The sequence below is a fragment of the Ursus americanus genome, chromosome 7, assembly GCF_024610735.1.
Source record: "Ursus americanus isolate L20-20 chromosome 7, mUrsAme1.1.p, whole genome shotgun sequence".
Classification (NCBI taxonomy): Eukaryota; Metazoa; Chordata; class Mammalia; order Carnivora; family Ursidae; genus Ursus; species Ursus americanus.
The window spans coordinates 44,989,999-45,278,356 of record NC_142133.1 but is presented as its reverse complement, the minus strand read 5'-3'; the positions used below and the strand labels follow the sequence as shown (position 1 = coordinate 45,278,356).

General features: G+C 35.3%; 1 long non-coding RNA gene across 1 annotated transcript; it reads right to left on the bottom strand.

Moving 5' to 3' along the window:
* Positions 1–47,715: 47,715 nt before the first annotated feature.
* LOC123799617 (uncharacterized) lies at positions 47,716–270,354 on the bottom strand. The gene is made up of 3 exons (XR_006781663.2): positions 270,200–270,354; positions 218,375–218,486; positions 47,716–47,862 (listed from the first exon to the last, which is right to left on the bottom strand). It is a non-coding gene; the product is annotated as an uncharacterized LOC123799617 (long non-coding RNA).
* Positions 270,355–288,358: the final 18,004 nt, after the last annotated feature.

The following is a 288,358-nucleotide window of genomic DNA, read 5'->3' as shown; positions in this document are numbered from 1 at the left end:
GTGAATTTTACTTTATGTTATGTTGTAATGCCCTTATGCACTTAGATATCTAAAGTAGAAGGATTAATAATAACAGGGAAAAAAAACCACTCTTCTTATACCTGACTTTCATGAACTGTATCACATATTCTTGCACATAGGGAGGCTTAATAAATAAATGCACTGAAAAAACTGTCTGAATTAGAGACAAAATAATTTTATAAGGAGTGTCCAGTATATTTCAACATTTTTAGAGAATAAAAATAGTGTATAATATATAATCGCTTCTTTCAAGAAAATTAGAGAAACAGAACTGTTACGAGAGAAAAAAAAAACAAATAATATCACAATATATAATCAACCAAGTGCAATATGGACTGTAATTTGTGGAAGCTTTAATGGGAGATAGGTACGTTTAGATTAATTTAGAATGACAAGGAGAATCTGTACACAAGAGTACATGAGGACATAGGGGAAATAAAATATTTAAGCAAACAAGAATCAAATTAAGAAATGGGGTTAAAGAAAGGGTTCACATCAGTGTGTACTAAGCCTAGATAAAATAAATGTATCTAGTGTGATACATTTGGGTTGTTATATTTTACCTTCTTAATCAGTATTCTTCATGGCTGTTTTGTAGAAGTTTTTCACATTGACCAGTCTGACCCTTATTGAAATTCCTGTGTCATAGAAACATTTTGGCAGTTCTGTCTGGCTATCACAACTCTTTTCTCTGAAAATTTCTTTCCTCTTTCTGATGGTTGGCTGCTGTCTCAGTTCACAAACTAGATTTCTATTTTCTTTACCTCTGTCTAGTTACTTGGGCAAGGGGTGGACACAGGATCCATATTTGCTACAAGAACTATAAACTGGAATTCAAAAATAACTAATTATCTTCTCTCTGTTGGTGAAACTGAAAGACACTTAAAGTTCAGAAGTTTGGGGATCGTTATTTTATGTGGACAATAAAGCCTTAGAAAACTGTTTTGGTAAGACAGCAGACCAAAGTAGATGTGAAAAGAAATACTAGAAGTCAGAAGGAATTACTGGCTCTTGAATGCTTTCCAGTCCAGATTCTTTCTCCCTCCCTCCCTCCCTCCCTCTTCCCTCCTTCCATCCCTCTCTTCTTCCCTTTCACTTCTTTCCTCTCTCCTCCCTCTCCTTTCCCTTCCTTTTCCTTTCTTCCTTCCACTTCATTAGTTAGTTTAGATGGTTTCTGCAACATGCATCTAGAAGTAAATCATGGATGAGACTTTTGATGTTGTGGTATAGTTAATTTTAGTACTAGTGTTTTTTCTTTGATTACCCCACAGTCAGCCCAAATCCAATAAAATGTATTAGGAAGCAAAATGTATTAACTCAAGCAAATACCAGAACTATAAGGAGAGCTAAGGAAACTTAGCTATTCTGAAAAACAGAAAATCAGTTTGATTGGGAATAAAATCCTAGTCATGCATTGTGATTAATTAAATCATCTAAAACAGTAAGTAGGCAAACTAACTGATTCAAAATTTTTTTTAAATTTCCTAAAAATTTTCAAGGTGAAAAGTCTGCATCCTCTAACTAGTATTGGTCTTTGTATTACTGGGATACTGAAAAAAAAATTACATATGATTAATAGAGAAAATTACTGTTGTAGTCTAAACTATTTAAAGAATATAATAAGGTATATAAAAAAGTCACAATCCCCTGAGATTTAAAGAATTGTCCTGATTTGTGAAATTAATTTTGATGTTTAATTAAACTCAGATCTTTAGTGATGGGGCATTAAATGAAAGTTAAAACTTCTGCAAGATATTTGGAGCAAAGGATTGCCAGTTAAAGTGAATGTTAAATCAATTTCGAAGAGAATATGGTTCAAAGATATTTCCCCTTTTTGGGCTATTGTTACAGAATTTTGGGAGTTCAGAGATCTCCATATATAAACAGGGTCAAAACCACTGGGAATAGAGAAGACATAAGAGAAAATATTCACTTAGGAAAGCATTAGTGCAGGATAGCACTGACAACTTTTTCTAGAATGTAATTGGCTTTGTTAATAGCTTTACAAAGTTTTCACAGGCTTCAGAGGTCTCAGTAATAGAATTACTTTAGGAAGGGCAAGAAAAGGAGAAAACAGGAAATGTCCTCTAAAAGCAGAGGGGACTTATATGGTACACATGAGCTGCTCCAGGGCACGCTGAGAAACAGTCGTGGATATGAGAAAGGAAGGGGATAGTGACATAGAAAGAAAAAGAATAGCAGTAAATTGTCAAAAATAAAATTATTCAGGCCCCATTTCTTAACCTCAGGCTGGTATGACTTGGAAAACCAGCTTACTTTTGAAACAAAAGCTATTCTAAGTTAGTGATTTTCACATAGTCAGCATTCAAAATATATACACTTTTAAAAAATAAAAAAGGTTATGAATAGCCACAAAACACCTAATTGATTTTACAAATTAAACATGGTGATAACAAAAATATAGATGGGGGAGATATATTGTACTATCTTTTCTAATTAAACATCAAATAAATCATATTGTCTTAGTTTCTCAGGATTTATATACTTTTTAAAACTTTGAAATCTACATAGAATCAAGTTCCACATTAATATACATATATAATGTATGCTATTCTTTTATCAACCACAGGGTCAGGAATGTCTTCCATCTAGCTTCTTTCAAGTTTTAAAACAAATTCTTTTTCTGATATGGATTAAAGTAGACATTTTAAGAAATAAAATGATTTCAGAAATACTGAATTTTCAAGGATGTATTTTCTTTAAATAGACCTCTACATTTAGTACTCTTTTTGGAATATATTCCTAAATAATATCAGTGTTTTCAGTCCAGGGAAAATAAGCCCTTTTATTTCAAATTGGAGTGCATTTCTTCACTGAGCCTTAACTACCTTATAGCACTATGTTCTCCATTCTTCCGTTAAGATAGAAAGAGATAGTAGGTGTCTATCTGTGTATTTTTTAAAGCTCATCATTATTGTTTCAACATAAATATATATTTTAAAACATTTTATTTATTTATTTGAGAGAGAGAAACAGAGATAGCAAGAGAGAGAGAGAGAGCACGAGCAGAGAGGAGAGGGAGAAGCAGGCCCCTGGCTGAGCAGGGAGCTGGACAAGGGGCTTGATTCTGGGACCCTGGGATCATGACCTGAAAAAAAGACAGATGTTTAACTGACTGAGCCACCCAGGCGCCCATCAACATCAATATATTTTATATGAAAATTCATTGTCCAAAGATTATTGGCAATTAGATTTCTTTCTTTCTTTCTTTCTTTCTTTCTTTCTTTCTTTCTTTCTTTCTTTCTTTCTTTCTTTCTTTCTTTTCTTTGACAGTTAGGTTTCTTTGTGGAAACTGCCCATGTAACTGGGACAGAACACAGATAAAGTTGTACAATTTGATTTTAACTATAGAGAAAACTCACACAAAGAAGTTTAATAATGTAGTTTCCACTTAAGTTTTCTATTGATAATATAGAAAATATTATGAATTTCTAAGTTAAATTATTTATTTATTTGTTTGTTTTCTATGTTGATCTGAAAAGATGGAGTAAAATTGACGAAATTTGCACATCTGCCTCAAACAACTACTGAAGTGGACAAATATATGAAAAGGCAGTTTTCAGACATTGGACAACAGGTAACATCAGAGGCATACAAATATCCCAACTTATTATCTGATAGGCATTTTAGAGCTACAGTCTATGAATGGTTAATCCATACCCAATCTTGTTTTGAGGAGACAGAATTAAGAATTTGGGAGGCCAGCTTCAATTTTCAGGCAGAATACAAGAGAGGAGAAAGCTGCATGGAGAGAAGTGAGTCGCACAGAGAAGTCTTCTGAAGAATTTCACAGGCTTCCCCTCAAGTCTGAAGCTGAACACTTATCAATGCCTACATGTAAAGAAACCACTCAAGGCTGGGGAAAGACAAATTAAAACAAAACAAAACAAGAAAAAACACAACAAAAAATAAAATAACAAGCAAAACAATTCTTAGGGCTCAGACAGGGCTACAAATAGTTGGTATTCCTACCCGCCAAAATGCAAATAAATACCTTACAATAGACTGAACATCAGGTTAGAATACTCAGAAAAGTTTTGCCTCAGTAATGTGGAGAAATTAGTCCTAGACTAACAGCTTCTCTGCTCCCTCTGTAAATAAGCCTAACAGTGAGACTTGAAAGCATAAAACTACTTCCAGTGATTTAACAGTGTCCCAAATCAAAGCTCAGGAATTTTTATAAGAATAAGCAAATATCTAGCACAAAAAAAAAAAAAAAAAAAAGAATATCACAATATCTGGTATCCAATAAAAAAATTTCCAGGAATACAGAAGAACAGAAAAATATGACTCATAATAAACAGAAAAATCAATAAGAAAATACAGGTCCAGAAATAATATAGATGTTAGAATTAATAGAAAGAGTTATTATAACTATATTATATATATATTCCAGAATATAGACAAAAGTATGAGCATATTAAAGAGAGAAATGAAAAATAAAATAGGACCCAAATTGAACATCTAAAAAAGAAAAAGAAAAAGTCTGAGATGAAAAATATCCTGCAGGGAATTAGCAGAAGAATAAATACAGCAGAATATAGATTAGTGAGGCTATATTTATAACAAAAGAAACTATTCAAAATGAAACACATTGAGAAAAAAATTAAAGCTGCAATAAATTAACAGTATATTAATGAACTATGGGACAACTTCAAGTGGCTTAATATACATGATATTTAGGACCCCAAGGGAGAAGGGTAGTGGGAAAAGAGATCTTTGAGAAATAATGGCCCAAATATTTCAAATTTGATGAAAAATACCAATTCAAAGATTTAAGAAGTTCAACAAACCAAACCCCAACCACAAGAAACATGAAGAAAACTACACTAAGAAATGTCATAATCAGACAATTCAAAACCCATGATAAAGAGACAATTTCAAAAGCTGCCAAAAAAGACAGAGCAGGTCCAAGGGAACAATGATTATAATAACAAAAAACTTCTGGTCATAAGAAATATAAGTCAAAAGACAGTGGAGCAACATCTTTAAAGCATTAGAAAGATAAAACTGTCAACCTAGAATTTTATACCTAGTAAAAATACCTTTCAAAAATAAAGGGGGAATAAATGCCATCTCTGAAATACAACACCTGAAAGAATTAATCACTTCTGCATTCCAGCAATGGTGTTCCTTCAGGAAGAAAGAAAACACCCAATGGAACTCTTGATCTACATAAATAATTAAGAACAGTGGAAATGGCAAACAGGTAGGTAAACAAAAAATATTTTTTTCTTAATTTAAAAATATGTATTAAAGATAATTGATGGTTTAAGGAAAAACTTTCTGAGTGTTTTGAAAGTTCCATATCTTTTTTTTAATGTTTTTTTTATTATATTATGTTAGTCACCATACAGTACATCCCTGGTTTCTGATGTAAAGTTCAATGATTCATTAGTTGCGTATAACACCCAGTGCACCATGCAATACGTGCCCTCCTTACTACCCATCACCAGTCTATCCCATTCCCCCACCTCCCTCCCCTCTGAAGCCCTCAGTTTGTTTCTCAGAGTCCATAGTCTCTCATGCTTCATTCCCCCTTCTGATTACCCCCCCCCTTTCTTTATGAAAGTTCCATATCTTGATTGGGATGGAGTTACATGAGTGCTGAAAATTTCTCAAGTCTCATTGAATTGTAAACTAAAATCCATACAATATTTTCCATAAAGTATATCCCAAAAATTATTGTCTGTTTGATAAATGAAAAAAGTATTTTATTATAATTTGAAATCTTCAAATTATTAGGGATACTGAATCTATACACTTTTTCATATGCTTCCAGTTTATTTGCAATACTTGTATGTTGTTAATTATTTGAATCTCTCCTAATTTTGTTTCATAAATATTATTCCCAATGGCTGAAAATCATTCCAACTACCATAATAACATGTTAAGTTCAAAGTGGAGAAATCAGCTAGTAATTAGAGAATTGCATAAAGATAGTACAGACTGCCAAAATATGTCTGCTTAGATTGGTCTAATTGATTGGTTTATCAGTCTCCCAAATTATCTGTTTGAAATTTAAAATAGAAACTGGGATTATCTGCTGTCTAGTTAATGTGTTTATTGTCTTGTCTCTAAATTATACATATTATGTGCAGTAAATGTCCAGGGAAGAGGGGCTCAAAATGCAATAATAAAGATTTATATAATATGAAAAGAAGAATTTATGCCAGTTTTAAGGCACATTAGATTTTACATGGGACCATGGAATGTTAATTACAGAAAATCCTTCTAAGAGTTTATTTGTTTTTAAAGAGCCTTTTAAGGAAATCTAGTGCCTTCTATCCTCAAAACTGCAGACCCTCAGAACTCTAATTCATTTGTGCAGGCATGTATGTAACCTTTTTCTCAGCACTGTGCAATTATTTCCACCAATTCAAATGGAAATACTCAAATTCCATTATTTAAATGAATTTTATGTAATGGAAGGAGACATTTCTGGGATTTTATTCTAAGTATCTTAACCATAAGGGCCAATTATTTTTATGAAAATTATTGTTTATCTCATCAATGTCCTTAATATTGATTTTTTAAAATCTCTAGCTTGCCAAAGGCATGAAGATTGTATTTTTTTAAGTATCTACTAAATTACAACTTTTTTTCAAAAACATAACATGTTATACACATGTCATGCTTAGCCTGGCCTCAAATTCTCAGAGACACGGAGCTTTATTATTAGGAACTGTCAGTTGAGCTATTCTGTAACTGTCAAATACACTGCTATTAGGGAACCTTAGCAACCATGTCCTTTTTGCCATATTCAGTATATTGATATTTCCTTTTAAATCAGGATGACAAGCCAAGTACAGATTTGGCAGTTAACTAAGGGGTTTAATCAGTGGCAGCTGGATATACAGAACTCCCACTACTCAGGCTGAAAAATGACTGCATTTCCAACTCACTTAAAACCCTACCCTCATTTGAGAATCACACTAGCCTTCCACCCTGAGATTTCCTTATCTCCGAATCACTCTTCCTGGTTATTACATACCACGAAGCTATTAAAGCACCTGAATCTAGGAAGGGAAACACACTGATATGGATTATTGCCACCAAATACATTTTTGCCCTATTCCTAAGATATCTTTTTCCATGGGACACCTGTGTTTTTCCCTTTACTCTATGTCAGTGGTTTTAGATCAGTACAGTCTTAAAACCAACTGCATCTGAGAACTTATTATAAATCCAAATCTCCAGCCCTGTCACAGATCTAATAAATAAGAAAATCTAGATGAGGGGCCCAGAAATCTGTGTTTTAAAAATTTTGAGAACCACTGCTCTAGGCATATAGCAGTGCTGTATCCTTTTACTGGTATTTATTTCAACTTCCCTCCTTTAATTTCAAGATAGAATTTTTGCTTTCAAATGGTTTAAAAGTACTATTATGTAAATCTTTAAGCTTCAGGAAATGGATAATGTTTAGCTTGATTTTCTTGATTCCAAATCCAAAATTCTCAGGGAAAAGTTTTAAAAAGTGGCAAAATTTGTGTCATGTTTCTATTCCTGGATTATTCAACTATGGCCAAGGGATAGTGGTTTACATTATACTATAGCTTTGCTCACTACAGTTTCATGTGAGATGTGAAGGGTGAGGGAAAAATACCAATTCCTAGAAGAAAGGAGTAGCTAGTCACACAATCCCAGGGTGTCCAATTCAGCATTCATTAATGTCTGAAATCCCTATATCCCTTAATGGACTTTTACCTTCAACTGGATCCTAAGTGCCTGATAACGTCTTTCCATAGTACATTAACATTTCCCTGACAGATACTTTGATGTAGCTCTTAATTCCGGCATCCAAAGGGCTAAATAAGCGGTAATTTCTAGAGGTCTTTATAGTGTTTGCTGATCTTAATTTTTATCATGGGGAATAGACTTTCTCATATTTCAGGTCAAAACTATTCCAAGTGAATTCAAAAATTATCTTTCAATCAAAGGTAATACTTCATCATTAAAACCCCTAAAGAATGACACCACCCCATTTCTTATAGATGTCCCTTTCCAGAAACCTGGGACAAGTTTGCTTCTGACCAAGTTGGAGAATATTTGAGTGGGATGTATAACAGATTCATTTCATTCCAATGCATTCATTCTATTCATTGTCCTAGATCTGCAATGTCTCCTTATATTGAGGATAAAACTCAAGGGATTAGGTATTGAATGAAACACCAAATATGTGGCGGTTAGTGCAAATCTTCCTAAATCCTCAGTAATGTTGAGATGTCATCCTGATTCTATGATTTGTTGGGTGACATCATGCATGTGGAGACTTATTGTTCTGCCACAATCCCTTGCTTATTATGAAACTTAAGATCTTCCACACAGCTTACTATTTAACATAAATGTCCAATTTCACTGTATTCATCAATATTCCTTTACCATCCCAGGACACTCTTGCTCAGGAAGTTAGAACTGCAAACATTGATATTGCTCATTCCAGGAACTTCCTAAAATAGTCATCAAATCTTCCAAAGGAAGTATCAAACTACAGTTTATGACAGACACTAGAAACCTATGGTTTCAAAATCCTCACCTTATCCTTTTCACAAATACTGAACTATTATATCATGATTTTTTCCCAACCGTAACCAAAGAATTACTTTAAATCAATATTAAAATCTTAGTAAATATCCTGACTGTGCCCTCTCCTTCTGAGACATTACTAAGATCCTAGCAAAATGACTTTTCTCTAAAGTAGTATAGGCAGTAATCTCAAATTTGTCTTATCAACAAATAATTTTGGTTAAGTTTGGGAGAGTCAGCATTTGACAAACTATATGATGTATCAGGATTGTATACTTGTTCACACAACAATCATATGTGCAGATGAAAAGCAGTGCCTGTAACTAGTTTGGCCCTAATTACGAGACTCCATCTACTAACTAACATGGACTCACCTTAGCTCTACTTGAGGTTAGAAAACCACTGAGTTTCTTCCATGGCATCCATTTTGGACCCTGACTCAGAATTTAGAAATAGGTTCCCACAAGCAGGCCCTAGCACTCAAGTCAACTAACTTCCAAGTGTCCTCTTAGGCTGAAGAGAAAATGGTGGATTCATCCCAGAGGAGGGAAAATAACACATATGGGCTCTTGTTCTTCCTAATCTAACTTTACTGCCAAGGCTCCATTACCCCAGAATTCCCTACAAATGAACTTTTGAGAAAAACAGAAGAATGAGACATACCGTTATCACTTATAACTAAGCCAACATCTCAAATCAGAATCAGGGCTTCCTGATAAACATGTAATTAAAGAATGTAAGTTAGGTTTTAGTCCTGAATTGTGGTTCTCATTTCTCTACCATGTTCTAAATCATGGGACTTGCTTGGGCTTGTACATCTACAGAGAAAAATAAGAAATGGCTCCAAAGGTAGTCCTGAACCCACTTTCTTGGACATTTGCAATAGAGCAGACTGTGGATGAGCTGGCTGTCCCCAGAAGCAGGTGTGACCTAAGTCTAAATCAGTAATCAGAGAGGTGTATTTGTATTTTAAGATATAAAAATTTAGCTTATCAGGGAATTTTGAACCAATGCATCTAGTAGGGCAGTTAGTAATTATGGTGGGCAAAAAAAAAAAAGCCCTCCTTCCCAATACGGCCAGGTCGTAATCCTAGAAATCTGTAAATATGTTATCCCATGTGGCAAAGTGTAATTAACGGCACATGTAATTAAGTTTGCTAATCAGCTGACCTTAAAACAGGGATATTATCCTGAATTATCTGAGTGGGACCAATGTAATAACAAGATTCCTTGAAAGTGAAAGAGAAGGTCAAAGTGATAGTGTGTGCAAGGGACTTGACCTGGAGCTGTGGCTTTTCAAGATGGGGGTAGGGAGCCATTGACAAGGAATGTGGGCAGCCTTTAGATGCTGGAAAAGACAAGAAATCAAATTCTTTCCTCCAGAACCTGCAGAAAGGAACATGGCCCTAGCAATACATGTGATTTTAGCCACTGAGACTTGTGTTAGACTTTTAGTAGATAGAACTTTAATATAATACATTTGTTTGATTTCTAGCCACAAAGCTTATGATAATCTGTCAGAGAATCAATTAAATTAACATACAAATTAAATTTTCAATGACTCTTTCCTTAAAGAAGAAGTGATAAAGTGGGGAGGGGTGCTGGTAAATGGGTGGAAAGAAGAGCAAAAATCTTCCCCCCTCTACCTGCCCAATCTGAATTGCACACCCCCAATTTAGTTACTTATATATTCTGCACATGCCTCTATTACTCCACTTATCGCACAATATTATAACTGGAGATATGTCTGGTTGCAATGAGATAATGAGTAACTTAAGAACCAACACCATTTTCTTGATTTGCATTTCTAGCATTTAGTATATGTTTCACTTAAAATCACTACATTTTAAAATTTGTCCAACAGTAAGTGAGCACCACCTATGGGCCAATACTTAAAAAAAAAAAAAATTGAAAAAAACCCCAAAAGGTTCACTTGTTAATATCACTCAGAAGAGGTTAGGTATTGCTGTAGCCACACATGACCTCAAACTCAGAGGCTTACAAAAGCAAATTTTTATTTCTTGCCCATATTACATGACCAACATGGGTCAGCTCTGGCTCTACTCCGCACATTCTGCTATACAAAATCCAGACTAATAAAGTAGCCTCCTTTGACTCCCTTGCCCCCTTAATGATCAAAAGAAAAGAAATCATTATTACACATGCACTAGCTCTAAGAGCTGTTCCTTACTGGTAATGCACTTCACTTTTGCTCACATTTCACTACTCAGAGCAAATCTAATGGCTACACCTTGAGCCAGTGGAATGAGGAATTATAATTGTCTCCTAAGAGGATACAGCCAATATTTGTAAAACAAACAAACAAACAAACAAACAAAAAACACACATACACACAAAACTAAAAAGGAAAAACCACACACACACACATAATCCATCATACTACCTATCTTCCCTAACATTGTTAAGGATCAATTCAGCTCCAGCTGTCCATGAACAGTGGAGAGAGTTCACATCGATCACTCCATCAACACCTGACAGTATAACTATAATGTAGGTTTCCATTTTTTAAATCTGTCTTTTTTTTAATTTAATAAGTTTCTTCATATTTTGTTATTCCAACAACACTTAAAACAATTCTGGATATAAGATGAGTGCTCAAAAAATGCTCATTTAGTATTTAATTAAGTACTGTGATTTTTTTTTTCCTGAAAAGATTAAGTGCCATAATAGAAATCTCTTAAATTCCTGTGAGGCGCTTGACCTGGATATATGTCTTCTTATTAGACAGAACGGAAAAAAATACGGATAATATAAAGCAGATGTCTGTTTCATGAATATCTCCTATAGAAATAGCTGCAAGACCACAGGAAGGTTAATTACGATTATCAAGAATAAAGTAACTACACAAAGGGTAAGCTTTTTGAAGGATACAAAAGGACATCATCATCATGATATTACCATGAAACATATATTTAGAAACAAAAACAATAAGCTTCAAAATATAAGTTGAACTGAAAATGCTAATGAGATAGCCAGAATACCCTCTCCCAAAATACACACACATTCGTGCACATGCTATAAAAACCTTTAATAAAGAGTTTTTTGATTATATGATGTATAGCAGATTCTGATGTTCTGATAAAATAGATAATACATTTTAAAGAAAGTTACAATATAAAGCAATTTCCAAGAATTATAATTCAATATAATCCCCTGAATATTAAAGCTCTGCTGAATATAATTTTGTCTTCTCTATTTCAGAAAGCAATTTAAAATCTTATAGAGCATTAGAAATGTTTCTTATATTTGTAGCCCATTAAATTTTATAAGGTACTTTCATATACACTGTCATTTGTTGCTCATGAAAACCTCATGAAAGGTAAAACATTATTATGTCCCATTAGCATAGCTCATGATGTATAATAAGAAACTATTAATAAATATTTGTTGTTGGAATAAATGAATGCATTCCTGTGTCCATTATAAGGAAGGTGGTCTTAAAAGAGTTAAATGTTTTGTTCAAGGAGACAAACCCTCAAGTGAGGACTTTAGCCTTATGAGCGATTTTTTTTTCTCTCTTCACCATGAATATGACCTCTCTTTGAATGTGAGCTTTCTTTGCTCAAATTGTACTTGGAAATAGAATAAATAGAAAAAAGATAAATAGAAATTTATTTGAGTATAAAGTAGCTATAGTCAGATCTCAAAGATTTATTTATAAGTAAAATAAAAATTTTAGTTAAAATAAGTTATTTGCCTTAAAACATAATATAGATAAATCCATTCCTGCACATAATTAAAATATATTAATTTGAAAATTTACAGTGCTACTATTGATGTGAAGCAGTTAGAGTCATAGCCTCTGGCCCCCAGTTTTTGTGTCGTAGACTGTTTGGCAGTATAGGGAAGCCTCAGGATCCCTTCTCAGCATAATATTTTTCAACGTATATAATTAGATATGCAGGATTACAAAGGGGAAAGACATTTTATTTAACAATAGCTGAGAGACCGACCATATGGATAGTTAAATGATAATGATGGTTATCATAATTATTATTATCCATGATCTTCTAATACTATATGTCCTACTGGAATGAGAAGGATTTAAGAATCTGCAATGGCCCAATTTGAATAAAAGTCAAAAGGTCTGGAAGGTTTGCAAGAGTTTAAATATATTCAATTTAATTTCATAGTCACTGATTTATTGATGATCATGTAAATGCCATTATTTACTCACGTTAATTCCTTAAATGATGAGAACATATGCTCTTTGCAGGGTGACTTTCTCTCAATTTTATTAAGATTTGATAAACAACCATGACATAAAGTAACTCATCACTCACATATTTCTATCCCTTCTTTGGGAATATTCTCTATTTAAGAACCATAGATTTACTATAGGCGATATGATAGTAAATTTTTTAATAAATGTGATCCAGTGTCTTGAACAGCACTGAAACTGATGATAAATGGCTTGTGCCATCATAAATATGAAGGCAGCAATATTGGGAAAGTGACTGCTTTGGTTTTCTGTCCTACCCTTTGACTGATGTTGGCATAAACTAGACCTTTTCTTCTCTAACTTTACTTTTTAAGGACATGAAAAAAATCACCAGTTTATTTCAGCAGCTATCATATATTTACCTTTGTTTACTTTTTTTTTTACTTATGTTTTAATCTCATGTTTTACCACTTTTATCCTAGATAGATTTTTTTTTTTCTGTCTGTTTCATCCAACTGACAGCCTGTCCAAAAAATATGACCAACTTTTACTTTCAGGGCCCGTTATAGATGATGCATCTTAAATAAACCTCCCACCATAGTGTCATCCCTTATAAACTGGGCAAATGCCCCGACCATTCCCAGAGGCAAGAGTAACTTTGGGTGTCACATATCAGCTTAAGTAGAGTTCTCGGAGTCCTCACTCTTTCTATGACAGAATTAATCACAAGAGCACGCAAAGTAGAGTTGGAAGTGTCAAGGATTTGAAGGATATTTATGAAGATATGTTGGAAGATAGAAAACCACATAGTGTATACGGGGCAGGGTATCCAGGTTGATTATAGTCACGGTTCATATAACCATTTTCAGGGACTGGCATGTAAGTGACAGTATAATGTAATCAAAGCATTATCTCTTGAGCCAGCTTGCCTAGGATCTAATTTCAACTGGAACTAACCATGTGACTTCAAATAAATAACTTAAATTCATAATATCTTGGAAACTTTTTCTCTATTAGTAAAACAGTAATCATAGTACTTACCCCATGACATTCTTATAAGAATTACATGATTGAACATACAATGCACTTAGAAGAGTACCTAACACATAAATAAATGCTACGTAAGTTTAGATATTATTATCCAAACTTATATGAGCTACTTTATACATGTAAATTTAACTGTGTAGTATCCTTTAGGCTTTGGGATGTTTCCTTAAAATAGTTCTGCAAGACAGACCACACACAACAGAACCTCTCATGGGCGATAGTTAAAAATCTCTAAAAGAAAAAAAAAATCTTTAAAAAGAAAATTCAGATCTCTGTGCCACTAGGTGTCTAAGTTTTTAGTAAGCACTATGAAATTTTGATGCACAATTGTGGTGTTCATGGAGTCTGAGACTATGACCTAAGTCTGGCAGGGTGAAGGCGGTCCCTGGTAGGACCTTGCTGCATGACGTTTCTGGTACTTATTTGAATCTAACAGGATGCGATGGTGGCGAGGCTTACATCTTCAGTGCTATTTCATGGTGTTCTTTCTCTCTAATACTAATGATTAATTGGATATAGAACATTCAGATCTGAGGATCGAGAACACAAAACATTTTCTCTGTTCTTGCTCTTGTGTTCAAGCGAGAGCGGTCTTTTCCAGCTCCTAAAAAGACTGACAGAAACTAAGCTCAACATATTTCTGATCTGAGTGAAAAGAGCTTGGCTCATAAGAAGACACAATTCCCTTTACTTGTCGTCCAAGTTCAGCCACTCTCTCCAAATCTCTGGAGAAAAACCTCTATCACTTAGATTTTGAATGATAAAACAGGAGATAAAAGAAAAACATATAGAAATATTTATTAAAGCATTTTCTCAATAGTCTGGGGAGGTGAAGAGAAAATTTGGCACTTGGAAAGGAAATGGCTTGTGTTTTTCCACTTGATCAAAAGCAGTTAATGAAATGTAAGCCTTTAAAATATTCTCAGGAAATTGTTCTTCAATAACTTGTCTTAACAAGTTTGTCTCGTTAAGACAAAGGATATTTCATTAAAAAGAGGTTTGAGTAGGGGCGCCTGGGTGGCACAGTGGTTGAGCGTCTGCCTTCGGCTCAGGGCGTGATCCCGGCGTTGTGGGATCGAGCCCCATATCAGGCTCCTCCGCTGTGAGCCTGCTTCTTCCTCTCCCACTCCCCCTGCTTGTGTTCCCTCTCTCGCTGGCTGTCTCTATCTCTGTCGAATAAATAAATAAAATCTTTAAAAAAAAAAAAAAAGAGGTTTGAGTAAAGGCCAGTAAGGGATCACCTGGCAACCTGAACTTCCAAAAACTGTCTTAACATCACAGGATATATTTTCCCAGGAATAAATATTCTGCCTCACATGCGGAGCCAATATTGCTGGGAAGTGTTATTTCCTCTAAACTATTAAAGGTGTACTAGAATATGCATTCCATTTATTAAAACATCCGGAGGGGACTTCAGGCCAGAATCCCACAGAGATAGTTATAAGCAGAAAAGAGAAAGCCAGACAAGGGGAGGAAGACTGCATTGCTAGAGAGCTGAACAATCACTTTCTTAAAGAATGCATTCTCTCTTTGTAAAAAAAATTACAACTGATGGACACACAGGCAAGAGTTAAATCTCTGATTTCTCATTGATAAGCTGAAGACCAATATTTGGTTCACATTCAAAATATGAATCAGAGAACTTTTTTTTTTTTTTTTTTTTTTTTTGAGTAGAGCTGAATTTCATTTGCTTGAATACAGAGGAAAGGAGTTAAGGCATGATGAGAGGAAAGAGATGCAATTGCCTTTTGGGGGCAAAAGGAAGGAAAACTGCATTGACCACAATTGAGAGGTGTGTGGCTTAATTATGGCTCTACTTATAAAACACTGTGACTTTTGGCAAAGCCATTTCTCTTTTCTCATCTATAAACTCTATAAACTTAGAGAGTTACACTAAATGATCTCCATGAAGAACGAACAAGAAGAGATATTTTGGTTAGACGAATATGTGAGAAGAAACATGATATGGGTATCGGCTCTACGCATGGTTATCAAATAATTTTAATGTGACATCTTGCTAAAGGAAGGAATATTAGAGATAAATCCCAATGTCTTTGAATATAATAATTTTACATGCTTTAGATGATGGACTCATTGGGAGAGAAGACTTGATGACCTGGCTAAAAAGAAAGAGCAAGAGGGGAACCTGGGTGGCTCAGCAGTTGGTTAAGCATCTGCTTTTGGCTCAGGTCATGATCACAGGGTCCTGGGATCCAGCCCTGCATCATGGGCTCCTTGCTCAGCGGGGAGTCTGCTTCTCCCTCTCCCTCTGTCCCCCACCCCTGCTCTTTAAAGAAAAAAAAAAAAAAAAGAGCAAGAAAAGGAAGATGGTAATTCTGCCTAATGATTTCCATCTTTTCTTCTAAGACTCAATACATTATGACTAAGGACTAGACTTAGGGAGAAACATGTGCAAAGTTTTAGAGGGTAGGACAGAAGCCAGTGCAAAGAGTGAAGATCTCAAGAAAGCTAGGGGCATGCATGACTATAGGAGAAATAAATATACCTTAATGTTCCACATGTTAGTCTAAGGAAGGGGGGTAATATCAATGGCAGTGGAGAGAGTGAATGGATTTTAAATACTGGCATCAGTCACTGCACAAGGGGATCAGTCATTGACAGGGGATCTATACCTATTAATCTTAATGTATATGTAATTTCATGCATATATAATCTCTAAATTCTTACTAATTATACTTATCTAAGATAATCCCAAATTGCTAGAGGTTCTGGAAGAAAATATTTTCTATGATTATTTCAATAGAGAATTCAATAGAAAATCCACTTACAACAATATGCATCCATAAACTGAAGTGAAATGAGAACTTTTCCTTTAAGTACAAATTTTAAAATTGGAGTTTATTTTTATCTACTCATGGTTACACCAAACAGAAATAAAGGATATTTATATAAAAGTCTCATGAATATTGCCCCACAGTATAAGTTATGATCCAGAGGATTAAATTTTCCAAACATCCTTGAGCTTCCTAGTTGTCCACAACAAATTTAACACAGAAATATTCTAATAGTTTACATAATAGTATATGTGGGGTTCTGGGAATTTACATATATATATTTCCATGTTATTCTAATATAGTTGGTACATAGATATACATTTAGCAAACCTTGGACTGGACAATTGCCCCAAACATCATTCCTACTAAAAATGTTTTAGACTATTTCCAATGTTTCTTTTCAAGGTTCCCTTCATTTCAATATTCTTTAGATTTTTTTTTTTCTATTTAGGCCATTACGATATGCCAATAACTCTTTTGCACTTGAGTCTAAGCAGCGACAAGTTTTCAGGATACATGTCTCATTTAGAACAATGAATACTGAATCCACTGTGTATGGGGGGGTGGGGGTGGGTAGACAAAGTGCAGGTGGAACTGTTGTTTGGATGACTTTGGGAGATGAAGCTATGTGGTAAGTACGTTTCAGTTCCTAGTAGTTTATATATCTGAAGCCAAGTCATTTGTAAAAAATGGGAAAATCAGAAAACTTTTCATCAAAGATCTCTGAAGTGTTTCTGTACCAGTTGATGTGTGTATTATGTGTGTGTCTGAGCAAGTATAAGCCATTTTTATGTCAGTCAGTTGTGAGTCATCTAAGTAGGACAGAAGCTCTGAAACTTGGTCTCTATTTTACCTTTCAGTTTATGGAACTCCAATCCATTTATGCCGAGCTAGGTTATAATCTAGGAAAGCGTGCTATTAGATATATGTGGGGGTAGAGTTATGAAGGAGCAAAGAGGCTGACAAGCCAGGATAATGTGAAGATGTCCCTGAGAATGGCTAATGGAAACTGTATTCCCCAAAGGTTCTACTGCCCCATACAAAGAGGCTCAAAAATTAGGTACAAAATGAATAGAATCAAGATGCTATTGCTGATGCTTTAAGTCTTCTTTTGTTGCTGTAACAAATTCCCACAAAATTGGTAGCTTAAACAATGGCAGTTTAACTAGACCTGTGAAGAAGGAAGAGGAAGGGGAGAAGGAGGAAGAAGAAGAAGAAAGAGGAGAAGAATCTAGATGCAGACCTCACACCTTTCAGGAAGAAAAGAAAAAAGAAAACCTCAAAATGGATCAGCAACCTAAATGTAAAATGCAAAACCAAAAAACTGGAAGATAAAACAGGAGAAAATGTAAATAATCTTGGATATGATAATAACTTTTTATATACAATACCAAAAGTATAAAACATGAAAGAAATAATTGAGACAGACCCACAGAATATATAAAACTGAGAGTGAACCTTAATGTTAACTATGAATGGTGTGGGATTATGACATATCAATGTAGGTTTGTTACTATAACAAATGTACCCTTCGGTGTGCAATGTTGATAATGGGGGAGACAATGCATGTGTAAGGACAGGGAGTATTTGGGGAAATATCCGTATCTTTTTTCAATTTTGCTGTGCACCTAAAATTGGTTTAAAAACTAATCTTTTAGGGGTGCCTGGGTGGCGCAGTCGTTAAGCGTCTGCCTTTGGCTCAGGGCGTGATCCCAGCGTTCTGGGATCGAGCCCCACATCAGGCTCCTCCGCTGGGAGCCTGCTTCTTCCTCTCCCACTCCCCCTGCTTGTGTTCCCTCTCTCGCTGGCTGTCTCTGTCAAATAAATAAATAAATAAATGTTAAAAAAAAAAAAAACTAATCTTAAAAAAAACACGCCTATTTAATCTCTTACATTTCTAGAGGTCAGAAGTCTGAAATGAGCTTCATCACGGGGCTAAAACCAAGGTGTTTTCTATCCTGCTTCCTTTTGGATGTTCCAGGGGGGATTTGTTTCTTGACTTTCTTTAGTTTGTAGAAACTACCCTCATTCCTTGCATTGTGGCTGAATCACTCTGAACTCTGCTTCCATCATCACATTGCCTTCTTCTCTGACTCCAACTCTTCCTGTATCCATTTTATATAGACTCTTATTATTACACTGGACCCACTAGGACAGTAGAAGATAATCTCCCCCATCTCAAGATCTCTAACTTAAACACATCTGCAAAGTCCCTCTTATAATCTGAGGTAACATTCACAGGTCCCAGGGATTAAGACATGGGCATGTTTGGGAACCCATTATTCTAAATACTAAACATATTTTTAAAAATACTAAAATAAATCAATACTAAACAAATTTATCCAAATGACTGAGTTTCAGCATCATATTTTCCCAAACTCACTTTTCTTGTTTCATAGACAAGCATTTTTTTTTTTTTTCCTTTTTGTGGTGTTCACATTTAATTCAAGATAAGTCAGAAAGCATGCAGTGGGAATTATTGCAATAGCAGATGGAAAATAGTGAAAAAATATGTTACATATCATACTCCCAGACAGGAATGGATGACAACTGAAGGCTGCTTTGTTTTCAAGTTGCTCATTCACCAACCCCAGTTATGGTAAATCACTCGATTTCCAAATGTTACTTTAGGCTTTATTGAGAGCCACATACAAATAAGAATAAAATACAGTTGACGTATGACATCCTTATAGTAAATATGGATGGGGTGAAATGAAATCGGAACCATAGAGCAACATTTAGGATAAGAAAAGACAGTAATCTGAAATGACTGTTATAAATCAATCATATGAGGTAATTAATTTAGACCATTTTTTCCTAATAGGTATGTAGCATTACATCTTCATGCATGCTACTTCCAATTTTAAAGTCTGAGATGGTTGCAGAAGTATTTTTCTAAGACTAGATATTTACAATATTTTGGCTATTTATTTATTTATTTATTTATTTGGTGCAGCAGTGGGAAGGGGCAGAGTGAGAATGACAGAGAATCTTAAGCAGGCTCCACACGCAACATGGAACCCAATGAGGGGTTCGATCTCATGACCCTGATATCATGATCTGAGCTGAAATCAAGGGTCAGGTGCTTAACAAACTGAACCATGGAGGCTCCCCAACATTTATTTTTTTTTTTAACTTAGACTCATGTGAGTTAATCCAACATTAAAAATAATAATTCTCTTAGGTTTTGTTGCTATAGGTAAATAATCTTCCAGGATTGGAATGTGTCCTCTAAGTTATTTTGTGACAGTAACATTAAACTGTCCAAATCAATGACAAAATGTCAATATCTGCATCAAAAATAAAATTCCTAATATCAAATTTGAATTTAGAAAACTTATAAACATTCTATCTCCTTAATAAGTTGACACCCATACTGCATTCACCTCCAGATCTAATCAGTAAAATTATATTACCCAACATATTTTCTTTTTCTTAAGACAAAAGAAACAATTTAATAAGAGTGTTCCTAGAATTATAGTTGTGGCTTCAGTATTAAATTAGAGATGTAAAATAATACAAAGGTTTTAAAATGTGGTATTTTTTTTCATTTAAAACAATCTACTGTCATTAGAAAATAACATTTTTATTTCATATTTCTCTTATCAGCCCAGACTAATCATAGTAACATGCTATACACTATTATTAAATTACCAGAAGTAGCAGTACTTTAATCTTTCCAACTTCTTTTTTGTGTCAGATAAACTTTCAGAGTTAAGAATCTATTATAAAGTGCTCAGAGTATGTACGTATGTATACACAAATCAAACAAAGGGGAAATGATTTAATGGAGAAAGTGTTTGATTTACAGTAAGCTATTTTTGATACTAATGCCATTTGGATAAGCTGATCCTCTCAAACCTAAGAAGTATAATGCAGAGAGGGGAGAGTGCATAGCAGATTTGACCCTTATTTGATTTTTCCAAATCCATTAGCTATCATTTTCTGGTAAGTTACACATGGACAGTTGACTTGGGGGGAAAAAAATCTTGGTTTGGAAATTAGTATCACTGAGTCTTAACTCAAGTACTGCCTCTTGCCTTGTGATCCTAGGTGGGACTTCAAACATTTTGACATGAAGATGTAGGGAAAAAGGAACTCTCTTGCATTTTGGTGGGAATGTAGATTGGTGCAGCCACTGTGGTAAACAGTATAGGGGTTCCTCACAAATTAAAAACAGAAATGTCATATGATCCAATAATTCCATTACTAGGTATTTAACAAAGAAAACAAAAACACTAATTTGAAAAAGATACATGCACCTGTATGTTTACTGCAGAATTATTTACAATAGCCAAGATATGAAATCACTGTCCAGTACTAGAAATGAGTCTTGAAGAATGATGTGCACTTATCAGAAGGAGGTTTTTTTTCTTTATTCTTTTCTTCTCACTGTATCTTTCTGAGAAGATGGATGTTAGCTGACCCTATTGTGGTAATCATTTCACAATATACATAAATGACACCATCATGCTGTACACTTTAAACTTATTTAATGATGTATGTCAGCTATTTCTCAATAAAAGTGAGGGGGAAGAAAGGATGTGGAGTTGTTATCTCACAGAACAGATAAGAGTGTTTGAGGCAAAAAAAAAAAAAGTATAAATAAACCCTCTCTCTTCCATGGAAGCTGTAGCTGTTATTTAAAAGTTTCTTTTCATATTAAGCATACTAAGGTAATATCTGTCTCTTAGTGTGTCTACATATGGGACAAAATGCATCCCAAGGGTGCTTTCTAGTGAAAATCCCCATGCAGAATAATACATGGGAGAATCCCTATGAAATGACTTTCACTTTATATTTATTGATAGTGGTCATACCAGAATTCTTCTCTGCTATATTACATTTCATTTACCATTCCCACCACATTTTAATGTCACTCACTGTCTCGGTTTTCATGTTCAAAATTAAGATTTGTTTGAATAGTAACAGTGGTTCCTCTGAGAATCAACATCTTGTGAATCTACTTTAAAACTACGTAAGAGAGGTTCTGCATTTGTCTTTTCACGCAAAAGGCTTTATCTTTGGTCTCTTCTGAATCATTCCAGGCAACTGACATAACTGAAATAATGTAAAACCATGGATCGGACATGCTGTTTCTATTCTTTTTTTTTATTTTTATTTTTTTCAAGTTTTTATTTAAATTCCAGTTAGTCAACTTAACATAATATTAGTTTCAGAAGTAGAATTTAGTGAATCATCACTTACACATAACACCCAGTGCTCATCACAAGTGCCTTCCTTAATCCCCATCACCCGTTTAACTCACCCCCCTACCCACCTCGCTTCCAGCAACTCTCAGTTTGTTCTCTATAGTTAAGAGCCAAACAGGCTTTTTCTATTCCATTGCCTTGTCCTCTATTTTTGTCTTCCAGCAGCTGCAATGACATTTTTATGTCATTGAATTTTGTTGCAATCATGGCCCCCCAAAATGGTTTCTTTCAATTTATACAAGTGATTAGCAAAGCAAATTCTGTATACCAACATTCTATACAATCTATTTAATGACCTAAATGAAGAAGGAAGGAACCAATGAAAGAAGGAAAGGAGGTGGGGAAGGAGGGGGGACTGATGAGTAAATATGTGAGTTTAGCAAAAGTTGGGGGTATTATTTCTGAACACTTGCACACACTTTAGAAGTAGCAATCAGTGATGTTGAATTTGAAATTTTAAACATATCTCAACAGGATTCTTTTATTAATATACTCCCTATGATAATCTCAACTTGGCTATTTTAACCAACTGATTTTTTGAAAGCTGCATTTGCATAGAGTTGTTAAATCAACATATCTAAAGTCAAAATTAATAAGCTAAATGATTCTTTGTATTTGGACAAGTTCCAATCAAACATTTTTGGATAGGAGAACCAATCTCCAAACTAATAGGATTTATAGAAAGATTATAACATTCATGGGCATTTTGGTCTATTTTCAATAAAGAGCTATAATTAATAGAATTTAGAGGCCTAATACATGTATATCATTTTTATTTCTAATGCCCTAAGATTTGTTCATTTAGATAACAGTGTAGCTTCTAACATCATCTCTAACCAATTCAATTACTCTTCTTCTGATTCATTGTTAAACATCTGTGAGATAATAGAAGAACACTGAGACAAAGCTTCAGGTTGAATTGCAATGATAATAGAGATGTGGAGTTTCATATATGGATAGAATGTTAATCAAATATCTTGTAAATGGTTATTAATTCTCGGTCAGGTATTATTACTGTAGAATTACTCATTCTAATCTGCTCTGTTGTAACACAACACAAACTACTTATATACTCACATTAAAATACATTTGTAATTTATAATGCAGTCTCACACATCTTGATCCCACCCATCCAAGCACCGTTCAAGCTTAAATCAAACAGATATGTTTACTCTTTTCTCAATGTCCAAAAAGCTCTACCAGTAAAGTGAGACACCCTGAGGTCTGTCTTCAGATTCATAGCCCTAGACTGTGCTAAAATAGATTCAGAATTTAAGAATGTACATCATTTAATGTGGCAGAGCAATAGAGTTTCTAGCCACTTCGCTGTTTCAAATAAACAAATAGCTATTAATGTCTCCTCACAGAATATTTGTATAAAAATAATAACTATACAGTAGAGAAGCATACAACTTTTTCCCCAGGTGATCAAAATTAACATGAGGGACAGATACTCCTCATGTGCTCTTAGAAGAAATACCCTGAGATAGATACACTATCACTGAAGCTATTGTAGCTGGGAATTCACAATTTGAATCTAATTGTGTGGAAACATCAAATAAAACTAAAAAGAGGAACATTCTAATAGTAATACTAATAATAGTAATAATAAAGTACTATACCCTTCAAAAATGTCAGTGTCATAAAGACAAAAAATGGCTGTGTTAATATTCTACACTGAAAAAGACTAAAGAAACATGACAAGTAATTCAATATTTCACTTTTGACTGGATCCTGCACTAAAGAGTAAGAAACATGATAAAGGAAACTGTAAGGTTAATCTAAAAAATAAATAAGAATGATAAACTAGACAAAAAGTATTGCATCAATCTTAAATTTAGTGAGTGATGACTGTACTGTGATTATGTAAGAGAATATACATACTTACAAAAAATGTCCATGAAAGTGTTTGTTGGTAAAGGGACATAATATATGCAACTGGCTCTCAAATGGTTAAGTAAAAATACACACACGCACACACACACATGCATGCACACACACACACACACACACACACACACACACACACACGTGCACACCCCCTGCAGAGAATAAGAAAGAGAGAATGAGAGGTGAAGAATGAAAAAGAGAGAAATGATAGAGCAAATGGGGCAAAATGTTAACAATATGTGAAACTAGGTAAAGGATGTCAGATTCTTTGTTACTATTCTTATTCTTGCATCTTTTTGTAATTTTAAAATCATTTTTAATAAAAAATCTTAAAAAATTAAAAATAAAAAAACCCTTACAGCTGTTACTTAATTTTTTAAAGGCACATGTAGTACTTTGCTGAAGCTTTTAAAAATAATAATTAAAAAAGCCACTGAGTTGTTGAAACAGAACTCAGAATGAAATAAGATATTCTGCATGTTCAAAATTACCATAAATATATGCCACATAAAGTAATTGCACTTTCTTCACCATCCCCTCCCTCCAACAAATTGCTAACCTCCTATTACAGATGAAGAAGGTGATATATGGGAAGTTTACCTATCTAATATATACAACTATGTAAACATGCAGGTCAGGATTTAAAAACATTCTTTTCAATAATTAATAATTCATGACAAACTTTTCAGAGTGATTTTTTTCATCAAAATACAGTATACATACAGAAAATTGCATAAATCCTAAGAGTAAATCTCAGTTAATTCTTATAAAGTGAATAGCCCATGTCACCACCTCCCAGATTAAAGGACAGGTCAAAGGAATACCACCAGCATCCTAGAAGGACCCACTCTCTCTCAGGAAAGAAAACTGCTACTCTGATTCATTGAAATTACTTTGGCTTGCCATGGAACATGCTATAAATTATGTCATGATACATGATTTATTTTTTTAAGCTTTTATTCATTTACTTGAGAGAGAGAGAACACACATGCATGTGCAAGTGAGGGGAGGGACAGAGAGGGAGAGAGTAGGTGAGGGAGGGAATCTTCAAGCAGACTCTGCACTGAGCACAGAGCCTGACATGAACCTCGATCCCACGACCCTGAGACCATGACCTGAGCCAAAACTGAGACCCAGACACTTAACCAACTGAGCACCCCAGGCTCCCTATGTCTGTCTTCTTTTGCTCAGCATTTGTGAAATGCAATTATGGTGTTGCTTATTGAAGTAATTTACTCCTTTTTGCTTTTGCGCAGTATTTCTTTTTGACTATACCACCATATATCTATCCATTTTGCTGTTGATGGGTACTTGGGTAGTTATTAATAATACAGAGATTTTTTTTATAAACACATATATGTGTTTCTGTAAGGATCATACCTAAGACTAGAGTAGGTGGGATATTCATCTTTAACAGATACTATCCAATAATATTCCAAACTGCATGTATCAATTTATATAGAGGAAACTTCCAGTTGTTCCAAAATCCTTGTCCTTGCTGACACTTAGAATTGTCTCTTTTTCATTTTATTTTAGTTTTGTGAACAGGAAATGTATTGGAATTGCATTGTGATTTTATTCAGTCCTTTGGTGACTAATAAGGTTAAGTGCCTTCTCATACATTAACCATTTAGAGATCCTCATTCATGAGGTAATTTTTCATGTTTTCACCCATATTTTAATCTTTGTCTTACTGAGTAATAAGAGTAGAGCTCATATTATGTATATGAGTCTTTATAGATATATGTATTGCAAATATCTTCTATTATGTGGTTTTCCTTCTTTCCCTCTTACTGACATAATTTTGATGAACACAAGAATGAATTAACTCTGATTTATCCATCTTTTCCCTTATGGTTACTGAATGCACCCTATTTGTGTGCCAATTTCCAAGATCATTCAATATTCTCCATTTTTTCTTCTAGAGTTGTTAACTCTTTTACCTCTAGATCTGTAGGCCACATGCAAGTGGTTTTGGGAAATGGTGTGAAGTAGGGGAATGATTTCTCAGAACTGACTCCATTTCTACTTGATTTACTATTAAGACTCCATCAATTTCTCCTCTGACTAATCTGTCCTATTAACATATTTCTTTCCAGGCTGGGTCATAGTGCAGCACAGGCCAAGCTTATCAAAATCCTCTGAATATCAAGGGGGAGAAAATGTGACTCTTAGGAAAATGACACTTCCCTGCCTGTGCCTAAAGTATAGAAAGAAAATGGTACTGCCTCTGGCATTGGGTAATATTTTCTCTAGGAGAAATTTAACTTTGAGCATAAAGTTAGTTTGAACCAAGCAATATAAATATGCACTGAATCAGATAGCAAGGCTGGGAGCTGAATAATGAGGTCAGAAGGAGGTTTGCAACAATAATGAGAATATAAATTCAAGAAATGCAGACTATTTGAAGGGGGCACGTGAGGCCCTCTGAGTGACTTTTGTGTAGAGTTTAATTTGACATAGTTATCTTTCATCCAAGCATGGGTGTTACTCTAATATGGTTGGTTAGGCTTGTAATCAGACAAATTTCTGTGCTAAAATAGGTACTTACTCTTCCTCCCTTTATTGAAAATTTTGCAGTCTGTTCATTTACTGCCCACTTACATGGCACGCCTTCATCTAATAATTAATAGTTTTAGTTTTAAATTTTGCCTTTCTTAATACAATTAACATTACATTACTCCCTTCTTATTCAAATAACTCAAGGTATTTATGCATGGACACAATATCTATTTATCTTTTCACTTAATGCACAGCCCCATCGGCTTCACATTCATAACTTGTCTAGAGTTTTAAATGAAGGTAACAGCATGAGTATAGGGAAATGGAGCTCCCTTTACCATCTCAACTCCCCTAAGCTCAAAGAAAGATTTATTTTCTTCCCTGACTTTTTTAGCCTTTTGAGTTCTTCTTCTAGGGAGTCTCTTTGTTCAACATTTTACATCCTTATAGGCCATTTAACTGCTTCCTGAAAGACAAATGGAGTTCATAATCACATAAATCATTTTGGGGTAACATTAAATACAAACTTTTTATTTTAATTAATTAATTAATTAGTTTATTTATTTATTTATTTAAAATTTTTTACTGCAAGTTCTTTAAACCAATGAACTCTCTCTGGGGATACTAAAAAACAATTTATAACAGAAGAGTTAGGCCTGTGCCAAACCTCATATTTAGAGTGCTTTGAACTTCAAACTAAGCCTAAGCTATGAGATAATTTCTGCCCTTGCTCAGCATGATCATGCTAATTATTTATTTATTTTATTTATTTAGCAATTCTTATACAACACATATATGCCATGTTCTCTTCTAGAGCTTTTACGAATTAACTAATTTAATCTCCTTTATAAATTAACCTACGAGGTAGGTACTTTTCTGATTCACATTTTATAAACAAGGAAACTGAACTGGTATTAAGTTAAATAATTAAATAACTTGCCCATGGTTCCTCACCTAGAAAATGGTATTCCAACCCAGAAAGTCTGCCTCCATAGTTCATGCTCTTAAACTGTTATCCCCATTCTAAAGAGGTCCAGATGGCAGATTGAGGGACTCATTCTCCAAACAGACTTCACCCTTGCCTTACTTTGACCATTGGTGCCAGTTCTCTTATTTTAGGTCCATTTGTGTTCAAAAAGCTTTATCTTTGCTTTGCTCCCTTTTTGATTGTCCTGACTTGTTTTATAAGCTGTTCTAGAAATGGAGTCTTACATTGTCTTCTTCCTTTGTTTGTATCCCCTCCTTTCTACCCTACTCTAGAGAGAATGAAGTCTCGTGCTTGGTCTCCAGGCTGTGTATGAGGTTCTGGTTTTAGTATCAGACCTCACTGATGAGGCCTTTGTATGTATCCAGGACCTAACCATACACTTTGTTTAGCTGCATTTTCAGGATGCCCAAACTTGTGACTTTCTATGCTACATTCCTCTAACTGCTCACCTGGAAATTTCCAACCATCTGCCACCATATTGTGTACATACTGTCTTCTACCTACTTAAGGGAACCTCCTCTTTTGCATGAAGGTAGATGAGCTATATTGTTGGGGGGATGTGGGAGGGGTAAATAAGAAACTTTCTAATTCAAACATTTAATTTACCACTTAGTGGGTGCCTGGGCTAAGTCCCTTAATCTCAATTCTCACAACTTTGGCTTCTCCATTTATAAAACCCAGAAAAGATGCTATGTACTCATTAAAATTTTCCTACAATGTTTGGCATGTGGTTTTATCATTTTGGGGTTTGTCAATTCCCACTTTTTCCTTGTGTCTAAAGTAAAATCTTCAATGGTGATCATGTTAAGAATGATGATAGCATCTCAATTTTTGACTGTAATATTATCAGAAGTGCATGGTCCAAGAAGTAGCAAGTTTATGTGTCTGTATGGCCTTTTCTTTAGAATGTGAATTTAAGGGATTATGGTGAAGATAAAACAGAAAACAACCATGTGGAATGGAAACACCAAATGTGATTTTTCTGCTGTTTGAAATAGGAAATTTAAAAACTTTTATTTTTGTAGCAGGAACCTTCAATCTGATTCAAAACTAAGAGTGTTCTGAAGAATCTGAAAAATCTATAATTAATATGATGTTCAATAATTCACTTTTTCAACAAATATTTGATACCTTTTACATACAACATAAGCTACATGGGGATACTGTTTTGGACAAAATAGGGATATTCCTTATTTCTTGCAACTTACAGTCTTATGAGCAAGCAGACACATAAAACAGTGAAAGAGTAACAAATTTCCATAACAAGTATGATGGATAAAAGCAGGACACTAAAGTAAGATGGGTTCTCCATGGACAGAGTAAAGAGGAAAAATGCCAAAGCATGCCAAACAAGACTATATCATCTTTGTGCATACACATACATAATTGACAAAATATTAAAACCTGTATGAAAATGATAATCACCAAATTCAGTAAAGTGGGTATGTCTGGGAAAGGAAGAAAATAAAATCATGCACTTGGTTAACCGTGGGTTTTAAAATCTTATCTATAAAATTGTATTAGGTTAAAAAAGAAACTAAAGGAAATATCAAAGAAGTATGATTTGATGAAGCTGGACGGTGGACAAAATGGCATTCACTGCATTATTTTCTATGAATTTGTGCTTATTGTTAATATATCCCTTAACTCAATACATTCAAACAAGACACTTTATTGCCTCTCTGCCTGAATCTTTCACTGATTAGTGGCATTGTGTTGACTGTTCTTTAGGACAAGACACGAGAGCCACCATTACCTCCTCTCACTGACCTATGACACATACATAGTCCCTTAGCCAGTCCTGTCATCTCCGCATGATGATGTTCACTTCTACAACCTTGGTTTAAGCCTCCTATCTCTCTCACCTGGATTTCTCCAATACAGAAAGCAGCTTCTCTATGTCCACTACCTCCCCTACACTTAGACCTGGGAGCCATTCCTTTAAAATCTAACCATCAAGGAAAACAGAGACTGTATCTGCCAGTCTCTGTAGGATGGTAAGAGACAAACTTCAGTAAGTGTCAATTAGCAAACACATGGCCTAATAACATTGACTAGCCTCTCCCCAGTATCCTCAGCATTTTGTCTCTAGTTCACCCCATGCTTAAAAACTATCCCACCTTATGTTCCAGTGGAGTTGAGTTTGATGTCTCTCCACCATTGCAAAAGACTCTCCCCTACTCAATAGTCTTGAGTAAAGTCTTCCTTGCTTTTAAACAGTTGTCAGGTACAATTTCTGTCTGGTGGTGTGGGTGTAGGTGTATCCCACTTCTTTATTCAAATTATTCTTATTTCCTCCTTTCTCTCCCTCAAAATACTAGCTCTGAACTTCTGTTAATATATTGCCTCATCCACTATCCCTCAATGCTGCTGCCAAATAACAACCAGGTAATTTCCCTTAATTAACTGAAAATATTATCCATTTGCTCATTTTAGTTAATTTGTAGCAGTTTCAATTCATACATAGATGATCCTTCCTATACTCATGCTTAGTCAATCCTTGAGCTCATCTTCTCCAATGATCATATCCTCCACACTTCAGATATGGCATGCACTTGGTATTATCAATACTAAAAATTGATTTGTCACCTTAATTTTATACTTTCTACTCTGTGACTAGTATCTCTGCTCTCTGACATTTTTTTTCTCTCTTCTTCCTTCCTTCCTTCCTTCCTTCCTTCCTTCCTTCCTTCCTTCCTTCCTTCCTTCCTTCCTCTCCCTTCCTTCCTTCCTTCCTTCCTTCCTTCCTTCCTTCCTTCCTTCCTTCCTTTCTTTCTCTTTTTCTTTCTTTCTTTCTTTCTTTCTTTCTTTCTTTCTTTCTTTCTTTCTTTCTTTCTTTCTTTCTTTCTTTCTTTCTTTCTTTCTTTCTTTCTTTCTTTCTTTCTTTCTTTCTTTCTTTCTTTCTTTCTTTCTTTCTTTCTTTCTTTCTTTCCTGCTTTTAGGACCCTGATATCAACAATCCATGACTCCATCTGAATGATTTTTATAGTCCCTCATGCCCTTGATGTCCTCAATTTCTTTTTTTTTTTTAAAGATTTTATTTATTTAACAGAGACAGCTGGTGAGAGAGGGAACACAAGCAGGGGGAGTGGGAGAGGAAGAAGCAGGCTCCTAGAGGAGCCTTGATCCCATAACGCCGGGATCACGCCCTGAGCCGAAGGCAGACACTTAACGACTGTGCTACCCAGGTGCCCCTGATGTCCTCAGTTTCTTATTTTATTATCCTAAAATTCATGATAAATCATATTAATCACTCCATTACCTACACCTAGAACATTTTTTTTTCCTCTCAACTAATCCAACTTTCTTGCCAAAACCACATTTCTGATTAAATCCAGGAGGTTTTATACTCCATTCTTGTACCAAGATAGGTTCAAGTACATGGGAAAACAAAAAAACAAAAAACAAAAACAAAAAACAAACAAACAAAAAAACCACACTGATTGGTCTCACTTTATATTCAAGACCACAAGACACAGGTGGTGCTTTATTACTACCAGACATTCATACTACAGGTACCCAATTCATTCACTCTCCCACCTATATATCTACATGCGTATATACTTATGCAGTTGACTTGAGAGAAAGTTCATGATATATTGTTAAATGAAGAAAGCAGGCCACAAAACTAAATAAGCAATCATATTTGATGGGGTGCCATTTCTTCTTGGTGTAAGAAATATAAAGTTATTTTACATTTTGCTTTTCTGAATTTCCTTTTATTTAAAATGTATACAATGATCTGCTAATAATATGTGCATGAAAATATGTATTTAAAAAGAAGGACGCAAATATCTCAAACTATTGAAAATAAAATATGTAGAACTAAAGAAAGTCACACAAATATTATTACTCTCAGAAACTGAATGGCTTGAGAGAAATAAAAAACTTAAAAGAATATTACAAATCACTTAACTATTAAAAAGCTACACAAACTCTACATGGGGATATTTAATAAATATCAACTGGTATCTCTGGGCTACTAGGAAAACACTGCAGTTAACTGCACTATGCATCTCAGCTCCACCCTCTATAATGTAATAGGTAACCGCTTACCGGAATTACAGGGGTTTTTATAGAGACAGTAAATCACTTAATGTTGTTCTGATCTGAAAAATGCAAAAGGGAATATGTAAAACCAGGATAAAAGAGATATTTTCAGACAATGGGTTCTTATCCTGTCCTCATGACTTTAAATTAGCCCCCAAAGATTTCTTCCTGTATCTCTAGATCTTTAAATCCTGAACAAGCATCAAGATTTATGAATGTGTTCATGTCCAATAATGAGGAATAATTTTCTTTTGAAACATTCCTTCAAATTTTATCAAAGATTTGCAACGACCATTTTGATCATGTTTGTCTTTCTTCTCCCCTTGTCTATAGACACCAAGCATTCTAAAAACACTACTGTGCTTTTGTTTCATTTTCTTGCCATGAAGAAAGCAACCTGATAGCTACACACACACACACACACACACACACACACTGGAGTCACACTATTATGTTTTAGAAATATTTGAATTTTAAAAAAAATTATGGATAGAAAATTCTAAAGTAGGGAACGAGTCTTGAAATTTCAGTTACTTTGGGACAAAGCTCTATCTTCCAAACTTAAGTTTATGGTCTGAGCAGTTTGCTTCTTAATATAAATAAGAGGGTGAGAAATGTAGATTTTTGGTAATCCAGAAATGAAGTGTTCTCTATCCAATGCTTCTACATGTTTACTTCATTGTAGAATAAACTAAATCAAAGTTATTATATCTTATTTGTAAACTACCACCACTTTGAACCTTGTGAACTTGAAAGTCCTACCCATCTTCTTAAGCCATTTTCCATTTGGAAGCTGATCTATCCCCACACTCTCTCTCCTTATATTGTACCTCAGGTAGGGTAGCCAATTATTCTGGATTCTGAGGGTGTTCCAGGGACATGGGGATCTCAATGTTAAAACGGAAAGTCTCAGGCAAATGGAGACAGTCCCAGGTCAACTGGGGTGAATTAGTCACCCTAATTTTCTGCTTGGAATAATACATCTGAATAGAAGGTTAGTCTTTTAGCTTTGAGGACCACACAAAGAAAGAACAAAAGAAGAAAACAATAATGGACGCAATTCTATCCTGGGCTAGTCTCTGACACAGTCCCACCAAAGGGCATTATTTGATGATCATGTTATTGAGACGTTTTGTTCTCCACAAAGTTGATTTCAAGAGTTTGGGAATGGTTTCTCATATCCCTGACTGCTTGCTCTGGATTTTTCTCAAGGATTTGTACCAACCCTTTCTGAAACTGTTTGATTCATCTATATTTCTGCTGATACGATATGACTTCATGTGCTATGGCAGGACAAAATAAGCAAAGTCAAGAGCCTGTGCTTTGGAGATACACAGACCTAGGAATGAATCCTGGAATAGCCATTTTCAGGTATGTGACCCTAGACAAGTGATTCCATCTTTAGTTCTCTCACCTCTTAATATGTTTTTCTATGAGAGGGCAAAAAAGCATATACAATTCCTAAAACATAAGGGGTTCCTAGTAAATAGCAACTTATATTACAAAGTTGTATTCTATTATATAAATTAAGTTTAAAACACTTAATGGCCAAAATTATATATTTATAGTTTCAAGATGTACACATAACAATTCATCTAAGATTTAATGAAGACAACAGGGCTTCCCATTTTAACATAAAAATTCAACAATGCAGATTTAGGTCTCAAAGGTAAACAACTGTAGCAGAGCAGCAGGTTTGCCATTCATAAGCCTTATGAAGTACCTATCCTTGAAAAGGTTGTGTAATTACAGGGGTCAAGCATTTACAGGGTCATGAAGTCACTTTAAGAAATTGTGATTTACAAAAGTGATTCCAGATGATGGATGGCATTGGAATAATTATTTCCCCAATTTTCATGCATATCAGTCTCACCATCTTTGCCTTGTTTTATAAATCTTCTTCTTAATTCCCCTTATTTGACCCACTGGTTGATCTACTTTCCTGGCTTCCAACCTTGTTACTTCAATTAATTCATTTTCCCTCCTGACACCATATTACTTTGACACTATGGTGATGGATTAGCCTAGTGATAGCCAAATGCCCCCATTTTAGCCTCCTTCATCTCTCTCTCTTTCCCTCTCTCTCATTCTCTCTCTCTCTTTCACACACACACACACACACACACACCCTTTTTAGTGCCCTCAAAGATAATACTGACAAAGCTTGGCTGGGTCCCCAAACTGTTCAGGAACAAAGTAATCCTAATGACTGCTTCATTTCAGTTTTCTCTATGTCTTTCTAAATATATCTTATTGTTATAGTCCCACCTCACTATTCCCTGGCAATCTATCGCAACAAGAATGTATATCACATTTAAACTGCTATTAGAGAGAGTATTTAAAATATTAAATCACTGCATTGTTAATTAGTTACTTCCTTTACGCCTGTAAGTGTTCATAGTGCTAAAGATTCGAAATTCCATAGGCTACAGTTAATTTGAAATACGACTCACAGTCATGATCTTTCCTGACCAAAACCACTAAAACTTTTTGCAATAGCTTTAAGCCCTATAAGATGAATTATTTTATGATCAATTTTAATCACAGAAAAAGAAACCCATCATGTTCATCTTGTGACCTACAGTCCTAATGTTGAAACAGTTTCTAAGATTGTCCTGAAGCAACTCATTCATTTCCTAACATAATGTTCTTAGTCATGAAGAGAATGTGTTGGCAGAAGATGTACAATGGTCTGCAATTCAACTGACTCTTCAATTTCACTTTTGAAAATCATTCACTTTTGGCTGTGAGCTATTTTGTGTACTGAGTCTCTGATTGCTCACTTAACATACACTCTTAGCCAATTTAGCCCTGAGCACTTTTCAATAATTCATAATTCCTTAAATGTGCAAATCCCTTGTCTACATTTAAGAGGGTAATTTGTGACTGTGACTACATTAAAATCACACATTTGCTTATCACAGAACAACGTTCAAACCACCAACTCTCATTATGATCTATTGAAAATTATTTTTTTTTAATTTGGAATAGCCATCTCACAAATAATAGTTGCTTATTTCGACTTATTGTGGTGATATTTATTAAAGTATCTTTCTTCTTGTGTTGCACAGAAAATGAGACCAATGCATAACAATTATCGTTATTTCTTAGAGTCATGTCCATATAAGCAATGGCTTCGGGATGAATGAATGATAAAGGAGAATGGATGATTTATTGTATTAAACAATCAGTTATTTAGAAAAACATCTCTGAAACTCTTAGAATAAAATTATGAGAACCACGGCTGCTACCTACTCATCTCCCCTATTTAGAATATCTCCATAAGAACATAAAATATCTAATAAATAATCCCAATCTTTTGATTTTATAATGCAAGTTCACAGACATTCTGACCCTGGGAACCCTCCAGAATTAACTCAAAGGTCTCTCACAAGCTAAACATATGACAATTCCAAAGTATATCAGAGAAGTTTTTATTCTTTTCTCCTCTACTTTTCTGTATAAATTTTTTTGTGAAATTCTGTCTTTGTAGTTGCTTTTGTTGCTAATGTTAATGCTTTTTCAATATTATTATTATTATTATTATTATTATTATTATTATTATTATTATTTTCTCCCTGACTTCTCTATTAGTATGGAGGATTCATTTGTTGGTATGACTCTTATTTCCCTAAGAGAACAACACTGCTTCAAAAAGCTAATAATATGGGAGTGCCTGGATGGTGCAGTCGGTTGAGCATCTGACTCTTGGTTTCACCTCAGGTCATGATCTCAGTGTCGTGAGATCAAGTCCTGCATCACACTTCACTCTGGGTGTAGAACCTGTTTGGGATTCTCTCTCTCTACTGCTCTGCCCTTCCACCCCTCCTCCCTCTCTCTTTCCCCTTCATTAAAAAAAAAAACAAAAAAAAAAACAAAAACAAAAAAAAACAACAAAAAAAACCCCAAAACAGCTAATAATATATGACCATAAACATTTAAGTTTTGATATAACTTAATCTACTATTCTGAAAGTAAAAAGAAAATAATAGATTGCAATTAAATATTGGCAACATATGTGGCAAATAATAAGTGAAAATCTAAGTTTAATAAAGAGCTTGGAAAAAAGACCAAAAAAGCACAATAGAAAAATAGGGAGAAAAATATAAATAGGCAGTCCCCAAAGTGAAGAGAAAAATAACAATTAATAGCTGTTCAAATTCTCTAGAAGCTAAGGAAATGCAAACTGAATTAAAAGAGATTCTGGGGTTTCTGGTTAAGGGACCTACTCTTGGTTTTGGTTCAGGTCATGACCTCAGGGTCATGAGATCAAGGCCCCAGTTGGGCTCCTCCTGGATGTGGAGCCTGCTTGGGATTCTCTCTCTCCCTCTCCCTTTGCTCCCCGCCCTCCCTCCCAACCCCACCCAACTCACACACTCTCTCTCTCTCTCAAAAAAAAAAAAAAAAAAAAAAAGTGAGATGCCACTTCCCATTATCTGATTGACAAAATAACAACAACAATAATAATAATTTAAAAAGCAGTAATAGGTTCATTGTTTCTGAAGACTGCAATGGAAAATACATGATATTTTCATTTATTGCTAATAAAATACATATTAAGTATATTTTAAAAATTCTTTGGATTACATTATGGCCATAACTATTAAAATAGTTTCTACTTCAGGGAGTTTCATAGAAAAAAAGAATGTAAGCATGTAGAGTGCAGCATTGTTTAAGCGGGGAAACTAAGAAATCTGAATGTTATTCACCAACAGGTGGAACAATAAATTCTGCTATAATCAACCATCAATTACTACATAATCATTACAAATGGTGAGTTAGAGCTTTAGTAGGTAACTTAAAGGGATTTTTAGAATCACATCTGAGCCAAAAAAAAAAAAAGTACCACATATTATGAAAATAACAAGACGGTCATGGAAAATGATATTTTAATTCTGAATATGTCGAAGGTGTGAGTGTAGAAGGTCAAGAAATAGGAGAGAAGGAAGAGGAATGGGAAAATTAATAAAGTGGTGCTTGAAATAAAAACATCATGTGTAATATGATCCTATTCATGTAGAGTTATACATTTGGCTATGTATCTGTGCATATACATAGGCATTAAAGAATGAGTACCAGATAAATGATATCCATATTTATTCCTGAGCACTGAAATTTCCAGTGAATTTTTAACTTTCTTCCTTAATTTTCTGCATTGTTTTGAACTTTTACAATGATTAACTTGTATCATTCATATAACCAGAAAAAAATAGCTATTTCAATTTTATGAAAATATTGTTGCAAAAGCAACACTTCTTTTTGAATAATTCTGTGTTTGATTTGCTCATGACAGGTGCATTCAGCAATTGGATGTGCATACATAATTATATAGATGTAAAAAAATATACCAAATCTTAGTGTGACTCATGATTGTCTTTTTTTTTTCTTCAAGTGACAGAAAAGAGCTGAGTGTCCTCCAGAATGAAGAACAAGGCACTTCCATTTAACATCTCTTCCCTTAAAGATCAGCTATGTTTGATGTTCTGAGCAATATACATACCTATGTACCCCTTTGGGAGTTGTAAATTTATGTATATCTTTTTTCTTTGAGCTTAATTAAGACTAAAAACTGAAGAACTTGGTCAAACCCCAAGTAGGTAGTTTAGTTCATTCACGTTTGAAAGCTAGTTCTCTCCCTGGCTGAAGTGTAAATTCCTGAGAATAGTAAACAAGTCTAATGCAGCACTTAAGGAAAATGCCTTTTTAAAGAACACCAAGAGCAGTCTGGCAAGCTGGTCCATCTTTCCAAAAGGAACCTGTGGGACCAAAGAAGTGATTAATTTGAAGGAGTGAGTAAGCAAAAGTGTCAAGGCAGCCATTGCAGCCCCTCCAATTAAGTCTTTCAGTATTTTTCTTTTCTTTCTGGTCTGAAGTCACTTTCACCCAAGGTGAGAAGAGTCCTATTTCTTCCTCTTCTTGGTGCCTGACGCTGGGATATCAAGTAGATATTAAATACACATATATCATATGGAATTATTTAGTTGAATTAATCCTTTGTTTCTGTGGGTTCTGCTCTTTCAAAAGACACACGGGTGTCTATTTGCAATTATTTTGTTAAATTTCACCATTTTGCCATCCTTGGGTTTGGATCAGGATAGGTATATATACAGCAAGCATGTGGAGGGCAATGTATAAGGGGATTTGAATGAAACAAATAGGCATGACATTGCCCTCTTTTCTATCATCAAATAAGATATACTTGGTGTATTGTGGATACCTAACATAAAATCATTTTCAATACCTTCGGGAAGTTCAAACTTACAGAAATTTTGATATTAAAGGGTGGAAGAACATTCCATGGCAAAATGTGCCACTCTAGAATATTGACTGCTTTGTTTAGTTAAAGGTACCTAAAATATAGCAAATGCAAGAAAAACTCTCTGACCTTCCTCCTTTTTCTTAAAAGCATATGATATTCCTATGTGAAAAATGTCCTTCCTATACCAGAAGGAAAGTAACATTGTTGTCATCAAGATGAGAAGTTAAGACCAAGAGAATTCTGTACAAATAGACCTCAGTGAAGTGATTCTTATCTTCTGTTAGCCTCCCCATATAGTTCACTTATTTTTCCACAACTGCCTGCCTCTGTTCAATACAACAAAAGCCTATAGGTTTCACCATTCTTGTGGTCCTCATTTCTTTAGGAGAGCTCCCATGTCATGAAAATCTTATATAAATGTGTCTGCAAAGAGGGTAGAGGTAAAATTTTGCTTCCTCTACAATGTCATAATGGAAATGTTGATAACCTGAATTTAAACCCAGCTACTTTATTCTGGATAATGTCTTATGAAACATGTGTTCCAATCTTCTACTTTTGAAAATAAATGGGTGCACTATAATTCAACACTAGCATTTGTGTTGTTTAAATAGTTTCGTGCAGAAGGACCAACTCCAATTCCCAATGTCAATCAATTCTCTTTTCTAAGGCTTTAATGAAGACGTTAAATAACACCTGACTTCATAGCAACCCCACTGATTCTACCTCCTATTCTTTGACATTTTATCATGGTGATTGATTTATTCATTGCCCTCTAGTCTTTTTCTGTGGCCTGGCAAGTTATTTTCCTCACTTCAACAACATGTTCCAAACTAAGCCTTTCCAAATTAATTTGTGGAAATCAAATTTCATGAAACATGTTTACTAAAGGTCACATATATAAAATGTTCTAGAATTCCTTCCTCTACTAATTTGGAGTTCTACTGAGAAAAATTGGGTTAGGATAATTTCTGCATAAAACAGACATGTGGTTTGTTGCTCACAATTACACATTTAACTAGGCTCTATTTTACTATCTTTCAAATATTAGACTATCAGATATACTAAAAGCTAATTTCAAAATATGTCATGTCCTCAAAGTTTTATGAAAATCGACCTGATATTTACTTCATCACCTATGACATCCATAATATGTGTAAATTTTTCCAAGTAGATTTGGAAAGTCACCTAATTTCTTTTTCATTTCAAATGGAAAAGAATGGATCATCCAAAAAGTAGGTCATATTTAATAGACCAGTTTGAATGCACTGTTTGCTCATTTGTTTGTTTTAGACTCATTTGTTCTAATAATCCCAGGAAGATGTATCCCCTTGGCCATCCAGAGAGGTACCCTAGGTAAAGGGACACTGTCATTTGTTGGATGTCTCTATTTGTATAGTTTCTAGGACTTGAAGGAAAACTAGACTTGCCTCATTAGACGTGTCAGCCCCTTGGGTTAAAACAATAAAAGACATCTGAAGGCCAATGTTAGATCATTTGTAGAAAATACATATTAGATGGGAGGGAAAGGTCTTGGAGTGATTTCAGAACCACCTGCTTAATTTATTACCCCACCAATTAATGCAGAAGGTACCTTATTAGAGGCTAATTCAAAATTCAATAGGCAGACAGTAAGCCCTCAGTGTGAGCAGGTTTGCTTTCTGAAACTAGATATATGGATAGGAAAGTCAAGCACTGATAGAAAAAACGTAACCTTGATTAGAAAATTGTTCAGGGAGTCCTAGGCAGCCGGAGGACAGCTGAACTGCAACCAAGAAATAATACAGACCCGGTGGTGGAGGATGGGATGGTTACCATGTAATTGTCTCTAAGGTTGCTCAGATCTGATTTTATGTAGAATAAAGCAAAGGGAGGCCAAGCAGAACATCAGGAAAAGCAGTGATATGGGTGTAAAAAATACAGATTTTAACATTAGAGGATCTAAATTTGACTCTCATATTTACCATTTATATTAGTCATGACACTGAGCCATTCTGAACTTCACTTCCTCAAAAGAAACACAGACATGGTAAAATCTCACTCATAAGGTGAGAATGAAGATTAAGTTGAACAGTATGCATGGAAAGGCCATGTAACCGATGCTAGTTCTTTACAACAAATGCAAATGTTGATTATAATCATATTTGTCTGAATGATTTAAGGAAAGAGCCATCATTCTTTTTTTTAATAGTATCTGAAAATAAGCTTCCACTTGAATAACTCAAGATAGATATATAGATAGAAAGATGTGTGTGAGTGTATATTCATATTTTTCTCTATTCAAATATAAGTATATAAAAGACTGGTTTTAAGATTTGCATACAATTTTCTTTAACCTCCTTTCCCTAGCTAGTGGATTTCCAAAAATCCCCAGAGACTTGCATTCTCTGATTTTTCATTTAACTCTTTTTGCTGGTCTCTCATTTGTACTTGAGTTTTACTTCCAGTGCCTGGACCAAGATTTGGACCATAGTTCCTCAAAAGCACCAACTCAGGAAGATGTGAGTGTGTGTAGTGCATGTGACTGATACTAGGCTGCATTTAAAAACTACTTTTGCATTTTAACATTGGATGTATATGTTCTTCTAAATCTTTCAGTCTCTCCTAGGATCGTAATTTCTCTTTGACAAAATTTTTCTCTATCAACTCAACTCACCACCACTCTAGCATGTTGCTTGATTCCCTTATTTCTCCCTTTAAGAGAGGGAGAAATGTCTGAGGATCTTATGCCTTAAATTCTCATGTTTACCACTGAAAATGGTCTGGCAACAAATTTTGGCACCAGCACCAACAATAAGAACACATTAGGAAATATGTTATATGAATTACTTGAGCTAATGGTACATCAGTTCATTGTGAATATAAATAACCTTTATTTAACTTTGCTACCCAAAGTTATTAAGGATGTGTTTTATGTACAAGGTTGGTAATGGTTGTTTTAACATATGTTCTTTAATCTTCACAAATTTTTTTTAAATTTGTAATATTAAACATGTTATTTTTTTTTCTATGTCCTGTGTACTTGCTCTGAGTATTTTCATTATTTGAAGTCACCTCCAAGGATAAAAATGTGTGCCCTTTAAGGGTTGGTCGAAAGAATTGGCCTTTGTATAAAATCCCTAGGAAAGTTCCTACAAGGATGTTAAAAGCAAGTTTTCTATTTTTATATAACAATAGATTAGAACCATCTCACTACAAGGAGGCATTTGTTTTCTTGTTTGTTTCTTGCTCTTGTTAGTTTTATAATCTTATGATCATAACTTCCGATCATAAAGAACTTCTCTTCTTCATAAAATTCTTTCACCAGTATATAGTTATTGCCTTGCGGCTTGCTTTCCTTAGACTAAAAATTTATGGTATAGTTGTTTTAGTTATGTCCTTCATTGTTTTCTCAGTGTACACATTATAAAGTTGATATATGCAATGATTTTTCTTTTTATCATACTAAATTCATATCTCAATCTATCACTTCTATCTCTATATTTATATATTTGTTATGAAGCAGGTATAATGGTATAACTATATAAAGGAAAATATGTTACATATTAAAAATACTCAGTAAATATTTTTTTATTGTTTTTTGTTTGTTTGTTTTGTATTTACATTTTGAAAGTATGCCATGATGGCATCAGCCAATGTTACACAATGAATCTCATTAACACTGTTCACTGAAAAAGTTGCATCAGGGTCACTGGCCCAAGTATATGGGCTATTTCTTATATCTGAGACAGCTTTGTAAATACATATTTTGTTCATCAGACTGACATGAGAAAAATAAATTGTGTCATAGTGAATATGTCCACCCCAAATTAAAGGACAGCTCAATGGGGCCTCTGGTGGCTCAGTCAGTTGGTAATCTGACTCCTGATTTCAGCTCAGAGTCCTGAGATTGAGCCCTGTGTCAGGCTCTAAGCTAGGCATGGAGCCTGCTTGAGATTCTCTTTCCCTCCCCCTCTGCCTCTCCCCACGTTGGCTCACATACACTATTTCTCAAAAAAAAAAAAAAAAAAGACAAAAAAGAAAAAAATATACTGTATAGTAATAATCACAAGTTTTGTGGATTTCAAAGTATTATATAATCCCTTGAAATTATGGAAGTCTGGTCCACCACCTGCCAGTCAAATAACTATTCCATGATTTATAATATACTTTTCCTGGGCTATGTCTCCACAGACAAAATAAAGATGAGAATTGTGGTAATTACTCCAACATTTATCTTACACAAAAGTATGACAAAATTACTATCGCAAAAAATAAACTTATTAAGCCTGAACTTGAACTTACTTAAACGGAAACAGTGGCCCTATGCTCAACTATGAAGCCTATACTGCATCACAGATAGTTTTATATGCAAACAAAAGCATGATACATTCTGACCATTATTGGGATAAACTATCCCAATTACCTAATGTTTCTTCCTCACCGTTCAATTATCATCATAATTATTATTTTGCACTGGCACAAAGTAAAATTTACTCAAGTGCAGCCTGGATCATGTTTAAAATTACTATGGAATGACTCGTTGTCTAAGTAAACAGTCACAAACTAAACCTTAGAGCTAAATATCTCCAAATTTTTAGCAACTTACCTTTATAAACTTAACTCCTTATCTTAATTCATACCGAATAGTCCAGTCCTGCTCTGAATACTCACAACATTCTATGTCCTTCCTTTTCCCACACTTTTAAACCACAGAGTACTCTGCATTATTTAAGTCTGAATGAGTTTCTTTCCTAGTAAATAGCAGGCTCCTCAGTGCTTACAATCTTCAAGACAATGGCCATGAGCAAGCCTACATAAAGAAAGTCCAGCTGTGGTCCAGGCTTTAAGCTAAAGAGTGTTTCATCCACAGCTTCCAGGTATTTCTAGGCTTACCAGGAGCTACTTGCTTATACTAATCTGTGATCGAATTTGTTGTCGTTGTGTGTTACTTGAGTGGTGAAATAACCACAGTAAAGTATGCTTACATTTGACAGAGAGAGTGTGACCATCTTGAGAAAGGAAGAAATAGCAAACATCTTGTGAGATGAGAAAGCAGTTATTCATAAACACAAGAACCATACAAATGCTCAAAAGCAACTGTGAAAGCTGAGTTTCAGCATTCTTAGGTAGAAACAAAATCTAGGGAAACCACAGTGGATTCTGCCTCTATACCCACAAGAAGCAGTGTTCTGTGGGAAACTGTATTTTAATTGATTTAGAATGACTATTTTCCCAAGTTGCACCTTTGCTACAGTCAGCTGTTCTCCCCCACTACCCACATGAAGCACAGATTTCTACACTTTTATTAATTTTTACTTTTCTTTGGAATTTCATTTCTTCCCTTTCCTACAATCAAATGTCAGTCATACTTCAAGGCTTAGCTCCAGCCTGAACTTTACAAAGAGCTTTCCTTTACAATCTTTTTTTAGCTTATAATCACCAACCCTCATTCACTATTGTTTTCAAAATATCTATTTAATTGCATTGGTGTTTGAATTGTTCATTTTGAATAGGATCCAGGTTCCTCTCCAGTTAGATCTTCAGCTAATTTAGAGAATGGCTTTGCTATCACTGGGCTCGTGTGGCAAGTCAGTGCTCCATAATGTTTCAGATGGACTGCAAGTCCCACAATTATATTGTCCTTGTTGAACCCTGGATCCATGAAATGCTAGCTGGCTATGTGAAGCCAGACAGGCTCTTAATCTCTCTGTACCTAATCTTCACGGTGAAGATAATGTTACCTCCTTTGTAGGTTCTATAAATGTTGCATAAGTTATTCCAGATAAACATTTAAACAGTGCTTGTCACATGGTAAGAAAGTTCTAAATGTTAGCTCTTATTAAATATTGATTTTGCATACATCATTTTTACCTATAAACAAGGTAAATGTTGTCGTTGCGCAGAGGAAAATATATATGCTGTGCAAGAACCCACACAACTGAAGGAACAACCTTAATAACCAAAATTCGGGAAAGGAATTTATAACCCAGGAACGTGTGCCTTACTTTTTTATATTTGTTAACAGTATAAAGAAGTTTGTAGTGTAAAGGGAGAGACAGGCAGAATGGGTTCAAATATCAGCTTTGTAAATGACATTCTGCCCAGAGATATAACCTATGGAGAATTTCAAGAATACAAAGAAATAGATGAAACAGTATATAACTCCCATCTACCAAATTGAACCTCATGTTTACCTCTGTTTAACTCTGTCTATCATAAATACCCATGGGCCAAGGACTCTGCAGACACATCTCCAAAGAAGATACACAGATGAAAAATAAGCATATGAGAGATGTTCCACATCAAATGTCATCAGGAAAATGCAAATTAAAACAGCAGTGAGATACCACTACATCACTCTAAGAATAGCTAAACCCAGAACACTGACAACACCAAAGGTTGGCAAGGATGTAGAGCAACAGGAACTCTTATTCACTGCTGGTGGGAATGCAAGTTGTCACAGCCACTTTTGAAGACAGTCTGCCATTTTCTTACAAAATTAAACATACTCTTACAATATGATCAATCAAGTACTCTTCTTGGTATTTACTCAAAGGAGTTGAAAATTTATGTCCACATAGAAACATGCATTTGGATATTTTTAGTAGCTTTATTTATAATTGCCAAAACTTGAAAGAAACTAGAATGTCCTGCAGAAGGTGACTGTGTAAATGAAGTGTAATACATCCAAATAAAGGAATGCTATTCAGTGCTTAAAAAAATGAACTATCAAGCCATGAAAAGACATGGAAGAACCTTAAATGCACATTACTAAGTGATCAAAAACAATCTAAAAATACTACATACTCTATGATTCTAAATTTGTGATGTTCTAGAAAAGGCAAAACTATGGAGACAATTAAAAAAAAAAAATCAGCAGTTGCCAGGGGTTGGGGAAGGGGAAGGATGAATAATCAGTGCACAAAGGATTTTAGGGGAGTGAAAATACTCTGATATCATAATAGTGGATACCCCCCATTCACCATTTGTCTAAACCCTTAGAAAGTACAACACCAATAGTGAACCATAATGCAAACCATGGGCTTTGGGTGATTATGATGTATCAGTTTGGGTTCATCAATTGTAGCAAATGTACCACTCTGGTGGGTGATGCTGACTACAGGGAAGGCTATGTATGTGTGCTTGCAGGGTATATATGGGAAACCTCTGTACTTCCCTCTCAGTTCTTCTATAAACCTAAAATTGCTCTAAACAATAGTCTTAATAGAAAAAGAACTTGGAGGACTATACGGATTCAAAGCAAAATATTTTTTTACATATGCAGCAGGTCTCTTAATATAGAATCCCCAAAATACCATATACCTCCACTGGGCAGAGTGATTTAGCCATTGTTTGTTTTTGGAGATGGGGGGAAAAGATAAAGAAACCACTTAAGAAGAATAAATAAACAGATAAAAATATTTGTATCATTTCCTGGTTTCAATTTTCATTCTTTTCAATCTTCTATACCTCCTGCATCTTCAGGTCCAATCTTAATAAAAAATATTTGAACAAAATTGTGACCTTGAAACTCCTAATATTTTGGCTAGATCAAAGCAGAAAAATGAGCTCAGAAAATATAAAATATTTTCAATACAAAGCATGAAAATGACAGATGTCCTTGGATATCAAAAAATTTAATTAGCTAGAACTTCCTATCCCTTGATCATTTTCACTCAAGAAATAGCTACAAACATTAAAATACAATCACAGGCCACAAGTGGCTCCTGAGCACTTGAAATGTGGCAGGTATGAATGAGGAGTTTAATTTTTAATATTACTGAACTGTAATTAATTTAAATTTAAAATATATTAGATTTTATTATTAAAAACATTTAAGCATCTTTGGGATGATTTGGGTATGTGATTATATATTTGCAATTATAAACTTCATGGTCTCAGATATGGATTATAAAATTTAGTGTTTAGATTAATATGTGTGATACATAAAATGTCATTCATAATTGCTATTTGATTATGTTAGAATAATATTTTGAATACATTGTTTTAAATAAGATATCATAATAATTTGGCCTGTTTCTTTTGCCTTTTAAATGTTGCAATTAGAAAATTTAAAATTTATCTATGTGGCTCACATAATATTTCTACTGGACAGTGCTGCCCTGAATACAACGCAAGATAATTGCAAATAGGATGTGCCAGTTTTTCCTTTTATCTTTCTTGCTGGGGTTTTTCTCCTAGAGTTAAAATTTTCCTGGTTTTCCAAAGCAAGTAATTTTTCCGTTGAAGACTATGTCATCATGCATATCCAACCAGTGGCTGGAATAGCCAGTTTACTTAAAACAATCAAAAGCAGACACATCAGGTATACTTCCAATTTAGAACTTTGGAATTTTAAAAATGGACTTTAATTATTGTTCAGACTCAATCTGAAGAAAAACTGCATGCTAGTCTCCCTTTGGCATTAATTCCCTCTCTCTGGAAGCCAACCTACGTCCCTTTTGAGGTATCCAGGACCGTTAGGATCGCTTCTCAGTAATGTCTGCTTTAAGGCATTCCATTTAAGCAGCAGCTTAAAGATCACAGGGTCTAGTGAGATTTCAAAAGTGTGATTTTTTTTTAAAACTCCATTTATTTGGGGTATATTTATACATTTATTCCTTTAACAGCAGAATCCAACCTATCCTTAATTTTTTTCTTCCCAACTGGAATTTTAAGTGGAAACCCAATATGTTAAAAATGAGATAAAAGTGGAACTCTGAAGAGGCTCTACAGAAGTTGTGAAAAATAAAACAGTCTCCACTCACTCAGCGTCCTTTTTGGCTGCTAAAAGGGCCCCGAGGGACACTGCTTTGGAAATGAGGAAAACATTTTATTAAAAACTTCTATAACTCTGGGATGCAGGTCTTAGAGTGTGAGAGTTTTGGATTCAAAGTCAGTCTTGGTTACAGAATAGCTATGCAAATTTAGTCTGCCACCACAACTATCAGAGGTTTTTTTTTATCATGTATAAAACAGAAGCTAATCATAATTATCTCATAGGGTTTTTGTAAGTAGCAAATAAAACGGCATTCATATTTTTTCCTGGCATATGTAAATAACTGTTCTTACTTGAGCTTATATACTTTGACCTAACCTGTCCTCCTTTATCTGTATTTGTCAGTCTCATCACTATTGTCAATAGTGATACCAAATGCAAATGTATCCATGTCACTATTACTGCCTGTCACGTACAGAGGAAAAAAACTTTTTTTTTTTTTTTTTTTTTTTTTTTACTTAGCATAGCAAATAAGACAGTCCATGAGCTGTGCCTTACCTCCCTTTAGCTCCCATGGCTTCCTACTTTACACTATTAACCTAATAATACTGAACAGAGTAGTAAATGTTTCATATTTCAGTGTTTTATCTCAAGCCATTTCCTTTGCCTACAAGACCCCTGACTTTCCAAATATGTGCAGCTATTGAAATATGACGATGTAGAATAAGCTACCTTAATCAGAAATAATTTTTCTGTAAATAAACAAAACAAACAGATCAAAAGCTCACTCAAGGTGATCTCAGATAAGGATGATTTATTTCCAGGATGTAGTAGTATTTCACAAACCCAAGGGGGAAAAAAAAGTCTAACTGAAATTCATCAAAGCTTATTTCTCACACTTTTTTTTTTTATTCAGCCTGTCATTTTTTTTTTTCCCTGTTCCTTTTTCTGATTTCAAAAGGCCCATCATGTTGTCAACAGCTCCAGGGCCTACAATGACACAGAGGCCCTGCTATTAACTTTCTAGGTCTCTGTGGGTCCCAACTCAAAAAGACAAAATCTGTTTGGGCTAGCTGGGCTAAGGCATTCATTCCTTGTTTCTCTGAGAAGGTAGGAAAATTCTCTACATATGGAATTTTGATTAAGGGAACAGTTACTAGCATGTTTAATATATTAAGCTGTCCTTATAGAAAAGTGTAATGGCTTAACACATCAATTACAGGTATCATTCCCCACTAATCATGAACCTGTTCATTAGAACCTTGGAAACATATACAAATTATAATCCGTGTTACATATGTGTAAGCACTATTCATTATTTTTAATTATTTTCACGTTTAATAAACAACATTACAGATGTGAAAAAAAAACCCATAAATAACTACTATATCCAGAAATGGGCAAGTAGCTATCATATATGCATTCAGTTCACAAAACAACACGAACAGGTAGTCAGACCACATTCTCAGTTAAACAAAATGAGATTCAGAGAAGTTAAATACTTTCTTCAGGTACTCACATTTTAGTAGATAGCACAGCTGGAAGCCAAACATCAATCTGACTGTAACGTCTGTGTTTTCTCTGAATGGTGGAATCGGTCTCCTTGTCAACAAGGGAGGAGTACAGCCTGGGATCTGTGTCAGCACTGTTGTTCAATAGTGATACATCCCTGGAGATTTAAGAAAAATAGAATAAAATGATAATAATAATAATACAGTAGAGTAAACACTTATATGGTGCTTATCACTTACCAGGCATTCTTTTAAGCATTTTACATATATAAACTCATTTAATCTTCACAATAAGTCAATAAGCCAGCTTCCATTACTGTCCCCTGAGAGGGAAACTAAATTAACTCATAGTGAATCACAGCCAAGAGATGGAAAATCATATTAAATATCCAAAAAACCCACAGGCCAGATGGTCTTAACGGTCAAAATTTTTTAAAATATATTATGAAATATAAAGCTGCATCTATCAGCCAAAGTGATGTGAGTGGTGTCCATAATGATAGAAGTAGAGAGTAAGAGTACTAACAGAGACCTATTAGCAATGCTCTTCTAAAAGTTTTTTTTTTTTTCTTTTTCCCACTCCCAAAGAACGTTTTCTTTCGGCAACAAAGATCTACTGGTCTGAGTGTAAAGGTAACTGTGAAGGTGGTTTGTCACACTATCTTAGCTTCATGTCAATAATCATTCAAATCATATAATTAATCCTCCTTGCTTAGATTCTGTGTTCAATTGGCAAGTTTTAATTACACTATATTTTCCCATTCAGATTTCTCAGCACTAAGAGATTGTAATGTAAAGAGAGATTAAATGTATACTCTCAGATAGTCTATGTACAATTTCAGATTAACAAATTGTCATTAGCCTGGTACAACTGTAATGTCAGTTAACAGAATTCTTAATCTTCAATTATTGTCATATTGTCAAATTAGACTTTGATATTCCAATGACAGAGGCTAGCCGTGGTGATTTATGAGAGGCACTTCATGGCTTGGCAGTGTGAGAAATTTCACTGCATGCCATACACTACACTACACTACACTACACTACACTACACTACACTACACTACACTACCAGTACCATACTGAGTCCTTGTCCTAACTACTAGAACCAATCACTAGGCTTTGCCCATCCTCTTTCTGCCCAGGAGAAATCTCTCCTGCACCCATTGCTCCTTCCAAGTTTCCACTGCCATTTTAATGGCTACCGCCTTCAATAATGAATACCATAGACATTATAATAGGATCTTTTGTCTCCTGAAATCAACCTTTCTTCCAGCATAACACTTTGAAATTACACTTTTTAAAATATTGATTGGCTCCTTATCCTTTAAAAACAACTCCCCACTTTCATTATGTTCAAATATAGTCAGTATCCAGTCACTACTCTTAGCATCCAGACAACAGTTTGCATCTCAGAATATAATTCGTGAATCAGAATATTTTTGTTATTCTCACAGTTAACTAAAAAGTTGAAACAAAATATAAAGGAAATAAACAATTTTCTCTGATGCCACTACTTAGACAAGAGACGTCTATATTTTTTTAAAGATTATTTATTTATTTATTTTAGAGAGTTAGAGAGAGAGAGAGAGCACATGAGCTGGAGGGGCAGAGTGAAAGAGAAATCTCAAGCAGACTTCTCACTGAACACAGAGCCCAACGAGGGGCTCGGTCCCACCACCCTGATATCATGACCTGAGCCAAAACCAAGAATCTGATGCTTAACCAACTGCACCACCTAGGCACCCCTAAAGACTTTTATATTTTTTTAAGATTTCTATTTTTTTAATAATACTGAACTTTTTGTCTTATTAATGATTTGTATTTCTCTCTTGGCAATTCTATCTTCAGACCCTTTATTCATTTCATCTTGGGCTGTAAATTTTTATTGATTTATAAAATTGCTTTATATGTTAAATAAATTACTATGGTTCCCATATATGTGACATCATTTTACCAGTATGGCATTCTCTTTTTAATATGTAGGGTTTATATACACATATGCATAAATTAGCTTTAAGATATATATATATATATATAGTTTTAAAACCATGGGATCTGGAAACAAAATTTCTGAGTTCAAATCCTAGCTACTCATTTATTAACTGAAAGTCCCTAATCAATACTGACTTGTGAAAAAATTACGTTACATGTGTTTTATATTATATTATATATGTTAAACCTTTAGAAGAATGCTTGGTACAATGTAAAGATTCAGTCAATGCCATTGTTACCGCAATAATAATGATTGTAATAATGACAGTTAATGGCAATGGTGATTATAGTGGTAGTAATGATAATGGGGATAATGATATTTTCAAAACCAATACCTTTTTTTTTTTTTACTATAATTTAACTTTAAAAATTTTCTCAAGTCAGTAGGTATTTTCTTCCATGTGATGTTTCAATTACTTGGGAGCAGAGCTTCATTATTTATGTCAGTGAAAATGTCTAAAATAGTTTCTTCCATGGAATAGGTAATTGTAATAATGGTAATAAAAAGAAAACGTTTACTGAGGTTTTAGGTGCTAGTCACTATTTTAAATGTTTTGTACATGTTAGTTTATTTAATTACCAAAAACAACCCAATGAAGTAAGTACAATCATTATCCCAGTTTTAGAGGTCAAGATATTAAGACCCTAAATCTAATTTAAGTAACTTGGCTAAACTCCATGACTAGTTAGTGGCGAAGATATAGATTGTAAGCCTTTAACCAGAATAATACTATCTCTTGGTAAAGAAGCATTTGAGAGTTGCTTAGCTGATCTTCTATTTTAAGTATAATAATTTATTTTATTGACATGAATGACTATTAAAGTGTATAAAATATGTAGAATATATATATGTATAAGAAAATATTGTTCATTATTTTAACACTTCCAAATGGTTAAATAAATTCTCTTACTGCTCTCCAAGCTATAGATTTTAAGAAAAATACATCAATTCTTGCCACTACAGGTTTTTTTTTTCTTCTGTCAAATGAATACATGAAGTTCTAAAATTTTTAAAGAGAAAAGAAAGAACATCATGGCTAATCAAGTGATCTGCTAATTACAAAAAGACACCCATGATCCAAATATAGAAAACTTAATCCAGGTTTAGTTTTGTTATGCTTTTTTCCTTCTAACTAAAGTAATAAAATTTGCCCTGCGAATGATGTATCTTGCCTATAACGTGAACCAAAGTTAAAATTCCACTTGATGGATATTGAAGAGATGAATGCCACAAATGTTTCAGTGAGAAGAAAGAGAAACTAATTCTTCCATCAATTTATACAGGAACAATTTCAGAAAAACATACCATGTTGAAGATTTAGCTACCTGAATTGTCCTAAAAGCTCTGCTTCTGTCCCCAGTGATTCTAAATCTTACTTATACTTTTCTTCAATCTTCCATGAAGCCTTTCTTTTTTCTCTTTTTAACTGCATGTTTTATTAATAAACACTTACCAGACTGTAAGTAGGTACTTTGCCCAGTAGCTGCAAATTTGATTTTTTAAATGTGTATTTTTTAATTAATTTATTTAAATTCAATTAGCCAACATATAGTACATCATTAGTTCTTTTTTTTCTTATTATGTTCAGTTAGCCAACATATAGTACATCATTAGTTTTTGATGTAGTGTTCAACGATTCATTAGTTGCATATAACAGCCAGTGCTCATCACAACATGTGCCCTCCTTAATACCCATCACTCAGTCACCCCTCCCCCCCAATCCTTCTATAATTCTAAGTTTGTTTCCCAGAGTCCAGAGTCTCTCATGGTTTGTCTCCCTCTCTGATTTCTTCCCATTCAGTGTTTCCTCTCTTCCCCATGAAGCCTTTCACAGATTACTACTTTTTATAAATCTGTAACATTTCTCTACTATCCTATTTCTCTTTTTTTGAGAATTCAGATACAATTTTCTAGTTCATTGTTAAAGTATTTATTTTTTTTATTATTCAACAAATATTTATTATGCATTCACGTTTTTTAATTTAACTGTAATCAACATACAATATCCTATTAGTTTGGTATGCATATCATAGTGATTTGCTATTTTTATTCAATATTATGAGAATAATCCCCACAATAAGTCTAGATACCATCTGTCACCAAAGTTATTACAACATTACTAACGTTATCCCCTACGCTATCTAATACAGTCCGGTGACTCATTTATTTTATAATTAGAAGTTTGCACCTCTTAATCCCCTTTACCTATTTTGCCCACCCTATAACCCCTACCCCCTCTGGTAACCAAAAGTTTGTTTACGGTATCTATGAGTCTGTTTCTATTTTGTTTCATTTGTTTGGTTGTTTTGTTTTTTAGATTCCACATATAAGTGAAACCATATGGTATTTGCTTTTCTCTGCCTGACTTACTTCACTTAGCATAATATCTTCTAGGTCCATTTATGTTTTTCCAAGTGGCAGGATTTCATTATTTCTTATGGCTGAGTAATATTTCATTGTACATATATATCACATCTTCTTTATCTATTAATCTATTAATGGACACTGAGACTGCTTCCATATTTTGGCTATTAAAATAATGCTGCATATATCTATTAAAGTTGGTGTTTTTGTTTTCTTTGGGTAAAAGCCCAGAAGTGGAATGGATCGTATGGTAGTTCTATGCTAGTTTTTTGAGGAACTACCATACTGTTTTCCATAGCGACTGCACCAACTTATATTTCCACCAACAGTGTGTGAGGATTTCCCTTTCTCCACATCCTGGCCAATGGCTGCTATATCCTATCTTTTTGATAATAGCCATTCTCACAGGTGTGAGGTAATTCACTGTGGTTTTGATTTGTATTTGCCTTATGATTAATAATACTGAGCATCCTTCTATGTGCCTGGTGGCCATCTGTATGTCTTCTTTAGAAAAATGTCTATTCAAGTCCTCCACCCATTTTTAAGTGGGTTGTTTGTTTGATATTAAGTCGTATAAGTTCTTTATATTTGGGATATTAACTTCTTGTTGAATGTATGACTCTCCTATTCAGTAGGTTGTCTGTTCATTTTGTTGATGGGCTTCCTTCACTGTGCAAAAGTTGTTGTTTTTTAAATTTTTATTTATGTATTTATTTATTTTAGTTTGATGCAATTCCATTTGTTTATTTGGGCTTTGTTGCCCTTGCCTGAGGATACTGATTCAAAAAAAAAAAAAAAATGCTAAGACTGATATCAAAGAGCTTACCACATATGTGCTGGGCGATGGTGTTTATAAAGTTCTTTCAGCTTCTTTTGGGTTGAATGATAATTACCAAAAATTCATGTGACTTCAGAAACTAAAATGTGACCTCATTCAAAAATAGGATCCTGCAATTATAAGAGAAAGCACAGGGAGAGACACATGGAAGAAAGGGTCATATGAAGACAGGGATGGCTACAAGCCAAGGAATTCTAATGATTGCCAGAAAATACCAGATTCTAAGAGGCAGGCATAGAAAAAATTTTCTCTCCAAGTTCCCAGAAGGAACTAACCCTGAGAGAATTTGAGAAAGATTTTGTGTGTTGTTTTAAGGCACTCAGTTTGTGGTAATTTGTTAAGTCAATACCAGGGAATTAATATACTGTACAATTTTGCATGTTTCTTTATGAAAAGGTTGAATTCCTGGATTTAATAACTGAATCCAAAATAACTGAATAATAGAATATCTAGTTGTTTTTAGCTTTAAGGTCATCAGTTTATTCTGAAGCTTAGTTGGTTTTTGTTTTACTGGTCTTTGAAATGTTCAAATGGATGACCTGATAATGGAGATATATCTCATCTTTTTCTTTCTTTTCTTGCAAAATTATTCATTTATTACTAGCTTAAGGCTGTTCACAAACTGTGAGGGACAGAGCTGTGGTCACAGCCACTACTCCTGAATGCTGTCTTAGTTGTTAAGGAGCCTATCCATGATTTGTTTCAATTAATCCAGCCTTTCTTTGTTCTGAAAATTGGATTATATTCTAATCATTTTCATAATTGATTTTATTTATTTATTTATTTATTTATTTATTTATTTAAGAGGGGGTGCGGAGAGAAAATCTTAAGGAGGCTCCACACCCATTGTGGAGCCCCACATGGGGCTCGACATGGGGCTCAATCTCACCCTAAAACAACAGAATACTCATTCTTCTTGAATGCACACAGAACTTTCTCCAAAATAGACCACATACTGGGTTTCAGCCAATACCAAAAGAAGAGCCAGATGCTTAACCAACTGAGCCACCCAGGCGCCCCTAATTACAAATATTTAAAAATATTTTAGAAATCCTTGTATAACACATCTATCATTTTTTCGAAGCTCTTCTGGTTTCTAAAACCTCATGATTTCTTAAGTATATGTCTGTTTTTTTCTATCAAATCATTTCCATTGATTGTCCTAACATATGAAGCAAATAACATTGATTAGGACTCCTAGATTATGTGCTGCTAGAACACTGTAAATCTCTGTAAATTTCTGTGTAAATTATGTAGACACTAGAACATTTTATTTATTTAATTATTTTAAAGATTTTATTTATTTATTTATTTATTTATTTATTTATTTATTTGAGAGAGAGAGAGAGAGAGAACACTCATGAACAAGGGGAGGGGCAAAAGGGGAGGGAAAAGCAGACTCCCTATTGAACAGGGAGCCCAACAAGGGGCTCAATCCCAGGACCCTAGGATAATGACCTAAGCAGAAGGCAGACACTTAACTGACTAAGCCATCCAGGCACCCTGACACCACAACATTTTTAACAACGCTTTTCAGTTCATATCAAAACTATGGCTAAAAATCAACTTCAAATATCTTATTCTCTTTTGAACATGGTTATTCACTAAGAAGCAGTGGAAAACTGGGATTCCTTGTTAGCCAGAAGGGAAGAGAAGAGGGCTAAGAGCAGAAGGTAATGGAGGACCAGAGGAACCATGAAATGAAGTCAATGAAACTGAGATTGTGGTTTTGGAGAACCTAAAAGAGAAACAGGTTTAGTTTCTAAAATGGTTTATTTGCTTTGGGTAAGGACTTCATTGAAGAATAAATTTTGAATCTAAATTTATTTTGGAAACATCTTTATTCCAATAAAAAATATAGACTATTAGAGATTTGAAGTTTTTTTTTTAATGTTACTCCTTTTCATTCTAATGATCTCCATAAATGAATTATGTGCATATCAAAATTTCCCCAAATGACAACTCTAATTTTAAATTATTTTTTATTATGATGTAAAAAAGATAAGCATATGAATCATAATTTTAGTACAGAAGTATTTAAGTCAGAGGAGTCTGGCCCAATTTGATCATGAACCTAGACCAAGATGAATGTAAGAATTTAGGGTAATAGTCTGTTGAAATGTTGCTTTTGTTGTTTAGACCCCTAAGGTAACAGTTAGCCATCTATAATTGCAGACTCATAAAATCTGCGATATTCAATAGAAGGGAAGTTTGGGGGAGATCTCTGTCTCAAAGACTCTCATGGACAAATGAGATGGCTGAGCAAAGTTCTCATACAATTCTGATTGGTAACCCAAGACAAGGTTTGCCCTATAAAGATGCCAGTTTGATGAGAAGGGTTCACCTTGTTAACTCTCATGGCCAGCTCTTCTAGACTCATCAGACCTATGTTAGCCTTCTTTGTTATAAAATTTCTTTTTTTATATTTACAACAAAAAGTAGCAAAGACAGAGTGATAAACAGTAGTGCTATTAGTAAAGAGGCAATTTTCTATGCCAGATAAGTTTTCAAATCTGATAGACATTCAAGGGATTACTAAAATTGTTCCTTATTCCTAGAAGACAAAATAAACTTATCATTTGGGAGCTTGATGAAGACAAATTGGATCTCAGACTTAATGCAGAATCTACCTTAATCTTTTTTTTTGTTTTTTTGAACACTGAGCAAGAGACTTGGAAACACATCAAGGATCTTGAGCTACAACAGCAAGACTGTCTTAACAGGATGTTAATAGAATCTTGAAATTAGATTTATTAAGTACCAATTCACCAAAAGATTACCAGAAAAGCCCATTTGGTCAAGCAAATACAAGTTTATTAGGCATTTACAGAATCTGAACAGATCTCAGAAGGAGAAAGTCAGGGAAGTTTATAGTATTTTTAGGCACTGTGCAGACAGGTAGGTCTTGTATGGTAGGGAACTGTTTGAGATTGAGCAAATTTTATGATACAATAACAGAGTCTGGGGGCACAGTGCAGTGAGATTCTTATAGAAAGCCTTGATGAACAAGCTGTTATTTTGATAATTAGCCTATTCTTTTGGTTCATAGTCTTATCTTCCATTAGCAAATATCCTTTGGATGAAGTATCTAAGCTATTTTTGCTGTTTCTCTATATTATTTAACAGAAGTATAGAAAATATACCTCGTCCCAGAAGGGACAAGAAGGAATCTTGGTTTTAGTTCTCACATATGTGGATCTCTTCTTCCTTTACTCAATACTATCTATTGTAAACCAAAGTGTTTTCAACTTTCTCCTGAGTCATACTTCCTTTCTTTGAAGTGAAACCATCATAAGCCTATAGATTTTTTTTAAATTTTTCACTATCTAGTTTCCTGCTAGAATAGTATACCCTATGTATAGAAAATCTTAGCAAGGTAGTTGGAAATGGAGAAGAATTTTCTATACATTATATAGGTGGATTCAATTTAGTGCATACTTTTAAAAATAAATTAGTCACTATTATGCTCAAAGTGACTAGCTAAGCATATAGTCTGAGAATAGCCTATTGCCATATGTATGGTGCTGTGATGGTGGTAGTTATTGCAGTGTTATTGTTGGGGTTTTTGTTTGTTTGGATAGAAGAGGATGGTTTTCAGAATCCTGCAAAGTAGGATGTCACACATCCAAAGTAATACATTCCTCCAGCTCTCAGAGGGAGGCATCTAAGTTGCCAGAGAACAGCCAGGCAGTCAGCTTTGGTGTTAGTGCATGGCAAGAGGACTTTTGCTGAGAGGAAGAGAATATATCATCTACATTCACAAAGTTGTCAACTTTAGAAACTAAACAGTTTTAATAAATCCCTGTGGAGCACGTTTTTGTATTTTTCTCATCTGTCTAAACATACACTTTTTCTTTCAACAAAACCAGCATTCATAATTTAGAACCTAGGAAAGAATCTAATTCATATATCCACCAGAAAATACTTTTTTTGGTCCATGCTTCCGTGGCATTGCATGTTGCTTTGTTTAAAGAGATCAGACAGTTTGCATATACTGAGATTCAATAAATTCTTCTTAAAGCTTTCATCAAATAAAGGAAAGATAAGAGAAGGGATTTCTGGAATTGAGCTAGGATTATTCTTCATTGTCTCAGCTACTTGAATACTTTAGCTGCTTTGCATAAGTGATAAATGATTTGTAAAGGAGAATTAGAGTAATGGTGAAAATCGCTTGCTCTGAAATGCATCAGTGAAATGAACCTGCAAATGTGGTTAGGTGGCACCGATACTTTTGAAATATCTTATTTTGTGTAAATAAATTATAAATTATATAGATTATTGTTTCTTCTGTATATATAATTAAAATAGTATATATTTTCAAATACATCTATATACTTATGTACACATTTAAAGGCATAAGTATCTCAATTTTACTCAAATTCAGGTTCATATATTAGAAGCATTACAGGTTAGTGCACAGAACATCAGGTTCCAGAGAACTGAATGTGATGCCAAAAGAAAAAAAGTACTTCTTTGCAGGAATTTTCTTTTTTTAAATATCAACCCCCTGAAAAATACAAACAAAACACCCCTGCATATTGAGTGGGGCAATTTGCTTTCTCACCTTACAATCTGGTTACATTTGAACCTTTGTGAATGGCTCCATCTAAAAGACAGAATGCTTGAAATGAGGAAAAGAAAAAAAAAAATAGCACCTCCAAAATGAGCTGTATTCAACAAGAAAGTTATCAACCACAGCATGGTTTGAAAAATAGTTTCAAAATATTATTGAAAAAGGCATACAAAAAGATAAGAACTAGTCAAAATTTGAAGTTTTAGAAACATGATTTCAGGTCATGCTTATATGAGGTAGAGATTTCATTTTTTGTCATTTTAGTTGTAACTTCCTGAATAAGCACATATTGCAGTTGAACCAATATGCCATTTACATACAGAAGTATTATTTTATCTTCGGGCCAAATACATAATACCTCTTGAATCTCTGATCTCTGAGCCATCAAAATGATACATTAAAACAGGAAACAGGGTGCCTGGGTGGCTCAGTTGGTTAAGCGTCTGCCTTTGGCTCAGGTCATGATCCCAGGGTCCTGGGCTCCCTGCCCATTGGGGAGCCTGCTTCTCCCTCTGCCCCTCCCCCAACTCACGGGCTTTCTCACTCTATTTCTCTCTCTCTCTCTCATAAATAAATAAACAAATAGTATCTTAAAAAATAAAATAAATAAAACAGGAGACAGGGAGATAAATAAAATTACCAAAGAATTGAGTTACCTCTTTATAAAAATGATTTTCTACTGTTCTCCATCATGGAAGAGCAAAAGCTTGAATTGAAATTCTTGATGACTCGGTAAACTCTTTCTCTAAATTTAATAATATGGGACTGAAAGCTCAGTGGAACATTTTGATTTATGGAGTTGTAAAGATACTGAGAGAAGAGATTTGAATAAGCATGATGTAGAAACACTCCAATCCAGTTTTCTAGTTTCCACTAATAACTCTGTGATATTCTTGATGAAATATTTGGCATTAATACATATTCACTTACTAGCTGAACTGAACTCAAATCCTAAACCAACTGGTGCTTTTGAATTCTAGACCAAATGAACTTTCCAAAATGTGTGGGGATAGCAAATAAAAAAGATCTTAGGTCTTCTTTCTCCTTGCTATTATTAGATCCTCTAGACTGACAGAGAAGGTGGGGGAAACATTTCCTCTTAAATGAGAAGAGACCCCTCCCTGGTATCTTTAGTAAAGGTGAAAGAGAAGAGGCAAAAAACAAATAAGAACCTCAAGAACCAAGAATGAGAGGGAGACCAAGAGCAAGTACAGTAAGTAGCCCTTCCCGCAAGCTGAAGTAGAAGCTCATTCTCATCACCTGGGTGGTCCACATGAAAGGCAGCAGGTCCAAACACATTAACTACTCTATGGGCTCCCTTTAATCCCTCTGCTGTACATGCAAAAGGTCCAGCTTTTGTGATGGTGGCCTATTAAAATATCCTTAATTTGATGAATCAATTTGATAGGAGGAGGAAGTGGTGAACTTCCTTCCAGTCAATGGAAATTGACAGTTTCATCCCATTTTCGAGACCAACTTACACACTTGTAAAATCATGGTCATGACCTAAGAAGGAATTTCTTATTATTGCGTTTTTCTTTTTTCTTTTTTCTTTTTTCTTTTTTCTTTTTCTTTTTCTTTCTCTCTCTCTCCCTTCTTTAATTTTTCTTACTGTTTTCTTCTTTCTATTGGTTATTCAACTAGCTCTTCTGAAACTTCAAATACAGATTTGGTAATTTATTCTCTTTGTTATATAATAAATAGTTCAAAAAGAAAATTCTTCATATACAAGATTATTAAACTTTTTTAGCTCAGGAGCACTAACAAACAACAATATATTTTATCTGTTTTCTTTTTATTTGAAAGGAAACATCTTGTAAACTTCTGTCCTGACTATACTTAGGCTTATTCAAAAGAAATACTAATATAATTGTAAGTTACTTTCTGGATTTTGTATAGCTTGCATTTTAAGGATAGAACTTAAAGGTGAAACTTTTAATGAAAATATCTTATTCATTTTTGCTTAGCATTCTCTTATGGTTGATGCGACTTTCCATAAAATCACACCCTAGAAACATACTATTTCAAATGGGCCTCCTGCACACAGAGGATATCATTTTCTTTGTTTAAGTGGCTTGTGAAAGCAGCATCAATTGTGCACCAGTTCATTAAACAAACCAAACATCAGTACTATATTATACATGACAGACTACTCACAAAGGGAGATAAATCAAGTACTGAATCCCTGGAAACAGAGGACTGCAAACACCTCCAGAGGGTACCAGGGCATGCTAACTATTGGGAAACTACCTCACACACAAAAGGGCAAGCCTGCAGATTTAAAACAATATTCAAATAAATGCAAAGGATATGTTCCAGGTAGAATCTTCAAAGGTCTGTCACTATGTAAATTTTCTAATTAGATCAATGAAAATAGAACACGTACCTTCTCTTACAAGGAAACTGTAATACTGTCAATATGCAAATATACCAATTAGAGTCTCAAAGACAGTAATAGATACAAATTTATAAAGGACAGTAAAGAATAGGGAGGAAAGAAAGTTTTCATCTATTTATTTTTTGCCTAAATACATGTTTTATAAAGAGTTTTTTCCCATTCATAATTGGTAAAGCCTGTGGTGCTTAAGGAGTAGGAACTAATAGATCCAAAAGTCAAATTATGTTTGGCTTCTCTCCCAACAGACCTTCCCAAATAATTTGCAAAGAAAACAACCCAAAGGTATTTGCCATTCCATGTCTTTAAAGAGTCTGGTATGGGTTTTGCCAAGTTGAAAATGAGCTGAGAAATGAAAGAAAAGAGATTCCTCTAGCCCTCCATTCACTGGAATCCAGTCATATGAAATGCTATCTCAGGTGGCATATTAGAATGACTGCTGCCAGCTGGTACAGCCACTCTGGAAAACAGTATGGAGGTTCCTCAAGACGTTAAAAATAGAACTACCCTACGACCCAGCAATTGTACTACTAGGTATTTACCCCAAAGATACAGATGTAGTGAAAAGAAGGGGCATATGTGCCCCAAAGTTCATAGAACTTGGAAGGAGCCGAGATGCTTTTCAACAGATGGAATGGAAAAAGAAGATGTGGTTCATATATATACAATGGAATACTACTCAGCCATCAGAAAGGATGAATACCCACCATTTGCAGCAACATGGATGGAACTGGAGGGCATTATACTAAGTGAGATAAGTCAAGCAGAGAACGACAATTATCATATGGTTTCACTCATATGTGGAATATAAGGAATAGTGTGGAGGACCACAGGGAAAGGGAGGAAAAACTGAATGGGAAGAAATCAGAGAGGGAGACAAAAGATGAGAGATTCTAGACTCTGGGAAACAAAGTGAGGGTTACAGAGGAGAGGGGGATGAGGGGATGGGATAACTGGGTGATGGGTATTAAGGAGGGCACATGTTGTGATGAGATTATATGCAACTAATGAATCGTTGAACACTACATTAAAAACTAATGATGTACTATACATTGGCTAACTGAACATCATCATCATCATCATCATTATCATCATCATAAAAAGAATGGCTGCTGCCTTCCACTTCAATCTCCATGGTAATGGCAAGAGAGAAAAAGGATCTCTTAGGCAACCAGAAACCAGACAAAAAAAAAAAAAAATTTCTAGGTTAACATTCCATTAATCAGAAGTGACTTCAGAATAAAAATAACTTCTAGAAACTGCAGGTAGATAATGATAATTAAGATTTATACCATTTCACTAGTACACTCTTTTATAAACTCTTTTTCTTTGGTGTTCTAAAATATTTCTGCTTATCTTACTTCTCTAATCTGTCAAGGAACTTGAAATTCCCATCATCAGAGATTTATTCATTTTATTTTATGTTTGGAGCCTCTCAAAATCTGTATGAGTCACTGCCTTACTTTTACTTAGTAGTATTAATTATATTGTCAAAGAAATTATTAATAACAAATGAATGTACTGAGATGAACTGAATCACGTCAATACAAACTGAAATCAAAGTGCAGGCCCCAACATGATTGTTTACCAGATACATACATATTACTATTACTTAACATAAGAAGATAGAGACAAGGTCCAGGTAATAAGGCCCTACCAGGAAAAAAGGCTGCCTGGTAGATACCAAAAACAGACCCTATTACAACTTGAGGTACTTGAATAATGTTGTCTAGAGAAAAGGGGCATTTGTACATGGATGAGCTAAAAGAAATAGTCATTTCAAAAAAGAAATAAAATTATAAATTAAAAAAATAAAGGAAAGATTCATTTCAGACTGTCATATGATAAAAGGAGACAGTTGAAAATGAATCACCTCCCATATGAATCTGCTAATTGATTTATACTGACACAAAATCTGTACCCTAAAAAGAAGGAAGCTTGGTCTATAGCAAATGCACCTATTTATTTTGTAAACACAGTATTTCCATTTTATTCTGACCCTCGAGTCTGAATCTGATAAATGCTGCATTGATTCTTTTGACCTCGAAAATAAAATGAATTATATAATATCTAGATTACTCTAAAACAGAACTCCATAGCTTCGATATTCTTTGAAGGGAAAATAATTAGAACACACATATATTTTTAAGATTTTATTTATTTATTTTTAGAGAGAAAGAGAGAGAGAGAGCACACATGAGGTGGAGGGACAGAGAGAGAGGGAGAGAGAACCTCAAGTGGACTTGCTCTGAGCACAGAGCCTGGAGCCAGACCTGTGGCTGGATCTCATGACCCGAGCTGAAATCAAGAGTCAGATGCTTAACCAACTGAGCCACCCAGGTGCCCCGGAACATAAAATTTTTAACAGCACCCCCTGCCTCCTGAAATTCCTGGTGAGGGATTTTTTTTTTTTTTTTTTTAGATTTATTTATTTATTTGGGGAGGGGGGTAGGGAGAGGCAAAGGGAGAGGCACAGAATCCCAAGCTGACTCCACACTGAGAGCAGAGCCCCAACAGGGGCTCAATGTCACAATTCTGAGATTATGACCCGAGCTGAAACCAAGAGTCAATGGCTCAACTGACTGAGCCACCCAGGTGCCCCCCTGCCCAGTGAGGGATTCTGATAGCTATATTTTCAACTAAGAGGAGACAGGGAGGGTAAGGACATTTGAAAAGGATTAATTAATATTAGTACCATTTAGAGTATGAGTTGTATATACCTCAGTGCATGAAATACAAATATACTTCTGGGTTCACCAATTATACTCCGATGTAATTTCTATACACCCACCACTACAAATGCTTTTTTTAAGCCTAAATACAATGCACACACACAAAGTCCTCTATTTTAGAAATTTAGAATTTGGAAACTGGAGTGTAGCATGCCATCTGAACATACGGGGCGATATACTGAAGAGATGTGTTTAGCAGACCATACTTTTCAATCTGCTTCTGTTCTAAGTGATGTTCAAAGATACATTTTTCAACTCTTTATTTTTTCCAAGATAATTCCTCCTTAAATAGTGATTGTAGTTGATGTATACTTATAATTTGCTAAATGAATTATTGCTTTTATCTCTTTGAAGCCAAGCCATTTTTATTTTTATTTTATTTTATTTTATTTTATTTTATTTTATTTTATTTTATTTTATTTTATTTTATTTATTTTTAAGGGGGCTAAATACTGTCCTGCAAATGGCTTGGGCCTTTACAGAGTTAGGCTGTGAGAGGTTATCAAATGACTGGCTTGGGTAAGATGCCTTCATTTCTGTGCAGGGAGGAAAGTTAGATGCTTAATAAAGACTCCAAACGTTCATTACCACTTCCCCTTATAATTGGTATCCTGCCATACCAGGTCTGTCTGCAAAGATTAATCCCTTTCTGGCTTTCTCTTGTGAGCCAGCATTTCACTGACTGATTAGATACTGTCAGCGTAGGTCAAGTATCAAGATTCTACTATCCAAACATTAAGATTAGTTAGACTCTCTCAGAGTGTATGAATATGGAGCACATAGATGCAAGCTTTAAAAGGAATTATAGTGGCAAGGAATGGATCATATAAGAGATTGTTCTATGAGTTGAACTCTAGTCAGCTGTTTGTAAAGGAGAAAGTTGCAATACAGTATTTAGTATGCCACTGAGATAAGTCATGAGTTTAAAACTTTATATATATATATATATATATATATATATATATATATATATATATATATATATACTGCAGAGTATGTCATTAAAGTAATATTCTAATGTCATGCCATGGTATCAATTGCTGCATATTATGTATTTGTTTTTCTTAAATTCATTGGCTTGTGTATGTATTATTAGGAATCCAAAGAAAACCATGTTATTTTAGTTTAAAATGTTGATTATTCTTTGACCAACTCATTTGCTTACTTCACAGTTATTTTGAGGTGTATTCTATATACATGAACACTACTGGATATTGAGACAAAATTAATAAGATACTTTATACAAAATTAATAAGATAATTTTACTTATCAAGAGGAACACAAAGCCTAGTATAAAAAATAATAGATATGTCACTTATATAAATATGTATATTATATATATACAATATATACATATATAAAATATACATTTATGTATATGTAAAGGATGTGTATAAATATCCTTTAAACATATATTTATGTAAATATATGCATTTTTATATATGTATATAAATACAATAAAAATTCGGTATTACAGAGGCTTTTTACATTACTGAAACAATTTTCCAGTCTCTTAGGTGAAACACTGTCCAACTTAACTTTCTGTAATGATGGAAATGTCTTATAATTGATCTTATACAGTATGATAGTCACTATCTTCATGTGGCTACAAGGCACTTGAAATGTGGCTAGCACGGCTGAAGAACTAAATTTTTAATTAAATTTAATTTTAATTAATTTAAATTTAAATAGCCAAACATGCTTGGTAGACACAGCATTGGACATCAAAGAAAATAGATAATGTCTTGAAATACCAGAGCATATTTGATTTGAGCTTTGACGAATGAGGGGTTTCCCAAACAGAATGATTTGGCAGAGGTGAGATACATTCCAGAAAAATAGAACAGTATTCTCATTTTTATTTTTTATGCATTCATTTATTAAAAATATCATTGGCCATACCACCTGATATGTTAAACTTTTTTTTTACTTTTTTAAAAGAGAAAGAGCACAGTGAGTGAGGGTGTGGGTGGGGAAGGGGCAAAGGGAGAGAGAATCTTAAGGAGGCTCCAGGCCCAGCACAGAGCGCGATGTGGGCCTCAATCTTGTGACCATGAGATCATGACCTGAGCCAAAATCAAGAGTTGGATGCTTAACTTACTGAGCCACCCAGGTGTCCTATACTTTTTGTGATGTATTAATTAATTTTCTTTTTACAATTGTCATATACAACTGGTATTGTTACTATCCAATTTACAAGTAAGGAAATTGAGGCACAGAGATATTAACTCAAACACAGTAGGTAATAGCAGAACCAAAACTTAAACTTAGGGAGTTTGGCTCTAAAGACCATGCTCTAACCTTTGTGCTACACAGTATGTCAGCCATGCATGACAATCCTTTCACTTTAAGTAGCCCCATTGCTCTCTACTGGGAACTGGGGCATTCAATTGATTCATGAGGAAATATATATTCATGTTTTCTAATTCAGACCCTATTTAAGTTCCTTGAATGAAAAAGGCAAAAAGACACAAATTTATCCCCCAAGGCTTTAGTCTTACTGAAGAAAGACTCACTGAATACTAAAAGGAAATTTAAGCTGTCTGGGGGGATTGTGGAGTATCCCAAGTGACCACTGGGTAAAATTGTAGCAGTTTATTGTTCAGAGAACTGGGAAAGGAGAAATTCCACATGAAATAGATCATCTACCAAAAGGAAAAGATGAATGAAATACTGGGGATGAGTAGGGTGGGAAAGTCATAGGAAGAGTAAATGGTCTATTCCCAATGACTACTGGAGCTTGTGGGTAGTAGAAATTTGGGATATGAAACCGGGAGGGAAATTTAGGACAAGAAAATAAGAGGTTGCTATAGGCTGGGAGAGGGAAAGACCAGAGCATTTTAAGCAGAGAAGATAGATGAGGAAACATTTTGGAATACTGGAAGAACACTGAATAAGAATGTAAAGTTTTTATTCCATGGTAGAATATGAAACAAAATGTCATGTCCTAAGATATTGTGGTGCCCTCAAGTGGCTTGGTGACAAATGCATACTCTTTTCTCTGAGGGCCCTGTTGTAGGAAGGCATATCCTTAATCTTCTACCTCTACTTGTTCCCTGAGATAATGTGGAAATTAGATGGCCTCCTTCCTCAGAGATTCATATGGTTCATGGTGTTAATACATTCAAGTGCATTATTAAGGATTATGTATTTACAAGAGACAAACATCTGTGTTAATATCAGAAACACTATAAGCTCATAAGGACAACAGATTTAGGTTAGTATTTACTCTTAGTAGTGTCAGTGCTGAACTGATAGTATAGCATTATTCATTGTCTAAGATAGTAAGATAAACAATGGTCTTAATGTTTTGCTGCCTATTTTATGCACAGTAAAGCGGTAGGAAGGGCCCATTGTATTAGGAATCAAATATTTATCTTGGTTTAAAAACCCACTTATTTGTAATGGTAACTTGAAAAGGCACCTTAACTCCTGAGTCTGTATTCTAACATATCAAATGGGGCCAATGAACTTTGACTGATCTACCTCATGCAACAGCTTTCAATATCAAATGAACTAAACGAAGTGTTTCACTGTATGAGACTATAACATGAAATTGTAATTGAAGATTGTAATTGTGGTAGGAAAACCCCTTCACTGAATCAGCAAATTCTGATTACTTAACATATCCCAAGTATAGTAGCAATATTAGGTTGAAAGATAAATAAAATTGCACCCACCTATAGACAATGGAATATTTAGTAGATAATCAAAGAAATACACAAATATAAACATAATAAATAAAAATTCACGAGAGTGGTGCAAACTCAGCATTAGATAATAGAGGAGGGAAGTTAAGCAAGCTCTCATAGTGGAGGGGCTTTTGGCTGTTATTTATGAAAATATATTACAGTGTACACCTCAGTATTGGGTCAACTGCCCTTTGCATCCAGTGGAACTACTTTATAATTGTTGGTGAAGACCAGGTAAGATGTATGGCTCCATTTAGATCCATAAATGCAATTATTGAGGAATATTCTAATTTACAGCATTAACTAGTAAGGCCATGTATTCATTTTCAATATTAATTTTAAGTTTTCACAGAAGGAAAGTATTTTGATGGAAAGACATTATCATAGTTCCAAACATCTAGATGTTAGAGAACTTGTACATATATACATAATGCTGACACTATTAGAGAGAGGTTTCTCTTATTACAGATTAGTTTATACTGGGTTCTTTCATTTTGGTTTGGTTTGAATCTTATTTTTCTCTTTAGGCTGTCTGGTCAATTTCTTTCTTTTTTTTTATGGAGAAACACAATTGCTGGACGACATTTTGAGGATATCACGGGTGTACTTAAAACCTCATCTTTCTCAAAGATTAGTAAAGATATTCCTTCACTAGGAACCCAGGGGGAAGTACTCTCAGGTCAGTTTCGCCTACTATTTATGGTGCTAGAAAATACTTCTATGAGCTTGGAGTTTTCTAACAAGCAACACTGGGTACTCTTGCATAAATAAAAGATGTTATGGTATTAGCCTTTCTGTTATATCTCAAGCAGGTGGTGAATCTAGTCCATAGGAAAGATGAACAGGATTTGGGGGGGGGGGTGTAGGGAATCATAAGGGTTAGAAATACAAAAACATATATAATACACTGTACTATGACTTCTTGCAAGCTTAGATCTTGTCCTGTAACCCTAGTAAGATACCTTCATAATTATCAGCGGCTGCCAATTTGTCACGAATAGTGGTCATTGGAACAGTTCTCTATTGTTCACATTATATCACCACCGTCTTTCTTTTAATACACAAAAGGCCTGTATTGGAGATTAATTTTCTCTCAACACAACATTTATCTAAAACATTTATCTATCCAACATCTACCCCACACTGGATTTGAATATGTTTTTAGTTAACATATATATTTTCGGGGTGAGGTGAAACAACTTCCTTGACAAAAGACTACAGCTCCTGCAACCAGTAAAAAGCTGCTTAGTTTTTTCTTCGCAAACTGGGGCATCCCAACTTTTATATCAAGTGATTGAGGCACATACTTTATGGGAACCTTTGTCAAAGAACTCTGTAAGGCATTACCCCTTAGTCATAAACTGCATTGACCTCACATTCATAATCTTCTGGAAAGGATGAGAGGACAGAGAGCATTTTAATTAAAATTAGCAAAACTTTCAAAAATTCCTTGACCTCCCTTGGCCAAAGGTACTCCTGGCTAGCCCTTACAGCAATGTAGTCCATGCCTTTGTATGTATGGGAAAGGTCTACATCCCCTATGATTTGGTAATAGGAAGGCCTGTGTGTCTTGGGATCTCACCTCTGATCTTAGACCTTGTCTTATTTCATGCAGACATTGCAAAATTTTACATCCATTCCTATCACCAACGGTTAAGGTCACCTTCCTAAACATTCTCCTAACAGTCTTTTCATGATCTTCAATCAAAAGATTTTATCTATTGGAAGAGACATCAGAGAAGAAGAAGAAGAAGAAAGAAAAAAAAAAACTGCTCTGGAATTCACTGGAAGGGATAAAGATCTGGTATTGTTAACAACAAACACTGCAGTGAAACACCAGGGAGTCAGTCCTTGGATTCATGTTTCACAACTAAGAAGAAATTCAGAATTCCACACAAGTGAAAAGTCATACCAACAGGGAACCTCAAACTGAAGAGTCTCAGAAATTCTCCAGAAGCATATGATCTCCTAAAGCAGACAGCTGACCCAAGACCTTTGGAATAAGCAGATGATAATGGATAGTGAATGGTTTCCATCCACTACATCAGACCAAGGTCCCTATCTATTTCCTTTTTTTAAAAAATTAAAATATGTCTGCTTACAATCATTCTCCTCATTTTCTATAGCTTGTTGTTCACCCATAATGGCTCTTTTTCTCTTTTATTCTTTTCTTACTGTAACTATTAGGTTAGAACATACTCATTCTAATGCCAGCCTTATATTATTCCAAACAGTAGCCGCATCTCTCAATCTTACCAACTTTTGGATATGCCACTTTCACCAGATCCCCCTAATGGAAAACTGGACAACTTCAGTTTTATCAAATGAGATCACAGTGAATCATAATTGATGGTGTTTCCATTTTAAACTACATGGGTGACTGATTTTAAATAAATCAACCCATGACACAAAACTATCTCTCTCTCTCTCCTAGAAAAAGAACAGATTTTTATAATCTATTGATTAGACTCTAGATAATTCTAAATATGAATTCAATAACTTTTACAGTGTGATGGACCAAATGCTGCCTGGAAGAGACTAACAGGGATCCAACTATGCAACCCAGCTAATGCACAAGCAAAGGTCCAATCCTTTGTTGTCAACAACTCTTTTAATTCTGGATCTCCATAAGCCCCTCCTGAATATAACTTCTTTTGTGGCCAGATGTCTAGTAATGTTTGCCTCAGACTAACATGTCATATATTTTAATAACAATATTCTGTGATTTGTTTATACACAAAGACCCTAATTCTAATTCTATAAATCACAAACACTTTAAAGTCTAATTCAGACCTAAGCTCCAAAATAAGGCTATCCTTGGGGAATTACTGACTCACTGTTTATGCAAACAATTCAGAGAATCATGCAAATAGAAAAAACTTAAACTGCCCATCACTAACTCTGGCAGGAGTTATTAATGACACCACTTCTGACCTAAATGGAATATAGATCAATCTCAACTCACTGGCACAAGTAGTAATGGACAATCACATTCCTCTAGGTTTCTTGTTGACTAGTCAAGGTGGTATCTATGCTTTTGCTAATACTTCTATTGTACTTGGATCAATGAGACAGGCAAAATGAGACAGTCTTAGGGAAAAAGCTACTTGGCTTTATAAAGCTGAACCTTACAGCCTATGATATTTGTTCTTTTGATCTGGTTGGGCAAAGGACATCCGAAGCAACTTTTAGAGACTATTAATTGTTCTTGTTTCTGTCATAGGGTCATAATACTGGTCTGCTGCATTCTATCCAGTGTTTTAAATGTTTCTACATAGTTGCTCTCTCATCAGATGATCACCATGATGACTGGATAGCTACAAAAGATCAAGAAGATCTTGTAATACAGTTGACTATAAAGGTAACTGAGCAATCTCTAAAAGGTGAAGATACGGATCTCCGGCCGTCCCTGAATTGGTCAATCTCTTGCAAGTAGAGATCAAAGAGGGGACGAAAAGACTGAGTATAAAAATAATCAATGGCCACACTGTATAAAAAACAGAACTTTGTGTCAAAAACTGCAGGAGTCAGTTCAGGAAGCCAAGCTACTATTTGCAGTAACAATAAAAGGAAATTAGACTACTATCTGCAGCAACCAGTTCATGAAGCCAGACAATAACCTATAAATACAGCAATCCCCAAATGGGCAAGACTTCATTAAAAACTGACAGCTTTCCTAATATTTGTCCCACTTTTGATTTAGAACCAACTGGAGAAAGGCATTTGCACCCCTAACCAATCACATAGGATGCCCTACTTCTAAATGGCCTGTCTTCAGTTTCCCCATGTTAATAGACTCCAGTCATACCTAAAACATCCCTTCTTCCACTACAAAGCTTCTCCCTCCTCTGTTTTTGAGTCTTGGCTAAAATGCTAGAAATGGTGACTGAATCCTTTGTTATAGCAAGCTCTGCATAAATAGAGGGGTGGCATCTAGAAGCAGCATAGAAAAAGAAAAGGAACAGAAGTCAGAAGATTCGAAGTCCAGTCCTATTTCTGCCATGGCATGTCTTCAATTTCTCTCTGTGGGCCTTTCCCTCTGTGGTCTTTGGCTTCATTATAAGTACACCGAGAATGTTAGAATAAGTAAGCTTAAAGGATCATTCCACCTCTGGAGTGTTGCCAGCTGCAAGTGTAAGTCTCCCTTGATTTCTTAATTTAAGACTCTTAACTTACTCTTTCTCTCTCTCTCTCTCTCTCTCTCTCTCTCTCTCTCTCATACAGTTTTCTAGTTTATCTGCAGCTATTTCCAGATAAATCTGCAATTAATATATTTAAAAATTCAAAGTTAGTATCAATTAGAATTTAGAAATTGCCTCACCATGTATAGTTTTAATTAATTTATTTGACCTTAATGTAACATCCAGCCCTACCTCTGAAATTACATGGCAAAGAATAAGTATTCATAAATTGCATGTGGATTGTTATCAAAAGGTAATTTGCATTATGACAGTGTGTGTTTAATTTGTTTGTTCTCTTTTCCCTGAGAAACTTAAAGCAAACAGTTTCTTTTTTGCCCCAAATGATTCCCTAATCTCCTGGCAAAGAGCTTTGATTTATTCAGAAATGCCAAAATCCCAGCCTATGAATGTAGGCTATTATCAATCATCATACTTTTTAATTCCTCATATTTCTCAAATATTGAAATATAAGCCAGAGTAAGATGGGCAGAAGTTCGGTGTATCATAGGCCAGTAGTTTTTTCTTTCTTAAAGATCATAGGACTGGTGATCCAGGAGGATGCATGTTATAGTAAAAAGAGTACCAGGCCAGAGGCTAAAACTCCAAAGCTGTAGTTTTGTCTGTGCTGCTTCTTGGCTGGCTGACCTTGAACAAATCAATTTACATCTCTGAGTTTCAGTGTCCTTACCAATAAAATGAGGTAAAAAATGGCTAACAATAGCTACTCTTCTTGCTTCACAGCATTCCTCAAAGCTGAAATAAGATAATATGGTATATAGATAATGCAATTTGCAGTACGTGATGTGCATGTTAGGCAGCAGTTACATTATTATTTTAATACGAAAAGAGTAAATTAGATTATTTCCACCATCCTAATGGCAGGGTCACATTACTATATGAAACAATTCCTTTAATGATACTAAATTAGACACTTCAGAGAGCCAGAAGTCCTGATCTAACAAAAACAAAGATACAGAATGAAATCCAACACCAAACCGGTTGCAAGACTTTCATCACAGACTTCCAGTGAAATGTAAGCCAGTATTTCCTGGCAACCCACTATGTTCTAGGCATGAAGCACATCATGATTTCACATGTGTAAGCCAGAAAGGGAAAGGCCTGTTAAGCCTCAAGGATATTTAACCAAAAAAAGTGAGTGAAATTTAAAAATAGTTCAAAAAAAAAAAAAAAAGATTATGATCAGTATCCATGGGTTGCAGAATTTTTATATCAATAATAGAGTCACTGCAGACTTCAAGAGGAGACAACACCTATGAAAACATATAACAGAAGCACTGAGGAAGGCCTAAGAATGGATTTAATTTTAAGAACACCACCTAGAGATAGATAAAGACTCTCAACAGCCAAGAAATATGTGAATTTCATAATTGGAATCCGTTTGTGTGTCACGTGTGTACCTGCTATCTTCTTAACAGCCAATATGCAATCATAATTAAGTGTAATTTAACTGAAATTCAAAGTTGAGGAACTTCAAGACCTTGCTTGAATAAGCAGTATATATAAGATTCAAATCACAAAGCTGAACAATTGAATAGTAATGAAATGGGAACAGAAAAAAATGAGAACAAACTAAAAGAAGGGGAATATATGTTATATTAAGAAAATCTTTTTACTTTTATTTCTTTTGTGATTAAAAAAACTCAATTTACTGCTACAAATATTTTTTGAAATGTTTGTTTTCAGTTTTTGTTTTTTTTAAATTTTTTGTTGCATTTTTTACTATGCCAGAGGCAGCAGAAACATAGCTTAAGTTAATTAATATTTGTTTTGTGTTTTTATGTTTTATCAATTCTCTACCCCCATTTTAGTAGATCATTATTTATTATCCCTTTGTCATGTGATCTAAAAGGGATACACAATGTCTTAAAATCTGAAGCTCATTGTATTTTTAGAGCCATTTAGCTTAAGCTTGAAACCATTCCTGCTATGCCACAAGACTGAGAATTTTGTGAGATCACAAAATTAATTTCAATTCAATTTCTACTTATTTGTCATGAAAACAGAATAATTTGTTCTACGAGGCAAGATTAGAAAGAATTTCTTATCCTGGCTTCTTCAAAGGACACAGAAAAAATAAGCAGCAAGTTATATCCACAGAATACAATTCTTTCATTCCGTGGTTGTCTACTTTTTAAAGTATGACTCACAGAACTCTTGGTAGATATGGACAATAAATTTTCAGAAGGCCCACCAATTTACTTTAATTTTTTTTTTAAAGATTTTATTTATTTATTCGACAGAGATAGAGACAGCCAGCGAGAGAGGGAACACAAGCAGGGGGAGTGGGAGAGGAAGAAGCAGGCTCATAGCAGAAGAGCCTGATGTGGGGCTCGATCCCATAACGCTGGGATCACGCCCTGAGCCGAAGGCAGACGCTTAACCGGTGTGCCACCCAGGCGCCCCTTACTTTAAATTTTATCAGGAACAAGAGTGCATTTCTCTTTCCTGTTCTCACTTTAATACACTCTTAGTTGTAGAAAGAAATACCTAAAAGCATCAAAGAAAATAGCCTCCTTTCCAAGGTGAAAACTCAACTTTTCTGGAACTCAGATATGCTCATGGTTGACCAACTTTTTTCTTTTTCTTTTTTAATGACTTCTCCAAAGTAGAAAACCAAATCACTTTCAGGATATTTTTAAACACTGGTTGAATTCAAGAAGAATTTTTGTTTTTGGTTTTCATTTTTGGGTTGTAATAAAAAAAAATTCCCATATATCCCTTTGGTGTGTGAAATATATAATTCAAGGCCCAATGTTGAACTCATGTGAACTAGTAAACAGAATCTCTCAATTCTTCTGCATCCTAGAAGACTGGATCACTTCTTTGTAAATAGACTAAAGAAGAGCCTTAATCAATGGGCAGAGTGCTCTTATGAATTAATGACATTTATCATGCATTTCCAAAAACATTTGTTTGCTCCTGTAAAACTAATATCAGACTGGTTTGAGCCAATTTTCATAACAGACCACTTTTCTAGGTGTCAAAAGAAATCTCTTCACCTCTTCTGTAGCTACTGAATGGACATGAACAATTATCTGAACTGACCATGTGTGAAAAAAGAAATGTCTGTTGCATGCACACAGCTTTTGGGTCTGCCATCTTTCACAAATATCTCTGTAAGAGTCCCTGGGTAACTTCCTCCTTTGATTTTATGCATACCCAGGTCTTTCAGACATCAGAGCCTTGTAAAAGGAAGATGGATCCTGCCTCATTCTCCAGTCTTCATATTGAAACATACGCTCTCATTCATATATTATGTTTCTAGATCTCAAAGAAATCTTTCCTTATTTATTCTTGCATAAGGTCAGTATTTCTACCCTGAGTCAAGGATAGACAATCTCTTGAACTACAAGGTATAAATTAAATATGTTGTTTTTCTCTTAAGACTTGGTTTCAAATCTTTGATCTCTTAACTAGAGTCCAACTCTTATCTTAACCCTCATTCTACCAGCTTATACACGTCAACATATCAGAAGTAAAATACTGCACTGCCTAATTTTATACTTTATTCTAATGTTACATTAATCGAGAGACTGTGTTCTTGCTTTAGGTTGAAAAATATAATTAACAGAATACAATAGAGGGCTCAGAAATAGAGTGACACTTACCAAGTTAATTGACTTTTGACAAAGACCCTAAAACAATTCAATGTGGAAATGAAAAGCTCTTTTACAAATACTGCTGGATTAACTAGATAACCATTTGAATAAAATTAAGCTCCCACCTCACATTATATACATGAAGTCTGATACATACCCCAACTCTTAAAAGTTTTAATCATGCTCAAGCTGTGAAGGCACTTTTCTCTCCATCTCTTTCCCTCTCTTCCATCTTCTCTTCCTTTTCTTCCTTCCTGTTTTCCCTACCTCCTTTTGTTTTCTTCCTTCTTCTCTTCTTGTTCTCCCTTCTTTCTTTCTTTCTTCCCTCCCATCCTTCCTATTCCTTCCTCGTCCTTGTCTTCCTTTTTTTACATTCTGCATCAGACTTTTTAACCATTTGTAATGATCATTATCATCAGTTTAAATCTACTTTATATAATAAAAATAAATGCATTTTGCATCCTGTGTTTTACACTGATCATTCTGTAAAACTATTATAGAACTGAAGCATACAGAGCCATATATGAGATTTGCTCTTAGAATATTATACTATCATTGTTTTTCTGTTTGTTTTTAACCAATTTTTCAAGCTAGGGCAAAATTTAAAGATGGTCAAAGTAGTTAATATTTATCCAGTTTGATACTTGTTTCTATAATTTCAATTAGTTTGATTAATAGCTGTGCCTTTGCAAATCCTAAGAGTATGAATACAGTCATACACAAGTCATGGATGAGATCAGTATTGTTGCTTAAAATTAAGAGACACAACTTAACAACTAGTATCGTTTTACTGACATGATAGTGAATAATGCGTATTCTCTGGCTTTTATTTTTCCCTGTCCTTAAGTGTGTTATCTGGCAAAATAAATTAAACCTATTAGTTACTTGGTATATTTTGTACTGTTTCAGCAAAGATTAAAGATATTCAACTAAACATGAAATATTCAAGAATATACTAATGTGCCTATTTCTCCTTTCCTTTTATACCTGAATAAATCTTTGCAGTTTTGGCACAAACGCATTTGAGGTAATTGTTGTCAACTTAAATCTATGCTTATATCAGCTCTTAGAACTTAAATATCACTTCAAAATACTATGAAATTGATAGAAAATTACCACCCCCCCAAAATCATTCTTACTCTTGACAAGCTCCCTGCATAGTTCTCATTTCTGCATTTTAAATGGTTTTCTTATGCTTCGTGGCCCTCTGTGGTAAAAACCTATAATCTGATTCCCAAATGGGTTTGACATGTTAACAACAGGAGTACTACAGGATTTTAAAATCAACAGCTTCATAAAGACCATTTCTCACAGTATGGTGACATTTGACTTTCAGATATTAGAATGAAAAAAAAAAAGGATTTATTAGCTATTAAAGTGATCCATCCTGCTGCCAATGCAAAATAAAAATCAGGTTTTTCAGCATTCCTTTTATGTTTACTTCCATACAGACAAGCATATTTTTACACTGGAGAAAGCACAGAAATACATTCTTATCCAAGTTCTGTAACAGAATAACTGTGTAACCCTCAGTTTTATTATAAAGCTAGAATTTTGTTTCATTGAAATAGAATCACTATCTTTTTTAAAGCACATATTTATTTATTGTTAAATGAAACCTCGTAATCCCGTTAACCTGTCTGCCATTGTCCTTTGTGTTAATATGTACCTTCCCAGTAATCAGTCTCTGAGTATTAGGACTGTCCTTGTCTCCTTATTTCACATGAAGCAAACTCAACTCCACCCCCAGCCCAGGACCTAATCAAGCAGGACTGAGGCAGAAGTACCATATGTACCAGTTTAAGGAAACAGTCCCATTGTATGTCCATGGGCCTGGTACAATTACTAATAATGCCCCCTTTGAATCTTGAAGACCACTTTATCAATAGCCATATCCAAATATTAAATAATGCTCCCTACGAGTCTGAATTTGGCTCTATTTTCAACATCTGAGCTTTAAACCTTTCCATAAAGATCACAATTGTCGCCGAAGCCTGGCTTAAAAAACTGATACATAGAGAGAGCCTATTCTCACTACTAAGCCTTTGCTTATATATTGTGCCCAATATAATGGGTTCAGTAAAACTGAGGATCTACCTTCATTAGCTATTCCTTCCCCGAGCAACTGAGTTGCGACCCATGAAACTCAATCCACAGACTTGGAACTCGGTGTGGTGATCGTTCTTCCTAATACACACACACTTGCTTAGCTGTTTTTCATTCTGCCATTGAGTGATTCACATTTGTATTAAGGAAGCTGCAAATATCACAGGTCAACACTTCCGGAATGCGGACTACTTTCATGGAATACCAAAGTTGTTTCAGTATGTTAACTGATACTCTGGAAATTTCCAAAAAAATGTCATTTAGTCTACATCTCCAAGACTTACCGCCCCTCCACTCATGTGTATCCTTTTAAGTCCTAGTACTTTGAATCTGCCTGTCCCACAACAGTTAACCCCCAACTACCAAAATGTTTGTTTCCTAAGATAAGAAAATAGATGATTGAGAAAATTTCACCTTAGTTGGACTGTCTTTTTATAAAAAATAGACAGTCATATAAACTGAATACGTATTTTGAACTTGTTCCCAGGAGAATAATTGCTATTGGAGTATCTATTATTTGCTATAACATCACTTGGTCTTTTATCACCATCATTGTATTTCTTTTCCTTTTTCTCTTTTTTCTCTTATACTATATAGATATACTAGTCTCAATTTTTACATGCCGAAATTGAATTGCAGAAAGATTAAGGTCACCTACATTGTAAGTGGGGAAACCAAGATTTGAAAGCCAATCATCTTTTTACTCTGTGATGTTGCCTCTAAGCCGAGAGAATAAAAGGCCATTCTATCCTTCACCACCTCCAAACAATTGCCTCTGACTTCTCCAACTTCAGTGGTCTCACTCCCCCACAATTTCCCTAACAGTCCCACATGCTTCATCTAATATAATATTTAATCAGATATTGCCTTGGGTTGGTAACTATTTCATATATATATAATTTCTCCATAATATTACAGTAAGCTCTATAAGGGCAAAATACTATTTCACTATTTTTTTACTTTATGTAGCAACTAGCACAATGCAAACACATTTGGTAAATTCTTGCTGAACTGAATTTGGAAAAATAAATTTGTGTGAGTTCCTTGTAGGGAAATCTCTTTCCAAATCAAAGCACTTTTACAAATATTTAACACCTATTTTCAATGTCAATGTTAGGTGCGTCTTGTATTTCTTGATAATTATAGTACAAAGGCAGACAACATAATCAATCTTTCTTTTTCTCTCACTCTCTCTCCCTTCCCCCCTACCTCTCTTTCTATTACTGGGATTAAATACCAAATTCAATTTATGGAGATGACTTATTTTCGAACTCTTGTACCCATTTCCATTAATTCAAAACACAAAGGTATAATATAGGAAGCAACTGTTCTAAACAGAACAGCAAATAAATCACTGATAAAACATGTTGAAGTTCAATTCTTAATAGTTTTTTTTTTCTTTCTAAAATTAAAACAGTACATCTTGCTTCAACTAGGATACTTCACTCACAGATTATAGAACATATTATTCAGGAAAATTCACAAATGGGAGTCAATATACTTCATTATTTAAAACTTTACAGATGAATATCTTCATAATGGCCATTTAACTCTTCAAAAAATTAGCCTCTAGGTTATTTTTTTTTAATTCTAGTATGTCCCTAACAATATATGAAAATATGCAGATGTCATATAGGAAAAATAATTATACTTAATCATACTTTTGGTATTAAGAACCACTAAGATCATAAAAAATATTAGTGACAGTGATAAAAAGAAAAAAAAAGTCTCCTAAAATGTTCACAAAAATTCAACACAACTTTGCATAATATACAAATATTAATTTTAAAACATTCATTGAACACAGTACTGGATCAATGTAGCTTCTGTATGTTCATGGTACTGATACTAATAATGTCAGATGAATGGGCATAAACTCCCAGTCATCTTTTGGAAAATCCAGAACCTAGTTTGCAAACCTCTGTAACTATCCACATTCTCTTGCTTTTTGGACATTGCCAGAGTGTTACAGGAGTTAACGGAAACTTAATCCTCCTTGTAACATGAGCTGTGAGTAATAGAAAAGACAAGACAACAAAATGCTTTGTCTAATTTCCTAGCTAAATTTAATAAACTGGAAGGCAGTCTTTAATCGCCTAAGGGATGCTCCAGCTTTACTCACTGTCCTTTGGCTTTAACTTTGATTGTAATTAAAATTTAGATATGTCATCTTCAATTTAAATCACCAGAGATGGGTGTTGTTTCAAGATTACTAGGCTTTTGCCTCATCAGCCATTAGTGATGAGGCATATTTGACTGGTTATTATTCTCTCTATATTCCCTTTGAAAATACATTGACATGTGCTATTCAGAGGATAACCACTTCCCTCTTGGTCTTAGGAATTCGTGAATCAACCTAATTAGAAAGCTTGTTAATGTGTGAAATAAGTTTGACAGATATGATCCAAGCAGTTGTAAATATTGTCATTTTCTTCACAAGATCAATATTGTTTTCTGTACACTTTTCTCCAGCGGTGGTGTTGGTGGTGGTGGTGTGTGGGGCGGGGTGGGCATTAAAATGAAAATTAATGTTTGATTGAAAGACCCTGAGAGTAAGAGAGTCAAGTGTGACATTCAGCATGAAAATTTTCCCAGAGAGAAAACAGAGTTTATTCTCCATGTAAGAACCAGAGAAATTTTCCAAAACCTTAATTATACAATATGTCCTCCCCTGGCCAAAAATGTTCACAAATTCCCACACATTTAGAAAGAAAATGAAACTCTAATCCTGTAGAAATGCCAATCGATGAGACCCTACGTTACCTGGTCCTGACTCTTTTTCTGACCTCATGTCCTACCCATTCTTCACCTTTCTAACTCAGTTTTAGCCACACTGGCTTTCTTGATAATCCCTGAACAAAACAAGCACATTCCAGGCTTTGTAGGTTTTGCTCCTCTTGCTGGTGTAGCATATTCTTTGGTAGCACATAAGTCTAGGTATTCTCATGGCTGGCTTCTGCATGTCCTGCTCTATGGAAGGTTTCACCACCACCAGCAATAACAAATAGAGAAATATTTCCTGTCAACAAAGCTCCAGTGGAAGCAATCCCTGGCTTGGTCCTGTGCATCTTCTAATGGACTTCTTGAATGCCTACCATACCATCTTTAATTACCCTACTTTTTATCTTCTTACTGTGCTTTTTCTTTTTAACAGTTATCCTTACTGATGACAAATAACTACAACACATACACACAAAGACACACACACACACACAGATGCAGATTCTTATTTTAGAGGACCTTTCCTAGAATGGCACTTGAGTATAAAACTTCCCAATGGATATGTAATGCAGTTAAGAAATCAGTTTTGTCAGGGGCACCTGAATGGCTCAGTTGTTCAACCATGCAACTCTTGATCTTGGAGTCATGAGTTTGAGTGCCATGTTGGGTATAGAGGATATAAATAAAGTTAAAAAAAAGAAATCAGTCTTTGCCATTTTAAGGCCTTGAGGTTTTTGTTTTTGCTTTGTTTTAGAGAGAGAGCTGGGGGGAAGGAGCAGAGAGAGAGAGAGAGAATCATAAGCAGGCTCCACACCGAATGCAGAGCCCAACGCAGATGTCACAACCCTGAGATTGTGACCGGAGCAGAAATCAAGGGTCTGATGCTTAACTGACTGAGCCACCCAGGTACCCCAGGCATTGAAGTTTTGATCCTATTTGTTAGCAGCACATACTGAGCCCATCTTAAATTGGCTGGGTTTAATTTCATTTTACTCTATACAGAACAGTAATGGTCACAGTACAATTTATTAAAATGTGCATCTTTTTCTGTTTTACAATGCCAGTTCTAAAGTAAACTCAGTCCTCACATCTGTGTGCATTTAGATGTATAATCTCCTCTGACTCTTCTGCATCCCTAGAAGGCAATGTTCTTCCTTGTAGTAGATGACAACGCAGAATTTAACACAGCTTGAACTTTTACCAAGGCTATCTTGCAAGAGGTAGAACCAAGAATGAAATCAAAATTAAGATTGCGATTCTGTGCTCTCAGGCGCCTGGATGGCTCAGTGGGTTAAGCGTCTGCCTTTGGCTCAGGTCATGATCCCAGGGTCCTGGTATTGAGCCAGGTTGGCTCCCTGCTCAGTGGGGAGTCTGCTTCTCCCTCTGCCCCTCCTCCCCCCTCGTGCACACACACACACACTCTCTATCTTGCAAAGTAAATAAAGAAAATCTTAAAAAAAAAAAAGATTCTTTGTTCTTATTGTTACATTATATTCCAGGCAAATATATGTGTCTGCAGGGTTAGTAGTGTTGTAAAGTGCTGTTTGTAAATTACGCTCTGGTGTAATTTAAGATTTTTACTTTCCTTCTCCCATTTCCAACAAGCATTGGGGGATTTTTCTTTGATTTTAACTGTGGGAATCTGATCAGGCTCCCAAAGGTAAATCTTAGAATACTGTACGGGCTTCCTGATGATAGGGTCCTCCCTGAGTTTTTAATATCTCAGTTTTTCACAATGAGCCTCCAGCAGTTTATCAATTATAGTTCAGGTTTTCCTACCCTGGCATTGTTTGTCATGGGTATTTCTACTTGTGATTCTCTGTTCTGGTAAGCTATTAATCTCTGTATTCACCTGCCTCTCTAATTTTAGAGGTAGCAGTTTGCCCTGTGTCCTCTCCTCTCTTATGGATCCAAGAAGAGCTGTTGATTTTTCATATGTTCAGCTATTTACTTGTTGTTAAATGAAGTGGCAATTCCAAGGTCCTTACAGATAGAACCAAAAACCAGAATTCTGTTCTTTTTCTTTCAGTTTATTTTCTCTGTTTTCCAGATTGGTTTAATTTTATATTCTGTCTTTAAATTCACGAATTCTATCCTCTGTCATCTACATTGTATTATTAAACTTGGCCAGAGATTTTTATGATTATTTTTTGATTGTATTCTTCAGTTCTATAATTTTCATGTATCTTTTAATATATTCCGTTTTTTGCTGAGATTTTCTTTGTTTAAATGAAATTTGTATTTATTCATTGAAGAATTTTTATAACTGTTTCTTTAAAATCCTTGTCTTATAATTCCAATATCTAGTTCACTACAGTGTTTGTATCAGTTGATTATCATTTCATTCAAGCTGTGATTCTCTTGATTGATGGTATGAGATGTGACATAGGAGTTTACCCTGGAGTGTAAGAGGTATTCCAAGGCCAGGTGATTTTTCATAAAGGAGGGGTATGGCAGGATCTCCCTACCAGTGCCCCCTGGCTGTGCAGTGCCTCTAAGTAGGGGAGGATAGTCTTAGCCAGTAGGACTATGAGGCTTCCCAAATGGGTCACTTATGGTGGTTATGCCATTTTCCTGGTTCTACACCCTGCTTGTTATGACTGAGTCATTTTTTCTAGTCCTTCCTACTTGTCCTGATTTCTCTGAGTACAAGAGGAGAATCTTAGACCCATGAGTATAAAGGGGCCTCCTGCACCAGGCCACTTGCTATTACTGGGTCTCTCCTGGTGGTTCTGCCTAGCCATCTCAGTTTGTTTGGTAGAAAGGGAGTCTCAAGGCCTGGCAGAGAATAGGAGTGCTTCCCTATGTGGTTATTTTTGGCAAGGCTCACACTCTATCTCCCTTACCTGATATAAGGCTCATTCAATGTTTTCAGAGGGATTTCCATTCAATTCAGGGCCAGAATGAATGTACCTGGGCTGTATTCTGTTGTTAGGGTGGAAATCAAGAAATAAGAGGGCTGAGTAGCCATCCTCTGTTGGGTGGGGTGGATACAAGACACTGCTACTGCACTATTCTTCCAGTACCAGGTTCTCAAGCCAGTTCTCCTTCTTACTACATTTCAGGGGTCTTCTTCAGTTATCAAGCAGAGCTTGCAAATCTAAATATTTAGGAAAATTCTCAGGTGATTCTGATCAGAGATAAACAAATTGCAAATAAATTGCAACTTTTGACACATATAATTTCTAAACATAGCATGATTATTTAACCTGAATTGTTTTAACTATCCTTTGCATTTTAATAGATATTTGGCTTGCATGTGTAGCTTTCAATACATGTCGCAAGTTTTAAAGAAAATAAATATACCAATAGTAATTATGCTATTCCCAGGAATTTATTACTTCTTTAGAGCTAAATATTCTAAATGCATCCCCATAAACTTCAAAGCAATTAAGGACTGGTGATAAGGTGTCCCTCTGAGGTTAGTTTCATTAAACAATGTCTGAAAAGAGAAGAGAATGAAAAAACTTTAGGTTTAAAACAATGATTAAGTCAGCAAGAATAGACTTGAGATTTAACTGTGTGCTTTATACAATGCTCTGAAGAGGTTTTCTCTTGATTATGAGAAATAAATTCACAGAACTATGGTCCTGAGTTCAGTAGAGATAACCAGAAAATGTGTAATCTGTCTCCATTAGAAATTCCTATGGTGTGATCTGGTGGGTTTTTACCTAATTTTATGATGCTAAAACTAACATGGAAACATAGCTCAACACATTTTGCCCTTGATTAATAACAATTTTAGGTTGCTATAATTACTCTGAAAGAATTCAGGATTGTGTTCTTTGTAATTGTGCTTTTATTCTGCATGCCTCTATATTTCATTGGGAATAAAAGGAAAATCAATTCCCTTTTTTCCTAACAAAAGAATTTTTTTGTAGGAAGTAGTAATGATTGCCCTCTAAGAAAAAAGAAAAGAAAAAAAAAAAAAAAAGGTTTCAACCCAGAGAAAGAAATAACAACCTGCTTGTTAATTTTTATTCTATTCTTCAGTGTAGTTTTCTTAATTGGAGAGACACAGAATCACAGCATAAATATTCAAAGGCTGGCACCTCATTTCTCATTTCTGTTGATTTTCTGTTCTTTTCAAAGTTAAGTGATAACAGCTAGTACTTTTACATTAATAAAACCTACTTTTTATAAAATAATAGATCCTCCTCTTGTCCCCTAAATATTTCAGCTAATGCAGATTTTAGAGCAAAAACTTTGTTTTAGAAAAAAGAAATATTAAGCAAATTCTGAAAATTGGTTTTAGAGCAATTTAAAATAAAACAAAGGAAAAGCAAAGCATAATAAAACAAACAACAATAGTGTTTAATAAATGATAGAGTATGTAAATAGAAAACAATAAAACTCTGATTCTGAGCATGTAAAATATATTGAAACAAATTTCAAACACTGACCATCGATTTTGACCCAGAAAGCTAAGCTATCTCTTTCCTGACTTAGGTAGGGTATCTTGTAAATAGTTTTCCAAAATTAGCATACCCAGTTCAATATATGCTTAGCCAATCAAACACACATATACCTCACATGTGATGTTTCTTATCTTTTCTATCCTGACTGACACTATCTTGATTGACAATTCATAGCCATATTCTCTCATTTGTTTTTCTTTCCAACACACTTGAAAGACACACACACATACACACTATTTGCATAATCCTTAAGTGGGAAATCATGTTACTGGACAGTCTGAGAAATCCTTGATATGACATTCATTCCCTTCCCCCCTCATCCTAGCTGCACACACTCAGTACAGTTCCTATTTCACCCCAGGTTGAGTATCACAGATGTGAGCAGAAAGAAAACAAGTCTCTTATTTGGAAATATTAATAATTTTTAAAGCGCCTAACTTAGGTATGACTCACGTTAATTATGCGGTTTTGTATCTCAAAAGCAGGACAGTTCATGATAAGTTTCCATTTCCTTTAACACAAAACACATGTACATAAACAACACAAACATACATACACACATACAGAGATGAGAGCAAGGGCAAGAGAGAGAGAGAGAGAGAGAATCTTTATAATTCCTGGCTTGGATTTGACTGTTGGGATTTTAGGACTGATTAACCAGACTTTGAAGAGGAAGAGAAAGATCTACCCTATAGAGCTAGTTCTAAACAACTGCATCAGAGATTTGTTTCCTCCATTTTCACCATTCTTTCTTTCAATAAATATTTATTGAGAGCTTTATAGACACTAGACATTATTATCTATGTTAGCTATCTGTTGTAGCTACATAAACAAAGTGGAGTTTGATGGCAAGTAATTAAGAAGGTGATGGAAGCTTCATGAAAGCAACAAGTTAGACTGTAGGGTAGTTAGTTTACAGAAAGAACAAGGGGAAAAGATAGCTAAGAAGAGCACTTCTGGTGTCAGAATAAACCTCAAATATGAGCCTTAAAAATTATCTCTTTAAATTTTAATTGGATCAGACTGTGGAGCAATCTGTGCCCCAGGTCACTGTCAAAAACAGTAAGCAATCATTCAGCAATTAGCCGAAACTTGGAGCCAGTGTGATAACCAACAGAGCCATACAGTTTAACACAGAGATCAGGAAAGGGACACTCAGAAAGAGTCTTGCTAAAATCGCTGCTGTCTTAGGGTAACAATGGGCATGCCCAAGACTATACTCCCTGAAGAGTGACATAGAGGCTTCATGCTACACAGGAACTAGATCTCACTAAAATCATCCAGCCAAGTTACTAAACAAACAAGAAGAGAACAAACAAAAAATCCAGAGGAGAGCCTAGGTGGCTCAGTCAATTAAGCATCCAACTCTTGATTTTGGCTCAGGTCATGCTCTCAGAGTCTTGAGACTGAGCCCTGCATTGGGCTCTGTGTTGGGCATGGAGCCTGCTTAAGAATCCACCCCCTCTAAAATACAAAAACAAAAACAAAACAAACAATAATAATAATGCACCTTGAAGATCAGGGGAAACTATTAAGTAGACTGGCTATAATACGTTACCTAAAGTGTCCAGTTTTCAATAGCAACCACAAAATAATATGAGAATTCAAAGAACCAGGAAAGTATGACCTACACACGGGGAAAAAATAGATAACTAAAACAGTTTGTGAACGAGATATTAGACTTACAGACTTAAATTCATTATGAATATGCTCAAAGAACTAAAAGAAACCATGATTAAAGAAATAAAGGAAGGACTGATGAGAATGACTCTTCAAACAGATGATACAGAATATAAAGATCAACACTCTTAAAAAAAGGACCCAATGGAAAGTCTAGAGATGAAAAGTATAATAACTAAAGTGAAAAATTAAAGGGATCAACAACAGATTTGGATAACAGAACAATCAGTGAACTTGAATGAAGATTGATAGAATTATACAATCCAATGAAGAGGGAAAAAATGAAGAAAATGAAGAGGTCCTGAAGAAAATACAGAATAGCACTAAGTGGTCAAGCATATCAGAATGGGCATAGTAGAAGGAGAAGAGAGAAAAAGAGGCAGAAAAATTAATCCAAGAAAAAACTGCTGAAAACTTTTCAAATTTAAAGAAAAACATTAACCTATACACTCGAGAAGCTCAAAAAACGCTATTAAACACAAAGAGGTCCACATACAGACACATCATAGTAAAACTATTGAAAAACAAAGAGAAACTCTTAGAAGTAGAAAACAAACAAGCACACAATCACCACCCCCCCGGAAAAAAAACTCATCACACAAAATTATGGAAACCCAATACAATTAGAATCTGATTTTTCATCAGAAACAGTGGTGGCCATGGGGCGCCTGGGTGGCACAGCAGTTAAGCCTCTGCCTTCAGCTCAGGGCGTGATCCTGGCGTTAGGGGATCGGGCCCCACATCAGGCTCCTCTGCTATGAGCCTGCTTCTTCCTCTCCCACTCCCCCTGCTTGTGTTCCCTCTCTCGCTGGCTGTCTCTGTCTCTGTCGAATAAATAAGTGAAATCTTAAAAAAAAAAAAAAAAAGAGAAAAAAAAAAAGAAAGAAACAGTGGTGGCCAGAAGGGCATATTCAAAGTACTAGAAGACTAAAAGAAAACTGTCCAGCTGGATATAATAAAAAAATTATGTCCAGCAAAAGTACTTTTCAAAAATAAAGACAAAATAAATATTTTTACACATGAACAAAAACTGATAGAATTTGTTGCTAGCGGGCACACTTTGAAAAAAATACTGAAGAAAGTTGAAAGCAAGGGATCTAAGTAATTCATATCCACCAATGAAACAAAGCACTGGCAAATGTAATTTTGTAATGATAAAAAATATACAAGTGCATATTTCTTCTCCATTATTTCTTTAATTGATTTTAAAGCAAGAATATAAGCCAATGTGTGTGTGTGTGTGTGTGTGTGTGTATTTTTGGGATTATAACATAACAAAATATATTTGACAGAAAACAAAGGAGGTAGACAGGATCAGAAATCTACTAAAATAGGAAATTTATACCAGTTAATAACTCAAATCCACAGAAACAAATGAAGAAAACCAGAGATGGTAAATAAGAATGTTAATGTAACAGACCATACAAATATATAATTGCTCTTTCTCTTCTCATCTTAAAAATACATTAAATTATAGAAAGTAATAGTTAAAACAATGTGCCATTGGTTTGTATCATGTATAGATATAATATGCATTATAATGATAGCACAAAAGTGGTTGGGGAGGGAACAGAGCTATATAGGAATAACTCTGGGAGGCTGCTGGACATGGGAAGACCAACACTGTAACATTTTTCAGGCTGCTGATTGTGCTGTGAGTATAAAACAAAATCTGGCTCTTATACAAAGACCTTGTGTGCATTTAGGACAAAGTTAATAAAGATAAAAATCAGAAACCTAACATTAACTGTAGGAGTTCATAAAACAACAGGAATCACACTAAGTAGAGAAAAAGAAATCAGAGGTGCACTTTATTTAGTTAGGCTGTAGAGAGGGAAGAAGGTATTGGTCCATGAAGGACTTTATAAACCACAGACTTTTTACTTTCTCTCAAGAATTATGTGAAAAAAGATTTTAATGTGCAAAAATGTAATGAACTGTGCTTTCAATATTTAAAAAAAATTATTTAGTTGCCATAATGAAGATAATCAAGGGTAGACAGAGGGAGAATGACTAGAAACTATAGTGGGAATAAAAAGAAGAAGGAAGAAAGGGAAGAGAGGAAATGCATTCACATTAATAAAAATTAAAAGCAAAGAAGGTTAACATTGCCAGAACATGATAATGTGCGTGATATGAGAGTTAAGTATAAGGCTATTCCAGATGACTCCTCGTTTTCTGCTTTGTGGGACTGGACTGAGCATTGTACCAGTCATTGATAAGGAACAGCCGAAAAAGACCAACTTTGGAGTTAATGTTTAAAGATCTCTAAGAGTAGTTTGCAGCTCACAGGAAAGGTCTGAATTTGTGATTTTTATTTCCAAATAATCTTTTATTGTTTCAATGTAAGATCACCCTTGAGATATTTTTATATGGCAAATTGAAGAAACCTAAAATGAACTAATCATCCACCTAGGAAATAAAAAAAAAAAAATCAACTGACAAATTTTTAGGACTAAAGAAGAGTTCAGCTAATTGTCACATAAAAAATAAAGTTTAAAAATTCACCAGCATTTACTGAAGTTGACAATAACAAAAAAATCATAAAATTAAATATAAGACTCCATTAAGAATAGCAAGAAGAACCATAAAATATATAGTAGTACATTAACTAAGAAAATATAAGACCTACTTGGAGAAAAATTAAAATGTTAGTTAAGGATGTTGAAAATAATCTGAAAAATTGGAATATTTACTATGATTTTTCATGGATGACTAATATTATGAGAAGATCAATTCTTTCCTATTTTGTTTGGTAAAAATTGGTATGTATATGGAAAGTTAATATACAGTAAATAGAGTTCTGTAACTCCTCTAGGATGGGACATATTGTTTAATAAATGGTATTTGAAAACTGTTTTATACATGAGGATAAAAGAAGCTGGAAATCTGCCTAAAACTACCTATAAGAATGGATCTCAACAGGATTAAGACTACTAAAGCTGTAGTGACTCAGGATTGGGGAAGGGTTTCTTAAATAAAACGTCAAAATCAAGAACTATACGGCAAAATAAAGGTAAACTTTATTACATAAAAATTTAAAATTTCTGTTGAACACATGAGACACTGGACAAAGTCAACATACAGATGACATTGAGAGAAGTTATCTGTAAAATCTAACATGGAATGAATATCCAAAGAGAAACAAATGGACCAAAAAAAAAAAAAAAAGACTGCAATTGCCCTAGAGAAACTATAACCCTAAATGGAAAGTAGGCAAAGTCAAGTCAGTAGAAGCTCTAGATATCCTAAAGTTTAGCTAATATATGGAGAAACTGTGATAGTAGTAATTGGAGAAATACTCATTAAAACAAGAATGTAATATCACTTTACAACTACTGTATTGGCAAATACTTGAAACTCAGGTAATGCCAAAGGTGAGTAGAAATGTTGTAAAAAAACAAACAAACCAAAACAAACAAAACCACAAAACTCTTCTTCATGGGAACAGAGGCTAACTGCATTCATTCTGGAGACCACTTTTGGGACACTTAGTTCAGTCAAGTGTAGGAATAACCCTATGACCTGACACCACTTCTCCTAGTGTATACCAAAATAAGAAATGCACACAAAGGTATGTGGGCAGCCTTATGTGAAGATCCTCATTGCGGATCATGTGTGGTTTTTGTTAGGAGTTAGAGACAATCTGGAGCTCATCATTGGCATACTGGCAAATATAATGTGGAGATCTGAGAAATACAGTGGAGGTCAAAGGATGATGGAGCACCATAACAGAGTCAGAAGGAAAGGTCTAAATGTGCATAGATAGTGACTGAAATGTAGACACATTGTTTTTACCAAGAGGAAAAAAAAAAAAAAAAGATGAGGCCCAGAACCCAGTATCAGTTAGTTAAAATAAAAGTCATGGGTATAAATCAACAATACATACTTTACAAAATACAAACAAAAATACACATTAAGCACATTAATGCATGTGTATGGGGGAGGCAGGAAATGGGAGTATGGGATTAAGATAAAGGGAATAAATAAATTGGTAAATTAAGAAAAAGGTTCTTTACGCACTGATAATGATAATGTACCATGGAAGGAAGAGTTTAATCTAATCCTCTGCATGTGGAAGGAAAGGAGGAAAATATAGGTGAACCCAATACTCTGGAGGAATTTTATATCAAAATTTTTAAGTTTCCTGTCTCACTCTTTTAGAATCTTAGCATAGGAATAAATGATTGCTAATATGATAAGTTAAAATATTACCACTGAATGTATTATAATTACATATAATACATAAAAATAAATATAAGATTAAAATATATAAACTCACATAATGAAATATATATATATATAAAATGTTTGTAGCAAATTGAATTTTACATAACATATTTCATGTGTTGTCTTGCCTGCAATTTTGACAATTTTGAGATAAGTGCTCTCCCATCAACGAAAAATGTGGCACTCAGAAAAACTGAGTGACTTGCTTAATAAGGTCCCTCAGCTAGGAGAGGTGGAGCTGAGACTAAATCTAGCCCTTCTGCCTACATCTTTGAATTATATACCATGGTGGGAATGAGCATTGAGGTTTTAACCTATTACAAATTCTACTTAACATCAGGCAAGGATCCCTGGGGCTTTACTAAAAGGAAGGAAAAAGCTGAAGAGTAGAGAAGCAATTCTGCCAAGGTACTGATAATACAAAACTCTTTTTGTTTTTTTTTTTTAATGTTTTAATTTATTTGGTGCCAGCAGGATTTTGGAATCCTCAAAGCTGCCTTATTCTTCCTGTTCCTAGTGTTGGTCCTTCTAAAAGTCATCTGCTAAAGCAGGTCTCTGCACAAAACCTAGACTAATCAGGTTTCATCCTTTGTGTAAGACAAAGGATGTTTAAAAAGTCAGGACACTATGATCTGGAAATGTAATACTTACTAGAATATATAATAAATATTGACAAGAAGGAAGAGTGCTTTGGGAACTGCTTCCCGAAGGCAGTATAAACACAATCAACTGCTGGTCTATTTCAGTTTCAACAAGTTACATTTGATGTGGCTCTAATACAATGTTAAAAAAGGGGGAGAAAGATACAGATGTAGTGAAAAGAAAGAGCACATGCACCCCAATGTTCATAGCAGCAATGTCCACAATAGCCAAACTGTGGAAGGAGCAGAGATGTCCTTCAACAGATGAATGGATAAAGAAGATGTGGTTCATATATGCAATGGAATACTACTCAGCCATCTGAAAGGATGAATATCTACCACTTACATTGACATGGATGGAACTGGAGAGTATTATGCTAAATGAAATAAGTCAATCAGATAAACAATTATCATGTGGTTTCACTTGTATGTGGAACATAAGGAATAGTGCAGAGAACAAAAGGGGCCGGGGCGGGGGAGGGGGAGACGGAGGGGGAAGAGGGAACTGAAGGGAAAGAAACCAGAGAGGGAGACAACCCATATGAGACTCCTGACTCCAGGAAACAAACTGAGGGTTGCAGAAAGGGAGGTGGGTGGGGGCAGGGGGTAACTGGGTGATGGGCATTAAAGAGCGCACGTGATAGGATGATCACTGCGTGATATACTCAACTAATGAATCAATGAGCATTATATCAAAAACTAATGATGTACTATATACCTTGGCTAATTGAATTTAAATAAAAAATAGCAAATAAAAAAAAAGTGGAGAAGTGAAGCCCCAGAATTCTGCTAACTATTGTACTCATTTCTGTCAATAAAATGGTGAGCAAAATTAACGTGGTTCTTTCCATTATGGAACCTACAGTCTAGAATGAAAAACAAACAGCAGCAATAAAACATAAGTTTTTTGCACAGAGTACAAAGTGCTATGAAGTATGAGGAGGAGATACTAAATTGATCGATCTTTGTAGATAATATTTTCCCTTTTTGATTATGAGGTAGTTTGAGCATACCTAAAGTAGAGAGAATAGAACACCCCATCCATACCTCCACCCACTTCTCTTTTGTCTTTATACAAGGCATCATGTAATTTCAAAATTAAATGTTTTAGCATATACTTATAAAAAATAGGGAATCATTTCTTAAAATCACTATTGGTATAAATTTAGAAGGATTCAAAAATGCTGAAAATGTCCAAACTCTCTTGGATAGCTAGTGGCACTAATCAATACACAGACTATATATTTTTGCCTTGCATTTAATAAACTTCCTGGACTATTCTGTGTATTCAAATATCTATAGCTAGATGGAAAAGCTCTAGTTTTTATTGGTGATTTATTATTTTGTTTATTAACTCATTGGTTAGGCATAACTTTCTCCTATTCAAAATATAAATTTTAAAAGTACACCTGCTGGAGGAGAAAAATTTCAGCTGAAAATGGAGGGTACATATGCAGAGCCCTATTCAAAAGAGGATGCAGAGTGGTCTTAGTCTGTTTTGGCTTTTACAGCAAAAAATACCACAGACTGGGTGACTTAAACAACAAACATTCCTTAACAGTTCTGTATCCTGAGAAGTCTAAGATCAATGCACCTGCAGGTTTGGTACCTGCTGACAAGGGTCTGTTTCCTGGTTCACAGACTGCCATCTTCTTGCTGTGTTTTCACATGGAGGAAAAGGGCAAGGAAGCTCTCCAGGGCCTCTTTTATAAGGGCACTAATTCCATTAAATAAAGCATTTCCCAAAGGTCTGGCCTCCAAATATCATTACATTGGAGATTAGGTTTCAACATATAAATTTTGTGGGGACACAAACAGTCAATAGCAAGGCTGTGATGTTAATATGACATGTGCATTATCTAGCATTAGATGCTATGACTTCCCCTAAAAAATTATTTCTTGATTTATTAAAGAGTGTCATCTTTTTTTTTTAACTAGTGAAGATTCATATCTAAGTTGTATATAGACCTGTCACTGCTCTTCCTCCACTTGATGTATGGATAGTATATTTGGTGCCAACCGTAGTAGAGGATGCAATGTTCAACTCTATTAGAAATCTTTTCAAGTCTCACCGATGATGTCACTCTACCACAAGCTGCTGAAAATTTTCCAGAAGACAAAAACCCCAAAACTAAATTTAGAATAAATTTATTTTTCCAATATCTCCTGATAATGCTCCTGCTGTTTGCCTTGGCATCACTGGTAAGAGTAGAAAATGTAAAAGAATTCTGAAATATTACTCTGAGGAATATATTTTGTTGCTTATATAACTTTTGGTCAAATGCATCCCTTGGAGTATGTTGAAGGTATTGTTAGCCTTACATGGGAGATGTCATAATATTTGGGAAGTCCCCTATGAGCCTATGAACTAAACTGACATCTGTATTATATATTTCAGTACAAGACCCAAAGGCTCTGGCTATTGAAATAGTAGTTCCAGAATTGAGAACAATATAAATAACAGTAGAAATAAAATTAAAAAGAAGCAAAACGAAAACAACATACATTGCTCCTATCCTAACAAATCCAACATCTCTCACACTACTTGAGTATTTTTATATAACAATAACAATTTTATTTATAGAATATCCTGCCTTTTGTTACCTTTGGTGTAAATAGGAAAACAGTACTGCATTGTGTATGTATTTGCAAACATAGCCACATTTTCATTATTCATTGGTTACTACAAACTTCTATTCATGGCAAATATGGTAGTTAAATAATAATTATATTGCTATAACACAATGCATTGTACCTTTCTCATACCATTTCCCTGGCATTGTCTATCACGGACTTGCACTGACTGGTCTTATATTACTGTTGCTCATTTTCTTTGTTTTAACCTTACCCAAAACTGTCAACCTTTTCATTAAAGCTTTCTGTGATTACCTCAACTCACACTGAAAACTTGATACTCTAAAGTTGTTTTAATATTTATTCTCTTAAATAATTGGCTATCACTATACTTTTTCAATTTTCATATCTTTTTGTGTCAATACGATTTACCTTTCTACATGGACCACAAACTCCTTAAGAATGAGGTTTACACAGATTCTTAATTATACAGAACAAAGTGATGGTTACCAGAATGGAGGTGGCTGGGGGAATGGGTTAAATAGGTGATGGGGACTAAGGAGAGCACTTGCTGTGATGAGCACTGGATGATGTATGGAATTGTTGAATCACTATATTGTACACCTGAAACCAATATAACACTGATGTTAACTACCTGGAATCAAAATAAATAAATACATAAATAAAAGAATGAGGTTTATGGATTAGAGTACTTTGTTGTGTTGTATCATATCTTTGGTACTGAAAATGTCATTCTAGAGCCAGCTAATAAGCATCACCTGGTAGCTTGATAGAACCATGCTACCTCAGGACAGTCCAGAGATCCAATGAACCAGCATCTGCAGGTAACAAAGATTCCCAAGTAATTCACAAAAACATGATATTGAAGCACTGCCCTAAAATGTATCAGCCCTCTGTATAGGTTAATTGAACAACTGCTTGTTTTTTAGTTGCTGTGTTAGTTTCCTAGGACTACCATAACAAATCACTACAAGCTAGGTATCTTAAAACAACAATAATTTATTCCCTTACAGTGTAAATGGCCAGGAGTTGAAAGGGTGGGTTGTCTGAAGAGTGGGTTCTTTTTTGAGGCTCTGAGCAAGAAACCATTCCACGCCTCTCTCTTAGCTTCTGGTGTTTGTTGGCAATCCTTGACATGCCTTGAATTGTAGATACGTCATTCCAATTTTTACCTCCATCTTCAAATTGCCTTGTTCTATCTCTGTGTTCTCTCTTCTTCTTATAAGAACACCAGTTGTTGAATTTAGGACATGCCCTAAATCCAAGATGATTTCATCTCAAAATACTGAACTAATTACATCTGCAAGGACTCTACATAAGGTCACACTCTGAGACTCCAGGCGGACATGAATTTTTGGGGAGAGAGGGTGAGAAAAACGTTCAACTCACTACAGCTGCGTAAAAGAAAGGTGTAATTTATTACTGTCATTCTATTATCATTTTTTTCATTGCAGATGAGATGATGACCACTCTTTTATCCCAGGACTCAGAAATGACAAGAGATCATTGTTGATAGAGGTAAAAGTGTTAATGTTCATTGTGGCTACCACTCCCCATTTATAGAATCCAAAGCCTAAAATGAGTGTGCTTGTTCCCTCTCTCTCTCTCTCTCTCTCTCTCTCTCTCTCTCACACACACACACACACACACACACACAGGCCTTTCTAACTCTAAAACTTGGTGTATGGAATCCCCATATGTCTCTTGAGATTTAGCCTTCCCACTAAATAACTATGCGGTCAATAATCTTTTTTATCTGCATCTGCTTATAGTCATTTTAAGGAAATGTAATGCTGTCACTTGCATTCTCTGCACTTACTGTATTCATTTTTCATGGGTATCATAGAAGTAACTGAATATTTATAATGATTTTTTTTCTATCTTAAAGTCCATTTTCCTTACAGCTTATAGTTAAATGATCAGCCAATGGTATTTACTGTGAGCTGTTTACAGATGTTTCTCCTTAATGTTGTTCAATTAACATCTCTACAACTTGCTTTTTCCCTCTCAGAGTGTCATTTCATGGTATATGTTAATGCATTCATACCCAGAAGCTTTTAAATTAAGTAACAGGAGCAATTGTAAAGATAAATAAATTAATTAAAAATAAAAAAAAGAAAGAAACATATGCAAGTAAGTATGCTTCTCTATAAGTGATGATCTTGGGATTTTTAAATGTCACTTTTGTTCTCCATTTGCTAAAAATGTCTCATTGTAAACAGCTCAAAATCATATTGCTGACTCTGCTTAAAATACACGATGTAGTAGTAAGAGAGCTTATTAAAATTAGGAGGGATTTATTTAATATCTAAGCTGTTCAACATAATGTTAGGTGTGATGAAGAGGTTAGAAACATTTTTGCTTAATCTTCAGAATAGAGGAAGAATTACTTTCAAATATTTTTGCATGTTTGCATTTCTTAAAATACATCTTTTCCAATTAAAAACATTTATTTGACCCCTGGTTCATCAGCTAAAACCAGGACTGACTTGCTCATTTCAGTATTGTAAAATAAGTAAAATTTGCCTTCAGGCAACTAGGTAGGTAGTCTTAATGTCCTCTTGCTGTCAAGGAGTACTTATTTTGTTATCCAACTTGTAGCTGTTTTACGGACAGCATCATATACCTGAAAAGAGGGTACATTTGTGGGTACAATGATTAGGGAATTGCAAAATTAAAGAGGTGCCAAAAGCCTGTAATTAAGACAAACAATATATTAGAGTTGCCACATAAAACAAAAAATAAACAGTACAATTTGAACTCTAGATAATCCAATGTTGTTACAGATAATTTTTAAAACTTTAAGTACACTTCACATAATAGCTCATCTAAAATTCAAATACTTCATGAAACATTTACATAAAAATTTTCTTGTTTTAATATTAAAATTACCTGTCCAATATTTTATTTGCTAAATCTGGGAATTCTAGCAAGGCATCATTTTTAAAAAGTCAAAATTAGGGGCACCTAGGTGGCTCAGTCAGCTAAATATCTGATTTTGGTTCAGGTCATAATCTCAGGGTTCTGGGATCAAGCACTGTGTCACAGGGCTCTGCAAGCAACAGAGAGTCTGCCTGTCTCTCTCCCTCTACCCCTCTCCCTGCTCGGGCTCACACTCTCCCTCTCTCTCTCTCTCTCTCAAATAAATAAATCGTATCTTTTAAAAATTTTTAAAAAGTCAAAATCAATACAAAAAATTCCATGACGACAACAATATCGATATTTAAATAGAGCCAAAATCAGTATTACCAATTTTTTCTTTTTCCTCAGGTTCTAATATGGCTCAGCACAGCACAGTGACTGATTCTAAGTTTTTTTTTAAATTGCATTAAAATATTACTTATCTTAATTACTGATTAAGGAGTGCCCTTCAACTTTGCCTCCATGGCAAATGTTTCATTTGCCTTTTCACAATCTGAGCACTGCCTGGAATCTTCCTTAGCTCCTTATAATTTGTTCTCACCACAGGCCCTGGTTTGGGTGGAGAATAATGTGGGTAATAAATGATCAGGTGGTCAGAAAGCTTATACCGAAAGAATTCCTAAATATTAGCTGATCTGATCATCATATTTGACAAAGAAGAAATTGAGGTCCTGAGAGGCGATTTGATTTGAATTGTAGTCACAAGGAAATCATTAGCAAATTTGAAAATAGCAAATTTGTCCCACATGATATTAAAAAACATATACTCGAAAAAAAAAAGAAAATAGCAAACAAATCTCCTAAGAATCTAATACTACAGAGCTATTTACACACACACACACACACACACACACACACACACTTTTAGATTAATCTATAAAATGAGGTCACACACAATCAGCCTTTTGAATCCCGCCTAAACTCACAACTACGGGTACTGAGAGAGCAAAATAACTATCCTTTACGTATCCCTCAAGTATGCATTGAGCTCCTTCACATACTAGGCATTATTCTCATCATGAAGCATATAGCAATGAGTATGAAAGACAAGGCCCCTTTTCTATCCGACTTTCCATCACAGTGGGGCAAGGATAGTAATAAACAAATAGAACGAATAAACAATATAATGCAGATATTACCAAGTTCTAGTAAAAAGTAAAGCAGGATCATAATAAATATGTTCCTCAGTATGAAGGGCTATATTAGATAGTGTGGACAGAAAAGATTTCTTTGAGAAAATGACAGTTGAAGAGAGAGATGATGTTGAAACAGGCAATCAAGATCCAGATGAAGAACCTTCCAGGCAAAGGAAAGAGCAAAGAAAAAAAAACCTGGAGAAGGATGGAGCTTGGCCTCAAATTCTGGCATTGTGTACTTCCCTTCTGCCTTTAGTTAACAATATATTGTAATAAACAGCTGCAAACACTTTTTCAGGGTTATTTAAATTTTATGCCAGTGTTTGTAGAACCATATATTAACCCTCAATTTGGAAATTGAAAGTAACAAAAAAAGTGGTAACTAGTCACATATGGCTATTAAAATTTAAGTTAATAAAGTAAAATAAAATAAGAAATCCGGTCTCTCAGTGGCACTAACCACATTCAAGTACTCAAGTAGCTATATATATATATATATATATATATATATATATATATATCCATATATATAACAAACTATTATTACAGATGCATTATGAAAATAGTTTGAAATGCTCTATTTACTATAGCATAATAGCAAAAGATGAGTTTCTGGAATTAATACCTAGCTTTAAATTGTAGCTTAAAATCTTTGCCAATAACCATATAGAATTGGTCAGGTGACTTCCCCTCTTTAAGGCAGGAAGCAGCTGACATGTATGAATTCAGTCAGTATACTGGATATGGTACTAAGGACTTAGAATCATGTCATTTAATCATATATATAAAGTTTTCAGAAGGAATCCAACCCTTTCTATGCATTCAAGTATTCATAATATTGACTGACTGTCTACTACCTGACAAATGACAGGAAATATTATAAGCAATGGACTTTAGTAATGAACCCCTGAGGCAAAAATCCCTACACTCACAGAGCTTATATTTTAGTGATGGATAAATAGTGAGTTCGTTATTGATAAATAATAGAGAAGAAAAATAAAGTAGGAAAGGGGAACTGACACACTGGGGGGATGTTGTGTGGAGCTGAAATAATAAAGAAAGCCTCTCTGAGAATACGGCATTGACAGAAAGATGTGAAGGAAGCAAAAGGAAGGTGATACCTGTATCAGAAGAAAGAGCAGGCACAGAGGCCCTGACATAAGAGCTGGTCAAGCAGGCTGAGAAACAGATCGGTGCAACCAAAGTAGAGTAAGAGGAGGATTAGCAGAGAAGAAGGAGCTAAAGATAAAGGAGTTTTGGGGGCCAGACTATTTAAGAATTTGTAGATCAAGGTAAGGAATTTGCATTCTAAGTACGTGTATGAAAAAAGTTTAACATTTTTCTTTTGCAAGATACCAAAAAGAAGGAACAAACTATTATTACAGATGCATTATAAAAATTGTTTGAAATGCCCTATTCACTAGAGCAATAATGGTAAAAGATAAGTTTCTGGAATTAATACCTAGCTTTGAATTGTACCTTAAAATCTTTCCAAAAACCATATAGAATTGGCCAGGTGACTTCCACTCTTTAAGGCAGGAAGCAGATGACATGTATGGAATTTAGTCAGTATACTGGATATGGTACTTAGGACTTAGAATCGTGTCATTTAATCATGACAATAGTCCCAGGAGGTAGTACTTTGCTTATTCTAATCTTACAGATAGAGAAAAGGAATCAGAGTGCGGTAAGTGACTTACCAGTCCATATAGCTAATACTGCCAACCTCATATACTTGATGTGAGATTTAGAGTAATTCATCTAAAGCACTTAGCAAGTATAGTGTTGCATAATGATTACTATTACTGTTATTATTCCATTATAATTGTCCATGCAGCAGGCTTGTCTCTGAAGCAGACACTGAAATATAAATACTCTCAAAGAAAAATCATTGTAGATGGAGGTCTGACATTTACTTCAGGTGAGGTTTTTTTTATATGGGCAAATAAAAGCACTATTTGAACAATCATTTCATAGAAAGATGTTTTGCTAGGTTTCTCATTAACTAATACAAGACTATATTCTCAGAACTATAGAAATACCAAGCAAGTGACAACTCAAGAATTCTATCAACCATCTCCCCCAGACTAAGGAAGAGTAAAACAAATGGGAAAATAAAACGATATCTATACCTTCTTATCTACCTTTAATGCCACAATAATTTGACTATGCTTGAATTTTGGGGGAAAAAAAATGAATTGCCCACCTTAACACTAATGAGAGGAGCCTTTGTCAAGAGGACCATGGTACGGCACCAGATTTAATATCCATTAGTGTAAAAAAAAAAAATCGCATTCTTATTTTTTGTAGCCCTATACTTAGCATAAGGTGTGAGGCATAAGAAGTGATTAATAGTTGCTCTCTCCTCTGAATTCAATTCATTGGCTGCCTGTATCATATGAAACAATAGGGAAACACATGTACCAGAATAAGATATCTTGATGTGTCAAGTAAGACTTGTTACATTTCTTTTACAGAGGTATAGATAAAATCACAGCGACAGGATAAGTGAATGAAACAACATATAACAATATAAGGTGGGATATGTCAAATGGAAGCTGAGAGAAACTAACAATAGGTGCTCTAGGACAGTGAGTGACTCTCGCATTTCATTGCTGTGACATTCACACATATGCCACAGAGGGACAGCAACAGTAGACCCAATAGTCTACAGCAGCCTAGGATGAAGGCAGGGTTTTTGATGCCTCTGCTGTACCCTCAATTATTCCCTTTCTTGTGTTATTAAAGAAAGAGTTTTGGAATGAAAGTGACTGGGAGTGACATGATTACAGGTAGCATGACTATGGACTAAGGTGAGAAAGTGAGGTACCCAGGCTACAAAATTTAGGGAAGCACTCACTCCCATGTGCAGGTAACTTCATGACCCTGAGAGTGAGCACTTCCTGCAATTTTGCACCCTAGGAGCCTGGCTTGCCTCACATAGTTCAGGACCATGTGTTCTGGTTTGCTCAGTCTGGGTTTACAATCTATTTTTCTGGCTTAATTAATGTTAGTGCTTCTTTTCACTTACAAGGTTTTACTGATTTGGATTGATAAATTGTATGCTCATCATAGTTATAAGGATACTTTTAAATCCAGATTAAAGTAAATAACCGGAAAACATTAAGTCATACATTTTCCTTTCATAAGTTTCTTCTGTACAAATTCAGAACTGATTGAAACACATCCATGCTTTGAAATATCATAGTTGAAAACTGCTCTAGGCATGTAACAGAAGTGAAAGCCTCACTCTGGGCTAATACAGACTTGAAAACCTTTACAGAAAATATGAGCCCTAAAATGATATATAATATAAAATTTATATGTTAAAAAATAGAGTATATATACTTTCAGGTTGGAAAAATAATTGATAAATAAAGGGGGCCTGGGTGGTTCAGTTGGTTAAGCATCCAACTCATGATTTTGCCTCAGATCAAGATGTCAGGGGTCCCGATATAGTGCCACAGCTGGCTCCCTGCTTAGTGGGGAGTCTGCATGCAAATCTCCTTCTCTCCCCCTGCCACACCCCACCCCCATTCATGCATGCATGTGCACACTCTCTCTCTAAAAAAAAAAAAAAAAAAATACTTTGTTGCACAGGAATCCACTTATGCATGGGGTTATATAGGGCAAATATTTTATGTATGTCCATGGGATAATAACCATTTATGAAATTTGTTACTTAGATTTGGCCTGTGTTTTAACATATATCTGACAATAAACTAAATAAGGACATATTTATGCTAATATTTTAACAAAGAGCCTGCCTGATTATCAGGCACTTTTTACCTTTGACCTCTGACTCACCCATTTGGTTACAGGGTCTTCTATTGGGAAAGCCATTAAGTGATTCATGCATAAGCAATTAAATCAATAAATGTTATTGTCAATAGGAGTAAAAATATTTACTTCTGGGATTTCCCATCCATGGATCAATTCTTCAGACACATGGAAAGAGAAGTTTGCTTTGGTAACCTTATACTTCCATAGCTCTATGGGCCTTTGCTTTCTTCCATAAATCATAGAGCCTTGATTAGTGGTTGTATCAATCCCTGGGTGTAGTTCATTGGAGAGCACCATTATTAGTTGGTACAAGCAGCCAATACTAGTAGTTCTCAGATTAGAAGAAACCAGAGAGGGAGACAAACCATAAGAGACTCCTAGGAAACAAACTGAGGGTTGCTGGAGGGGCGGGGGGGTGGAGGGATAAGGCAACTGGGTGATGGACATCGGGGAGGGTATGTGTTGTAATGAGCACTGGGTGTTATATAACACTGATGAATCACAGACCTGTACCCCTGAAACAAATAATATATGTTAACTAAATTTAAATAAATTTAAAAAAAGAAGAAGAAACGAAGCCAAGTATAGTCCCCAAAGTTGGTGCCTGGAAGCAGAGTGGGGGTCAGTGTTGACTGATCTTCATGACATGTTAGGCCCTATGCACTGACTCCACGTCCAGTTCTGGCTTTGTGGACCTTCATGGCAATATCTAAACAGGGTCCTTGCTATCAACCTCTATCCCATACACACACTTACCACTCTATAACTATCAGCTTTGCCTTTTCTTATCTTAGTGCCTAAGGGGAAGCATCTAGATCTGTTGGCAAAATAACAGGTGTGACTGTGTGAACAGGAAAGAGAGAGTAGGACTTTATTATATAAGCTCACATATATGTTGTCATTACAGCTCTCTGGGGACAATGAGGAGATGCCCAGGCATGCACTAAGATGTTACTGTTTTTGAAGACAATAATTGGAAATTGTTCACAGGGATGTGCTTCTCTTATGTATATGATTTATAAGGGATCTGAGGTAAACTGTGTTTGATATGCAACTGAGACATCTATTTTATGTAATGAATACTGCTCACTACCAGCCACAGTGACAGAAATAATCCAATTAACGTTTCTAACAGAGAGAATTTTAAACAAGATAAAAAGCTAAGGCAGCAAACAGGAATACAGAAATGTATAGTACAGAGGTTTAGGTTTGTGGAGTCAGTTCAGAATTATGACTGGTATTCATTTCCTGTATGACTATGTTCAGGCCCTTGAATCCCTTTGAACGTGTATTCTCTCATCTGTAAAAGGAGGCAAAAATTATCTCACTGAAGTTCTCGATTACATGGGATACTGTTGGGACGCTGGGGTGGCTCAGTCGGTTAAACGGCTGCCTTCAGCACAGGTGGTGATCTCAGTGTCCTGGGACTGAGACCCACACTGGGCTTCCTGCTCAGCGGGGAGCTTGTTCTCTCTCGCCCTCTGCCTGCTGCTTTGCCTACTTGTGCTCTCTCTCTCTCTGTCAAATAAATAAATAAAATCTTTTTAAAAAAATAAAAAATGAATGGGATGCTGTCTATAAAGGACTTAGCCTAGTGCATTGAATATATTTCAATAAATGTTATCTATTATTATTATTATTAATCAGGTAAAAATGAAGAGGGAGAGATGTGAGACCCAGAGGAAGACTGGCATACTCCTGCAGATAGATCACTGTGTGTGATTAATCATCTTGTCTATCTCAGGGTAGTGCCAGTTTTGGATGAGAGGTGGACAGGGTTCCACATTACTTGGGAATACTGTATTACCCTGCCACTTGCTTTGCAATGAGTCTACTACAATTTTTCTGAAATGATTTCTGACTGTCAAACCACTTGGGAATGGACTGTATCCAGAATCAGGCCCAGAAATCAAAGTACCATCCCTGAACTATTTTTGCCACTCCACATTTCAAATATTTATCTAATGGGGCAATTGGCAGCAATTATCGGTAAGAAGCTTTTAGTTACAAGGTACCAGGTCCCTGACCATCTCCAAGGAATATACATAAAAGATCTGCCTAATTCTGCTTGTGCTTGTACCTTAGATATGTGACCTATTTTACTGAAGAAAGTGAAGTAAGGTCCATATGCACAATCCGTGGGCTTAATTCTTGGAGGAAACGCTGGCTGTTGTAATCTTCCCCATACATGCGTGCTTCCCTAGACTCTAAGAGTAAAGAGATATTTTTTAATCTGAAAGATATGTGAACTAGGTAAACATTTGTTGTTTGTGAATTTCAGTCACTTGAGTAACCCCACCTTCCCCGGCTGCCCCCAGTGCTACAACTATGATGAAATGAGGCACAACTCTTTGAAGGCCAAGATCTTTAATCAACAGTTAGGTATTCCTTTTTATGCTGCATTTTATGTGTAGTTATCATAAAATTTTGTATTTTACACTCCTCCCTCATCCAACTTTAAAAAAGGAGGAGTGCTGATTGGTTTGCTTGGTTATTTATATCATATTGTATCAGTGTCAGTGAAATTGACCATGAAAGTGTGCATTAAATGGCTGATCATAAAATAAAACATTCTTGGCATGTAGAACAATGACAAAATAACACTGTGTTGAGTTTATTTTAATTACAGTCGCCCCTCTCTGGCTGATGAACTGAACTGTTCTGAATGCTAGTGAGAAACTAGTAAAAACTATAAAAAGTCTGAATAAGGTGCTAAAGGTATCCAATTTAATTAATTCCAATCATCTGCCCACTTGTGTACAAGATCCTGAAATTTAAGTGCTTCGCATGGCCTTCATAGTGACAGCATAGAGTAGGTTTTGTGACTATTTTGGAAAAATTTCTAACAGAAGTGTTTAGATATGGAACATCGCAGTTTGGTATCAGTCACCAACCAGTGCCCAAGTAATAGAATTTAAAGTAGAGGTAGTAAGTAAGAACATTCGTATCAAAGAGAAAGTGTATACCTATATGATTTTAGTGGATGCTGTTTGTGTCCTGTCCTGATCCTCATTACTAGCCAGGTATGTACACCTACCCCAGCTGTCCTGAGTGTGAGATGGTAACTCATAATTGTCCCTTCTCTGAAGAACTGCCTCTGGACAAATGCCACTGAGACTAGTCCTGTCACCACTGGAATGTCCGCAGACCTCAGCCAAAGGTTGCTTACAAGAAAGTACAAAAGACCACATCTCTAGTCTCAAGATCAACTCTATGGAGAAAACACACACACACAACATTAGAAAATACACAAGGAGAGACGCCTGGGTGACTCAGTTGGTTACGGTCCTGGGATCGAGTCCTACATCAGGCTCCTTGCTCAGCAGGGAGCCTGCTTCTCATTCTGCCTGTTGCTCCCCCTGCAAGTGCTCTCTCTCTCTTTGACAGATAAATAATAAATAAAATATTAAAAAAACACATATACACAAGGAAATTTTTAGAGGTGATGGGTATATTTAATACCTTGGTTGTGCTGATGGTATCAAGGGTGTATGCACAGGTCCAAACTCATCAAGATGTACACCTAAGTTATTAAGGAATTTTTGTATATTAATTATATCTCAATAAAGCTAATTTGTTAAGAAGAAAATCTCTAACTAAAAAATTAAAGGACTAACTCCATGGTGCATTTGGGTTTCAGAGTTTGCTCAAATACCCTATTCTTATTTACCATTTTCCCCCTGCCCTATCCTGCTTCCCTCCCACCCCTTCTTCTGAGAGCGCTAACCCCAATAAATCACTTGGGAATCATTTAAGTCTTAGGCTTTGCTTCTAAAAATTCTCACCTAAATCATAGTAGGCCTGGTAATTTTAAGAGAGGCTGAATCACCCAGGTCACACTATACTACCTTGTTACCTAAGTATTTTCTGTGGGGGGGAGGGGAATCTTCTTTATTATTAATACTATGGAGAAATTTGCCAGCATATGTGCATTTGTATGTGTGTGTGCATAAGTGTCTGTGTATGTGTGTGATACAAAATTCAAAATTATGGAAATACCTCAATTGTTACTTCAGCATATGCATAAATATAAAAAGCTATCATAACTGAGAATAGTTATACCCAAGTCTGATAATATGGTCATTACTCTCTCTTCCACTTTCTAAATTTGCTTTATTATTATATTTCCATTCAGCATTAAAAATAGAAAATAAGAATACAATAAATAAAAGAAACAAAAATACAGAGGTGATTCCCTTTGTTTTCCTAATGTCTTGCTAAATGAAGTACCCCTATGATGGAGGGTGATGATATATGTTGAGATGGTTGCTATTACAGGCAAGAAGTGCCCCCTGGGATGCAGAAAAAAGAAACAATAGAGAATTAGAAGAAATTTGGTTTGGGGGATGTGGACTGATTCTTGATTGAGCAAAACTTACTTTTCTTTTTGTTTTGTTTTTAGAGAAGGAGAAAGAGAGAGAGGGAGGGGGAGGGGATGAGGGCGAGAGAGAATCTTAGGCAGGCTCCATGCCCAGCACAGAGCCTGATGTCGGGATCAATCTCACAACCCTGAGATCACGACCTGAGCTGAAATCAAGAGTCAGACTCTTAACTGACTGAGCCACCCAGGTGCCCCAACTTACTTTTTTGAATAATTAAATCCTGTTCAACAGAGAAACCTCTACTGTATCTTCTTATCTAAATGCACACTGGGCAGGGATGGGGGAGCTGGCACCTGGGTGGCTCAGTCCATTGAGTGTCTGCCTTCGGTTCAGGTCATGATCTCATGGTCCTGGGATCAAGCCCTGCATCGGCTCCTTGTTCAGCAGGGAGTCTGCTTCTCTTTCTCTCCTTCTGCCCGTCCGCCCCGCTCATTCTCTCTCTCTCTCTCAAACAAATAAAATATTTTTAAAAATGAATGTACATTCGGTTTTTCAGATCCAATGGATAACATAGAGAACTTCCACGATAGACTGACTGTATGCATAAAACATAATCATTGTATTCCCTCTATGCAATGAGACCATCACCTCCATTGTCGATGCTTTCCTAAGTTATTGTCCAGTCTAGGAAATGAAAAGCCTAACATCCAGGCCCATGAAGAATTTTCTTCTTACCACAGGATGCTGTTTACCTGCTCACTGGCAATACCATTCACCCAAATCTAGGAGTTGATATTAGAAGTGTGGGTTGGCCATAAGGCTGCTCTACATTGTAATACATATTTTAAGGACATAAATGGACTATTTCTGTACTAATAGTAATCTAAGATATTAGCCTTTCAAAACTGCACATGGACTTTATGAAGCCTCATATCATCTACATTGATATCACTGAAACACTAAAATCATCTCCTACGGTAATATGAAAAAGATAATCAGTGTACAACAATCTGTTAAGTGAGAACATTTTTTAAAGTAAGAGATGCACTGGCTACTGATTTTAAAAATGCTTATGTAATTTAAGTGAAACATTTTTCAAAATTAAAAGAATAAAGAATAAAGTGCAATCTTTCTGTACTTTATATCATTTAATAAGACCAGACTAGAAGAGCCAAGGTCTCATCTTTTTTGTTATAATAATTCTGATACTCCAATTCTCATCCATGCTATGATTATAAGGTATGTCAAATTTATTTTTAATTATAAAATTTTGGTAGCTTTTACTATCCCTAGAATAATTGCTGAAAACAGTTCATAACACTCCCCCTCCCCAGGTATACACATGCACACATGCACTTACGTCTGGAAGTCACCACCAAGATGCATCACCTGCATTCCGGCAACAATGCATGAGCAGCAGTCACCAGAGAACACTGACTATATTCTGCCTGTCCAGCTCAACTTTGGCCACCCTTAATTCTACTTGGTCGACTCTCAGTGTTGCCACTGACAGTCATGAGAATTTATTACTTAGGGTGGGCCAGAGAATTGCTGGATCCTGTTCAAACTCAGGGAGAATCTTCAGCCATAGATTCTATCATCTGATCCCAGAACCTGCTGTCATAGACTCACTTGAACTGTAAGTCTCTCATAAAAACTGTTGTTGTGAGTCTCTGCAAGTTTTGTGAGCGGAAGAATCCATCTTCATTCCAAGAGTCTGAAGCAGGAATAAACACCAAAACACAAAATCCATCCATTGGAAAATCCCAGCAATAACTGAGAGAAGGAGGGATGATATTTTTACTGGGCTCCTGGCCTATCAAAATTCAATCAATTCAAGAAAATATAAGTCATGGGTCTTATTGCCTGGAGGTATTTTAGTTACTCCACTAATTTAAACTGTGCTCTGTGGCATGTCACAGCATTCATTCGTTCATTCATTCATTCATTCATTCATTTATTTTTCAATCTTCACTCTCCTCAAGATAGCTTAAACTGACATTCATTCTATGACTGGCTCTCAATATTGTCCCTGGCCAAATTATAAGATTGGTAAAAGTTGGCTTTGGTATTCTCACCCAGTCCCATGTTTGCTACCTTCCATTCACCCTTATTATATCTAGTTCCTACAAAAACTAATCTCATTTGTTGATATTTAAATTATTAAAATTATTTAAATAATATCTAGAATAATTAATTTAAATTTTGGGGGGGTGACTCATATCCTGGCATTTTGCTAGGCTCAGGAGTAGAAAAATTCAATGATATTACCTCTTTTTTCAAGGCCCTTATGGTTAACTGGGGAAAGTGGACAATGAATAAATAAACAACCAGACAGCCTCATATTCATTACTATGCTCAGTATAAGAAAAGGGTATTATGGATGCAAAATGGAAAGGCATGAAGATGCAGAAAAGCTTTCTATCGATAGGATGGTTTGGAAGAATAAGTAGAACCTTTCAAAGAAACAAGAGGTAGAAGTTGATTGTAGGTACAGACAACACTATATTCAAAAATGCAGATGTGTAAAATATCACCAGAGAGGCATAGCTGTGCATGCATTGGGAGGCAGGGGGGAGGGTGGGGCAACTGAGTAGCTGGCAGGATTTTTAAATGAGCGAAATAAATAAAAATTTTATGTGCTAACCAAAAAGGTTTGATTTTTTTGAAAGTTACTGAGGACCACAGAAAATCTTAAAAGAGTATATCAACATGATCATATTTGACAATATGAGATCTTATATAAAAACTAAAGTGATAGCTTGATAAGGTTTAACATTTCCTGGCAATATATGCATTTAACCAAAGACAGGAAATGTCCTTGGTGACCTAATCAAAGGCACAATTTTGTTGAACACATTTTCATATTAGGTCTGCAGGATTCAATTTATTAATCTTTGCACAATAATGTTTTCAACTAAGAAAGGAGAGGTGAATAGTTTTCTAATAAGACTTCAATATACCCATTCAACTCTTCAACTACTTTGTAGTGTTTCTACCCTTGAGATTTATCCCCAGGAGATTAAGTTGCCTTTCAGCTCCTGAAATAAGGAAGAAAGGTGTCAGAGGCCACTCTCAGGGGAGAAGGGTATTGTCAAGATGCTATCTAGGTGGATGCACTGTAGAATGAGCACACAGAATAATATTAAAACTCCAGAAGCACACACTTTATTTTTCATCCTCTGGGCTATTTAGAAATTCTGTTTTGGTCTAAAGTCATGTTTGAAAACACACTTCACCAATGTTAATAAATCCAATGGTCCAAAGTTCCAAGTTTGTTTGAATTTACACTATCTGTAGACTTCTTCTGTCTTTTTCCTTATAAATCCCTGCCAACTTACTTTTCTCTAAACCTCTATGTGTGTGTGTGTGTGTGTGTGTGTGTGTGTGTGTGCGTGTGTGTATATTACTGTGATCTGAATCTTTCAGTGACTTCACAGTGTAGTCTGAAAATCTAACCTCCATACTCTGCCTCTATATTATATTTGCAGTGCCCCATCCCATGATTATTTGTAAATACTACGTTAAATTCCAATAGGCCCTCAAATTACATTTTTAAGAATGAGCCAGGAGGCAGAAAATAGTATTCATGCATGTAAAAACTGTAAAATTCTGAAAGTATAGAAAATTGCTCAGGCTTGCTCTTTTCTTCATCATTTGGCTATTTTCTCACAGTGAGAACCCTCAGAATGCTTTAAAGAAGTCAGACCTGTGTTATTGGCTTTAAATAGAGCCAAAGTCCAGAACTTGAGAACGAATTAGAATAATCTGGGGAGATTTTTCAAAAACACTGGTATTTGAGAGCCACCCTCAGAGTTACTGGTCTAGGGTGCAGACCATTATCAGTATTATTTAACAGTTCTGTGGGTGATTCTGTTACACTGAAGGTTGAAACCCACTAAAGTAGAGAATGCAAGGGTCAGTGGTAAGTGGATAGCTGTGAGTTCTGTACCCTTTTCCAAAGTTAGTCTCGGTTAGATTCAAAGACAAGTGACTGATGAGAGAAAATTACCAATTAATTACATAAGGATTGGTGATGTGTTTTAGTTCAAAAATACCTATAGAGTACTTAATATGTGTGCCAGTGACTAAATCTTCAGTGTATAGTTCTAAGACAGGAACTCTGTTCTTGAGGAGCATACAATGAATGTCATGGTTATTAACAATCTGGTATTCTAAAGATAAAAAGTGAGTACTATATTTCGCTTTATGTAAATTATTTTTCAATTAAAATTATCAAGTATTAAGAAATAAATCTAATGAAAGTTGTAAAAAATTTTGTACAGAAATATGTAAAACATGGGGCGCCTGGGTGGTGTAGTCGTTAAACGTCTGCCTACGGCTCAGGGCGTGATCCCAGCGTTCTGGGATCGAGCCTCACATCAGGCTTCTCTGCTAGAAGCCTGCTTCTTCCTCTCCCACTCCCCCTGCTTGTGTTCCCTCTCTCTCTGGCTGTCTCTGTCTCTGTCAAATAAATAAATAAAATCTTAAAAAAAAAAAGAAAAAAGAAATATGTAAAACAGTACTAAGCATGAGTTCCATCACTGGTATGGCAAATAAAGTTGCCTGTAAGCCGACTCTCCCACACATATAAACTTAAACTCTATATAAAATTTAAAAACCAGCGTGTAAGGAATCTAGAGAATAAGCAATTGCAGGCATGTTTGGAGAGGAGTTGACTCTTCTTAAGAAGGGGCTATTACAGTTAAATTCCTTGTCCTTGTAGCACTGGTCTAAGGATAGCATGGAGTTAATTACGATGTGGGGTGGCTGAAACTCTAATAGAAACATATTATTTTTCTAGCCTGGGGAAGATAGAGCCTAGGGAACCCACAGCTGCTAAAAGGTGAGGGGAATTCCAGAAAAAAGAGAGGTCTGGATTCTGTGCGAAATCTCTGCCTAAGCCTCTCGCATGCCTACATGGAATTATTGTGTCCACAGCACACTGGACATCAAAAAGAACCAAACTGACTGAAGTGGACACTGACCTCCAGTAAGGGAGAGTTTGCTGTTTCAGGCTGTGTTAACTGTATGCTAACAAAACCAAAGGCATCATTTAGAGAAATGTAAGGGGATCCAGAGACCATACAGTCTATCACTCACAGGTTCACACATTCTAGTTTGCAATCCAAAGATACTCGACATAATAGAAACAGGGAAATATTACCCCTTCTCATAAAGAAAAAGGAGGCTAACCCTAAGATGATCCAGATGTTGGAATTGTCAGTCCTAAACTTTAAAGCAATGATGTAAAGAAATTAGAATAACCAGGCAGAATATTTCAGCAGATAGTTTATGTATACAATATACACATATGTAATATTAGATATTAGGTATTATAAACACACACACATATATAACAGAATGGAAATGTGAGAATGATGAAAATTAAAATTTAAAAAATTCTCAAAATAACCTTTATGAAAAAAATAAAACAGAGGAAAAAAGTTAATGCATCCTCAGGAAGTGAATAGTTTTATATTTCTGCATGGTTCAGGCTTTTTGCGGAAATTTTTGGGAGATGCATTAACGGACAAGATTTAGAACTTCAGAGATGATTCAAATACTAAGAGACTATCCAAAAATTATGAGTTTACATTTCAAAGAGGAATGAGAACAGAAACCATGAAGATATTTCAAGGGCTGTAAACTAGGGTGGCTTATTTTATCCTCCTCACCTACCAGATATTTATTTACATTTCAAAAGGTAAGAAACCAGGATTCTTCCCCTTCTGTTTTAAAGGGAAAATGGGGGATATTAAGCTTCTGTCAACCAGAGGTGAAAAGGGACTATATATATTCCTAGATTCATATTCCCTTACTATAGTATGAGCCCCATGCATGGATGTTGTCCATCTGGCCTTCATCACATCTCCTCAGAAAGGAGAGACTGAGCAAGGCGAAGCAATGTGGTTATTGCTGCATTGCTATATGTAACTGATAGCACTAGACAGAATTAGAGAGAACTGATAGAACTGATAGAACTAATAATCAACCTGTACCTGCCCCCAGAAACCTCATGTCTACTTTCAGGACAGTACAAATATTTATAGATATTAAAAGCTTATTCTTAACATGAAGAAAGGTAAATACAGATTATCCAATGTGAATAACAAAAAGAGATTTAAAAAATAAGAGAGCATCAGGAACATGTAGGAAAATATTAAGGAATTCCGGAAAGAGAAATGGGGAGAAAGATGGAGAGGCAGACAAACATCAGAGAGAGACAGACAGATGAAAACAGAGAGAGTGATTAAAAAAAAAAAAAATCAAAGAAATAATTACCAAAATTTTTCCAAATTTCATGAAATACATATATTTGCCAGTTAATGCAGCTCAGCAAACCCCAAGAGGATAAATATGAATAAAGTCATGCCTTAGGATTTCAAAGTCAAACAATTTAGAAGCAAACAGAGAGAGAATATTGTGACTGTAGCCAAAGAAAAATAACATATAAAAAATGGGGTACTATTACATTAGAAATAATTGAGTCCAGAAGACAATGAGATAGCATCTTTCAAGTGATGAAAAAAAATCATGAAATCAGAATTCTATATTTGGTGAAAATACGCTTCAAGAATAAAGGTAAAGATTTTCAGATCAAACCAAAAGAATTCATCACCTCTGACCTGCCACTGTAAGAAATGTCAAAGGAAGTTCATCAGGCTCAAAAAAAAAAAAAAAAAAAATTGATAGTACAGAAAAACTTGTACTTTCAAGTAGGAATGTAAATATTGAAAATGGTTTATAGTAGGATACATAAAAAAATACCTTCCTTGTGATTAATTTCTTTAAAATATGAATGATTATTAATAACAAAACATATAACGTCATCTTGATACATCTGTATTATATGCAGATGCAATGCATCTGATGATTTTAGTAAAAAGGATGGCCAATGGGGGAGATAAATGAATCCATACGGCTGTAGATTTCTACGTATTCTGTACAGTGGTACAATATTACCCTTAAACACACTATAAAAAGTTACAGTTGCAAGTTGTAATACTCAGAGTTAAGCATTAAAAAATAAAGATAAAACGATTAAAAATTGAAATGACATTGGAAAATAGGCAAATAACCCAAAAGATGGTAAGAGAGAAAAGATATACAAAATAAATAAGAGAAAATAAAGCAAATTATAAAATTATATACCTAATTCTAACTATATCCATAATTGCATTAAATGTTAATGGACTAAACTTTCCAATAAAAAGGTGCAGATAATCAGAATGAACAAAAAAGCAAAAACTAAATAGGATGCTACCTTCAAGAAATGCACTTTTTATACAAAGATAAGACGGAAATGGGCTGAACTGACAGGAAACATACTTCATTCAAACAGTAAGTATAAAAGCCCACAGAGGACTTATTAATATCAGGTAAGATAAATTTCAAGACAAAGAACATCATCAGAGATAAACAGGGAAATTTCATAATGATAAAGTGATGTCTTCAAGAGAGAGACACAATAATCATAAATATGTATTTGCCTCATAACACAGGCACAAAACACATGAAGAAAAAATAGAATTAAAGAGCAACAAAAACAATTAAAAAGTCACAGTAAGACATTTTTAACATTCTCTCCATAAATGATAAAATTAGACGTAAAGCAATGGATGAACTAGAACAACACTATCAAATACCTTGACCTAACTGATATTTAGAAAGCAACTGGGAGTGAAGTTTCATTTCTTATGAACACAGCTCACCAAGACAGATTTTAGGTTCTGGGAATTAAAAAAAAAAAAAAAAGTCTCATTAAGTTTAATACAATTAAAATCATAAAGTGAATGTTACCAAACATAACAGAAATAAATGAGGAATCTATAACAATAACACAGATAATCCAAAATATTTGGAAATTAAACAACACACTTCTAAAGAATTCACAGATGAAAGAATATTTTTTTTGATGGAAGATATTTTAACTAAAGAAAAGTTCAAATACAGCCTTTCAAAATCTGTGAGGTATAGCTAAAACACTGGTAAATAAAACACAGATTTTACTGCTCGCCAGAAAGGAAAATGGATTCAATTTCAATGAGCTAAAGTTCTACTTAAGAAGCTGAAAAAAGAGAAGCATAGTTAATGCAAGGTAAGTGGAAGAATAATAAAGAGCAGTAATTGAGGAAGTCCAAAACAAAGAAGACGGGAAAAAAAGACAGAAGTTGTTTTTTTTAAATAGATCAACACAATAAACTCCTACCCAGAATGGCAAAGAAAAGAAGAGAGTACAAAAATCACCAGTATCAAGAATGAGATTATTATTTGCACTACATACCTAAAAATGCCACTTTTCTAAACAGCTTCTCTCCAGAAAAGTGTCCCACTATCTACCTAGGTGAATATTTTAAGGCTGAAAATAACTGTATCTCCTAAGTTATTTGTGCCTTTTAATTCCCTTTTCTTCATCTTCGTGCTGAATCAAATGTCAAATGATATGTAAAGCCTGTCAATACGTATATTGTATGGTGGTTTCCTTTGGTCCTGAGTAGTCTTGCAAAATCAAAGCACTGTCTCCATTAAGTGGCTCTGGGACCCAATTGCTAAACTGATTTTTCTTATAAGGAGGAATGCTGGGAATATGGCTTCTGACCAAACCAAGGGAACCAGAAGAGGTCTCATTGTGGAGGGCCCACTCCATGTACAGAAAGAGTTACATAGTGGTTCTTCATCAGACTCACGTGCTGCTTTTATAATTTGCCTCTTTCTGACATGCATACTATAAGTCAGAATTTCTGGAGAATATGGCTGGATACTTGCATATTTAAAAAAGCATTCCAAATAATTTTGTTGTTCACCCCTAGCTATTAAAAGCTCAAAAAATAAGATTAAGAGGATCATGGGAAAGTATACAAACAGAAAAAATTAAAGAGCTGAGAATTAATTATTATTTTCTGAGGACAAACTTGCAAGTGCAACTCCCTGTTCATAAACAGGAAACTAAGCTAGCTATCCACAAAAAGTTATAGCTATAGTTTGCTCTCACATGGATTAAATATGAATATTTCAGAAGAATGTAAAATTAGTATTAAAATAATAGAAGTCATTAGATATTAATTTCTTATTTGATGATGTTTGAAAAGCCATGTAGGTGGTTCTGCATATGTTTATCAGACTCTTCTTTGAAAACTAACAGAAAAGGAAACTGCCATTTGGAATGCACAGGAGGTGTCTCTCTAGAATGAAGAAGAGGGGGATAAAGAGAGGAGAAAGATAACATATTTACTGTCAATGAAATGATATATGTTTTCCAAAACAATACTAGAAACTCAAGAATGATAGAGGATATATGAAATTTGGATCAAAGTAAACTCAATAAAGAATTTCTAGACTCTTCTAAGATTCAGTGCATGAAATGGAGTTCTAGGAATCAAGAGTCCAATACAGAAGCAAGAGTAATTTAAGATCTTCCTATGGAACTGAGGAGCACGACTAAATTATCAAGAGAACCCTCAAGACCTACATGTACCAACATAATGCATGATTGTTGCATTATACAGTATGTATCATTAATTAACTAAGTTCTTATTATAAAAATATGGAAAATGACCTTGTCTGATTCTTTTGTCAGATCTGTCTCCGGTGATGGGAAATCTAAACAATGAGACAAATTACCTAAGGGAAGACAAGAGCTTTTAAAAATATGAGATGATTAAATTACTCACAAACAGTGGGTCTGCTATAACAGTCCTATTATTGTCATTTCCTTTGTCCATAACCCCCACTACCAGTATCTGAAGAGAGGGTTCAGGGTTGTAGAGATGGGCCAGTATACTTGTTCATGAAGCCATTTCATGCTTTGTCCTCGATGCAGCTGTACTGTCAAAAGACAGCTAGTGACTTTTACAAGACATCTCTTCCTAATATCATACCTGATTCACTGTTTTCTGCCCAAATAAATACATGTTTTGAAAGGCATGGTCTAAAGGTTTTACATGTTTGTGCCTCTCACAGCCATTGCCATATTAAACATGTGGTAAAGTCTCGGATATGATAAATATATTTCATTACGTATTTGATCACGAATTATTGATATCAACTAACTAAAACCCTCTGTTACATACGAAACTAAGGTATGTTCTGACTACTGTGGAATTATATCGGCTCTCGCAAGAGATGATAGAGAGGCTGCTCACATTTAGAAAAGGTACACATTTTCCAATCCCAGAGTATTTTTTCATGTACATAAGAAATTATCAACTTAAAATTTTATTTTGTGGCTTAAAAATACTACAGTGAACATTCAATGACATATTTGTTATTCTCTTGAATTTTCAGGAGAAATAGAATGTTTCTGCCATTTATCACCAACTAGATGTCAATTAATGCAAGGCAAAGCCATAAAATCTGGCAGAAAATTATGCAAATGCAATAGCACTTATGGACGGTTATATTTAAAAAGCACTTTGTCTTCCAATTTCTGGTGGATGTTGGCTATTTTTTTAAAGATTTTATTTATTTATTTATTTATTTATTTATTTGAGAGAGAGAGAGAGCAAGTGAACCAACAAACACGGTGGGATGTGTTGGCGGGGGAGGAACAGAGGGAGAGGGACAAGCAGACTCCATGCTGAGCGTGGAGCCCGAGGCAGCGGTATATTTCACCACCCTGGGATCATGAACTGAGCCGAAATCAAGACAAAATCAAGAGCTGGATGCTTAATGGACTGAGCCACCCAGGTGCCCCTGGATGTTGGATATTTTTGACCATTTATCACCCATTCCCATTTTTGCTTAATCATAATAATTTAGTATTCCTTTGGGAATTTATATCTCCCTCACTATGATTGCATGCCATGCCTAAGTCATTCCCTGGGAAGGATGGTAGTTAACCTCAGTAACCACTTTATTGTGACCTACCCATGGGTATAGTGTTTTGAAAAGACAAACCCCTCTGCTATTCAGAAATGATTCCTGGAAAAAAGAAAACATGTAAATATGTAACTCCCAGAAGTTGCTGGCAGACAACTCTCAGTGATCTAGCCAGCCTTCTGATAAAGCAACCACCATGGAAGTCATAGAAAAGAACCAGAAGAAAGAGGGAGGGAGAGAGAGAGAAAGAGGGGTGGGTAAAGAGGGAAGGAATAGGAGGAAGGGAGGGAAGAGAGAGAAATTATAACATTTTGAACGCTGCCTCCCTCTGCATCAAATAATTGCCACAACTAGACTTTTTCAGTTACAAAAGCCAACATCATCACCTGAGCCAGTCTGAGAAGTTTTCTATTATTTATAGCCAAAAGATCCCTCACTTATACACCTTAAACTGTGCTAACAGCATCTTTTGTTTTGCCTTTGTTAAGTTTTGTTTTAGTCGTTGCAGGAAAGAGTTAGAAGAACTTTTCAATATCAGTCCACAGTGAATGTTCCAAAACCACTAGTGTACATACACTACAGTCTGCACTCACCTGAGCCAGCACCAAATAAGACTTCAATTCTCTCAAGCCCAGAATTATGGTCTGAAAGCCTGGGCATCAGACAGGCTCATTAATTTTTATGGCTTTTTCCTTTTACCCTGGTCTCACATAACCACTGGCTTAGGTGATTGCTTTTGGGCAGAGAAAACTGATTTGCAATCCATGATCCCAGCAGGGAAAGAGAAAGTTCACTCTCTGGTTAGTTAAGTTCTTGAGCAGGGCAGGTGTTTTTATTAAATCATGAGAGGGTCTGAGTAGGATATTCCAGCCCCCACTGAAGCTAAGCTGACAGGATAAAATACACTTTATTAGTTCAGTTAGTGCATTGCTTAAACAGTGATCTAATGCCCATACATACTTGCCATAAAGCTTTCTTAGCAACAGAGAAGGATTTTAATTAGAGAAACCATAACCTCTTTCCATTTATTAATTTTTCCCTTAGGTTTGCCTTTTTAAAAAAATGTGTGGATAATTAAAACATGACAAGAAATAGCATTGCTTCCTAAAGTCTTGTTTTAAGAAAAATATGGACTTTTCCCTCCCACTGTCAAGAAAATAGAAAAGATATAAATGTATGGGTGATGAATACCAACAAAATGTTCATTGGTTTGGATTCCAACCTGGGACTGGGCTGAAGGAGTGCTATCAGAGTATGGTAGAAAATCCACGACTTAGGCATCAATGCAGAAGCCCCGTGGTTATTGTTGAGGACTCGCAACCTAGTCTGGTGAGAGAGTATGCTTTGGAATGAAGTATTTCTGTACCAATGGTGGCTGCTATTGGTGTTATTACCAAACTGTTTACTTAATGTCTATTCTCATATTATCTATTTCTCTTTTATTGTAATTTGTTTTACTTTTCATGATATATATTCTAAATGGAATCACAGAATCAAAGTATTTGAAATTTTTGTTAGGTCATACTTGAATTTTTAGCTCTTCAGAATGGAAAAAATGTGGGAAAAGTTTCAGGATCTCATTTAGCATGAGAATAGTGATCAAAAAGAGGAGACTCCTATGCCTTCAATTACTTTATCGGACTCCCTTTATCTGGCCTTTCATAGTGATAAGCAGGGCCATGAACAGCATCACGCACCTATGTCTGCATGTTTTAAATCTTAGTAGAAGGAACAAAGAACTGATGTAAAATGGACAAGTTAGCAAATTAACAAATACACACATTTAACATAGTTAAATAAGACTACTGACCTCTACACTTTCCTCAAATATAAAGCTGTTTTTGTATAGTACTATTTATGCAGTTCAAATAAAGGATTTAAATGATTTGGGAACAACCTTTATGTAAAAGTTATGAAGAATGGTAATGATCTAATACATCAAGCTTTGTCAAATCTATTTATTAGTATTAGAATAAGAACTAAAGTGATAACAAAAAGTAAAAGGCTAGAAGTAATTAAAGAGATGAGGAACGTTTTGATGTATCTGACTTTCTAGGTTAGAGTCAAAGTATAATAACTGACTTTGAAATTTCACTTATGGTGAGAAAACCAAACTGTTTTAAGGGTTAATACTTTTTTTTGTGAACTTTTAATTAAATCAACAAAATTTTAATTTGAATCTAAATCTTAGTTTGTAAAGTTTATAAGGTGATGATATCCCAGATACTTCTAAAAAAAGCAATATATCTATATTTAATTTTGTGCATCAGTACTTTTACAAGATACACCAGACCAGGAAGTGAAAATACTTCCTGGAGATACACTGATGATAAAAAACGATCTGTCAAAACAGTTTTGTAGGTACGACAGGAAAAAAACCCAAACACTGGCAATTCAAGAAGTATGTAATAATCCATAGTTAAAGAGGAAACAGAGATACATGATATGTTGTTCATTTCTAATCCTTGGGAACCATGGAAGAGAAGCTGGAAAATGGACACAGGGGGAAAAAAAGTAAAACAAACAAACAAACAAACAACAACAACAAAAACCAGTGATTCTTCAGAAAAATATTTTTAAAAGTTCAAGATGATAAAAAATAATTTTATGTACTGTTCTACACCTAAAAAATTAAAATACATAAAAACACAAAAGTCAAATTACTTAATAATTTCAATATGAACTTCAATCAGATAAATACTTTCAGTTCTTTTAAGAACTGGATAATTTGATAAAAGTAACTGCAGAGAACAAAAACATTGGAGATTTATGTATCTTGATGTTCAACAGCCTTATCATTTTGTATAATGTCTTCTTTTAAATTAGAAAAGAAAAGGCTTAGAAACAAAGAGAGAAGGAATGGTGATGGATGTTATCTCTGCTTACTCCTCAGTAGAAAAGCATAATCTCACTGTTCTTTATATCATTTATCCCTTTATATTATTTTCCTTCACCACTCTGCTCATACGCTTTTTTTATATACAGTTCCAGAGAGGAAAGACAATACCATTTTCTCTTAAAGTAATTGTTCCTGTCCCCCTACGCAATCCCTCACTCCATGACACAAAAGAAACTATCAATAGTGGCAGTCTTCAACCTCTAAGAGGGCCTTTGACATTTTACTACTCAGTTAGCCTGCCTTAACCAGTGTGTTCCTGAATGCATGGTATGCTAGGAGCATTCCAGCAAAAAAGGCTGGAAACAGCCAGAGCAGGATTCGGGCTGGAGAAAACTAATTTTGCAGCCCAAAGTTTTGGTGCCAATTGTCAGGAGCCTTAGCAGCTGAGCCTGCTCCTGCTTGAAGTAGTTACCCAAGGGTTATGACTGAAGCACTCATAAATACTTTCTACGTGTAAAATGCATTTTCAAGTTCATTTCCTCCCCTACTGGTGTTTAATCCACCCTTTATTTTCTACCAGAGAAAGTATATTATCTTACACATAAATTAATGAGAATGGAGTTATTACAGAAAAGATCTTAAATATATACTAAATTCACCCTAAAAAAAAGTGTTCTTTATTATTCAGTGTTCCATTACTGATGACTTAAACTGCTGTGGCTATATTTATAAAAAGAGATTTATAGTATGATGGACTGAATTATGTTCTCAGCCATTCACTCCTGCTTCATAAATGGATTATACAGTTTCACTTTCTGCCATAACCACAGTAATTTCACATTTTTGATGTTGGATTCATCATGTGACTTGCTTTAGACAATGGGATGTTATCAGATGTAACACAAGCATTAACTAGAATTATGCTTACGGGATTAAGGTTGGTTTCTTACCCCTCTGCCACTGCCATGAGGAAAACATGTCTCAGCTTTCCAATCACACCTGGAAGTATGTGCTTCACCCTGAGAAAAGCTGGTAAGCTAAGCCCAGCTCAAATCAGCAGACCGCCAACTGACTCATAGACAGATGAAAAATAAATGCTATCACTGAATACCACTTAGAAGTTTTGGTTGGTTGTTATGCAGCATTATTTCAGCACTAGCTGGTTGGAAGCTATAGGGTATTAGATACTGACAGGATTATTTGAGGGGCCAAAGAAGCTGACTGTAGACCAGACCTTTAGGAATGACTACAAAAACAATTAGCTGGCCCACACAGAAGCTTTCCTCTCTGATACAATTGTCGAGTTGCTATAGGAACCAGTGATTCATATATCACTTGAATTGTCCTACATAACATGTGTGGGAGCTGTTGGCTAATACAATACTTACTCATGACCGGGAAAAGCAATAATATACTAGCAAGCCTTACTTACTCAAAGACTAAAAGCAATTAAGTAGGCAAATACATAAACACCCTGTCATTTGGGCATGTCAGGAGCCACTAGGGACTGCTGAAACCTGCCACTAATCTATATAAAAATACAGAAATATATCCCTAGATAGAAAAAGAATATCCAAATGCCACATGAGTATTAATTAGTCTTTTTCTCACTCATCTTTTTCCACTCCCCCACCCCCACCCAAGAGAGCAGAAAAACAAAAACTAAAACATAGAGGAAAAAAGGGGTAATGGGTGGCTCAGTTGGTTAAGTGTCTGACTCTTGATTTTGGCTTAGGTCATGATCTCAGAGTCATGAGCTCCAGCTCCATGTGGGGCTCTGCAACTGGGCAAGGTGCCTGCTTAAGTTTCTCTCTCTCCTATGGGGTGCCTGGGTGGTTCAGTTGGTTAAGTGTCTGACTCCTGATTTCAGCTCAGGTCATGATGTCAAAGTCCTGAGATCAAGTCCGGTGTCAGACTCTGTGCTGAGAGTGGAGACTGCTTAAGATTCTCTCTCTCCCTCTGACCCTCCCCCAGCTCACACACATGCACATGCTCTCTCTCTCAAAAAAAATAAGAAAGATTTTCTCTTTCCCTCTCCCTTCCCCCTCTCTCTCATCCTCTCTTAAAAAAGATAAAAAGTAGCTATGAGGAAAGAATGCAGCTTTCATGCTCATGGGATGCTGGGGAATTATACCTTAAAGTTTTAAATAGACATCAACAGCTGCTTTCATTGGCTTAACCCATCTAACATAATTTGGTAATATCAGTAGTACACAAACTATAGTAGGGACTGAGACTGTATTCTGGACTCAGGGGTGCTGATTTCTGGGTGGGTAAATAGTGATCTATAGTACTGACTTGATCTGATACAATTTCATGGGAGATTTGAAGAATCACCACACTCCTACGTTTTTCATTGCCATAGTCCTATAGAGACATTGTTATTATAAAATATGAATACATTTAAGTCATTTGCAGTTTGATTTAAGGCAATTTTACAATGTTCATAAAAACATACCATGATCACCCATAACTTCAGTCTAATTATGAGAAAAAAAAACATCAGAAAAATCCCATTAATCTGATGGGTACAAGTACCTGTAAGTCTCCACAAATACCTGTAATTCTCAAAAATTTCAATATCATCAAAAACGAGCAAAGTCTAAGAAACTGTCATAGCCAAATGGAGCCTAAGGGGATAGGAAATCAAGGCAACGTGGTATCCTCAATGGGATCTTGGAATAGAAAAAATATTTTATATCGCAAAACCTAAAGAAATATAAATAAAGGATGGAATTTAGTTAATAACGATGTATAATATTGATTCATTAATTGTGACAAATATACCATACTAATGTAAGATGTGAACAGAGAAAACCTGCTGTGCTATATATAAGAACTCTGTTTTATCTTCACAATTTTTTTCATAAATCTAAAAATATCCTAAAATGTAAAAGTTTATTATAAAAATAAAATAACAAAAAAGAATTGTCAGGAAGTCAAGCAGTAAAATACAAATGCCTTTCAATACAAAGGAAGTTTCCTATATAAAAATGTTACATGCATTACAAACTTTCATTTTGAAGAAAGGGCTTGAAAGTCACATAATTCAAATTTAATATTCAGAATCTCAACCTAAGTTCACCAACTACAGGGAAAAACTGAAAGTATCCTTTCTCCTGGGGGCAGGGACTACATATTTAAGCATAAATTCTAGTAACAAAATAGTTTTAAAGAACTACTGTCACCTTAATTCTTATGTGTGAGAGGGGGAAAATCCAAAAGCTATTAAGTTTCTATATGAAGACCAACAGGTGAAAAACTAGAAGAGCTGTGATAGCAAATGTGAAAATCTGACTATAATTACATCTTAAGTATTTTTTGCTACTGAATTCCTATACCTTCAATCTTTTTCCTGAGATATGACATTGCTTGCAGGTAGAAATAAATTAAAAGAAAATATTTAAATGTGCCTTTTAAGAGTTTCAAAAATAATAGAAAGAATGCCTTTCTTTGTACTGGGGGATAAAAGAAAGAAAACATGGTCAGATTGAAGATTTTTTCTTGCTTATTTTGACATTCTTGAAAAATACACAATTATTAGAATTAAGATCTTGCTTTTGAAAGTGTGGCCCAAGGACAGACAAAAAGCTTGCTATAAATGTAAAATCTCACACCTCTCCCAGAACTACTGAACAAATTACTCATTTTAACAAAACCCCCAAGTGATTTGCATGCTCATTAAAATTTGCAAAACACTTAACTAATCTACTTAATAAGCACTTCATGGCAAGGACCTAACACACACACACACACACACACACACTCACACACACACACACAAAACAAACATTTTTCTCCATTCATTTATTTTACAAAGCAGAAACTGATGAATTCTCATATCCGTATTTTCAAAAAGCTACAAGATTAATGAAGTCAGGACTAAAAAGAAGAGATGGAATGGTGTCATTTCTGTCATTTATCTGTGTGGCATTGGGATGCTGATTCTGTATTCTAAGCCTCATTTACTTCATCTGTAAATTGGGGAAAGTACCATCAACCCTAACTGCTTCACAGGAGTTTGTATGAGAATAACAACTTGTAATTCATGTGTCCATTTTGCAGTTCATAAAGTACTATAACCATTTATATTTTGTCAGGATGATTACTGTTAGCATCATATGATGAAGAGAAAGGTCACAGTTGTAAATACGTCTCAGACCACAAGGCCAACAATAGACAGGCTAGGTTCATTTGTTGCTATGGTAATACATATCAGGTAGATGAATCTGATACAGAATTTTTATCAGAATATTTCCTCTTGCCTAGGATATTTTTCTTTTCAAAACGTACATCTCGTCATGGGATCCTATCTACAATAAAGGTTTTAATTATCAATATAGCAAAATTTGTTAGGGAAAAAAAGTTTAATAAAAACAGTTAGATCTCCAGTTAAATATTCTCTTTACTAAATTTTACATAAACATCAGTATGATTAATTTTATCATGATTTATGTTTAATACACAGAAACCCTTTTGTTTCATATCAAGTTTCACAGTTAATGCTATATATGTATAAATTATCTTCCAATCCTCACTCTCTTTCTTAATGCAAAGTTAATTTCCTGTGATGTATTCTAAAAAATAAATTTGATTCCCTCACTTACAACCTTCCCCATCAACATAATTACTTTACTCCCTTATATATAGATATAGTCTCCCATAGAGATATCATATACAGCTATTCAAGTCCTTATACATCAAACATTTAGGTTGTTTCCTATTTCTACATGTTAGAAATAAACACTGAATAGTCACACATAACATAGCCCATGTCTTACAGATTAGGTTAAAATTCTTTTTTTTTTTTTTTTAAAAAGATTTTCTTTATATATTTGACAGGGAGAGAGAGGGAGAGAGAGGGAGAGCACAAGCAGGGGGAGCAGGAGAGGGAGAAGCAGGCTTCCCACTGAGCGGGAAGCCTGATGTGGAGCTTGATCCCAGGACCCTGAGATCATGACCTGAGATGAAGGCAGATGCTTAACCGACTGAGCCACCCAGGTACCCCAAGATTAAAACTCTTACATCAGAATTACCGTGTCAAAGTTCTTTCATATACGTATATATATATGGATATATATATGGATATGAATATATATGAATATATATGTATATGAATATATATGTATATGAATATATATGAATATATACACATACATATTTATTTATTTTTATTTATATGATATATATAAATATATATGTATATTTATTTATTTATATACATTTCCCAATTGTACCTTTCCCTGAAAGCTTATACCAGTAGAGTCTCCCGAACAGAAGATGATAATGGCCATTGCTAGCTTTCATTCCAACACTGGTGATTACCTTTAAAAATTGACCAAGTTAAATAAGCAAAAATAGAATTGATTTTTTAAAAGATTTATTTATTTGAGAGAGAGAGAGAGAGAGAGAGGATGCACAAGTGGGGGGAAGGCTAGAAGGAGAGGGAGAGAGAGAATCTCAAGCAGAATCCCCACTGAGGGTGGAGCCCAAAATGGGTCTTGATCTCACTACCCATGAGATCATGATCTGAGCTGAAATTCAGTTGGAGATTTAACTGAATGAGCCACCCAGGTGTCCCTAGAATAATATATATATATATATATATATATATATATATATATATATATATATATATATATATATATATATATATTTTTTTTTTTTTTAATGTGTAGTTTAACTTACTGGCATTTGAACTTAAATTAAATTATTGGCATTAAAATTATTGGCAAAGATAAAATTGTATTTTATCAGTAATAGTTTTATCTCCTTCCTTCCTTTCCTCCTTCCATTTTCCTTTCTTTACTTTTGACCACTTCTCAAAAAAAAAAAAATAGTAATACAATTATCTCTTAATATTGTCCCTATACTGATATGACCTTTAGCTGAAGTTTACCATAAAAAAACACAAAAATAAAACCTGCTTTTTATTTTTAAAGATAACTGGCTGTCAATGTGTGACAAACATTTTTATAATTAATCATTTTCTTTTAACTGTTTTATTTTGATGTAAGATACTTACATTTTTCTGTTGTATTAATCCCGCCCTTTATTTTCACTTGTTATTTTCTTAACAGTTTAAAGTGGCCTAATATTATACTTGCCTCTTATATTTAACCTTAATTTTTTAATTCCTTAATTCACTTCAAATTAATGTTATTCCATTCTCTGATACAAAAATTCAAAATTTGACATATCTAAATAACTCTTTGCCTCCACACTATGTGTCATATTTAGTGTTTTACCTGCTGTTTTTAAATGTTACTGTTATACTGCTCGTTGTAATGTATACTAGATTGCCAGTCTGTTTCAGTCTGTTCTAATAATGTGTTTATTCCCCTGCCAGCAACACAGTGTTTTTATAAAGACTACAGCTCTAAAACATTTTACTATCTGATACAGCATATCCCCTCACAATTCTCTTTTATTTTTTCATAGGTGTATATTTGTTTTTCCTAAAAATTAACTTGCTACCCTATCTGAAAGGTCCCATGAAGATTTTTATAGGCATATTATTGAAATATTACCTTATATAGGAATCAGATATCTATGCAATTCATTCAAGAGTATGATATATCCTTTAAAAAAAAATCTCTTCAGTCCTTCTAGAACAAATTTCTTCTCGAGAATACTCCATTACCATTGGTAATCTCAGTATCTGTGTATAGTTGTTCTTTTTTAAATGTTTTGAAATTTATTTATTTGGGGGGGGAGAGGGAGAATGAAAGGCGAGAAGGAAAATGAGAGGGGAGAGGGACAAGCAGATTCCCTGTTGAGCAGGGAGCAAGAAGCTGGGTTTGATCCCAGGACCCTGAGATCATGACCTGAGCCCAAAGCAGACGCTTAAATGACTGAGCCACCCAGGTGCCCCATGTGTATAGTTGTTCTTAAAAAGGAAATAAACCCACAACCGATTCTACTCTGAGTTCCAATATATAGCATTTGTAATTGGCACATTTAGAAACTCCCATTATTTAAGACCATTCTAAAAAGAAGTCCCTTTCTATAAAAAGAAAAAAAGAAAGTGGTCCCACATGTTAAAGCTCTCCACTGGGCATGCAGGTTGCCCATCTGTCTTCATAATTTCTGTGCCACTTTAGCTTATACCTAAATGAAATCTATACAATGAATAAAAAACGCATCCATAAAAATCTACATGAATAGTGGTTTAATTCTTATAACACTATTTCAGATAAATTATTTGATTTAATTGCAAAGTCAGATTCAAATGAGACACTTGGTGAGAAACTTGAGGCACAGCAAGGTAAAATTAAATGATTTAAGTTGCACTCCCAATAAGGAGCAGAGATGGGATGAGATACCAGGGATGCAGAACACTGCTGCCATTCAACCACACAAAAAAACCATTCTCCTCTAACACAAGGCAAAGGATATTTTTAAAGTACTATATGCATGCCCATAATTAATCATATGAAAGAACTGTCCTATATCAAGATTAGCCACTGTTACACACATATTTTTAAGTAGTTGTTTTTAGTTACTTGTGTCTTGCTCAGATTACATTTAAATATTTATTCAGAGCTGCATATACATTAGGTGGCCTCACTGACAGAAGAGTTCCAGTCAACCTAAAAATAAACTCCTTCCATAAACACTTGCTCAACACTTTCAAAACCAAAGTTAATTTGAAAAAGAAAAGATTTCTTGGCTTTTACAATTGGATTTGGAGAAGGAGTATTTCTTAAACATTTTTTGGACTAAAGTCTTATGACAATTAAGAAGTTAAAACAAAGAAAATAAAAGTGTTTTTCTAAAATGCTTAGTCCACATCTAGACAGACATATAAAATGGAATTTGGGACATATACTTCAAGGCAATCAATATTCAAATGCTCTATTTGATAACAGGAAAAACACCACACAGTTACATAGTGGCAGAGATAAGATTTGAAGACAAAATCCATTCATACTCTTAGCTATGCTTTCCTTTATATACAAGACTAAAACACAAAGCAAAGTCAGAAAAATATATAAGAGAAATACACACACACACACACACACACACACACACACACCTGAAAATAACTGCAAAATGAAACAACAGGAATATATAAGACTTCCATTTTGTATCAAGTTATTGATAAAGTTTTCATGGAGGCAATAAGAATTAATAAAGACTGTCACATTACTGAATTCTTACATTCAAACTTTCTAGTCTCTGACCATAGCTAGTATCCTTTGAGTTCTGTCACTTGGTCACTCCCACTGAAACTTTTCTCCGACTACATCAGAGTTTTACTTAGTTCATGTTTGGATTTCTCTTATTTCGTCCTTTAGAACACGTCATTCATGCTATTCACGAGGGGATGCACCATCCTTGTATCAGTGTTTAGGGCCATGTAAAGAAGCTCCTAAACACTACTTTTGAATAAATACTAAATATGATTTGTATTTATTACGTTAAAATATAAATTCTCTTGGAATGAATCATCATTTTTCCAACTTTTATTTTCCTGTGCAGCTATATGCATGGTATTTCAATAACTGTCTTAATTATAACATGGTTTCCATTTTTCATCTGCATGAAATATAGCATATAGCATATAGCACTGTGCCAGTGCACACTATATAAATATTACTTTCATATTTATACTGAAATTGAACAAGCCATTGACTACATACTATCAGTGCATATTCACAGCATTTTTTTTCTTTAAACTTGGTGTGTATACCAGAAGACTTTAATTTCTGTTCAAATGCATCTTTCCTACTTCTATAATAAACACTCCCATTTCAAAAGTGTTAAAGAGTAACCCCCAAGATCTCAATTCAACAAATAGTGAGACAGAAAAGAGTATTTCATACTCACATATCAGAATGAATAATGTAACATTGTGAATTCTTCTTCATCTTCTACAAACTAAGTGAATGGTACTTAAGAAAGGCAATGCAGACTTCTGGGGGAAATGAGGAAAGATATCACATAATTAATTCTATCATTCTTTATATTTTTTTCTAAAAATATGTTACCATCTCAAAAGTAACTTAGAGAATTGAAATAGGAATTCAGTTCTATAACTTCTGCATTTAAATGAACCAGGATCGTTTATAGATGGGAGGAGTCATCTAACAATATTTAAATCAAATATATTTCACTGCCTTCACACAATTCTTACTTCAAAAGTTTTTGAGTGAGAATTTAGGAAAGAGGACATAATGTGGTCTTTTTTGGGCTCCCTTCCAGGGGCAATGGATGTTTATTTCAATTAAATTAACCAAAATGTATGTATATGTCTCATTTTCATCTCCATGTTCTCTTTTGCTTGCTTCTAAATCTTTCAACTACATCTATTCTATTTTTATAAACTCTGTAAGTCTGGCAGTTCCTGATATTTCACTTTAGGGGCTCAGTGCAAAGAAGGATAATGCTGCTTTTCTAGGGTGCATTTTAGGGAAATGGGGGGAGAGGGGAAAGAGGGATTTGGGACAACTGCATTATTTGAAGTTCACCAGATTAAAAAGCTGGCAGGTATGCAGCGTAAAGGCCTCGTTTGGAGTCAAGACAGTATGTTCTTGTGGGCAGTTCTTAATCATCCTTATTGTTAATATTGTTATTATTCACTTTCCTATTTTATTAAAGAGTAATTATCAAAAAAGATAAAATCATGAGACTTACACACATATAAAATTAACATGTGTTAAGGGTTTTATGTAACTTACTATTAAAGAAGAAACCAGTAAGGTTGTCAAAAGAACAATCCAAACAAAGTCACATTTTTAGATCAGAAATATTGAAATGAATGCACAAAAAGAAGCATTCATTGTTGTATGTAACTGATGAATCACTAAGTTCTATACTTCAAACTAATATTACACTATATGTTGACTAACAGGAATTTAAATTAAAACTTGGAGGGAAAAAAAAGGAGTAAAACTGGATTCTTCTACATTGGAGGAGCGAACTCAATAGAACCTTTACTGGAAATTACTCATTTGCATGTCTATAAAATAATTTTTAATTTGTGTCAGTTATCTATAACTTGAAAAGTAGTAAAATATCTCAAAAGCGATGAAATACTAGAATTAAATAACCTAGAAAATTATGATAAACAGTCCGCAGTTTTCCATTGGTGGCATCTGGTCATTTCTTTGCTTATTTCCTTGCAACTTGCTTTATCCCTCACGATAAAACCTGAACCATTTTCGGATCTCCACAATTTCCATGAAAGAACCCAAGTCAAGTACTATCCCAAGCAGTCCATAACTTTTCCTTCTCTTCTGTAATAACAAAATCTCTGACTGTGTGATCTATACTTATTAATAACATTAGTTCACACCAAATTTTAACACTTGAGAGAATTATCTCAATAGGATAAGCAGAAATAACTTGTTTCTAAAAAGAAGTTATTCTGATAAAATACAACATAAACTGTATTATCTTAACCATATTTAAGTACAGAGTTGAGTGGTATTAAATACATTCATGATGCTGTGCAATTATCACCACCATCCATCCTCAGAACTCTTTCATCTGTAAAACTGAAACTATACCCTTTAAACAATAACCCCCATATTTCATCCTACCTCTCAGCCCCTGGTAACTACAATTCCACTTTCTGTTTATATGATTTTGACTTCTCTAAGTACTTCATTTAAGTGGAGTCATACAGTATTTGTCTTTTCGTGATTGGCTTATTTCACTTGGCCTAATGTCCTTAAGGTTTATCTATGTTGCAGCATATGTCATAATTCCCTTCCCTTTAAAGGCTGAATAATAATCCACTGTACGTATATATCACATTTTGCTTATTAATTATCCATAAAATGGACGCTCAGGTTGTTCCCATTTTCTTTAAGATTTATGTATTTGGGGAGGGAGAGAGCGTATAAGAGCAGGAGGAGAGGCAGAGGGAGAGGAAAGAAGAATCTCAACCAGACTCCCCGCTGAGCACGGAGCACCACATGGGTCTCGATTTTATGACCCTGAAATCATGACTTGAGCCAAAACCAAGAGTCAGACACTTAACCAACTCACCCAGGTGCTCGGGGTTGTTTCCTTGTTTTAGCTATTGTGAAGAATGCTACCATGAACACGGTTGTACAAATATCTCTTCAGCTTTTCTGGATTATAACTTCTGGATCATATGGTAATTTTATCTATTTTTTTTTTTTCAGGAACAGCTATACTGTCTTTCACATTGGCTATACCAGTTTACATTCCCACCAAGAGTTCACAAGTGGTCCAATTTCTTCGTATCCTTGCCAGTATTTGTGAAATAACTTGTTTCTTGAACCTGTTTGTTTTCCCCGAGTTTCTGTTGACTTCTGTTTAATTCTACTGTATTTGAAGTGCTTGTTACTGGTTTCTGTGACATCACATGTCATTAGCTCTATTATTGATGTTATTCATATTTGGCTCTTTTGTCCCTGATCTTTAAATGTCAGTATCCTTTGCATGTCTAGTTACAACTGGATTATCTTTTTCTTGGAGTGCCTGGGAGGCTCAGTCAGCCTCACAGTGGGCTCCACATTCAGTGGAGAGTCCACTTAAAAATACTCTCCTTCTAACACTTCCCTCCACTTGTGCACTCTCTCTCTCTCAAATAAATAAATCTTGAATTATATATTTTTAAATTTACCTTGGAGTATGACTGAACTAAATGTTATGTCTTTAAATTTAATCATTACTATTAGCTCCCACATATTTGTACAGATCCTTTTCTGTGACAGACCACTCAGAATTCTGTCGTATATCTTTGAAATAAGATACACTACAAAATTCAAGAATATCATATAGATACTCATTCTATGTTTCCATCTTGAATTTACTGTCATTAAATTCCATGCAAAAGTACAGTGAAATAACTGATGTTCGAGAAGCAATCACTAAGGGATATGCTAGAATTCCATTTACAAATGTGTTTACAGTTTATAATGGTGCAAGTAGTTTACACAATACAAAATCTGGATAACTACAGCTGAGCTTCCATTCCAAAGTGATTTTAATTAATGTAATGTATGCTCTAGAGCATCAAGAGCAATTCTGTATATAATACAGATATCATGTAAATAAGTAAAGCAATGTTAACTAGTGATATTATAGACAATAACAGAAATCATCGGTTGTACTGGCATGGTAAAGAAGCACTGAATTAAATTAAAGGTTCTACAGATATTCTGATTTACTTTATGCAACAAAAACTACAAGGAGGTTTTATTATTCTATTTTGCAAATGTAAAGAAAGAATGAAGCTCTTCCCTGACTTGATCAAATTCAAAATGCTAAAAATGACAAAGCTGGGAAATCAAAGCTAGGTCCGTAAAACCTCAAACTCCTCTAGTTATTAGCCAAACATATTTTAACCTTACAGAGAGAAATTATCAAAAATGCAACTTAAATGAGAGACCTTCTCAGACCAATTCCATTTTGACAGATCATATAGAGAAACAAACAAACATGAAAAGGTCACAGAGCATCTGAATAATATAACAGGTAAGGACCTATTTCTGTGCCGTGTTTCTTGTTTGGGTAGTATGTCTCTGGTTAATGGTATCAGGGACTCCTTTCCTGTTATAGAAGTAAATCCAGGTTCATGATCTTATGTATCTGTTTGAGGGGTGATTGATCACAATTATCTCATGGGCTGACTATAGATGTTTGTTTCCTATTTCTCATTTGCCTAAATTCAAGTCCTGGAATTGAACTCCTCTGTTCTATGAGTGACTGATTTGCAATTATACATTACCTTGGCCATAGTGACAAAGGCATATAGTTTACTAATTCAAGACAGAGCTCTGGTCTTTATTATAGGGTTTTGAGAATAATATGCATAGAATTATTTTTCTTCATCTTTATTGCCTAACATGAAGTTTCTCAACCTCCAGGTGGTATTTCTCTGAACTTCTAACTAGTACACCTGGTTAGCATGTCTGGTTTTCAGGGTAATTAAGGTTTTTTTTTGAGTGGAGATTTGAAACCACACAGAATCACAGCTATCTAATCTTTAAGGCCTCTTCTGCTTGACTCATATGTATTAACTTTTGCTTTTACTCTTGTAATTCCCATTTGGCAGTTATTTTCCAAACAGCTAACATGTAGGGTAAATAAAAATTTATCAAACATCAATTATTCTTATCTTTTATTGTTAACTGTTACACAGTTTTCTTAAGGGAAAAAAAGTTGGATTTAGCTGAATAAAAAAAATAAATACCTTAATTCTAAACCCTGTAAAACAAAATCAGGATTCTAGAAAAAATCTGGCCTCCATTACCTCTGGATCAAAAGCCAGTAATGGACCCAGATAAGTTATAAAGTCCAGAGCCAATACCAAAGCCCAAAGAAATAGACTTACCTGAGAAAGAGAGAATGAACACCTGAACCTTCTACAAAGACACTATGGATGGTTTTATTCAGGGAATACTGATTCATTTCTGCTCTAAGAGAAACTCAGATGCATAATTATATCATGGAGTGTTTATCAGTTTGGGTCCAAACAGGAGAAGGAAACCACAGAATAATTTGAACAAAAGGAATTTAATATAAAGAAGCTTTAATTACAAGAAGATGTTGGGTAATGAAGGATTGGCTAGTAAGAAGTAAAGAGAACTTTAAAAAATACAAGAATATCAGATATAAGGAGCAACTACTACCCTTAGAGTTGGGATCCAGACCTTGTTGGAGAAAGCCTAGACATAGCTTACAAAATGGGAGAGAAGCCTCTGAGCGCTACACCAGTGGAACTTGCTGGAATTCCTCCCCCTAGGATGTTGAGAAAGTTTATAGGGTAGTCTTACTAAAAGTGCTGCACTATAAGTATGCCCAAGGGACACTGTTGGCAGAAGCCACTGACCACTGGTACTGCTGACTACCCATGCACAGCAGAAGCTGGGTGCTGAGGAAGCTGTGGGCAGTGCAGGAACTTGGTGAGTGAGCACCAAAACCAGGAAACAAAACCCTTTCCTCCTATAATGTCAACCTATCAATATCTACTAACAAGATTTAATACCATACCATCTGGCAAAGGAAAAATATTTAAAGGGTCCAGATCCATTTCTCCAAAGCAGGAAAAAAAATGTATGAATCAGAAGCACAGAGACATAAAAAAGTAGAAGAGAGATATATAATTTTTGCTAATAATCTTACTGGTTGTCACTGAAATAACATGACTTCTTGTTGCATTTATTAGGGTTTTCTTAACTGAAATAAGTTTGCCTAAAACTTAAGGATTTTTTATATTTATTTACATTTGTTTATATATTTATATTAGGAATTTCTGTTTTAATTAAACTGTTGTAATATGAAAGAACATTTGTTTTACCTTACTCCATAGTTAACAAAATGTTTTACTGAACTTTATGCCTATTTCAGTTCCTAATGAACTTTTCTCATGAAATTAAAAATTTGTTAGCAAGTACTTTGGAGGAAAGACGGAAATATTTACAAAGACACATATAAAATGGTCATAAATGTATATAGAAAAACTGAGATGGATAATGGCATATAGGGAGAGATGAAGATTTTCTATTAATGAATGCATCCATCAATTTTTCCAGTCTCTTATCTCTCCCAAACAAATCTGAACTGTAAAAGAAAAAAAAAAAAACAGTTTGTAAATACCTCTTCTTATGGTTAGAAAGCATTAATACTCTTTGGATGCATTTATAATCCACTAAAATGAACTTCAGGAATATGACAGCTGAAGCTTTAAATCTTCTCTCCACTGAAGTTGGATTTAAACCACTGTACTTCAGTTGGACAGAGGCAACTGGTTCACTTGTGTGTCTAGGAGTATTTATACAATGTTGTATCATAGTTCTTTTCTCCCTAGAATTAACAAGGAGTACACATAATATAAGGATGAGCTCCAGCCAAGGAAAACGCTAATATCAGTGCTAATGGTCCAAGCAATGAAGCAGATGAGAGATTGGTGAACGTAACAGTCTTTAAGTAGGTTATAAACAAGGCACAGAGAACAGTAGAAAATAATGTAGGAATGGATTTTACAGTGAGGATGACTTCCCAATATCTACTTGAAATCAAAGCTATTTTTTTGTTTTGTTTTGTTTAAATCATTTCCAACTCCCATTTTCCTCCTCTACTTGGCATGTGTTTTCTTTTCCTAACCATATACTCGCAGGAAGATAATGCTATAGATGAGCCTGTTTCCGTGAGGCCACGTTCACCTTCCCTATCTTGCTGTTTCCCTCTCCTGCTTTTATACTCATTGCATTATGGCTAATGTTCTGCCACTTCCTTAAAACCTCTCATTCCAAGGTCACACCTCTTGCCTCCTCAGTTTTCCTTGACTTCTTATCAAATACTCAAACCAATTTGATATGTTCTCTTCCCATGGATTTGTAACACTATAGTAGCTTGTTTTTTCTACTTTTCTGATTCCATTATAAGCTAATCAAAACCTACAAATATCTTGAAGATAAACATTCCCTGAATTATTCAGAGTTCCATTCTTAATCCTCTAGTTTTGCTCTATATTCTGCATGGGGGATTTTATCTACTCGTTATGCCATCTTTTATGAGCTGGTGACTTCCACATTAATATATTCAACCCACATCTCTCTCCTAATCTCTGGATAGATACATCCATTTGATTGCTCATGCATTCCTCCTTGGGGACATTATTATATAATGGAGAAAGAGGGACAAAATAGATAAGATTTCTAATAAGATTAGCTAAGTACATCATTTTCTCCCATGCTACAGGAAATCTTAAATTAGCAGGAAAGTTACCTAGGTCTTAACATGGGGCTGAACAGAAAATGAAAAATCTGAATAATATCACCATTCTGTAGAATGCAATAATATTTGAATCAGATCTTGAAACAAGAGATCATTGGGTCAAAATCAGTGGTTCCCTGTAGGCCTTGGCAAAAACTAAATTCCATAAGGAGACCTGAACCTCGGGGTCACTTTTTCACTGTAGGTGGTTTCCAGAGTTTGTATCCCATTTCATTATTCCCCACTGGCCTAACATGTCATATATGCCCCAAAAAGTATTTTTCTCACCCTTGGGCTTCTGTAGCTAGAGATACTAAGGTAATTAATTAATCACCTGCACAATTATATTACTTTTCAACTTAAAAGACATATGATGACTGAATATATCTTTATAACCTTCAGTAAATTTACCAATCGACAAGCAATTATAGGTATTATTTATTAATCAGTGTTTGGGGCCTCATTTCCTAATACCCGTTCTAGAAAGCATAGTAACCAATTACTATTATAATGACAACAATCAATTTTAGTTTGCAGATTTACAAAAACCCTTCTTAACCTATTAGTGCCTGCATATAATTTTAGAAGAATTCAATGTGAATTCAAGTCTAGGTAAAAACGCTGCATTTTTTCAAAGGTTTATATAGGTTATATTCCTATGAATGAGACATAAACACAAATATAAAACAAATCAAGTTCATATCACTATTGTTTTGTTCATCCCAATTCTTTACAATGCTTTGCTTAAACTTCAGTTTTTTTCACTAGTTTGTAAACTTTCTAAAGTCAAATTTTTTGCTTTATTCATATCTTTATTTTCGAAGCTTACATGACTCTAGACATAAATTAATCAATGCACAGAATAATCAAGTATTGAATGAATATGAAAAATGCATATAAGGTATTCTGGGAGATCAGTAAAGGAGAGATGATTTTTAGCAAGGAGGTCAAGGAAGGTATTAGGAAGGAGGTTGCTAATTCTTAAACTGGGTTTTGAAAGAGAGACAAAATTTAAGAAGAAAATACAAGTAGAGGTATTTCAGAGAGAAATTCCTTCATAATAAATGGACTGAGAAAGGGATGAACAATATGTAATTGGAATACAAACTATGAACAATGAGACACTTGCTCTGAAATTCTAGGATTTTTATGTATTGTCAGTGTGAAGAAATTATGGGCAAAATCTTTCTTTTCATGGTAGAGGTACTCCTAAATATTAGAATTTTTTTTTTCAAATCACAAATTCATTGGAAGAGGTAATATTATTTATAGTAAAACCTTTTGTAAAATGTATAATGTTATTCAGTTGGAGTCAACAAGATTATTGAGCAACTAGATACTGAAGTCAGGGATATAAGGTGAGAAAGTTGTCATACTCAACAACCATAAAACAACCACAATAAAGTGTCAATAAGTACAGACTTATCAATAATTATTTTGAATGTAAATGGACCTAATCCTACTTCAAAAGACATAGGGTGATGAAATGGATAAAAAAGCAAGACTCATCTATATGCTGCCTATAAGAGACTCATTTCAGATCTAAAGACACATGCAGACTAAAAATGAAAGCATAAAAAGAATTTACCATGCAAATGGAAGTGAAGGTAAAGATAAGATAGCAATACTTACATTGGACAAAGCAGACTTCAAAACAAAGGCTGTAATAGGAGACAAAGGACACTATATAGTCATAAAGGGAACAATTCAACAAGAAGATATAACAATTGTAAAATTTTATGCCCTCCACATGGGAGCACCCAAATACATAAAGCAGCTAATATCAAACATAAAGGAAGAATTCAATAGAAATACAATAACAGTAGGGGACTTGGACACCCCACTTACATCAATGGATAGACCATCCAAACAGAAAATCAACAAGGAAACAGTGGCTTTGAATGACACAATGGAACAGGTAGATCTAAAAAGTATATTCAGAACATCTCATCCTTAAAATAGCAGAATACACACTCTTTACAAGTGTATATGGGACATTCTCCAGAATAGATCACTTATTAGACCACAAAGAAGCCTCAACAAGTTAAAAAAGACTGAAGTCATATCATGCATCTTTTCTGACCACAACATTATGAAACTAAAATCAACCACCAGAAAAAAATCTGTGAAGAAAAGAAATACATGGAGGCTAAATAACATGCTATAAACAAGGAATGGGTCAACCAAGGTAAAAGAAGTAATTAATTACATGCAGACAAATGAAAATGAAAATATTACACTCCAAAATCTTTGGGATGAACCAAAAACTAGTCTAAGACGGAAGTTTACAGCAATACAGGCCTACCTGATGAAGAAAAAAAAAAAAAAAAAAAACCTCAAATAAACAACCTAAGCTTACACCTAAAGTAGCTACGTGGAAAAAAAAAAAAAAAAAGAACAAACAAAACCTCAAACCAGCAGAAGAAAGGAAATAATGAAGATTAGAGCAGAAATTAAAAAAACAAACAAACAAAAAATAATAGAAGAAAACAATAGAATAGATCATGTAACCAGGAGCTGATTCTTTGAAAGATCAGCTAAATTGATAAACTTCAGCCAGACTCATTAAAAAATAAATAAATAAATAGAGAGAGAGAGAGAGAGAGAGAGAGACAGAAAAAGAAATAGTGAGAGAGAGACGAAGAGGACTCAAAATTGGAAATGAAAGAGGTGAAATAACAACAAACACCACAGAAATACAAAGGACCAAAAGAGAATATTATGAAAAATTACATGCCAACAAATTGGACATGAAGAAATGGACAAAATTCTTAGAAACATATAACCTACCAAAACTGAATCAGGAAGAAATAGAAAATTTAAACACACTGATTACAAATAATGAAATTGAATCAGTAATTAAAAACAAACAAACGAACAACTCCTAACAAACAAAAGTTCAGGACCAGATGGTTTCACAGGTGATTTCTACCAAACATTTATTTTTATTTATTTTTTTAAAGATTTTATTTATTTATTTGACAAAGAGATAGAGAGCACAAGCAGGCAGAGCAGCAGGCAAAGGGAGAAGGAGAAGCAGACTCGCCACTGAGCAGGGAGCCTGATGCCGGGCTGGATCCCAGGACCCTGGGATCATGACCTGAGCCAAAGACAGACGATTAACTGACTGAGCCACCCAGGCGCCCTACTACCAAACATTTAAGGAAGAGTTAATACTGATTCTTCTCCAACTATTACAAAAAAATAGAAAAGGAAGGAAACCTTCCAAATTCATTCTATGAGGTATTACCCTGATACCCAAAACAGATAAAGACACCACACACACAAAAAAAAACTATAGGCCAATATTCTGATAAGCATAGATACAACATTCCTCAAAAAATATTAGCAAACTGAATACAACAATACATTAAAAAAAATCATTCACTATAATCAAGTGGGATTTATTCCTGGGATGCGTGGGTGGTTCAACAGTCACAAATCTATCAGTGTGATATATCACATCAACAAGAGAAAATATTAAAACCAAATGATCATTTCAACAGATGCAGAAAAAGCATTTGACAAAGTATAACACCATTCATGATAAAAAACCCTCAATAAAGCAGGTTTAGAGGGAACATACCTCAACAATAATAAAGGCCATATATGAAAAGCCCACAGCATTATAACCTCATTATCAATAGTGAAAAACTGACACCATTTCACCTAAGATAAGGAATAAGACAAAGATGTCCACTCTCACCACTTTCATTCACCATAGTATTGGAAATTCTAGCCACAGCAATCAGATAAGAAAAAGAATTAAAAGGCATCCAAATTGGTAAGGAAGAAGTAAAATTTTCACTATTCGCAGATGACGTGATAGAAAACCCAAAGAACTATCAGCACTGATAAATGAATTTAGGAAGATCTCAGGATACAAAATCAATATACAGAAATCTGTTATATTTCTACACACTAATAATAAAGTAGCAGAAAGAGAAATTAAGAAAACAATCCCATTTATAATCGTAGCAGAAATAATAAAATAACTAGGAATAAACTTACTCAAGGAGTAACCTGTACTCTGAAAACTATAAACGTTGATGAAAGAAATACAAACACACACACACACACACACACACACACACACAACTGGAATTTTAAAAAGTTGCCATACTCAAATGTAAGAAGCAGAAAACACTTGCTGTGTACAGATAAATTTTATGTGTTTTTATAGAGATCACCTGGTTTTGTTCTCTTACATATTATATGATAATGTTCCCACAGGTGTCATCTGGTAAGTAGTGATTGTGGCAAGAGAATGTAGGAGAGAAGAGAAAACAGGGAAAGGAGGGTAAAACGATACTTTGCTTTTGCAGAGTTGAAGACTGGAGGGAAAGGGACTTCATTAAATCATGACAGAGATGAAATGGGAATTCAGAGATTTGCCCAATAAACCCCATATGGCGGAAACCAGGTGTCTCCATTTGAAAAGTGGTAATAGTAAAAAATGGAGAATTTAGCATAAACAAAAGTCTAAGTTCTTGTACTAGATAGTAAACTTTTAGTACTTATTTCCTTGAGACAATACACAAATAAGATATGCAAATGCCATTTCAAGAAGAATTGAGAACATGTTTTGTGACAAAAAATATTCACATTTATTTATTTTCTAACAGCATACTAACATGCAGTTTAAATTCTATTTTCCTAGAGTGCCTGGATGGCTCAGTTAGTTAGGCATCCAACTCTTGATTTTAGCTCAGGTCATGACCTTCTTAAATCTTTAAAAAGGAATTCTATTTTCTTCAAGATTCAGTCCCACAATCTTTTAACTAAAACTATATTCTCCATAATGTAACTAGAAGAATGGCCTCTCCATAAAACTAATCTCACTATTCAATATCCCTCATGTTGCCATTTTTGTTGCTGCTGTTGTTAGAACACCTATTGGATTCAGTCTTGAATCAGACTTAGTCATAGGTGAGTTTGGGGTCTCCACTAGAGTGAGGCCCCTGATGGACCCTAGGTCATTTCTATATCTCCAACATTACAGTATAGAGCAGGCATTTCATACATGTTGCTCAAACTACACAAAGGTCCACAGGGGGTAACTAACCTAAGAAAAGCTTAAGAACCATCCAGAGTTTTATAGTTGAAATATTACACATGATTTCTTAGGGTCATTTTCCCCAACAGATTCAGATGTTGGAACTACAATTTTTATGATTTAAAATATATATTCTTCAGTGTTCTATGTTTCTAGTCTCATATTACTGAAAAGGTATAAGGGCCACTAGTAGTTCATAGGTTCTATTATTAATAAAGCACAGTATATCCATCTTTAAGTGCATTTCATATGGAGATATGTGAATTTCTTCTCTGATATAGCATCCTCATAACGTGTGATGATGAAATCGAGTATATCCAGTACCAGTGGAAAATCCAAGAACTTTGATATGGTCCAAATTATTGTAACACTAGCATCCAGAATAGAGAAAGAAAGAAAGAAAGAAAGAAAGAAAGAAAGAAAGAAAGAAAGAAAGAAAGAAAGGAAGGAAGGAAGGAAGGAAGGAAGGAAGGAAGGAAGGAAGGAAGGAAGGAAGGAAGGAAGGAAGGAAGGAAGAAAGAAAGAAAGAAAGAAAGAAAGAAAGAAAGAAAGAAAGAAAGAAAGAAAGAAAAAAGAAAGGTTTTTTTGTTTTTGTGTTTCTATGACAACCACATATGGAAATTTCCCATTTCTAAACAGGAGAACAAGACAACAATAGACTTCATAAAATGAAGGTCAGTACCTTTTAATTATAATTGATTTTTACTTTCAAAAATATTCATTGCCCAAATCTGTAAATATTTGTATTTGCTTTTACCTGATCACATGAGAAACAAATCATCCTAGACATCTTCTAATTCCTATAGAAATTCTAAAAGCAATTATAATTTTGTTTCTTTTACCTCCTCTGATGATAGGCCATCCCAGGAAGATACCAGCCTCAATTAATTATGCTCATATAAGTTCCAGGAGCTTGTGGGTTGGGAGCAATCAGATACATCCTGAACACAATGCATTGACTTGTATTCTAATGTTCTAGGTATATATAAGTGTATGTGAGTGTGTCATACAGAGATGGAATAAATTTCCAATCAAAACCTTCTCTGCTCCTTATTATGAATCTATGCCTTCCATTCCCATGAACCCTTTCTTCCCATACCTGTCATGATGACTTTTTTCAGTCCTATGCAGTGACAATTTCTGTAATGCTAAGATAAGATCTGCTTACCATACTCTGTGGTACACCAATTTCCTACTATAGGAATATTTCTACAGCATTTGGCAGCTGACAATATTTTTTATCCATTTGTCTGTTTAATGAACCAGGCTCCAAAATTCTTTTGCATTCATTTGTATTAGATGGGCCAGTGCAAACCTAGGTTTGGCTAAGGACATACTATATAAGTATATATTACAGGTAGACACCCAAGGATCTGTCTTGCACATGGATACATCAGAAACATTAAAAAGAAAACAACGTAACTCCACAGATGCTGAGGATAATTATTCTTCATATAACGAAGATGAAGAAAAGACAAAGGAGGTATCAGTACCTCCTTTTTCCCCCTAATTATTAAGTTTAATCATATAGAATATTATAAAAATTTTATTCTACAAAGATGGTAATTTCATGTGGTCTGATGTAATATTATTCGTGGGTTATACTTTAAAAAGCTCAGAACATATAATGCAATGCTTCACAAAAGTCCCCTTTCTATATTCATCCCATGCTCCAGAGCTTTTATTTCCCCTATCTTTTTCACAAACTGACTGTCCCTTCCTTCTTTCCCTCCTATAGAACACTGTCTCTCCAGATTTCTCATGGTGAATAGAACACTATCCTGATTTCACCGTTGTGTGGTACAGCTCTCACCCTCAGGTGAATCAGACTCAACTCACAGGTGTCAATAGCTATTTCAAAATCTCATTTTTAAAATGCTCCAGTGAAAACAGCCTGGGATTTTTAAGTGAGGTTTAGTGACTATGCCTTTAGAGTTCAAAGGCTTTTTTTTTTTTAATTTTTTTTTTATTATATTATGTTAGTCACCATACAGTACATCCCTGGTTTCTGATGTAAAGTTTGATGATTCATTAGTTGCGTATAACACCCAGTGCACCATGCAATATGTGCCCTCCTTACTACCCATCACCAGCCTATCCCATTCCCCCACCCTCCTCCCCTCTGAAGCCCTCAGTTTGTTTCTCAGAGTCCATAGTGTCTCATGCTTCATTCCCCCTTCTGATTACCCCCCTTTCTTTATCCCTTTCTTCTCCTACCCATCTTCCTAGTTCTCATGTTCCATAGATGAGAGAAACCATATGATAATTGTCTTTCTTTGCTTGACTTATTTCACTTAGCATTATCTCCTCCAGTGCCGTCCATGTTGCAGCAAATGTTGAGAAATCGTTCTTTTTGATAGCTGAGCAGTATTCCATTGGATAAATGGACCACAACTTCTTAATCCAAAGGCTTTTTTATTTCACAAATGCCTAGCTCTATGTGAAGGCCTTTACTCTTTAGGGGAAATTGTGGAATAACATCTTAACTCACATCTCAGTTTTGGCCTTCAGAAGGAGGTTTCCATGTGCCTTGTTATGTAAGTTGGTAGCAGCTATTCTGCCTCCCAGTCAAGATAATATTAGAAAGAGAAGTGTCAGACTATATCATAGTTCAAGTCTTAGACTGGCATTCATAATGTCCTATTTAGGATATATCCCCAGTAAACTTTGTGAGTGTGAAACCTGTCAAGAGCCTGGCGTTCTCCATAAGACTTCTTAGACCTATTCTAGGTTGCAATTTATAATCTGATTATCTCCTGAAAATCTCTCATCTTTACTCCATATCATGTTTAAGTTGCCAACACTGATTACATCTACTAAAAATTTCCAAATTCACAAATACTCCTAGGTCCAAAATGCCAGGAAATCTGTTACTTAAACAAAAAGGAAACTGCATATGGGGTAACTCTGAGCCACAGCTGATTTGATGCCAGAAGTCATGTGCCTTCATTATGCATATAGCACCTTGCAGAGTTCATAACCAAGACACTCTGCCATAATACAGATTCTGGTAGGTTGCTTGGATCAATGGGACATTAGTAAGTGTGATACAAACTGTAACTTAAAAGAGCCTGTGTATTTAAGGCTTGCCCTCTTTTTCTGTACTTGAAAACATGAAGCCAAATAAAAACGAGCCTGAGCTACCCTGAGAAACCACTTTGAGTAGAATTGAAACTCCCCAGTCAACAGCCTGCAAACTGCCAGACATATGAATGAGGCCATCTATTTTGGTCATTTCATGCTGAATTGAAAAACACCCCAAATCTAAGTGGCTTAAAACAGCATATGTTTTTCTCCAGAATATAGTATTTGGGTGTGGCTTAGCAAGGATAGCTCAGCTCTGCTTCACCCGTCAGCTGGAGCAGTTTAAAGCATGCAAGCTAAAGTTACCTGCTTAAGACTTACACAGTCTGGTGATTGGTGCTGACTGTAGATTGAGTGTGTCAGTTCCTTTCCATGGGAGACTTTTAGTGTGGTTTCTCTGTATGGGGCATTCTGGACATCCTCTCACCATGTTTGGTTGGTTGAAGAATGGATATCTCAAGAAAAAAAGCTGGGTAGAAACTGCAGAACTCAGAACATAGCCTCAGAGGGGCGCCTGGGTGGCACAGTGGTTAAGCGTCTGCCTTCGGCTCAGGGCGTGATCCCGGCGTTATGGGATCGAGCCCCACATCAGGCTCCTCCGCTATGAGCCTGCTTCTTCCTCTCCCACTCCCCCTGCTTGTGTTCCCTCTCTCGCTGGCTGTCTCTATCTCTGTCAAATAAATAAATAAAATCTTTAAAAAAAAAAAAAAAAAGAACATAGCCTCAGAAATCACACATCTAGGATAGGACCACTCAAATTCAAGGGGAGGAAATATTGGACACCTGCCTTCAATGAAATGCTAATATCACATGATAAGAATAGCATAAGAGATGGGCTCTAAGTTAGTATGGTTGTTTTTGGAAAATACAATCCACCAGATTATCCTAGACTATCTAAACCCTGCTAGCGAACTTCAACCTCATGAATAAGCCCAGAAGAGATCTGTGTAAGAATCACCCAAGTTCCAAACCAATATATTGTGAGTTAGTAAATGATGGCTGTTTTAAACCTCTATGCTTTGGGATGGTTTACTATGCACCAAGTAATAATATACTTATTGATACCCAGAGACAAGTGCTTCTGTAACAACATAAAAATAGGTGATACAGGCTTGGCACCAATCATGGGCAGAGGATGGGAAAAAAAAAAAAAAAAGAAAAACCAAACCAAACAAAACAACAATGAAAAACAATGGACAAACTGTTAGAGATAACTAGAAAAGCAGCAAAGAAACTTACTATGGCTAGAAAACTGGTGAGAAAACTCAAGAGAGACTGTAAAAGAGGAAGTTTCCTTCTCCATGGAGACAACAGCAGCTATCACCTTAATATAGTGCTAGGATTAGCATTGCTTCCATATCTTTAGCATCTCAAATACTACTTTTACTCTGACCTTAGAAACTATCTTTATGGAGCATATCTTCTAGGGACCTGAAATTCTATTTTCCAAAAGATAACCTTTACGTTTGAGCTAGTTTGGTATGGAAACACTACAGTACTCTCACTTCTGCAGCAGTGCAGCTGTTTTGTAATGTACTTCTATGAGCTGACACTGCAGTAGCTTCTAATCTAGGCACCCATGGGTTTCCTCTTGTGCCCAAATCGCCAGAATTATCTTATGGAATGTATATGTTTGCATTCTAAAATCCACATACTATTTTACCTTATCTAGGGTGCTCAGGAGATGAAAAATGAAGATTACTAAAGTGAGGTTCCTCATAATTCCTTCTAATATGCAGCCTTCTTAGAATTTGCCTGTTTTACAGTATGCATACATCTAGGTACATGGAACAAAAGTGCATTCAAAATTAGTCTATAGAAGGGTACACGTAACTGAACGAATTCTGATAGGTCTGGTTCCCTCTCTGGCTTATATGATTTTGTTCCTCTCTCTTAGCTCTATTTTTCTCTGTGCACTGACATCAAATCTCTCTTACTGCACACCTATTTTTTTCTTGGTTTAATATATTTCTTGCATATTAACACCAGGTTAAAAAAAAAAAAAAAAAGGTCATCTTCCCTGCTAGTGTTAACAGAAAATATCGAGGGATGGGACTCTGTTTGGATCTGTTTGGATCACATGCCCATACTTATACCAATCACTATAGCTAAGACAGCTAAATGCTCAGAAGGTATGGTTGGTTACTTTCTATTTATGCCTGTAGTGAGGAGGCAGGATCAGACTACCAGGGCATTCTAACCTATGAATAAGGGAGACTTGGTTCCTCAAAGAAATACTGGACATATGCAATCCAATGTCTACCATAGCTTCAAATTTTTGTCCTCTTTGATATCCCAATTGGGTCTGTTAGCTATATAACCAGGTTTGCCTTCCTTTTTCACTATTTTGGGACTGAAAATTCATTTAAGGCACTTCATTTCCCTGAGATATTGCAGCTTATATTGGCCTTCAGTACCCCAAACACAGTTAAACTCCTTAAAGCCTAGTAGACATTACGGATGGTGAATCTTGGTCTGGCCCACAGTGCTCTCTTTCTATGGAAGAGTTTGGGAGATTATGGTTCTACAATCTCAAAAGTAAGGGAAACAAAGAAGAGGCTGGGGAGGTGGTGATGTTGAAATAAACAGAAAATGTTTACTGAGTTGCAACAGTTCAAATTCCAATCTCTCTCACAAACTTCACTTTGAATATGTGTTTGAATTTTTGCATAAAAGTGCCTTCTCAACTCAGAATTTGTCCTCTGTAATTCTACACAAAAACCTGCTTCCCAGGTTAATCCACATGAGTCATGTGTTTGGGGAAGGACTGACACTTCCATTAAGTAGATAACAAAAGCTATGATAAAAAGTCTATTGTTTTTCGAAGTGATTGTTCATGGCTTCAGAGTTTTAGATCAGGTGTAGCTGAATAGGTTTAAAAAAATATTTTCATAGACTTTCCTTCTCAAGAAAAACTATTATTCTGAGTCTCTGAAAACTAACTAGGACTTGGGCAGGATAAAGTTGAAAGAGGCTATACATGTATGTGTGTGGTGAGGGAGAGTAATCATACAAGATAGGGAGAGAAAATTTTAATTTATTTTATAAACTTTATATATGAAAGCAATTTCTTTAAATGGACAAGATAAAGTTGGATGAAGAAAAATATGATATTGTTCAAACATATTAGCCAATTAATGTGCACTATTCTTATTTCAACACTAAAAGGGTCAGAGCAAGCCAGCTACGAATATTAACATGGCTTAATTAAAATCGATCATTAATTCTTTCTTTTTTTTAAAGATTTTATTTATTTATTTGACAGAGATAGAGACAGCCAGCGAAAGAGGGAACACAAGCAGGGGGAGTGGGAGAGGAAGAAGCAGGCTCACAGCAGAGGAGCCTGACGTGGGGCTGGATCCCATAACACCGGGATCACGCCCTGAGCCAAAGGCAGATGCCCAACCGCTGCGCCACCCAGGTGCCCCCGATCATTAATTCTTAAAGAAATAAAGAGAGATGCACAGAGACTCCTTTTATGTGCTTTCTACTAAAGCCTAAGAAAAGGAGATTCAAGCGGTAAAAAGTAGTTAAAAGGATAATATTTGCTTTGTTCATACTTTATGCTTGATTTCTTCCAGTCCTGATTTAGATTTTATCAGGCCTTTTCTCCAAATCTCTCCAACAATGTACAAACACTTTTTGATGAATATGCCCTTGATGTTTCATTTGTATCACTGTTCCTGATAACACTAATAGACAACAATTGCCACATATCCCAAACACAAGTATAACATAAAATTCTCTTTTTTTCTTATGCCAAATTCCATTACTTGGAGAAAGCAGTATACATATAAAGACAGCTTTCAAGCTTTGGAACTCATTTTAATTCTCTTCCAATGACTTCCACAATACTTTCAAAATAAAACCCAATCTCCCTGCAAGATATAAACTCATGGACTGTTTCAGACACCTCCCCCATCCATCTCCAACCACTATATACTATGAGATTCTGAAAACTAAAAAGGAGTCTTGCTTTATTCATCTTTCAAACTACTGTATTGAGAGAGCAAAACTTTTGGAGTTGTAAGTTGCCCAATATATTTTTGTGGGTTTACAAAAAGTTTACTAATGAAAAATTAGATGATTGTCCAAGTTCACCACTAAATAATGAAGAGAATGTGCTAAAAACAAAGTGCTTCCTATATGGCTAAGCTGTATTTAGTATAATACTATGCCAAAGTGCTTCCTTTCTACTACTATTTCAAGTAAATAAAAACAGGCCTTCAGAAAAATTTTAAACCTAGGAAAGCTAACATGCACTGCCTCTAGTCTTCTCATTCACTGTCTTTTGGTAGACTGAATGCTTCCCTTTTCTTTCCCATTAAGAATCTCATGGCTAACAGAAGTTCTTGCCTGCCCAATTTTATCATTCAAAATTTATCTATTCAAATAAACACATACTGAATATCTTATGTTTCAAAGACAGTTACTAGGCATATGGGGTAAAGATCTGACCTAATAAAATCTATCACTGACTAGTAAACATATACCATTATTAAGGTATGATACTGGTTGGTTAATTTGGTTTCTGTTTTTCATCCCATATTTTATTTGTGTACGCTCAAAAACAAATTATTTCCTGTCACTGTGATTGCTACTTTGTTTTTGTAGAAACAGATGGAATCAGATACAGTTCTTAAGATACTTTTTTCTCTAAGATAACACCAGATGAAATAAGTTTGAGAGGTCCTGCTTAGGGCAAGCTCTGAAAAAATTAAAACGCATACAACATTTTTCTACCCCTTGCTTAATCTCACAAACTCTCATGTGGTATGGAATAAATACCAAGAAGACATTCTGCACCAGCATTTACCAGCCTGGAATGCTTCGAATATGTTTTTATCTACTTTTTTTCTTTAGGATTATAATAATGTTACAAATACCACAAGATATATGTAAATTAACAACTCTGTAAGGAGTTAAGATTAGTGTCTATAATCAATGTCGTCAGTGGAAAAACATTATTGAAAAAAGAATATTTTCTTGTTCAAAATATTTTTGGCCATGAACTTTTGCTATGAATTTTAAGGTTGTATTACTTTTTTTCACTCATTGTTATCTGAGAAGTGATTTATTCATTTATTTATTCAAATAAATCACAGAATACAGAAGAGGAGGAAGAGCATTTGAGATCAGAGTTAAAATTAGTTCTAATTTACAGCATATTTCTGGTCATTTGAGTTAAAACAGAACAAAATCTAATGTTTCATGTGAAATTTAATTATTCTGATCAATGTAGATAGACAATTCAAGTAATTTAGGAAGACCTATGACGTTTGCTTATAAAATGAATTATTTTACCTAAATTATTTGGCAAATTGGTTTTAATTTCATTATGTCAAAATGTGCCCCATTTAAAATTTCCCCACTGATATTTATGAAGAAGCCCATTTACTCTGTAATTTAAAGTTCTCCCAAAGTGAATTTGGCACAAAATAATAGATCAACACTATGAGCCCTATATAGATGATTCTCAGCATATGTATGTATACTATTTTTATTATTTTATTTTATTTTTACTTTACTTTATTTTGTAAGTAAGTTCCACATCCAGTGTGGAGCCCAATGTGGGGCTTGAACTCATGACCCTGAGATGAAGCCCTGAACTAAGATCAAGAGTCAGACACTTATCCAACTGAGGCACCCTGGTGCCCCTATATGTATGCTATTTTTAATGTATATTTTTGTCTCTCCTACATGTAAGACCAAAGCTTTGTTCACTGACATATACCCAATGTCTAGAACATTGCTTGCTATGAGTAAACATTCATGATCTTTTATGAAAGAAACACAAGAAAGAGAAAAGGGGAAAGAGAGAGCGAGAGGAGAAAGGAAAGAAAAAATGGACTGATGAATCTCTTTTCATGGATCTAGGACTGAGAGACGGCTTGTATGTTTATTCAATTTCCACCCACAGTTCTCCACCAGTTCTATATTCTTGAATCTAAAAGATGTGGGGTGGCAGTAAGGAAATGACTCTCAGAGCTGGGAATTCTCTGCAAAGGAGTCATGACTTATATAGCATTATTTTTCCTATTCTTGAGGGGTAATCAAGTATGAATAATTCATCAAGATTTTTCTCTGAGCAGAACCCTGTGAGCATATCATTCACAACTCCTGCTCTTGAGTTTCCCTACCAAACAAATATTCACAAGGTACTTGTTACAGGCCCAGGAAGATAAATCTTAGTAGTAAATATTACAAAAATTTCAGAGTTTGTAGCAAATTTGAGGTCTATCTACCAATCGAGAATTTCAATGACACTGGGGCACCTGGGTGATTCAGTCAGTTTAGAGTCTGACTGACTCTTGATCTCACCAGCTCAGGGCTTGATCTCAGGGCCCTGAGTTCAAGCCCTGTGTTGGGCTCCACACTGGGATAGAGCCTACATTAAAAAAAAAATAGATTAAAAGAAATAAAAATAAAAGATGTAAAAAAAAGAATTTCAATGACTTCTATTACTCATTTCATATTTAACACTCTTGAGGCAATCTTCTATTTTGGAGAAAAAAATCATTGACAATACCTTTCTTATAATAGGAAACAAGGAAAAGAGGCATTCTCATAACTTCTACTGAGTTGGTTTACTAGAACAATACTACAAAAATTGCATCTATAGCTAAACCTGGCTTTGCTATATGCAGTTTTCTACCTGATATTGATGATGTGCAAATTGCAAGAAGTAATTAAAACTCTTTTTGTTATTAAAAAAAATAAGAAAACAACTTGCCTCAATCAGTAAGGGAATCCAAATAAAGATGTGAAGAGATCCAAAACAAGATTTTTTGTTTGTTTTTTGGCTTTTTGTCTTTTTATGGTGCAAAACTGTGCTTTCATTGTAGCACAGGGACAAGATCTGTGGCTAGAAAGAGCTGCACTGTGATATACTTTTAGGTTGGGGAGGCGGGGTTTAGAGATAACAGAAGTCTCTAAAGGGAGTTCTGTATATTAAAGAAGACTTACAGGAACCTGGGGGTCTGGCTATTGTCAAGATAAGGTTGATTTTTGTCTCTAGCCAAGCATTAACACTAAGGCAGCCGTGAGTTCTTTGAGGAAGGTCACACTCTGCATGCCTCAGGTATTTATCAGTGGGCTGTAAGTTGTAAGGAAATTTAATTTTATCTACGTTTCTCTTGCCTTTGTTCTCATCATTTCCCCCTGAACAACTGTTACCCTTAAATCTTAAGGTTGCTGAGGGTGGAAGTTCTTATCTTCTGTAACTTCTTCCTGCAGAATAGGGGCAGAGATATTCCTACCTATGGGTCAACACTGGTCAGCTGGGAAATTTATATATAGGAGTTACAAAAGAGCAGAGGCCGCCAAATCCAAGGTAGACAACATATATGACTGTCCTTGAATAGAAAGGATCATCTGCTGCAGTTATGGCAGTGAAGGAGTCTAGGCACCAGGTGGAAAAATGCCAGAAAAGACAACAAAATAAGGTTAATATTGTTATGAGAAAAAGAAGCCCAATAAAAAGACCTAATACTTGTTCAAAATCCTCCCCAGTCCAGTAGTTTAACCAATCACTAAAAGAGAAATTGTTTAAACACCAGTATGAGTATTCATATCTTTTAGCAACCCTATTACATTTTTGTGATAATCTGAAACATATACACAACATTCTGTTTTAATAATGACAGAGAAACCACCTGTGCAGCCGTTAAAACATCTAAGGCCATTCAATTTTGTAGAATTATTTTACATACTTGATTTATTCCAGTTTTTAATAATGGAATGCTAGTTCGAGAGTCATGTAAGGCCTTAATTGTGTAACAGGTGGTATTAGCCATCATATAGACTCTGTTTTGTTTAGCAAGCAAGCAGGTAATTAGTAAGAGGCACCTTTATGGAAACAAAAGAAAACTATAAGTTAATGGTTGGGGCAAATTACAACCCCAGTGTCTGAGTCTCTAGTGCTGCCAGTGAGATTTTTAGATGTCCGGCTTGAAGCATTCTCATATGGAGTGGGAACAGGGTGTCAGAATCAGATGGGTGTTTTTGGTTTGTAATTCAAATGTCTCTGGTGATCCCTTTGAACAGCCCATACAGCAATAGGCACAAACATTGTCTATGCATGAGTTTTCTGGCAGTTTCTCTGAAGCTGACCTCAAGTTGTAGAGCATCAGTTTTCAGGGCTTAGGAAAAAGGGCAGTTTTAGTTTTTAAATACTTTAAGTTAAGAGAATAGAAAAATACTGGAAACTTTAGCTTGGAGAGACAGAGCCAGATATTTGAGGAAACCAAGAGAATTCAGGATCTAGTCTAGCTTATAATAAACAGTATTAAATTCTAATAAAGATGTGTTATTGAAACATATTTTCTCTCTATAATCACCCTCATTTTTATTAAAGATAGCCAAATCAAGACTGATTTGCTTGGGGGCACCTGGGTGGCTCAGTCAGTTAAGCATCCAACTCTTGATTTCAGCTTAGGTCATGATTTCGGAGTCCTGAGATCAAGCTCCCTGTCAGGCTCTGCTCTCAGTGTGGAATTTGCTTGAGACTCTCTCCCTCTCCCTCCTACTCTGCCCCTCCAAATACATACATACATACATACATACATACATAAAGTGTTGTTTGTTTTTTAAAGACTGATTTGCTTGTAATACAGTAATAGTTTTAACAAACTTGGCTTAATTATTTACATAAACTCAGCAAAAATATTGATCGGCCATATGGATCTTTTAAAATCTGCTTTGCTAGAACTTTTTACAAGGAATCTCTAGATTGAAGTTTTAGTAGTCTTTTGAGGCCAGAAGCCAAGCCAAATACTTGTCATCAGACATGCAAGCAATACCTTTAAATTTGGACAAATTCCTCTTCTCAAGGTTCCCAAAATATCCTGAGGTTCCTGTACCTGCCAGGAAGTGACATTCTTTACTCACCTGGTAAGGCTTTGGGGAAGTCTGTAAGCAAGGTATTGGACCAACATTTCCAAAAGGCTTTATCGGCTTCATAAAGTCAACCTTAGTTCCTTAAAGCCATCTGGTCATATCTGAGTTGATGCATGTCTCTCAAATATGACATTCCAGTCAAAGCCCTAGTAAAATAACCAATGTTTCCAATGGTGTTCTATTAGAAGGAGAACAGATCCTGACTGAACTTATGGAAATAACTCTAATTGCCATAAAATAAAGACTATTCACTGAGAGTTTCTGAATTCTGGAGGGTTCCAGCAGAGAGAAGAGTTAAAAGCTTCAATTTGTTCACAATGGCATATTTTATCATATTTCTGTATATCATGGATATCTTAAGAGAAAGTTTCCTTAATCTGAAAGAGCAAATGTTAAAAAACCAACAGTTTCAAACAAGAATCACAAAAGCATCTTCCTCAATTCATTTAATCCCATGTTACCAATTCTTGTTTAGTTTGAATGCAGCTTTTTCCATTAGTTCTGAAAATTCTTATCCATTTTAGTTTCATGATTTTGAAGATATCAAAAACCTGTATTTGTCAAAAGTCCTTTTCATGAATCTCCTTGAAGATGAAACATATCTTGCAGGAGAGTAAGAACAATAACTCGAAATGACAAAAGACTCAAAAATGGACATGGTTAAGGATCTCATATGAGAGTTGAATACAATATAACTGACAAGGAAATGTGGTTATTTCTGTGACACACAACACTATAATAATTAGAATGTCAAGTGATGACCTTATACCAGAACATATTAAAACTTAAGAAATTTCATATAATTTATAAAACAGTTATAGTATTTACCCAAACAACATAACCTAAGTCTCATCAATATTTGTTTGACAGTGCTTCCCAAGTAACTTAACATACCAAATAAACAAGCCTAATTAGTCAAAAAGACTTCATTTACAATTCAAATCTCAGGGAAGTTTGTTAAAATTCTCAGAAAATTTTAAAGCTCATGCCAAAGGATTGCATATCATTAAATAAAATAGTATTTACATTTAACCAAGTTGGCACTAAGGGATTCTTCAGCAAGTTATTTAGTTGTTAGTAAAACTTAGCTCCTTTAATACTGAGAAGTTTTAACTTTCTTAAGTAATCAAAGACCTGATAAAGAGAAAACATAAAAGATCTCTTTCGTTTAAAAAAAAAAAAAAAAAAGGTTTTCAGGGAAAAGAAAAGAGAAAAAAAAAAAAATAACAACAGCAACAAAACCAAAACTTTGTTTACATTTTCTTATCAAGAGCAGACCAACAACCCAAGGAAACTGTCTTTTTAACAGAAAAGCAGAATTTCAATCTTATACCAGTGTACTTTTAAAATCCATTCATTTTAACCTTTTATTTATTCAACCTACTTGTTTTTTAATAATTACCCATGCAAACTTAAAGACAGTTAAATTAACCATCATTTTAAGTCATCTTTTTGCTGACAAATTACAACATAGACAACATGAGCTTATTTGATCTTCAGTAAGCCTTGGCAGAATAAAAGTTTTATATTTAATGCTGATAACTCTAAAGACATGTCTATCTTAATTAAACTAACAAACTTAAATTAGTTTAAATACCGAAGATGTTGTACCTGAGTCCACTTAAAAGTCAGTCACCTTGTTCCCCACTGTCAATTTTTTACCTGGGGCACCTGTTGGGAAATCTAAAGTGGGCAGATTAAGTCCAAGGGGGTGCTCTCTCTCCTTTGATAGCAAGGGTAGGAGGACCAGGAGCCAATGGCACTGGAGGCACAAAGAGGGTATAGAAGCCATTATGGAAACCATGCCCAACGTGCTGCAGAAACATGAGGAGGGGGAGGGAGAGGCAGAAAACATAAGGTGCTGCCAGCAAAGCTGGAAGCAGATAAAAGCCCAGAGGGCAGAGAAAAAGGACTCCTGGTCCTAAAGCTAGTCAGCTCGGAGAGATGAGTAGACACATGTTTTCTCTCCACCAACAAAACATGAAAATAAGGCAGTCCATGTAGGGCTGGAGACGACAGGGAACTTCCCCAAAACAAAAGGAGGTAGACTAACCAGACAATTGGCTCCAATTATCATAGCTATTAACCCAGAAATGAATGAGGGATAAAAACTCCCCATACAATAAGAGCCAGGCCACATTCATCTAGTCCGCTCCAGACATATTTCAGATATTGAGAAGAAGCAAACAAAAGTGAGATAAGTAATTCAAGAAAAAGAGGGAGGCATGTACAGGATCTTGTCAGAAATTTAAGGAAGTTTAAGGACCCATTAATGGACCATTTTTTCTTGTCTCCTAAGGAGTACTGAAGCCATGTGCTATTGCAGAAGAAGATGAGTTTTCTTCTTTATATCTTGCAATCCAATTTGGCTCCAGTGGGCTGAGAAATACCCCAAGGGGGAGTTCTTAGGGACTGAAAAAGAAAAGTCCATTACTATAATTCTCTGGACTCCTAGGTGGCATCCCACTCAGGATAATGTCAAGGCTTCCCAGCGTTCAAAGCAACCAGAAGTGTCCCTCAAAAAGTCATTATGAACACCAACCTGTCCTGCTGAAGGGATGCTGATGTCCTTTTGCTTCCTTATCGTTTTTCCCCTGGCCATAATAGGTGCCAGTAGATGGACCAAGAGAGCCTGCCCTGTTAACCCATGGAGATGCTAAGAATTTGCAGGAGGAAATACCTGATGCTACAATTTAAGTACTCAATAAGAGACACTGATGAAGAATAGTAAAGATGTAAATCTACCATGGCTGAAGCGACATTCCAACATGTAGTCTTTACAGCTGAAATTCTCAAGTAGCAGTCCCTGGTTGGGTTTTAATTCAATCAGGTACTGGTTTCAGCTGGCTTCAAGTAGAGGCCTCCAGGCCAGAAGTGGCTAGATCAGAGGGGATGGCATTAGACCAATGAGAAGGAAACCAGAGTCTTAAGATTGGCAACCATCCTGGTGACTTAAGTGGCAGTCCAATACTCAAGAAAAACAGGTTTGTATAAGAATAGGAATGAAGAGAGGACACCAGTTTCTGGATCTTATTCTCATTCCAGCCAGGGTACTAGCTTCCAGTCAAAAGTCAGGCTTTTGTTTCTCCTAGGAGAACAGCTATGGGCTAGAGGATTATAGCCTGAGCAATCAACATGAAGGTGTTCTAGTGGGGACATACTCCTTGAATAGCCCCTGAAATGAATGTAAAAGGAGAAAAGGGAGTAACTCACCAAGTTTGCACCAAGTTTTGAAGTCCAGATGAAGGAAGATGTGGATTCCCCATACACAGGCCACCAAAAATATAATGGGGTTTGTTGAGCACAACAGTCAAGAAAGAATTCTTCAGACGTTTTATGGTGCAAAAGTCATTTTTTTTATTACAACATGGGGACACGACCCCTGGGCAGAAATAGCTGCCCCAAAATAGTTTTTGATTATTTCCAAAGATCCCAGGATACCCTATTTACCTATAGATGAAAATTTCTAACTCGTAGTGAGTTTCCAGGAAACTGCTCTTCCTGTTGGTGGCTAGATCCCTCAGATTCACAATCAGTATGGGTTGAATACTACCCTTCACCGACCTCAAGAGATTGGCTGAATTTTTTCAGCCATTTTCAACATACCACATAGACTGTCATTCTAAGTGACAATAAAATAAATACATTTCTGTGGTTATCATCTATTTTTTCTTCATCTTTGTAGAATAGCTGCTGTGTCTATATTTTCCTTGTACTCAATCTCCCACAAAAATTCAAATATATCCCAAGAAATTCTTAACTGTCATGGTATATTAAAATAATATTTATGCCCCAACTTTTAATACTCTTACCAAAGGGAAGGAGGCCCAAAACATCTGGTTCTTTTTTTTTTTTTTTTTTTTTTGGTAAAGATTTTTTTGAGAGAGAGAGAGCATGTGTGCACGTAAGAGTGGGGGAGAGGAGCAGAGCGAGAGAATCTCAAGTAGACTGCCCACTGAGTGTGAAGCCCAACTTTGGGCTAGATCTCACGACCATGAGTTCATGACCTGAAATGATAACAGGAGTCGGATGCTTACCCACTTAACTGACTGAGCCACCCAAGCGCCCCTACAAACATCTAGTTTTAAAAGTCAATAGGGTTTGCATCCAAGGGACCCACAAGACTACATCAAACAAAGAAGCAGTTCTTAAAGGACTTACAAAATAAACCAAGCCCTATTTTTTTTTAAAAAAAGATAAACTCAAAGCTAGACTTTACCAAGAAAAATGAGAAAGAACACAAATAAATAAAATTGTAAATGAAATATCAAACATTATAACCGATAACACAAAAACTCATAAAAGGCTACTATGAACAATTATAGGCCAACAAAATGGACAATCTAGAAGAAATAAATTCCTAAAAATATACAACCCATCAAACCGGAAACATGAAGAAACAGAAAATCTGAACAGGACAATTATTAGTAAGGAGATTAATCAAAACCCTCACAACAAAGAAAAGTCCAGGACCAGATAGCTTCAATGATGAATCCTACCAAGCATTTAAAGAATAACTAATACCAATCCTTCTCAAACTCTTCAAAAATACATGCATACATATATACACATGCACCTAGAAGGGAATATTTCCAAACTCATGTTATGAGGTCAGCATTACTCTGATACCAATGCCAGACAAAGACTCTATAAGAAGAGAAAATTATAGGCCAATATCCCCAATAAACACAGATGCAAAATCTTCAAAAAACATTAGCAAATCAAAATAGATAACTGCATTAAAAGGATTATACACAATGCTCAAGTGAGATTTATTCTAGAGATTCAAGGATGGCTCAATGTCCAGAAATCAATCAATTTGATATACCTCATTAACAAAATGAAGGGAAAAAATCATGATTATCTCAGTAAATGCAGAAAAAGTATTTGACAAAATTTCAACATCCATTCATAATAAAAACTCTCAACAAAGTGAGTACAGAGGGAATATACTTCAATTTAATAAAGGCTGTATATGAGGAGCCCACAACTAACATCATACTCTATAGTGAAAAGCTGAGTGTTTTTCCTCCAAAATCAGGAATTAGACAAGGATGCCCACTCCAGCTATTTTATTCACCTTTTATTCAATGTAGTACTCATAGTACTAGCCAGAGCAATTAGGAAGTAAAAGAAGTAAAATTTATCTCAATCATAAAGGAAGAAACAAAATTGTCTCTATTTGTAAATGACATGATATTATATACAGAAAATCCTAAAAACTCCACCAAAAAACTGTTAGAATTTATAACAATTTCAGTAAAGTTGCAGAATACAAAAATCAATACATACAAATCAATTGGATTTCTATTTACCAACAATTTAGAAACAATCCCATTTATAATAGCATCAAAAAGAATGAACTTCAGTAATACATTTAACCAAGAAGGTGAAAGACCTGTGCACTGAAAACTATAAACCACTGATGAAAGAAATGAAGAAGAAACAAATGGGAAGATCCCACATATTCACAAACTGAAAAATTAATATTGTTAAAATGGTCATATTACCCAAAGTAATCTATATATCCAATGCAATCCCCATCAAAATTCTTAAGGCAGTTTTCGCAAAAATAGACAAAACAACCCTAAAATTTTCATGGAACCACGAAAGACTCTGAAGAGACAAAGCAATCTTAAGAAAAAAGAACAAATCTGGAGGTACCACCTTCCCTAACTTCAAACTAAATTTCAAAACTATCATCAAGGGGCGCCTGGGTGGCAGAGCGGTTAAGCGCCTGCCTTTGGCTCAGGGCGTGATCCCGGCGTTATGGGATCAAGCCCCCACATCAGGCTCCTCCGCTAGGAGCCTGCTTCTTCCTCTCCCACTCCCCCTGCTTGTGTTCCCTCTCTCGCTGGCTGTCTCTATCTCTGTCAAATAAATAAATAAAATCTTTAAAAAAAAAAAAAACTATCATCAAAATAGTATGGTATTATAAAAACAGACACATGGACCAACAGAACAGAATTGAGAGCCCAGAAATAAAGCCATGCATATATAGTCAATTACTTATCACTCTTAGGTAAAAACTCTATCCCACTGAAGTTGATGTATTCAATAAAGACTACTATCTTTTCCTAAACTCAATGTTACCAATTTCTCATCTATCAAGAGCAGCATTCTTCAAAGACTTTTACACCTGCATAAATCCTTTCCTCTACCTCACATTTTGCCATTATCCTGTGTGATCACCTAGATGATTTCACAGTCATATGGATTACATATACAGATCCATGGACCCTCAATGCACTCATAATACATATCCCATTTTAATTTGGCCACTAATAATTGTAGTCCTACCTTAGACCTTGGTGAGCAAAATGTTTTATTGCTGAAATACTAAATTTACACCTTTATTTCTAACATCCTAAATGTCTATCCTGATTTCTTAATCTGTTGTTTCTATTACAAGTGGTAATGCTATCATCAAGACTTGCAGTTCCCTGCCTCTTCCATTTTATCATCCATTCATCTGTCCATTCATCCAGTCATCCATCCATCTATCTTTTTCCTATCTAGCTAGCTAGCTATTCATCCTTCTAACCATCCATAATCCACCCATTTATGCATCTAGATATAAGATACTTTCTGTCTAGATTTCCTTTCTTCCATATCTAGCGAAACAATGTAAACATATCTGTTGTTTATAAGCTGCCTAGTCTTCCACATTTTGTTATGGCAGTCCAGACTGATTAAGACAATTAATAAACTTTTTTTTCACTGATAATCTGGCAAAGGAAATGATAAAAGTCTTGAAAATAAGGCAGAGAGAGCATGTAAATAAGAGTCAACATTAAATTATCAAAGGGAAGAGATTTTTGTACTAAAACAATAAGATTGGTTCTTACAATTCTTCCAAAAGCAATATAGATAGAATTAAACAGGTAGAATTTTGATTTTAATTATTGAAGCTTACAATTTATTTCTTTAAAATTTATCCTATTCTTGGGGCGCCTGGGTGGCACAGCGGTTAAGCGTCTGCCTTCGGCTCAGGGCGTGATCCCGGCGTTATGGGATCGAGCCCCACATCAGGCTCCTCCGCTAGGAGCCTGCTTCTTCCTCTCCCACTCCCCTTCCTTGTGTTCCCTCTCTCGCTGGCTGTCTCTCTCTCTGTCCAATAAATAAATAAAATCGTAAAAAAAAAAATCTATAAAAATGTTTAAAAAAAATTATCCTATCTATTCTTGTGGAGGATCATTTTCTGATTGGATTGGTTATTTTTAATCCATATTAATTTGAATGTATGCTATTTAAAAAATAGTCTTGATAGCTTTCAAAAAATAAGTGAGAAAAATACATTTTTATGGATGAATAATTTTGATTATTATCTAAAATTAAATAATGTAATAATAAAAGCATGATGCAATTTATTTATTCAATCTTCATTGGGCAGGGGTGGGGGATTGGGATAGGCCGGTGATGGGTATTAAGGAGGGCACATATTGCATGGTGCACTGGGTGTTATACGCAAATAATGAATCATGGAACACTACATCAAAAACTAAGGATATACTGTATGGTGACTAACATAACATAATAAAAAATTATTTAAAGAAAATCTTTACTGGGTAAATATCAAATGAATGCTTTTGACGTGCTAGGTACTCTTCTAAGTGCTACAGATCAAACAATGAGAAATATGGAGAAGGTCACGATTTCATGGATAAATAACCTAGCACTAGGGAGAGAAAAAAATAAATTAATAGAAAATCAAGGATTTCCAAACAGTTTTAAGATCTATGCAAAAAGAAAACAATGTGGCATCATGCTTTATTAATTTTGAATTTGCATAGATGTGTATAGTGTTGTGGTCTGCATGTTTTTTAAGTTTTAAATATATCATACATAATAATAACAACAGAATGGATAGGTTTTATTCCAAAACAGGTATTACATAATACAATAGGCACTAGTATCTTTGTTATAATTGGTCCATTTAGGTTGATGTAGGCTATGCCCTAATATATATGTGGATCCAAAGTGAAAAACTACTTGAAATACGGAAGCATATGGTGGCAATTACATACAATAGAGGAAAGAAGAAAGAAAGGTTTGGGTGATGAGGAAAAAAGATGACCATAGTTTGGGGTCTACTGAGCTTGATAGGGCTTTGAATCATCTGGTTAGAAATGTTTAATTTAAATGTGGATGTAATGGTAGGAGCTCTGGAGAGAGATGTCTTTTATAAAGCTGTATCTTCAAGTTTGGTTACTTTATGTTGCAGCAACCACTCCCAACTCTTAGAAGCATGACCAATATTGTTTGGCAGGAAGGCTCTGAGAATGATAGTCATGAACACTTGCTGAGACAAAGAACAGTAATGTAGGATTCCATCATCACAATAAGAGGCTTTAGGCAGAAAAAGAGAACACAGAGAAGTATGCATTGTCTCTTAAGAATTTCCACCTGGAATTGACATGCATCACGTTTCATGAGTCAAAGCAGAATACAAGCTCAGTTCTAATTTAAATGGGGCAAAACGTATAAATGTCTTTACCAAGATAACTGAAAATATCAGTGAGCACTACCAAATCTATCATAAGAGAATTGTGAGATATTTGCGTTTTGGAGGTAGCTTAAAACATATTAATGCACGAAATTGTTTATAGAGTGATAAAAAGTAAGAAGTACATATAGCGTAAAAAACAAATCTTAAAAAAAATGTCAATTTTTACCAGCCATTCTCTGGCAAAATAATCCCTTTAGAAAATCTCTTTAGAAAATTAAGTTGATGAATAGTAATAAGTAACTAAAAACTAACTGGAAAACAAAAATATATAAAAGAAGAATCTTAACTAAAACAACCAAAATATGTTCATTGAAAAATTTGAGTGATTTTATTTTCAATTTTCATTCTATGTTTTTCAAATTATTATTTTGTTTAGTATAATGTCAGTATTGAAATAATAACAACTAATAATAAAGACAAGCAAAAATTTGTATGGATCAAGCATGAAGATATTTTGTTTTTTAATATTTGTGATATTGCTTGTTATCAGTTAAAAACCCATAGATTTCATAAAAATACATAATATAGTTTTTTTCTTAATTCAAGTTGCTTTTATCTCCAACCTTCAACAACTATAACAGCTTAAGATCAAGTCTCCAGTCAAAATCATATTCAAATCTCCTACTATTTATTATGTTTGACTTCGAACAAGTTGCATAACATACATAAATATTAACTGTTTAATTTGTAAAATGATAAAATTTTATTTAAGGCTTAAGTGATATGTTACTTGTACAACGTTAGACATACAACAGATCAACAAATATGAAAGTAATTCCTTATATTCTCTCATGCAACAGTTTAGTAAACATGTAATTTATTCCCTTGATTGACCATCTTATTAGTAATTTCATGAATTTTAATCATGTCTATTCTAAACATCTGCTTTTCCAGAGAGCATAGCTGTTGTTTTGGTTGTTGCTGTATTATAACTGTTAATATTTAAACTTGTGGTCATATAACCCAATGCTTCTGTGAGCTGGATACAAAATAAACTACCATGTTCTTTCAAAAAAAAAAATTTAAATGTTGAGACCAAGTGCATGCAATTTAACCAATAATTGAAAAGGGAAGTCTATGTTTTCCACTGAAAGGAAACTGGGAATTACTTTACCATTTAGTTATTCCATGACCTTGAACCTGTTGCATGCCCTTAGAGATTATTACCTCATTTGTAGTGTGTGACGGGATGGGCTATATGACCTTGAAATTTCATCTATTTGTTTTATTCTTTGACTTCAATAGACTACTCTAATGTAATTCTCTGGGTTGTTACATTTTATTTGATTAAATCTAAATGTGAAAATTGCTTCTGTATTGTTTAAAAATGAGCTTTCCTATTAGCGTAAGCTGTACTGAAGCAGATCTTTATTGTATATTTATTATTTTAAGACACAGAAGTCATAGAAACAGCATATTCCATTTGTTTACAACATATTTGAATGAATAATGCAAAGAAAAAAGTTTGCTAATAGAGCAAACCATGTTCACATATCTCTGTCTTCTTCATACTAATAACAACATCACAATGTCACAATGGTGTCAGTACAAATATTACTTTCTTCCTGGGGGGCTGTGTCAGGTAATTTAGCATTAACAATCATCTTCTTTTGTAATTACCTATTCATTCATTTAATTCAGTTTATCTTATTAAAAAATTCTCTAACACAAAGGAAATTTGGCTCTATGAAAATTAATCCAACATATTTTGAAAGTTTTTATTTTCTGTGAAATCAACAAATACAATAAATTTTATATATGACATTCTCATTATTACAATTATAATTTTCTCACTGTAGTCTAATTTAGGAAGGTTGAGCAATGAGGTAATAATCCAAATAAACAATGATATTAGTGTCTTCAGTAAATATCATCTCTTCACATTCTTTGAATGTAGTAATACCGATGACACCTATGAGCCTCAGATCATTTTCCTCATGTTAATGCTAATATCTAGTCAAATTACTTTACCAAAACATTGCATTGATCAACTGGAATTAATTATACCAAAGTACTTTTTCAACTGTACAGTGCTGTTTAAGGTATTAAAGTGAGTTGAAAATAATTTAAATGAGCTCTAATGTCAGTTCTAGTGGCCCCTAGTGATTGAGTGACAGCTCAGAGGATAAAAAGCTATGGGGTCTGGATGATAAAGATGAAAAAAAAGAAAGATTCATGGATAATCTGCACAATTTGAATAATTTGGGGGCCTTTAAGAGAAGGTGTATTCTGCACCTAAATTATTCAGACAAGATCTTCTCCCAGCCATCTCCAAAGAGACCTATGACCTTTTAACAAAGTAATTGTGTATTGGAAAAAAGAAAATTATATTTTGGAAACCAATGGACACAAGTCTGAACTGACACTAATCCCAGGAGACTCAAAATGTCACCATGGTCCACCGTTCAAAGCGAAGCTTAAAGAGGTCAGGCAATCCATCAACTTTTAGCTCAGATCCGTATCAGAACAGACCCACTGGATTCCCAAACCCATCCTGTGCTTATTTCTCTGGTTCCAGATTGCATAATTGGAAAAAATATACTCAGAAGCTGGCAAAATCCCTATATTAGTTCACTGAACTGTACACTAACAGGGTAGAAAAAGCCAAGTGGAAGCCACTAGAATTGCCTCAACATAGAGAAATAGCAAACCTAAAGCAATAGTGCGTTCTTCAAGGGATTGCAAAAATTAGTGCCACCATCAAGGACTTGAAAGATTCCAGAGTTGTGATTCCTACCACATCCTCATGCAACTTGCCTATTTGGCCTATGTAGAAGATGGATCTTGGATAATGACAGTGAATTATCACAAGTTTAACCAGGTGGTGACTCCAAACACAGCGGTTGTACCGAATGTGGTTTCAATGCCTGGGCAAATTAACAATCTTCTAGTACTAGATACGTAGCTATTGCTCTGGAAAATGACTTCCCTCTATCTCTACCAGTAAGGACCACTAGAAGCAACATATGCTTTCAGCTGACTAGGCCAACAACACACCTTCACTGTCCGACCTTAGGGTTATATCAAGTCTCCAACCCTATGTTATAATTTAATTAGAAGGTATCTTGTGTTTTCCTTACTAAAGATATCACACTGGTCCCTTATAGCAATGATATGCTGACTGAACAAGATGAGCAAGAAAACAACTATTTTGATATACTTTAAAGACATTTATGTGTCAGAGGATGAGAAATAAATCTGATAAAAATTCAGGGACCTTCTACCTCAGGGAAATTTCTAGGGGTACAGTGGTATGGAACAATTTTATGTACCAATTTGGCTGAGCCACAGGGTACTCAAATTCCACTAATTCAAATGTTAATCTCATCCAAAACACCCTCACATAAAAACCGAGAATAGTCTTTGACCAAATATCTGGTACTCTGCGGCTTAGCCAAGCTAACACATAAAATTGACAGGGTACCCAGATATTTGGAGTCTTTCCATGTTTCTACATGATGCTTGATAATCATTAGTAGACTGCAAATTAAGGGGAAAGGGCTTGGATTTCCAGTAGTCATCTTCCCTTCTATATGGGGAACTAAGCCACTATTAGAAGATATGTGAGTAAGCAAGAATAAATGGCAAGACTAAGCAGAGTCAGGATACCGGAGAGGCCAGAAACTTTGTGGCATTGTTTGGGACCTTTAAGCCGGTCTTAGGGTAGTTCACTCATTGTACCTTCAACAAAAAAAGTGTATCAAATAATATACAGCAACATATAATATATAACCAGGGATTATTTTCAGTGCTGCAGGTACAGTACAGAAAACAGAGAAAATCGCTACCTATATGAGGCTCACATTCTAATAGGGGAGAGGAAACAGAAAGATAAGATTGAGTTTCTGAGTTAGGTGTCTGGTATTCGAAATAAAAAATCATATAAGTCAGTCAGAGAAAGACAAATATCACATGATTTCACTCATGTGGAATTTAAGAAACAGGGGCACCCTGAGTGGCTCAGTCGGTTAAGCATCTGCCTTTGGCTCAAGTCATGATCCCAGGGTCCTGGGATGGAGCCCCGCATCGGGCTCTCTGCTCATCGGGGAGCCTGCATCTTCCTCTCTCTCTGCCTGCACTCTGCCTACTTGTCCTCTCTCTCTCCCTCTCTGTCAAATGAATAAATAAAATCTAAAAAAATAAAAATAAAAGAATTTAAGAAACAAAACAAATGAGCAAAGGAAAAAGAGAGAGAGAGAAAGGCAAACCAAGAAACAGACTCTTAACTACAGAAAAGCTTTAAAAATAAATCTTTGTGAGCATCAGTCTGCATGCTTTATTTCAACTAATGGATATAGAGTGGGTGAGGGGTCAGGTAAACATATGGTCAATGAGGGATTCTCTAAATATTCTAGAGAGAATGTTTATGGTCAGACCATGAGATGATCTTCAAATCAATGACAAGTAGATTTTATTTCAGCAGTCATATATTCCAGGAAAAAAAAAAAAAAGGTTTTCTATAAATCGACTGATGGTTCAACTGCACTATTTTACCGGTGACCAAATTTTTATTCAGAATGCTTCATCTTCAGTTTGGATGGATTAGATATCATATAGTTTAGATGTAATCATCTTAGCCTCTTAGCCCTTCATGGCGGTTCCTTTATTTATTTATCTATGTGTGAATAAACAATGGCAGTAAAGGAAATCATTACAGGATGAATCCCAGGTGAAGCCTTTTGTAAAGTGAAGACTCATTGTATAATACAATTTACTACTTCTTCATTTACTCATTTTGTAAAAAAAAAAGACTTTTAAAAATGGAATTTTCATAAAAAAATAAAATTAGGAGGACTGATTTATAAATTTTCAAGTAGCACTGGCCTGAGACATAATAAATATAATAGTAAATACATAACATGCTAAATTATTCTCTTGAGTTACAGAATGTGTGATTTAAAAAATAATTAAAAACTTTTTAATACTGAGAGAATGTTTCATATGGAGTCTGACCTCTGAACTATTAGAAGCAAAATTAAGATAATACTTGGTCATGAGTTGAGTCAATATTAAAAGGAACAGAGATTATTTTTTTTCTGAATGAATGAAAACTTTATTCTAAGTAAGAATAAAAGACTAAGAGACCTTTTATCTCTGATGCTGTTTCCAAAGGTATTAGAAAAATACAGATAAAGAAATCTTTTTATTGTCATAGTCATGTATGACATTTTGTGTGTTTTTTTTCTTTTTAACAGGGAAAAATGCCTTTATTCTTCTGTTTCCAGAAACTACGACTGTAGACAAAGACTGCAAAGTGAATACACTGACTTTGTTGGCAATTTAATTGGATTAGAAATGTCTGTGATGTTTAGAAGATTTTGTATTTAATCTTCAGACTTACATAAGGGCAGGCAGGATCCACCCTGAGTGAGACTGTGGAAGAGGTTAAGGACCTCTTCAGCACCCATTGCTAAGTCCCATCTAGTTCCTGGAGCTCACAGACTCCTTTCCTGCAACTCAGCACTGTTTAGGCTGGGAATCTGAGGTCAGAATTGTACAAGGACACAGCTGAATGTACTGGCATTCAGAATCAAGATTTTCTTATTCAGTGTGAGTGATTCTTCAAGGTTCCTTGGTGTTCTGATATGCCAGTCATAGGACGTGACCCTATAATATTTGAAGCTAGATTCATTTTCCAGTGACTAGCCATTCCCACAGGAAAGTCTGTTTTTAGGTTTCACAAACTCACAACCTGCTCTGTCTGACTGCAGCCAACTCCATGCCTTCCGCCCAAGATCTAACACCTTTTTTCCTATATTTCGCCAGGGACCAAGTAATCTATATACACTAGTTTATATTCACAGGTCATGTTCTGTGCTCTAGACTCTACCCTTCCATTCTGAAACAAACCCAATTCAGGCTCATTTAAAAGGATGGGTAAATTACTATGTTTACTGATGACAGCTTATTTGTTTCCTATCCTTTGAGTATTATTCATATGCTAAAGAAGTTGACTTGGAAAAGCTTCTAATCTATGCTTCCTTTGATTAAAACCAGGGATATTTTTCTTTTCACTCTAAGTTTTATGTATCATCTTCTTAGTTGAAGCCAATTTAAAGCAGAAATTCAAGTTTCTCTGCTATATGAGGGAACATATTTTCAGGGGTATGGGAGTGTTGGCATCCTTCACATCAATTCACATAAGAGTCAACTCTTTTCTTTAAAAGAAAAAGATTAATTTAAATTTCTTTTTTTAATTAACTTTTTAAAAAATGTCAGCCCCTGGGGCGCCTGGGTGGCACAGCGGTTAAGCATCGGCCTTCGGCTCAGGGCGTGATCTCGGCGTTATGGGATCAAGCCCCACATCAGGCTCCTCTGCTATAAGCCTGCTTCTTCCTCTCCCACTCCCCCTGCTTGTGTTCCCTCTCTCGCTGGCTGTCTCTATCTCTGTCAAATAAATAAATAAAATCTTTAAAAAAAAATGTCAGCCCTTACTTTAATTAAGGAAGTCCTTAATTAATAATGAAACATTAAAATTGTTTTGGCAAATGTTAGTGAAAAAGTGTGGGCTAATTTAAAAAGTCCCTCTTTACAGATAAATTCCAAATTAGGAAGATTCACCTATTCCTTTTGTTGGAGACTAGGACAGGCCACCCCAAGATATGCCACAGTGGCATACAGATTATTTCAAATTAAAGTTACTTCAGAAGCAGCCAGTACAGAAAACGCACTCTGACCCTCCTTTGTCTCCAGAAAGCAGGAAATAAATCTATGTAAACGTACCCTTCCTGCACCAGGAGGTGGAGAGACACTCTTCTTGTCAGAGACGCCAATTCAGGGCTGAAGAAGACCATACAAATAAGCATTGTTACTTTTACTTATTTACTGCCCCAGCTCAACTTCTGTTTAGAATTCTTTACCGACTGAAACTTGCAAACTTAAGTTTTCTTTGTCTTGTCAATTCCTCACCAACTTATGTTTCTCTGTCTAAAATGTACAAAAGTTACATGCTTTGGTCATTTCTTTGGGTCTCAGTTTTTAATATAGGACCTCCATGTGCACATAATTAAACTTCATTTTTTCCGGTTCACCTGTCTTGTGTCAATTATGAATCCAATCAGAAGAACTCCTGATAGTGGAAGGAGAAATTTCCTTCTCCCTAACACTTCCTATAAGCAACTTCTCATTTCCTGCTCATTTTTGGAAAATCTGTCTTAGACTATGAGAAAAAAAATCCGGAATACTGGTTCTGATACTTTCTTATTCCGCCATCTTTTAATTGGTTCACAACCTTTCCAATTTTCAGCACCCTTTACTTTCTTGTGTTGTTTGCGTTTGCTTTTTTTTCTTTTTGTTTGATGAATTACACTTGCAAAATGAGGGGAAAATATTCTAGGTTCAAATATAGTGTCTGGTTTTGTGCTTAACATACATAAAGTCATACATAAATGTCATTTCCTATCTTCTTACCTTACAAAGCTTTTGTTTTTTATCACCCCCCCAATTTCCTACTGTACTCCTCTTTTCTTTCTCTCCCATTTCCTCTTATTCTTTCAAATTATTATTATTTTATATCTTTATCATCCTTCCTCACCCCACTGTCAATATTCTTCTTTCTTTTTCCTTCCATCACTCAGAAAGAGAAATAACTTTTCTCTCTGTAGTGAATTTTCTAGTACTAAGCAAGTACTAAGGACATGGCTGGTAATGCTGCCAAGAGTGACACATCTACAACATATTTGACCTCCCTGCTTAGAGAGGAGAAAGCACAGGTGAGATCTTTTTAAACTAACTTCATAAATAGAGTTTTGCTTTCCACTTGGAGAAAATTAAAGTGGTTGCTTTTATAACAATAATTAAGGCAGTTATCAAGCCTGAAGGACCAAGAAAAAGGCCAATATTTGGAAAAATACAATTTATAAGACTAATAGAAATGTTTATAGAAACTTTTGGGGCACTGGCTGGCTTTCACAAGGCAGTGAAAGAAACTTTTCAACTGCAGAGAGAATTGAGAAGCACAGAAGTCCACAGATATCCCGCTCCTTCATTAACACTAGCAGGAAGGCATGAATTGGCATATTGTAAAGAAAGAAAAAGGTTTGGAATTACATGAAAATCAGACTATCAGGGGGGGAAACTAAACCGAACTTAAGGGCAGAAAATAATGCAGCGCTTTAGAACAGATGAGTCTCACTATTTGCAAGATTTGACTCTTGTGATTCCCTAAGGGCAGGGGTGGAATTGGGCTAGATAAAGAACTGGGGAGAGATTTCCTCTCCTCTCTGCCTCAGGTATCAGGTGCAGGATGGATATTTCAGGTGATGTCTCTTCCCTAGTGTTCAGTAATATGATTCACTCTATGATTAGGTCTTTCTTGAGGATGCTGTTGGTTTGATGCTGTTGATTCTGCCTCAAATTATTCTCCTGATTGGCCTTACATCATGTGTTCTCCCCTTCATTCCCCTTTAAATCTCAGCCTTCCAATCACAAATGGTTGAGCTGGAGAATGATGTCATTGCCTACAAACGACTTGTATTACCATTAAAATGAGTGTCTTTATGGGAACAATCCTCTTGGGTTCTCTTACCCATCCATTTATAAGATTATAGAAAGGGATAGCTTTCAGTTTTTGTTTAAAAGCAACACTTTTCTTTCTTTGAAACTGTATGTGAAAATCTGATACATACATCATAAAGGAATACAAAGGATCGTAGAATGGAAAGGAAGACTGTGTGGTCTCCTCACCTCCATTTTTCCCTCTTTCCAAAAATGACTTCTATGTGACATCAGTCCAGTCTCTGGGGGTCTGTGCATGGTTCATATACACACATTTCATAAAGACTGAGGGATATTTGCTACCTTTGACTTAAATTCCTGGTCACTTTCACAGATTAAGCATAGGGGCTTGGGCAAAGAGAGAATGCACAATATGGGAATATGATCTCATTTTAATAGAGTGCGAGATTTGATTAGAGGCTGAGAAAAATTAAAGAAGAGAACACCAAAAACAACAACAAAAACTACTGCAAAAGAAGATTAAAATGCTTAGGCCTGTAAAATTCTGCTCAAGTTTGACCTCTCATGTATGTAGCAATAGAACGATGATAGCCAAATACGTGTGATTCACTGAGAGAGCACACAAGATTTGGGGTGTTAATAAACATAAAAGCCAATATGAGTCAATTACAGTTCATTTATTTTTTTCTCCTCCATCCCTCTAGCAAAACAAAAACAGTCAAAGAACCAGTCCAAGGTAAAGAATCAGTATATTATTTTTAAAGAGGTAGACAAAGAGCAGACAGAAGGACAGGAATGACTTTCCATCAACCCTCTTTTCAAGTCACCCTGTATAAACACTATCTGAGTAAAATTAGTGTGTTTCCCTGAACAAACACTTCCAAGAAAAATCCTCCACAATCCTTCTTCATCTGCTACTCAGACTGTCACTCTCTCTCCCATAAATATCTTCTGTTTTTTTCAACAAAAGATCTTAAGTGCTATAATGAGCCAGGCTTCGCACTAGGTACCAAGTAGGATTTTGAGGTAAAAGATTTAAGTTGGACACATACCAGTTTTTTTCAGGGGTCCAGAATTATTGCCCTATCCTAATACTAATGGGAAACAGTTTTGTTTCATTTCTGAAGGGAAATGCAAATTTCTACCCCCGACTGGCAGCACTACCAAGAGAATAAAGAGGTACATATTCTATTCAATCTAGTAGCAGTTTATCAGAATTAAATATGAGAAAGATAGTAAAAGAACAGGATGGAAATATTTTTACCTTTTGCTTGAATGTGAGTCTTTCTACTCTTCCCCCTTAGTTCCTCAGAGGTTAAAAGGGAAGAAATAAAACTCATCACTCATATATTTCTGGTCAAGCAACCCTGAGGGCTACTTCCTGTTTTGCTGTGTGTGAATAATAGTCTGGTGCTGAGGGCAACTGGCTTGTGTTTTATTTTATTGTAGTGCTGTAAAGCAATTTTGGTCTCCAATTGAACATTTCATTTCTTCTTTATTAAATTTCACGATTGTTCTTTCACCTCAGGTACTTAGAGTAGTAGCACTTATATTTTTGGAGAGCACATTTTCTCCAATGTAAGTGCTTATTATAAAGAACCTGGTGCTTTTCAGTACAAGGATTCCAGGCAAGATATGCTGGATATGGTTACTTAGACCCTGAAAGGGCAGAGTGCAGGCATTTGTACAATAGAAAAGGGAGGAGGTGAGCTGACATAACACATGGCAGATCAATGTGATGCCTAATCAATGTGGCAAAGGGTCAAACCTTCTTGGTTGTGATGTGATTGACAACAGATGTCACGTCTGTGAGAAGCCAGAGAATGAATATGAACTCTGCTGAGGTTGGAGACAATGGACACAAGCTATAAATGAGTATAATAGATTTCAGGCCAAGTTCAAGTATCACCTTGTCCATCACGTCCTCTCTGACTACATTAGCCTCACCCTTCTTCCTCTTCGGTGAACTTATATATTGCTTCTTTCACTGCTACACAATTTAATATTTAACCATATTTTTGTATTATTCATTTTTCTTTTTAATACTTTGGAATACCTAATGCCATTGGTTTAGATAATCACAGCTTACTCCTTAACTAACCTGCAAGGCTTTAAGGACAGTAGTTATGTGAGACATCAAGTGATGTGGTAGAATAATATTAATATAGCCATACTAATGGTATAAAGTATCACTAATGCTTAAGATACATAATCTGATTTTCTCAAGTGTTGATGTCAAAATTTAAACCCAGATCTATAAAACCCTAACACTCATATTTACTCTATTATGGAGAAGCACTGGAATTCTACTCAAACAATCATAATTCTAACTTGATCTCAATCTCCTTCTGGTTATAAAACTGTGGACATTCACTTCTTTTTTCTGTTTCAGTTTCATCATTCATAATATGGATATAATATCTCTCCTGAAAACTTCTCAATATGGTTTCAGTTTCAACAAAATCATAACAGATATGAAGGAAAATCTGAATTAAAAAGTACTATGCAAATTGAACGTGATGTCTCACATTTTCTTTTGTAACCCGTCAGTACCTAGTTCAGTGTTCATATATGAAAGCCATTCAACTATTTTTAAATATCATGGTTTTAAAGATGATGATGAAATGAGGAAAATAATATTCAAGCAGGTCTATAAAATAATCAATTTCAGATGGCCTTTTATGTTGTTTTTAAATTTTAATTTCAGGTTATGTAGCATGTGTGTGTGTATACATGTATGTTCATTGCTTTGAATAAGGCTAGTGGGTAAGGAGAGAAGTTTGGTGTCTGAAAACCAAGTTAGCAGAGAATATACACAGGAAACCAATTAGTTCTGCAAAATTCAGTTGTTAATACAACAGGGAACAAAATTCAACTGAAGTTATTGATTTGGTATATTAAAGTGGTAATTGGGCCCCAGAAGATAATTACTAGAAACCAATATACTTTGTTTAAAAAAATTCTGGAACATTACCTGACCTCTATTTCCCATGTACCCTCTCTATCACCCAAGGCATAATAATTTAAATTCAATTTGTTGGAATTTGATGTTTATTTTGAAATTCTAATTATGAGAGGCTATTCAATTGGAAGTTCCCTAAACCATGCTTTCTAGTATTCAGGTGCTTATGTAATCCTCTCCTACATTAACTCTGGGTTTGGCCACATAGTTTGCTTTGATCAATGGAAAATTAGCATGACAATGAAAGCACAGGCTTGAAACCTACTTGCTCACTGGGGCTTGTCATCTTAGAACTCCTTCTCTCAGAAACCAGCTAGCATTCTGTAAAGAAGTTCAGACAAGATTGCTGAATAATGACAGGTGGTACAGAAACAGAGAGACCTTGAAGAATGAGAGACCATCTTGGAAATTACATCTCCAATTGAGCTCAATTCGAATATAGTTGCTTGAGTGACTTCAACAACAACAAAAATATGGAGCAGAAGAGCCACCCACAGAACTATGATAATGAATAAGTCATTGTTGCTTAAAGCCCCTAAGTTTTGCTTACTTTGTTTTGCTTCAATAGATAATAAAACACTCATAAAGGCTCAAACATTATCAATATAACATGAATTTCATCCCCCACTCTGCTTTAATTGGCTAGATTCCTTTCACATATATTAGTATAAAAGTAACCAGAGACCTGAGTTTTAAGTCTCTCAAGCTCACTGCCCTTTACCACCTAAAAAACTCAAGACTGTAGTTTAGAGAGATGGATGCTCCTTCCATATATGTCCCATAAGGATATATGGACTATCACACCAATTTATAAATAAACATGAAGTTATTTTTGAGTAACTGGGTCAATAAAGAATAGAATAACAACTCTGGAAAATTCTTGTGAAGTGTGAGTCCAAAGAAAATCTCCAAAGGACTTTATCTTTCCATAGCATTCTCTCTCATGAGGGGTACCAATTTCCTAGCTTAATAATTATGGCCCACTTTCCCAAAAACAAAAAATCTTCAAGTCTCTCTAACTTCCACTCACATTTGGATAATATCCATTTCTATTCCAAGAAGGGCTCCTGCTCTCTCAATCTCTTTTCTTCTTCCTTTATTATATTTCTTCAAATATTCTCACATCCCAATTATTCTTCTTAGAGGGGACTTTGGGTCTTTTTTTGAGATGATCAATTTTGCCCATTATTCACAAGTTTCAAAGAATTGATTTGGGAACCCAGAGTAAGAGAATAAAAGAAGAAATTTGGAATGACAGGTTTCAAGGGCTCCTTTGAAATATTCTCATCACACTAAGTTGCAGACGGATTTCTGTCTCATTGAACCTATAAAATCAAACTCTTTTCCCATGGTCAGACATTCATTATTTTTAAGATTTTATTTATTTATTTGGGGGGGGGAGCACAGGTGGAGTGAAGGGCAGAGGGAGAAGCAGACTCCTCGCCGAACAGGGAGCCCGATGTGGGACTCGATCCCAGGATTCCGGGATCATGACCTGAGCTGAAGGCAGACGCTTAACCGACTGAGCCACCCAGGCAACCTTCCATGGTCAGACATTTATTCTGGAGGCTGCTACAATCTAAACCCTTATCAAAAAGGAACATACTACCTTGCCTAATTCATAATCACTATTGCACCTCTGGAATTAGTAAGTACCAGTTCTTTACAATAGAATCAAATGACACTTCATAGACTCTTTTCCATAGAACCTGAACTGATGATGTGGATTGACCATCTTGTTTTGTTTTGTTTTTTGTTTTTGTTTTTTTTTTAATAATTTTTTATTATGTTATGTTAGTCACCATACAGTATATCCTTAGTTTTTGATGTAGTGTTCCACGATTCATTATTTGCGTATAACACCCAGTGCACCATGCAATATGTGCCCTCCTTAATACCCGTCACCAGCCTATCCCAGTCCCCTACCCCACTCCCCTCTGAAGCCCTCAGTTTGTTTCCCAGAGTCCATAGTCTCTCATGGTTCATTCACCCTTCTGTTTACCCCCCTTCATTCTTCCCTTCCTTCTCCTACCGATCTGCTATTTCTTATGTTCCATAAATGAGTGAAACCATATGATAATTGTCTTTCTCTGCTTGACTTATTTCACTTAGCATAATCTCCTCCAGTCCTGTCCATGTCGCTGCAAATGTTGGGTAATCGTTCTTTCTGATGGCTGAGTAATATTCCATTGTATATATGGACCACATCTTAATCCAGTCATCTGTTGAAGGGCATTGTGGCTCCTTCCACAATTTAGCTATTGTGGACAATGCTGCTATGAACAGTGGGGTAAATATGGCCCTTCTCTTCACTAAGTCTGTATCTTTGGGGTAAATACCCAGTAGTGTGATTGCTGGATCATAGGGTAGCTCAATATTTAACTTTTTAAGAGACCTCCACACTGTTTTCCAAAGTGGCTGTACCATTTTGCTTTTTAACCAACAACAGAGGAGAGTTCCTTTAGCTCCTCATTTATGCCAGCATTTGATATTGTCAGTGTTTTGAATTTTAGCCTTTCTACAAGTATGTAATGGCATCTCGATGTTGCTTTAATTTCTAATCTCCTAATGGCAAATGATGTTGAGCATCTTTTCATATGGTTATTTGTCATCTAAGTAGTATCTTCTTGGTGAGTTATTCATTCAGTTATTTTGTCATTTTTAACTGTACTGTTGGCTTTTTCATTGTTGAGTTCTTGTTGTTGTTTTTTTTAAGATTTTATTTATTCATTTATTTGTCAGAGAGAGAGAGAAGAGAGCACAAGCAAAGGGAGTGGCAGGCAGAGGGAGAAGCAGACTCCCTGCTGAGCAGGGAGCCCGATGTGGGACTCAATCCCAGGACCCTGGAATCATGACCTGAGCTGAAGGCAGATGCTTAACCAACTGAGCTACCCAGGCGTCCCATCATTGTTGAGTTTTAAGAGTTGTTATGTATATTTTGGATGCACATTCTTTAGCAGACATACGTTTTGCAAATAGTTTTCTCACAATCTTTTCATTCTCATGAACTTGGGGCTTCAATCTATTGCTTTTGGCAGCGTGTAGTAAAAGGTGAATCTGAATCTAAACTCACACTGATCAATGTAAATACAATCTCTTCCTTTTTATTGTATCTGGCACATTTGAACAGATTACTTTTTTCCCCTAAAAGAATACCATTAAAACAACACCTTTGCATTTCTTATAGAGAGCAATGATTACTAACATTAATTAAGTTATCCACCATACCATAGCAGGTATTATTAAAATGTTAGAGTAGCCACAAAACATTCATCCATAGAAAAAGTTGTTAAAGCAAGAAAAACTGATTAGAATGCTTACCAGTGGCAAAGACAATATTTTAAGTTCCAATAAAAATTAAGTTCAAGGTGAAGTGTAATATCATGACCTAGTACTGATATGACTGATGTTGCTCCTATGTCTTGCTAAATTATTTTCCCTACTTCTGTTAGTTGAAATTTGATACTGAATAATAAAGAGATCTGTTCCCTATAAAATATGCTGGGAGAAGTGTATGAGGTTTGACAACTAGGAGAAAGTGATGAAGATTTGAAAATTGTCCAAATCAATCACTTCTAGATAATTAAAATTTCTTCCCTCAAGAAGACACTGGGGAATTAAGTTGATTCCTTGACTTTTAAAGTAGAAACCCAAGTCCCCAAAAGAAAATATACTTATAGTAGGAAACCTTGTATATTTTTAGAATACTATAATCTTAGAAAAAGAATTAATGAAAGAGAGAGAGATTGAGATTCAAAGATAGTTTGGGATTTTTTTTTCTGTTTTTTTTTGTTTTTTAAGTCTTTTTAAGATTTTATTTATTTATTTGAAAGTGATAGAGAGAGAGAGAGCAGGAGATAGGGGAGGGTTAAAGGGAGAAGCAGACTCCCTGCTGGGTGGGGAGCCTGATGTGGACTGAATCCTGGGACTCCAGGATCATGACCTGAGCCAAAGGCAGTTGCTTAACCAACTGAGCCACCCAGATGCCCTACTTTAGATTTTTAAATTCAAAAGAAAGGTTCTACATACCTTAGAATTAGAATCAGTTATTTGCTTCACAGTCCCAAAACAATCTTCAAAGAACTGCATTGTATCTACTAGAAAACACACTTTATTTACTCTGGTATTGACTGCTTCTATTTGATCTTCAGAGAAATATGTTTGATGAGCTAGTTCTACCATTATATATTGATACAGTTATTCTTCTAGATTGGTAAGAATATGATAAATTCTATCGTATTATGGTTTATGAGAACATAATGAAATCTAAGTAATCATTTCTATAATTTGGGATGGATAAGTGCAGAATTAAGGAGTTCCATGCAAGATTGACTCAATTTTCTCAAGAATGATAAAGGCAGAGTACTTGATTAAGGATAGAGGTAGAGTTAAGATCTAAGAAGAAAAAAAAAATTTAAGAGTTGCTTTGAGGAAACATAAATAAAAATAAAATCAGTACCACTAAGGATGAATGAAAAAGATTATCTTAGAGCTTAGATTACAGACAAGCATTTTTTATTTGAATTTTAAAATCCCTAATAAAAACTCTTAAATCTGTATTTAAAACAGACAAGTTTACCCAAAGGCTAGTGTGGAATTAGGATCACAAGGCAGATTCAGTGGTCTCTTTAAATGGTTGATCATTCCAGGGGTGTCTGTGTAGCTCAGTAGGTTAAGAGTCCAACACTTGATTTCAGCTCAGGTCATGATCTTAGAGTTACGAGAATGAGCCCTGCACTGGATTCCACACCCAGCTTAAGATTCTCTCTCTCCCTCTGACCCTTCCCCCCTCTCTTAAAATAAATAAATAATAAAATGAAATGAAATAAAATAAAACAAAATAAAATAAATGGTTGTTCATTCCTTTATTTTACCAAGAGAAAAACAACAATAAAGAAGAAAATAACATAAGAAAAGGAAAAACAGAAAAATGCCTTTTTTTTTTTTTGGCTCCAAGTCATATGACACAATTGAAGAGTCTCTGAGTCTTAGAAAGAGATGAGAAGTTAAATAGGAGGTGGTCTTCTCAGAATGTCAATGTGGAAAATAATCAACAAAGTTATACCATATTTGGATATTTGAACGATTCACTGAGTTTTAATCTGTCAGCTATGTATGGTCTGAAGCATGAAGAGATATTCAAGAGCTAGATGTCTATTCTCAACCACAGCTGACTTAACCAGGGTGTAAATCCTATCATATTACCTCTATCTGTGTGGTCTCCCCACCTCTTTTTCTTTTATCCTGCACTCCCTATTTTTTTTTTTAATATTTTCAACTTAGTGTTACTGATATATCCTACTCCTGAAAGAGCCTGTATCCCAGCCCCATTTATACAACAAATACAATTCCCTACAGAAAATAACATTTTACAAAATGATACCCTTGGACAAAAGAAAGTGATTATCAAGTGTTACTAGAGGAAATCACTACCAACAACTGATTTTATTTCCAAATCTTTCCATATCAAAGTTTAATAAAATGAACATACCAATGTTATTTTAATGAAAATTATTATTTAGGTCAGAAATAGGACTGAAAAAAAATGGTTTTATTTTCTTTAGTCAAATTGGTAAAGGAAATACAAGAATATGGTAGAATAAATAAAACAGAACCTTGAGTGTTCATGAATGCAACTGAAATGGGAAACAATTAAATTCAGATTAGGTAGGATAAAAATGCAAATGAGGAGGAAGCTGACTGTGTAAGGAAGTGTTTCAGGAAGCACAGGTAATGTTGCAAAGAAAAATCAGCTTTTATGACTTGAATATTAGGAGAGGAGATTACACAGAAGTTTGTGGCTAGGGAATTCAATATTATTCATTCATTCAACAAATATTTATTGTGTCTCCTTCATGATGCTGGGGATATAGTGGCAAAGACAGCCCCTGCATTCATTGTGTTTAATTTTATCAGAGTAAATAGCTAATAACCAGTAAACAAATAAATACAAAATGTGATAGGTGATAATATATTCTATAAAGATAAATAAATACAATCCTGGATACAGAGGGGTGGAGTAGACTCCAATATTCGAAAGGGAGGTCAGAGAAGAGTTCTCCAACAGGGTAAATAAATGATGCAACATTGGAAGCTATGCAGAGATTTGGGGAGAGGGATTCTAGAACAATGAAACACTAGATCTAAGACCCTGAAAGCAGAGAGATGCTTGGTGTGCTTAAGAAACACCACAAAAGTCAAATGGCTACAGAACTGGACGATGGGTAAGGAGGCAGGATATAAGAAAAGAGAGATAGCCAGCACCAAATTAATGCAGACATGGTAATAACTTTGGATTATTTTTTGAGTTCCATGAAAAGATCACAGGAATTTTATAAAATAAGTGATATGAGATCTAGCATACCTTTAATAGTATCTTCTCTGTACTGTGTAGAAAAACATACTGCTGAGCACAGGGGTGGAATCAGGGACACTATCAGGTGCTAGATAATGAAAGGCTTTCCAGACTTATCCTGAAATAATAGTGGTAGCATTAGGGAGAGCGGCTGGAATGTGGCAATGTTTTGAAGGAAAAGTCAACAGAATTTACTTCATAGATTAGATGAGGAATAGTTGATTAAGACAGATGTCTAGAATATCTCCATGGTTTTCAACTTTGGCAACAGGAATGATGGAGTTATCATCAAGGGAAGAAAAACTGAGAAAAGGAAAAAAAAAAAATTGAGTTGAGGAGAATACCAGGATTTAAATTTTGACTTGTTGGCTTTGTCTTGTTGACTCCGAGGCTTTCACATAGAGATGTCCAATAGAAAATACACCTGGCATCTGCATACAGATGGCATTTAAAGTCACAGTTCTAGATGAGCTCATCAAGAGAAATTAGGTGAGAGTTCCAAGGAATGAACCCTGGGGCGCCTGGGTGGCTCAGTCATTAAGTGTCTGCCTTTGGCTCAAGTCATGATCCCAGGGTCCTGGGATAAAGCCCTGCATCTGGCTCCCTGCTCAGTGGGAAGCTTGGTTCTCCCCCTTCCACTCCCCCTGCTTGTGTTCCCTCTCTCGCTGCCATTCTCTCTTCCAAGGAATGAATCCTAAGTCCCTCCAAATTTATATATTTGGAAGATAAGGAAGATTCAGCAATAAATATTCAATAAATTAGGAGAAAGTGGTAGCAAGAATGAAGGAAATAAGTGTTTAAAGAAATTGGACGTAATCAGCTAGGTCAAATGTTGTAATAAGTTGAATAAAATAAGACCGAAAAAACAGAATTGGTTTTAGCACATGAGGGTCCTGAGTGTCCAACAGAGTAATAGCACTTTTAATAATATCATAGAAATAATATATGATTTTGATAAATTCTAGAGAAAAATGGGAGGAGGGGAAGTGAAAACAGCAAATTTTCTACAAATGGGAACCCAGAAACCAAGTAATTTCTGCAAAAAGGATTTCAGATCACATAAGATTTTATGATTTTCTAGGATGGGAGATATACATAGAAGCAAGGCAGTGTTTTAATTTATTTTGTCTTGTAGAAAAGGATGAGGTGAGTAGGGGAAAGTTGTGACAATGGTAGACTATTAATAAATGAAGTCGTCTTTGAAAACCAGCTTTAAAAGTATTACTAAGAATAGCAGAAATTAAACTGAAAATATATTTTTACATCTCAGGCAAAATGTTCTCATAGAGTAAATAAGAAGTGAGTTGAAAAGTAAATGGAAACAACCACTTTAATTAATAATTTTGTATTAGTTAATAGAATTGAAGACGTACATTCACTGAGACCAATCAATCCAACTTCAGAGTCTATAAGCTGAGCAACCCTATTATATAAAAGAGGAAAAGGCCCTGAGATGCTCTAAATCCTTAGGCTGACAGAAAAATGAAAACCAACCTAAATGGCAACCATTAATGGCCTGGATAAATAAATATTACATTATTACAGATGAAAACAGGTAAAGAAAATGAACTATGTTTATATACATCAACATGCATAAATCCCTAAAATCTCAGGTTGATAAAGTTGCCAGTTGTAGGAAAATATATACACAATGGTACTAACATAGGTAAATTACAAACAGACACAAAACATTCAATTTCATGACTGTTTTACAGACACACACACGTTCTGAAAATATAACTGCTGGATGGAAAAGACACCAAAAAAAATTCAAAATGATGACTTCTGAATAAAGAAGAATGAGTATGAGGCCAGAATGTGGCTGAAAAATTTAATAATATTTCCTAGAATATATTTTTATTTCTTAGAATGAAAGAGAGGAAAAAGAAAAAAAAAAACATAAGGATGGGTTGAATAAGGAGCCTGAATTTTGCCACATAATGCTGGGAAGGAGACCTCATCTAAGTCTCTTTTGACTAATGAAGAGTTGCTCAGTTTGGAGAGACTGGGTCTGGAGAAGTCCTTCATCTGTGGCATCAATTTCCTATTCCCCCTGGTTACACACCATTTCCTATGTGCACAAACAACAAAAAATCATTCATTTATATTATTTTTAAATATTTTAATTTTGTCTGTATTTAAAAAAGTATTTTGCTTGAAAATGTCAAACATTTGTATTCTAGAACAGAGCAGCTACAATTAAAAAAAAAAAAAGATGGTGTACAACTAGGTAGTTTAATGTGATGAAGTTAGGTAAGTGATGAAAACTTATTTTGTGCATTCAGTGGAGAGAACCAGTACTAAACTCAGAAGGTTTTTCTTTTCTTTCCTTTTTTTTTCCCCCATCTTCCCTGTAGGCCTATAACCTCACATACTTTTCTGCATAAGACAAGCACACAATCCAGAGACTGCAGCCTCTTAATTAAGTGCCATGGGAATGTTTAGGTGTGAAATTAGTCACCAGAGGGAGCCCATATTATTCCTCAAAAGCAATCACAAAGGACTGAGGACAAAATGAAAATATATGTAGACACTGGGGCACAGAAGTTCAAGGAGAGTACAGTGTGTTCTTTTACTGCTTCTTCAATTGCAGTTTCCTTCCAATTTCAAGCTTTGGAATAAACTAACTTTGATAGATGCAAAGGCTTTTTTATAGAAAAGACATAGGGAGAAACAAAATACATTTTTTTTCCCCTCAGTGGCTATTTATCCATTGACCTTCACATCTACTTAACATGAAAACTTCTTTTGTATATTTTGGTTCAATTTACCCATGAATAAGACATTTTATTAGGCTTCTGGGTAGGTTAACTGTGGTAATTCCTAAACAAAGCAAGTGTCAATACTTTGCCTGATTCTTTTCAAAATGAAATCAATCACAGCCATGTATTTAACAAATGAAATTGTCTACACATTTTAATCTTTTAACCAAGTATGAAAAAAAGCAGAGTTTGAAAAGCAGAAGCTCCTCACTACAAAGTACTTTCTTTTGTGAAATTCTACAATTTTAGGATTTCTGTAAAATGGAAAAATGGAATCTATAAATGGTTGTCAATCAATCAATTCAAAGAAGGAAGCCCTTTTTTTTTTAGACAAACTCAGGACAAAATCTCAGGCGGGCATTTTGGTACTGTGCAATTGAATCATTTGTATGCTTGACTGGACAGGGATGGAATAAACTGTCATATGCACTGGGCTCTATGATCTCTACTGGCTTTGCTTACTCAGCTTTAAAGCTTGAAGAACTAGAGTGAGATCATGGATTATTCCAAAATTTTTATTAAATTCTCACGTTTCTATTACTGAGAATATGACTGAAACTCAATGGAACTTGTATCTCTTTTCAGGTGGTAATAATGACTTGAATTGACTGACCTGCCTTTACATGCTGAATTCTGTAAAAACTGTCTTATGATACCCTAGGCACTAGGAGTGGGAGACCTGTCACCACTGTGCAAATAACTCTTGAAACCTAAGTGTTAATTTATTTTACTCTATTGTTATCCATCCATTTATTCAAAATGTAGATACTCACCCTATTCCACATGACTATCTTTACCATTCCTAGTTGGAATAAAATAGTGGCTTAAGGAGACTTCATATATTTGGCCCGATTTCTGAATCTGTGCATGAAGCGTAGTGTAGTAGGCCTTGGATATGTGTTCTGGAGTGAAAGATCTTGACCCCTGAATGGCTGTAATATTTTCTACCTGTGTGACCTTAGGAAATTTACTAAATCTCTGCTTTCCCATTTTAAAATTGGGCTACTAATAGTTCTTACCTCATACAGTTACCAGGAACATTAAATGAGCCACTCCCTTGTGAAGAATATTGACAGGGACATGGTAAATTGTCAATAAATGCTATTGCTGCTTCTCATCTTTTTATTACCATTGGTGGTGATATTATATTCAATAAAGAACCCAGTTACGACCATCCCATAATCTATAAATTCACTTTCCACCAACTGAACTGAACTTGCTTTGATTTTGACTAATACATTTTTTTTGGCTTAAAATAAACACTTTCATTTATTACTGAAATGCCTTCCAATGGGACAAATATCCCATTGCAAATAGAATCCTTCCCTTCATGATTTTCAATTGTTTCTTTTTTTTTTTTTTTAAGATTTTATTTATTTATTGGACAGAGAGACAAAACGAGAGAGGGAGGGTGGGAGAGTGGGAGAAGGAGAAGCAGGCTTCCCGCTGAGCAGGGAGCAAGATGTGGGGTTCGATCTCAGGACGCTGGGATTGTGACCTGAGCCGAAGGAAGACACTTAACAACTGAGCCACCCAGGCGCCCCATCAATCGTTTCTTAATTTTAACCTCCTCTCCAAATATTTTACCAGTTATGTCTTTGGGCATACATAAATGTATATACACACACACATATCCACTATTGTCAAATTATAAAATGAAGAATGTATCCAAGGATGCTTCTGTAACTCCTCAATCTCAGTCTGCTAAACATGAATCCGATCTAAAGACTGTGGTTGTGGAGAAGCTGGAGACATTGGTGGAGGTGGTGGGGAACTAGACTGTGATATAGGAAGAGATCGAGATCAAGTAAGATATAGAGACATTTTAGAGCCAAGATATTTTTACTATGTGTCTACTAGAAAGTGCTATAGATTGAAAAAACTAGTCCATAAGGGAAACTTAAAATGACAACAAAAATCATAATAATAAGTTTCTGAATTAAATTTGTAGCAATATAGCAAATATAGTATATATAGTATAATGTAAATCTAAATAATAAAATTATATTTTCTGCTGAAATTCAATCCAAAGAATTTTTCCCTACAGTGTAGTTTTCTTTGTAAAATATGTAAAAAATGTGTTTCTTTGTAAAATAAAAAAAAAGTGCATCAAGAACAGTCTGAAAATTGACTGCCTTCTCGCTGTATAACATCTGATACGGAAAGAGTATCTTTTCTACGTCTTGGTGAATTGTCATTCTCCTTTCTAAATTTAGATCAATTTCCAACATTTTATCGTGTTTGCTTTCAATATGATGAAATATATCCAAGAGTTCTTTTAATGTTAAGTGTGTTTTGTTTGTTTTGCCTGTGTCACTTCTTCTGGGATATCTTTAGCATTTCTGCCACAATCACTTCCTTTATGTTGATAAGGTCTCTTTCACTACATTCCGCTGGCCCCATGTCTAAAGTCTCTCCAATGGCAGCCATGTCAACATTCCCATGGTCACCTTTTTCTTCCATAACTTCATTTGTTTGATTTGAATTTCACTTACAAAGTTATCACTCTTACTCCTTTGCTGCACTTTCTTTTTTGTTGGCCTAGATCATCTTTTGATATATCCATTTTTTATCTGGGAGAAAAGGACACAACACAACTATATGCTTTGCTGTCTGTGCATGAAGTAATAAATGTATAGTGCCCAATAACTAAGAGACTTTGGAAGAAGCGATACGGTCTTTGACCATGATGGTTTCATGTTTTTTATGTAGTGAATCGTGGACTCAAGAGCTAGCAGAATAGTTTGCAGTTTATGCATTTACTTGCAGTTAACATACTTGGTAAAGCATATTATTATATACCTGAAATCTGAACTGTGATGTTGGGGGACTGGTTTTATGTAACTAAACCATGATAACTAAGATTTGTGTGTGTTTCCAACAAGAACTGCCTATATGTATACTGGGACTTATCTTGTTAGTGATTTCCTTGCCATACCTGTTGGCCCAGGCAATCTCCACATGCACATCTCAATGATCATAAAATATCCATACTCTTTCTCTGGTATAAATGAGTAATTATCACCTATCCTCAAGGAATTCCATAATATCTGAAGAGAGGTATGAGAAATATAAACAACCAGAGTCTTTAAATAATCTACCAGTTGATAATTGCTCTAATGGAGAAATGGATATTTAAATGAGGAAGAAAATAAAGGTAACTGGCCAAAATTGGCCAACTTTTAGACAATTTTTGGCCTATTTTTTTATAATGAGAAAAATTGATTATGAGTAAATTCTAATATTTAAAACCAATCAGGATTTGGTTGTTTTTATCGATTCAGGGCAATTTGGCTGGAGTTTTGGGGAGGAAATAATTTTTCATTTGCTTTATGATCCAGACAACAGTTATTCAAGGAGGCCTTTGATGCTGTCTCCCATGTCACAGTCTGTTAGAAGTGTCTCATTGTAATCTATCTGCTTTTGAATAGACACAGATGGATGATCTCCACATTTCTGAAACCATGTATGTGTAAGCAAAGCATTGATAGGTGAGCAATTTCCTTAAAATTCCCCTTCAAGGAAAAAAAAAAAAAAAAAAAAAAACCTTGCATCTCCCTTTAGCCTCTAACTGGAAGGAAATTAGTTTCTTCAGAGTTTTCACTGCTGGTGCCTGGGAAGAATGGTATCTTTTCTTCACCCACTATTTTTGAGGTGGCAAGTATACTCATCTGGGCAGTCTTCACTGGTTTTCCATTTAGCATGGCCTCACCATCCTCTATGCTTCTTCTGTGCATTCTAACCTGACCTGAATTTGTATGTTTTTTTATACTATCTATAATAAAAAATTTACCCCTTCCTTAGGATATTCTGTGGATGCATTTCCCTCTGCCAGGTGTTAAGAATTTTCCTAGTGTGATAAACACAGAAATTAAGTAAAATGCTTTGATCTCCCAGAAGGATTTTATTTAATATCTCACATTTAATTTCAGACAGTATCTGAAGCATTTTAAGAGACACTATTACCCAGTAAAAAGAAATAATCAGAAATAGTTCTAGCATGCTAGTTAAAGTTGGCTTCAGGAATACAAATGATAGTACCAAAAGAAGTGTTATATTTTATATACTCAGAATTTTGAAGATTTAATATACTGCTCAGTCCAAATTATCCTACTGGCTCATATTAAATTTCCAATTGAAATTCTTTTATTTGCTGAGAAGAAAATGAAAACATAAACTAATAAGCTGGAAAAAAGTACTATATTTGTGGAAGTAAGAATATAAATTTGAGCTAATGGCTTTATTTACATGGGATGCAAAGTAATCATTAAAGTTCATTCTATGAAATGTGCTAATATTTAGAAAGATCTTTTTTTTTTTTACCTAATAGTGTGCTAAAAAAGAACCCTTACATATAATGATGAATAAGTCAAGAAGATTATACTCTTCTAAAAAATATACATGTGAACAAATATTTGAAATGTACAACATTAAGAAGAAGTGGTAAGGGGATAGTTGTTAACCTTTTTTCTAGTCATGAGAAGTGGGCTGATGCAAGAGAGGATTCTATCAGAAATGATGACTGTGCAAAGTTTGGAAAAGATAAAGGAGATCACCAGAGAGAGAGGCTGGAGTGGAGGCCAGTGAAAAGACAGGGAGAGAAGCATTCCAGGCCACAGCAGCACTGAACAAGGCAGAAAGGTGCAAAGCAGAATTGTGCCTTATTACCCCCTAACTAGTGACCCTGATGGAGCATCGCAGGGATGCTGGACAGAAGACGGAACTGTAGAGGCAGTCAGTGGGGGCGGATTTGGTATTCTCTACCTGAGAAGGGATACAACAATTCAAGAAATAAAGCATAATAATTTAAAGTATAATCACATTTTAGAGGTTATTTTAGTTCCCAACTTCAGGGCAAGGGATTCTATTTAGCATAATTGGCAGAAAGAAAAATGCTCCTTCCCTTCTCCCTCCCCTCTCCCTTCCTTTTTTATTTTCAAAACATTTTATTTGTGTGTGCATGTGTGTGTGTGATTTTATTGCTTCATATAACAAATGAAATACTTAAAGAAAATGTGAGTAAACAAATTAAATGAAATATTTTCTGTATGTTTCTCTGTTTATACACATATACACATTCACCAACTTTTTACCACTTTCATGTATGCAGAGTTTTAAACAAAATGGGTTCATGATTATGGATTTTTTTTTCTGTTAGCAAATTATCAGAAACACTTTCCCAATTATTTAAATAATTTAAAAACACAATCTTTGAGTATATTTTCTACAAAATTGTTATTCAAAAATGTAAAGGAACAGAAAGTGAAAGCCAAATTTATTACCATACTTCTTAGCAGCTCTACTCTTCAATGCCTTGTAACAAGGTTTACATACCATCCAGTAATTTTAAATGCATATTCATATATATAAATGTACATTTTTTTTTGCTTGAACAAATTGGTGCATACTATACACAGTATGGTTTACATTCTTAAAAATACTAGATATTTGCCATATGTGTATATATAGCTCTTCTTTCTTTTCAATTCCTGATTACTACACTGTGTGGATACATCATGTTATATATAATTATCTTTAGTATTTAGGTGTTCCTTATTGTTACTGCTGAAATGTTGCAAGTAATAATCTTATAAATGCAATTTTACTTGCCTTTATGTAAATATCTTAAGGATATTTTATAGAAATGGAGTTGCCAGATTAAAGTGTTTGGGCATTTTAGGTTTTGATGGACATTACCAATTAACTCTCCATATACATTGCGCTAATTGTACCAGTGGCTGTTTCTCCACACTTATTTATACAAGAGATTATCAAACATTTAATCTTAGAGAATGTCATAGTTGGATAAATGTAGAATCCTATTCTAAAAATTTGCCTTTAATTATCTGACCATCTTTCATATATTAATCAGTCATTTTTTTTCTGTGAATTTTTTTTCTATTGTTTCTATCAGGTTACTCATGTTTTCATTATTATTTTCACATGGTTATGCACATAATCAATATTCTTTTTTATCTCTCATATAAGTTACAATGTTTATCTTTGTATGTCTCTTTAATTTTATTGAATTACTTAGTTCTTAAAACTTATAAATGGTTTTAATTATTGATAAATGCAATCCATGAATCTCCTACTTTACATAATTTGCCTTTAGTGTCATGCTTAGAATATCTTTAATCAGTTTGGGTTACAATTTTGAATGTTTCAGAAATGTTTTCCTTCTCCTCAAAAAAATGAATTAATATAAAGAGTATGAGAAGGGAAATTTCAGCAAATGATCATTTCAATCAGTTTTGGAAGACTAAAATCAGATAAGTTAGGTTAACTGACTGAGCAGGGTAGAGAAGCTAAATACTAAAATTCTTAGAGCCAGAGAATACATGAAGATTTGAGGACAGGATGGATTAGGTACCTCAGATCTGATATACATGGTTCCAAAGAGGAATATTCCCCTCCCCAATCTTAATACCCAAAAATCAGGAGGAAAAAAGTTCATTTTCAAGGGAATCTGAACTGGAAATGGTCTGCACTCAGGAGCCTTAAGCCCAGCAGTTAACAAAGGTGAGCTTAAAAGCTATAAGAAACATGTGGTAGGTATGGAAGAGTCTGAATGCTGAGAGGCCGAGGCTTCTTTCCCATACACTGCTTTAGAATTCAGGCAAGCATGTCAACCCCCCAGACCAGATAGTAGGAGAGTCTTTTTGGAAAGCTGAACTCCTCCAGAAAAATGTCTTATAAAACAAATACTTAGGTGTTCCTGAGTGGAAAGCTATTTTTAACATGGGATATCCACATAATGTCCACAATCAACAAAATCTGCTTAAACATTTTTGTCTTCCAAGAAGATTTTTCAAGACAAAATATCACATGTACGGGGAAAAATCATAGTTACATTATGAGCACGGGAAGGGGATTATAGTATATAGAGGAAGATAAAAGAGATAAGACTCTTGTATAAAAGAAAGCACACAGATATGTATTTGATAAGGTAAGCAATAGCAATATATTCTTACTATTATAAATATGCAGATACAAACTAGAAGAAACAGCTATGCATAGTGGGCTGCTAATTTTTGTTTTAGATCTTATTTTTTTTTTTTAAGATTTTATTTATTTATTTGACAGAGAGAGACAGCCAGCAAGAGCGGGAACACAAGCAGGGTAGAGGAAGAAGCAGGCTCCTAGCAGAGAAGCCTGATGTAGGGCTCGATCCCAGAACGCCGGGATCACGCCCTGAGCCAAAGGCAGGCGCTTAATGACTGCGCCACCCAGGCGCCCCTAGATCTTATTTTTAAATGCATATGTCATTGATTTGATAAAATTGTTTAAAGTATTTCTCCATACTGTACTATACAAATAGGGTATATTTTTTTCAGGCAGTTAATATATTTTTGTCTTTTTTCTTTTTTTCATTTATTATCTTTAATCAATCTAGATTTCTTCTTGGGTAAGAAAAAAGAAAATAAAGATTTAACTTTGTCTTTTTGGTTTCCAAGAAGTTAATCCCATAAATTCTATTGAAAGTATCACATTCTTTCCCCAAATATTTAAAATTCTGCCTTCATTAAATACTGAATTTTTAAATGTACATTCTTTTTGTAGACTCTGATTTCTGTTCCACTGACCTTCTTGAATATTTCTGTGCTAAGATTTCATTGTTTGAATCACTGTAGGAACATACTGCTTTGTGATATAGCCTGTTCTTTGTTGGGTAGCTGTAGTCATCAGAAAATCCTCACACAAAACAAAATGAACATCAAGGGCCCTTACCCTGGTTTGGAGAGAGGGTAGTTTAGGAAGATGGTCTGGTCACTACTTGAACATGTGATAAATCTAGCAGCAGAAATCAGAAGACAAAAATAATTTAAACTTAATTTAATAAATCGATTTTTCATGGAGAAAAAAAAAGAGGCCATTAGAAGACTGCTACCCCATGAACATAATCACATTTACACATTCACCTCCTCAACTCCATCTACATCTTCCCCTCCAGAGCTATGAGTAAACTATTCATAAATCTTTCTAAAAGCACCTTCCTCATTTGTTCATGACACTCTCTCCCTACTCACCTAATGAGGATATTGCCCTAATTTTGCCCATTTCCTTTCTATTGAATCATACCCATCAATATGCAAACTGTATAATTTCTTCATCCCAAATATTTATTTAAGTATATGAATAAACAAATAAAACAAAACTCTGACTCTGCATCTCTTTCTATTTACTGTCCCATCTCTCCTTCATAGCAAAATGATTTGGACTTCATGATTGTCCATCCTCACTGACACTAGATGTTAGATTCTCATTCTCCATTCAACTCTCCTCAGTAATACTACTGCTTCAACAACTCTACTGAAATGTACCTTACTGAGATCACCAATGACAAGTATGTTTCTGTGTCTACTAGTTACCTCTTGGTCTTCATCTGGTTTGACCAATCAGCACTGACTACTCTCATTTTCCTAAATGCTACTTTCAGGTAGTGTCTTAAAGGCACCAGACTCTCCCGATTTACCTTGTTCCTCATTTGTTACTCACCTTCCTTATCCCCCAATGTCTATATTCTGGCACACCCAGGACTCAGCCTTTGGACGTCTTCTCTATACTCATTCCTCTGTGACTTTGTCTAGCCCCATTACTTTTAATAGCATATATTCTCCAATACTTCCCAAATTGTATCCCCTTTCTAGACTTCTTTCTTGAATTTATGAATCAAATTATCAACTGCCAATTCAGTATTCTTACTTTTAATAGGCCTCTCCAATTTAACACCATTTTATGTCCCTGTCTTAGTATGAATGTCTTGACTCTCTCAAGTTTCTCCTAAAAGCAACTCAAATTTTCCCACCGTTTTAAACAAAAAATCTTGCAGTAGTCCTTTATTCCTCTCTTTATCTTAAAGCTTTCATCCATTCTTTGAAGGGTGAATCTCTTGGTTGTTAGTCACATATCCAAAATCCTACCATGTTTCATACTTCTAATGCTTTCTTCCTGTTCTAAGTAATCATAATCTCTCACTTAGGCAACTGAGGTAGTCTACTAAATGGATTCTTTGTTTTTAGCTTTGGTCTACTCTCCATTTAGAAGCCTGAGTGAATGGATTGTGGCTATTATTTTACTATACATATATATCTAGATTGATTAAAGATATAAATGAAAAAAAAAGGAAAAAGACAAAGCTATATTAACTGCCTGAAGAAAATATACCCTATTTGTATAGTACAGTATGGAGAAATACTTTAAACCATTTTATCAAATCAATGACATATGCATTTAAAAATAAGATCTAAAACAAAAATTACTATACACATACAGTAAAATAATATATATATGTAACATAATATATATAATAAAAACATCAAGCTGTATACTTTTAATATATATAATCTTATTTATCAATGATACTTTAATAAAGCTGGAAAAAGTCTTGGTTCAAGCCACTTCTGTATTCAAATACTTTCAGTGACTTCTAATATCAGTCAAAGTAAAAGTCAATTTCTTACAATCATGTCATGGCCTTCTATTACCTTCTCACCTCACTGGTTCACCCTTCTCCTCATTTACCCACTCTAGTCACACTAGTTTCTCTGCTATTTCTTACACAAGTCAAACCCCTCTCAACATCAGGACCTTTAAACATACTGTTTGTTTTGCCTGAAAAATATTTTTCTTCTGATTTCTAGTTCTCTTCATTACTGCTACATTACACCAGATATCTAATTAAATGCTATTTATTGAGCAGGTCTTTCCTGATTATCCTATTTCAAAGAACATTCACCTTCAATTTTCATTTATAGAGGAAAAAGTAGAAACAACTTGGATATAGACAAAGTAAAAAAGGGGTAAATGTACACTACACACTCCAGACTCATTCTATAAGAGATGGCCATTTTGATGTGTGAAATCTTCCAAGTGTTTTTATGAATAATGCCTTCAACAAAATACTCCTTCCTAAAAATTCCATCTATTTCTTTTTGTTCTCCTATCTGAAAGAATCATTTAAAATGCATTGTCTCTTCCATATAACTGTCCTTCAGGTTTTTGTGAAAAATTATTTTTGTCCCCAATTTATCTTCTCTTCTCTAAAATAAATACCCCATTTGACTGCTTTCTAGTTCTATAAGCTTAGACATAAAATACATTGTCATATTTGACTTTTGCCTCTATCACTCACTTCTAAATAGAAATAGTATTTTCAGCATTTCATCTTTAAATTCATTTAGCAGTTTAGCAAAACTTTGAATCTGCATACTAAAACCAAGTTGGAAGGGGCTCGTATTATCCAAATTATCTTGAATTTAAATTTACTACTTAACGTAATTTGCTACCCTTTCGAACTTTCAGTATAGTCTTCTTGCAAGAGAAGATTAAAACAAAGTTGGAGTTTAATCATTTTGCCTTATACCGTATTCTATTTATGCTACGCTGTTGCATCCTTTTCTTCTTTTCTTCTTCTTCTTCTTCTTCTTCTTCTTCTTCTTCTTCTTCTCCTTCTCCTTCTCCTTCTCTTTCTCCTTTTACTGCTTTTTATTTTTTTACAAACAATTGGCCTATCCCTTCCACCCTCTCCTTATTAATCAAAAATAAAAAATAAAACAAAAGTAAAACCAAAACCTTTGTGAATTACGATATTTTATGAACTTCAGTTCATTCTGCCTCTGGTCTTACTCTAGGCTTCTGGCAATATTTATCTATACTTACTTCCATTGATAAAATCCATCTCAATAATTTTGATTGCCGCAATGTTTGAATGTGTGCTTTAGCCAGTTTTTCCATTTTTCTTGGGATAATTTGCTATTACACAGTGTTTTAGTACTTTTAATAGCCCCTGAGTCAATCATCTATGTAAGAATCACTATTGTGGTACAAAGATCTTTTAATGTGGATCTGGGTTCAATTATCAGCTCCATGCATATAAATTTGGGCATGCCCCATAATCTCTGTGAGTCTTAGATTCCTTATCTATAAAATGAGGGGAAAAAACTTATATCCTACAGGGATTTTTTTAGTATTCCCATTTGAACTAATATGTTAAAAATCTCTTAAACAAACTAGATGTTTGCTCAACAGATGGTGATGATGAGAGTCATCAGATTACGTCTTTATGACTTTAAAATTTTATCTCTGTAATAAAGTATATGTGAACTATGCCTTAATTAATTTTTATTTTTATTTTTGTGTAATTTTGTACTTTGCTACCAAGACCTTCAATGTGTCTATCCCAGTGAGTTTGCCCTGTTATAACAGAGTAGTAGCTTAAACAATAGAAACTTACAAACAAACAAACAAAAACTTATTTCTCACAGTTCTAGAGGCTAGACTGTCCTAGATCAAAGTACCAGCAAAATGTCTGGTAAGAGCATGCTTCCTGGCTTGCAGATGGTTATCTTCTCTTATATTCTCATGTGCCAGACAGCAGAGAACAATCATCTCTTTTATTTCTAACAAAGGCACTAATCCCATTCATGTGGGTTCCACTTTCATGACATAATTATCCCCTGAAGGTCCATCCTCCAAATACTATCATATTGGGATTTGAGCTTCAACATATGAATTTGTAGGAGAGTAGACACAAATATTCATTCCTCTGCATTGGCATAATAATTGTCTCTAATCATTCCTGGTATTTGTTCCCACTGACATGAATTAGATCCAGATTAGCAATCTCCCTATTCTTTCATTCTGAGAGGTGAAATGGCAACCAACATTAGTCGAGATGCTCTGATAACTGGGATTTCCATTTCCTGTTCTGGGATGGGATTCCAGATTTCTGGAAAGTTAGAGTTTCCTCGCTACTCCACGTCTTACCTCTATGTGAACACTGTTTTCCATTTAAGAGAAACATGCTTTGGTTGCCAGCTTCTCTTAAAATACTTATTTCTACAGAGATTGCCCTTGTTTGATGAAATCATATGCAAACTGTGGTTCTTGTCATGAGTCCTTCATTCTGGTTGTGACATTCATGTGATAGAAGGAAAAAAATATCTGTCATTGTAGAGAGATCTAGAAGTGGAAAACTTCAAACAAAAAAGGTAAAAATACCACTTATGCTCCTATATTCTGCAGTTTTCATCCCAGAATTTCAGAGTTGACTTGGAACTCCTAGCTCTTTCAATTCCATAATTTGTCCCCTCCAGTAGCAGTAGAAGCAGTTTTTATTCTTGCCAAAAGCATATATTAAACCTGGCATATGTGCCAAATTACAGGGCTGGTCAACAGGGAGGTAACTTAGGAGCTAAGCTATATGACCCATTAAATGTGATTCTAGGAATTCTATTTCTCTCACATACTAGCATCCATTGACAGCTGCTAGAAACTTCCTATTGGACTTTTATGCCGTGACCATTAACCAGTTGTTAAAAATGCACATTCTTACAGAAAAGTTAGTACTTGAACGCTGCCGGTCATTATAACTCACTTCGGGAGAAATAATAAGAAAAATTACCAAGATATCCTAACTTTGCATTTTTCTCTGCCATTTACTATCTGTATAAGGTTAGTAAACTTGCTTTCTCAATCAATTTTATTTTGTCATTTGTAAAGTGATATATTAACAACATAAATCTCAGATATCTCACAGGAATCAAATGAAATGATTTTATGAAAATATTTTATAAACTATAGGTTGAAATACAAATGCTTTTTGATTGAAAAACAAAGCATAGCATGATATTTTGGAAATATTGTGGGCTTTGCATTTAAACAGACTTGTCCTAAATACTAGGTTCTGACTTGTGCTACGTAATCATGTCCATATATTTTTTCTCTCCAAGCCTCAGTCTCATTACCTGTAAAGGGGATGAAACATCCATATATAAGGAACTATTACTATATTACTTTTAAAAACATATTTAAACTACCTAATATAATGCTGGCCACATATGATGTTAATTCTTTACTTGGTTTTCTCCCTTTAATGTGGCAAAAGATTTTAGAGATCAAATTTTGATGAGGAAAGTAAGAGGACAAAAGGTGAATGTGAATACCTGAGATATAAAGATTCCCAGGGTGGGATCACACTGAATAATAACAGTTAACATGTACAGGTTTACTACATGCCTGACACTTTTCTAGCCCCATTTGTATATATTAACTCATTCCATCCTCTCAGCTATCCTAGGAGGTAGGTGCCGTTATCATGTCTAGTTTAAACATGAGGAAAATGAGGTACAGAGAGGTTAAGTATCTTCTCAAAGCTACAAGGCTAGGAAGTGATGGAGCTGACCTGTAAACTCATGCAGAATGGCTTCTATGCCTGTGCTCGGAGCCCCTAAACTAAGACGTCACTGTCAGAAAGAACCAGATTTTTACTCTTCCTAATTGATAATCTTCTCAGAAACTTACATCCACAGGAAAACAGACAAAATTGAAATAGTGGCTCTTCTGCACCCCTAAAATTGTACTGCATTGATCTTTCTGTTCCAGAAAGAAATCACTATGCCTAAGATTTGTTTTTTTGTTCCCAGCTCAGCAGTTTCATTTTCAATCCTTTCATTTTGGCAGGTAGACAAGGTCACAAAATACACAATTGCCTGAATTTTTTTAAGCTAGCCTCCTGACCACAGAGTCAGTGACATTTGCAGCTTTTTAATTATACACACATGCCCCTTTCATCTTGCATAATGCTGAACAATAAAATCAAATGCACATTCTTTCCTCTGGGTGGCTATTTGGAACATAACGCATTTGTAGTATGTGTTAATCAGCACATCTATATTTTGGTAGGGTATATACGGACATGAGATGCAAGTGTTCACTTACTCCATTATAATGAATTTATAGTCCGGAGGAACTCACAAAAGGGTTAGAAAATGTTGGCTATTGTGCTCCTTTAGAAAAATATATCGCCTAAGGATGTAGAAGTGCTGACTACTGGGGAACCAAAGTGGATTTTAAAAAAAGCAAACAGCATGACATAAAGTTGTATTAAAATAATTTTTAAGAATGTGATCAGGAGACATGGAAGCCAAGAAACAAGGAAGATGAGGGTACCATTACTTGCAAATGAGTGCTTCTTGGCAAGATTTAGAGATAGGTTGATTCTGTGAGAGAAACAAATTAAACAGAAATTCTGTTTTCACTTGATGCTGAGACCACAACAAGCAAATGGAATTTAAGGAGAAGGTTAGCATGTCTGACATCATAATCTAAGTAGCACAGTCATTGTGGTGTTTGGCTCTCCATGCCTCCATGTGTCTTCCTTCCTTGTTTCATGCTCTGACATCTGCTCAAAGAGGCTCTATTTTAAGAAATCATTTTCAAATAAATAAAAAAAGGAATCCTTTACCAGAAGGTATGGGTTTCTGAGAATTTAAAACCTGTTTCATAAATCTCAAATTTACCTAGATTCCAAGCTATTTTAAATGCAATTTATTTCAAGGAAATTTATTTTATATATAATATATTATATATATAACATTATAAATATATTTAATTAGCTGAATGAGAAAGTGTATATAAAGTACTTTGCAAAAATCTCAGTTCACAGTATACATTCAAAAAACAAGTATTATTTTTAGTTTAAATTGGTTTTATCTCCAGGCTAATTGTTCACCTGTTTGTTTTATTTTAGGTTTATTTTTTTTCTTGAGCTCTTTATTTTTTCAAAGGTAAGATACCCACTAATTATTTAACAGTGTTTATGAAACTGTCCCAGACACTATGATAAAAAATAGAGATGTGGTTTAGTAAAACTGCCTCCGAAAGAAAAAAAAAAAAAAAGCTCACAGTCTAGTTTGAGGATATAAGCTTAGAATAAATGAGAAAAAATAACACAGATTAAGGCAAAGCAGAGTAAGTTTCAAGTGATGAGCAAATAAAATTTCTGGATATAGAGAAGAAGGAAAGTGAGAGGGGATATTATGATCAATGAGAGCTTTATGGTAAGGTTTTTATCTGTAAAATCTTTATTAGTATAAAGAGAGCATTATTTGATAGTCAATACAACTATTAGGCATATTTAAAAATGAAGACAAGGCCTTTCAAGGGATTTTAAAAGTTAAAAATGGTGTGAATATACAAGGTATCATTTTGACCATTCTCCAACGGGGACTTTTTTTTTTTTTTTTTTTTTTTTTTTAATTAACGAAAACAGCGTTTCAACATGAGGATAGTTACTACATAATCCCTAATATCAGACTAGTACTTATGACCTTGATGGTCTCGTTATGAGGAATTAGTTTGCCAGTGATACAACAGAATGAGGGTTTTGAGAGGATGACAGTAGCAGTTAAGTGTGATAGATGTGATATGACAAATATTGTACTGAGGAGATGTGGTTAAAAGTTAAAAGTTAGTTCAGAATGGAACATGTCAAATATTAGCTAATGAGAACCTAGACTTCTGTAGTGGTTGAGTAGATTTCTCTGCGTATGTGTTTGCATGAAAGACTGCCATTTTTATCAGGCGATAAATGTATTTTGGGTTACAAATTACAAGATATGAACAAAAAGAGTCTCTATAGTCCCTATAAACTTTTAAATGTCAACAGTCATATCTACAAAAGGTAAATTATTCAGTAGTGTTATATAGGAAATTTTCATATAGCAGCTGAATCTTTAAGTTAAATAAATGGTTTGGATATGTTGTTTTTTTCTTTTTTCATTATTATTTCAATGAAGAACCCATAGGAGGGCATTTAAAATCGAAAGGATAGGTTTTTAAAAGGTTTGGGACATTAAATATTATATTACAAATTCCATTTTTTAAAAATGTGAGTATTCTTTCCTTAAAGACACTGGTTACATTTAGCTGTGATACACTGTTGAACACTAATTTGATGTATATTTCTTTCCTCATTATGTGATGTTTTTATTCCTTCTATAGAGCTAGGGAGAAAATCACTGTTGATGTCTTAATATCCGTGCTTCTCCGTGGAGCAGATAGAAAAGACTCATGCATGAAGAGACTGCACTTAAAATGTGGCAGTATTACTGAGATACAATAAAGAATTTCTGAGATGGGGGGAGAAAAAAAAATGCACTAACAAAGACTAAAATAACAACAGCAATAGCAATAATAATACTGGGTGAATTTCATTCATCTGATATGTTAAAATAAAACATAATTTTAAAGCTTCAAGACGTATAAAATATTAGACAGCAAAATGTTATACTTTGGTCATTTCTACAGTACATGTCAGAACCATTAAAAAGGTTAACCTGTTCAATACATTTACTTCCCAGTAATTAAATAAGTGAGAATACACTCAATAAAAACCATGATATCGTTAACAGTAAAGACATCTATTTGAAACTCCCAATACAATCCTTAAAATGTGCTCAAATTAAATTTAAAATTATAAGCTGCAAAGTTCAACAGTATAATCATTTACGCTTTTGTAAAATAAAAAAAAAAATCAGTGGTTGTCATATACCTGGATCAGTGCATAAGTTACATAGTTTTATGAATCGGTAAAAATCAAGAAGGAGAGAAACCTGAGATCTGAGGTCAGGAGGGAGAAAGAAAGGGTTACCATCATCATCTGTGATAAAACAGGTTGTCTAGATTTAACAGGTGAAGCCATGATAGTCAAATTTTTTGATTCATTCAGAGCTGCTCTGAGTGATTTTCAAAGAGGAAGCAGTGTGGTTATATCATATGAGTAGAATAAAATAAAGAGAGTGATTCAGTTATCTATGACGCATAACAAACTGTTTCAACACTCACTGGCTTAAAGCAACAACCATTTTACTATTTCTCATAATTCTTTAATCTGCATTGGACTCAGCTTGGTGCTTCTTCTATTTCTCATGGTTTGGTATACGCTGGGGATAGAATGTCCCAGGTGTTCCTCCTCACGCACATGTTTTGTGCCTCCCCTGAGGGAGTTCAAACAGCTAGGAGTTGGCTGAGCATCTCTTTCCATGTAGCCTCTAACATGGCTATTTTGAGCTCTCTCAAAGAATGGTAGTTTTAAAGTAGTAAGATTTCTTTTATGACCACTAGTTTCTAACAAAGAGCATCACAAAAGTGCAAATGCTGAAACTTCAAAGTCTTTTCAGAGCTTGGTTATTAGATGTTAAACAGAGTCACTTCAACCACATGGTCTTGGTTATAAGAAACTCCAGGGCCAGCCCACACTCAAGGAGATGAGAAATAGATTCCACCTACTGATAGGAGCAGTGGCAATGTGGCCACTGACTGCAGGAACACAGTCTCTTTTTAAGGTATAACTGATTGCCTGTGTGACTGACATCCATTATTAACAAAACCTCTTGGTCTAAGATATACCTGCATTTGCACCTGACCAGAAGGTGAAATGAAGGGAAAAGAATACTTCATCAACCTTAGAGGGGGGCATATGCTGAAAATTGCCCTCACCACATTTGCTTTCATTTTCTCAGATGAACTTAGTTGCATGACCACATCCAGCCTGAAAATGTAGTCTTCAGGCAGATATAAGCCCAGCTATTGAATCCCAGGCCCTTTCTGTATTGAAGAAAGGGAGAAGACATTGTGAGACAACTAGAAGTCTCTGGTGCAAAACTGAGCGTTTAAATTGCATTATTTTCCTAGTATTCACAGGTAGAAGCTCTATCTACTATATTCCTGTCTACCTTGTAGGATAGTCTCCAGAAATTACAACATGGAATGCTGCCAAATGGCTGTGGGAAAGAAGACAGTTTACTGGAGGATATTTTCTTTTAATGGCATTTCTTATGAGAACGTGCTTTTTTTAGTCCTAGTTCTTGGATTGCAGGCTTCCATTCCTCCTCTCCTAGGAGCTGTAGGCATTTTCCTAATGATGTAGCATCCTTGGGTGGATATGAATACAGCCAACTGGTTCTCTGAGTGCAAAATTCAGCTGAGCTACCAGGAAAAAAAACTGCACCACTGTGTGTCTCTTCACAGCTTAACCATCATCCTAATAAATCTCAACAATGTTTGTTTCTTATTCAATACTGACCATCCCTCTTCCTCACACAGAAATGACTGGTTATAGGCATTTTATTTAGGGAGAACACGATGGTATCTGTCTGAATAAGAACAAAGTAATTTCCCTCAGAGCACTTGCCAAATGCATTAGGACACACACTCCATCACTGTCCAATACACACTTCAGTGTTCATTCCCTAAACTCATGCAGATAGCATATGCGTCTAAAGAAGGCAAAATAGCCCTAAATTCAGGTTGCTGGGTCTTCTTTTTCCAATAATATAAAATAAAGACTAAAAGGGAAAGACAAACCAGAAATTACAACGTCTTATAAAGTAATTTAAAATGTTATCCCAATATTCAACATTTTCTTTAGCTACATTTTATCTCTAACTATCTTCAACATGCCCTGCTTTCTGCTAATATTTCTCACAATTTTGACCAACTTACCTTCTTAACCTCATTTCCCAAAGTTATCTCACACTACTGGACCTACATGGACCCCTTGCCTAAGTGACTCCTTACAATCCAAATGAGTATTTTCTGCTTGCCTGCCTTTGCTTTTGAGTGCCTGCCTGGGTTTTTTTTGTTTGTTTGTTTGTTTGTTTGTTTTTTTGTTTGTTTGTTTGTTTTGTTTTTTTTCTTTTTCTGCACCTTGAATAGTTTGGACTATGTAGACTTGGTGTAGTTATCCAGAATCATATTCTTTGCAAGGTTCCAGGTTAGAGTTTCCCAAAAGAAGAATTTGTAAGACATGTGGGGGATGGCATTCAGGCAATAGCCATTATTCTCTGATGGTGGCCAAAGTCAAATGCTGTGACAGGCAGATGCAAAGGTGCCAGTGGGTTCCTGCTCTCACTGTCCCTCTGCTCTGTGTCCAGACCTCCTTTCCAAATGGTGACCCTGTTAACCAACATCAGCTCTAGGTCCTCCAGGAGAAGGCTGGAAGTAGACCCACAGGGAAGGTAACACACAGAAACAAATTTTTCTATAGACATCCCCACAAGCTTTACCTTTGCCACACCTTTAGCCTCTGGACATGGCTGGCTTCTCTGACTGCTTGGAGAAAATCCCAACTCTCCCCTAGACTTTTACTTCCTAGCTCTTCCCAAAGTTATGCAATATCTAATTCCTATTACATATCCCTCCATCAAAACTGATAGTGTTTCTGCTTCCCTTATTGAACTCTGACAATTTAAGTCCCTAAGGTGAAAGACAGCCATATCAGCAACTGGATTGATGACCTCCAGGTGACAAAAATAAACTCCTTACTTATTTAAGCTGCTGTTCATTTAGTGTCTTCTATTATTTACAGATAACCAAATCATAACTAATATACAACCTTTCTCTATACTCATCCCAAATAGAATTGTTCTCAACATGAAAATTATCCTTATCTTATCCTAGTTCATAGAATGAAGATCAGATCCAATTTCACAGAAGTAACTACAAACTCCATATGCAAGAACAATATAGTAAGTATCTATTCTTTTCTTACTGCTGATCCCCAACATACAACAACAATAACAATAAAAAGACATATGGTCAAAGAAAAATAAATATTTACTGAATAATGTAATGAATCCCTTTTTAATATAAAGTGCTTTATGGATAAAACATGGATAATTTGGGAAACCACAGTAAATATTTTATACCCTTAGGGTAACATTTAGCTGCTGAAAAGGTAATTCATTCTATGAATCACTTAAGCATTAAAGTGCTAACTTTCAATTGCACTTTTATAGCCTAGGGATTAAGAATTAATTCAGATAATAAGTCCCATTGAAATTCCAAATTGGAAGTCATATTCCTTAACGCCATGGTTTCTACTCTAAAGTCTATAGTCTCCTAGGGAGGGGTCATAAATTGCAAAAAGTTCATGAATCCATGCATGCGTTAGACATTAACAGAATATTAAAATATATACCTAGTACATATTTGAACTGCTATTTTAAAAATGCAAATGAATTCCATATTTTGATTAATAAGTTTTACATGCATTTAAAAGTTACTAAAATCATACTGTCATTTTTTTCTGTATTTTCTCTTAATCATTAGGATAGTAAAATCAGATTATGTCATCTGTCTCTACAAATAAAATCATGGGAAATTAAAAAATATGATGTCATGTATCCAACTTAGTCATCCTCCCTCAAAAATTCCCAGTGACATGTAAAAAGCAGTATAGAAATAAATAAAGAATTCTGTGACAGCACTGGAAAACTGAATGAGCACCAGCTATTCAACCAAAAACTGTAAACAAAAATATAGTATAGCTGAGACCAAATTAAGAGAAGGACAGAAATGCCTAATTGAATTATGGCCACAATGAATGTTTTAGGAAAAAATAAATACCCCACAGATAACAGCTGAGTGGATCATGCTTTAGAAATCCCCCAGGATTTCCAACAGTGCCAAATTAGAGATAATGAAATTCTATGCAAATTGGCAGTAGGCAAATCTCAACCGTTAAGAATGTTGATATCTCCCTTCAATACAACAGAGAAGGAAGATATGGGCCTTCTAATGTGACACATCATGAAATATATAGGATCAGCCGACAAATATTTTCACCAAATGTTAAGCTTGAATCTGTTCTGACCTTTGGATCTAGCTTGAGGTTTAAAGGAAGTACGACAAACACCTCACCATCAGGAGACATTAGAACAAATTCATAAAGTGAATTCTGCAGGACAGCAGACTGGATATTTCAACAAATCAACTGCATTTAAAAAATGGGTGTAGTGAGGTTAGTCAACATTAAGAAACACTTGAATGGTATAACAACAATCAAACACAGCAAATACACCTTGTTTGGATCCTGATTAAAAAACAAAACAAAATGAAAACCCGAACACTTTGCTAGACATCATTCTGATATTCTGGCATTGTAGTTCCATAGCAAAATGTCCTTAATTTTTAGAGATGAATCACTAATGGATGATATCTAAGTGTGGTAGGCAGAATAATGACCACTCTCCCAAAAATGTCCACATCCTAATCCCCAGCACCTGTGAATATGTTATGTTACATTACATAAAGGGAGCTAAGTTTGCAGATAGAATTAAGTCTGCTTATCAGGTGACCTTAAAATAAGGATATTATCCTATATTATTTGAATGGGTACAACATAATTACAAGGGTATTTTAAACATAAAAGAGGGAGGTAGAACACTCATTGTCAATGATATGGTGTGAGAAAGACTCAACCAGCCATGGCTGGCTTTGAGGATGGAAAGAGACCATAAGCCAGGGAACAGAGGGCCTATAGAGACTGGAAAAGGGAAGAAAACAGATTCCCCTCAGGGCATTCACAAAGGAATGCCATCCTGCCAACATCTTGATTTAATACAGTGAGACCCAATTTGGACTTCAGATCCCCAGAAATGTAAGGTAATAAGTCTGTGCCAACTTAAGTCTCTAAATGTGTGGTATTTTGTTACTGCAGCAAAAGAAAACTAGGACACCAAGATTTGAATTAAATATTTCAGCAAAACAATAAAAAAATTAAACCAAATAAAGCAAATGTAAATAACTATTAGCTGAAGGAGATCCATTTTACTCTTCTCTGTATTTTTAGGTATGTTTGAAAATTTTATAATGAATTTTTTTAAGTTATCATTTATACCAAATATATTTTTTAAATGAGAAAACTGAATAATGTTGAGTGTTGGTGAACTGTGGCAATATAAAAAAACCTCATTCATTTCTTACATAAGGTAGTCCAAGGCAGACAGCCCGGAGACAGGCAAATGTATGATGTACCTGAAATTCACTGTGGATGTATGATCACAAAGAAAAGCTCATGAAGTTCCATCAAAGGACAGACATGACCAAGGTGATTACAGCCTTATGTATCATTTGGGGGACTCTGAAGTGTCCTGGTTGTGGATAATTAGGAGAGTGAAGATGTAAAAGGGAATGGATATATATTATGTAGGGTTAAGCAGCAGTTAGAAGCAGCAAAAGAAAATGAGATAAATAGTGCAAGGTTATTTGCATAAAATAAAAATAAACAACCAAAACAATACACTTTTAAAAGAAATCCTAATGTATCTGGAGGCGTAGACAAATGGACAGAAAAGTCAGGGCAAACTCACCAGAGACGCACAGAGAAACAACAAAAGGCGACCATAATATTAACTTTAAAATGGGTAGATTTCAAGTTCACAAGCGGAAACAGTAAAAACTGGAGAGGCCACTTTTAGACAACACACTTGTGCAATGGAAACTTGATCAAGGCAAAAGGGGCCATACGTACCACCTAGCTGAATACAGACAGGCCCATCAGGCATCCCACCTCAAAATACTCATAGGCCCTAACTGACCAATGGGTTACTCACAACCAGGCACAGCTACCAAAAAAGGGAAAATTCCATACATCCCATCCCTCTCCTCACCTTCCAGCTTTAAATACAGCCCCCACCCACTGCCTCCTGAAGACAGCCTCTCCTTTGCTGTCCTGACCACTGCTCCCTTGCCCTTGTATTCAATAAACTTCTATCTCCTCCGTTCTTCCCTGGGTGAATCTTTTCACCATCCACACCACCAGACTCCACCAGATCATTGCCCCACATCAGAGGCCCCCATCCAATTGGACAGACACCACATTTAAATACCACATAAACCTCCCACGTGTAAACAGTGGTAGAATAAATCATTTTGATGAGGAGAACAAAGGCAAAAGAATTGTAGGAAAAAAATTAGATTTTCTTTGCAGCCCATTGACAAGTACTTAAGATAGGCAGGGTAACATTCCTCAAGGAACTCACCTGCCTCAATGTAATGCTTTGCTAGAGGCAAAAGGCAACCTTAGTTTGACATTAGACCAACCTCCAGGATCCTGTAAGTCTTCTTTAACATATAAAAATCCCATTGGACACTTCTTTATCTCTACCCTCCCAAGATATATGTTAGCAATCATTCTGCAAATATATGGCCCACTGATAAACATCTGAAGGGTCTTATGACTCAGAGTTTACAAGACAGTAGTAAATGACCTTACTGTAACAGCAGCTAGCCCTTCAAAGTCCTATAAACATTGCTTCCAAATTCCTAAGACACTTACCCCATCCCTTACTCCCTCCCAATTTAGAAGTATATAATCAGTCACTCCTCACAATCCCAGTGCAGCTCTTTCTGCCCAACAGTCCCGTCCCTGTGCTTTTATAAGACCACCTTTTTTGCACCCAAGATGTCTCAAGAACCCTTTCTCGGCCGTTTGCTCCCAGACCCCAACATTTCACATCAATTTATTAATAGCCATAGAGTTTAGCCTCTTAAATTTCCTTCCTACACCCAATATCTTGCCCATCCTGTCCATATTAAAGAAAACAGATCTATTTAAATGGGGGGGGGGATAGGATCCTGTTGTTCTTGCTTAAAATTCTTCCCTTGCTCTGAGGAAACAAATCAGAATCCTTAGTCTGCCATTGAGGCAGCATAGTGTGCCTCCTGTCATTCTTTCCTCTTTCTCGTCCCTCCAGCCCTACTTATCTCCCCTTCCACTTGTTTTTCTTGCTCCTTTTTCACTCAAGGCTTTCACACTTTTGCTTTTCTCCAGTCTGTAATTCTCACTCTTTAATCCTCAACACACATACTTTCTAGGAAACCATACATTAAATACCATCTAAAACAAAAGCACAGGAGAAAAAGTCCTTGTTTTCCACATAAAGTAAAATTTTCTTATAGTACCTTATATTTCTCCTTCTTAGTAGCTAGAAAAATTGAAATGAAATTATACACTGTATTAAAAGTGACTTTCATTTTATTTTGTTTTGATGACCATAAAATATTTCCCATCATGAGGGCTTCAAGAGAGCAGAGACTCATTTTTTATCTGGTACAGATTAAGTGTTTTTAAAATTTATGCTGAATGGAGTTTTTAAATGCTTTCTGTATTTAAACCTGTGTTATTAAAATGTTTACTCAGAAGCATTAGGACAACGGCCTCTACCTTTGAGACACAAAGTAAGCAAAAATTAAGTAAGGATAAAAGACATTTGCTAATCATAAAGCATATAATGAATATATAAATCTAATGCTGTACATCACTGAAAATGTATAGTGTTTTCAAATTCCTGAGTTGTTTTCAAAAAAGGATCATATATTACTTTCACAGGGTTATAAATTATATACCCCAGATTTTCTGAATTCAGTGCAAAATGTGTCAGATTAATAACAAAAGAATAAAGAAGGCAAAACATATATATGTATATATCCAGAAAGATAAAAGCTCTTCTAAATATCTCCTGGGTCAAAGAGGAAGTGATTTTGGTAATTTTAGTCTATTTAGAAAATTGCAAGTATGAATTCTGAGCAAGATAGAGGAGAGAGCAATCACAATGACATACCTCAAGACTGAAATGAGCAAAACTGAACAAAAGTGAGCACAAATTTGAAGGGGGGTACTTTCCTTAATTTGAAAACAGAAAAATTTAAAAATTCCAAACTATCATTCAAATCCAACAAAGGTCATAAAGAATTGACATGAAGCAGGTATCTACAAACTCTTTTCTGGAAAAGACCAGTTTAAGTTTTCAAGGCCACATGGCCTTTATCGCAGCAACTCAACTTTGCCATGTAGTACAAAAGCAGTCATTGACAGTAAGTAAACAAGTGTGTGGTACTTCGTTACAATTAAAGTTTATTTATGAACACTAATTTATTTGAATGTCATAAAAGTTACATATCACAAAAAATTATTCTCATTTTGCCTTTTTCCAACCACGTAAAAATGTAAACATGTAAAAAACATTCATAGCTCTCCAACTATATGAAAAAGGTGTGGGGGGGGGGATTAAGCTTTGAGCTATAGTTTTTCAATCCATGTCAGAACTTTCCTTCTGTCAAATATAAATAGTAAAGGTAACAGCTGGGGACTGGGAGCCATGGGAAAACCAGGAAACAAACTACAATTATATGCCACAAAACAGTCAAACTTAGACATCCTGTATTTTATTTTTTTTTAACACTTACTGAAATGTAACTGACATACAACCATTATATAAGGCTGTGTGCCCTAGGAGTTGGTATGAGTGGTTGCTGCTGTTGGGGAGGGCTACCTACCGATTTGGCTCTTCCATCACTCACGTCAGGCGTGTCTCAGGTTGTACTCTCTGATAAGCTGCTGCCACTGCCTGGTCTCCATGTTCAGGCAGGGTGACAAGTTCTGTCCTGAAGTTGGGGGTGGGGCACAGGCTGGGTTTAGCAATCAGATAGGTTGGTGGGTGTGCTCTGTGGCTGTGCAAGGTTACTGGCCAGGCTCTCTGGTTGGGAGGGGCGTCTCTCTGTATCCCGCCGTTGGGTGGGACTACAGCCTACTCCACGATTGGGTGGAATCGCTAGCTGAGATTCCTACTTGAGCAAGTCCACATACTGTGTTCAGCAGTCAGGGCAATATGTGTGCTCTGCTGTTGGGTGGGGCTGTAGGCTGAGCTACATGACTGGGCAGAGCTTTAGAGCTTTAGGTGAGGATCACTGTTAGGCTCTCTGGTTATGCTCCATAGTTGGGATGGTGTGCTGGTTTGGCTCCCTGCCTAAGTGAGGCCATAAAAGGAGTTTTGAGGCTGCCGGGGTTCTCTGGCAAGGCTTCCTGAATGGGCAGGAGTAAAAGCTTCGCTGAGTTGTTAAATGGGCCTGAAAATTTGTTTCCTTGTCCAGGTAGGGTAGTAGAATGGGCTCCAGCTGGTATGGCCCCATTGACTGTGGATCCAAATCACGTATAACTGCCAAGTGAGCTTCCTAGCCAAACAAGGCCACTACACTGGTTCTAGAGATAGACAGAGCTGCTGGCTGTGATCTCTGCTCAGGTGACACAGTGAGCAGTCATGCTGTCTGCCAATATCTGTGCACTGGTTGCTGTAAGCCCTGCCCTCCTCTCCATGTCTATCTGCAATCCCCAGTAATTCAGTCCTATGAGCGATTCCCCGAGTGATCCCCATAGGGCAAGGCCTGAGTGGGCCTCCCCTTCCTACAACACTGGGGGAACTATATGTCCACCTTGGGCTCTCTTTTCCCACTGGAAATACCGTAGGCCCAGGAGGGGCCCTCTCAGTGCAGCTCTGTGCCAGCCTGGTAGAGGAGGAATGAGGTATCAGGTAGCCATTCCTCCATCCTTCGAAGGTGGTCCTTCTTGGTCTCTGTGGTCCATGGGGGTGCTTCAGCTACACCTCCAGGTTCTGGAAACACAATGGTGTTTTGTCTATGGATAGTTGCTAGGTGGTCTTCTTGTGAGAGGGACTAAAGCCAGGAACCACCTGCACCACCATTTTGATAATATCACTAGCAACTGACATTCCTGCACTTTATGCAAACATACCCTTTGACCAAACACAGCACAAACACAATCTTCTTTTTGATTTTGTTTTCTCCCCCCACCTTTTGTTTTGTTTTCTCTTTTTGATGGACTGAAATTTTTAAGTGGAAAGAGTAAATTCTGAATATGGCAGTGGGCTAGAAGAAAATATGATATACTTTATTTCACTGATTTTAAGATGCATAATTCTCCCAGAAGCACCATACATAAAAGTATTTTTACCTCATCAATAATGTTGAAGTGTATCTGTCAGCCCTCAGGAGTTGTGCAGTAGTTGTCCGTTCTTACACACACAGACTTGGTCATTCCTATTTTATTTTTCAGTGCAATCATTTGATATGCTTCATTGTTAATGCATGTGTTGAGTTTAATTGCCATTTAAAACGGCATAGATTACACTATGAGTCATTCTTAAAATGAAATGTCTCTGATATGCAGAAGGGTTCAGAAACAAGCATTTGATATAGTGCAACAACTCTTTGTTGTCAGAGGAACAAGAGCAATTCCACATTTTGTTGTAAAGAAACCATCAAGTACTATGCAGAACCTAAGAAAAGACAACACTCATAAGTAGATGAAAGAGAATTAAATTTTGTTTCTGAGATACACGAAAAGAATAACCTATCATCCAACAAACAGTGCAGTTAAATGTAGGCAGAATTGCCAAATCCCGTAAAACAGACTGAAGAAATTTCAAAGCAATAGGAGGCTTGTATAAAATATTTTTGAGGCATTGAGTTATGGTTAAATTAACATTTTTTCTAATCATGCGTTAACTAATGATGGGTCTTACAGATCAATCAAATTTCATCATAAGTATAAAGGCAACTTTGAAGCGGCTAGCTAATGCTGATTTAGGGAAAATAAAACTTGCAGCATAAACATGAATACAGAGATCATCATCCTTTTCCCTTCCCCTAAATACTACTAAAAAACAACAATTTTGGAAAAATTTCCCTATTGTTAGTTCTAGAAATCCTTACTTCATCAATATTTATATAAAACTGGTTAATGTTTCTCTAGTATTATACCTTTATGATTTCAGTTAAGAAAAAAAAAAAAAAACCAATAGAGGGTGTATACAATACAGAGACAAAAACTACAAGATCCAGTATTGGATTCCATGACAGTTCATTGTCCTTTCTCTTTTCTCATTTTTATTTTTATATGAATTTGTGAATTCTTTCTTTTTCTTAGGATATATATTACTTCACTTAAAAAAACTGATTTTTCAAAGGTAACAACTGTTCATATTTACTATGTTTCTTTTTTTTCTCCATTATTTTTTTGTTTTGCCTTTATTATATCCTCACCTTACTTTCCCCATTAATTAATTCAAGCATATCATTAAGAATATCTTCACCCAAGTTTCTGAAGGAAATATTTGCTGAAGTTCAGACCTTAGGCAACAACTAGACCTCTCCATGAGGTCACACTGATTCACTTACTTGTTCACGCAGTCCACACTCTGCTATTATCCTAGCAAGTTTTCATGTGTACACATATTCCTAAGTGGATGAGCTAGTATTAAAAAAAAATGTGTTATATAATTTATGGCCACAAAAATTATCACCAAATCAAGATACCTCAGAGAATAACAAAATAGATATTTTAAAACAAAATTTAGGGGTGCCTGGGTGGCACAGCGGTTAAAGCGTCTGCCTTCGGCTCAGGGCGTGATCCCGGCGTTCCGGGATCGAGCCCCACGTCAGGCTCCTCCTCTATGAGCCTGCTTCTTCCTCTCCCATTCCCCCTGCTTGTGTTCCCTCTCTCGCTGGCTGTCTCTATCTCTGTCAAATAAATAAATAAAATCTTAAAAAAAATAAAATAAAATAAAATAAAACAAAATTTAAAATTGCCTCACAAAGACATGAAAAATGGATAAACCCATTAAAATGTAAGGCAGGAAGCAAAGACTGTAGAGAAAGTGGAAAATGTTGAGCATTAATTTACATGGATATACTTTATTCATTTGTAAAATAATATTTTATTAGCTGGATGTGAAGAACATGCAAATGGCGATGGCTGTGTAATTAAAGGAATATAATGCTGACTACCTGACCAATAATAACAAATGAAGTTTAAAATGAGGAACGAGATGAAGAGAGATGTGCTTTTCTACTGCAATGGAGAATGTCACTATTCTGCCAAACTGTCATACGTGTGAAGGTTGCTGAAGAAATACATGGAGAGCTGAGGGCTGGGTGAGCTCAAGCTAGTAGAGGGAATTACAAGATCCTAACATAATAAATACTGTAATAGAATAAACTTTATTCCAATGAAATTGACATGATATCAGCTGCATTACTTTAACTAGCCTTGGCCAAGTCACTTTGTCCCTATGGGCCTTAGTGTATCTAATTGTAAAATGACAGAAGCTGCCCAGAAAAAAATTAAAGATTATTATTTATCATGCTTATGAGTCTTTATTCTAGATACAGTCTGGGAAAGGCTGGATATTGCTTCTAAGACTTTCCTTATTCAATTTGTGTCCATTGTTGGATTTCCCCACTGTTCTATTTATAATTACCAAGAAATGAAGGCTTCTTTATAAGACACCGAGATCTTCAGAAAGTGAAAATAGGAGAAGCTCAAATAGAAACAAAAATCAGCTTCTTGGATGGAATTATTAAGCGGGGTGGTAAAAATGCATTCAGTAATTGGGTTTGATAAAAGAGACATCATTTAAAGAATAAATTAAGTTGGATTGCTCATTTTTTACAACAATATAAAATAAAAGGTATTACAAGTGCTTTACATAAACATTTTTTTAATTATAGGGTTGGTACAGGTTTTTAAAAGTACATCATCAAAGCCAAAACATATCAAGGAAAATATGAAATCTGCATGTGTTCAAAATAGAAACAAAATTTTTAAAAAAGACAAATAAAAAAACAAGGAATAGACATTTTGATCATATTAAAATGTTGCTCTAAAAATATATGAAATGCTTGGACACATCAGAGAATGGTTTGTACCGACAGACAAACAGGCCAGGACATCAATTGGAAAATTTCAACTACAGACATAAAATCTTCAATAATCACATGAAAATAGTGCACCTTTCGACAACAACAAATTGTGGATGATCTAATATAAAAAGGCAAAACATTCAGATTCAGTGAAATTATGGGAAAATAAGCTCATTACTGGTCTGTTGTTGACAAAAAAATCAATCTAATGTCGGTAATTATCACAGTTTCTATCTTTCTTCCATTAAGTTGGGGTACAGATCTCCTAGACAGATGCCATGCTATGTTCCTACCTCCTTCAAGATACAAAGTTTCTCTCTCACCTTTATTAAAACAACAATAAACTTTTATAATGTTTTATATAAGTGATGAAGGTCTTGCCCTCAAAATCAGAAGATTTGCCCTTATGGATTTGAATATTACCTTAGGTTCAAGCTTATTTAATAAATTAAAAGCAACAGAACTTAAAATGGCAATAGATGAGAGAAAAAACACTTGGATGGGGTAAAAGAATGGAGAAAAATACATTTCAGGAATCTTAGTGAGGCAAAAGCTAATAAAGGAAATAATACATACACACAAAGCAAAAGACATGGTCTTAAGGTTTTGCTCTGCTTCTTTAATAGGACATAAAACCCTTAAATTTGCAATGCCCATTTATATATTTATATATAGGCTTATATATTTATATACATATATTTATATATATATATATGAATATATGAATATTTATAAATAAGAAATATTTATATATATTCTTTCTCTTGCAATAGGGAATAATACCTGGTCCACCTAACACATGAGATTGTTGCAAAAACTGAATTCCCAATGTGATAATAAATGTTGAAGATGTTTTATAACCACAAAGCACTGCACAAATGTGACCAATTGGTATCTTAGTATTACTTACAATAAAGAAGCTCAGACTTCTGTATTGCAGCAGGCATTTCTAAAGGTATATTGACTTCTAGTTGTATTATAAAGACCATAAAAAATGATCTTAAGTCTTTCCCTTAAGAAATTTTTACCCTATTTCAAAACTCAATATATACCATAGTAAAATGAATATTCTGAGAAAAAAAAATGTTTGATTCAGAGTAAAACTTTAAGTCTAAGATGCATATTTGTTCACTGATTGATTAGAAAAACAGAAAGTTCAATTGCATATCTATAACTGTTCCACAGCAATCTTAAACTCTAAGATAAACTCATCATCTTCACATGAATCCTTATCCCCAAACACAAAAACAAAAAATGAAATATCTAATTCCTTATTATGATCTACCTAGGTAAATGTTAGTCACATCAACAAATTAGCTAGAAACCTTACAAAAACTTATATCTGGTCAGTCAGCAATTTCTCTTAAGTCTATGTGCCCTTTATCATTCTTTAATTCATCTTATATATTTGGGCCTTTATGAATTTTCTTCAGTAGTGTCAGAAATTCCAGTGATGGACTGAATGTGTTCTCCACATAATACATATGTTGAAGCCCCAACCCCAAAGTGATGGTACCAGGAGGTAAAGCTTTGAGGTGGTAATTAGGTGTAAATGAGGTCATGAAGGTGGAGTTCCATGATGGGATTAGTGCTCTTCAAAGAGAGGAGGAAGAAACACTAGTTTCTTCAAATGGACATAGCAAGAGGGAGACCATCTGCAGGCCCGGAAGAGGGCCCTCACCCAAATCTGAATCTGCTGTCACTTTGATTTTGTACTTCTCAGCCACCCAAACTTTGAGAGAAAAAAGTCTGTTGTTTAAGCCACCCTATCCATTATTATAGCAGCAGAGCTAAAAACAATTACCATTCAGTTTCCCTGAACTGTTTCCCATTTTAATCTGTCTTCTACAGGATTGCTGGGATGATTTGTTAAATCATAGACACCATCTTTCATAGTTTTCTGCTTAAAACACTTCAGCAATTCCCCATGGCTTTTAGGACAAAACCCAAACCCCCCAACTTGCCACACAAGACGCTTCCTGAACTGACCCCAGCAGACACTTATGGCAGCCTCATCTCTGCTGCTTGGTCCAAAGAGTTTTCTGCTGCAGCTTTTCAGAACCATGCAAGATCACACATTCACTCCTTTGAGGCTCTGCCTTATTTTCCTCCCCCTTTGGTGGAGTGTCCTTCCCTATTTTGGCCTCTCACTGTCCCAAATCTATTCTTTGATACTGAACTCAAATCCATCAGCATCAATCCCTTCTAATACCACTGGGAATTTATATATATATATATATATATATATATATATATATATATATATATATATATATATATATATATATATATATATATAATCAGTATGAGTTTGTTGTATCCACTCTCTGCTAGGCCCTGGGTGGGCACGAGTGATCGAAGGCAAAATCAAGCAATCATAGATTCTTGCTTTCTTGGAGTTTAAAATGACCCTCCACTTTATTCTGATAGCAACACATTTTCTCCATTTTCAGACTTCTTGCAAGTTTATCTCTTATACTAGCATGGCAGTCATAATATTTTATTCACTTTCTTGTCCACCGCATATAAGTGGCATCTGGTACCTAATAAAAGGCTCAATGAAGCTTCTATTGAATGAATAAGTTTTATGATTCTGTGGATTAAATTGTTAAGGAAGTCTATATGAAAGATATTGAATTTGGGGTGTGCTAAAATAGTCAATTTGGATTGTCAGAAGAAAGGAAGACATTGCAGAATGGGGACACACAATATTTAAGATTTGTGTGGCATTAAAGAGTAAATTAATCTCTCTGAATCTCAACTCCATCAACTGTAAAATTAGGATAATAATATCTACTTTATAGGTTCTTTATAAATATTAACTTGTAAAAGCTGAAGTAAAGGGCTTAGCATTATATTAGGTACATACTGAATAAATAATAAATAAGGATCACCATTATTATTATATAAGGTATATCCATTCTCTGGAAGGTTTTAAAAGGGATGAGCTGAAGCTTTCAAATTACTTCTGTGCAAAATGTTACTGCAACTGACATAGGTAATAACTGCTACTGTTTTATCTCAACCTGTACAAAGGTCATGTAAAGTTTCACTAAATAACAATTTTGTAACTGCATGTAGATGTGTTCAGTTGATACTGATGTCCATCTTTAATTACTGTTTCAGACCTTAAAATTAAGCACATTAAACAGAGCTTAAGTGCAAGCCCATGATATTGAAACTAAATTCTGATAAATTAACTGTAAAGACTTAAAAAGACTTGAAGATTTACAGTGATTCTTGCAGAGAAATATCATAGTTAAGAAAACAGGGGAAAAAAAGGCTAAAAGTAGGCTACTAGACTAAATATTAGGCTACTACACAGCAGACACACATAAAGCAGTTCTTTATGTGTACTATTACATATAAATTTTAGAAGTAAGCCATACTCTAAAGAAGATAGATGCCTGATAAGTATGTGAAAAGCACCCTAAAAATATTAGCCACTAGGGAAATGTAAATCAAAACCACAGTGAGATAATACTGCACATACACAGAATGGATATATTCAAGTTTTGGCGAAAGTGTGGAAAAACTGGAACCCTCATACACTGCTAGTAGGAATGTAAAATGGTGCAGCTGTATTGGAAAATAGTCTGCCAGTTCCTCAAAAGATTAAACAAAGGGTTACCATGTAAACCAGCAGTTCTGTTCTGTTATATGCCCAAGAGAACTGAAACTATACTTTTACATACACACAAAAACCTCGTAAACAAACGTTCATAATAGCATTATTCATAATAGTCAAAAAGCAGACACAATCCAAATATCGTCAACTGATGAATGGATAAAAACAAATGTGGTATATTCATACGATGGAATATTACTTACCTATAAAATGGAATGAAGTACTGATACATGCTATATAACGCAGATGAATTTAAAAACATGCCAAATGAAAGAAGCTAGTCACAAAAGGCCTCATATCATGATTCCATTTAAAGGAAATGTCTAGAATATACAAATCAACAGAGGCAGAAACTACATCAAATGGTTGCCTTTGGTTGGAGTGTTGGGAGAAAATAGAGAATGATTGCTAATGGGTGGGGTATTTCTTTTAGTGATAATCAAAATGTTCTACAAGACTGGTTGTAGTAATGGCTGCAGATGACTCATATTCTCAAACATAACTGCAGATCCAAGGCCATTCTTTCTCAGCTCACGATTCTCACTTTTGCCCTCATTCCCAAACAAACACAAATCCTCAAAGATTTGTGGTTGCCCAAAGCCCTATAACCATTAGGTGAGCAAAGGGGTCAAAGCCAACTAAATCTGGGTTTGAATTCAAGCTCTGCCCTTACTAGCTAAGTAAACATCTGCTCTTCAAAGTTTAGTTTCTCTCATCTTTGACAATGAAGATGATTCCAAAGCGCTTTTGTGAATATTAAGATATATAACATTCCCCAGAAATGCTTGCTCCTTTCCCCCCTGTTATAATTACTTCATTCCCTCAACTGTAGCATTTACTTCATTAATACTTTGATCTGCTCTCAAGCACTCAGCCAGATCCCCTGATGGACTAGCCAAGCTTTGACAAATGCAGGGCACACGTGTTTTGCTCATCACACTCTGGAGCCCAAAGCTCACCTCTAATAATTCTAGTTCAAATTATGTGTGGAAGAGTTTTTCCCACACCAGCAAGCAACTCTCTGACACTAGCTGGGTGTCCTACAATTCAACTCAATTCTGTCACTATCTACCCAGAGACAGCATCAGATTCCACAGGGTAAGGGCTTAGTTCCACAAGACGGTCCTCCACTTCAGATGCCAATTGAAAGTCCAGGTTATCACTAATTGGCTATAGACTGGAAGCTCTTTGGCTTTGATAATTTTCTAGAGCTGCTCACAGAACTGAAAGAAATATTTCATTTACTAGATTACTACTTTATTCTAAAAGGTTACAACTCAGAAACAGCCAGATGGAAGAGGACACACAGGACAAGGGATGGGGAAAGACCTTGGAGCTTCCTTACCGTTGCTACGCAGGCAATTTTCCCTGTATCTCCATGTGTTCACCAACTCAGAAGCTTAACAAACCTTGTCCTTTTGGGTTTTTATTAAGGCTTCATTACATAGGTATGATTGATTAAATCATTAGCCATTGATGACCAACTCAACCTCTCCCCTTCACCCCATCCCAGAGGTCAGGGTGGAACTGAAAGTTCCAACCCTCTAATCATCACTCCTGGCAACTGGCCACCTTCCTTAGGTGGATTCCAAAGTCACCTCATTAACCTAACAAAAGACACCTTTATGGTTATCATCAATTCAGGAAATTCCAAGGGTTTTAGGAGTTCTGTGCCAGAATCAGAACAAAGACCAAATATATATTTCTCATTATAAATCATAATATCACAACTTCACCAATTTCATACCACTTCCTGCTGAGTATAAACAGAGCCTCAGAACATGGCCCAAGTTGGCAAGAGTTAAAGCAATATTTGCAACCCTTTATTAGAGTCTCATGAGAAAGGCTTGAATTTATACTAATAGCAAATACGCTAGTTATGACAGCAAATATACTACTTATATCTACAGTGACTTCTGGAATCAAAGCACATTCTTTTATAATGCATGTTTGACATTTTTTATTTTATCTTTTATTTTCATTTTCATCAACTAGAGACTCAAAATTCTATGACAATAAAAAAGCACATAAGAACAAAATGAGATAAAATATGTATATATGTGTATTAATGCGCTTACATACACGTACAAACACACTAATTGTGCAGTAAATGTACTTTTGTGCTATGATGACAAGAGAGAATAAAATAATAATTCATTTTAATTTCTAGGTAAATTAAATGTGAAAGGCTAATGTGAAGTTTAATCAGGATGGAAGGACTCACAAAATACAAGCCTTGAGTTAGGCCTTGTACGGTTGTAATACTTGGATATACTTTTTAAAAGATGTTGCTATTCTAAATTATGATACTTGCATGAACAACGGATAATCCTAATTAGGGCAAAGGAGGCGCCATGAAGGAATGAGACCCTGAGGAAATGACAGAGTTACCAAAGTCCTGGGTACATCTACAGATATATATTTGCAGTAAAAACCAAAAATACTGCAGATAAGTTATGATTTATCTCCATTTAAATGGTGAATATAAAATTATGTTTATATGATTTATGGAGTCTGAGGAATGCATATTTCCTTTTCGAGCATTAACAAATGAGTGAGCACTCTGGTCAAGAGAACCATTAATTTAGGAAGAAGATACACTTGATCTTGCACTTAATCAAGAAACACATTTCCCTACATTAAAAAAAGAATCCAAGAGAATTAGGAATGCAAGGTTGTCTCCCATGCAGAAAGGTCAGAGCAAACCCAAGGCTCTTTATAAAAGTGGCAAGTGTGCCAGAGCTTTGCGCCTTGCCTATTGTTCCCATAGCAGAGCTCTGAATGGCCTCGGGAAAGACAGGAGAGAGGAGGATCTTACCAGTTACTCCCTCACTTTAAAGCCTGCAAAAATAACTTTCATTTAAAGTAGAGATTGGTTTCAAACTTTCTTATGCACCTAAGGCACCATTTCTGCCTCTTTGTGCTGTGAATATCTTGGGGCAGATAGTTCTTTGTTGGGAGGGCTTGTTGCTGTGTATTGTAGGGCATTTAGCAGCTTCCTCGGCCTCTACTCACTAAATGCCAAAAGTCCCCTTGCCCCAGTCATGAAAGGGCTCTGAATATTGACAGATTTCTGCTGAGGGAAGGGGGCAATATCACTGAACAAAGACTTACTCCCATCCTCCCCACCTCAGAAACATCTCATATATACAGCAGGAAAAAAAAGCAGAGTAGACCTTAGGTCACTGCCACACGCGTACTCCTTTCACCACCTAATCGCCTTCTTAAGAAAGGTCTACTCTCTGCCTGTTTGCCTTCCCATGAGCCTATTATGATTCAGCTCAGGTCCCAATTCCTCCTGAAGCCTTTCCTGATGATACTAGTTTCAATTAGGTGTCTTTGCTCTTTTTCTCACTTATACTTTTACCGATCATAGAATTTACCATGCTGCATTGCAATTTTTTGTTAACGTGCCTCTCTCTTTTCTAAGCAGAGTTCCTTAAGGTCAAAGAATCTTTCTCATTCGTGTATTAATTTATAAAGCCTTATATAAAAGTGTTGTGAACAGGCTGACTAAAAAAAATTACTGAGTGAAAGAATGAATGAACATAAGATTTAGATCTCCGATGCAATACATAACTTAAATCAGAAGATGAGATACAGACGTGGAGTAATTAAAGAACCAAAGTTAACTACTGATATTCAGAAGGAAAAGGAAGACTTTCGGTGGGAGAAAATCAATAAATTTGGACAGACTTGTAGAGTGAGAAGTGCGCAGAAAATACAATCTGTGTTTCTTCTTTGGTAAACACACTACTTTGCATGAATCTAAGCTCTGTGTTTCTTCTTTGGTAAACACACTACTTTGCATGAATCTAAGCTCTGTGTTTCTTCTTTGGTAAACACACTACTTTGCATGAATCTAAGCTCTGGATAGGACCTTTACAAAGTTACTAGGTTGGCAATTTGAACGAATGGAAACTTTCATGGCTGGAATGAGTCACCACCAATTTCTAGTCCAATCTCTTCTTCCTAAGAAATTCATCTTTCCATCTCCTCGTCTAATCATCATTTAGGTAGCTTAGAACAATACCTCCTATTTTGAGGATTAATTGTGTCTATTTTATGTTGGATATGATGATCAAACACCTGAAGATACTTTGCCTGCGCCAAATCTTCTCTTTTCTATGTTAAACGTTTCCACTACCTTTTCCTGTGACCTGGTTTCTGGACTCCTCATCAGGCTACATTTAAATGAGGAAAGGACTGAGAATAAATTGTGGTTTCAGATTCGGTTATTAGTTGTAGGAACTAGTAAGTGTCACCAGGGCTTTCTTTTCTAATTTTCCTCCTTCCTCATCCATAAAGTTGGGATAATTTTATCTTTCTTAGATTCTTACTAGGAAAATTTAAAATAACATAGAGCCCTTCAGAGTGGCTGGCACTTAGCGAATGCTTCCCAAATGCAGATTCCACGCTTCTTCTCCATTCCATGTGCCTCTTTCTCTTGTACTCTCACTTGATTGGTTATGGCCAGTTACCTCTGAAAACACCCTTGAGAGAATTCTCACCCATTCATTTTTCACGCTGCCTCCCTTTCAGAACTGCCTTCACCACTCCCACACCAAGATGATCAGAGAAATTTAAGAACTACTACTGATAATAATAATAACTAATAATACAGATCCTAAAGTGTTTCTTCCGAGTCTGCCTTTTATGGAAATAATCAATGTTTAAGAGCTTTTGGTTCTCATCTCCATTTCAAAGCATGCTTATTTTACTATGCCATGATACCATGTATTCACACTGTTGTATACATAGGCCCACACCTGGGACTGCATATAATTAGGTGGTCAAGAGAGGGAGGGAACCCCATCAAAGAATCAAACTCCATATTCAACAGTACGAAACAATACAATGGAAACAGATGGAAAAAAAAGAAAAAAGGAGATAAAAAATCAGAATTCCAGGCAACTGACTATGATACAGTGACTATAAAATTATAATTATTTCTAGATCCAATCTACTGGAGAACAGGAATTCAAAATGTACTTACCAGCTATGCTGTCTTTGCTTTAGGGATTTGAATGGTAAAAATTCACAGACAGAAATAGAGTTGAGACACTGCAATGTGTATAGTAGGAACATGAACAGTATTTATGGAGGACTATGTAACTAGTTACAATATAATGGCTAGACAGAAGTTTTGGTCCAGATGAATAAACCATATGGAAAAACATGTAAAAGGTCACATTTAGTTTCCTTAGAACTCATTTTGCTTGCTAAACAAGTAGTAAACAAGTATACACGCAAAAAGATAAATGTTCTTCTCAACCTCCTATTTTGTTGTTTTTCTTAACCATAAAAACATGGGAAATCTTAACTAGCTATCTATTGCTACATAATAGATTAACCCAAAATATAGTGCCTTAAGACAATAAATATTTATTGTATTACAGTTTCTCGGGATCAAGGATTTGAGAGTGGTTTAGATGAGAATTTGTGGCCTGGGGTCTCTCATAAGGTTTCAGAAAAATTGCTGAGCTTGTCTGAGGATTACAAATCTACTTCCCAGAGGGTTTACTCACCTGGCTGCTGGCTGGGTCGGGGGAGTTCTCCATCCCTTGTTATATATGTCTCTCCTCAGGGCTGCCTTAGTGTTCTCAAGGCATGGAAGCTGGTTTTCCCTGCACGAGTGATCTGAAAGAGAGTAATCAAGACAGATATCACAGTACCTCTTTATATTCTCATCTCCGGTGTCAGTTATGTCTTATTCTACTCATTCGAAATGAGCCAGCAAAAGTCCAGCCCACACTCAAGGGGAGGAGGAAACAGCCTTATGTTATAATACAACAGAAACCAAATACAAACAAACAGATCAAGAAAGAAATAAAGAGAACAAGAAAGGAAGAAAGAGAAAGAAGCAGAAGGAAGAGATGAAACAATTTGGTGGTAGCAATAAGGTCTGGGGCTAGTTCATGTGCACATAGTGGGGAGGGAACCACATTCACATGCTGGGACTAGGACTGGAGGCAGAAGATTTAGACTGATACCAAACTTTTGGTACTCCCTTTGTAAGATCCCGGGCAAGTGATTTAAGTCATTTTTTTTCTTCTGTAAAATCCTCAGCTTCCTCATCTGCAAACAAGGTGGAATACAGTGATGTTTTTCCAGCTCTAACACTCTCAGACTGGAGGTGTAAGAAGGCAGAGAAAGTATTTAGAATGTGTACACACAGATCACAACAGAATGTTTCTTCAAGGACATTAATTATCTCTGTTTAGTCTGTGTGTTTGAACAATGTGTTCCTGCAGAACAAAATATATCCAAAATGTAATGTCTCAGTTTTTTTTTTTTTTTTTTTTTTTAAGTACTATTCTTGGGGTACCTGGGTGGCTCAGTTCGTTAAGCGTCTGCATTCAGCTCAGGTCATGATCCCAGGACCCCGGCATGGAGCCCGCATAGAAGGCTCCCTGCTCAGTGGGGAGCCTGCTACTCCCTCTCCCTCTGCAGCTCCCCCTAGTTGTGCTCTTTTGCTCTGACAAATAAATAAATAAAAATCTTTAACAAAAATACTATTTTCTTTCATGGTTCTATTGGTTACTGGATTCAGCTGAGATCTGTTATGTGATTGGAGCTGAAGGTTTGCTGCACAGCACATATAACATGGATGGCTCACAGCTGATGCTCATGGTCATGGACTGGAACTCAGGAGCAGCCAACAACAGAGGGTCTCTCCACGTGACTTGGGAGTTTCTCACAGCAGTGATGCTTGTTGTCAAAAGGAAGGAAACTTCCAGGCCAGTTAAGGGCTATTGTTACAAATGCTGTCACATCACTTCTCTCTTATTCTATTGGTCACAACACTTAAGATTCTAGGGAACAAAGTTAGAAACTTCACTTCTCAATGATGGGAGAGTTTTAGGGTCACATTACAGAAGCAACAGGGGGAGGGAAAATGTTTCTGCAAACTTCTTTGGGAAATAAAGTGTGCCACAGTGGGATTATGTGACAGATGTAAGAACATTTAACGTACAGCCTCTGAAAATATTTGCATACATAAAAAATTCTGAGTCAGTTGTGAATCCTAATGCTACCTGTAATTAATCATTGATTGCTGCCGGTGCATGGCCACAAGAGCTGCCATAGCAAGGTATCCTCATCTCGCAGGGTATCCTCATCTCTCAGGCTGCAAATTCAGCAGTTAAAAAGTGGACAATACCATTAGGCTAACAGCGCGGTCCATTAAAAAAAAAATTGAGATTCATAATGCCCTTTACTTTAGAAACATTCCTTGTGAAAAAAAAAATATGTGTGTGTGTCTGCAAACATATCCATTTACTTCCTGAATATTTAATTGTCACATACAGATTAGCAAAGTGACTGAGTAAATAAATTCACTTTTGTTTTCTTGAAATTGGCATTTAAATCAAAGCAAAATTGTCAATCCACAGTGTAGACATGATGTTACAATGAATTTATAGGTAGCATTAATTAGACATCTGGTTTCCATAATTTCCTCTTATATCTTGGCTACCTAACAAGTAATATTTACAGATTTTCATTTGGTATGACAACTTAGAACCAACTTTACCATTTTACTGTATTTGGTTTAAAACTCACCCTTTATTGCCAGTTTTATACTGTTTTCAGAAATGTGATGGCTTTGTCAAAAGTCAGGTTTTAGCTTCTAGGAGAAAAGAGCTAAATTTATAAGATCATGCAAAGCGAGAGTTCTCTAATTAGATAAGGAGTTAACATTAGGACAGTAAAAAATACTGTTTTTGCAAATTTATTCTTCCTTTTTTATATTTTATTTTTGCTTCATGTTTTGAAATGGAAGATTTAAAATCACATTTGGCTAGGACTATAATGCAGACGGATCAGTTCATGAAATGATATGGAGGAGATTCCATTTCTGGCAGGAGCAGACTAAGGTTGGTCTGCCCAAAACTCCCAGTGAGAGCAAATGGAAAAATCACACAAAAATCAAAACACGCGTTTAAAAGCATTGGAAAGATCATATGAACTATGGTGTCAAGAGCAAGGAGAGGGACCCCAATTTCTGCCCTTCGCCTGCAGGCAAGTGCTAACCCTGAATGTAGTGGCTGACAGAGCATTCACTAGATTTCTGGGGCTCCTGGTGCACACATTGGGAGGTCAGAGCCCACTGTGCCATGTAAGAAAAAACCCACAGTAGATCCAGAACACAGAGTTACAAACACACACACACACACACACACACACATACACACAAAACATGATTATTATGTTCTAGGAAATAAAAGACAAGATGAAGAATGTCACTAGAAAATGGTGCTCTTTCCCCGAAAATGGGATAACAATAGGAAAGAATCATATAGAATGTCTAGAATTTAAAAATATAATCACAAAATAAGGACTCAAATAATAACTAACAATAACATTATGAAAGTGGAAAATATGTCAGAAGAAAACATCCTGTCCACTAGTCTGTACTCTTGTGTTTCCTCCCAGTTGTATCTTGTCAGATCCTCTCCTTCATTCGTCACTGATGACTGTTAATTTTATGTGTCCACCTGACTAGACCACAGGGTGCCCAGACATGTATTCAAACATTATTCTTGTTGTGTCACTGAGGGTGTTTCTGAATGAGACTAATATTTGAATTAGTAGATGTGAACTGGTATACACACACACACACACACACACACACACACACACACACACACACAATATCTTTCTGTACCATTGCTTTTTTTCCTGCACTGAGCCATCCTGACTGGCACAGAGACAAGGTCTAGCATATCTGCCCTTAACCTCAGTTTCCCCTTCTGTTTACTGCTCATTTGTTGCTTAATCCTTGGATACACTCCTTCAATCCCTCTTTTCTTTGTGTGATGGTCTGATGTTGAGTGGGTAAGATGAGAGAAGAGGAGGTGGAGACAGCCCAGTAACCAAGTCTTTTGAGTGAAGAAGAGTTCAGGTGAAGGCTAAACATATTACCTATTAAGCTCCTAAAATTCCAAATACAGGAGAAGTTCCATTTACTGTTTTCAACCTATAAATCTGATAAATTGACTAGAAGCAAAAATGCATTACCCGACATTGACCTTATAGATTTTTTTTAAGGGGAAAAGGATATTTAGTTTGCTTTGATTATTTATTTTTAAAGAAATACTGCTTGTCCAAATAGACTAGTTTTCAAGCACCAATATTTTTCTAGTATAGTTTTAAAACTGCTAGCATCATGGGACCTTGAGCTAGCATAGCAGCAAGACCAAAAAAAATATATGTCAGCTCATGCTCTAAGCCACCAATAATACAGCCAAAAACAGAGAATGTGTAAACACAATGACATCTGAATTCAAACAAGGTGAAAATTTTATTCCCAGATGACACGTTTTGTCTTAATGTAGATACATCATGAAATTTATGTTCATAAAATGATATTGCTCAAAGTACCACAGTCAGGGGGTCAATTTAGCAGTTTGATCAGTAATTACCTGTCAGTCCCTTAAAGCAAGTTTTGTACAATTTTTTTCATAGAGAATGGTAACAGTTTTCCAAAATGTTTTGTTGCCTTTTCTTGGGTAGCTGATGATGCTATTTTTTTTTTTTTTACTATTTTTGACTACTTTAACTAATATTACCTATTATCTCTCACTTTTGCTTAGGAGTGGTTTTTTTTTTTTTTAATCTTGTTTTTGTTTCTGGTTTTTTGTTTGTTTTGTAGAAGTGATCACATAATCAGGGCAAGTAAGGGGATATAATGATTAATTTTGTAGCAACTGAACAGCTTGCCTTACCCTAGAGCCTCATTTCTATTTGTAAATGAATTTTAGGGACAGAACTAGTCTACATCCTAATCACACTTTCTGAGTATTAATGATCTTTGGTGACTTACTCTTCCTATTATGTTTCTTTTATCTATAAAATGAAACAGTAATCATTTCCTCTTAACGTAAGGAACAAAGACTATATGTATATAGAGTATAGCATATGTGTAGATATGGGATTATACTATGTAGTGGTATAATTTCATATAATCTAAGATTCCAAAATATAATATGGAGTTCAGTATAAACCTAATAAAACATAGATATAATGAAATTTTAAGTATCTCTGTGCATTTAATAATTTCGTTCTATTTTTTTAATTGTAAAATTGTGGTAACATGCATATAACATAAAATTTACCACCTTAACCATTTTTAAATGCATACTTCAGTGGCATTAAGTATATTAATATTATTGTACAACTATTACCACCATCCATCTCTAGAATTCATCTTGCAAAAACTGAAACTATATTCATGGAACAATTATTTCTCATCTCCCTCTCCCTCGAGCCCCTGGCAACCACTATTCTACTTTCTGTCTCTATGAATTTTAGTACTCTAGGGACCTCATATAAGTGGAATCATACAGTATTCTTCTTTTTGCTAAGTTGATTAAGAATGATGCCCTCAGGTTTCACCCATGTTAAAGTACATTTCAGAACGTACTGCCACCTCTTTAAGGTTGAATAACATTCCATTGTATGCATATACCAAATTTTGTTTATCTATTCATTCATTGATGAACGCGCGGGTTGTTTCTACATTTTGGCTATTATAAATAATGACAATTATCAGAAAAGGTTGCAACAATGACTGCCCACCTATGTGTCTGCGCCTCTGTGTCTCTAATCAGAATTGGCAATTAGTGATTAGAGCACGGATCCCTGATGTCTGAAGGACAGTGTCCTTATTGCCTCCTACCCTGACCCCTGCAAGTTGCTCTAGGAATGTGTATACAGCTACTGCCACAGGGCTAGGTTTGGGGGATGAGTAACTATACCAACCTAATAGCTGAAATTGACCAAAATTAACCACAATTTACCACCACGCTAATAGCTGAAACTGACCAAAATTAACCACAACTTACCACCACGCCTTCCTCTAAAGTCCCCAAGGCTTTGAGCATGCTGCAGAGTTTCCAAATAGTTATACCAGATAGCTTCTGCCAATATAACTGCTGTCTAAGTGGGAAGACAGAGTCCTAGAGCTTCCTACTGTTCCATCTCCCCAGAATCCTCTGTTCAATGAATATTTTGAGAAACAAATGCATTTGACAAAAATGAACAAAGCAATTTACACTTTATGTTTCTTCACATTTCTCCACTTATTCAATGCATTCATTCATGGATTAAATCTCCGCCATTTGACAGGCCTGTAAGAGTCCAAGATAATTAAATACTGCCGTCTCCTAGCTTCTACAACTTTGAAGTCTAATAGGAGAGACAGGCCTAAGGAAACAACTGCAGCACCCTGTGAATACGGTTTTAACTTAACAATGCACAAGGGTCAGACTTGTTCTGCCTTCTGGTTGGTTGAGAGTTAGAGGTCCAGAGGCTGGGAACGAATACCTAATTTCACCGACGGCTATCTCTTTCATGTGAATAATTGGTGAAACTTGGATACCTCTTCTGTTCCCTCTCCACTTTAGCTGTTTCACCACCACCAAAGTTCTCTAAAATGGACAAGCTTGTCTCGAGCATGGGGAATTGGGCAAACCATTAATTTTTACCCCCAACCGCTCTTTAAACTCTCTTTTCCTAAGAGTTCACTGATTTCATAAAGATGAGCACCTTCACTTTAATCCCAGTCCTTCCTTTTCTTCATGCATTTATTCATCAATTTATTGATTCATTCAGTAAACATCTTTTGAGCACCTAAGACTGTGCTCCAGGGACAAGTGACAGGCATTTTACTACTGCCTGAAAAAAGAGCCACAATCAAGGCATTTTACAAGCAGTGTCTGCATTGTGTAACTTGTAGCCTAGTGAGCAATATAGACATTAAATAAGTAAGCCCAAGGTGGAGAAGATATTTTGCTTTCTCTCTGTCTCTGTCTCTCTCTCTCTCACTCATTCAATAATTTTTTTTCAATATCTTTCATAGAGTTTATGTTCTAATGGACTCACAAAATGAGAAAATTATAACCATATTTAGCAGTTTCATTTAATGCTGCTTCTTTTATGCCACCATCCCACATAAATGGATATTTCTTTCTTGTTCTCTTTGTCCAGTCTCTAGATCTAGTCTGAGATGGCTACTTTTAGACTGAGAAGGCCCTCTGCAGCTCAATTTGTTGTGTTCTTCAATATTCCACAGGATACGGACATGCAATCAGTTCCAAGCCCTAATGGCTCCTATTGTTGTTACCCTTTCATACCAGAGTAATTCAGGCCTTCCATGGAAGCAGCTTTGGAGAGCTGCTGCTATCTCTGTCTGACAGTGTGCCACATCTGTTCTGCCTTTGTCCACTCACCAGGGACGGAAGCTAAACGTCGTGGGACATCATGTACTGCATTATTTAGCAATGAGCGAGGAGGACACCCCTAGAGAAGAATGTAATTTTAAACTGGAAAAAAATGATTAAGAATCATGGGCGTGAAAGAAACAGCAGCAAGCAGATGTTGTAAAACACCGGTAAGGAGGAAAGAAAGGCGACAGCTGAGAGTGAATTGATTTTCCTCCTAAGTCTCGCATCCTTACTCAATCATGCCAGATGGAGAAGCAATCACTAAGACATAAGGTCCTGTTGGTCTCACTGCCCTTCCCACAGGAGAACGGGTTGAAAATCCTTTCCAAAAGCAGCAGAATGATAAAAGCAAATGCACTGTTTCATTTATTAATCAAGATTCAATTTATCTCACTCATTTGAGACAGCAAGCTGTGGTGGAAAAGAACAGTCTTTGAGTTAGAAAGAGACACAGCTTTGAATCCTAATTCTTTTACTTGCTACCTGTATGACCTTGAGTGAGTTTCTTCTCCATTCTGAGCCTTAGTATTCTCACTTACACTTACAAAAGATTAAGAACTAACATTTATTGAGACCTTATTTTGTGCTGAGCATTATGCTAATCACTTTATTTTATTGTCTCATTTAATCCTTCCAAAAAACCTATGAGGTACATACTATTAGCTGGTTTCTACAAGAGCAAAAACAAAACAAAAGAAAAACAAAAACAAATTTAAGTAGTTTATAAAGGTTGACCATCTAATATGGAAGTTAGTTGCATGAGTGATAGGTCAGAAGTGCCTGGGTTCAAATCCCAGATTTCACAATATAAGTTTGGACATCCTTTTTTGTTTGTTTTTTTAACCTCTTTGTGCTATAGTTTCTTCATATACTTGTGATATTGTGTGTGTGTTTTCAGTATCATTCCTGAACATAACTGTTCAATAAATAATCAACATTATGTACAGTATATTACGTATGTAACAATATATTAGTATTAGTATTACTATTGTTGCCATTTTATGCTAGATCAATCAGCTTCTAAGTCACAGATCTAAATTTGAACCCAGGTCAGTCTGACTACAAAGTCTTCACTCTATTCATCAGTAATAGTGAGTGCTTTGTGAGAGTTAACTGCTGTAGGAAATCTCAACACAAATTAGGTGTCAAATACTTTCTAACTCCTCCTAGACCCTCCTCTTTTCCTTCTAGCTGTCAAGAGAATAAAACCTTGCCTTTGACAAGGGCTATGCCTCTCACTTTTAATTTTGCGCACAAATGTCTCCCATTTCCATTTTATTCCTCAGCTGGTTCTTTTTTAAACTATCTCCTCTACTCTTTATCCTTGTTCTGCCTTGTAAATATTGATGATATTCAGGGTTACACACTCTGCCAAGTTTTCTCCTTCTGTTCTCTTATACCAATTATATGTCAATTACCTTGATCAATAAAGACAAATTCAGACCTAATAAGAAGAGACTGTATTTGAAAGGACTATTACAAGGAGTGGGCAAAAAAAGACCATCGTAGAGATAACCACTATGACTACAGTATACAAGTTTCTCAAGCGTTAGGCCAAAGGTTTTTTCTTTTGCTGGAAAGGGCAAACAAGACTGGAAAGAACCAGGTATGGGGAAGTGAGATGAATAGGAAGGAGAAGCTATTAAAGACAGGTTGTAGGATGGCCCAGGCTGAGGGTGATCCAAAGACCAGAGGTCTAGCGGAAGGAAAAAAATCTTACTGTTATCTGGTTATCAAGTATCTCGTTCTGACTGATAGGAGAGACAAGCAGGTTTAATCATGTATCAGGCAAAGCATGGAAATTTAGAGGATCTGCATCTGGTCTTCTCATAGGTAAGCAAGGGGGCATCTGTCAGTCTCACCTAAATTAAAATTTGAGCGAAGGGTGGTTCTTTTCAGTAAGGAGTTTTCTGAAACACAAAAGGGTGGGGGGGTCTCAGTTTTTCAAGATCACAGGGCCTGGGTAAAGTTAAACCATGTCGACTCCCAAAAATTATATCTAAATGTGCCTAAGTATGCCAGTTAAATATTATCACCCTGAAATAACACAAGCATTTCAAATCAGCATTTCTAGAACTAAATTAATCTTTCCTGCTAAAACTGAAATTCCTTTCGGCTTTGATTTTCTTGGTGGCACCACCAAAAATGACATAGTTACCTAAGATAAAAGTTTGGAGATGGAAAGGAAGGAAAAAGGAGTTTTTGGCTAATTCGACTTCCTCTTTGTGTCATATATTTAACAGGTATAAAATATACACAAACAGGAGATGACAACAAATATGTAATTTTTAAAATCAAACAAGATATGTGTGGAAACAAGTAAATGACTCTAATATCATAACAGCACAAAGTCTGTTAATGAATAGAATTATACAGGAGTAAATGGTGGGCTGAGTATTTTGATATTTTTATCATTTTTTTATATTTTTTATATTTTTATAGTCATATTGTTTTCTTTTTATTAAATATAGAATACATTTTTATATATTTCAAATATGTGTATTTGAAGAAAAACATATGCACATATATACATATATGCATATAGATGTGTAATAAAATGGGTTCATATTGTACATGCATTTTTGTAACTGCCATTCTTCCACTTAAGAATATATAATGCTGGGACACCTGGGTGGTACAGTTGGTTACGATCTCAAGGTTGTGAGACTGAGCCCTGTGACGGGTTCTGCAATCAGCGTAGAGTTGGTTTGAGATTCTCTCTCTCTCTCCATCTGCCCCTCCCACTTGTGCTCTCTTTCTCTTTCTAAAATATAGAAATATTTAAAAATAAATATAATGCCTATTTTCCAGTACTTCAAAAAATTATTCCATGGCATCATTTTTGGATTCTATGCTTTGTTGGAATATAGCCATTTAGTCAATCAATATTATCTATCATTGGATGTTCATATAATTTCCAATTGTTTAATATATAAATATTTGTATAAATATAATTTTTCTTCTAAGAATAAATTTCTAGAGATGGGTAATCAAAAGGAATGAGTATTTTTCAAGCACTCAATAGAGTCAAATTATCTTATAGGAAGCTACTACCTCCTTGCACAGGCCAGCAAGAAAATGAAATTGTCAATTTCCTACACATTCACCAACAATACTATACTTATAAAATCTACTTTGTGGTTAATTTGCATTTATTTGACTACTAATATGTTTCAACTTTTTCTCACATGCATATTGGCCATTCATATTTCAGTGTTTTGGTCTGATCCAAATTGTGAATTGAAAGCACATTAAGTGAATGGATACATACATAAATACTTTCCTTTTAAACCCCAATTTTAAATCCTAATTCTAGAGAAATAGCTATATTTTATAACTTGGAGTAGGAAGAAAACTCAGTATCTGATAAAACGTTTATTGAAATAATATCTACCGTGTCAATTACAGAAGTTCATGTCAATTACATTATTTACTTAATCTACAAAACAAATCTATAAAACAAAGATTCCCGTTTTATAAAGAAGAAAATTCAGGGTTGAGAAATCTCAAATCATTTCCACTGGCTGTGTGTGTGTGTGTGTGAGTGTAAAATAAATGATGGGACTAGGATATTCAACTTTGAATAGTCAAATTCCTTACTGTATCTATCTTAAAATGGTGGAATTTGATTTCATACCTACCTGAAAACCTGAATGTTCTCTGATATTTCTTAATTATTTCTTACAAAGTGTATACTTCAGACTAGTAGATTTGCAATGCAGTGATGGCTGGGGCTGAACAAGTAGGACTTGGGGATGAGAGTAATGATCAGAGGAAAGGGGTGCCAAATGTATTCCTAAGTCTGTTTTAGTGTCATTGGCATGAAGGGGAAGAAGGTTTTCGTAGGTTCAAGATGCCCAGATCTAAGCAATGAACCAATAACTGAATCACTTGATCACTTTACTTTGGATATGGTAATTTACAATTCAAATGGCAAAACTATACAATTTTCATAAAACACTTATGGAGTGATTTCCATAAACATTTGGTTTTCTGTCATGATGGTTGACTGCCCTCTGTGTTGGCATCACTCTGGGGCTGCTGTTTTAAATTGGTTGAGTGCCCTTACTTTTCCATGGTGACTATACTATTTTTGAAACATTCATCAGAAACTTTCAATCAGATTTCCTAAGAAATAATTTCCATTAGGATAATCAATGATCTATATTTTGCTTTGGACAAATTTAAGGGGTGCCATATGAGCCCTTCTGATTAGCTAGTTATAAATTGAAGATAGCACAATGGTTCTCACAATTATTCATGGTACAAAAACAGTAACTTTTTTGGGGGGGATTTTATTCATCTATTTGTCAGAGAGAGAGAGAGAAGGAGCAGGGGGAGCGGCAGGCGGATGGAGAAGCAGGAAGCCAGAGGTGGGGCTCAATTGGGATCCTGGGATCCTGGAGCCTGGGATCCTGGAGCCTGGGATCCTGACCTGAGCCTAAGGCAGATGCTCAACCAACTAAGCCACCCAGGTGCCCCCAAAAGTAGTAACTTTTATGATGAAATAGACATATAGAATTAAGGAAATATCTGGGTGTAAAACCAGCTGCTCTAATTGAAGTGCTTGCATTTCCCTTCTGGCCCAACCACCACAGGCTGTGAGCAAGAAGAGACATACATTGCCCATACTCCCATCTTCATGCTATGAAAATGGAGAGATGTTCTTTTTACTCCTGGAAGAGGAAAAACTCAAAACATTCTCTGTCATCCTGTGTAATTAAGAATAGAGAGAAAAGAAGGAAGGAAGGGAGGAGGGGAGGGAGGAAGGAAGGAGAGAAGGAAGGAAGAAAGAAGGAATTGAAGAAGGGAAGAAAGGAAGATAAAAGGAAGGACAGGAGAATGGACAGAAATAAAGAAAGAAAAGAGGAAAAATGCTTTTAATCTGTATATTTGACACTCAAGCCAATTTGTCTCTGGTATACTGACTTAGGCAGTATACCACAGTATACCTACTATGCTAGTAGAAGGAAGGATTGCTAATCATCACGTCCTTTGAAACATAAATCAGGAAGCCCCTGAGAGATCCCAAATCATTACCTGACTACATGTGTAGCTGTAATTAATGACTGTTTGTAAAAGACCCTGAAGATGAAAAGCACCTTAACTGGAGTAACTCTCAATCGTGCAGAAGCAGAAAATCTAAAGTAAATGGAAATATTAGGACATGGACGGATTATTTTAAACTAAAGTAACAAGATTATAAATGTGATTTTTTTTTCTCTTAAAATTTCAGTTAAATTTTTAAAGCTAATTTTCAGTTAATGTTTCAAAGCTAAAAACAATATGTTATGTATTCTAAATAGACCTACATTCACGTCTCATGGTACTTAAAAAAAGCTGTAACTAGTGGTTTGACTGTCACCTCCCCGACACACCTCCAGTTTAAGTAAGGAAAGGAAAACTACTTCAAAAGGAATTTATAGGAGTAAACACTTCTTTGGCTTTTTGCCTCTCACAACAGAAGAAGTAGAGAAAGATATACTTTCCCATTCTCAAATCAAAGACAGTGAAGATTGCTATAGAATAGCTCAGAGACTGGGAGTTGTTTGCAAAAATGGAGAAATGGACATCTTATTCACTGGCTGGGGAAGAAAAAAATAAAAAGAACCAATTCTCTATGGTCACCAGGATTGGAAAAATGACAAGAGGTTGGCAAATATAAACACACACTCACACACACACACACACACACACACACACACACACACACATTCAGGGATTTAGGGGATTTTGTGACAATAGGAATTGTTGCTTGTTTCCCTGCTGAGCTCTGAAGTAAGGAGTCTGACTACAGCAGACAGCAATGGCAGGAAAAGGAGAGAGAGCAAAAAACACTAGACACGCTGTATTTTTAATCATTTATTGGGCCAAATATCCCCCAAGTTAAGTGACGCTGGTACATGTTTTTCATATAATTTACCAAGACACTAGGGTAATTTTATTTTTATTTTAGGGAATACTCCTTTTGAAATTAAGGTTTAGGATACAATCATATTCTTCCACAATCTTTAGTATTATACCTAATCAATAATATAAGCCTCATCTTATTACATCTGCCTGAGGAATTAGTTCCTGAAATTAGTATCTGTCCTATTTCTCCCTTTACAACCATGTGCACTCACTTTTTATAAGTTTGCCAAAACTAAATGTAACAATCTCAGCATGTATCATATAATGTGCAGTTGGTCTCCAACATTAGGTTTGTCTGATTCAAAATCTTGATAGTCCTATGACTCGAGAGTAAGTCCTAAGTTTTTCTCTTTGTTTCCTAGACTCTAGCTATTTTCCAGGACTCAGTTGATCTTCGTTTTCTGAGTTCTGGCTATCAGACTCTGACTGAGTCCTTCCACAAGCCTGAGCAATTTCACTGCATATTCCTGTTTTTAACTTATCAAATATAATTTCTTTTATTTTTAACTTTTTGTGTGTGTGCATGCATAGTATATTTGACAAACTTGATGCAAGGTCTCATTCAAATGCATTTGTAAGAGCCTTCTTAAATTGCAAAGTAGCCGTATTTTTTGATACTAAGGTACTATTTCAGATTTTTCTGATTTTGACTACTTTCACACATCTAATTATGGCATGCAGGAATATTTCTGGTGTGTAGAGGGCTTAGTGAGAAAGGTCTAAGAATGCTGGATATCCAAAGCAGCTGACATGGTAACCCCTCTCCAGCTGTGAACAGGACAGAGGAGGTGGGGCAGGAATAGTCTCACCTCTTGGAGCTCTTGGTTCAGTGGCAGCAACGAATCTGTGCCTGATCCCAGAAGCAAAGGAGAGAAGGTGGCTAGGCAGCAACCAAATCACATTTCACCTGAGCCAACAGATTGAAGAATGGGATATGTAATGTCTGAGCGATACAGAATAGCCAAGAGAGATGAGGGCTTCTTTACATCAAAAAGAAAAAAGGACTGGACTTGAAAAACACCCCCACTCACCTCTATCCACCTTTCCTAGGTTCTCTTTACATCACCCCTATCGTTATAATACAAGATAATGCTTTTATAATAAACATCTTGACACTGATAACAACGATACTCATAAGAGAAATGGAACCAGACAAGTGTTTGCAATTTGAGGTTTGGTGATACCGGAGGAGAGCCTTTGTATTTTGAAAGAAGTATGGACTTCTGTGAGGTCTTACTTGCAGATTTTTAGTTCTCTCTTCACCCCTGTCCTGGGCTGGCTCTGATTCAGTCCCCTTTACTTTAATTAAACAACCCTTACAAGGATGAAATGTATTCACCAGAAAATGCACTTTCACATTCCAAAGGGTAATGGTCTAAGACTTCACGCTGCTGTTGTCAGCTATGGCATTTTAATTGAAGATAATAGGATTCTCTCCCCTTTTCCTTTCTTCTATCCCCCTTTTTCCTCCAGAAAGACTCTTGAGTGGTAAGAATGCCAAATATATTGATTCTGTGAAAGTGTCAGACATTTTCACAATCAATACACTTTCAGATTATTTTGAATATTGCTAATATAGAAACAATTACCCAAACATCCACTTTCAGTGATTCTCTAAGCTAGGCCTTATGGGAGTAAACAGGAAGGAGCCAGGATCATTTAGGGAGCTCAACGTTCTTTCTTGGCTGAGGAAGACTTACAAATGTATTACACGTACGGGGGGAATCTAAGAGAAAGGAGAGGTATGTGATATGTGAGTGGATGTGAATATGTGGAGGGGAGAGGTGAACATGTGGATGTGTGTGGATGTGTATGTGTGCTTATCTGAGAGGAAGTGAGTTTTAGGAAAATAAACATAAATTAGGCATTGAATAATAAAAAATCCAATCCTTATTACATTCTGTGGTAGAATTCTGGAGTTGTGAAATCTTGGTGAAGTCACAGACCTGGGGTCTCAACTTTTTTCTTAAAACAGGTGTTTTCTTTAAAACAGGTGTTTTACATTTATTTTTGCTAGAGTAAGAGTAAACTTAGTAAGGTTATGTATGTGAGAGTGCTCTGCAAAGTGTAAAACATGTTAAGAATGTTTTGTCATTGGGGCGCCTGGGTGGCACAGCGGTTAAGCATCTGCCTTCGGCTCAGGGCGTGATCCTGGCGTTACGGGATCGAGCCCCACATCAGGCTCCTCCACTATGAGCCTGCTTCTTCCTCTCCCACTCCCCCTGCTGTGTTCCCTCTCTCACTGGCTGTCTCTATCTCTGTTGAATTAATAAATAAAATCTTTAAAAAAAAAAAAAAGAATGTTTTGTCATCATCATCATTTCTATCATCCTAAAGTATATACCCATCTCCTCTAATATTCAAATCAAATGTAATAAAACAAAGTACCTTGAAAGCACTAACTTTGGAATCCTGATGAACTCGGCCTTGCCTTCCTTAACCTCTTCTTCACTTCCCACCAGACAAACTTACCAGCTCACTATAAAACCAAAACCAAAACCAAAAACAAACGAACAGAAAACTTAATGTCAGGTTTGCCAAATTCTGCTTTAAAACTGCAGTATGATCTGTATTTTCTATGTACGGGAAATATCTCCACAAGTATGCAAAAATAAGGTCTCAGAGGACAAGCAGGGGCCCCCAACCTCAAAGCCATCCTAACTCAGGAGCAGTTAGGCTACCTGATTTTGAATCCTGTCCCCACCAGTTATTCACTGTTATACAAATTACTTAACGTTCCCTTGCCTAATTTTTGTCATTTGTATTTGAGGAATTACTTTCTAAGATTTTTGAAAGGATTAAAATTTTAATACATGTAACTATAAAGAAAAGTATACGATAAATAACCAATTCATAGTAACATTTAGATTTATTATTATTACCAGCATAAGATCATCCTACTATAGCAGGCTCCAAAAAAATACTATGGATGAGAAAGATAATACCATTGTGATATTTAAATTTTGTTTATAAAAGGTAAATATGAAATTATAAGCAAAAAAGAAAGGAGAAAAATACTTTGGATAAAAACAAGAACCTTGCAAAAATAAGATATAATAAAATAATATACATGCATAAAATCCCTGATTAGAATGACTCAAATAGGTTGTAGGGCATGGATTGAACAGAAGCACAAATTAAAATTAAGGTCACGTGTTAGCCCTGATAATGAAAATTAAAGCCAAATACCTGTCATACCGTCTGAAGCATAAACATCTCAATGGTAAAAACTGAGTTTCTTATCATTATTAACTCTTCCCAGTATCTCGACCTTATGACCAATATTCCCAGGATAGGAACATCAATGATTTTAAGTCCAAAATCCTTAAATAATTAAAGCTAAACTGGGGGATTAAGATCCTGATTTAGCTGTTAGCTTGGGCCTTCCAGCACACAATGTGCCTAACGTGTCTGTGTAACGGCACATGTACCTGGCGCTTCTGTATGTCAAGGTCTTTGGCGGTGCCCTTTTCAGACAGCTGCAGATATTCCAAGCTGGTTCAAAGTCTAAATATTTATATATGTAGTTTTGCTCATCTTCCTTTTTTTTTTTTTCCTCCTGAATGTTTAGCTTCACAAATTACAGGCATGCTAAATCTTTAAGGAACTGATGAGGAAATTAGGAGGGCAGACAGAACTTAACATGGTGCTGAGCATGAGAGAGCCCAAGGAAAACAGGTGAGTTGATTATTAAAATAAATAAAATACCCCAACTAGTGTTTATGGAGGCAGGCAGAAGAGTTTTAATGAGCTCCAGGAAAATAATCTGAAACAGAGGAAGAAGCAAAGCAAATCTCCAAGCGTGGCATTATATACCAAAGGATTAGCGAAGACATCTTACCTTCACCTTCCTTAGGAACAGTCTCAGTGATTTAACATGTCAGAGAGATTTTAATGACACACTACTGCAGTTTTAATTAATTTTTTCATCCATATGCAAGCACTCAATTAAAGCTTACCTCCGCTCCATATGCTCTAAGATTTGCTAGTTACATTTCAATTTAATGCATTGTTGCAGTGGTAGAATTTTAGGAGTGTTTTTATTTACAAATGAGGTCAAGATAATACAGTATTTTTTAGAAGTCTGACTTGTTTAATAGTATGGGAAAGGACTCAATACCTATTGGGTCACTCGTTCTCCATCAGAGGTGATTTTTGCCTCTCTGTCTGCAGGGATACTTGGCAATGTTTAGGGACATTTATGATGTCACAACCAGGACAATGCTACTGGCATCTAGTGGGTAGAAGGCAGGTATGCTGCTAACATCCAACAATGTACAGTTCAGCCTCCCACAATTGTGAGTTATCTGGAACAAAATGTTAGCTCTGCTGAGACTGAGAAGTCTTGTATTAGGTAAAAGATATGTGGTTTTTCACTATATGAAGCATTGTTTTATACTGAATACCCCATTTTTTTCTGACTATATACAAACAGTAAGCGCTTTCTTGTTGTTGGAAATCTCAGTTTCAGTGGAAAGTGAGTGATCTAGTTATGTTGAACATAACTTTGCAGTAGGTATGGGGGCAGGTAGGACAGAAGCAAAGCTTAGGACTCTGTTTCTACTTCTGTAGAATGATCAGTATTAGAACTTGGGGAAGAGGGAAAATAATGCATTTTCTTGTGAGTATATAAAGAACTGAACATTTTGAAAATGATCATCAGGAAGACAGGAATTCAGGCTGAAAATGGCCAAGGATGTCTGCTATTATAATCAAAAGATAAAAGGAAGAATTGGAATTTTGGCTTAGTTGGTTTTCAGCAGCAGTATTTTTAAAAAATTAAATGCTTAGAGGACACCAGCCTACTAGAAATAGAGTAGGTATTATAAGGAGTTTCAGGTGAAGATCAGCAAGGAGGGCACATATCTCTTGTCTAGTAATTATGGCCTTTGTTCTCTGCATGCCTATCAATAAAAAGTAGAAGAATAAAAGCCGACAACAGATACATAAAGTGTCTATGAAGGAAGAAAAGATTTAACAAAATGAACAGATATTTGCTTGAAAAAAATCCTGAGAATATTAGATCTAGCACTTCTTTTTGATATATGGAAACATATACATTTAGGCAAATATATAGAAAATAATATTTATCCCAGACATTTTTCTACAAAGACATATAGAAGAAAAACCCGAGGACCTGAAAATTAGGATATCTGAAAGATGTACTAGAATGAAACATATCTGTTGGGGAATAAAATATTTTTGTGGGGTGATCAATGCTGGTGTTTGACATTTATTTTTCATTTTCCCTTCTGAGAACCTGTTCAGATCAAACTTCCTAGGCTCATAATACTCATCAGGGCCAATAACTTTTGAGCAAAAGTAACATGTATCACTTCTCGGACCTTTGTTTATAGTTTAAAATTACCCAGAGCTCTATTTTTCTCTGCCAATATCATTGGTAATATTGCAGATAGCAGGTGCTCTATCAGACTGAGTCCCAGAGTGAGGACAGGGAACTGATTTTGAAGTTTAGAACAATGTTCTCCATGTTATGATGAGGCTGGTCATTTGGTAAAACTATTGTTTGTGCTTACTTGGAAGGCAGATAAGGTGCCGTGATTGAAAGAATGATACCTAGGAACCATTTAACATGCTGTTTAGTGAGTGTCTTAGTCAGTTTGGGCTGACGTTAACAAAATACCATAGACTGGGTTGCTCAAACAACAAAAATTTATTTTTCATGGTTCTGGAAACTAGAAATGTGAAATCAGGGCACCAGTATGGTTGGGTTCTGGTGACAGCTCTCTTTCTAGCCCACAGACAACTACCTTCTCGCTGTGTCCTTACATAGTGGAGACAGAGGAGACAGAGGAGCAGCTCTCTGGTATCTCTTCTTAGAAGAGCACCATCCCACCCTGAGGGCCCCACCTTCATGGCCTCATCTAAACCTAATTACTACTTATAATCCCCCTTTGCAAATACTGTCACATTAGGGGTTAGAGCTTCGATACATGAATTTTGGAGGGACATAAATAAGTCCACAGCAACCAGTAACTGAATAAATAAGTGAATCAGAAGATTTATAATATCTGGCCTTATTTCTGAAATTAACTTTATAATGGTGATTATAGCCACTTTAATATGGGTCACGGCTGGGGGAAGGAGACTAAAAAATGGTTCAAGTCCTAAAGCCACAGATTAAATTATGGAAAAAGAAATACTGAATTCTTATGAGTGTTTGACAGAAATTTATTAGATTTCCTCAGTGTAGATCAATTAATAGTTTCTATTTGCCATAATTTGGGGATATTGATATATTGCATTTCAAATGGATCTTTTTATCAAGTATACAAAGAACTTTTAGCAGGAATGATTTCTCCAGAGAACGTAAACAATATAAAACTTCAATGCTGCTGTATGGGTATAACCTACTGAAACTCCATTATGTCCAATGGCTAAGGTAAAAGAAATTTGTGTGGATTAAATAATTGCATGAAGCACAGCACTCTAAAGGAAACCTGACTTCATCATAACTTGCAAGCAAATGAGAAAAGTATTTATGAAAGCAAATATGAGAGAGAGGAGAAAATAGATTCCTGGTGGAAAGAATCAGAATTTCTTTCTTTTTTTTTTTAAAGATTTTATTTATTTATTTGACAGAGATAGAGACAGCCAGCGAAAGAGGGAACACAAGCAGGGGGAGTGGGAGAGGAAGAAGCAGGCTCATAGCGGAGGAGCCTGATGTGGGGCTCGATCCCAGAACGCTGGGATCACGCCCTGAGCCGAAGGCAGATGCTTAACCGCTGTGCCACCCAGGCGCCCCAAGAATCAGAATTTCTGATCATTGCAAACTCCTCATGGTTCTATATACTAGCAAAGAGCAAACCAACCTCAAGGTTGTTAAAATCACCAGTCAATAAAATTGTGGATATAAATTTCTGCATCGTAGTCAGTAAAAAAGGATCTATTTCAAATATTTCTGCCCTCTCCCTAATAAAATCTACATAGAAAATAAGCTAAAATCACATATATGTTTTCTATTCCTTGCTTTATTTCTGTTTCTATTGAACTAAAATCATTCCCATGGCAGACAGAGCTATGAAGGACATTTTGCAAAGGCTAATATGTTTCCTCTGTAAACTGACTAGCCAAGCCAAAATATTAGAGAAGCAAATCCCTAAGTAGATCTCAACTAATCTACTCTTTCAAGAGAGAACAGAGACTGAGATTATAGAGCATCAAGTGCATTTTCTATTATTCTGATCTATAATCAGAGTCTAAGAACGCTTAACAGTGTTTTGGGGGTTTTTGTTTGTTTGTTTGTTTGTTTGATTTTCTAAACCATTCAAGGACTTTTTGACAAGAGAAAACCCTAAGCTTTAGCCCTACTCCACCAAATACACTTTCCCATTGATTCTGCAGGTGTTTGTTGGTGCACAGTTTTGATAGAATTTCTAGGTCCTAAGACAAAATGAACAGGTCTACACAAAGTTCAAAGCTGTGATGTTAGTATTAGCAACAGTTATGGGAATAAATATAAGCATGTGCATTCGAAAGTCTAAGTTGAATCACCCACGCTCTCATTCTAGCTGTCTGTCATTGTGTGATTGATAAAATATCAATTCAGTTCTTCTTATTCTTCACAAAACAATATCTATTACATTAGAATTAATTGAATGGATTTTGAAGCCACACAGAATTGATTATGGTTCTAGCATTTAACACCCACCAACTGTAAAACTTAGACAAGTTTCTCTGAGGTTCCATTTCCTCTCATGCATGATGGATGTATTCATTATTACCACATTTAAACTCCCATTTCTTGCACTGGAGTAGATTATGTACTCAGAATAATTTTATCAAATAAAATAAAGTGTCACATGATATGCAAAAAATCATGCATTACTGAGAAATTTTTCATTGTAAAATCCCCTGAATATCCCAAAGTTAATCAATGGTGGTCTAGTTACATAAATTATGGCAAAAGCAAAGTAGTAGGTAGAAAGAGGGGAAAAAAAGAGGAATGGCTCTATAAATTGCAGTAGAGTATATTCAGAATATGCTGCTGGATAAAAAAACTAAGCGTATAAAATATGTATGGAAGGCTAAATTTATCAAAAAGAGAAGTATTTTTATGTTTAAATGTGTTAGAGAATCAAAAGAAGGTTGTGCATGAAACAAAATGACTATAACCAATAGGAAAGAGAATGAACAGGATAGATGGAGAGAACATATTTAGAACGATTTTATTTTTTAAATTTTATTTATTTTTATTTTTTTAGATTTCTTAAAATATACCTATTTTTCTTTTTTAGATTTGCCTTTGTAACCATATAATTTATAAAATTTTAGAAAATTAAATTCAAAATAGTAATATCTAAAAACAACAAAAATAAATCAAATCAAATCAAATCAAATCAATGAGTTACTTGATGGAAATGAAATTGATAGTTTCTAGATAATGATTTACAGGTCCCTTGAAGAAATGGCCGATTCTTAGTTAAGGAAGAAAATATATAAAATGAATTGAGAACATCTTGGAGTAACAGAAGGAAAGGAAATTACTAAAGACTATTAGGATCACGTTTAAGACTCAGGAGACACCCTCAATAAATGACTACTAACCAACTATGGGATAATTAGACATCAGTATGGAAAATAATAGCAATGAATTGAATCACAAAAAATATGTTAACATCCATAGATTTATAATGAAAATGACAACATACATAGAAATACACAGACCATTGTTAAGATATTAGTGAATCAACTCATCATTGTGAAAATAACAAATAAAGAATCAAATATTCATAATGTATTTCCAACACAGTTTGAAAGTAAAGCACCCGAAAGTCAGCTTTTACCCTTGTGGGTTTCTGCTGAATTAGACACTAGAGATTCTATATTTATGGCAGCATATTGCACAAAGAATAAAGAGGTGAATCCACATACCAGGCTAAGGAGGGAACTCTAAAAGAAGGGTTGGGGCAATAAAACTGAGGACTCAAAACAACCAGCAGGTCCAAGGGGCAAATTTATAGTAAGATTTTTATGCCAGTCATGTCACTGGAGAGACCTCATTTTTATAAATATAGTGCTGCAAAAGATGCTAGGAAAAAAAAAAAAATCTATAGGATCTGCTTTCAAATCAGGCCATAAAAGAGCCCATAAAAATAAAATCTAAGAAAAATTACCACCTCACAGTCAAAAATTTAAAAACAAAAAAAGAAAACAGGTATAGGATTGACAGCTAGATAAAATAAAATAGACAAAATCAAAAATGTAAGACTTCAGATGTTAAAATTTTTTACCAAACCCTGTAAGATAAGTAAGCTTACAAACTGCTCTTAGAAGAATTAAGCACTGTCCATACCACTCCACTGGTAGAAGACAACTGAACTTGAACTTGGTCTCTCCTGGACTCTGCCCTATGCAAACTTTACCTTTGCTGATTTTAGTCTGAATCTCTCACTGTAATACACTGTAACCATGAGTGTAGCAACTTCTCTGAGTTCTTGCAAATAACTGAATCTGAGGGCGGTGTTGGGACCACCAACACAGTAACTCAGGTAAGAAAATATAAAAATGGTGTAACAGAACTACGATTTCCCCAGATGGGAAAGGGACCTAGTTGCCCTGTAGTATCTAAGATTGACTTAGTGTCCCACAATCAAACTGTACAGTTCTAAGAGGAAATAAGGATAATTACATAAGGTCAAGAGGGAGCAAAAGTAGCATTAACAGAATTCCTTAGTACATGTTGGTTTCTGCAAGGCCCAGCGTGGAGCCCAGTGTGGGGAGCGAACTCACATCCGTGAGATCAAGACCTGAGCTGAGGTCAAGAGTCGGACACTCAGTCGATTGAGGCACCCAGGTGCCCCTCTGTAATAGTTGTTTTTATTTGTCAGACACATCTTTATCCCCACTAGGATGTCTTCTGATGTGGAAGACCAAAAAATAAGTAAATAAATACAATGAAATCTTCAACTATGGCACTTTGTAAGTTCCACAGAAGGTCTTAGGAAGGATACTGTGGGGTTGTTGCGTCCGTATTTAGCACTTGCTCTGCCTACCTCTGTGCTCAAAAGCATGGCTTTAGATCTATTAAGACTTGCATTCATATCCTCTTCCCTCCAACTCTATTACTATCTATGAGAACTTTTATACAAACTTTCAACCTCAGTTTAGTTTCAATTTCCCATACTTAAAATGAGCAGAATAATATTAAATGATGGTGCATTATGATTCTATTTTAATACATAATGTTATATAATGGTTACGTAGGGTTTTGGTAAATATTGAATGAGACAATGCTTACAAATCATTTGGCACAGTGACTAAACAGATACAGATACAGATACAGATTATTTAATTAAATATTCTTCTAATTATTATAAGTAGTAGTAGTTAGTTGCAGCAGCAGTCAGGTAAGTGCTTTGTAATCGCTAAATCATCACAGACCTGTAAGGGATAGTTGGTCACAGCACAATGTTCATATGCTGCAAGTTCATAGCGTCTATCATGCTAGCTAGCAAGCCACTTATTAACATGGTTCTCTCAGTGCTGAGCATGCAGGCACCTTATATAGGAATTTTTTGCTTTGTAATTTAGTTATGGAAATAAACAGATAAATACAATGGATCCAGCCATGCTTTATTCACAAATATGAAGTTTTGAGCCCAGAGTAAAAAGTAAATAAAGTTCAGGACACATCAGTAGCAAAACAAGCTGAAGGCTAATCTGCTCAAGACATTTGCCACCCTCTACCAATTAAGGTGCACTGCAGTGACTCTTAAATGAGAAGTTAAACTGAGAAAGTCTTACTCCAGAGTGGGATTTGGAGACCTAGTGCTCCCAAGGGTTTCAGATATGAACATAAAGGCCAGGGACAGAAATAAGTTTAGTCTGGCCAGTGTATTAACTTCACAAAAGCTGTTAAAGCATTTCTGAAGTTAGCTGAAACTTCCACTGACCTAATCAGTGAACCCCTAACCAAAACAAACTCTGCTAATTTCCTGAAACCTGAGCCACAACCTTATTTACTGTTGTTTTGTTATAACTGCTTTTAACAGAACCGTGGACAAAATAAATGTTTAAAAATAAAGAAATATTAAGTACCAAAAATACCTGCTCTAATCCCGCCAGTAGTGGTTTAGCTTATGTATTCTCTGAGTTATTCAAAAAGAATTATACTAGGATAGATCTTTAAAATGCACTAATATGAAGAAGAAACAACCTAGGCTTCTGATAAACAGGCAAATAAGTTGATGTATAAATGCTTCAAGAAATCCTCTGTAAATGGGTGAATGCCCAAGGTGAACAGGAGCAGAACTAGCCTTAACAGCCCAATATCCTCTTATCTTTATGATGTGAGGATTTTTACTCAGGGAACATTTGCCAAGTCTACCCATAATTTACTTCTAAATTTAATTTAGTTTTCAATGCTTAAGGGAATTTAAATCTTTTCCTGGTTTAAAGATTCTTAAATAATACAGAAATCCTGTTAGAGTTGGGGAAAGGGTAGCAATTAAGTTTTCACTGGGCAAAACCTGAACAATGATTAATTTTTCAATAGTGACCATGAGCCAGAAGCTGAGTACAGGAGTAATTGATATAATCTAGAAGAATAATAGGAGAAACAGAAAAGAAGAAAGAACTATTGAAACAGAAAATCTGGGAAATTGGAATTTGGTCATAGTAATCTTTGCCTTTGCAAAATGTTTCCTAAGATGAGTAAAAAAATGGTCCATATTTCAAGTCATTATGTTGTGCACCTTTAAAGTTACACAACATTATATATCAATTATACCTCAGTAAAGCTGGGGGAAAAAAGCAGTTGAAAAGCAGCATTTTTTTTTTAAGATTTTATTTATTTATTTGACAGAGAGAGAGAGACAGCTAGCGAGAGGGGGAACAGAAGCAGGGGGACTGGGAGAGGAAGAAGCAGGCTCCCAGCAGGGAGCCCGATGCAGGGCTCGATCCCAGGACTCGATCCCAAGACTCCAGGATCAGGGCCTGAGCCAAAGGCAGACGCTTAACAACTGAGCCACTCAGGCATCCCAAAAAAGCAGCACTTTTAAACACTGTAAGAGGGTAGTCTGCTATACTGCCAATAAACAACAGGCCAGATCATCCAACAGTTGGCTGGATGGAGATACTGTGATCAGGCAAAGAAATAAGAAGGTATATCAGGAAATTAAGAGAGTTTGATAGTTACTATGAGGCTGAAGTGCCCTCTCCAGAAATGACAGGGTCAGGAAAAGGTAAATAACTAATGTTGCAATACTGTTAGTTGAGTTACTGACTCAAAATTACCAGATGATTGTGATAATTGATGATGATGATGAGTTTTTTGAAAATAGCCAAATATTACTATCATATTAGCAGACACTAATAAATATTTATTATATTTACTTATGCTGAATTTAGTAAGAGAAGTATTATAAAAGAAATTTGGAGAATAGTAAATCTGAGAGGGAAACAAATCTGTTATGGACTAGATCAGTGCTTTGCAAAAGGCACTCCCTTTTTCCCCATCTGTAAGGCAAACGGGTTAGAACTCAAGACATCTAAGGATGTTCTTGTCTTTATTATTCTGGCATAGGGTAGTTTCCAAATTTGTGGTGGCCACGTAGAGAGAAAAAAATATTTCACAGAGAAAGTTGTGTGTGTGTGTGTGTGTGTGTGTGTGTATGAGTGTGAGTGCTTTGTCCTTGAGATATTGATCTCATATATAAACAATGTTTAATTGCAGATACTGGAAGAAAAATTCAAGAAATTCCTTTGACATTAAGGTAACTAATTCTAAAAATAAAGTAACTACAGCAAGAGCTAATCCTAATCCCTGAATCCCTGACAGCCTCTCTTTTATACTACCAGGTTTATAGCACATAATCAGAGGTAGAAGAGTAGTCAATCCAGAAAAACAAAGCAGTTATATTATTTGTTCTGATAATTTCTTACTAAGATACAGATCATATATGTTAAGGTAGTGGTTAAAGCCATGTAATCTGGGGTTAGATTACTTTTATTCAAATCTCTGGTCTACTAATTACAATGTGAAACTAGGCTAGTTACTTAACCTATTAATTGCTTGATTCCTCACTCCGAAGTGAGGCATACACCTACTATTCAACCCAACAATTCCACTGCTAATATCCCAAGAGAAACGAAAACATATGTCTCAGTAACTACATATCCATACCAAAAAATCCAATACAGATATTTATTGTGGCTTTATGTGTAATCACCAAAATTCATAATCACCAAAAAACAACCCAAATAACCATTAACTTGTGAATGGGAAAACTGTGGTACATCCATATCTAATACTACTCAAGAATAAAAAGGGATGAATTACTGACGCACACATGGGTATCCGCCATAGCACAGATGAATCTCAAATACATTATGCAAAATGAAAAAAGCCAAAAATAAAATGTTGTATATTGTATAATTTCATTTATATGGTATTATGGAAAGGCAAAGGCATGAGGACACAAAACAAATCAGTGGTTACTATGGGCTGTAGATGAGGAGAGACCACTGACTCCAAAAGGGCACAAAGGAACATTTGCAGGTAATAGGACTGTTGATTAGAGTGTGATCACATGATTTTATTCACCTATCAAAGTTCACAGAACTGTTCATTAACATAGGATGACTTTGTAAGTTATACCTCAAAACACTTAAAAAAAAAAAAGACATGATAGAAGCCCTATTTCATCAGGTTGTTGTGAAGATTAAGAAAGATAATGCACATAAAATATTACAATGTTTGACATATGAAGCAGCTATCATTATTGTCATAATCCTAATTCTTCAGAATTATAATGGTGCATATTTTTGCTAGGTGAAAATTATTTCTAAATAAATAACAGTTACTCTTTAATAACCTCTTATAAAAACTGAGGTTTTTGGTTTAATAACCATTTGGTTTATAGTGAGGCCACCTGTTCCTAACACATTGAAGATGACTGCAACATTCTCAGGTTTGTGTTTTCAAGACAGATTCATATATTAAGGGTGCCCATTTTTAGTGCCAAATGAGATGTAGATAGGAGCAAAACTAAAATGAAAAGGAATTTTGCTTGCTTTTTAGAGACATTCAATCTTTATCTTCTGAGTCCCCAAGCCTCCAGCTCAGAGACAAAGATAAGGACACTTCCTTCAATTCACCAGGGCTTTGATTTCTTCCATCTCTACCCTCCCAGAACATTCTCTCATCTCCCTTCTTCTGTAGAAACTCATACTATAGGTAGTAGACATGGTATTCCCCTCCCAAACCCATGTCACAGGCTTCCCAACTGTAGCCCAATCTTCATATCCACCCAGTTCTGCAAAAATCTTGATTTGCTAAGCCAACCAAACAATCTTATCTCTTTTACACGGTGCCTGGTTCAGAGTAGCTGCTAACTTGATGCTCTCTTGGTCATAGGTAGGGATCAGGGCAGAGGGTAGCACAGTGGTTGTTTAGAAGTTAGCAGGAAGAGATTTCTCTGTATACATCTCTAGGCATGGTGATATACACAGATTCTGCAAGAGCCACCATGTGGGAAGCCAGCTATGAGACTAAGGCCAGACTGATTCCATTCTTTACCACTGCAGTGGCCAATAAAGTTTCTTTGTTGCTAGGGGATCTATCTATCTATCTATCTATCTATCTATCTATCTATCTATCTATCTATCTCTATCTCCATACACTCACTTTTTTAATCACACCAAGAACATCTCAACCAATACATTTACCTTTCCCATTAATATTTCAGTTTTCCAAGTCCATTAAGGTTCACAGTGGGTTAGAGCCCAACTAATCTGATAAATTTATATGGTAAGCCTTTAATGACATGCAACACAGACATTCTCACAAATACACATTATGCCACTTAGAAATCTTATTTGTTAAATGTTAATTGCATAAAACTAGGAACATTTTGTAAAAAAAAAAAATTTAAAGAACTATGTAAATTTCCTGAAAAATCTTCACAAATACTGTCTTGTAAAAATTTCCTTTGGCTTACTGCCCCTGACAATTTCAAAACAGTAAAATAATCTGTAATTCTCCATCCCTGCTTTTGAAAATCAATTGTATGTTTGATAAAATAAAAAAGTATTATAATATCTCTAGTTCACAAAATAAATAAAATTACTTAGAATTTTACCAAGGATATCTGAATTGAATGTAAGGATTGTGGGTTAATTTCACTTAGTATTTCTTTTGAAACTTTAAAAAGAAAATGATTTCTCTTTAAACTTCAAAAAGAGGGCATCAGATACATAGCACAAACCCCAGTTTTTTGGGGTTTTTTTTGGGTGGAAACAAAAATTGAGAGAACTTATCTTCATTGATGAAAATGAGTAATAATAAATTATTGCCCCAGAATCTCTCAAAACTAGTTTCTTACTTTTGTTTTATGTTATAACAATCTTATAAACAAAATCATTATATCCTGTCATTCCTGGATTTTTAGTAAGAAATTTGTTTTCAGCAAGATGACTGTCTTTCACACTCAAATGTACCAATGACTAATTTTTGTTCCAATCCTATCCAAACTAATCATTATGTTTCCCTCAAACCAGAGGATGCACTTGACACCTTGTGCATAGCTGAGTCATCATTTTCCATATGGTTATCTATGTACTACAGTCGTTCCAATCATTTTGGAAGAATAGAACTCAAAGTCTGCAGTAAAAAAACACATATATTTTACTTTCAACTCACCCATATCCAGTAGTTACTAAGTCATTTAGAGTCAATTGTTGTAGTTTTTCTCAGCTGTCCCCTCTTTATTTCCCTTTTTGTGTTTATCCTGGATCTATTCTTCAATATTTCCTATGTGAATGAATATACTATTCTCTTAGCTGCTTGCCTATTTCCTATCTTCCCATTTATTTTCCTATTTTCCTATTAAAATTTATCCTCCCCCATACAAATTACTTGAAAAAAACATTTCACCTTGGTATTTAACATCTCCATCTTCATGTTTTGGCTCAGGCTTCCCCACCCACCTGGAAATTTCAGTTATCACTCTGCCCACATACCGAGCTTCTATCCATCCTTGAAAGTTCATCTCAAATATCAATCTTTCGCTGAAAATGTTCCCAATGCCCCCACTCACTGTGACTACTTTCTTCTTTGCATCTCTTTTCTTTGAATAATTTGTTTGCCTATGCCATTTCAAATTTCCTATGTCCTTAAATATACTTTTAATCTTTCCCTTAGGAGATTCTACATTTCTGGAGGGCACAAACTCTGTCCTTTAAATCTTCATATTCTCTGTCTCAACTACTTATAAAAATCAAGTGATCAATAATGATCAATCATGATGATCAAAAATAAATATGTTGTTTTCATCAATATGTTCTCCCAATTCACAGTTGATATTTCTTTCTTATATCAGACATTGAGCAAGATTGTTTTTGCATGTGGACAAAAGTTTAGTTGAGTCTTTGATGGGATAGATTTGAGATAAAATTGTAGTGTCCCTGATAAGGGTAAATCAAGAGTGACACATAAAAAGCCCCAAATTTAAGAGGTGGCAGAATACAACAATGATCAAAGAGGAACTGATCTGGGAAATCTTAAGACAGGGACTCCTATACTGATCTAATTACTTAATAAGGCTGAAGTCACAATAAGTATAATTTGTAGTTAAAATGCTGGAAATGAATTTGGTCTTAATGGACTTTTTATTAAAGCTGAAGATTGTTAAGGTATAAACACTTTTTTTTTTTTTTCTGAAGAGCTAAGATCCTATAAGTTAAGGACTCCAAGAATTCAAACATGAACATTATAAGTGTATTAGTTAATATTTATTCTTTTGGACTTCATTAGGAACATGGTCTGATATTTATGCATACTGTCTCTCTGCTGAAGTGATCTGTCAATTACCACTTGTCATTTGCACCATCCTACCATAGCCTGGGCAGGCACTGTTGTCAAACTTAATCCAGTAGATGAAGTGGTGCCATTGAAAACAATTGAAAATGGATGTGTGCTAATTTCAGACTTTTAGTTAGAGAAAGGGAAGGTGTGAGGTGGAAGTACTTGTGGAGTGAGATAATGCATTTGAATAGAAACCATTCTTTTTTAAAAATCACTATTTGTCTGGGTTATTCTTTTGTTTTGGTTTGGAAATTTTCAAAGTATTTAACAAAAGGTTTATTATATGCTTGACTGTACAAAGCACTATGACTGAAGAACCAGAGCTGGTGTGAAGCTTCTGTTCTATGGAGGCTAGAGATGCAGTGTGATTAGCTGTGACACTTTGAAGGGTGTGAATGGATTTAGAACAGTATAATAGACACAGATGGCATTTTGAATTAGTTGCCAAATGGTTATAAATGCAAGCACCATCAACCAATTTATTTACCTTTCATTGTTTTAGAGACCAAACAAGAGTAGGAGTATTACACTAATTTGTTTAAAGAGTAATTTGCATTAGATTTTCCAAAAGCACATTATGAGAGATATTAAAATTTCAGGATTTTGACTTTATATAGAGACAGAGGTAGGCCCAGTTACTAAATGAAAAACCAATATTTTATCTGTCATCTTTTTTTTTTTTTCCTGTTTCCCAAGGTTTGGAATAGTGGACATCACATGGATCCAGAACAAAATTGAGTGGAGTGACTAGATGCTTGGATGTTTTAAGGATAAGATTATTCCTCACCCTGAAAATCTGACTTTGACGTATCACAGGATAAACAGGTAGTTTGACAACTCAGTTACGAAAGGTAGCACTGGCTAATTATAAAGATCTGCCAATAGATCCCAGAAGAGCTACTCTTAATTATTTATAAAACTGAAACAGTTTGAACTCATTGAATATCTTGTTGAATCAAAATCTGCTTTGGCATCTGGAGATCTCCCAAACTGTATGTTTCTTGTTTTGGCCCATGTGACTGAGTTAGCTCTCTCTCCTTAATTTCAGTTCCCTAGGTAAGAATTGTGGCTTCTTCTAATTTGACCAACTCACAGAGGTGCCAGTTGGTAGCTGGCCTGGCCCTAAAGATCTTGGCTATGGTTCTCACTACTCAAAAGAAATAACTCACAGAACACCAACATCAGACAAGATAACTCTAGTGTGATGGGGTAAGACAAAACAAAATACTTTCTGACAACACTCAAACCAAAGAAAAGATCTGCTTCTTTGATCCTTTCTCAAAATTACTTATAATGGGCCCAAATTTCATAACTAATCCCTTCTGACACCCTCTGAGATAACCCTCATTTCCTCAGGGTGTTCAGTTTCCTTTTCCCAACAAATAATAAACTCAGCTTTGTTTGCTAATTAGTGTGTTCTCAATGGTCACTGACAGGTAGGCATTGGCAATTTATTTATTAAATATTTATTATATGAATTTATAATTATAATGCTCTGGTAGATATTTACCATGGTATACCACGATAAAGAAAAAAGATGAAGATATCCCTGTTTTAAAAAGGCATACAGCATTTCAGAAAATAGAATATTCTCAATGATTCCTGTATGTTAAGCATAATGCTAATCATTATATGGGCATTAACTCACCTACTATAGTCCCAGAAAGATAGCCATGCTATTATCTTTATTGTGCCCACAATAAAACTGGCCTTACAAGAGTTAAACATATCATCCACAGTCTTTGTAGCAGAAATAAAAATTCACCACTCAGATTACCCACTGAGGGGAGCAAAACGGACTGACAGCCTCATCCGCCATTCCCTTGATCTACCACTGTCCTGCCATCCAAGCCGTGCTTCTCCAAGCTGCTCCCACGAAAAAAAGAAAGCACAGTGGAAGTATTAATGTTGGCCCACTTCTGGAAGACAGGACTTAGACAGCTAGGCTCACAGATTCCCCGATGACCTAGCCAAACCTTTCTTAGAACTGAACAGAAGTCTGAGACTCTTCCTACTCAATCCTTGTTCTTTCTTACTTTTCCTTTACAGATGACAGACATGCACTGTAATCTAAAGGCTACCTTGCTCTCACCCTCTTGTCCCTCACAGGTGTTTCCCCAATATATCTCTTACACATCTAAAACCATTGTGGCATTTGCTTCCTAGAGGGCCAGGACTCACACGTTCTAAGTATAAAAAGAGGAGTTAAATGTTAATATTGGACAGTCTATTGCTATTCCTGATGTTTTTAACAATCACTGAAAGAATGAGACCACTTTAAATGTCAAATCTTGAAGGATGATTTTAAGATGCCAAAAGAGCAAATTTAACTATGATAGTGCCAAACATTTTATAAAATCTGTCTGAGCTGTGTCATGCTTAATTTCATATGAGACATGGACTTCCCTCTCTAATTCCTCTACCCATTTATTCCTGGGATTTGGGCTTGCCTCTTGCCTCTGACACCTATATTTGAATTGTAGATTTCCATATTCTATTAACTCTGACTAGAACTTTCTTTCCTCCTGTAAAAAATCTTCCATCCTTCAAGATTCACTTAGCTTCCTATGGGCAGCATCGATGCATCTGAAGGCTTAGCCTGCACTCCTTCTTTCCATTCACCCTTAACAGTTTGTGCTTATCATATATAAAGAAAATTTCAGGTTCTCCTGCTTTTACCTCTATTAATGTCAACAGGAAACTATTTTTTTTTTATTTGCAGCTCCTAGCAAAGTAATGAGCAAATAAGTGAATGAATTAATAACCATTCATTCTAAATGGTCTTGGTTCTAACTCTTCATGACTTTCTGGTGTTTCCACTGCTGCTTGTCCACTGTACTGACTCATAAAATTTAGAGTTGTATTCTCTACTACATCATATCTTGACCAGGCCTGTTATCTGGACTGTGTTTCTGAAAAATTACAGTATCTCTAGATATAATGTTATGGATATATGATAACATGGAATGTAACCCCAATGATGGCAATGATTTCATCTGTTCTGTCAATGCTCCACATCTAGTACCTGCTATGTGTTAGGAACCCAGTGAATGAACATAATACCAGAGTATACAGAATGCTATAAAACATAACCGAAGGTCTTGTGAAGAAGATGAGTGCTAGTATAGATTTCTTGAAGATGTAGAGACTTGACCTTTAAAGAAGCGGTAGATGAACTTATATAAGTGAAGATTATTGGAAACTCTTCAGTACAGGAGAGCTCTGACAATTATAAAAAAGACTCATCAAGGCCCAAATACTCAGGGATACAAACCTCAGGGATGACAAGAGCATGACATAAGTGACCTCCATCAAACTTCATCCATTCATGATTGTGCTGTGAATTACTAAAGAATCCACCTTTAGCCCAGGCAGTGAAAAAAATTTAAGTCAAGAATCTGCACAGGAAGGCAGTAAAGTAAATAAAATTTGAAACTGTTCTGTGATTAAACTCTTATATAGTAATGAATCCAATATGGTATATGGCTGAAGTCCTGATAAACACTATTTCACTGCAAATTATCCATTTAGGATCTGCGTGAAATTGCAAAAAGGTTATCTAGGTGTGGTAAATGGAACAAACTGGTTGTTGTTCCATTGGTACTGGTTGTACCAAATATGGAATAGATAAGGTGCATAGATTTAAATATAAGTTTAAAACAAAATAAAAATAATAGAGTAGTAAGGTGCATAGATTTAAATATAAATAACCTCTTTCATGTCAAAGGGATTCTATACAAAGAATTAACCACTTATTTATAAAACAATAAATCACTGCAATGTTAAAGCTGGAAGAATCTCTGCCAGGTGATAATATTTCCTGTGATAAATGTGGGTCTATAAAGTACCTATTGGAATATCTGGATTAAAATGAAATATGGTTGAAACAATCATGTGGATGTTTGGCCACTACAAAGCAAAAATTATTGTGAATATTTATTTTTGAAAAATTGTACAGATCTCCTCATGGCAGGAGAAAGCTGATGAGAAAATTTTCAATAGAATTCTTACTAACATGTTCACTTAGTAATTACAAGCGTTCTTTGTGAAGTTTAAAATAGACATAAGCATTGTAATACTTACTTCTGACAATTCTGACTGGTAAATTGTGCTGACTAGCCTGGCTTTATATGCAAACTCAACAATATTTCAGTTATGACTGCAGCTCTAAAAGGAAAGGCTCATATTGATCCAAACTGAAAATAAAAAGTGTAATAAAAATTCAAAAGCAATGCTTGGCAGAGGCCTACTTCTTTATCAGGAATTATCTTTATGTTACCTCAAATCTCTGCCTTATATTTAGTTAGTTATTCACTCATGCATCTGTCAAATCCGTCCTAATTGCCAGTAGTGCCTAGTATCTGGGAGGCTAAAGATTTCAATTTTGAAGAAAAGTTAGGTAAGCCTCCTCCAAGTGTGAACATGTTCTTAGCTTACACAGGCTGCCTCAGCTTCCTACTAAACAAGTGTCCCATGCAAGTCCTACTGGAGGACGAACAGAGATAGAGGAGGTCACAAAATGGGGAAAAGGATCAACAGTTTCAAATTAGAAGCCATGTGGCCTCAAATTCCTACCACCACCATGGACAAACAATTCTCAAGTTGTTTCACTCAGTGCATCTGCTCTGGGGGTACAAATCAAGAATTCCAAAGAAATCTTAAAGATTCTCAGCTTCTGTCATGGAATAAAAAGTGGGACTGTTTCAACTATCAAATAATAGTTAATAACATAAAAACTTACCAAAATATCCCCCAAACACTTCTGATTATCGATCAATCTGAAGCAGAGAATAGTGCTTAGTAAACAGACTGATTCAAGTAAACTACCTACGTTATGCCTTTCAATCACCACAACAACCCAGAAACCAGGGTAGAACAAAGTGCAGTATCTTGTCCAAGGTCACAACACTAGGAAACGTCTGACCTTGAATCTGAAGCCAGAGTCCACATTTTTTACTCACTGCCATATTCTGTGATAATTCTAAGGGATTATGAGTTAAGACTGAAGGACTGAATTTACACAGGGATAAATTTTAATTAAAAATAAAAAAGTATTTTCAGCAATTATAGGGTTGCATTAATTAAACATATTGATTCTTGACATAGTGGCTTCACAGCCTTAGGTTTTAGGCCCTGGGAGCACTGAAGAAGAAATTAACTAGTCATCTATCACAGAGAGTACATGTGAATCTGAACTGTGTTTCTCCTGATGGTAAATTATTGTAGCATTTAAATGTTAAAACATTCCTGTCTTAGTCTAAAGCCTTAGTGACAAAAACAAAATTCAGTCTGGGTAACTTACATACAGATTAATTTATCATAAAGAACTGTAAGAATAAAAAGAAATACCATGAAAGCCAAGAGGTAAAAATACAGAAGGATTCCCAAGGTGAACTAGGATGATGTCCAGTCCCCCCCTTGATAGATAGATAGACCAATAGATAAATAGATGTAAATGTACATATATATTTATTTATAGTAAAATAAATACATATGCATATTTCAAATACATTTAGCATATAATTTGTCAATTATGCCTAAATAGATGTTTAAACAGGTGAAGGTCTTCTACTCTAAAAATAAAGTAATAAAAAATTGTTTCTTTCACTCTGCATATATCTATATTTACATCTGCAGGGAGGGGAGAGAACTACATCTGTTGGCCACAGGCTATCAAATGGGGTCCCTGAAGGGGGTCTTATTTTCACTTCCTAAAACATAAACCTACAGTTAGCTTTGTGTTGCTGACATGGTAGGCACCAGGACCATGCAGTCATTTGGAGTTAAGGGAAAAAAAAAATGCCCCCTTCCTCAGTTTGGGTCATGTATTCACCACTGGCACAACCACTGGTGGAGAGTGGAGTCACCTGACGCTAACATGTTTTTACAAAAATTGTTACATTAACTAGAACTGAGCTGGGTGTGGGGCGTCCTTACAAAGTAGTGTGACTGTATGCTGGATAGATTCCAATTTGAAACTTGGCTTGGTCAGCATTCGTACCCTTTTTATTGCCTGGTTCTTCCAAGTCTCCTCAATAATCTATTCCTACTCTAATTAAACCTCTAAATTCTAAAAGTCTAAATTCCCATTGCAGAAAAGAAATTCAAGTGAGGTAGGATATCTTATTTGATTAGAAGTTATGCCAAGTTTCAATCATTCCGTCTTTCTATTTCTATTCAACTGACACCAGCTTAGATTACCAAATTGATTCAGGATTTGAAGGCAGAGCCCACTCTTTCACCCTACGAACCTGAGATGGGTAGGGAAAACAATTTCATTTCATGTAGAAATCATTTGGTATTAAATCTCTGCATATGCACAATGTTAACCTTCAATATTTAATCTTTTGGACACCAACATCCCTCTAAACTGAGACTTCATGTGAATCTGCCAGACCAGCATTCTTTTCTAAGTGACAAATCTGGACTGTCATGCCAGCATGGCAGGTGAGCCATGTGATCTGAATTCTCGTCCATCAATGGTCAGTGACAGATATCACAAGTGAGGGAGCCGACGAAGATTTATATCAGTCCACATGTTCTGATCTCATACCAAATTTTTTTTCAATTTTCTGTAACATTTATTATAGAATTGTTATTATTTCTTCCTTAAATATCTGGTAGAATACATCAGTGCAGCCATCTGGGTCTGGAGTATTCTTTGTGAGAAGTTTTTGTTTGTTTGCTTGGTCTTTACTAATATTGAGTTTAAAAAAATAGTTATAGAACAATTAAGGCCATTTCTTCTTAAGTTTCAATTGTATCATCCAAGGAATTTGTCCATTTTATCTAAGTAACTGAATGTATTGGCATAGATTAATTTATATTAGACCTTTATTTTCTAATATCTGCAGATTGTGTAATGATGTTCCTCTATAATTCTAGGGGTTATTCTTGTATCTTCACTCATTTTTTTTTTTTTTACTGGTCAGTGTGAATGGAAATTTATCAATTTTACTGATATTCTCAAACAATTAGCTTTTAGTTTCATTTATTTTCTTTATTGTCTCTCTGGGTTATGTCCAAATAATTTTGGCTTTTATCTATGTTTTTACCTTCTTCTTCTTACTTTTTCTAGTTCATTGATTTGATGCCTTTTTTTTTCTGATAGACTATAAATTTCCAACTAAATACTGCTTTAGTGGCATCCCATATTTTGATGTGTTATATTTTTATTTTTATTTAGTACTAAATGCTTTTTATTTTCCTCTATGAATCATTTTTGGAACACAGCTTACCTACAAGTGTTTTATTTCGTTTACAAATATATGGTAATTTTTCAGAGATCTTTTGTTAATATTTCCATTTAAATCCATTGTGGTCAGAGAAAATACTTTGTATGAATTAAATCCTTTTAAATTTGAGTCTTTTGTTGTAACTCAGAATATGTTCTCTCTTGGTAAATGTCCCATGCGGACTTGAAAAGAATATCCATTTACTGTTGTTGTGCAATGTATTTTATAAATTTCTATTAGATAAAGTTTGCTGAAATTGTTATTCCAATTTTCTATATTCTTACTAATTTTCTATGTTACATTAATTTTTCAGAGATAGATACTGAAATCTTATCATGTGATTTTACTTCTGTTTTGTTTTTCTCCTTGCAGTTTTTAAGGTTTTACTTCAGGTATTTGAAGCTCTATTATTAATTGCATAAATATTTAGGATTTGTTTGCTCTCTTGATAACCCAACACTTTTATCACGATGAAATGACTTCCCTTATCTCACATAATATTCTTTACTGAAAAACTCATTTTGTATATTAATATAGCCATTCAAGCTTTCCTTTTATTAGTGTTAACATATGTCATTCTTAATCATCCTACTTTTAACCTATTTATGCCTTTATATTAAAACTATATTCCAAAGTAAGCAGTATTAACTTGGGCCTTGCTTCTTTAACCAATCAATCAATCTCTAATTGTTAGTTATACTTAATATTACAATTGATGTGGTTAGTTTGAATCTGTCATGTAACTATTTGTTTTATAGTTTAAAATATTTTTTCTTCTTTAATGTGCTTTTATCTGGATTTAGTCTTTTATTATTTTGCTTTATTTTCTTTCTGTTAATCTAATAACTATAACTCTTTGGGATTTTTATACTTCAGTAGTTGCTTTAGAATTTATAATAGACATCCTTACCTTATCAAAAGCCAACCTTCAATAACACTGTATAAATTCAAACATAGTTAAGAACCATATAAAACTACACTTCATGTCTCACCCTCTAGCCTTTATGCTATTGTTCTTATACCTTTTTATTTATATATATGTTATAAACCTGAATACACTGCAATTTTTGTTTAAATAGTCAACTATACTTCAAAAATATTTATCTCAAAAGAAAAATAATGTTAAATAATTATTCAATTAATTACCTTTTCTGTCGCAACTTAATCCATTTTTTAAAATCTGGTAACAGTTTCTCTTTGCCTGAATGACTTATTTTAATATGTTTTGAAGTACGGATTTGTTGCTGTCAAATACTCTCAGCTTTTTATCTCTGAAAATGTTCCTTTGCCTTCTTTTTAAAAGATATTTTTGTTGGGTATAGAATTTACAGGCTTAGAGTGTTTTTTTTTTTCTTCTTTAAAATGTTGTTCCACACTCTGTGATTCCCTTGTTTTTGTTTTTGTTTTTTTGAGAGTTTTCTTTTTATATTTAAATAAAATGCACTTCTGATTTCCAGTCTGACATACAAAGAACTTAAAAGACATCACTTCTATTCCCATAACAAAAAAGGCTTAAAAACAGAAAATCAATAACCTTTCTAGAGATCCATCAGCACATTAGGGTGATAGGACAAGTTACTGAAAACTGGAGAGATAGGTAGACACAGAGAATTACATCTTACCGAGAGCAGAAACCACCACTAGAGCCAGCATCAAGTAGGAATATTTAAAGGGAAGTTGAGCGACTGCTGGAGACTGAGTATAGGCTAGCTTGAGAAATAAAAACTTGTGGAGGCCCTGCCTTGGGGGAATCCCCTCACTCCTGTGAGTTTTTCCTCCAGGAGCTCCACCGAATTCTCATTATAAAGTTTGGAGAAAAATTACTTCCTGCTTTCAGAAGGAAGAGACAAAAAAGCAGCCATTTGAAACAACACTGCAGCTTTCTCTACTCCTCATCAAATGCTTGCACTCAAGCGAAACTATTTTTTAGTACCTATCCAATGTGGGGAGGAGGGAAATACCCAACTCCAGCCCCTTCTAGTATTCCCGTCTCATGTAAATAGGAAGCTGACCAGTACTTAGAGAGTCACAGCACAGGTGAAGAGACTCAATAAAACATGAGATTTAATCACAGGATTACAGAATGCTTCCTCACTCCCTACATTTTACTATCACAACAACAGGGTTCCTGTATAATAATGAGAGACTACAGCTGAATAGAACTGCAAGACTCAGACCCTATTTAAGAAGCCCTTAGGGAAACACAAGACAGCAGAGGAAACAAACACTAGGTCTCCAGAGGTAATTTTAGCCTCTAACATCTACAGCTACAGCAAACAATTAACAGCTTAACTCCAAGCCAGATAAACATAAAACCAGGCAATAAAGACCAATTTACTTTGTTTCCCTCTACGTTATACATCATGCCTGGCTTTCAACAACAAAAAATTACAAGTCATGCTAAAAGAACCAGAGCCATATATGACCAATATTTTCACATTATCAAACAAGAGCTTAAAATAACTATGAATAATACGATAAAGGCTCTACTGAAAAAGGTGGATAATGTGCAAGAGATGGGTGATGTAAGCAGAGAGATGGAAGCTAAAAGAATATCATAAGGAATGGCTAGAAATTACAAAACACTATAACAAAAATGAAAAGTTCTGTTGATAGGCTTATCAGTAGTTTGGATATAGGCATGGAAAGAATCAGTGAGCTTGAGGATGTAACAGAAACTTCCCAAAGTTAAATGCAAAGAAAAAGACGGAAAAAAAAAAAAAAAGGAAAAGATGGAATAAATATCTAAGAACTCCGAGGCAATTACAAAAGGTATAACATACACATAATGGGAATACAGGAAGATGAAGAAAAAAAAGAAGAAATATTTGATGTAAGAGCGGCTGAGAATTTTTATAATTTTTGACAGATACAGTGCTAGGAATCTTACACAACACTGGAAAAATACAAATGAACAAACAAACACTACACCTAGAAATTGACTAGTCAAACTTCAGAACATCAAAGACAAAGAGGCAAATGTAGAGAAGCCAAGACCAAGTGTGAGAAATAACTTACCTATAGAATAACAAAGATAAGAATGACATCAGACTTCTCTTCAGGCACTATTCAAGCAAGAATAGAGAGGAATGATGTAGGTAAATGTGAAAACTAGATAAACACTTAAAATTCTAGATCCAGCAAAATTATCCTTCAACAGTGAAGAAGAAATACTTTCTCAAACAAAATTTGAAGGAATTTGTTGCCAGTAGACCTGATGTGCAAGAAACATTAAAATGAATTTTTCAGAAAGAAGGAAAATGATTTAAGTCAGAAACACAGATCTATGTAAAGAAAGGAAAGGCATGTGAGAATGAATAAATGAAAATCATTTTTATTTTTCTTATTATTAAACGTTATAGAGAACAGTTCATTCAAAATAATAATAGCAATAAAAAACAAAAATAATTTAAAAACTCAAAATAATAATAGCAACAATATATTAGATGAGTATAAGCTTATGGTTAAGTGAAGTGTATAACAACGTTATAAGGCATGAGAAAGAGAAATTTGGAATACTCAAGTAATAAGGTACTTGAACTAACCATGAAGTGGTATAGTGTTATTTGAAAGTAGACTTAGATTAGTTATTAATATATACTGCAAACTGTACAGCAACCACTAGGAAAAAAATTGGAAAAAAAAATAAAGTACGATCAACATGATCAATATCCTGAGAGACAAGAAAATTAAATTATGTAAATTGGTTGATTAAAAGCAAAATGAATGAATGAATGAATGAATGAATGAATGAGAAAGAAAGAAAGAAAGAAAGAAAGAAAGAGAAAGAAGACAGACAAGGACAACAAATAGAAAATAGTAACAGATATGGTAGATGATGGCAACTCCATCAAAAATCATTTTAAATGTGAATGGTCTTAATATATATTACAAAAACTATCAAGAGTGGGTTAAATAAGGATCCAAATGTATGTTGTCTATAAAAAATACAATTCCATAATAAACAAAGATAGATTGAAAGTAAAGGAACAGAGAATATACTATACTAACACTAATCAAAAGAAAGTAGAACTAGCTATTTTAATTTCAGACAAAGCAGATTTTAGCACAAGGGAAATTATCAGACATAAGGAGGGTATCACATAAGATAAAAGAGTCAATTCCTCAAGTAGGCATACAATTCTTAATGTGTACACATCCAACATGTGTACATCAAAATTAGTGAGGAAAAACTGATTGAGCTGAAAGGAGAAATAGACAAGTACGCTATTATAATTGAAGAATTTAAACCCCAATATCAGTAATTGATAGACCCAGCAGACAGAAAATCACTATATAGTTGAAGTGTTCAGCTCCATCAGTCAACCGAATCTGACATTTATAAAATACTTCATCTAACAACATCAAAATATATATTCTTCTTAAGTTCACATAGAACATTCCCCAAAGTGGACTGATCCTGGCACATAAAACACAGGTTAGCAAATTTAAAAGAATAAAAATCATATAAAGCACATTCTCAGATGACAACAGAATTAAACTAGATATCTATAACAGAAAGAAGGTAGAAAATCCCCCAGTATTTCAATATTTGGATATTAAAAAATATTCTTTGAGGTAATACATGGGTAAAAGAAAAAGTATCAAGGAAATTACAAAAACTATTTGAAGTAAATGAAAATGAAAATACAACTTTTTAAATTTTGTATGTTGTAGCAAAATCAGTGTTCAGAGAGAAATTTATGTTAAATACATATGCTAGAAAAAATGAAAATACAAAAATTAATAATCTAAGCTTCAACATTAACAAACTTGAAAATATAGAGCAAACTGAATCCAAGTAAGCAGAAAAAGAAGAAATAACAAAAAATTAGAATAGAAATCAATGAAATTGCAAACAGGAATTTAATAGAGAAAATCATGGAAACTGAAAGCTGGTTCTAGAAAAGATAAATAGAATTGATAAAACTTCAGCTAAACTAAACAGGAGGAAAAAAAGATGACACAGTTATTAATATCAGAATGAAATTGGGGCCAAAAAACTGATCTCATGGTCATTAAAATGATAATAAAGAAATACTATGAACAATTCCTACCCCCAAATGTGGTAAATTAGATTAAATAAACTAATTCCTTAAAAGACATGATCTACTGAAAGGGACACAAGGAGAAATAGATAATTTAAAGAGGCCTATATATTACAGAAACTGAAGTGACACATACTAACCATCCCTAAACAGAAAATACCAGGTCCAAATGGTTTCACTGTGAATGCTATGAAATACTTAAAAAATAATGCCAATTCTCTTACAATCTCATCCAGAAAATAGAAGCAAAGGGAATACTTAATAACATGTTCCATGAGGCCAGCATTACTCTAACACCAAAACAAAACAACAAAAAAAAAGACATTACTAGGGAGAAAAATTATAGACCAATAGCTCTTATGAATGTAGATGCAAATATCCTCAACAAAATATTAGCAAGTAAATCCAACATTATATAGAAAAGATTATATACTATGTCCAAATGTGATTTATTCCAGGTATGCAAGGCTGGTTTAAAATTCAAAAATCAATGAATGTAACCCATTTACCTATTGGTAAATAGGCTAAATAGAAAAAACATATTTTCATACCAATAAATGCAGAAAACACATTTGACACATTCATTACCTACTCACATAAAAACTTTCCGCAGCTCAGGCATAGAAGGAACATCCTCAGTTTGCTAAAGAACATCTACAAAACAAAACAAAACAAAACAAAACAAAACAAAACCCGCTAAAACTAACAACATACTTAATGGTAAAAAAAAAAACTAGTTGTTTTCTTCCTATAATCAGGAACAAGATAAAAATGACCCATCTCACCATTCCTATTCAACATTGTACTGAAAGTCCTAGCTAATTCAAGACAAGAAAAGGAAATAAAAGACATAAGACTAGAAAAGAAGAAATAAATCTTGTTCGCAAATGATATATCTATGTAGAAAATTCCAAAGAACTGACAAAAAGAAAAACCTCCAAGTTCTAATGAGCGATTATAGCACAGTTAGAAAATACAAAGTTAATATACAAAAGTCAATTGTTTTCTCATATGGCAACAACAAACAATTTAAATCTGGAATTAAAAACACAACACTACATTAGTAACAACAAAAACTGAAGTAATTAGTTGCAACTCTAACAAAGCATGTAAAGATTATAGATCTATATAAGGGAAACTATAAAACTCTGATAAAAGAAATCACATATTTAAATAAATGGAGTGATATCCCACGAACGTAGACACCAAGATATCAATTCTTCCTAATTTGATCTACAGATTCAACACAATCCCAGTCAAAATGCTAGCAAGTTATTTTGTGAAGATCAACAAACTAATTCTAAAGTTTGTATGGGAAAACAAAAGACCCAGAAGAGCCAACACAATGCTGACTAAATTACTCCAAGACTTACCATAAAACTACAGTGATCCAGACTTTGTGTCAACGGTAAAAGAAAAGACAAACAGATCAGCAGAACAGAACAGAGAGCACAAAAGTAGAATCACGTATACAGTCAACTTATCCTTGACAAAGGAGCAAAGATGAATCTATGAGAAAAGATTAATAATTTCAACAATTGGTGCTAAAACATCTGCATAACCACACTTAAGGAAAAAAAAAGAATCTAGACATAGTCCTAACACTTTTATAAAAATTAACACAAAACAGATCACAGATGTAAATATAATATAAAGAAAAATACAGTTTCTAGAATATAACAGGGAAAAACATAGGTGACCTTGAAGTTAGCAAAGACTTTGTAGATACAGCACCAAATGCATGATTCATCAAAATAATTGGCAAGTTGTCCTTCATTAAAATTTAAAATTTCTGCTCTGCAAAAGAAGTTATGAGAACAAAAAGACCATCTCCAGACAGGGAAACAATATTTCAAAACACATATCTGGTAAACAACCGGTTTTCAAAATATACAAGGCTCTTGATACTCAGCAATAAGAAAACAATTAAAACAGTGGGCAATAGAACTGGACATTTCATCAAAGAAAACATATAGATGACAAATGAGCACATGCAAAGGTGTTCAATATCATATGTAATTAGGGAAATGCAAATTAAAACATCACTGATATACCAATACATACCTATTAGATAGCTAAAATCCAAAACACTGACACCACCAAATGTTGGTGATGATGTGGAGTAAAAAGAATGCTCATTCATTGCTGGTGGAAATGCCAAATGGTACAGCTATTTTAGAAGACAGTTTGGCAGCCAATAAAGCTAAATATTGGCTTATAATATGATCCAGAAATCACACTCCTAAATATTTATCCAAATAAGTTAAAAACCTTTGTCCACATAAAAATCTATACATGAATGTTTATAGCAGCTTTATTCATAATTGCCAAAACTTGGAAACTACCAAGATGTCTTTAAATAGATGACTGAATAAACAAACTATGGCACGTACATACAATGGAGCATTTTCAGTGATAAAAAAGAAATGAACTCTAAAGCTTCAAAAATATACGTTGGATCCTTACATGCATTTGACTTAGTGAAAGAAGCCAGTCTGGAAAATGATATAGGTTATGATCCCAACTATATGACATTCTAGAAAAGGCAAAACTAGATACAGTGAAGTTCATTCCAGGGATTCAGAACAAGGAGCACAGAGATGAATGTGTAGAGCAAAGGACATTTTTAGGGCAGTGAAACTATTCTGTACTATGCTGTAATGGTGGACACATAACATTATTAGTCAAAACCCATAGAACTTTACAACACAAAGAATAAACTTTAATGTAAGCCATGTATTTCAGTTAATAATATATTAATATTGGTTTAGCAATTGTAACAAATGTATCGAACTATTACAAAATTTAGTAACTATGGAGAAATTATTGGGGGATAACCTGTATATGGCAACTCAGGATTTTTTTTTGCACAAGTCTATTAAAAACTTAAAAAAGAAAAATATTTTTACAGTAAATTATTAATCACAACAGATCCAATCACAACAGATAATCATCACAGATCAATAATCACAACAGAACATAATTAGTAACATGTTGCAGAAATAAATTGTTACTATTTTTTAAAAGCTATGTATATAGTTTTATGCATAAATTGATTATCTTAGGATCAATTTATGTATGACTTCGCTTGTTAGCCTAAAGGATAAAGTTTACAAAGAACAATGAAAATTTCTGTTGCTTAGGTACGTTATCACTGCACCATACTCATCCTTGCCCCCATATCCTCCTTTGATCTCCATATGCTCACCAATTTTTTTGCTATATCTTATATACCTAATAACTGGTAGCTATCTAGCCATCATTCCCCCCCATTTCCACTAGGAGTTCTATTACGTGATGAATTCATGAAATATTAGAACAAATTTTAACAAGAAGAAGGTAAAATGGTATTTGAAACTAGGATTTGATGAATTTTCAACTTCTACTTAATTTGGAATTTTTAGTTTGCTTTGTCTTTAAACTCCTTCAAGAATTCATAATTAGAAATCCTATAAGACTAAACGAAATACCGTAAATGATCCATTCAACAGTTAACAAGATACCAAAAGAAGAATATTTAAATATTGACTTGCCTCTTCCAGTAAGAAAAAAAAAAACATATTTTGAATGTACTTCCAATGTATCACTTAGGCTTGAGGTATGGTGATATCATGTCTACTCTCTTGAAGGGACTTGGAATCTAAATTTTATGATAGCAAAATTGGCCTGGTTTGACATGTCTGCTGCTATGTAAATGAATTCAATCTGCTAAAAGTGGTCTTTTAATGCATAGTAACCTCTCCTGGGCCTTATTCTTGCAACTGAAATAGCTGTTGGTTGACACTACATACATGCACACAAATGCCTCACTCAGTAGATGGGTAACTGAGAGTTCAGAGCATTTGGCATCTTGTGTAGTGCTGTGTTAAAATAAATATATTTTAACTCCATATGCTTATACACTAAGTGTAAGCAATTAAAATGATAATTATGACAACTATGTGTTACATCCTCTGTTTCAGATATTTTGCTTATAAGTTGACATACACTGTCATACTTAACAGTCACACAAACTCCACAGGGTAGATTGGGATTTATGAATTAGAACTCTATGGCAAAATCAGGTTAAACCCCCAAACAGGCAATAATAAGCAGAGGAGCAAGAATTTGAACATTGGTTATCTGACTCATAGTCAATGCTGACAATCACTACCATAATCAGTGTGAGAAAATGCTATTGGAAGGAGAATAAAAATAAACACATACACCACAGTAGCTATTTTCACATTATTTTCAATAATGATATATAACAAAAAGTCCACAAAATTGAGAAATATACAATAATAATAATTTCACTCACGTACCTATGGGTTTAAACAACTCTACTGTGCTAGGTTACAAGCTGCATGTAGGATCACGATCTGCTTTAGGTAACTCTTAGCCTCATCAGACCAGCCCTCGCTTGAAGCATGTGCTTATGGTCAAACACAGAAGCTTGAAAAAGGAAGCACAGCTGCATATCCATTTTGAGCTTCCGTTTGTTTGACATTCTACCGGCTAAAGTAAATTACTTGCAAAACCCAACATCAGTGGCAACTTCCACTGTGGTCAACTGGGAGGTGATGAATATTTGCTATATAATATTCTAATCTCACACACACAAACACATGCACATACACACACACACACACACACACACACACACACACACACACACACACACACATCACTATCACTCAATCCCTTAGGTACCTGTTGCATATGGATGCCATTTCTTTTCTAACCAAAGATTTTATGACTCAACTCACCCAATCTTCAATTCACCCAGTCTTCTATTATCTTTATGGCAGTGAGCTGGGTTCTTTGAGTTTGAGAGTCCAGTTCCAATAAGCATCATAATTATAATTTCTTTTCAAAGAAAGAATGAACGCCTCCTGCTCAGCTTAACTGCCCATCTATATTCGAAGGAGAAACAACTTCATATCACTGGAGAGATAAGACTCTAATGATTTAAGTCTCATAACTTGGAAAAAAAAGAAAAAAGAAAGGAGTGGACATGAAGAGAGATTCACCCTGGAGGTGGACTAATTATTTAAAGCCAGAGATATGGTTTGTAGTCTTTTTTTTTTTTTTCCATTTAGACATCAAACCTCTTTCTCTCACATTTTACAAATAAGCTTTGCCATATATGTTACTCTAATAGGGTATATGAAACTTGAGAATCTGATCATTTCTCTTGCAGGATATTGGCTTTTTTGGTGTCATACCAATACAGGTACAGGGTTTTTCAAATCAAAAGGTGGGGTAGGGGGGCGCCTGGGTGGCTCAGTCGTTAAGCGTCTGCCTTTGGCCCAGGGCGTGATCCCAGGGTCCTGGGATCGAGCGCCACATCAGGCTCCCTGCTCCACTGGGGGCCTGCTTCTTCCTCTCCCACTCCCCCTGCTTGTGTTCCCTCTCTCGCTGGCTGTCTCTATATCTGTCAAATAAATAAAATCTTTAAAAAAAAAAAAAAAAGGTGGGGTAGGGTTTTATCCATTTATGGCCTTTTAGAATTGACTTTTAAATTAATATATCATGTCTCTGTGTGTTCTTAACCCCTTAATCCAGGAAGGGAAGAATCATTTGAGGAGAATACAAACTCAGGGTCACAGCATGATAAGCAATCCTTTTTTGGTAAAAGAAATATTTGCTTCATAAAATCAAGGAATGGTTTTTAAAAGTCACATGGCAAACAATTTTCTCTTATGCAAGTGAGAATCAGTTTAGAAAAGCTGTCTGTGCCTTCTCCACTGTCACATGTTCAACCTTACAAATTTATTAGTACTCAAAACAAACATTTTAGAAAGTTCTGAGATTATCAGACAAGTTCTCCTCATTTTGCATGGCCATCTGGATACAGATTCCAAAGCCGCACCATTCTTCAAAAAAGCTATTCCTGAAAAATAGAGGGCTGGGATTGAATTGAGTTCCCTGGAATGCTCTGGTTTTAATGTTTAGTCTGATTTGATCATAATTCCAAACAATTTAAGGCAGCGAAGAGAAAGGAAACCTTTCCAGAACCTCAGAATTCAATCCAAGCACAGTCATTTGGATACCAACCACAGGATATGGTATAGATTCATTTTGTGACTTTTTTTTCCCTTTGTTGTTCAAGGCAAGAAAGTTACTCAGGACACTTGTTGGTGGGTCTGTCATTCTCAGGCTCTAAGCAAGACCATAGCAAGAGCATATAAAAATGGAGAATGCTAGAGCAAGGTTATTATAATGATGAAGACAGGACAGATTTTTGCTTAGAACAGATTGAAAATTTGTTACTATCCATTCTGGGAAGGGAAATATCAAAATGTACACAGTTATAAAGGAGATGAAGAGTATGGACAGAGCTTCATCAAAGTCTGAAAAAGGTTTTAAGGAGTCAGAGAAAGTTTATGCATGGCTATTAATGTTTAAAAGATAAAGACTTTACCTACATTATATGCTCCAACAAACAGCAGTTATATACCTAAAATTTATCATAAAGACAGTTTAGGCTGATATAGTAAGTTGTTAAGAATAGCTTTCATTGGTTTGCAGCTATTTCAGAATTTCTATTGAGCATTTCCCCCCTTCTAGTCAGAGCTACGTGCTTTAATATTGATTTCCCACTAGCCCTACCCCCAAACCAACTTGTGATATAACATGAATATTACACTTTAATCTTTTCCTAACTGATACTATGATCAATTTAATAGTGTTTTCTGTTCTATAGATGTGGCACATGGGGGAGAGTCATAAATGTTAAAATGTGTATCTAGGTATCTAAGATGCTCCAGGCATAAAACAAAAATTGGAATGTGCATGGACCATGTGAATGAGTTCATCCAGACTTGGGGGGGGCAGTATCTGGGGTCAGCAGGATGGTAGTATAGGAATTTCTAGTACTCGCTCCTCCCAGAACATCCATTTGAATAAACACCCGCACAGGAAATTACCTTCATAATTGCTAAGGATTCCTGGTGAGAGATGACAGCACTTGGATGGAGCACATAAATAAGAAAAGGCACATTAAAGAGAGTAGGAAAGACAGTTCCACATGACCCTTGTGACCCATACCCCAAACCCTGTCAGCCCAGCATGGAGAGAGGTGCCTTCCTCTTGACTTCACCGTGGACCTCTGCGCCAGCCCTGCAAAGCTCCTGTTGGCTGGCTCCTGTGACCCCAGGTTCCCAGCTTACCCTAGCACCAGGAGGGACATCATGGTTCCAAGTCCAAGCAAGTGTCTGTGGTCCCAGGCTCCCAGCCTGCCCCATCACCAGGCCAGTCTCCCAGGCTCCTTCCCTGCCTCAGTAGCTTGCATGGATGAAGGCTCCAGGCCTGCCCAGGTGATAGACTGTTGCCAGCAGTCCCAAGTTCCAGGCTGGCTCCCAACCTCCCCCAACATGGATCAGGGCTCCACAGACCCAGATGCTAGGCCCATATCAGTGGTCTCCTGCTTTTGATCAACCCCCTTTCCCCCACCCGGAATCCAGGCCAATCCATGCAGACCTAGAGTAATCAAAACAGTACTGTATTGGCATAAAAACAGACACACAGACCAAGGACACAAAATTGACAGCTCAGAAATAAACCCATGCATACATGGTCAATTAATTTTCGACAAAGGAGCCAAGAACATACAATGGATATCCGTACAATGGATAAAGGCTAGTCCTTTCAATAAATGGTGCTGGGAAAACTGGATAATCACATGTAGAAAACTAAAACTGGAGCCTAGCTTACATTACTTACTCATAAAAATTAACTCAAAATACATTAAAGATTAAAGACTTCGATGGAAGACCTGAAACTGCACTGAAACATAAGAAAAAGCTCTTAATATTGGTCTTGGCAATGAATTTTCAGATATGACACCAACAGGACAGGTAACAAAAGCAAAAATAAATGAAGAGGATTATTATCAAACTGAAAGGCTTCTGCACGGCAAAAAGAAACATTCAACAGAATTAAGAGGCAATCTACTGGACAGCAGAAAATATTTGCAAACCATATGTCTGAGAAGGGGTTGATACCCAAAATATAGATGGAAGTCACACATTTTTTTTAAAAAAGTAATCCAATTTAAAAATGAGCAGAAAACTCAAATACACATATTTTCCAAAGAAAGCATAAAAATGCCAACAAGTACATGAACAGGTGCTCAACATCACTAATAATCAGGGAAATGCAAATAAAAACTATAATGAGATAATACCTTACATCTGTTAGGGTGACTATCATCAAAAGTACAATGGAGTGTTGGCAAGGGTGTGAAGAAAAGAGAACACTTACAAACTGTTAGAGTGGATGTAAACTAGTACAACCACTCTAGATGGCCATATGGAGGTTCCTCAAAAAACTAACAAAGGTTCCTAACAAAACTAACTAATTGGATTCAGCAATCCAACTTCTGGGTATATATCCCAAGGAAATAAAACCAGGATCTTGAAGAGATAGCCTGTACCTTTCTGTTTGCTGCAGCATTATTCCTAATAGCCAAGACATGGAAGCCTAAATGTCCAATGACAGATGAATGGATAAAGAAAAAATGAGATATATTTATATCTATATATCTCCACATCCACACATATATATATTTTTTTCTGCCATTAAAGTTAAAAAAAAAAGGAAATCCTACTTTTTGTGACAAAATGGATGGACCTTGCAGTGTTATGCTAAAGGAAATAAGTCAGTCAGAGAAAGACAAATATTGCATGACCTCACTTACACATGGAGTCTAAAAAAGCTGAACTCATTGAAATGGAGGATAGAATGGGGGTTGTTAGGACCTGAGGGGTGGGGGAAATAGGGAGATACTAATCAAATCAAAGGGTAGAAACTTCTAGTTATAAGATAAGTTCCAGGGAGGCAATGTATAGCATGGTGACAATAGTTAATAATAGCTGAGAGAGTAAATCTTAAATATTCTGCCACAAAACACAATTATGTGAGATGATGGAGGTTTTAACTAACCTTACTATGGTAACTATTTCACAATTTTTTGTGTATCAAACCATCATGTTGTATACTTTAAAATTTACACAATGCTATATGCCAATTATATCTTTGTAGAGCTGGAAAAAAGAAGTTTCTGGGTCCCTGTGGAGGGTGAATCAACTACAAATCTTTCTATGGATTTTGTACTGATTCAAAGAATATTAGGGTCTCAGCCCGTCTTCTGGAAAACTGGGCCCTAAATATTTACATAAGCCATTTCAATCTGGCCCGAAGAAAATTATTTTCCTGAACAAACACCCCTGCTTTATATATAAAGGTCACGAAGACAAGCTGAATTCCATCTTTCCTAAAAACGTGTCCAGTCTCTGAGGTCCTAGAGTCTCCAGGACAGTCCTAGCCCCAATACCAAAGGTGTGAATTACTACGCACCTACACACACAGACACACACTAAGGCAAGGCTTGAAATGGAATGAAATTGTTACAAGAGAAATTGCTTCATTTTCTTTCTCTTTCTTGGGTAATCCTTATTTAGAATGTCCATGTTTGAGCTAGATGGCATTTTTTCGTTTTCATGCTGCCCAGACATTCATTAAGTTGAACCAAAGCAGTCTCTGATTAATGTTTAACTAATAGGTAGTCCCACAATAAGATTCCAGGTTCCAGATAAAACCTGTTAATCTTTCCAACTATAACTACTGGGAACCTCCTTTCTTCCTTTAAATATATTCCTCCCATCATTCCTTTCACAGCTGTGAAATGGATCTTTATCCAAAAATAAATAAATAAATAAAATGCTTCCTTCCTATGGAATAAACTTTGTACTATTTCTTTTCAAATCTTTTTCTTTCCTTTTGCCTTTCTTTTTCCTTTCCTTTCCTTTCCCAGATACCACTGAAACAATGGCAGAATGCTTGTGTGTATATAACACCAAAAAAAAAAAAAAAAAGTTGTAGAGAGCTCCCTGAAATGCGAAGGAAAGAATCTGGAGAATCCCTTACGTATTATGCAACCTTAAGAAAATAATGTCTCTTTTTCTACTTCAAGAGGATGATAATTCCTGGTCATTTTAACTGAAAAGTTGTTTCAAGTCATATCAACTACCCAGCATTTTTGGTCCGCAGGTATTACAGTAATCATTTATTAACTGCCGACAAGATAAAGAGTTTCTAAAAAACTTAAAAGACTCACCTCAGATGCAACCACCACTCAAAAGACTCCTCTAGACCTTCCGATTCCTAGTTTCTCAAGGACATTGGGGGAAAACTTTCACTTAGTTTTCTTCAGCCCTGTATTTCTCCCCAACTCCACGGGGCCTATCCCAGGGCCCAGGATAAGGCATCCAGTCCAATAGAGGGGCATGCAGAACAAAAATACAACTCACCTAGTTTAAAAACACCCAAGATGCTTTGTCCTGAATTTTAAGCAGCACACACGACCTTGTCCATTCCGGTTTCAAGTTCAAAGATATCTGGCCTGCCTGTGGCTTAGCAGCTAACGTATCTTTCAAGAGCTGCTCGATCCCCTCAGACATGGAAGTCCTGAGTTTCTGAGAGAGAGAGACGTGCAACCCATCTTTGAGTTTTCAAGCAGCGCTTCACCAACAAGGACCACCTTGGTCCCTTGTTTGATACAGATCCTCAAGAGCTCCTTCTTGGTCTCAGAGTCAAGGAAAGCGATTCTATCTCTGCCCAGGTGTTAATGCCCAGAGTAAAGATATCAGACTTGGCTGTCCAGTGTCCGTCCCAGACGTCAGAAGCCACGTGGAAGTCTGAGCCACAGGCTGAGGACAGGTGGTATTTACTCGCATTCACATTTTTGTTGTCTTGATTGCCCTGTTTGCCTCGGGGGAGCCAGCCCAATGCAGGCCTTGCTTGGTCCAAAGTCCGCTACCTTTTAGATGGGGGTGCCCGACCGCTCTGTGATGAGGCTGTTAACCTGGCTTTACTTCGCGTCACTGGGCACAATACAGATTTTGTGCCGGAAGGCAGTGGCCCTTGTGACCTGTAGCATGAAGCTTTTGTTGGCGCTGGTTTCCACCTCCACAGAGCTCCACGACAAACCAAGGGTACCAGGGCTCCTCAGAATACCCCAAGGCCCTTCCTCCTCGGAACAAAGCCTCCGCCAAGTGCAGATAAAGCGGCGCTCTAGCTGCCACTGCCCATGCGCACAGTCTGCGGTTGCGCGGCAGGACACACTCCTCCAACTGCGCACTGCGCACCTCACTCCTCCAATGGCGCTGCGTTCTGGTCACTTGAGGCTGGTCAGGCTCCACATTCTCTTCGGCGTCGTGGCGCACGTGCGTGGCCCCCCATGAGGAGCCGGCTGTGTCCGGTCACTGCCTGTTGACCCAGGCCGTGGCTGCCGAGCTGTGTCTCTCGCCACCGGCTGTAGCTCCGCTGTGCGGACCGGTGCCCTGCTTCTGGCCACCGCAGCGCCAGGTAGGCCTTGCCCCGGCCTCAGCCGCCCCGCCCCCGGTGAAAAAGTTCACGAAAAAGTGTAATATGTTAAAGTTAAAGAATTTTGTTTTAAAATTCACCCTTCTTAGTCATAGCTTTCATGACAGTGGAAATGTAATTTTAATATGAATTATAAACTATGAGTTATAACTCTGCAAAGATTATTAAAATTATTGTTTCCATTTGTATCTAGGCCCTATTCTAGCATGAAGAATCCCACCTGCCTCATTCCTTCCTGCTTGAACAGATGGATCATAAAAGTATGGGCTCACCAAGGAACATTTAGTTTCATCCCATTACACCTGCTGGCCAAGGGAGCGATACAAAACAGCCACTATCCAATTCATATACTTACAACCATCCAAGAGAATGGTTTTGCAGGCCTTACTGGCCAGCTGGGTTTGTCCTTGGCATGTTCCCAATAATATAAAAGTAAATTATAGTAATTGCAGTCCACTCCATATCACATGTATACAGGCCCTAAGAATTACATTACTTCTAAGAGTAGGAAAAGAAAATGGATCCCTATTATGTGAGGAATATATATTTAAAATTCTGATTTGAAGAAAAGGTCAAGAAATGGGCCTCGTTCAAAATATCGTAAATCAGTACTATCTGTAAGATAGGCATACCCATTTTCAGGAGACTGTGCAGTTTACCCTAAGGAACATCATATGCATGTGAACATATGTATGTGTAAGTATGCTTATGGGCTTACCATTTGTCACAGATGACAAATGGTTGGAAATAACCAAAATTTGTATTGACTTGGGACTGGATTAAAAAACTATGGTACGTGAATACAATAAAAAACTAGGTATACATTAATAATGATGAGTAAAATTGAAGTTATTGACATGTAAATTGGTCCATGATATATATTTGACTGAAAAGAATAGTGCGTAAATGTGTCTATTATAATGCAATTAAGTATATGCTTGAAAGCCTGCAGTTGTGTATAAGTAGATATCTAGAATTCACCAGAATGTTAATAATAATGAAATTTTGGTGACTTTTGCTTTCTTCTATGTACTTTCCAATATATTATTTACATCAGTTGAATATATATCACATTTGCCGAAAATGGTAAATTTCATTTTAAAGTCAAGCCAAACCATGTCTCTATATAAGGAACACAGGAATTTTCATTCATTCATTGAACATTTCAAAGTGTCCGATGTGTAGTAGAGGCCAGTTTCCTAGTTATTCCTGAAATCAGTCGTGGAACAATACGACTGAATAAAATACAATAAACATGTGAAATACAATAAAAATGAATCACTAGAAACATGATCACACTCTTAAAATTCATGGATATATTCAGTTTCTATAAAAAGTGTCTGTAATCTTACTCTCAAATTCTATTTTATCTAATTGCTAACTGGTGACACTCAGCTTGTGACAGCACAGGTCTGCTGATCACACTGTGAGGGCTACTGCTCTAGAAAATATGGTAGTTACTAAGGAATCAAAGCATGCTATTAAAAAAGATCCTTTAATTAATGAAGATAGACCAATCTACAATGAGGTTAAAAATTAATCATAAAATCTCAGTGGATTTAATAATAAAGCATACTTTCTCAATCATTCAGAGTCCATTTTGGGTCAAGCCATGATTCTCTTAGAGCTCATACCACTTGGAACATTTGGTTTCTGTATCCCCATGACAACGGAAAAGAGTGAAGAAGAAGGAATACCAGTTCTTTATTGCCTTTGACTATAAGGAATGCGTATCATTATCGTTCTCAGTCCATTACAGAATTAGTTATATGGCTGCAAACTAAGTACAATTTAGGGTGAGAAATGTTGGAGAAAAAGAAGATATCTGATGAGCTGTAACTTTATGGACAAGTTAATAACTGAAGTTGCCTAATACTATCAGTGAAATAAAAAATATAAGGGAGCTGGGACTAAAACTCAGGGTTTTTTTAAATTATAAATTCAACATATATTTGTGTCAATTTGGCTAGACTAGGTTATACTGAAGTAATAAATTAATCCCCAGATCTCAAGAGCTTAGCCCATGGAAATTTATTCCATGCTCCTTTTGGGGACTCTGCAATCTCCATGTGTGTCTTCCAGAGTGACAAGAAAAAGAAAGGAGAGTGCCTGGAGAAGACACACCTTTTCTATATTCTGTCCGAGAAGAGATACTTGTCACTTTCTCTCAATTGGCAAGAGCTGGTCACATGGACACCCCACCGCAAGAAGACTGGGCATGGAGGAAGAGCACGTGTATATTTGGTAAGCAGTATGTGGGTATATGTATATTCTATAACATTCAACTAAACCAAGCCAGCTCTCAATAATTAGTCACTGTTTGGGTACTTCTGCCTTTTCAACAGTTATGTTTAGAATGGTCGAATGAAATTTGTAAAGTTCCTAATTTATCCTTTACCTTTTACCCTTGCTACTTTATTTATCTATCAAAATCCAGTTCAGCAATTTTCCCTAAACTGTTCAATCCTGTGGTGATTGGTAGGTAGGGGGGGAGAATCAGGCAAACCATCAGTAATTATTTGAAGAGAAATAATAGACAAATTTGTCAAGCTAAAAACATGAATAGACTTAGACTCATTTTACCTTCCTTAGGTTTCCAATGATAAAAAGGGAAAACAGTGACAGGCCTAACTTGTTCTCCTTTTCCATCAACTGAGAAGAGGTTATCATTCTGTTTGCTCTAACATGGCCTAGAAAATATGTATAGGGCACTTACTCAGAAAGCCCCTTTATCTGAGTCAAGTTGTATATGAGATTTAATCCTTGGAGAATACTCAAAGATTGTCTAAAAGAGTACTGAAAGAATGTGTATTTTAAGTATCCAAGGAGGAGAAGAGAGCCATCTATGCCAGCTGACATAGATTTTCACCAGTGTAAATCCAGGAGGAAGGACCAGGTGATGTCTTCACCAACTATTAGCCTAGGAATGTAAGGATCAAAGCTGTATGTTTGATATGGATTGCAATTATCAGACAAACCTGTCCTTTACCTAAAATACCCATATCTCATCAGGAAATACAATATGGGTTCAAACTGAAAGGCAAGGTGGTGCAGGGAAGTGGCACCTGACGGTGTAAATGTGACAGCAGATCCCATGGAACTTGTCAAGACCTTATGAAAGAGTGTTTTAGCTTGTAATCTTCCACTTATCAAAATTCTGTCTGAGGTGCCTTCCATCTGTCTTGGCAGGTATGTGGATAAAATTATCAGTTCCCTATTAGCATATGTTTCACTTCTCGGATGTTTGTTTATGGGGAGAATTAATGTAGCATACAACTTGCAATTAGTTTTTATATGGTTAATGACAGGTTCCCATAAAATGCCTTGCATTGAAATATGGAAGGTAATAGCATTAATAAAGTATACAGATGCTCAGATTCAGATCTGGAAAAGGAAGTCAAATCAATAGAGTTTGCTGATTAAGAAAAAAAAAAGTTGAGTTACTTGATAGGATCACTAGAAATTTTGCGATTGGCTACCCATTTAGTAACTTGAATATTAAGGAGTTATTTATGGTCAAAGTCCTTAATATAATTTTACCCTTCTAGTTAAATAACGGGTGAGTTACTTACTTTTACCTATTCATGTATATCAAGTTACAATGATAATTTTAGTTCATCTTCTGTTAAAAAACTGGTCTGGACTGAGTTTGAAAGATAAACATATGAGTAAAGCATGGTATCTGCCCTCCAGGAGGCAGGTTATAGGAGTGATTCCTGTGTATTGTTGCATATTAGAAATACCTGGGAAACATTTCCAGCAATGGAAATTCCCAGGACACCCCCACCATAACTTCTTACATCAGTTGTAATTCATTAACTCTTAGGTTAGGTCTAGGTACCTGCATTTTTTTTAAAACTTCCCATATCTGAGGTAGCTATTCAGCTGACCAAAAACTGAGAATTCCTACTGATCTAGTTACTTTGTATTCTTTGAATGTAGTATTGTTTCCATTTGAAATGTTTCCCTTTTTCTTTCCAATTTTTCAAAGAGTAACACAACATAAATAAAATAAGGGCGCTTGGGTGTCTCAGTCAGTTAAGTGTCTGCTTTCAGCTCAGGTCATTGTCCCAGGGTCCTGGGATTGAGCCCAGATACAGGGCTCCTTGCTAAAAGCAGGGAGTCTGCTTCTACTTCTCCCTCTGCCGCTCTCCCTTCCCCCACTTATGCGCTCTCTCCATCTCTCTCTCTCTCTCTCTCCCTTGTAAATTTTTAAAATCCCTTTTAAAAAATAAAACAAAGCAACATGTAAAACATTTCTCCATGAGACTTCTCAGTTCAGAAACTTTTAACAATGTCTATTACTGATCATTGTCTCTCTGATGATAGAAAGACAATATGCAAATAATTAACCCTTTCTATGTATTTTCCCATTTTTTATATTTTGTATCATCGGAACCACATAATATATGGCCTTGTTTGTCTGGCTTCTTTCACTGTGAATGATTTTTTAAAGATTATTCCATGTTGTAGCATGAGTGATTACTTTATTCTTTTTTGTATAGCTGAATAGAATCATTGTATGGATATACCATATTTTGTTTAGCCATTCAGCAGTTGATGAAGTTTGGGTTGTTTCCACGTTTTGGCTATCACAAGTAATCCCCTTAAGAACATTCATGTACACGTTTTTGTCTGTGCGTGGGCGTATGTTTATAAATCTCAGGTATATATCTAGGAATAGATTTGCTAGGTCATATGGTAACTCTGTTTAATCTTTTGAGGAATTATCAGACTATTTTCAAAAACGGATGCCTCATTTTTACATTCCCATCAGCTTGTATAAGGATCACAGTTCCCTTACACCCAAGATTTGTTATTGTTTGCCTTTTGATAATAGCTCTCCTAGTGTGTATAATATAATACATATATTATATTATGATTTTGATTTATATTTCCCTAATAACTAATAACATTGAGCATTTTTTCATGTGCTGATTTGCCATCTCCATCTTTTTTGGAGGATTATCTATTCAAATCCATTTTTAATTGGATTATGTGTCTTTTTATCATTGAGTTGTAATAGTTCTTTATATGAGTGTCTGATCCTTATCACATATATGATTTGCAAATATTTCTTAGATTCTTGGAGTTGTCTTTTCAGTTTTTTGACACTGTCTTTTGAAGAACAAAAGGTTTTCTTTTTGATGAAGTCCTAATTTATCTTTTTTCTTTGGTTTCTTTGTATTTTTCATGTCATATTTAAGAAACAATTTTATAATCCAGATTTATGAATATATATATATATTATTCCAAATTTTCATAGTTTATCACTTAACTGTAGCTCTTGCATCCATTTTTTTTTAAATTTTGTGTGTATTGTGAGGTAGGGATCTAACTTCATTCTTTTGCATGCATATATCTACTTATCCCATCACCATTTGCTAAAAAGACCATTTCCCCCCATTAAATCATGCCTTAGTCTGTTTGGGCTGCTATAACAGAATACCACAGACAGGGTGGCTTATAAACATCAGAAATTTATTGCAGTGCTGGAGGCTGGGGGGTCCAAGATGAAGGTACCAGAAGATTCATTGTCTGATGAGAGTCTGCTTTCTTGTTCATACACCATCATTGTCCCCTGTAACCTCATATGGTAGAAAGGGCAAGAGAGCTCTCTGGGGTCTCTGTTTTAAGGGCACTAACTCCATTCATAAGGGCTCTGCCTTTGTGATCTAACAAGCTCCTAAAGGCTACACCTCCAAATACCAGCACATTGGGGATTAAGTTTCAGGGTATAAATTTTAGTGGGACACAAACATTCAGTTTATAGTAAATGATCTTGACAACCTTGTCAGAAATAAACTGAACAAAATGTATAAGAGTATTATTGAATTTTCAATTCTATTCTGTTGGTCTGTATGTCTGTTCCTATGGTAGTACCACACTGTTTTGATTACTGTAGCTTTTTAGTGAGTTTTAGAATTGGGAGGTATGAATCCTCCAGTTTTGTTCTTTCCAAGATTGTTTTGGCTCTTCTAGATCCTTTATGTATTCATAAGAATTTTTGGATCAGCTCATAAACTTCTGCAAAAAAAGGCAGCTTGGATTTTGGTAGAATTGCACTGAATCTATAAATCAATTTAGATAATACGTTATCCTAAGTACTTTCAATCCAGGAATACAAATGTTTTTCCATTTACCTAGGTTTTCAACTTCTTTCAATAATGTTTTTCATTTTAGTATATAAGTATTACACTTTTTTGTTAAGTGTATACCTAAGTATTTTATTCTTTCTCATACTATACATGGAATTATTTTTTTGACTTCATTTTTGGATTGTTCATTGCTAGTGTATGGAAAAGAAAACTCTGAAGCTGGAAAATTACCTCTTTAAAGGGTCTATCTCCAAATACAGTTGCATTCTAAGATACTGAATGTTAGTACTTCAACACTTGAAATTTGAGGACACACAACACAGCCCATAACTCTACCATTAGGCATACCCCTTGCTAACTCACCGAGGAAAGGTAGTGTGAACAAAACTTTAATATGTTTTTGTGCACGTTGAATAACAAAGACTTGTGGGTTTAAGTTACTGTAGCATAATTTAGGGAATTCTGAATGACATATTTCACTCAATAACATTATTTTATACATCAGTCTATGAAACAGAAAAATCAATGAGCAAAAACCATAATGTCCCTGGTCTAATGGATCTTAAATTTTTGAGTGTGGGGGTGATAAGCGCTAAACAAAGAATTCAGAGGAAGTGGATGATGGGTTAAATGTTTTTCTTGAACTAGTCTAGAATTATAAACTCTTTGGGAATCTAATTCATATAATCCATGTAATTTAGTAACACATATGGTATTATAATAAAGCAATCCATATAAAGGTAATTGAAAACTAACTGAAAAACATTTTAAAGAAGTGTTTACATTGTTTCCTTTTGTTATATATTTTGGGGAAAAAATGTATTTTATACATTTAGAGTTTTATCCATGGTAATGCTGAGGGCCAGATATCTTAATTAAATGTCTAAGGTTATATAGCTAGTTAGGGAGAAAAAATTAGGAACAAAAAAAGACTTCTGTTCCTAGATCTTATATATTTTTCTCTACTTTACCATTGCATTTTTGCTTCATTGACTCAAATTTCAACTTTGAAACAATAGAATTTTTTTGATTTGTGCTTTAAGATTCTAGAGGCGAAGTGAAACCTTTTGTCCATAGGGAACAGCATTCTCCATGTTCCTTGCTTGATTAAGCATTTAACTGAGTCTTTTATTTCTTACTCCTTGAATATTCATTTTCTATTGTGAGCTGAAGAACCTAATGTATCTAATCTATATGTATCATCTAATAGACGGATATTAACTTTCTGAATGTAATAAAATAGGAAAAAACCAGAATTGATGGGAATTCACTTTTTAAATCTTGAAAATTTTTAAGGCATTGATAGAATTCAACAATTTATAATAATGATCTTGAAAACGTGCAAATTAAACCAGAAATTGACCTTTTTCTGTTTATGTCTATGGAATTGACTGTTTTTAGTTGCTTCTACCAGAAGATGTAATTATGGGATTAGTTATAATCCTATTAATATATGTGGATACTCTTTATGGGATTAACAGGTTCCTTCTCTGCAGTAGTAGTAGTAGTAGTAGTATTCAATTACATGTTTTCCAGAGAAGATTTTGCTCTTACCTTTGCATATCTTGTATACGACAAATACCAGCCGATAGGACAACAGCCTGGTAGAATATTGATTCAAAGAGGTCGCTACAATAGAAAGAGTAAATAGTCAGTAGTATTTCATAAAAGAGGTAAAAAGTAAAGGAAAAAGCAAGTTTTCTGGATATTTGACCTTCCATTAGGAATTTTATATATAAAATATGAGAGTATTACTATAGTGGTGAGGTAACAAAAATTATAATAAAGTAATAAAATATATAATAAAGTAATACAGAAATTCCAAGTTGCTAGCCGTTAGGTGGTTCCCCTACTGCCCATCCACCCCCCAAAAAAAAGAACAGATAATATTGAATTAAGAGAAATTGGAAAAGAGAGAGAGAGAAATTAGTATTTCCTGGTTTTGAAAGATTAAATCTAATTTTGAAGAGATACAGTAGAAGAACTTAATAAAGACCTCTTAATGTTTTGATACTTTAAATAATTTGTAAATTAAAATGTAATGCTTCCTGTTAAATTTGGTGGATTATCTTTTACTATTCTAGAATAGGTTTATTTTCTTCCCTGAATTTTCTCTGAGTTTAAAGAAATTAAGCTGCGGTCATCATCACCTTATCACTTTTTCTACCGCCAGTGTCTTCCAGGAAATTTGCAGAGAAGTTTGTTGGCCTTGCATTCTCTCTTCCCGTATCCCCGACACTTTCTTGTAAAAGAAGTATCAACAGGGGTGCCTGGGTTGCTCAGTCATTAAGTGTCTGCCTTTGGCTCAGGTCAGGGATCCTCGAGCCCTGCATCAGGCTCCCTGCTCCACAGGAAGTCTGCTTCTCCCTCTCCTACTCTGCCTGCTTGTGTTCCCTCTCTTGCTGTATCTCTCTCTGTCAAATAAATAAAATCTTTAAAAAAAAAAAAAAGAGGTATCAACAAACTTCAGAGGTCTGTGAAAGACATGTTAGTCTAGAGTTACATTTGAAGGCTGATTGATGAGTTCTATCATTTTTTTCCCTATCATTTTTTTCAGCATTAAAAAAAGGAAGAAAAACATTTTTTAACATGAATAATCCTTCCAGAAATTGACACAGCATTATAGTTTGATACATATCTCCACTTATATTAAAACAGATAGATTGAACCATCTAAAATCCAATTTATTTTGATATATAGGTATAATATACATTTATTTGAATATTTTGGTGTTTGTGGGTACCTTACTCACCCCCAAAATTTGTGGACTGCAGAGAGGTTCTGAAATGTTCTGCACTTGTCTCAGGCAGTCAAATAAGTCAAGCCTCTAATAGGTGGTCCTAACAACATTGTTTAACTTCTTTGAGACTCCATGCCCTCATATAAAATGGGAATGATACTCTTATTACTTAAAATACATGCTAATGGTATCAGTCTCCTAGAAATGATGTCATGAGTTTTATTCCTTTTATCCTTCCCTAAATTAAACTATCTTAGTTTATGGAACCAGTTATGTCTTATGGGTATATTCGGCCCACCTCTTTCCTTAGAGTTACAAAAACCTATGACATTCTTTCATTCACTTCAGTAGCTGATCATCCCTTCCTTGTGACCTTTGTCCCACAGACTGGCTGAGAAAGTTATATTTCCCAATCTAAAGCATTTTCTTTCTTCCTATTTAAAAAAAAATTATTTTCAGTTTAAATAGGCAGCCTTATAAATTTCCAAATACTTAATTTTATTTAATAATACTCTAAATACTGAAACTTCTATCTCATCATAAATACCTTAAATAAGCTCTTATAGATGATTCAGTGTGTTTAGGAAATGTTTACTTATCCCTGAATTCTGTCCTCTTTTTTTAATCCCCTTCATGGAATCTGGGACTTTTAACATTTTGTACCTATGGTTAGAAGGGGCTCTTACCTGAACAGTGTTTTGTGGCTCTTCACTGTTCTCTGTTGCATATCGACTAATTGAGAGCTGTCTCTCAAAGGTGATAGTGGAGGTGACATTGCAAGATGACATACTGCAAGCCACTGCTGGAGTACTAGGTCTAAGCAGTTGTTTGTGCTTGGTATGCCACTGAAGGAGTTCAGAACGTGTCACCCCCAAAATATGTCACTTTGGCATATTGATTGATTTGAAATAAAGGCACTTAAGAAACAGTCCTGTAAAGAGGACACTCTGACACCCCCCCCCCATTTGCCTTCCTGAAAGCAAGAGATAAAACTCCCATGTGAAATGTATGCCCCCTGTAGCAGGAGGATGGAAGAGGTCCTTATCACCAGAGATAGGGAATTTGGGTCCAAGAAATCTATATGCACAATCCTTCTTACTCTAATCCTTATCTTCTTATTTATATTTTCGCCATTTACTACCCCTAGCCCAAGCCCCTTTGTCTTGTCAGTTCTTTATAAATGTATTGTTTCTTTGCCCAGATGGTATAAAAGCTTCTTCTTTGGTCACTTCCTCAGCTTTTCGTTCTCTTTTGAAAACTCCCATATACATGTAAAAATTCTGTATAGTGTGTATGCTTTTTTTCTGTTCATCTTCTATCAGTTTAATTCTTAGGACCAGCCAGAGACCAAAAGAGGGTAGAGTAAAATTTTTCTTTTCTCCTACATGACAGACACCCTGGCCTCTGGGACCAGAAGCTAAGCGTTATGCAGGGCACTCACCAAAGCAAGCTGGAACTCCTGGTACCCAGCAGTCGACAGGCATCGGAGGAGAAGCCAGAAACAAGGCATTAGATTCATCTATGCAACATTTCATATCTGGGGCATTTGCCACTGTTCATCACCTCTATAGAAATAATTACAGGATTTCTTTTAAAACTTGGGTGCTTTGGTCTGCAGTGGTCTCAGACTTCACAATCATCTGGATCTTCTCCCCTTTCCCACCACTGAAGCAAAAGGGACAGGGGCATGCTCAGTGATATATGCCAGCCTCTCTCTTTCTTCTTACCTCAAATCTCTGACTTAAAAAGGGAAGATTCTTTATACTTCATACTCTCCAAGTCTTCTCTTGGGTTTTGTCTTTTTGGCAAGTATGAACACCATGGCCTAATATGGCTGGTTTTTGTGGCAGTAAGTAGATTTCATATTTAGTATTCTCTCTCTTACTGTAAAATGCGGGCTTTAAAATGCACACACACACAACTATTGCTTATCTAAAAGCAGTCAAATAAGCCAATAGAATAGTAACCTCTTTGTTCTACATGAAACTTCTGTCTCCTACCTGGACTGATAGCTCAACCTTGGAGCAGAAGGCTCTGAGAGAACATGACATAATTCATTGTGAAATGTGAAGAGGGTGAGCAATATTTAGAATTACAGTGTTGTCTTTTTTTTTAACATACTTAACAACTTTGCACATATAAAAAATGATCTTGAATAATTCACTTATTTAGATTTTTATGAATATAATTCAACAGAAAGAAAATAATATTTGAAATTATTCTTATGCTAAATAAATATGTAAATGTACTAGATGTGTATGATTTATATGGTAGCATACTTTAATGGAAAAAATACAGACTAGAGGTATATGACCTGCGTTCTGGGTTTGTTTCTGCTTTGCAGTTATCTTAAAGGCAAGTTCTCTGTTGACTCTAAGAATTGATGATTTTATAAAGGACTTTTAAAAGGGTTTTATCAGGGGCGCCTGGGTGGCACAGCGGTTAGGCGTCTGCCTTCGGCTCAGGGCGTGATCCCGGCGTTGTGGGATTGAGCCCCACATCAGGCTCTTCTGCTGTGAGCCTGCTTCTTCCTCTCCCACTCCCCCTGCTTGTGTTCCCTCTCTCGCTGGCTGTCTCTATGTCTGTCAAATAAATAAATAAAATCTTAAAAAAATAAAATAAAATAAAATAAAAAAATAAAAAGGTTTTATCATGAATTTATATGAAAGAGTTGCTTTTCTTCCATATTACAGTAAGTGTTTTCTGCCTACTTCCAGTCTTGCATCAGGTATGTTGCATATAGCATGTTAACTGCATGTGAAAACAAGTTGGCAGCTCCATCTGATGTACTTGCGCTTTACCTTTTATAATATGGCCATGCATACACTGAAGGATGTGACCCTTTCCAAAAGTCAACATAGAGTCAATATCTGTTGGCAGATCTTGGAAGGTCAGGTTGGTAAGGAACTAAATAGTGAATTCTGACTAATTGGGATGCAGGGAACAGAATAATGCATGTAGTTTGTATGCTGTATGGTGAGACAGCAATTGTGTGTTTGTGTCTGTGTGTGTCCCCACTTATGTTCCGTTAACTTTTTTCATAAAATGATTGAAACAAAGAAATGTATCCTTAACCAGTATGTAAGCAGATGGCTAAAAAGCAAAAGAATATGCTGCCTGACATTGATCATTGGGTAGAAAGACAGCACAACATCCTAGCACATTTCTCTCAGTGATTAAATCTGTATTTTTATCAATTGGAATGCTGTATTTTTGGAGTAGATTCAGTTGTATTGGTACATGTCACATAAGAAGGGTGAACTCATTTCTCTGACCTCTGAAACTGCAGGACACAGTTGCCTGGTATGGAAAGGACCATTTCATGATGAAAAAGCATTATGGTGGTCCTGTGGAACATCATCATCTGTCAAAAGCTACTGGAACTTTAGCAAATCACTTGATCTTGAATTCCATTTCTTTTCCAGTACTCCTTCCCCTGAGTTCTTACTCTGTTCTAGTCTCTGTCATGTTTCATGTGAATTATTTTCATAAGAACCTGAAAATATAAGTACTTGTTATTTCCTTATTTTGAGGACAGGAAAACAGAGGCTAAAGAAAGCATGTCTATTGGCCAAGAACATATAGTAAAAGGAAAAAATTTTACTAAAAAATAGTAAACAAAGTTCAGCAGTCTCGCTTTCAAATTCATGTTTTTGCAGTTGATATGCTAACCTCAAAGAGTTCTGCTTGTTTCAATCTTCAGTTGGAGCATGGATATCAATATTTTGACAATAGATCTTGTTACAGTATTAGAACTGCTCAGGTATATAGGCAAAAGAAACTTTGTCTATCCCTTGCAAAAAAGACAAAGTAAAGCCCTGGGGCTAAACATGCCCCAACATCTGTTTTCATGCATAAAATTATAATGGGACACAGCCAAGTCCATTTTTTAATGTATTACATATGGCTGCTCTTGTGCTACAATTACATAATGGAGTGATTGCAACAGATACTTATGGACTACAAACATTATACACTATATACTGTCTGTCCCTTTGGAGAAATGTGATGATTCTTGGCATCCTATAGACTTTATTGCTCTCTAGGGAATCACTTGAAGATAGCTGAGCACCTTATACTTTGAAATGAACAACCTGTCTCATTCTAGCTTTCAAATGCAGTGGCAAGATTTCTAGCCCCAGATGAAGTAGTGGGTCATCAGAAGTACCAGCAGTTGATACAGTGGAGTGAGGTTGTGGCTATGAGGTACAAGGTCAGTGCTGGGGTAAGATGGAACTGGGCATCTGTGAAGGTAGATTCATTCATACATTGAAACAAATTATTTAGGAGTGACTAATTTGTGACAAGATTTGCAGTGGGCATTTAGAGTGGTATAGGTCTATGGTATAGGAGGAAAAAATGTCTCTTCCTTCTTGTAGCATAAAGGAGTCTCTTGAAAACAAGAGACTACCTTTCATTATATTACCTAGGGTCGATCATATAAAAATACGTCTTCCATTTTTACCTACCTTCCTTATGCAGTGCTGGGTTCTTCCCTTCCTTTTCCACTCTACATATGACTTCCTTAGGATTATTTCTCTTTATAATTACTCGGGGTTCCCCATGTGTCCCTCGGTTTCTCACCCTAATCACTGTTTCCGTTCTTCTTGCCTGACCCCACCCTAGAGCACTATCCTGAGCCCAGCATTTCACCGGGTGTTTAAGTGGACCTGGAAGGGAAAGCACTCCATGCCAGTCAAACTCACTGAGATAGAATTATGAGATTAGCGGCTGAGAGTGTGCAGTGGATGCTATATATTTGGGCCGAAGCAAAGAATTTGATGAAGTGTCTCATGAAGTTTCACATATAAAATTGGTTCAAATTGCTCGGAAAAAGAACACTGTCAAACTGAGAATTGGCAAGGGCTTAAGAGGCAGAAACAAAGAGCTTCTGTATGAAATGTGCGGCGTTCACAAATATCTGGGTTTGTGTAAATTGGTGGAGGACGGATTATTATTATTTTTAGCAGTGTTGTAAGGAAGAGAATGGAACTTATATTTATCATATACCAAGATTTCAAGGAATATGATATATCTCCACAAATTTCTCTCCTGGTCCTTCCCTATTAAAAAAAAACATAGTCATTATTTTCATACAGACCAATACCAAAACTCACCGAAGCTCATGAGGACTGTAGATAAAATTAGATGAAGTCCAGGATGTAAATAAAGCTGGTTTTTTTTTCTCTCCACACCCCCATTAGGCATTTCTGCCAGATGCTCAAGATTCTGATTATAATATTTTACTACTACAGGTCTCTAAAAGTCCTTTTCTGACTCTCCAGATTGCCCCATTACCATCACTCTGTATTATCTCCTTATTAAGCTTTATAGACTGATTACCCCACCAGATTCATTCTCAGCATCTCCCTCTCACAAACTGCTTACATCTGGTCACTCAATTACGGCCCACTTTAAACTCAGGACTATTTCTTTGACTCCACCTGCACTCTGACATGTCTGCTGGTAGGAAATGGCATATAATTCTACCTGGATGAAGGCAACAAGTCCATCTAGAACCATAGTTCTCAAACACTAGTGAATGTCTGAATTATTTAGAGAGCTTGCTCAAACACCTGTGACTGGGCTACACTCCAAAGTTTCTGATTCAGGATTCTGGAGTAGAGACTGAGAATTTGCATTTCTCATCCAGGTGATGCTGATATTTCTGGCCTGGGGACCATATTTGGAGAAGGGCTGCTCTAGAACTCCGGTCTCTTTTCTCTTCCTTCAGTCACACTCCTTACACTTTACTGTCAGAAATAAATTCTGAATTCTGAGAATACCAGCCTCTTGCTTGCAATTCACAGGCGGAATTAAGAACAAACTGCTTCCCATGTAAGATCTCTAATAATAAATCCCAGGTTTAAGTTACAGCCTCTCTTCCTGCTAAAGCTTTTGGACTCCAACTACCATATAGTATACATTAGTTATACCAAATTACATTTGAATCTGTAGATATTCCTTGCCTTTTCTTCCTCTTGTCTCTACACTTGCTGACTTCTTTTGTCTTCCTGACAAACTGACTCACAAACATCTCTTTTGTATAGACAGTGTCACCTTACCTATAAAGCATTCTCACTTTCCCTGAAAGTATTAGGCACTTCATTTTCTACAGATCTTGCATTTACATATGTTAAAGTACTTACACCATTGTGTTGCAATTGTTTTCTTGCTTGTCTTTCTCTAGGAGGGAAATATATGGTTCCTTGAGTGTGCTGGCATGAATGGCTTAATTGTCAATATACAATATACGTGCAGCATCTTGCATAGAACCTGGCACGTTTTAAATGCTCAATATATATATTTTTAAGATTTTGCTTATTTATTTGAAAGAGAGAGAGAAGGAGGACAAGCAGGGAAGAGGGGCAGGGGCTGGGGGGGAAGCAGATTTCCTGCTCCTGAGGAGGGAGCCCAAAGCTGGGCTCTGTCCCAGGACCCCGAGATCATGGCCACAGCCAAAGGCTAATGCTTAACCAAGTAAGCTACCCACACACCCCACATACTCAATATTTTTTTTAATAAAAAATTTCTCTCGGGATACCTGGCTAGCTTGGTTAGTAAAGCATGCAACTCTTGATCTCAGAGTCCTGAATTCAAGTCCTACATTGGGTATAGAGCCTACAAGGAAGGAAGAGGAAGGAAGGAAGGAAGGAAGGAAGGAAGGAAGGAAGGAAGGAAGGAAGGAAGGAAGGAAGGAAGGAAGGAGGTAGAGAAGGGAGGGAGGGAGGGAGAGAAAGATTTCTCTCTTAAGACGCTTCACCCTACGAGCAAGATCGTTCTTTTCTTCCTAATGCTTCTTCTACAAAACTTAAACTAACCAATGCTTTATACTAGCACCAGTTATAGGAAGCAGAGGTGTTTTTCATATCCTTCCAAAAAGCCTATTAGAAACAATGTCTCAGCCTCATTCTGTGTAGAGTCAAGCTTTGAATAATTATATGGTAGTACTTTATAATAATAACAAAAACAAACTTAACATCTGATATTTATTCTGTTGCCTACTTATTATGTTTGGAGATATTGCTCACAATTAATTCCTCATGAAACTTCAAAACAGTTTTATCACAGGAGTGCTACTATTAGTTTCATATTACAGATGGAGGAATAGAGAAATTAAGTATGTTTTTGTGTATCATACAGATTATAAATGGTAGTTGGTGATTTTAGCCAAGGCAATCTAACTTCAATACCCTGTATTTAAGTATTCTAGAAATACGTTCACAAACCCACCCTTGCAGTTTAGTATAATTTCAATATCTGTGAGAATCCCAGAATAATTATGCATCCTTGCCTATAAGATAGATTTACCTTAAGAAATAATTAATCTTACACTTGGTATGAGAGAAGTAAGTTATCAAGATTATACATTGTGGGATTCTTCAGTCTCAAGAAATTTTGAGTGTGACACATCTGTGAGACAAGGCTGTGTCCATGATCCCTGGTTCTTGAATAGAATTTCTAGTTTGGTTGGAGTCATGGGGGAAGAGAATTCCTCCTTTACTACCAGAACCAAAAATAGATAAGGAGGTTCTAGAAGACCTAAAATAGATTTTATGATTTAGAAGATCCTAGAAATCATCACTAGGCTGAAGGGGTGCAGTGGGACACAGACTAGAATGAGAGGGTGTTAGAGGACATGACAGCCTAATAGAGACTATCTTGTTCGACTGATGATTTATTAGGATACAAGGGCTTACTGAATTCTCAAATATGCCGAATTACTTCTCAGAAAAGTAGAGATGGATCTTACTTTATGTCTTTTTGATCTTTTACTATATCATTCCCTATTATTCATATTTTCCTACATCATTTAACAAAAAGTTTGATTCTCTTATCTCAGTAATGCCATCAATAGTCCAAAAAGTGGCAACATTAGCCTCTTTTATGTAATCAGAATTATCTTTTTTAAAAAAATGTCCCCTCTTTTCAGTTAAGCTCATTCCTATAAATATTTATAGAGTGAGTACTATGTGTTAAGACTGTGAACCAGATATTTATCACAGATGTATGGATCAATAAGACTCAGTTTTAACATCCAACAAAAGGGACA